Source organism: Emys orbicularis, chromosome 1 (genome assembly GCF_028017835.1).
Source record: "Emys orbicularis isolate rEmyOrb1 chromosome 1, rEmyOrb1.hap1, whole genome shotgun sequence".
NCBI lineage: Eukaryota > Metazoa > Chordata > Testudines > Emydidae > Emys > Emys orbicularis.
The window spans coordinates 92,785,095-93,073,452 of record NC_088683.1 but is presented as its reverse complement, the minus strand read 5'-3'; the positions used below and the strand labels follow the sequence as shown (position 1 = coordinate 93,073,452).

At 46.5% G+C, this 288,358-nt stretch overlaps 1 protein-coding gene across 1 annotated transcript; it reads left to right on the top strand.

Annotated features, from left to right (window-relative positions):
- Positions 1–54,256: 54,256 nt before the first annotated feature.
- Positions 54,257–277,669, top strand: GRIN2B (glutamate ionotropic receptor NMDA type subunit 2B). Its single transcript, XM_065404136.1, has 12 exons — positions 54,257–54,667; positions 123,166–123,764; positions 181,672–181,786; positions 238,548–238,756; positions 239,076–239,247; positions 241,048–241,201; positions 243,189–243,314; positions 246,756–246,985; positions 267,029–267,189; positions 269,838–270,025; positions 272,646–272,884; positions 275,771–277,669. Exons 1-12 carry the CDS (start codon positions 54,257–54,259, stop codon positions 277,667–277,669), a joined length of 4,503 nt encoding a protein of 1,500 aa, XP_065260208.1.
- The last annotated feature ends 10,689 nt before the right edge of the window (positions 277,670–288,358 follow it).

Here is a 288,358-nt window from a genome sequence, read left to right as displayed (position 1 = left end):
TGGAACAGGGGCGTTATTTCCATTCAGAGAGGATCCTTGTGGGAGGTGAGTGCCACTGCAAATGGCACAGTTGAAATCCAACTCCCTCTGTCACACTAGGCACTGTGCTCCTGTGAAGGGCTAGCGGGGCCTGGGGGCCGGGTCCCGCTCTCACCCCACCCCGGGTCAGCAGGGAGCGTGCTCGCCCAGGGCCAGGGCTTTGGTTTGTAAAGAATTCCTCGTGTGGACAACACCCGCTTTACTGCCCCAGGGCCAACAGCCCTGGGAAAGAGCGTGGGGGCTGGGGCACTGGCCCTGTGAGCCCCCGGAGAAGTACCCAAGACAATAACGTTACACGTGTCTTGTCCCAGCAGGGCCTCACTGAATCCCCACCTGTTCCTTAGCCAGAGGCATTGACACCGCCCAGCCTCTGGCCCAGGGGCTCCGGTGGGATGGTCCCGGGTGCTCCAAGCAGCGCAGGGTCCAATTGTCCCAAAGACGCCAGGCAGTCTAGTTTCAAACACGTGCCAGGGCGGGCTTCCTGTTCCCCCCCGCAGGTGGGGGTGGGGGTTAGAAGCAGGCCCGGGCTTTCGGAGGGGCAAGGACGTTCTCCTCCAGATCTAGGGGTGCAACATAGGATCCAGCCTGCCTCGCCTCCCCCGCTCTCCTTCGCCTTGGGCTGGGGAGCTGCGTGACTAGACCTGCTGCATAGGGCTGTCCCTCTCCCCAGCGAGGCCCCCAGGCCCCGACATCGGAACTGTCCGCCTCTCTGTCCGCCATCCGGACAGCTGGACCCAAGAGTCTCAGCTAAAAAGCTGCCCGAGTGGGATGTTAAATACCCGGCTGTTTAAACGTTAATGTTAATCAGCTGGGTAGCCCCCCAAGCTGTGGGCTGCCCCGGGAAATGGGCGTGTGCTCACAGAGCGCCCCGGGGGGATGGAGACGCTGCAAACCGGCTGCCAAGTGACATTGTGTTTTCCTTTCTGTTCGGGTTGATTTCACGTTACTCAGCTTCCAGGGGGATTTGAGAACGGTAATTAAACCACTGGGCTTAATTATGGAGTACCCGATTGGATTATTAATGTTCTCTCTCCTCTGACCCCTTTCGTTTAGTTCAGATCCAATTTCCTTTTAAGTTGTCTTCCTATACTAAGAATGATAGTCCCCTGCTTGTGCTGAGCTCAGGCTCGGTGCCTGCCAGCCGTCAGCAAGTCTTTCCGGGCAAACGTGAATCTCCTGAACTGTGCAAACTGTGCTCACAGCCAGGGTCCCTGAGATGCAGCTCCCCAGAAATGTACTAGGGATTTAGGGCGGCGGTAAGGGAAGGTTCAACCCTCCCCCCCTCCCCCCTTTGATTCCCTTCCCTCTCCGGGTTCCTTCTTCTTGCCAAGAGCCAGGGCTAGTTGCTGTTCTATCCTTTCACCAGAAGGAGGCACCATGGGTCCGGGATAAGCCTGCTTTTCTCCCCTCCGGTTACATGACGCTGGAAGCTGCCTCAGCCGGTGTCTCTGCACTGGGGGGAAAGATCCAGAGAGACAGCGGGAGAAGAAATTTCTTTTTTTTTTATCCAGAGCCCTTTCTGTATGTGTGTATCTCTGTGCGTCTGCGTGTGTGTGAGATTCAAAGCCTTTTCCAGAGCTGGACAACCTGCATCCCTCCCCCCCCCCCACTACTGGGCGATTAATACCCATTTTCCTTGCGCTCCCTCCTCCTCTTCCCCTGTTTTCCGTACTGTTGACTTGCAAAGCTCCCCCACCCCCATAACCACCAATTGGGATCTGGGTTCTTTGCTTTTCCTCCTTCTCTCTCTCTCTCTTTCGTTTGCTCGCTTTTTGCCGGGTGTTTTTTGATTCACCTTCCTTTGCTTTCCCCCCCTCCAGGAAATCTTCTCTGGGATTTTATATTGCAGAGGAATTTTTTTTAATTTGCTCTCAACAATCTCCCCCCCCCCACGCCTCCCACCTTGCCTGTGTCAAAGAAGATCCTGAGTGAACCTGAAGAAGTTCAAAATGCCTGAGATGGATGGTTAATACTGCTTTGCAGGAAAAAAGGGGAAATAGCCACCCCAGGGAATTCAAAATTGTTGCAACAGGATTTGCTGGTAGGTACATGTGTCTATATTTTACCATCGCTTTGAGGTTTAATTGTTTTTGCACGAGAGGACTGATGGGAGGGGAAATAATACCCATGAATTCAGGAAAGAAACGTCTGTATAAATATACCCCCCCACCTTTATAAATATATTAAAGAGTTAAACAAACAAACCCCAGAGAGCAAATGGATGTATTCGGAGGGTGACTGTGTGGCCGGGCGTTGCAATTACTCTGAACGAGACACGTTGCAGGTGAAACCAACAGCCCTCTGATGCACATCAGCACACCAGCTTCCCTGTGTGCCCGCGTGTGTGTGTCCCCACCTCTCCAGAAATGCAAAATGTACACTCAGTGCACAATCAAGCCCCTGTTCAATCCCAGAGCGGGGTGGGAAGAGACGGACAGACGGGTCAGCAGCAATGCAGATGGGGATGGTAACTGCATTTGCTAAGTGTTTGTTCCAAGCGGTGTGTTGTATTTTGTACGTGTGTGTGTTGGTTGGGTGTGTGTGTGTGTGTGGGGGGGGCAGAGTGGTGGGGGGAGTAGAGGTCTCTCTTTCTCTCCACGATTCACATCTCGCTCGTTTTCCGATCTCGTATCCATGCCTATCCCAGGAATGGTACAACCAGACCGTATCTGAATTATTTATAGACTCGTGCCAGCTGTTTTCGATTCCTCCTGGCTGCATGCACTAGTGGGGAATGCGTTTTTCTTCTCGTGCTTCTAGATAAATCCATGTCTTTATTGGGGAGCATTTTTCGTCTCCCTCAAACCCCACTAATACAAATATCGATCCTTTCCCCCCCTTCAGGTGGGGAACGTTGTGGGAATAATCATGCTTCACAGAAGAACAGCACCGATCTCCAGTTGCTCTAAACACAACCTCATCCGCTAGGGCTCCAGGAAAAAAATAATTATAAGAATCGTACTTGTGAAAAAGCAATGATTGCTTTGGATGTTGCACTTTACCATCCTCCGTGCACTCTCTGAAGTGAATCTCTTCTCTTTGAATTTGCACCGCTTCAAGACCCAAGATTGACACACACGATATTTTTATAGCCAAATCGGATTTTTTTTTATCATTTCCCCCATTTGCTTCCCCGACCCCTATTCTTCTTATGTGGATATGCAAGCAAGAAGAGAAGTCTGGATAGTCCCAACATGCTCGCTCCTTTAATCTGTCCGTCTAGAGGTTCTGCTTCTACAAACCAAGGTAGGGAAATTTCTCTTTTTGTTTTTCTTTCAAGGCTGACAGCTCATTGTTGCTCGCTCATTTGTAAAGGGAAACCACAGGCGATATAACCGAGAATCCAGTGATGTTGTTTTAAGAGTAGATCTAGCTAGAAGGAGGAATAGTCCTCAGACATGTTGATTCCTCTCCTCCTTGTCTCATCAGATAGGATGGGCAGAGAGGGGAATAGGAACGTTTGAGTTACTATTTCAGTGAATGGAGGGGAAAGTTCTCTGGGTTTTGGGGGTTGTAGGGGAAGGGGAATTAAGACAATTAAAATCCAACCCAGGGCAAATCGACTCTTTTCACTGCCCCCTCGCCTCCCTCATTCATTCCGTGCTTCGATTCCCTTCTCGCAGTTTATTATTAAGAAGAATAAATACAAACCTGCTTGTTGCCTAACAGGATGGTGCATAATCTAGAACCAGGGCCTGGGCATCATTGGAGGCCTAATGCAGTGAAACTGATCTAAATGGGGACCGAGGCTGGCGAGGGGTGGCCGGTCCCAGGAACAGTGGCTGAAACGAGCCAGGCTGCTGTGTGTGCTTGCGTGCAGGTGAAGGGCTATTTTAAGTCCAAGCACGTCAAGAGACTTAAAATAAACCTACTAGGCGCTTTATTCAGACAAGTCCATGGTTTTAATTTATTCTCTCTCTCACCCCCCCGCCCGGCGCTGGTGTGGCGGTTGTATTCAGCGGTGATCCTTCCCTCCCTTCCCCTTTCTTACCCCCGCCCCCCACAGCCATACCGTCCCTTTCTCTGTCTCCGCTCACACACGCCCTCCTCCGCAAACTGCTACTTACACTGATGCAAAATGGCTATCTTGCAGTTTGACTGTGCCTAGGCGAGAGATACCGGTACATGCACGACAGTAATTTGCCATGTGAGTCTTTCTGTAAGATGGTGGCAAGACAAAGGGATACGTGCTCTTGGGGGCGTGTTCATTTATATGTGTCTCTTGTTTGCTCTATACGGAAAACTATCAAGTGCTGATTTTTTTTTTAAACCAACATCCATTCTCCAACCTGCTGTGTCGTTAGGAGTCGTGGTCACACACACACACATACACACACGCGCGCAAGAAATTGCTGTCACTCTACCAGTCTCTCTTTGGCCAATGGCTAATGTCAGATAGGACTGAAATCCAGGGTAACCTCTGGAGTTTATTAGATGCTATTCAAGGAGCGTGATAAGAAAACGGCCCCTTGCTCCCTGCGCCTCTAGAACCGAAGGCGTCTCCAAAGGCCGGGAGACGATGCAGAACAGGAGGAAGGAGACTAGAAGGAAATCAATGTGCAGAGAAGCTAGGCTGATGTGGGATTTATTCCTACCACACCCCCTTAGCTTCCCCGTACTGCGCGTCTGCTGCCGATGATCCGGGACAATACAAGGGACGGAAGTGGGCTGGCGAGTGTCTTGGGTGGAAATCCCAGCAGAAGTCCCCTAGCTTGAGTCATTTACAATCGGATAAAGCCCTGGGGTGCGGAGGGGAAGGATCCTGCAGGGGTGAGAGGAGGCGCGCGCTCCAGGATCCTCTTCCCTTCTGAGTCTCCCCTAATATTTCTAACGGGTCTTTCCCCTCGCTAATGTGTCTGACGCTTGTGGTGCTAAAAGCAAAGGCGCCCCGTCCTGGCAAGGGGCAGCTGAGCGGCAGGGCCCCATTGCTGTAGCCACGTTCTCCCAGGCTCTATAAATAGCATCCGCGCCGAGCTCCGACTCGGTGCCAGCTGACTCCGGCCGCCTCCCTCCGCAGGCGGGAGCCGAAAGTTTACCTGCGCGCGGAGTGGGTGTGCTGGCGGGGATGCGTGAGCAGCTAGCCCGGAGATGTCAACATTTCCCCAAGGCGTGTCAGAGACCCCAGCGCGGGTGAGGCCGGCGTGGGCAGCCCGGCTCCAGGCTGGGTCTGAGCCTCGGGCTGCGCCTTCCTGATCGCGTCCCTCCCTTTGTAACAGCACCATGGCCCAGAGGCAGTGCCCGAAGGGCTCGGTGCGGGCACCACCCCCCTCCCCACACTATGTGCAAGGAGGTGGGCTGGGAACTGCATTCTCATTCCTTCTCTTCTCCCCACGGAGCTGGGGCTGGCCGAGGGACCGGGGCTCGGGTCCTTAGCCTGCACTACTATTCACCATCACTGTGCTTTAGTTTATTTAATATTTGTGAAAAGCCAACTGTAGTGCTCTGCCCGCCCCGCAGGGCGCCGGCGGGAGACACCATCCCTGCCCCGGGGGCCCACACTACACGCCCTGCCCGGATACTGACAAAGCCGCTGGGTGTGCGCCCGCAGCTGTAGTGCGGCCCTGGGAGGCGGGTGGCCCCCGAGCGCTGCTGCTGCACCTGCCCTGCGGGCAGACGCAGCAGTGGGGTGGGTGGGGGCGTGGGTGTGCAGAGGCACGGGCTGCGCCGCTCACACAGCCCGGCGGAGACCCGCTTCTCACGGTTCATTACAGCTCGCGGTCCCAGGGCGTCCGCCTTGCTCCGCTGTGGCTGGGCAGGGTTCTCTCGAGAGGAGGGGAGGGTCTCTGCAGCTAAGGCTCGGCCCTGGCTGCAGATCTCTCCGGCTGGGGGCGATAGCTCGGTATTCGCCAGCACCGCGTACCAAGATTTGCCAGCAGAGCAGGGCCAGCCCCAGAGTCGCCCCCCGCCCCCTCTGTCCACAGCCCCGCGCCCCCCTCCTGCGCTGCGCTCCCTCTGGCTGTCACCACCGACCGCATAACCCCCAGGAGGAGGCAGAGCTTGGAAAGGGTGACTGCCTGGGGCAGCGGGGTCCCGGGGAGGCTGTGGGGAGCAGGCTGGTTCTGCCCCCTGCTCGGAGCAGGGGCACACTCCCCCTCCTACCCGGAGACCAGCGCAGGGGGACTCCGGGGTCTCTTCTCTTGTGTGCGCTCCCGGAGCCTGCCGCAGAAAGCGCAGGTGGCTGGAGCCACAGGCAGCGGCAGCTCCCAGGGAGAGCGCTAGGGATTCGCCCTGGCCGCCCCGAGGGGCAGGGGGCTCACGGCGGGCGGTGATCGGGGACTCAGCGCTGCTGCAGCACAAGGCCCGGGACACACAGTCCCACGCCCACGTGGACGCGCACCGGGCGATTAGCTCAGCTGTGTGGCTGGCAGGGAGCCGACTTCAGAGCCATTGTAATTTACCGTTCTCTCCCCTTCCCCTCCCCCCTAACTCCCTCCCCACCGGCTTGCTCACACCCCTGGGAGAGCGGGTCCAGAGGCTGTTTCATTAGAGGAGACACTCGGGGTTTTCTTGCTCTCCAGAAGGAGCGAGCGGCGCGGGGCGCAGGACGCGCGCAGTGGAAGGAGGGCCGCCCCTGGGAGTGTTCAGACCCCACGTGCTGCTGGGGGGTGGGAGCATGGGGCTGGCTCCCGGTGCGTGGGTAGGGGCGGGGAATCACCTCACCACCCACCTGACGCTTCTGGCACCCGCGGCCTGGGCTCTGCTGCTGGAGACAGAGGCGAAGCTCTGTCCATTTTCAGCCCAGAAGCCTCTCCCGCTCCCTACACGTTATTCCGGGGCCACCACTCCCACTTTGGTTCTCCGCCTCAGCTCGCTTTCCCACGCCCAGCCCTCCCGCGTTCCTCGCCGACCTGCCATCGCTCCCCTCCTGCGCTCCGTGCTCCCCTCTTTCCTCGCTCGCCCTCCCACTGTTTCCTTCTCCCTTTGTGTCTGTGTCTCCTGCGCTCTCTCCTTCTCTCTTTACATGCCTCTTCCTCCCACTCCCTCCAGCCCTCTCGCTCCTCGGCATTTCACGCTCCCACTCTCTGTTTCTATCCCTCGCTGTCCCTCCGCTCCCTCCTTCTTCCACTCAGTTCTCTCTCTCCCTCTCTTCCTTTCCCCACCCTCCTCTCGTCTAGTCTCCTCTTCCCTCCATTCCATCTCCTGCTCCTTCCTCAGTCTCGCTCTCCTTCATCCCTTCCATCTCTGCGCTCTCCCTCTGGAGACTGATTTTAATCTCAAGCGCACTCACTGACTGGTCTGGTCCCTCTCCCACAGGGCAGACTCAAGCTGGCCCGCACACAGAAGGGCGGGCGCCTGCTCGGGGTGCTCTGAAATTGACCAACCCCGGCCCTTTTCTGTTGTGCCTGCTGTGAAATAAGGGAGAGATCAGATACAGACCCGTGCTACCCCCCTGGGTTGCAGCTAACTTTTGTTTATAGCCGATATAAGGAGGGAGCCAGCCGCCGGCTGATTTGAGCGCAGGGAGAGAGCTGGCCACTGGCCCAGGCCAGCCAGCCGTCGCTCTGGGAATGAAAGCAGAGGAGCTGGGGCTGGTGCGCGGTTGGAGCAGTGACTCACTGGCTGGAGAAGGAACACCACAATTGTAGGGAGAGAGGGGCTGGCTTGGAGGACACACCCCTCTCAATTTCTCGGGGATCGAACCTTCATCCGGTCAAGAGTCTGGGAAAAACATGCCTGGGAGCCGCTGAGGCTCCAGGGTTGGGGGATACCTGCTCTTTAGGGGGTGTGTTAAATGGTCACCCAATCTGTATGGGAACGTGGGACCTCGCTATCTCTCTGTTCCTTTTGATTATATCCCGTCTCTGCCTTCCTACCCTCTCTCCCTATAACGTATGTTCTCCTCGCTGCATCCAGGGACAGGGGTGAGTTTCTCCGTGTTTGGGAGAAGCCAAGAAAGATCATGCAGGGGCTTCATAACCAGAGGCAGAATTTATGGCTCGGGAAAACACGAACTTACTTTGGAACAGCTTCAACTTTCAAACCATCTTTCCCTCAGCGAACAGCAACACAGAGAGAAGGTGCAAAGCACAGACCTAAAAGGATAAACATTTGAACGGTCAAATGTGTTAATTCTGTCCTCGCTGACCGCCACCTCTACTGCCCCACCCACACACACGGATCTGCTTTGTGGGTCTCATTCTGATTGCACACCAGCGGTAGAACAGGAGGTGCACCACTGAGGAAAATAAAGTTACACCGATGTCAAGCCTCTGTGTGTGCACCTGCATATAGAAGCACAGTAGACACTGTGCTACACATAGATACATATGTGATAAGCTGGTTATACAATAAGTTGGATAAAAGAAAGGTCCTAAGTGGCTGGTGAAGGACTCTGATCAGTGCAATTATCTCAGGACACCTGCGCTGATTGGAACTTTTGCTACATCACCCTCTTTCACATATCCATACATCCATGAAAGAACATTAAGAGACAGCAGGAGAAAAAAAATCACCAAGATCTCTCTTTCCCCCGACAGCCTTTTTAATCATTTATTGTTTGGTTCGTTTTATCCTAATGTTGGAATATTAACAGCCCTTAAAAATCTTGTCTGTAGGGGAAAAGGTGGTTTTATTTATTTATGCATTTTAAATACCAGTTGGAGTTAAACCAAACCTGTTTCTCCTATGTTTTGTTGCAAAAGAGGCCAGCTGACTCTGGAGTCCAGTAGTTAGTGTTCTGTGCTGCCCTATGGAATTGTGTTTTGGTTCCCAGTCCTGGACTCTCAATGCTTGGGTTGGTACCAGCACTCAGAGATCTAAGGTTTAGTGTCTCGGCAGTGCCATGTCGGAGGCCTGGGTTTGACTCCCAGTTCTGTTCTCTCACCTCTCCCCTCAAGCTGGCATAGGATGTGAGCTTGTTGCACAGCCTACACAGAGCTCTAGGGGTTAGTGTCTTTGCAACGGGTTTGATTCCATTTTCTGGTCTTCCACTTCTGAGGCTTGACGAGTTTAGGATTAAGCAGAAGCTGGGCCTGATCCCTTGGTTGTTAATGGTCTACACTACCCTGAGAGAAATTTGGGTTGCACTGTGAGTCTGCTGCACCAAGTCCCTTCATCTAAACCTTTTGGCACCTGGAATGTAGGGCATGTGATGGTCAGCAGGGAGACAGCCTCAGCAGCAGGAGGAAACGGGGGGGCAGGGGGAGGAAGTTGTATGTCCTAACAGATACATGATGAAATAGACTGGTTAATCAGAGAGACAGACTGGATGATTTAATAGATACAAATGGAAAAAGATTTATGTATCTATCTGATCTACTGTATGGTTCCTGTAGCATCTGAGCACCCTATGATGAGGTTCCAAAATTGCCTGAATCTTCTGTGCCTCCCATCTGGTGGAAATGTTTACACTTAAAAGAAAAGAAGTGAGTGACTGGGAGAAACATGACTGATAAATCTTCCATTATAATGATCCCTCCTTCACCCACCCATCCACAAGAATCCTCTCACCCACAACGAATCAGCTGATTAATTTAGTTGCTTCAGTGCAGCCAAATATACCTGCAACTGACCTGGGGGCCTCAGGGACTAAGAGGAAATGGCCATTTGAAAATTGCAGTTCTGGAGTTTGTAGAAGGGGAGTCCAGGAGTGATAAGATTAAAATCGAAGCACGATGTCCTCCTACCAATTGCCTAATGCCTTCTAGCCTGAGCCCATTATTTGCTAAATGTTACAAGTATTTCATAGCAGAAGTTAAAGGGACGCCATTACTGGTCATGAGTGTGATTCCTACTAGTCATGAGTGTGACTCCAATCCCTCTTTGACCTACCTTTATTTCTCTTATATCTGTTTCCAGTTATTAGGCCAAATCCTCAATTGTAGTCAATTGGTGTAGTGCTACTGAAATGAATGGAACTATGCTGATTTACACCAGCAGAGGGTTTGGCTCAATAAGATTAAATATTAAAGCTTAATTTTTTGTCTTCTGAAAAACACAATCTAGGCCAGCACAGCAGCCCCACCACTCACAACCTCCTGATAATAACAAACAGCTGTTGAGTAGCCCAGCACTCATGAACAACCATGCACAAATAAATCAGTGTATGCGAACCCTGAGCCAGTGAACAACCCTACAATATCAAACGAATGTGTGCAGCTCTGCGCTTATGAGCAAACCCACAATAAATAGTGTGCACACCCTGTCAGAGGCAGGAAGAGGGCTCAGTAGATGCAAGCTAATTTTCATGCTATTGAGGTTTCTATGTGGAAAAGGAAAGGTATGTGACTTGGTAGTAGACACAGTAAGTAAGCAAACCAAAACCATAGCTAATTTGTCTCTTTGAGCTCAAATTGCTTTTTCATGTAGTTTTTTGGTAGCCGGTGAGACAGGAGTGCCTTAGGCACTAGTCCTGGGCAGATGGAGGGGATTTTTGTTTTAAACATACACTGAATGAATGTAGTGCTGCTAAAAGGTGTCAGCTAATTTGATCTTTGTAAGCTGGGGGGCTCCCTAAAAGGGATCTCCTCCCACAAAAACAACAATGGCCTCCCTTGTATAAAAAGGATTTACAAAAAACGAACATCAATTAATCAGTTGGGAGCAAATGATGAGAAAATAGGGACAGGAGTGTGGTGACAGGTTCAGCATGAGGGATGCAGAGGGAGACACCAAACTGAGACACCTGCACAGCACCCCTTCCCCAATTCTAAGAAAGTGTCGAGGGAGTCAGTGAATGTCTCTGGTTGTATTCTGGGAAGGGATGGCCTAAATTGCCTGGGCCAAATTAAGGAGAGGCCATAGAGCTCAGAAATCCAGTGAATATGGGGGATAACAAATGAAAAAACAGGAATGGAATGAGGGTCAAAGGTATAAAATGAGTGAACTGAATGGGAACAGCACACCGAGAACCATGGACAAGGCTCACCACTCCATGGAAATGTCAAAGGAGTCAGTGGATGTTGCTGTTAAATGTGTTAGACTGACAGCCTTGAGAACTGAAGATCTGCTTCCTCTATCCCCAGCACAGGTACAGCTTCCTTAACGTTGTTGTGTACTGCTGTGCCTCACCGTTTACGTGGAGAAAAAGAGAATCAAGTCTTCATGGTGTGTTCAGTCCTTGGTGTCTATGCCAATTGGAATATGACTGTTTGCCTGTCAGGAACTGGAGGGAGACCATCAGCTCACTTGACACAAGGTAAATTTTTCAACGGTGCCTCAATGATTTAGGACCCTTCTTCCTATTTTCAAAAGTGGCGTAGGCACTTAGGAACTTCAGTCCTATTGACTTTTAATGAAACTTAGGCTCCTAAGTGCCTAAGTAATTTTTGAAATTAGGACTCAGGCTCCTAAATCACTGAGGCACTTTTGAAAAATTTATCTATAGCCACTAAACAACCATCAGATGGAAACCATTTGCAGTCATTACTGACCTAGGCTGGATTTGAACCAGCAATCAAGATGTAAATGACTGGATAGCTTAGTGTTAGTCTTCTGACACAGCCAACCTGCAAGCAAGGTAGCTTTATACAGGATACTGGTTTGTGTAAAACAGAAAAGTAATTATTCTCTTTGCAGCCTTGGTTAAGTCTCTTCTAAAGCATGATGTTCAAGTTTGGGCACTATATATTTAAAAGATAGAGAAAGATTGGAGAGAGTTTGGAGGACTGAGCAATGAAAATGATCAAAGGTCTTAGAAAACAATACCTATTATTGTCAATATTAACTAATGGTTGAGAGAAAAGATAACTGTGGCTGGAGGCATAACTGTCTGTAAATGTGTACAGGACTGTTACAAGAAGAAGACAGGGGCCAATTATCCTCATTAGTCACCAAGGACAGATCAGGAAGTAAATGAGTTGAAGAAACAGCAGCAAAATTTTCGATTAAACATCAAATTAAAAGTTTACTGCAAGAGCAGTTTGGGTGACAGAAGATGCTGATAGAGGTGGTGGAATTGTTATATTAGAGATATTAAAATCTAAAACCTAGATGCTCAACTATCAAGATTATATCTAATCTTTCTTCAGTGAGCCATTCACCTTGGTTTCAAGGTGCCAAATAAAGTCACTTTAGGAAGGAAATAACAAGATCAGTCTTGTCAATATGCTGAGGACTATATGTCTAATTTGTGAGATCTTTTCCCACCATAATGAGTCTAGAGCTCAGACACTGAACATACGACACTCGACGTCATGTTACGTATGTAGAAGCGAACATGGTGTTGCTGAATGCCACTATAGTTTGAATTCCCCCCAGAAGGTGTCAGGGGTCTTTATATTATCTTCTTAAAGGTCTTTATATTTTCAAAACCTCTGGGATTTTGTGATATAATTATCTACCGTGGTGAACTGCTAAGTTCACCATTAGTCTAAATGTTTACAGGAGAATCTCAGTTTTCACAAGCCTGTCCCACATTGTTAGCACTGGCAGGGGCAGTTAAATAATTATGAGTGTATTTTGGGCCTCACTACATCATGACTATTGCCCCTTGTCATCAGTATGTTTCTATCTATCTCCTTTTATCTTAAAGTTTTGAACTGGCTCCCATCATCATCCTATCTGAACATCCAGAATTGATGGTGCAAGGTGATGTGACATTAGTGTACGAAGTCACACATTAACTCAGGCTTGGTCTACACTTACCCCCCAAGTCGAAGTAAGGTACGCAAATTCAGCTACGTGAATAACGTAGCTGAATTCGACATACCTTACTTCGAACTTACCGCGGTTCAGACGCGGTCCACACGCGGCAGGCAGGCTCCCCCGTCGACTCCGCGGTACTCCTCTCGTCTAGCTGGAGTACCGCAGTCGACGGCGAGCGCTTCCTGGTTCGATTTATCGCGTCCACACCAGACGCGATAAATCGAACCCGGAACTTCGATCCCCAGCCGCCGAACTAGCGCGGCAGGGTAGACATACCCTCAGTGTCACAGTATGAAAACACATGTTTTGCCATATCATGGTATGGTTGTTTTGTCAGGCTAGACAAGCAAAAAAGTTAGATGGAGGCTTTAAATTAGACTCTTTCTCTTTACTTCCCTTTGTCCCTCCCACCAGCACTATCATAATTAAAATAAGATTTGAGGGGACAGGCAACACAGCAGTTTCTAAGTCGTCTTCCTGCCACCCTCCATAGTACCTTCAATCTCTGGTCTGATTAATTTGGAGGAACTGTGTTCTCATCATATCTCACAAACCATGTAGGTTTGGGCTTGGTCAGATGGGAGGCATCCAAGGAAAACTTGCATCAAGTGGGGTTAATGGTTCAGTCGAGGCACTCTTGCGTCAGTACTGATCATAGTGCCCCAGCATGGTTGTGGAGGGTGCTGTGCATCTAGAGGTGCCACTGTGATAGTCACCCTCTTGAATGAAACACCAGGGAGTGAACCAGGAATCTCCAGAGCTAAAAGCATGAACTGCGACAGCTTGAGCTCAAGAGCCAAGCTGCTAGTAGTGACTATTTGTATTCTCTGTGGACTGGCCCAGAGGGGGGACCTGTTACACACACGCAGCCGGGGGTTACACCATCATTTAGGTGACAGATATAAAATGGAGTCCGGAACTCTGGCATTTTTCACAAGAGTATGGGGCTTTAGTACTGGTGTCCTGATCTAATTCCATCTTGGAAATGTTACGAGTTCCTAAAATTCACCCTGTAATTTCATGTGAATATGGTATTTTCCTTTCACCGTCTGCCCTAAGCTGCTATGTAATGTTGCTGTTCATTGGTAAAGAGCTGTCTTATTCGTTCTAGGCGTGCATGCATTTCAACAGTGGTTGAAGTGCTTCTTATGTGCATGGTGGTCTGTAAAGAGGCTTGGGATCCTTTAAGATAAAATAAATTATAGACTTGTAAGATTACTGTTTCAAAGCATGGATAGCTCAAAAAGGGAGAATGGGTTACTGGGAACCAGCTGAAAAGGCTATGATTTGGTGTCCTGAACTTGCAGTGAATATACCAGTGCAAATGCCATGTCCCTCATCCCATTCTGCAGCCTAATACATGGAGGATTTGCTTTCTGGCAACTGGCTTTACAGCTCTGATATTACCTGAGCACAGGGGTGGTTCCATAGGTAGACATGGGCTGTATTTTTTTCCTCTTAATGGTTCAACTCTAGCTGTAAACACTTGTAAGTATGGAATTATTTGACAAAAGGGTTTTTTAATGTCAATTTGTCCAAACCAAAACTTTTTGGGAAAATGTTTCAGTTTGGAGGAAGCTTTCTGGCTGAAACTAGAAAGACACCTCCCAGAATAGCCCTGTAGTTAGTGAACTTGTAACCCACACACCTTCTGGGTGTGGTGTGCTGTCCCATCTAGTGGCACCGAGACCACTTAGGATACGTCTACACTACCCGCCGGATTGGCGGGTAGTGATCGATCTATCGGGGATCGATTTATCATGTCTAGTGTATCTTAGGTCAATTCCCCCTCTTCCCCCCCCAGTGTAGACCAGGCCTTAGAGAGAGTTAAATGAGTCTGCTCTACAGCCTCAACTAACATCCAGTTGGCTTTTAGCTCATGCTATAGAGGCTCATGCACTAAGCTCCAGAGATCTCAGGTTCCATCCTGCCCGCCAACGACCGGATAGTCAATGATTTATGCAAAGTGAAACAGCTTCAACAGGAGAGCTTGAGAGACTGACTCTATGGCCTGATGGGGTGACTACGTTGTTTGGGATGTGGGAGACGTTAACCACCTGGCAATTCTGGGTATCTCTTTCATTTTTTTCACAAAAGAATTAGGTTTCATTTTTGTTCCGATGCTAAATGAAAACAAAGGTCAAAACCTTGACATTTTTCACAAACTGGAATTCTTGTTTTCTGGCCTAGCCATTGGCTTGATTAGGCTGCATTATGGGATTGGAAGAAAGCGAGAGGAATCTATTATAACATGGATTCTCAACTTGTTGGTCTTCAACAAGCTCTGCAGGGACATGGCCATCCTTCCTTTAATGGCTAGATGGAAGGGGTGTCCCAAAGCCTTTTTTGTGGTTGTTGTAAAAGGGTATCAAAAAGGCTGAGGGAAACTCCCATACACGATAGCTAGGGCCCTACCAAATTCATGGTCCATTTTGGTCAATTTCACAGTCATAGGATTTTAAAAATTGTAAATTTCATGATTTCAGCTATTTAAATCTGAAATTTCAGTGTTGTAATTGTAGGGATCCTGACCCAAAAAGGAGTTGTATGCAGGGGGAGTCACAAGGTTATTGTAGGGGGGGGGTTGAAGTACTTCTTCCCTTACTTCTGCACTGCTGGCAGCAGCACTGCTTTAGGAGGTGGGCAGCTGAAGAGCAGTGGCTGCTGGCTGGGAGCCCAGTTCTGAAGACAGAGCCACCACCAGCAGTAGCGCAGAAGTAAGGATGGCATGGTATGGTATTGCCATCTTTGCTTCTGCGCTGCTGTCTGCAGAGCTGGGCCCTCAGTCAGCAGCCTCCCCTCTTCGGCCACCCAACTCTGAAGACAGCAGCGCAGAAATAAGGGTGGCATGGGATGGTATTGGCACCCTGACTTCTGTGCTGCTGCTGGCGGGGCGCTGCCTTCAGAGCTGGGCACCCAGCCAACAGCTGCTGCTTTGCGATCGCCCAGCTCTGAAAGCAGTGCAGAAGTAAAGGTGGCAATACTGTGACCCTCCTAAAATAACCTTGTGACCCCCCTGCAACTCCCTTTTAGGTCAGGACCCCCAATTTGAGAAATGCTGGTCTCCCCCATGAAATCTGTATAGTATAGGGTAAAAGCACACAAAAGACCAGATTTCACGGGGGTGACCAGATTTCACGGTCTGTGACAGGTTTTTCATGGCTGTGAATTTGGTAGAGCCCTAACATTAGCCAGTCCCAGCAGGGAAGAAGGTCTTATAGGTGCACTGGATATTTGGAGCTCACAGCCACATCACCTCTGTCTCCAGGAGGAGGCACTATATTGAATGGTGTGGGAGAACTGGGCAGTACAGGAACCCCCAGCTACTGCAATCTGAGCCTCTCCAAACTGGAGGCACTATGAGAAAAATGTCACGGGGATTGGTGCTGAGGGAGGTCATAGACATTCCCATCTGAACTGATCCCAGCAGGAGGGGCTCTATCTGTACTAGCTGTGGGGGAACTCACAGCAGCTTCAGGCCCAGGCTGGCTCAGAAGGTACTGTATGGAACAGGGTAGAAACTCTGTCTACTGAGGAGCTTCCAACTTGTGAACTGTTTCTAGAGAAGGATGCAGAAGGGGTTGCTGCTTTTCTGCCATGAGTGTCTTTCTAGTTGGTAATGCAGTGGGTTAATTAACTGCACATGACTGGATTCCTGTGAGGTTTCTGTCACTGAACTCCTCTGAGAAACGCCTTTGAAATGCACTGTGGCAGAGGAAACACATAGTAATGCACACTATTACTTACACATACACACACACACACAGGAGGGTATCCATGCATCCCTGTGTGTGCCTGTATCTAGCTCGGTCTCTAATTGCCTAGTATCACTGGCTACTGTATTCAATGGGCTAAGAAACTCAGGGGAGATTCCCCAGTGTCAGATGTGTTTCAGCAGTATCAAGATGAAACATCTGAGGATGACAATCCCCAAGGGAGAGTCTAATGAGAGCGACAGAATGACATATCTGTTCTCTCGGTCTCTCTCTTCACTTGTTCACATTTTTGTACAACTTGAAGTTGAAATTAATCTCTAATTCATGATTGCAAAAAATGCAAACGTAGAGTCCTGAAATCTTGAAATCCACTGTAAAAATCAGCTCAGTACATTGCAGAGCATCAGGCACTACACAGCCACAGAAGGAATCTTTGCAGTCTACATTTAGAAATAGTGGGTAGCAAACTCCACAGTGACAAAAGCTGGGTGTGAAATATAAATTTGAAGTCTTCCATGACTATCAGAAGGGACATAACATTTAATTAGAGGATTGGAGAAAATACAGATTGGGTAGTGTAACAGGTGACTTGCCCCTTTATGGATAATGGTGCCTACTAATCATCTCATCCTTGTCAGATGACATAGCCCCTTTAAGAGTTGGGGTGGTCTAATGTATAAAGGTGGAGGAGATATGGGGAGAGAGGAAATGGTCCCCTGAATAAGTAGTGCTTGGAAGGAATCTTGTGACTGTATCTTTAAGGACCTGGGCTCAGGAGCAGAGTGGGTGGGGCCAGGCCCCCCTGTTCCAGCCAATTGGGATGAGCTTGGAAAGGGGACCAGTTTATATACTGCCTCTGTCCTCTCATAGCAAGGTAGGTATCAGTAGAGGGGTAGTTTGCTGGTCTTTCTGAGCTGGAGGACTAATTGGGGAAAAGGGGCCAGCTGAAGGTGAAGCTGGCTAAAGCTCTGCATGTGGCCTGAACCACAACTCCATGGAGGACAGTTGTGGGGAAACTCTTGTTCTGAGGAACAAAGTAACTGTCTGAATCGCAGCCCTAGCTCCACAGGGGAGACCTGAAGGGATACTGCTAGCTTGAACCACATCCTCAGCTCCAAGAAGAGGGCTGTGAACTTTTCCCTCAAAGAGGGAAACCATAAAGATAGTTTGGAATATAGTCTGGTGTGTGCCAGAGAAGTTGAGGTGCCCCCATGAGAAGCTGCTCTCAGTAACAGACTGAGAAGCTGCTCATGAAACCCAGACCCCAGGGGAGAAGACTATGGGACTGAACCAGAGGAACACTCCACAAGGTGAGTATGGCAGAAGCAGGCCAGGGAAACACTAAAGTGTTGGGGAGAGATTGGCACTAGCTGTTTTGTACGGAGCCATAGTCTGGAACCCACAGAGTGGATGGGCTTGGGTTCCCTTACTAAACTCCAGAAGAGAACTTTATTATGGCCTTGAGCAAGTGGGTCTCACTGAAGGAGAACAGGATTGGTAAGCCCCTCAGCTGGGTAACTGGCCTCTGGAGTTATTGAACTCTTTAGTACCATGATTATTAACCCAGATGGAGGTTTGAGGTTAGGACAAGGACCACTAAGTGAGCTAGACAGTGAGGGTGTCAATCAGAGCAATATAGAATGAGGGATAGAAGTTACAGAGAACCTGTGATAGGGAAATGGAACTGCTGCTTAAATGAAATGCTTTTCATCATTTTCTATGACATGCAAATGGCTCCTTAGGGTTTTTTTTAAAGATAATTTTAAACACCTGAAAACAACACTAAGACTTTAGTTGCTCCAGCTAGTATCAATCTGTTTGTGCCCATATTTCATTGTTGATCATAGGCTTGCTTATATTAGAAGTGTGAGATATGTTTGACTTGAGCCACAAAAAAGTGTTCAGAATTCACCTTGGATTCTAGTGGCATGAATGTTATGTACATGTTAGGATGAGGGCTGGAAAAGCCAGGAGTTAAATTAAATTAGACACCCTCTTGGTTTACTTAGACTCAGCGCTGAACATGGGGATGAGTCTGTGTCAGAGCCAGGAAGAGAACCCAGATCTCCTGACTGACTCCCAGTGCTGTGCCTCAACCAAAAGATTATTCTTCTCCCATGAGAAAACTGGCTTCCTTACAGCCAGATCCCTCTGAACCTCTCAGCTTGTAGACTCTGTGAACAGGTTCTGGCATAAAAAGATTCTCAAACCTATACTGAACACAATTTGGAAGAGTTTACGAAGCTCTAGTCCAAATAGCACATTCCCATTCTCTGGACTCCAACATTTCAAGCTAATGGGTGGCAATTTGGCAGCATGAATCCCCTTGATATAAATGGATATTTTAGTGCCTGCCTCAGGCGCTGCAAGGAGAACCTGTCCCTCAGAATTGTTTGGGAAGATTAGGGAGATTGCTCTTTCTGTATCTCTGGTAACTCATGTTCCAAAAGGGAGTTGGTGCAGAATAATATACATACCTATAACTATAGCAATGCATGTATGCATTTACATGTTGCTGTATTCCACAAAAATAGTTACACTCTAAGAATATTAAGCTTTCCTGATTAAACGTTCAAAAGTTAGGAAACTAAAAAATAGATGTTGCCCATATGAATTGAAATGTGTCATTTGGGGGTGTATGCATTATGACACAGGTACCCATGTATCATTTCTGAAACAACACAGAATAATGTACATTTATTGTACAACCTCAAATACACAAGTCTCTTTTTGTAGAGTGGTGCACTGCTGTGTATGACTGAATCTCTAAAAGTCATTTATCTACCGTATACCTGATGCTCAGTGAATGAGGTGGTTGCTCTTGAGGAGTCATAGTTCATACAGGCTGACCCAATGCTGATCAGAGTATCTCACTAGGCTCCTGCTGAGTGTTTTGAGAGAGACACAAGTCTGTAGAAAAGATGGGATGATATGCTATTTGGTGTCTCTACTACTTCTGAACAGTGAGAAAGGTGGCTAATGAGAGAATGCCCCTGGCAGGCCAAGGGTTTAGCCATTTGGGACCTAAATCCCCCTGCAGGATATTAGTAACTAGTTCAGTGGGAGTGATGCATATTTAACTGGGGAGAAGAGGACCTCTCATGATCCAATTAGGAACTATTAGAAACCCCCTGAACTCCAAAAATGAAATCCTGGCCTCACTGAAGTCGGTGGCAAAACTCCTATTGAATTCAATCGGGGGAGGATTTCACCCCTAGAAAGGAATGGCTTTTGAAATTCAGAGCACATAAGAAGAATGAGAGAGAAGAGTGTTAGATATGTGCTTGCACAATATTGTAACTCAGCAGCTAAAGGATTAATGAATTCTGACATGTATGTACATGAGTTAAGCTGCAGGCCTTGCACCTGATCAAATGCTCTCTGAAGTCAATGTGAACCCTTCCATTGACTTCACTGGGTGTTGGATCAAACGCCAAATGCTTGCTTTACTTTTAGCAGCTACAAGTGCTTGGTACGAAGGTTGAAATCTGTTTCATTTGGAAGTGTCCTCTATGAAATCATCAGGTTTTGTCTTCTAGAGATCAGTCTGGAAACTGGTTAGCCTGCTGTTTTGATTGCTATAGTGAGTGCTACTTACATTTTGATGATTACTGAGCACAGTGGTTTTTACCTTTGTCTTTGTATTTACTGCTTTTGCTATATCTGAAGCAGTAAATGTCAAGATTTTAATGGCACCTACTGCATCAAGTCCTTGGAAACTTGCCTTTTTTGATTTATATTAAGCATTTGTTAAGGATTGCCAAGTACATGCTCTTCAGTAAAAAGTAAGGAATATTTGGTGATGAGGATGGGATCTAGTCAGGATTAGGTTTGGGCCACCTTAAGGTTCTGGCTTCTTTACCAAAGGGCTCTTCACGGGCTGTGCCTGTAGGAGAAAAAATGAATATCTAGTAGGAACAATTTACAATGACTGCATATGGTACAGCTGAGGATATGCACTTTACTGGAAATGGAGAGTTTTGAATCCTGTGCCAAGTGCTCTGAGTGGTATCGCTTCACTAATAAAATTACTTCACAAGAAGAAAATAAAATAGTATTTTAAATGAAGGGGAGAAAACCAAAGCACTTAATTTCACTCCAGAAACCTAGTGGGGAAAAAAATTAAAGACTTAATTGAGATAATGGGATTTTAGGGAGATACAATGATTCTGGGAACATAGTATTGTTGGATACCACAAGCTAAACTTTGTGAAATCAACTAGGAGAGGAAATGCATTCCAATTACCTAGCCAATCTAAAGAAAATGGCAGGAACGTGCTTGTGGCCATGCCTGCATGAAGTGTTGTGTGATAGCAGTTTAGAGAAAGAAGAGAGAACTGACCTGGAAGCACCAGAATGATTTGTGCTTTTCATATAACCAGACTTCAAGATCTAGTGGGAGAGTTTGCTGAGGAGCAGGAATTTTACACTGGACACCAGTGCAGCAGTTACAGAAGAAAGTAGTGAATGGAACCAAGTTTCCTGCTGCAGAACCTGAGGATTTAGAAAAGATGCAGAACTGGGAGTTGCCTCATCCTTAGCTGAGATTTTTTTCAGCTGGGAGTCAACTTCCTCTTGACTGATCCATAAAAGCCAGGCTGATGTGTCTCTGCTGGAAATTGTCTCACCCTGGCTGAGTGGGCAGGTCTATGCTGATCTGCTTTTGGCAAAGAGTAGCCTACCTGTGGGCTGAGCCAGTAGATGTGGTCAGTTAGTTGACTGGAATTAATCTCCTCTGGGGGCGCATATACCTGGTGTCAGTGGGAAGTGATTCTTTTGAGACTTTACAAGCATCTATAAATGTTCTGGTCTGCTGCTTCATGGAAGACCCATGATTTTCCAGGAAGCACAGATGTTAGAGATGGAAAAGGTGTATTTTTTCCCTTCCCCTGTTCCCTTTGCCTCTGGTCAATGTAGGGGTGCTCCTTAAATTGTATTCTGTAAATCATCCAGTCTTCCTTGCATTTTTTTTCTTTGCTCAAACCGATCACTTTACTTTAGTTCAGCCCTTTGAGATTTCTGTAAACAATTCCTTGTTCAGTGAGTTAGCCTACATTCAGCTTCTTAACTGGGATCACATAAATGCTTTTGTTTTTTTGCACGCAAGACTGGGAAATTAAAGCAGTTGACCTTCTCTTACTGCTGGTTGAGGGGAAATGGGCTGACATGGGTCACTAGAATAGGTGGTGAAGGGGATGTTCACAGGCTGTAAATTCCACTGATATCCTGGGAAATCCCAGATCATGATGGAGTGTGGAAACTGGCCCATAAGTCTTCAAACACAAGCAGCAGAGCTGCATGGGATGGGGGTGGGAATGACAAGGAAGTCAACATAATTGCCTATTGAGGAGGTGAGGAAGAATTACGATGGAGTCTGCTGCATCTTCATAGAAGTCTCCCCTGCATTCCCGCTCCCTATAGTGATGCAACACGGGAATGTAGACTGTAGAGGAAAGCCCATCCAGCCATTTTATTTTCATTCAAAATTGAAACAGAGGTACTGGTGGGTGGCAGCTCTCTTACCACTTAATTTAGAAGACAGCCCAGCAGCTGTAATTTAGCAATCAGAAGAGGTAGAAATCAGCCACTTTTTCATTGTAGTGCAGCAGTTAGACTCCCACTAAAGGGGCTGCATGAGAGAGAACAACTATATAGTTATACCATCTGTCTAAATTTTCACATATGCCCCAAACCCCATTGTGCCCTGGGAGCAAGTGCAAGCGGTGGAAGGGAATAAACACACAATGCTCAATGCTATAACAATATATTATATTTCTATCGTATCCCAAAGTGATGTACAAGCCATGGCCAGATTGAGCCACTCCCTCATGTGAAGTCACACCTTACTCTGTAAATAGTCCCTCTGAAATCACCTGGACTATTCTTGTCATAAGGAAACACTCCACAGGAGTAAGGGTTGCACAGTCAGACCCTATATACACAGAGGAATCATCTCACCACTGAAATGCAGCTACTTCTGGGGTAGCACACAGCGCAGATGACCAGGTGCAGCAACAGTATAGAGCAGTGTTGAGGAGGATAAATGCTGGACAGTTTATCCAGCTGAAGCTGCAAAGAGAAGGGAGGCTGGGCAGAATGAGCCTAGCGTGACTGTCTTGGGCACTGCAAGTAAAACCCTCCTTTGTAAATCCCACCCTCAAGCCAGCACCCGTGGAGGCCACTTCTGCCAGTGCTGCCCGGGACCCTGGAGTCCTCCCGCCTGCCAGCCGCGGGGCTGGAGCCCGACAGCCTCTCCCACGCGGGCCGCGTCTGGAGGAGCAGCTGAACTGAGTTTCTTGGGGCCCCGGGTTTCCTGCCGCCGTTCTGGGCTCAGCGACGGGACGGTGGCCCCTGGCTGGCGGGAGACACCCCCCCCCCCATTTACCCCCGCGCTGTGGTCGCCTCAGGCCTCCTCCGCAGCGCTCAGCACTCCCGGGGCGCCGCGGGAACTGGCGCCTCCCGCCACAGACGGAGCGAAACGCGGCTCCTTCCCGCCCCCGTGGGACCCAAGGCAGCTCGCTGGGGGCCTGCGCTGGGACCGGGCGCTGGCCCCGCCTCTCCTCAGCCGGGGGAGCGTTTCTGCGCTGTCGCGGCCGCTCCTCTCCCGCGGCTTCCTCCCCGGAGCTCCGGGCTGGGCTGCGCGAAGCCTTTACTCGGGAAGGCGGGTAACCGCGAGGGACGCAGCCAGCGGCCCGGCCTTGCTCCGACCGAGCCCCCACGTGCACGGGGGCTCCGCTCGCTGGCCAGCCCCGCTGCAACAGGGGCCAGGTCTGCACCCACGCGGTTACCAGCCGGGCTCCGAGTCCCGCTTAGCAGGGAGCAGCCACGCGCCTTCCCCAGGCAGAGCCACCGGGACACGTAACCACCGCAGAGGAGACAAGCTGGGGCAGGGAGGTTTCCCTTAAGCTAAGAAGCCGGGTCGCTTGCCTGTCCTGCTGCTGTGACCGCCCAGCGCCGCCCTTCCCGGGGGGCGGACAGCGGGTTCGTCTGGTGTCCCACCTCCCCCCCCCCCACCCCGGATGGGAGACTTCAGGAAAAGACCTTTGGTAAAAAAGCCTTTGCTTCAGAAACACCCTATGACATGGCCCTGTTTGCTAGAAGTTAATGCATTTAAAATAAACGTCCGGGTCTCAGTGAGGGGTTAGCTCTTGGCCCGGGCCTGTGGAAAAATTCATATTCTCTTGTGAATGTGGAGCTGTGCCCTGATCTGACTCTGAAGCCAAACCTGTGCTTTTTTTTTCTTTATGATAATATTCCCCTTGAAATCAAAGATTTGAGCGAGCGAGAGAACTCGCTAAACAGCCCTACCCAGGACAGGATTTGGAGATTATTAGAGTAGATAATAAATTGAATAGCAGGCATTTAAAAACAGGAGGCAGTCATGTGGAAAGCAAACACAGATATTCCATGGGAGGTAGAAAGCAGTAATGCCTCCCCCAAAAAGCAGTAAGGGGGGGGGGGAGCCCAGCATGATAATGAACAGTAAATGAGATATGAGCTTGCAATACAATATGGTAACAAAGAAAGCAATGCAATTTTGAGTTGCATCAACAGGACTATCACATCACAGGTAAACAGTCTCATTTTCTACATATCACTGGTAAGACTGCGCCTAGAACACTGTTCTCATTTCTGGACAACTCAGTACCACACAAATGGCAGCAAATTAGAATGAATTCAGTGGAGCAATAAAAAGGATTAAGAGGCTGGAGGGATTGATCTAAGAGGAAAGATTAAAATAACTAATTACATTTAGCTTGGCCAAATGACAATGAAAAGGGAGACATGATAACTGCCTAAAACTGTGTGTTTAAGAATGTAAACACCAAAGCAAGAGGAATCCTTGAGTGTGGTTCAGGCAGTTGTTGGTTAGATGCCCAGATACCATTGTAATGGGAGTGGTGTAAGAATCTAAATAGAATTGAATGGAAAGTGGCTATAACAAAGCAATGATGTGAAATGGAGCAAAGAGAGAGTGTCGTCTGAATTCCAGAAAACAATTCGTAATGGTGAGGTGTATTAAACTGTAGGAGAGTTTCCAAAGGAAGTGGTGGAAGCTCCATCACCAAAACACTGGAGAATGTGCTATATAGAGAACAATCCCAGGTTTAGAGCTCTGTGTGGATATACAATTTGTATCTGCAGCTGATCCGCTGTCCACAAACGTGGTCCTTGGATATCTGCAGATTCGCAGGGCTCTACACGTTGGCCAGTATGGGAGTAGAGGGGAGGGAGAGGACAAGATGTCCTGCTAGGATTTCCCCCTTCTCTCTTCCCCCCCTCCCCACTGAGTTGTGTGACCCTATAGATTATTTACTCTCCTTGGTCCGGGTTAAGCCTCATGCAGGGGATTAGGTTCATCTCAGAAGTGCCACATTTTAAAAGGAGAGTTGCAGACTAGAGGGAGTTGGGAGGAGTGAGCAATGAAAATGACTGAAGGTTTTATGCAGTAAGTCCTCTAAAGAAAGGTTAAGAGAGGCAGCTGTGTTCAGTCAAGAGAAAAGACAACTGTGGGTGGAGACCTAATTGTACAAATGTGTAAAGGGTATTATAGAAAGAGGACAGGGGCCAATTATTCTCTTTACTCACTAAGGACAGATCAGGAAGTAAATGGGCCCTTAGCTGAGGCAGGGAAAGTCAGGTTCAGTATGAGGGAAAACCTAAGTGCTGGGTGACGGAAGAAGCCAGTAAGAGGGCGTGGAGGAATTGCCATGGTTGGAGATACTCAAGGTTGAGATTAGATACCAATGTATCTGGCATGATTTTGGGATAAGGAAATCGGTCCTGTCACAATGAAGAGATGAATCAGCTGCTCCACACAGAGGTCCCTTCCCACCCATATGCTTTCATTGTCTTTGTAATGGCTCTTGAAATTGCAGATCATGCGGTACTCAGTGCTTTCTGACTGAAGGTTATTTTTTTAGGACATGTTTGTTAAAGCTTCTGTTTTAATATATACTGGGGATAACTTCCTGCTTGATTGTGAATCTGTGCAAATGGCTCCTTTAGATTCAATCTGCCCTTGTTATAAGAAATGCAAAGGTGAACCAGTTCCAATGGAGCAAGAATGAGCTTGGACTTTTATCCCTGAACTCGATTCTTTTTTGAGATATGAAATAGTTCAATTAAGGTTTAAAAAAAAAAAAATCCCTGTGCGCCACTTCATGTCCTGAGTTTGACTGGGACAGGGGAAGTGCCATAAAGAAAAGCTGTCCTTGCAGAATTTCTGACTGAGTCAAGTTCAGGAAGTCCTGGAAATCTCTCAAGGAAAGCCCATTCTCAGAGACTAAGACTGCACGGTCCTAGGATATAGTTGCATTAACTTCCTGAAACTGCTATTAAGATGAGGACAACTGAAAGTGAAATGGGGAGATAAGGATAAAGAATAAAACTTTTTGTCTACAGCATCACAGCTGATTGGAACGATATAGGTAATAGCCCCATATAAATAGTAACCAAAAATTGTTGTCATCTGATAATTGTTTAGAGGTCGGTGTGACAAACTAGTGGTTTTAGCCCAGTTTCTAGTGAGCAGGTGTCTGTATCACAGGTTCACTATCACAATGACACAACAACTACTAGTTCCTTAGTAGTTTTATGAGGAAGTCCAAGACCAAGGAGACTGAACTTCACTTTTATCCCAGAAGTAATTGTTTTAGGATCAGAACAGAGGCACCTTGGTGAGGGACAGTGTACATGGGGGGAAAATTGCATTACCACTTCCTCTCGCTCTAGGGAAGAAGCGTGGCCTTATAATAAAGGCATGGGACTGGGAATCAAGAGATCTGGGCTATGTACCTGGCTTTGCCACTGACTCAGTCTGTGATCTTAAGCTAGTCGCCTAACTTATCTGTGCTTCAAATATCTCATCTGTAAATAGGGATGCTATATCCCTACTGCACAGATGTGTTATGAAGCTAAACATACACTAATATTTGTAAAGTTGTCAAAGGGTTTGTTTTTCCTGTAGTGCCCCAAGTTGGCCATGCATGGGTATGCAGGGCCCTCATTGCCTCAGTTTCCCCAGATTTTAGGGCTTCCGTGTAAGTATTATGCCAGGATTTCCTGTGTTTATGCCCAGCCAGGGATTCTTTATTGGCAGAATCCCACTTTCTCTCTCCCACAAACAGGAGACTTCACCTTATTCTAAACCCTAATGTCCAGAGACAATAACAGTCTCTCTTTCTACTTACTATTCTTCTAGTGCACCTTTTCTTGAGCTTCTCTTCCCCTTAAACCACAGTGCTCAATAACTGAACACCCTGCTGCCCTCTTAGCTGGTGATACCCGTCCAGGCTCTCCCTCTGGAGATGAAGTTTAGCTGTATGAATATTATGTATCCTGCCACCTTTCCCCAGATGGGTGTCTTCTCAGGGCTTGCTCCCTGGAGGCAAGCTTCTTCTCTAGCTCAGGATTTTGGATGCCCTTTTACCAGATTTACCAGCTTTCTTTTTGCCTCCTAGTTTCCTGCCAAGGGCCTCCATTATAAAGCCCAGGTGCCCTCCCTTAAGCCCAACTGGGCAGTAGGCAATCAGTCACAGGTGCACTGGACCCCACTTCCTCTTACGGGGGCCAAAGTGACAAAAGTGCTTTGAGATTCTTGGACTGAAGGTGCTATAGAAATGGAAAAAAATAAAAACAAAAGCTGTTTATCTGTTTTCTGGATAAAGGATTTTGACTTCCAGAGCTGTAATTCCACTGCCTTCACCAGCGTGGCACTTACTTAAAAAGTTAAATATTAAAAAGAGCATCATACAGAGCAGAAAAACACTTCACAAACTATGTTCAGATGAGATCAACTCACTGAAGAGCTGCAGCTGGGCAGGGAAGCAGCCAGAAATGAAGAAGAGGGAATATGGTAGGTGATTTATGCTATCAGACATCACTTCAGCGCCCTAATCCTGCAAGATTTTTGCACAGAGAAAACTCTGCGTGCATGGAATACTTGCAGGATTAGGCCTTTTTGGTCTGGTCTTTGCCATAATCAGCCAATGGTCAGGAATGGAACCTGGGTCTCTTCATGGCAAACGAGAGGAATAACCACTAGGGTTCTGGCCCAGCAGCCTAAGTGTGCCCATTGTCTTCTGACCTGGGAAGTGGGCAGTGAAATCAGCAGCAGAACTTCAAAGGGACTCCAATGAACCTTCAGTTCAGACACTGGCAGCCTCTTCCCATTCCCGCACACTACTGGCCCATTGTCTTATTGAGCACAAGCATGCACAAAAGAAAAATATGCGGTAGAACTGGAGGACTAAGAATACTCTGGTGTTTCTGTCACCCCCTGCTGTCTGCCAGCTAGGGCATATGGCAGTGATGTTCAAAAGCACACCGTGACCAAATAAGGAGACAAAATGATGGGGCTGCCAGAAAGTTCATTGCTGTTTGGTTGCAAGCAGCATTTCTCCCTAGAATTACTAAGCGTGAGAATAGTTCAGTTGCCCAGAACTGGCAGCATTGTTCAAGAACAACAATGGTATGCAGCAGAGAGAAAAGCTGCTACAACAAGCCATCTTGGGTTCAGTGCTGGTGGGGAAGGTAGTTGAGCTGGTTGGAGAAACTTTGACAGAACCACATTCCATCGGAGAATGCATCCTGCTGAAATAGAAATGCTTTGCAAATTGGATCTGTTTAGTTGGAATTTTGGTTTGGAAGAAAATGGATGTGGGGGGAGGCTCCCATAATGTTGAAATGGGGCATTTCAATATTGTCAGAATAAAAGATTTCAGTTTTTGTTTGTTTTTTAAATGATTTGTTTTGAAGTTTTTTAAATAATATAATACAAAGCAAAACAAAAAAGCCAAAATCAAAACAAGTCATTTTAACTGACCCAAAACATTTTTTTTTTTTTTTTGCAACTTTGTGAAGAATTTCAAAATGATGAGGTTTTGTTCAGATTTGGAACAAAGCCAAATTTTGAAATCTCAAAATACTTCATGAAATGGAATTTCCAGGCTCTGCCCAGTTCTAATAATTAGTGTGTATGCTAAGGACTGCTCATAAATATTGTCACCTCCCAGATGCCAGGATACAAGAACAAACACTGAACTCAGCCAATCTAGTTATTCTGTGGATGCAGGCAATGAAGTGGGAGCCACAGCTGATAGGCAATTGTACACATCTACCTGACCAGCTGCTAGCAGGTCCTGTCCTCTGCTCACTTTGTTAGCTAATATGCAATTCCCATCCCAAGGGGCTACTAATACAGTGTGCACACATCTGGCTCAGTCATTATATGGCCATGCAGTGCTCCCACTCCTTTGCATTAGGATACAAACGTGTATTGCGACATAACTTGCTAAACCCATGGCAGACTGTTAGCTAATCTTAGGGGAGGGTGCCCCTGGCCTACCTAGAGACTGGCTTCTGGTTTGTGAACAGTTTCATGTAGGGAAATATGAGCAAATTAAAGCTCTTGGAGACTGCCTTAATTTACACACTTTGTATGTGTCTCCAAAGCTTGTGAAGGGCAAGATACTTTTCATGAGACTTTTCCAACAGCACATCCCACGCAGGCTGTTCTGCCCTTTCCCAGTTCACAGTGGGAGCAGGGGAGCATGTGCGTGGGATTTCCTATACTGTTTTCCCTTCCTTTTTGGTACTTTTGCATGTCGTTTTTCAGATGGGTGCTGTGAGCTGGATGTGATGATTGGGTGCCAGGGTGTATCACTGTGTGCTGATATAGTTAGTTTACCTGAAGCTCTCCAGCAGCCTCTAACCTACACTCTGGGCCTTTAACAGCTCCCTGCAAATCAGATTAAATATTTATCAGTGATAGATTCTGGGCACCATATTCCTGACAGTGTGTTTCATGCATCATTTGCTTTAAATGTTGGGAGATTTCAGCAAACATTTGGAAAGTAACTCTCCTCATTGTCTCTCTCTCCCTTCCCCCCTCTTTCCTTTGTCCCTCTCCGTCTTTCACCTTTTCTCTGTCCCATTTTCACTCCATCTCTCCCTTCTTTTGCTTCCTCCTCTCCTCTCTCTCTTTTTCATGTGAGTGGCAAGCAGTGTAGCTTGATTATTATTCACCAGTGTGCGTTTGTGTAAATTGCACCTAGAGTAGATGTCGGCATGTGATGGAGGAGCGGCAGCACTGGCTCCATCTTAATGAGTACTCCAGCCTTCCTGGGGACAAACAACCAGAAACAAGCACTGTATGTCTATGCTGACACTTTGCTTCCCATGCGGGCAGCCCTCAGTCCAGGCAACGCACACTGAGGAGAGGGCAAGAAAACTCCTGAACTCCTTTCATTCCTCCCTCTCTCCATCACACATCCCCTCTATCTGGGCACTGCTCAGCTTGTTCTTCACATGATATGCCAGCTGCTCTGCTATGATGGAGGGGGCAGCTAAAGGACTGTCCAGTTTAAACCTTCTTAAGGAGAGAGAGAGAATGGCACTAATCACCCCATTACCCCATTAACTGTGGGTTTACAGCTCCCATGAACTTCAATGTGAGTTGTATCCATGCAATTGATTGGCATGATCAAGACCATGAAAAGGTGCAGCTTTAAACTGGGAACAGGAAAAGAAAGCACAATGTACACAAAAAATGGGGCATCTCCATGCCACTGCTCCACGCATGGAATGTGCGGCAACTAGAAAGGGAATGTCACTTGGGGGGAAAAAAACCTGCATGGCAAAGGGGAAGATAACCAGTGCTGCACATCCCCCTCCCTCTTCCCCCTCCTCCCCCAGCCCCCGGTACACTGTAGAAGAGCATTCTTCAAACGTAGAATGGAAAGATGCCCAGTAGAGCTGTAAAAATGGCCCCCATGGAAAAAGTGGATAAGCACAAACACATTCACAACAAGCAGAGGCTGCCTTTTTCACAGTCTATGGCTGTGTACGGGGTGCCATGTACTTTGAGGCTGTAGGCTTTATTCATGGACCGGTGTCCACATCATTGCTGGTGTGCCTCTTTCAGGCTTTGTCCCAGCCTGGTCTCCTTTTGTTTGTGGCTTTCAACATTTTTGTGTTGCTCTGGCTGGCGAGCTCAGCCAGTTCATTGATCTCCAGGAGAGAGACATTGTGTCGTCTACACACTCCACTTGGGATGTGCATCCTTTCCCATGCCAACTACCTACAATGTGTTCCTCTGTGGACATGCCTTCATGTTAAGAGGTTTGCTTGTGCTCTTAACTCCACATGGGCAAGCACATGGAGCTAGTTACCCACATTCACCCTGGCTGGTGTGCTGCTCTACGTGGCCATTGCCCCACATCCTTCTCCTTCATCCTGGCCCTGGCTGCTTCCGCAATCCCTCCACTGTCTGTTCTATCTTGAGCAATGCCTAGATTGGTGGCCTAGGAGGACATATCTTGCTGCTGTGGCCATCTCCCTGCACTGTCAAGCCATCTGGTGATGCATCGTTATCATCACTCTGTACTTTTATTGGTATGGTGATTGCCATTCATCATCACCACAGTTGCTACTGCACCCGAGGGTGGCTCTTGGGGATGCACAAGGGCGACAGTATCTCCTCATTGTTATCACTGATGGGAGGGAGCGCACACCTTCCACCGCCTCATATAGAAGGGGATGATCTAGGTTCGAGAAATGTGTGTAGATTGTTTTCCTCTTAGGAAGAGCAGGGCACTGCAGTTCACAGCAGAGGAATGAGAGGAGACCAGAGCCATCTTGCCAGAGAGACTGGAGGAGGCTGTTCTGTTCACTCTGTGGCAGATGCAACCAAACCCCTTGGCTGGGGTCATGGGCTGGGCTCAGCAGGGCAATTGTAAGAATTCAATCAGACTAGAGAAGCAGCTCAGCAGCCAGAAGGTGCAGCTAGCTCGGATTCGAGCCAGGAGAGGAGTGACAAACAGCAGCGAGTTTGGTAAAGAGTAATAACTAGCGAAGGGCGAAGTTGTCTGGTTCATTTTTCATGGTTTATATGGCTGGAAAAGACCTCTGGGCCCATCTAGTCCATTCCTCTGCATCAGGCAGCTTATTTCCCTGCAGATGTCTTACCTACAGTTACTTGCTCTAAAGCACCTCCCTTGGGGAGTCTGTGCCACTGCCTAATTGTTCATTTCCCCCATAATGTCTTACCACCTGAAATTTTTCATTTTTACCTTTAAGCTATTGCTCCTTTTCCTTTTCCTTTTTTTTTTTTTAAAGTGAATTTTAGCAGGGGTGAAGCCACAGGACTGACAGCCCTGGAGAAGTTCTTTCTCCACAGAGCAGGCTTGGGTGCGAGCTTTATCTGCAGTGGCAGTGCAAGCTTCCCAACACGCAGGCTACCAGCATGTGTCATCCCGGCTGCTAGGATGAGAAGGGAGGTCAACCTCTGTCTGATTCAGTCCTTGATCTTTTCAAGAAGAGGAGAAGGAATCAATTCATTATCCGTAATTATTCTGTTTCTTATGTACAGGATCGTGTCCACAGGCCCCAGTTAAGACTATGGCCCTATTGTACTTCAGACACATAGGAACATGGTCTCTGCCTCAAAGAGCTTACAAGCTAAGAAGGTAAAATACAGACAAAAGGAGAGGGGTCAGAATACAACATACAAGCAAAGGAATCAGGGTAATACAGGCACATAGCTCGTTGTTCTAGCTTCTCCCCTACCCCCCACCCCAGACATTACATATGAGGAGTGAGAGCAAAATATGTACCGTATTTATAGACACTGAGCCTGATTCCTTGTCGCCCTGCACCTTGTGCAGCCATTTACCCGTGCAAAGTAGGGGTGAAATGCTGCCAGATCAGCAGGGTGATGTTTGACACCCATTTTTCACTGGTGTAAATGATTACACAGAGCACAGGGCGTTTTTTTGGGCGGGGGGGGGTCAGGCTTCTTACGGACATTTAAAAAACATAGTACTCTGTTTCTTTCTATGGAGTTCCTTGTGGGTGTAAAACTATGACCTTGAAAATGGGGCTCATAATTTGTGCTTCAGAGCAATGGAGAGGGTGTTCAGGACATCGGGCCAGAGAGGGGGTGTAGTGTGAGTCAGGTAGAGGGCAGAGGACTGACTGTACCTAACTCTAACTTTTGTTGATTTTCAAAATTCCCTGCTTACAGTTGAGTTGGAAAAGCATGCAAGGTTTCCCCTGTGATAATTTCAGTGCATTTGGGGCCTGATCCATATTCCACTGAAGTCAGTGAGAGTGTTTCCATTGACTTCACTAGGCTTTGGATCAGGCCCCTGGGCTGGAAGTGGGAAGCGGAGAAGCAGCTGTGAAAATGAAAATTACCATGAAACAAAAGCAAACTGAATGTTCTGAGCCTCTGGAAATGTTAAGGGGTCAGTGGGTGGTTCAGGCGTATGTTTGGGGGCAAAGGTTGGAGGGCTGGTTAATATATCTGAACTGACTTGCTTCACCCACTCATCCCTACTCCATTATAGGGCCCTGAAGATATTTTATAGCAATGTAATCTTTCGCTATTCAGGACACTAATATAGGAACTGTCATGTGAAAATAAGGGCAGGAGCTACCCGCAGAGTGCAGCCTGCCACTAGCTGGACTCCACTTTAACAGGAGGACACTATGAAAGTGTTTCAGAAAACAGGATTAGTATCTCAGTGCTCACCTATCCCTTCACAAGAACAGAACTGACAATACAATGGATGGGGAGCCACTTGTGTACCACCCCTAGTTAAACTTTAGCTCCTGGCTGGATGCTGTTGGTCCCTCCACCTCAACAATGACCCTGGCGAGCAGGAGCAACCGCCCAGCACTCTGGGCTCTATGCTGGCATGGGAGGAAGATTGGTGTCTGGCTGCAGAGTTGGATTTCTATATAAGAATGGAGCAACCCAATTTGGATAGAAAGAGAGTCCTGAGCATTCTCTCCAAACGTCAAGCACTCATATTTGGTTGAGGCGTCAAACATTTCATTTCCCTTCCTCCCATGTGTTTATACAATGTCTACCTCTGTGCTTTTCAGTTCATTAGGCCTAGGAGGCCTGAAATACTGCTAGGAAACCATTGCATTTGTGGTCCCATTGGAAGTGGGAAGCACTGGAAACGTCACAAGGAAATCCTATTCTCACGTGATTTCAGTTTTGCAATCTCAAGAGGGTTTGGTTGCTTATCTAAATGGAAGCTCCAAACTCTTGGAGACTCACTGTATGGTAGTGGTAGCTCCACTTCAACCCTCATTTTGAAGGGGTTGAAGCATCTTTCTTTAGCCGGGAAACGTTTTAAAACAGAAAATTGTGTGGTTTGCCTTGGGTGGGGACTGATCAGCCTTGACAGAAATTCCTTACGTTCAACAACAATGCTATTAATTTACATTTCTATAGAACTTTTCCTTCCATGGGGTCCTAAAACACTTGAAATATCATGGTCCCGATCCTCAGCTGAGGTAAATCAACAAAGCTTCATGGAAGTAGATGGAGCTATGTTCATCCACACCAGCTGCTGATCTGGTCCAAAGTGTGTGTGTGTATAAAATGCATCTACCAGTGAAATGCATTTGCTTCGGGGTGTGTGTGTGCACGTAGGTATAAAATGCATCTACTTCTGGAGGGGAACATACCAGCTTTTTAACAGGACACGCAAACGCTATGTAACAATTTAGTTCAGGGAGTGAATATCATCTCTAATTGAAACTGCAAGGGAAATCTGGGTAGAATCTGGAAGGAAATTTCCTTTTTCTTGACAATAATTGTAATTGGATCTCTGACTTTTATGGCCAGGGAATCAGAACATGGAATCCTTGAAGCAGAGCAATTCTTAACACCACATCAGAACAGTGATTCAATACTAACTACTCTATTGCCATCACTTCTTGAAGCACCTTGGGTTTCTTTGGTGGTCTCCCATTCAAGTACAGACCAGCCATGACACTGTTTAGCTTGTGAAGTCTGACAGTATCACAAGCCAAATGGGTATGGCCGTGTCTGTATTGGATATGAGGGGATTTTCCTTTGAAACCAATAACCATTTGTGGAATTAAATCAACACCTTTCTCCCTACTCCCAATTAAACTAGGATTTACTGCTTTGGAGACTATATATAAAAAGATCTTGTTAGATCCTATCTGGGATACTGTGTGTAATACTGGGCGTTATCTCACAGGAAGGATATTATTGCCTTGGGGAAAGTGCAATGGAAGACAATAGATAATATATCATGAACTTCTACAGCTTCTATAATCTGAAGATCAAAAAACTGCTTCACTAACAATAAATAATTAAGCCTCCCAACTCTATGAAGCAGTGCAGTTTTATCTCTGTTTTACAGATGTGGAAAATGCTCAGAAGGGGCACCACTTTGACTTTCAAATAGTGTCCACTAATTCTGGGTGCTGAAGTGGGGTTACATTGCAGCTTCGTTTGGTATGGTCCCTTCTAGCCAAACTGTTCTCAAAATGCTTTCAAGCGTTTAAAAAAACAAAACAAAAAGCAAAACCACAAAGCCAACACAATGGAAGTAGAAAGTAGGAAGGAAAAACTTAATTCAGCTGAGATTTCATATGGAATGGGGAGTCTCTGAGGCAGAGAATGGACAGACAAAAAGGATGCTAAGGTGGCTAGTGGAGAAGGGAGAGATTAGGGTTGCCAACTTTCTAATTCCAGAAAATCGAACACCCCTGCCCTGCCCACTGCCCTGTCCCTTCTCTGAGGCCCCACCCCTTCACCCGCCTCTTCCTGAGGCCCCCTCCTCTGCTCACTCCATCCCCCCTCCCTCCATCGCTTGCTCTCCCCCACCCTCACTCACATGCTCATTTTCACTGCAAGGCCCAAACAGGCATATTTATTGTTTTGACAGATGTATTATGCTAATTTCAGGTTTTATTTGTTACAGGATGCTAGATCTGGCAGCAAAATAGTCAAAAAGGGTAATTAAAAAAATAATGAAATTTCACAAAGGTTTTCATGATTCTTTCCCTCCCCTCTTCCCAATTTTTGTAACCAGCTCCATGTTTTTTGTTCACTAAAGTTATTGTAATTTTATGTGTGGAATTAGGACCACACATTATCACAGTTGCAATGGGTCCATTAAAGGCCCACTCCTGAAGCCCCAATACAAATCCATAGAGCCCAACCACAAAAATGCACACCTGGCCATATACCTATATAAATAAATCTGTAGAAACTGACTCCCACACCTACATGCAGATACACATGTGTATTCATGTGTACACATCTAGCATGCACAAACACATATACTTCCACATTATTTAATATTAAAATTGTTGTTTAGTGCCTAGAGACCCCAACTAAGATCAGGGCTCCAGGGTGGTAGGTGCTGGACATACACATAAAAAGAGAGAGTCTGCAAGAAAGAGTTTATAATGTAGCTAGGCAAAGGTGGGGAGAAATGTCTTCTGCAATTACTAATCAACAACATTCACTTTTTAAGAAATAATACATTTCTTTTAGAGTTTCCTTCTCTTTTAAATACTTGTTATGAAATGTAGACACACATATTTTATGTCATCAATTTGTTTGTGTGCAAGCCAGCAAAAGGAATAAAAGTCAAAGAGTTAGGCTGCAAATTTTATTCACACAGGTATACGCACATGCAGCAATACATGCACCTCCCTACACAAAGACACACAGTCTCTTACACACATACAATGCATGCACACACTTGCCTACACAGAGACACCCAGCCGGGAAGGGAGGAGGGTGGGCTGGAGGGGAATAGATGGGTGGGGGGGGGGGTGGATGAGAGAGGATGGGGAGGGAAAGAGGCCAAGGTTGAGAGCAGGGTCAGGGTGAGAGGGGGCAGTGAAGGAGAGAGGAAGGTGTGTGTGGGGGGATATGTGGGGTGGATGGAGATGCAGGGGGAGGCAGAAGGTTACAGGCGCATGAGGATGTGGGGGGCACGGGTGTATAGGGGCATAATGGAAGTGCAGCAGTGTATGGAGGTGAATGGGGTACAGGGCTGTGGGAGGTGAGGGACAAGGGGGTGGCAGCTCTGGGAGGTGGAGAGGATGGGTGGGAGAGTGCTGTAAGGGGACAGGACTGGGATGGGTAGGTGTGGGGGACAGGGCGGGATGGGACAGGGAGGGATGCATTGAAGGGGATGGGGGGTTGAGACAGGGAGGGGATGCAGTGAGGGCGTCAGGGGGATGGGGGTCCAGCCCCATTCCCAGCACTCGGAGATGGGGACACATACCTCAAACTCCTGGGTGCTGGCTATGGGGCAACAGGCCGTGTTCTGCCGCAGGGCATGTGCCGCAGCTCAAGCCCAGCCACAGGAGAAGCATGAGGAGGAGAAGAGGGCCGGCAGCAGTGGGAGAGGCGCATGCCACGACCCCCAACAGCCACTAGTTCATCCCCTGCCCTGCCCCTGCCAATGGGCGCTGCACCTGCAGGTGGGGGGCAGGGCAGCATGTGGACCCCCCCCCCCCCCCCCCCCCCGGCCACCCAGCCTTAAGCCTAGGAGCTGGAAATGCCAGCTGCTTCCCGGGAGCCGTATGGCGAGCCTGTCAGCCCTGCTGCGCGGCACCGCCACCAACCGGCAAGTCAATGGCTCGGTCAGTGGTGCTGACTGGAGCCGCCAGGATCCCTTTTCGACCGGGTGGTCCGGTCGAAAACTGGACACCTGGTCATCCAAGGAGAGAGAAGGCCATGTGGCAGGCTGAGGTATGTTTTGGAGGGCGTTGAAAACAAGGCTCCTGATTCTCATTTACACTAAGGTTTCCTTTACACTGTTCTGGCAGTGTAAAAGCCCCTTAAAATGGGAGTAAATTATATTTATTTTTACTTTTTTACTTTTATTTTTAAGGCTCTTATGCTGCTAACACAAAGTAAAGTGGCCTTAGTGTAAATGGGAATCAGGCTCAAGAAGTTTGAACTGTATCGAGCAGGGAAGCCAGGGGCAGAGCCTGAGGGAGAGAGCTGATGCGGTTGCACATCTTCGTATGTGTCGGAAGGCAGGCGGAAGGGAAGGAACAGCTAGGTAAATTGCTGGGGAAGATGATTGAAGTGGCAGCTGTGACTGAGTTTGAGAGGCACCTCAGCGTTGCTATGGAGAAAGGAGAGTGTGAGGAAGTCTGGTGAAAATGGATGAAGGTGGCATTAAGCACAGCCAAATCTGGCCCATCATTTTGAGCCAGATTGGCCCCTTCCATTGTTGCCTCTGAAGTGTTTGTAGCCAATGACTAAAGCTGGTCACAACTGGCTGTGCGTGTCTTATGTCTCCATCTCTACGGATCTATGAATATGATATAGTGCTCAGCCGTGTGAGAGGTCAGGAGATGCCGTGCCGTGTTCCTAAAGCTGGCAAAGCTTTCTGGCCGCCACCGATGGAAAGTCTCAGTAAGATGAATTGGCCCTGACTTGTCATACAATCACAGGCACAGCATGGTCTGGTGCACAGCACTAATGTACTGTGAAAACATATTGAATCCAATGGCTTGATGACTGACTCCTTACTGGTCATTAAACTGAAAGAGAAACTGGGTGTGGGGGAGGCGGTGGAGAGAGGGAAGGGGAGAGATGGGGGAGGGAGAAGGAAAAGCCAGATGCAGGGAGGGAGGGAAGTGGGCAAGAGTGAGACAAAAGGAGGAGGGAAGAGAGACAGAGACAAAGGGAGGAAGAGGGAGATGGAGAGGAAGAAACAGAGAGACGAGGGGAGGGAGGGAGAGAAGGGATAGGTGATGCTCCTGAAGCTAGAAGCCCCTGTGCTCTGAGCTTCCTTTCCCTAATTCCTTCCAACCTACGGCTGATCCAAATCCCAGGGTAGTCAAGGGAAGACTCTATTAACTTTAGTGGGAGATGGAGCGGGACTCTAGTGTATAGTATCTGGGAAGTATTTTTTATTTTTTTATTTACCACCCCGCTTTACCCCTTCTGCATTAGTATCCCCCATGGCTTTGATATTTATCAGAGGAGCCAAGGTTTTCCAAAGGGATGAGGGAGTTGAGTGCTTCTGTTCTTAGGGTGCCCAACTTGAGGCATCTTCAATCAGCCCCATGTAAGGCATCTCAGATTGGCCTCCCCGAATCACTAGTCACTATTGGCCAGCTTGTTTTGTTCTTCTTAAAGCAATGATGATAATAATTCAAAGGTGTACTTTATGAGAGACCAGAGTGAAGTGAAACAGGGACAAGGACAGGGAAAAGGGCCGTCGCTGACAAGGGCAGGCAATTTTAAAGTAGGGTACTGACAGCAAGCCTCTGCTGAATAGTCATCCACCCTTCCCAATGGTCCCTCCAAGCCACATTGCTGTGGACTCCAGTATGTGCAAAATGGTGCTGTCTGCCACCTTGTCTATAGAAATCAGTTTGAGGTCCCAGAGCTCAGGCTGCAGAACCAAGCCAGGAAGTCTACACTGCAACTAAACAGCCTGGCAGCCCAAGCCGTGGGAGCCCGAGTTAGTTGGCATGGGCCAGCCATGGGTTTTTAATTGCAGTGTAGACATACCCTTAGGTGCCTAAGTCCCAGTGACTTTCAGTGGGATGTAGATTCCCAGGTCACATGGGCACTTTTGAATATTTTGCCCCTGCTTTAACCTTGTCCCCTTGTTTGGACAGATGTCCATGGCTCTGCCCTGGCCTGTCTCATGGACTTGACCTTTCTGTATTTCCCTTCTCACTTCTGCTACTTTGCTGCTTCTTTGTGCTTCCCCATGGTCTTGGCACTGCTGGCACAAGAGCCTTCTGCTTTGCAGTGCCTGCCATCTGTAACATCCTTCCTTTATATCTCTGACACACACACTGGGCAAGGACTGTTCATGCAGGCTGAGATTCAGCGGTCCATCCGTTATTCATCCAAGCACTTAAGCATGTGCTTAACTTAGAATCATAAATATACCTAGATCATCTCTGACAAGTGTTTGTCTAACCTGTTTTTAAAAAACCTCTGGTAACAGAGATTCTACAACCTTGAAGCACATGGCTAAGACCCATTGAAGTCAATGCTTAAAGTTAAGTGTGTGCTTAAGTGCTTTTCTGAACTGGAGTCACAGGCAGCAGCCTTAATGCAGAGACTTTTCCATTGCTTGGTGTCATTGAAGGGGGTGTAGGCAAATAACCTCTTCCCCGGGGGGGCGGTGTGTGTGTGTGTGTGTGTAGGCCAGACTTTCGGTCTGGCTCCACGTGCCGGGAGAGAGGCAGCAAATCAACCTAACAAAAGTTCATGAGTGGATCCCTTCTTTGTCTCGTCCTAGTCCGTGTGCCCTTTCTGGGTTCACAACGCTGCAGAGAGGCAACGTTGTGACTGTTTCCATTTAAAAAAAAAAATTATAAAAATGTTACCGTTCATATTATATTCTATGAAACCTTTTTTCTTTTTCCTTTACAAGATGTATATTTTGGGTCTAAATAGCTTGGCAGTGTCCCTTTATGTGGCTTTTTCTACATCAGCCCTTGGGATTTCAGCACTATGGTGACTGATGACAGTTGGTTCTCCAAGTGACTATAGAAAATAATGCTACCTGAAGTTTGACTTCTCTGTATTCCCCCTCAGGGGCATTGTGCAGGGAATGAAGAAGTACTAGGTACAGAGTAGGAGAGATTCAGTGACTTGGGACATTCCTTCCAATCTCTAACTTTTTTGTAAGGACATTTAGTTTATTTTTTCATAAACTTACAACAATTGACCAATGCACAGAAAGAGCAGAATGGACAAAGACTGCATCAAGAAACTTCACTCAATACGTGAAAAGAACCGTGGATGGAAAATTCAAAGAGAAACACTTGGTCTGAGGTATTCAAAGCTACCTAAGAGATTTAGATGCACTGGCTGCGTTGCCATTAATTGAAATGGTGTGTCTAAATCCCTTAGGTCACTTTGAAAATTTCAGATTAACTTTCAGTTTGGTTTAAATTGTGTATTTAGTTAGGGCTAAAACCGGAATGTAAAGCCTTTTTTAAAAAAAAAATATTATTATTGTTATTATTATTAAAGAAGATGAGTTTCTTCATATAAATGTTCTTTAGCTGACACATTATTGATCTGTGTGGAATGAAAACTGAAAGACTGAGGCCTGGACTCCACACAGAAATTGCATCAGTTTAAGTAAAGGTGTGATGTTGCACTGGTTTAACAGATTGGTGTAATTATGTGTGCTGACACTCTTACATTGTGTTAAACCTGACTTGCATTGTTTTTGCTCTTCATTAAGATAAATTGACATAACCCAGGTTCGAACCTATTGAGAGTGTCCACACATGCACACAATTGCTCAGTTGGCTCAGACCATCTAGCCCTACATCTGATTTCCACTCTGAGACTGGCGGAGGATGAGGACCTGACATCTGTGGTTTGGGAGATCCAGGAACCACTGTATGAAAACCCATCTCCATCTTGCGAGCTCTGAAAACCGCGTTTCAAATGGCACATACATGGAGTGACAGCTGCTGTAACTGAGCCCTCCAGGTGGGGAGGATCATTCAGTCTCTTTGGCAATGAGGAGCTGTCTGATAGCTGCAAATCTGTCCATCAGAGTAGATCCTAGCACATAGTGATGGCTCCAGTCTGGCTCTGCAGGTCAGAACTGAAGAGTGGACAGGCTGTGCCAAGCCTCTGTGTCTTGGCATTTATATGTTGGCACTGGTCAGTGCCATACTGACCTGCTGTCTCACTTAACGGCATATGTGTGTGTTAAACTCACTCGAGCAGCTCAGCTTACACATGCCAGCTTGTAGAACTGAGTCACCAGTACCCCAATCTCAGTAGCTTGTTTCTTACCTTGACTGTCTCTGGTTTGTCCTGCAAAGGGGCCAAAAGAATGATTCAAAGAACTAAGCATATACTGTGACCAGATGATGACTAAGGAGGTGATCTGATTAACCACCTACAAATACTAGAAGGGTGGAAACAGCAAGGGGTGGAGGGAGGAATTATTTAGGCTGGACCACAGGGGTATAATTAAAGTCACTGGATAACACCGAGCAAAGGCTGAACGTTAGGAAACGTTTCCTAAGAGTGATCTCTGTTAGACTGTGGAACTGTCCGAAGAATATTCGGCATAGAACAATTCTGAAAGGGCCAGGATCATTAAATAGAGAATTTTCATTTCTAATTGCGATGAAGTACACAGTGCCGGTCTCTCCAGAACCATGGATGCTGTAGCCTGATCAAATAGTATCCATTTTCCTATGCACTATATATATGTATGTATGTATATATGTATCTGGGGAGAGGAGAGGTAGATTTGGCTCTGTTACAATGGTCTACTATCAACATGGGGACTTCTGTTTCACACACAGTCTAAGGCCTGGTCCACACTACCCCCCCACTTCAGACTAAGGTACGCAAATTCAGCTACGTTAATAACGTAGCTGAATTCGAAGTACCTTAGTCCGAACTTACCGCGGGTCCAGACGCTGCAGGCAGGCTCCCCCGTCGATGCCGCGTACTCCTCTCGCTGAGCTGGACTACCGGCGTCGACGGCGAGCACTTCCGGGATCGATCCGGGATCGATTTATCGCGTCTAGACAAGACGCGATAAATCGATCCCAGAACATCGATTGCCTGCCGTCGGACCCGGAGGTAAGTGTAGACATACCCTCACATGTGGTTCACCAAGGGAGATCGTCTCAGCAGGGCATGAAAATGCTCCTGGCACTCTCCCCACCCCCACATTACACACCTGTCCAAAGGTCACAGGCAGTATGGCCTTTAAAGATGGGGGGAGAAGGGAACGCTGTTTACTACAGATGGCTCTGGACCGCCTCCAGACATTTGGACATTTGGATCTGGATCCAAACTTTGTGGCTCAAGGCTGTCTGTAACTTAATAGGGAAGGAAATGGCTGAAAGAAAAGGAACAAAGTGACTATAGGGCCGAAATCAAAGATAATTTAAGTCAGTGGAAAGACTCCAGTTGACCTCAGTGGGCTTTGACTCAGGTCCGTAATACATTCTACAATAAAAGAGAAAATACTAAAGGAAAAAAAAAATAGAAAGCTAAAGAGAAAGCCAGAGATGTGGGAGAGAAATAAAGAGGGGAAATGAAGAAAAGTTGAATGTTAGAAAAATTAATTGGTGGGAAAAAGACTGAAAGAGAGAGTGATGGAGGGGAAGAGAAGAACTAAACTCCTAGGACATGTAGAAATGTTTTATTATTATTGCAGAGAGAAGTTTGTGTAACACTGTCAGAATGTAACTGGGTTTCAAATGTGGTTAAAATAATCTAAATTGCAGCAATTTTCTCCCCTAGGACCTTCCAGAGTGAATTATTTTCATTCCTGTCCTGTATGGATCTTGCACAAATCACTGGGTGGCAGGTTTGTTTATTCACCCTCACATATCAGTAGCCTCTGGGCCCTCGCTTTCTGAATGTGCTAATATTATTCTTTATCATTATTAATTTCATTTATCAATATCCAAAGTGTACAAACAAATAACAAATGTCCGGTGCTTGCTCCGAATAGCTTATTATCTAAATGAAACATGGCGCCCTCTGGGGCTGGGACTGTCTCTTCGTCCTTGCTTGGAAAATGCCCAGCACAATGGGGCTGATTCCAATCAAGGCTACTGGGCACTACTGTAATAAAAATAATTAATAATAACAACATAAGGGATGACAGTGAACAAAGGGGTTGGGGCCAGGATAGGGGAGGACAAGGGCTTGAGCAGTGAAAATGCATGGGATGTGCTTTTTGTTACATACAGCATGCAGGTTTTTAATACACCTCTACCCCGATATAACGCTGTCCTCGGGAGCCAAAAAATCTTACCTCGTTATAGGTGAAACTGCGTTATATCGAACTTGCTTTGATCCGCCGGACTGCGCAGCCCCGGCCCCCCGGAGCACTGCTTTACCGTGTTATATCCGAATTCGTGTTATATCGGGTCGCGTTATATCGGGGTAGAGGTGTACTTACAAATTTCCAGGGCAGTGCCTAGAGTGAAGTCTGGGGTGCAGGTCTGCACAGGAGGAGCTGGGTGAATAAAGAGAGGGTAGGAGAGATTTAAAGGAGGTCTGAGGAGAGGAGGTGTGTGTGGTACAGGGGTATGGAAGGATGTTCCATGTATTGGGGCTAGCCTGACAAAGAGCACAGAAGCCCAGATCCATGGAGGGACTTAAATGTCACAATGCTCAGCATCACAGTGCCAAACTTCTAGGTACCTAGAAAATCACTTGAACAACACTGCGATCCACAAAGCCAATTTAGGGGCTCAGGCTCCCTATGCAACGAATGTGGAAGGGAAGAGCCTACAAATGTCATCCACAAAATCAGCATGTTAGGCAGAGAACCATCTTAACTAGCCAAAGGGTGATGCATCCGAAGAAGTGGGCTGTAGCCCACGAAAGCTTATGCTCTAATAAATTTGTTAGTCTCTAAGGTGCCACAAATACTCCTGTTCTTTTTGCAGATGAGAGGGGTGTGTCCTAAGCCCTGCCTCTCTCACAGAGGTGCCTAAGTCTGGGCTAGCAATTCATTGCTGGGAACCCCTCTCCTGGAATCTGGCAGCTTAGGGGGGCTATGGCTTTTCTTCCAAGAACGAGTTAGGCGCCTGCCTCACTACACACAAAGCAGCTGGAGGAGGAGGAGGAGGTGGTGTTGCCCACCTTGTATCTCTTAGCTCAGCGGTTAGAGTGCTCACCTGGAATGTAGGAGACCCAGAATCAACCCCCCCTCTCCCTTTCTGACAGAGAGGGAGAAAGCATCTGAGCAGAGATCGCCTGACAGTAACCCTGCTATTTCAGTCCTGACCCACAGCATGGTCAGCTATTCCAGAACTGGAACTCATGCTGTCCTGCCAATCCTTACCTACACCTCCTGCTACTCTGGGTTTGGTCCTGTGACAGTTGCCAGGGTACTTCAGGCTGAGAGTTATCTCGTCACCCCCCTTCCTCCAGCATGTGCCTGTGCTTAGCTAGGTGCCAGCTCCCTGACACCGCCAGCCTTCCAGCCACCCAAGCACTCTCCTCTGGGCTATGCCAGCCTGTACTGTGGCCTTGCAGCTTAACAACAGGTGCACCCCGATCCACAATCCCGTTTCAAGTGTCCCCCTGTAATGTTCAGCCCCTGTCACTGGCTACTCATGAAATATCAGGTCTGCTGTTCTGTCCCCAAAGGCACAGTATACGCAGCAACTTGTAAGATTCAGCTCTGATCCAGCACTTTGCTTAGTATAATAGCATTTCAATACATTTATTTTTGTTTTCTCTCTATATTACCAAAGGTTCAAGTGCTAGTGAGTCAGGATATTGGACACAAAAGGTTCCATATAAAACAAAATCATAACACACTTTCTAGAGACAAAACTTAATTAACAGGTTAACTTCCTGTCTAGAGAAGTTTCTTGTGCAACAATTTCAACCAAGGTTGGTTGAGATCCCGTTTTTATGACTGTAAATACACTGCCCATTTACTTCCTAGGTGCAGGATGGGAGGGGGGTGTTTGCCTTCTATTTATACTCTTCCCCAAAGTTCCTTGACTGTTCTCAGATACAGGGAAACCACCTGTGGCTTATTTTTCCTGTGTGCTGCTTCACTGTTGACTTCACATCTCTTCTTTGACTTTGTATGTAAATGGTGTCCACTGTGTTACCTTACAATGATTAATTTACATCTCGACAGAGATAGGTGAATTAACATCTGGTCTGACAAAACCTGTTTTTTCCCCTCTGCGGGTGACTCATACCTTGATACAGAATCTGAGAATGCATTTTCATCATACACACATAACTCCTTACATTACTTCTGGGGGAATTCTGTGCCAAAAAATTAAATATTTTGCACCAAAAATTAAATATTCTCTACACAACATTTTAAATTTCTGCAAAATTCTGCATATTTTATTGTCAAAATAACACAATATAATCTTGCCATTTTCAATTATTTTGGTAATTTATTTCAAAATACCTGTCAGCAAATATGTCTGTAACAATACAGACAATAAAAAAGATTCAGGAAATGTTTTTGAGAAATAGATTCCTTACTAGGCATATTAACACAGAACTTTGAGTAATAATTCATTTAAATTGCAATACAGAACTGTATTTCCTGCACCCCTCCGAAGCAGTGGAAAGTCTTGGGGGAGTCAGGGGTAATGGAGGAGCTGAGGGAGAGGGATGTAATTACTGAAAAGGAGCCTGGGAGCGAACCTGGAGGTTTGTTGGGTGTGGGTGGGAGAAGTATGAAACAGTTTTTTGGGGGGGAGGGATTGTTAAGGAGTTGGGGAACTCCCCCATGTAGACCCTGGCTGACCTCTAGCCTCTCCCATTCAGTCAGGCACATTTGCCCTTGTCCCCATGTGGCCCTGCACTCCCCTCCCATTCAGCCCCTGGCTCAATGCTGTCACCCCACTAGCTCCTGTGCCCCCATCCCAGTCTGTCCCTCCACTAGCCCTTCTGAACCCCAGTCTGTGAACCCCAGCAGCTCTGTGTGCCCTGCTCTGTCCGCCCCCAATCCTGTGCCTCCTCACCTAGCCCTGTGGGTAGGGTGCTGTGAGGAATGCAGTCTGCCCCCTCCCTATCCACAGCTGACTGCTCCAGCCCGTGAACTGGCTGCCCTCTCTTCTAGTGCCAAAGCAGCCCCTTGTGGGCAAAAAACTGCAGTGTCTCTCCAGCAGAATGTATTTTCTGCAGGGGAAAAAAAATCTGCGGGAGACATGAATTCTGCATGTGCAGAATCTCCCCAGGAGTATTACATTGTATCTCTACATACACTTCACAACAATATTAGTAACAAGTGTTACCCCAGCTTTCATTTAAGTCCTCAAATGACATTCTTTGTTGAACCAGAATGTACATACCAGAATCAAGATATTCCTGTAACCCTATTGTCAGTTAGTATTAAGGGATTCTTTGGTCACAGGACTGTCACACAAGTTTGCAAATGGATCACAATCCTGACTTGCATCCCCCTACTATTTCAATCCTGGGTGTCTGCTTAAAGCCACCTAACATGACATATGACTTAAACCAGATCTGAACTTCAGTTCTCAGAACTGACAGGTTAGTGTGTTGAGCTAAGGCTCCCATTAGTCCCACCCCTTTCTTCCCCGAGTTCTCCTCCAATCTCACAGTTCATTTGGGGAGCAGCTAGTGTAAAAGATTAAATATACTCAAGTCTTTTTCTCCACCATGTAAACATAGAAATAAAACTCTTCTTTGGTGTAAGAACATAGGAGTTCCCTTTCCAAAACAGCCCAGTGGCTTGTCTAGTATGGTATCCCACCTTTTACCCTATTTGAATAAACCAATGGCTCAGCTAATCCAGCATCCTGTCCCCAGTTATATGCAATGCCAGATACTTCAGAGGCAGGTGTAAACACCTATAATGCATCTAATTGTACTGTACGATACCAGTGGTGAGGTGAATTTCTTCCTGACCCCACTGGTGATCTGCTTATGCCCTGAAACACGAGTGTTGTCTTTGTATTCATTGTCTGTCATAGTACAGACTAAGTTAAGAAGTTAAGCATGGGTCAGTTAAGGTTATATTCAGGGTTAGCAACCTGTTAATATTAGAGCAGGGTTCGGCAACCTATGGCACGCGTGCCAAAGACGCCACGAACCCCGGCAGCAGGCTGAGCTGGACCCTGGCAGGCAGCAGTGTGCCATTAAAAATCCTGCCTGACCCAGCCCACTCTTCTCCGCCCCCCGCCTACCACTCTCTCTGGTGGGGGAAGGGGGCAGAAGCAAGCTTGGTCCTGCCGGCTGCTGCTGTACGGCAGGCTCCGCCGGCAGCCAAGCTTCTCCTTCCCCTGCCTCTTCCCCCAGCGTGCTGCGTCGAGCCCTGCCTCCTCTCCCTCCCTGACGCCGATGGCCCTTGCGAGGGAGGGGAGAAGAGCAGCCCCAGCGCCCTCGCTGCTCAGACCAGTAAGGAGGCGGAGAAGAGGCAGGGGGAAAGGGGGTAGGAGTGGGGCGTATCCCTCCAGCCCCCTGCCGTGAGCTGCTCAGGGGGCTGGGAGCACCCCCCTGATCCCAGCCCACCCCCACAGCCCTCTGCCCTGACCCCTGCACCCCCTTGCACCCCAGCTCCCTGCATCCTCCCCACGACCCCATCCCTGACTCCTGCACCCTCCACACATACCCAGCCCCCTCACACCCCATGCCCTGACTCCTGCACTCCCCACACATACCCAACCCCCTCACACCCCATGCCCTGACTCCTGCACTCCCCACACATACCCAGCCCCCCCACACCCATGCCCTGACTCTTGCACCCCCCACATCCCCACCCCCCACCCTGAGCACCAGGTTGGCAGCGGACTGAGCAGGGCCAGTGTCTGGGACCCCAGCTGGCAAGGGGCTGGCAGCCAGAACCCCAGACTGGCAGCGGGCTGAGCGGGGTCGGCAGCCGGGACCCTGGCTGGCAGGAGCCAGCGGATGGAACCCCAGACCGGCAGCGGGCTGAGCCGCTCGGCGCGCTGCTGGTCTGGGGTGCTGGCCCCGCTCAGCCCGCCGCTGGTCTGGGGTCCCGGCCCCTGGCCCCGCTCAGCCCACTGCCGGTCTGGGGTTCTGGCTGCCGGCCTGTGGTTCTGGCTGCCGGCCCCTTGCCAGCTGGGGTCCCAGCCACCAGCCCCGCTCAGCCCGCTTCCAACCTGGGGTTCTGGCTGCCAGCCCCACTCAGCCCGCTGCCGGGCTAAGTGAATGGAACCTAGGCTGGCAGCGGGCTGAGCAGGCCAGCGGCTTAAGATCAGCATTTTAATTTAATTTTAAATGAAGCTTCTTAAACATTTTGAAAACCTTGTTTACTTTACATACAATAGTAGTTTAGTTATATTATATATAGACTTATAGAGAGAGACCTTCTAAAAAACGTTAAAATGTATTACCGGCACACGAAACATTAAATTAAAGTGAATAAATGAAGACTCGGCACACCACTTCTGAAAGGTTGCCGACCCCTGTATTAGAGTTAAGTTTATGCTTAGCATTGTGCTCAGGAGGGTGACTATAGTTAGTGTTGTGGTAGGGCATTAGGTTATGGTTAGCACCAAAATCAGGCTTATGATTAGGGATGGGTCAGGGCTAGATTTGATTCAGAAGCGTGTTTAGCAATGGAATTAGGGTTATGGTTATGATGATGGAATTTGAAGCCATGCTACATGGGACTGTGACCTCATTCCATCTCACAGGCTAAGCACGGCAGGGCCTAGAAAGCGTTTGGATGCGAGACTTCTGAGGTACTGTAGGAAGTGATGTTGGCAGTTGAATAGGTGATGTGCTTCTTCCTGAGTCAGCAATGAACTAATTTCCTAGCAAGGTTCCCCCTAAGCTGGTATCCTGATAGCAAGCACTGTGCACTCAGCTATGTGTGCAGAGCAGGGGAGGCTTCCTGCATCAGAAAGCATCTTCCTCCTACCCAGAGAGAGGTCTCCAAGGTTTTTCCTCCTGTCTCTCTCTCTGGCTGAGGCAAGGGGATGTTGGGACTTCCCTTCCTGCTGCTGCCTCGGGCTGGGGGGTGGGTAGGGCTCATTGGGGTTCCCCCTCTGCCTGTTGCTGCCTCAACAGCCGACACAGCTATGGGGAAATGAGCTGTATTGGATAGCTCCCCCTATATTACCAAAAGAATGGCTAACGGAATTCCAGTTCGCAGGCCTCACTCTGCCCTCAGTTCCATCTGGGTAACTGTTTTCCAGCCTACAAGATTAGCTAGTTACCTTGTGTGCTGTTCTAATGACACTAATTCATAGTTACATTTGTTAGATGAAGGATAAGCTGTTTGTGTACTTGACGTATTTTGAAATATTGTATAGAAGTATCTGCAATCACTGAGCTGTACTTTGTCCACACCTCCATATAATTTTCTATTAATACTTGTCTCAGATGTAATCTGTATAAAAATACAGTGTCAAGTGAAGATCCCATGGCATTTTTAAGTGTATTAGCTCTTGTGTCCTGGCCGAATTCCAACCTGAGTAATGACTTTCTGCCTACTTAAATTCCCTTTGCAGTTTCAACTAGAGAAGTTGTTCTTCCCTTCCTGTCCTAACAATTGTTGTGTAACATTGCTCTGCCAAGCTAACTAGATAGCGCATTTCAAGAAAAGGGGTGTCTGCATTTTAATGGTGGGTGAAGTCAGATTATAGGCTGTAAAACCATTTTAGCTCACCATACTCTGGTATATTCTCTCTCTCTCTCTCTGAGATAAAATGTTTTATTGGCCAAGCTTGAATTTGGGATGGCCACATTGCTCAGGAGTGGCAAAACCACAAGAGGATTATGTTTGTCACCCTAAACGAGGTCCAAACCCCACACAGAGCACCATTGTGTATCCTGAATATGCCACATAATTTACGGAAAAGCCATTTTAAAGCAATTTTATACAATATCCCAGTGATATTTTGCATTAACCTCCACCTCTGAGGATAAACTCCTTGAATGCTAAACCTGGTAGTATTGTGAATACATTATTTAACTAATGTAGCCCTTTTTATGCTAGTGAGCCTGTCCTGATTTCTGCACAGATATTTGTTATTTGCACATATTCAGTGAATAGTTTATACGAACAACTTTCAGCCAGTGGGGGTGTCCATGAACTGCTCCCTTTGTTTCTGCTCCTTGATTGGATGATTGAAACTTTATTCTTTTTTTGTTGTTGTTTAAAAACAATGAACAAGGAATATTCTTGTTCTTTCACAAATACCCTTTGTCATATGTGAACAGAGGTATTAGCGTGAGTAGCAGCCATTACCTGAACATTTGTGTGAATAAAACCTGTTCACACGAGACGTGGATAATAAAGGTTACAAACACAGGCAAACCAAACACGTTAGGGCTTGTCTATACTTAAAAAGCTGCAGTGGCACAACTGTAGCACTTCAGTGAAGACACTACCTATGCCAATGGGAGGATTTCTCCCGTTGGCATAGGTAATCCACTTCCCCGAGAGGTAGTAGCTAGATTGATAGGAGAATTCTCTTGTTGATGTAGTGCTGTCTACACTGCTGGTTAGGTCAGTTTAACTGCATTGTTTGGGGTGTGGATTTTTCACACCCCTGAGCAACGTAGTTATAGCAACCTAATTTCCTAGTGTAGACCAGGCCTTAGAATCTGAGCAAATGTTTAGGAACACTCTTTGCAGTCACTGACCCGCAAAGCTTAGCACCACGAACCCAACTATGCAGGCCTTGCGGGGGTGGGGGAATAATATATTTCAGAAACTGTGATGAACTACATAATTGTGACTGTAGGGTCTAATGTCTTAATTTCTCCACTAGGGAAAGAAGCAAATGACTTATCCCATTGAAAGAGCAGGGATTCCTGGCTTTCTTGTCCATTTTGAGGCTTGCTGGATTGTGGGATTATCAGTCCTAAAACCTCTCTGGAGTAACCTGTAAGTTGCTGAGTTCCTTTCTGCCCATCCGATCCAGGCAGAAGTTAAAGATTCCATGGATTTGATGGGAAGAAAAATGGAGGTAACGGTGGTGTGTTGGCCAGCATTTCCTCCTTCAGGAAAACAAGTCCAATGTTGAGTGCAAATACAGAACAGCTGCCATGTTTGTCTGCCTAGCTAGTCTCCATCTCAGTGCTTTGTAAAGCATTTCAAAATAATCAGTATGAAAGAGGTGCGCTGTAAAACTAGATTCTATTCTCTGGGCATCACAACTAGCCATTGCATAACCAAGTGCATTATAATGTGTGAGAATAAGTAGAGAAATCACAGGAGATGTATTTTAAAGAGAACAAATATAACATTAAGGCGAGCGAGTGAGTGAGAATAGAGTGCATTAAAGTTAATAAAGCATCGCAGGAGTGGGGACCACATTTCACTGTGAAGGAATCTAATTTAGCAACTTGTAATTGGAGGATAACAGTCCTGCTGGAATGAAGTTAGCTGTTCATTTTGCTGAACTCTTGAAGTGTCTCGGTCCTTCTTGTGAGCTTGTTCTCAGAAGGAGAATCCAGTAGAAAGGCTGGAATCGATTGATGATTCACACCCACAGTTCTTTCAGCCTTTAAGTGGATTTGGTTCCTTCTGTGAATATTTATTATCTGTTTATTAATTTTGTAATATTAATGCAGCGTGTGCACTCTCTGCCTGCCCTGGGCAAGAGAGACCAGGAAACTGAACTTAGGTCTCCTCCATGTCAGGGCAGAAAACTAGCCTTTAGGTGACAATGCAAGCAATACTGGCCTGTTAGCCACTGACTTTGTTTAGGATAACAGAACATATAAAGGAGGGCGGGTTGTACATTCTCTAAGGTCCTGCCAGTCTCATTACAGCTGTTATGAATCTCTATCTGTGTAACTGGTGAGGGGAGGAGATTTTGATAGAGCTATGCAAAATAATGAATGGTATAGACAGGTCCAGCAGGGTCCTGCTTTGAGCAGGGGGTTGGACTAGATGACCTCCTGAGGTCCCTTCCAACCCTGATATTCTATGATTCTATGATTTACTGTTTCCCACAATACCAGGGCAAGAGAGCAGCTGGTGCAATTTAGAAGACATGCTGGTGTACGCCATGTTTGTTTAACCATTGCAGAATGGAACCTTGAGGTGAATAGCTTAATGAGATCAATAGGTTTGAAGAACAGTCTTCCATAACCTGAAATACATGCAACTGCTTGAGAAAGTGATGTGGGTGTTTGGTCTGAGCATGGGACAGGGAACCAGGAACTCCTGTATTCTAATTCCGGCTGCTCCTGACTTCCTCTATGGCCACAGGCTATTCCAGAGCAAACCTCTCTGTGGTGGGAGGATTAATTAGTTAAGGTTTGTAAAGTGCTAAATAAATGCTAAGGATTATTACGAGGAGACTGGATAAAGCCTATAAACTATACTGTAGAGAACGGTCCTGCATAAGGATGGACTGATGACCTAATAGGACTCTTCCATTTCTAACTTCCATGATTTTTTAAAAAAAGAACAGACATTTGCAGGTTATGAATCATAGTAACATCTGTGGATACACTAGCTAGAAATGAAAATGTATGAGGTCTATTTATTATTGTGCTTCAGAGCAAAGAGGGTCACCAACTGGGATAGGAAGGAAAATCTCCCCCATACTAGAACAATATGTAATTGGCCATGTGCACTGTCAACATTTGGCCCCCTCTTTCACCCCTTTTTTTAAATAAGTGAATTTAGCGTGGGTGAAAGGGGCCCAAATGACAGTCTCACAGATTGAAGTCCTGTATTTATCCCCAAGGTAAGTGGATAATGGGCCATGGCAGTGTGCGCACACACCGCTCCTGCCAATACACCTCAGCCTTGACCTGGAAGGATTATACTGAGAGCTGAGAAGGGAGTTCTGAATCCATGACCTAAGTAGGCTTTGGACTCTTTGCTTATAGTACCTAAATGTGGGCAAACTGGTGCCAATTATGTGATAATTGCTTTTGTGTTGGGGACCAGAGGTGAAAGTAAGCCGATCTGGTTTGGTCCGGCGTACCGGCAAGAGCTGGTATGCTGCGCCGGACCGGACCGGCTTCTACGGCAGTGATTTAAAGGGCCCGGGCTCCCCGCAGCGGCTGGAGCCCTGGGCCCTTTAAATCGCCCCTGGAGCCCTGCCGCCGCTACCCCAGCCCTAGCCCGAGCCCTGCTGCCCCGGGGTAGCAGCGGCAGGGCTCCTGTGGTGATTTAAAGGGCCCAGAGCGCCGCGGCAGCCGGAGTCCCGGGCCCTTTAATTCGCCCCTGTGCCCTGTGGCTCCCAGCCGCCTCTGCAGCTGGTAGCTCTGGGGTGATTTAATGGCCCTGGGGCTCCCAGCCACACCCGGAGCCCCAGGACCTTTAAATCTTGAAAGGCCCTGCCTCTTCCTGTTGAGGCCACACCCTGCTCAGGACTCCGGCGTACCGGTAAGTCGTTTAAACTACTTTCACCCCTGTTGGGGACACACATTTAGACATAGGACTGACATCTCCAGCTCATTTTGCATAGGTAACTGGATGTCAGTTAGAGGACAACAACTTTCAATCACTGTTGACTTGGGTCTGAGATGAAATGCAGGCTTACAGATAATGTGCTTTGTATTTTCTGGCCAGTCCCTTAAGCCATCCAATTCCCCACCCCACCTCCCTGAAAATACAGGCTGCTGTCAGATGGCCTGATTCAAAACCAAGTGAAGTTATCACTTCAAAGGTTTTTTTTTCTCCTGCTGCTGATAGCTCATCTCAATTGATTGGCCTCTTACAGTTGGTATGGCTACTTCCACCTTTTCATGTTCTCTGTATGTATAAATATGTTCTTGCTGTGTGTTCCATGCTATGCATCCGAAGAAATGGGCTGTAGCCCACGAAAACTTATGCTCAAATAAATTTGTTAGTCTCTAAGGTGCCACAAGTACTCCTGTTCTTTTTGCGGATACAGACTAACACGGCTGCTACTCTGAAACCTGAAGTTAATGGAGAGACTCCTGTTGATTGTGCTTTGGATCAGGCTCAGGGAGTGGATAACAGACAAGATGGACTAACGGTCTGATCCAGCAGGAGGTGGTCTAATGCAATGGCTGTCAGCCTTTCCAGACCACTGTACCCCTTTCAGGAGTCTGATTTGTCTTGTGTACCCTCAAGTTTCACCTCATTTAAAAACTACTTGCTTACAAAACCAGACATAAAAATACAAAAGTGTCACAGCACACTGGCGGGAGGGATAACTCAGTGGTTTGAGCGTTGGTCTGCTAAACCCAGGGTTGTGAGTTCAATTCTTGAGGAGGGATCTGGGGGGCAAAAATCAGTACTTGGTCCTGCTAGTGAAGGCAGGGGGCTGGACTCAATGACTTTTTGGGGTCCCTTCCAGTTCTAGGAGATAAGTATATCTCCATATATTATTATTATTATTAATGACAAATTGCTGATTTTCTCATTTTTTTACAATATAATTCTAAAATAAATCAATTGGAATATAAATATTGTACTTACATTTCAGTGTATAGTATAGACAGCAGTATAAACAAGTCATTGTCTGTATGAAATTTTAGTTTGTACTGATTTTGCTAGTGCTTTTTATGTAGCCTGTTGTAAAACTAGGCAAATATTTAGATGAGTTGATGGTACCCCCGGAAGACCTCTGTGTACCTCATTTAATCATGTAATCATTTAATCTCTTCCTTCTCTCTCCCTCTCTCTCTTTTTTCTTCTCAGGGAGTGTAAGAGCTGAAGATGAGGCCCAGGGCGGAGTGTTATTCTCCAAAGTTTTGGCTGGTGCTGGCAGTCCTAGCGACGACGGGTGGTGGGGCCCGTGCCCAGAAGAGCCACCCCAGTATCGGCGTTGCTGTCATCCTGGTGGGGACCTCAGACGAAGTGGCCATCAAGGACGCCCACGAGAAAGATGACTTCCACCACCTCTCAGTGGTGCCCCGAGTGGAACTGGTGGCCATGAATGAGACAGATCCCAAGAGCATCATCACCCGCATCTGCGACCTCATGTCAGACCGAAAGGTTCAAGGTGTGGTGTTTGCTGATGACACAGACCAGGAAGCCATTGCTCAGATCCTGGACTTCATTTCTGCCCAGACTCTCACGCCCATCCTTGGCATCCACGGAGGCTCCTCCATGATCATGGCAGACAAGGTAGAAATTGGCTTTCTTCCATTACAGATCAGGAGAGTGGGGTTTAGTATCCTGAGAAATAACCTAGCCAGTGGTCTGCAGATGGAATCTCACTTGGCCAAATGATTATGTGCGTGGAGAGAGTCACTTTCAAGGAGAGATTAAAAAAGCTAAGTGTGTATAGTGTGGCTGAATTACATCTATAGGAAAAATGCTAACTGTGTAGAATTATAGGAGAGAGACAAGCTGGGTGAGATAATATTTGTTAATTGGAGCAACTTCTGTTGGTGAAAGAGACAAGCTCTTGAGCTCCACATAGCTCTTCTTCAGGTCATTCTTCAGGAATTATATGAAGCATACAAAGATCAAGGAGAGAAGGGAGTTGCTAAAAGGGATCTGCAAAGGATTAAAATATTTTATTCTTTTTTATGATGTATTGTGACCATTTATGACCATTGTGTTTTTTACTTTTTGCCTTCACTCGTTTAGCTGGAGAATCACTTGGGGATCTCAGGGATGTTTACTATGAACTCTCACATTTTAATGGAAAGAGTACAAGTGCTGAAACTTTAATAAAACCATCCTCTCTCCAAAGTGGTCATTAGTTATTGGGTTAAATAGGTGTTAACCAAAGTATCAAAACATAAAACCAACCCCTCTCCCCCATACAAAAAAACCCAAAATAGTTTGGCTAACAACCCCTTCTAATTTCAATTGCACATCTTTCATTCGCTTGTATTGTATTGTCGTAATTTCACTAATTCTTCAGTCACCATTGTATACCATTGCACACAAGACCTGAATTTCGAATGTGAAAAAACAGCAGGCCTGATTCCCTTTGAACTGCAAGGCAGGTCTCAAACTTGTCCCTGTAGAGTTGCTAGGTAGTGGACATCTCCATGCTGCCACCTATGATCTGCTCTGGATATAGACCAGGGGAAGTCCCAGCTCTTGGGGTCTGACAGACAGCAGTCTCATGGCTCCTGACTGGCTCCCTACCCCTTATAAACCCAAGAGGCATTCTAGGAATTGTCCAGGCAACAGTGTGGGTTTCCTGTGGCTTCCACAACCATTCCTGTTCTTGAACTCCTGGTTTTGACCTTGGCTTGATTTGAATCTTGCCTCCTGACTTGGATCCTGAAGCCTGTCTTGGCCTCCGATCCTTGGTATCGACCCCATCCTGGAACTTGACTACAAACTTCTCCGCTATTCCCAGCCTCAGGTTTGACCCTGCTCTGACCAGACTGTTCTGCTCAGCTGAGAATTCCCCCAGCTTGGGAGATCTTTTAACTGGTATAGAGTCAGTGTAGCTGGAGTTATATCTTGGTGCCAGGAAGAATCTGGGCCAACAACTCTTTTTTGACAAAACCCTTTCGGGTCTTCTTTTTACATCACAAAGCAAACAAGAGTACAAGCCATTTTATTCCTTTGCAGGTCACCTTTCAGGGGATCTGAGAGAGACAAGACATAATTGGATGTAATTGAATAAGGGTGTGGGGGACTTAAACTGGATAGTAAGGAAACATTTCCTTGGAGTGAGTTCTATTAGACTGTGGAATTTGGGTGGGCTGAATTTTTTGTTGTGAATATTTTTTTCCATTATTTTTCATTTTTGGGACTAAATTAATCACAAATATGTTTCTCAGTCTTTGATCAGCTTTAGAGATGGACAAGTGATATTCAGCAAGTAATTGGTTCAATAAAAAATAATTGCTGAATAAATGACTCTCAAAGGATTTCTCCCCCGCCCCCCTTTTTGCCCAGCTCTCTGTACAATAGCCCCCAAGCCTTTTCCATCTGAGAGGAAACTCAGGCAACAACTCTGTGGCCTTGATTATCCACTGCCTTGCACCTCGTGCAGTCATCTACACCTGTGCACAATGGGTGTAAAACACTAACAGAGCGGAAGGGTGGCATTATACAGTCACTTTGCATAAGTACAGATGACTCCACCAGGCCCAAAGCACTGAAAAATTGTGAGTTTAAACTTGATGGGGCAAATTCCAATTTAAGATTATACCAGTATAAATTCAGAGTAACTCCATTGATTGTGGTGCAATCAGATCAGATTTACACTGGTGTAACTTAGAGCAGAATTTGGTCCACTGAGTTGTCTGAAGAGTTTTTACCCTTCCATAGGTCTTTCCTTGGCAGAGTAATGTCGTCCTATTATTGTATGTTGCCCATTGACTTCTATGGGAAATTCTGGTAGGACCATGAGGGGGCTTAAAGATGGGGCCCAGTGAATGTAAAAATCCCTTTTACCAAGCTTCCCATGTGCAGCTTTTGAACAGGGTAAGTAAGTCCCCAGGCAGCTGATGTGCTGCACCAGGCAGTGTCCCAGCACGGCCGGAAGAGGATCTGGCCCCATCCCTTCCACTTCCCGCTCAGGCAGGCTGCTGGGGTGGGGGCACTCGAACCTGCATGTCCCCCACTGTGTCGCCTCTCGGAGAGCAAATTTGTGTCCAAGTGCAAAAACCTATGTTAGTGCAACATTAAATTGAAAAATTTGAGCTAAAAAAGGTAGGAAATAAAAAAAGTAAGTTTCCAAACATAAGACTGACTCTGCTACATTGTGCATATCTATACCTATATCTATCACTGGTTAGACTGATACATAGATGCAGTGGTGCAAGTAGAAATCATTTCTTGCTGGTACTGCACTCATGGGAGGGACACAAGGGGGGGCAGGTGACTCCTCCCCGCCCTTCCCCTAGCCCGGGGTCCCCACGCTCTCCCCATCACCTCCAACACCCCCCTTTGTATATACAAACATCAACATGCTTAACTACTCACTTTCCCCCCAAATACGTAGTATTCAGTCTGTTTATATGGAATATGGGAGTTGGGTGAGGAGCTATTTCAGCATATGTATGACTTATTAAAAGACAAATTTTAAGGAGAACTGTATTCTAAACTGCTTTATGGTATTGTACCCAAACATTGCATTTCAATGGGAGATTCAACTTCCTTTATACGAACAGAACAGACTCCTGAAACTCTTACCAGTCCACAGAAGTGGTCCATACTAATGCAAATAGTCCTATTGTCTTCAATGGGATTGATCAAATGATTAAGGTTTACAGGATTAGGTTCCAAGTTTGTAAATTGTTCTGGATGAAACTGACAATGCCTGAGCTGTCAAATCAGGAGGAGCTTCATTTGAATAAAGGTCGGCAGATGTGTGATAAGTCTTTGCTCCGTTGCTAAGATGAGGAACATATTTTCAGCAAAGTTCTTTGCAGATTCCTGAGGCAGCTGGTTTAAGGCCATCAGTGTCCGACATTATAATCTTCACTTCTAGTTCTCTCACCCACAAAGCTGGAAAATGAAGCATTTGTTTTCTTTGTTTTGATGCTCCAGTTCCAGTTAACAAAATGCATGTTAGACTAGTTTGGCTGCAAAGAAGAATTCTGTGTATACTGGGGACAACACCTGATTCCCGTCAGGCTGCAGAACTGGGCTGACATCAGAATCCAAACATCCTCTGGTCAGTGCAAGCAGAGGCAGTCCTCTAATGATTTGGCCTTGATGTGATGCAGTATGGATGTCATGGATAATTCAGACCAATGGGGAGAAACAGGATCAAAAACACTGTTTAAACACCTTCCCTCCTCCCACCCCTTCCCTCCTGAGGACTCCTGACCAAACAGCACAATACATATGCTAACAAACTTAAACAAAGCCTTTGTTTAAGTTTGTTAGCATATGTATTGTGCTGTTAAAGCCATTTAAAGAATGAATGCCCTCCCTAGTTGCGTTCTGCTCCTTTAAGGAGCAGAGCAGAGCCCCACCCCCTCCCCCTCCAGGGAGCGGCCCTAGCCCCAAGTCTTTTCATACCTGCTAAAAATCTCTTGCCAGTACTGCATATTGGAGGGTACTGCCCTACTTGCACTCCTGCATATATGATAAACACTAAATGTAACATGGCAGAATTAACTATGCTGATGGAACCTTAACTTTTGTATTGCCTAACTGCTTTTGTTCAAATTCACATAATTAATATTGCATTAATTTAGATTTTGTATGTAATATTTATTTTTACTGGGTTTCTCTGCATTTTTGTCCATTTCATGTGAGTGGTGTGTGTGTGTGTGTGTGTGTGTGTGTGTGACTTTTATATATAGTCTCTTGCACACAGTTTTGTTGTTTGCTTTTCCTGATGCTAACACACTTAATTCCAATATATTATTATAAATAATATAATACAAAATAAAAAAAGGAACAAAAAGTCATTTTGAAAGGAAAAATCAAACCATTTCATTCAGAAAATATTGAAATGGGATGTTTCAACATTCTCAGAACTACTTTCCTCTTCCCCCCTCCCTCTAAAATGAAATTTCAGGGTAATTGACATGATTTTGCAAAGTGTTTCAGTTATGCTGGAACTATGTTCTCTGATGGAAAATTGTTCCATCAAAGTTTCTCTGACCAGCTCTAGTAATTAACAAAGAAAAACTATTTTTATTGTAATAGTTGTTATAACTCATAAAAAAACCCCTGAAGTATTAAATCAATTTGTGCCATCCCCAGCCAGACGAGAAGATTAGTTTCTTGGTTTTGGAGCAGGCAAGACCTTTATTACAACCCTGAGCAGATACTTGTCTCACAAAATTTGAATTAATTACACTCAAATTTCTCCCTGCCCCAAACAGGCCTCAAAATGAAATTGAAAACCTGGAGTGTGAAATTGACCAGTGCTGCTGCCTTAGATCCTCATGTCATTCCTCAGTAACCACGGGACATAGAGAAACAACTCTTTCCAGGGAATCTCTTATTCTGTTTGCCTTTTATTTGCTTCATTAACCACGTTTAGAGGGAAAGGACTATGAGGGAAGTTAAGGGAATTAAATACACACAGCCTGAAAAAACAGAGGGTACAGGAAGAGATAAGATTGTAGTATATAACTCTTTTACGGGCTTTAAGGGATTGATATATGAAGATAGATTAAAAGAGCTAAATATGTATATTGTAGCTTGACTAAATAATGACTACAGGTAAGTGTAACTAATGTGTTGTGTCTAGATATATACCAAGGAGAGAGAGAAACAGTTAAGGTTGGTCTAAACGAGGTGTAACTAGGAGCAATGGGAAGAAATTGAGCAAAGGGATCATTAAACAGGATATCAAGAGAATTTTCCAAATGGCAAGCTCTATTAGATGTGGAGTAGTCTCCTCAGGGAAAGATGGTAACCCCATCACTTAAACTATTTCAGATTTGGACTGGATAAAACTGGAAAATACACTGTAGGGAAAAATCTTGCCTTAGCTAGGATGGGTGGGAAGAGAAAATGAACAAGCTGAGAGAGAAGAGCAGGCCAGAGAGACAGAAATGGGGGAGGGAGAGCTAGAAAGGAGGAGTCCTTCTTCCAAACCTAACATGATCAAAGAAAAAAAGTTTCATTAAAATACAACCTGTGAGTCAATAAAAAAAACAAACCCTGACATGATTCTTTTCCTCTCGGTGCTGCAATGCCACATATCTGCAAGGTTCCTTATGCTAATTAGAAACGTAAAGTTCCAGAAGAAAGCAGGAGGGAAGAAATAAGGGCAGTGGAGTTGGGTGGAGAATGTAAAGGCAGGAGAGAAAAGGAAGGCATTGTAAAACCAGTCATATTCATCTCAAGGAGGCATTGTGGCCAATGCATAGGGCACAGGTCTGGGAGTCCAGAGACCAGAGTTATACTCTAGAAATGGCTTGCTATATGACATTGGGTAAGTCTCTACTGCTGTTTCTCCATCCACAAAATGGAGATAATGATACTTTTGTAAATTGCTTTGCTTTGGGATCTACAAAGGCAAAGCTCTAACTGCTACTTATTGATTTAATGAATTATTCTAGTTGCAGTCAATGTGATGCTTTATATAAAATTATAAAATTCAGGAGAAGAAGCTGTAGTCTCTAATAGTGGGTAGTTGAATATCTCTGGTGTGCAGGAAATATTATTCTAGGAGGAGCTGGTCATAGAATCATAGGTTTAGAAGGGACACACGGGTTATTTAGTCTGATGCCCTGCCAAGATGCAGGATTTGTTGTTTCTAAGCCATCCAAAACAAATGACTATCTGAAAATCTCCAGTGAAGGGGCTTCCACAATCTCCCTAGGCCCGTCTGTTCCATTGTCCTACTGTTCTTACAGTTAGGAAGTTTTCCCTGAGATTTAATCTAAATCTGCTATGCTGTAGTTTGAACCCATTGCCTCTTGTCCTACCCTCTGTGGCAAAAGAAAACAACTTTTCTCCGTCTTTTTTTACAGCAGCCTTCCAGGTATTTGAAGACTGCTATCATGTTTCTTAATCTCCTCTTTTCCAAACTGAACATACCCAGTTCATTCAGTCTTTGCTCATAGGCTTGCATTCCATCCCTTGGATAATCTTTGTTACTCGCCTCTGGATCCTTTGCAGTTTCTCTACATCCTTTAAATACATTGTTGACCAAAATTGGACACAGTACTCCAGCTGAGGCCTAACCAGTGCTGAGTAGAGCGGTACTGTCACCTCCCGTGACTTGCATGCTATGCCTCTGTTAATGCAACCTAAAACTGCATTTGCTTTTTTTGCAACAGCATCGCATTGCTGACTCATGTTGAGGTTGTGATCCACTACAACACCCAGATCTTTTGCAGCAGTGCTGCTGCCAGGCCAGTTTCCCCCCATTCTGTATCTGTACATTTGGTGTTTCTTCCCTAAGTGTAGCACCTTACATTTGTCTTTGTTGAATTTCATTTTGTTGTGTATATCTCAATTCTCCAATTTATCAACATCCCTCTGAATTTTAGCTCTATCCTCCAAAGTATTGGCAATCCCCCAGCTTTGTCATCTGCAGACGTGATCAGTATGCTCTCTATTCCTACATCCAGGTCATGAATAAAGATATTAAACAACACCGGATCCAGAACAGATCCCTGTGGAACCCCACTTGAGACCTTCCTCCAATCCAACATCATTCCATTAATAGTTACTCTTTGTTTGTGGTTGTTTAACCAATTGTGTATCCATTTAATGGTAGTTCTGCCAAGCCCACATTTCTCCAGCTCACTTATCAGAATGTCACGTGGGACTGTGTCAGAAGCCTTGCTGAAGTCCAGGTATATTATGTCCACTGCATTCCCTCATCCAGCAAATCAGTCACCCTGTCAAAGAAGGAAATCAAGCTGGTTGGCACAATTTGTTCTTGGTAAATCCATGCTGGCTGCTAGTGATTACCCCTTCAGCGTCCAGGTATTCACAAATTGAATGTTTTGTACATTGCTCTAGTAGCTTCCCAGGTATCAAAGTCAGGCTGACTGGTCTATAGTTCCCTGGCTCCTCCTTTCTCCCCTTTTTAAAGATGGGTACTACATTAGCCCTTCTCCAGTCTTCCAGGACCTCTCCTGGTCATCGCCCATCAGCATCATGATCAAACATGTAGTCTACTGACGACCATTGAGCCAGCCAGAGTGACCACAGTTGATGTAATGTAGTGACGTTCCCAGATCTGCCTCAATCCTGTGAATCCACAAATCTCTGCAGTGGCACTGTGGACGGCACCAGCTAGGGTGAGGGCATGCACCCCTTCACACGTTGATGGAGCGCTTGAGAGCACGGCGTGCTGGGGTGTTTTTGTCCATCCAGTCCACATGGCCAAAGAGCATGCAGTGCTGCTTTTGAATATAATGAGTGAGCGCAGGAAGGCCAAATCTCTGCGAAATTGACATTTCACACAAAGTCAAACCACTTTATGCTCAGGATGTGGTGCTGACAGTGCCTATGGAATGCCTCTAACTGCTCCAAGTCTGCCTGTAAGAGGCTCTAGGTTTCTGACCCATATAGCAATACAGGTACAGCATAGGTTTGATAGATTCTGGACTTTGTTTCAGTGCCAGGATGTTTTTGCATCCATAAGCAAGACATGGACTTCTTGCAGGAGGTGGCAAGGCCTATTTGCCGAAGCACATGCAGTTTGCTGTGACCGTTTAAACTCTGTTTAAAGCCAAGGTAGCTTTAATTTGTCAGTGTTGTCCCTGGTACTTGGCCTCACCTGCACCGGCGGAAGAGTCCCTGGCAATGGGGATGGTGTCCCTAAAAATGAAACCCCTCTCTACATCTTCCCAGTCAAGAGGAGACAACCAGCCATGACAGACTGTGGCAACAGCACCAAGGTTAAAGCTCCTGCTATTACCGATCCCAGGAGGGTGGGAGTTTTCTGCACTCATAGGATGGGCATGACCTAAATTCTGCTTAGGGGAGGTGCAGCCCTGATAACCCCAACTTCCTGAAAGTCCAAACCAGGAACTAGGACTGATAGCTAGTGTGGGGAGGAGAGGAATTGGGTTTGGGAGACTGGGATTGTCTGGGCAAGGAGCCAGGGCCTAGGATTCAGGGAGGGAAATAGGGTGGGGGACTGGGAGGCAAGTAGGTGGTGGTTGTGAGACTGAGATAAGATGAGGGCTGGGTAAAGATGCTGGGGCTGGGGAGGATGGACACGGAGATTGGATGAGAAGCCTGGGTAAAGTGATTGGGACTGGGAATCAGTGGGAAAGGAGAATGTGTGTGCAGGGGCAGGAGGGGAGGGAGAGAAAGAGAGAGAGACACACACACAGATCAGATGAAGAGCTGGGTGTGGGGAAACTGGGACTGGCTGGGCAAGGAGGCAGGATGGAAAGAGCTGGGAATGGGTGGGCAAGAATCCTGGGGGCTTGAGCCTTGGGGAGTGAGCCTAGGGATTGGGATGAGAAGCCTGAGGAGTGGCTAGGTGAGAAGAATGGGATTGGGATGAGGAGCCAGGGTAGGGAAGAGATAGGACTGGGACAGGTTGGAGGAGATGGGACAAAGGAGTCATGCTTGGGGATATAGGCAGCAGAGTCTGTGCCCATTACAACATACTCCCCACCAGAACCTGGAATGGAACCCAAGATTCTTGAGTCTCACCATTCCTCTGCTGTCAGCAAATATCTACATAACCCACTGGCCAAGTGTTTCATCCCCCTCCAGTGCTGGTCCACATAGAGTAGGTTGTCGTCCTCTATCAGTTCCTGCATTAGCTGAAATGGCAAAGGTCTGACTGTGGATCTAGAAGTTCCAACACGGCTGATGGCCCATGTGGGGGTCACTCTGTTGCCACAGGATGGAACTTCTGTTTGTTCAGTTTTTGTTTTTTTAAAAAAATTAGGAAACTACACACAACAAACGATATTAAAAGAACGTTATTAAAGTTGCAAAATCAAGCACTCAGACTTTTGGAAATGCCAGAGGTAAGGTTGACTTGAGCAACCTTAATTTGCTCCCCTTGTGCATATGCATTATGAGACAGACTTTCATTGCATGATGACGTACCATTTTTTCCACAGGACCCCTGCCTCATTCAGTGCACAGGACGGATGGAGCTGTTCTGGGGGAGAATCAGGGTTGTCTAGTAAAGGAGGCTGTTGTTTGTAGGATCCCTGCCTCATTTGTTGGAGAAGTTGGAAGGTGTGTAGTGAAAGAGGCAGGGGACTGTGGGAAGAGAAAGGATGGTCGCATGGTTAAGGTGAGTGAATGCTGCTCTGGAGAATGGGATTCTATCCCTGCCTCTGCCACAGAGCTCCTGTGTATTGCTGGGCGGGTCACTAAAACCAAACTTTTCACACATGGTCATTCATTGTGTGTTCCATGCTGTCTGGGTGCCTGACTTGACAGCCTGGGGCCCGTTTCTCAGAAGTGCTGAGTGCTCCCAGCTACAGATGAAGTCAATGGGAGCTCTGCTTTGAACATATAAACTGCTATATAATGTGCAGTACACTGAAAAATTGGGTCCCGGGTGTCTCAAACTGGGCACCCAAAGTGAGTGGATACTTTTGACCTTAATCTTTGTGCCTCAGTGTCTCATCTGTAAAATGGGGATAACAGTAACCCCTCCTCTCACATGCGTGTTGTGAAGATAAAATCATTAATGATTGTGAAGCACTCAAATATAGTCTTACGTAATTATAGGGCTCCCATTACTGTAATATCTGAGTGTCACATCATCTTTAGTGTGATTATCCTCACAACACCCTTCTGAGGAAAGTGCTCTTATCTCCGTTATAGAGATGGAGAACTGAGGCACAGAGAGGCCACATAACCTACCCAAGGCCTCATGGGAAGCAAACTCAGGTCTCCTGGCTCCCAGACCACTGCCCTAAGCATCAGACCAACTGTCTGTTGTGAAAAGCATCATAGAAAAACAGTGAGGAAAATATTAATGCCACAGAGCAGGGTTTGACTAGTGTGCAGGAACTAAGGCCTAGGGCCACACACTGACCAATGAGGAGAAAACACAATATTGAATAGCTGCTCATTATGTGAGTACCATCCATCCTGTGCACAGAATGAGGCAGGGTGTGATGGGCTCTATTAGGCCTTCTCTGCCCCCTGCTGGAGCGATCAGCCCCCTGACACTCCCGCCCAAGGAAAATTCACTCATACCCCATGGCCAACACAACCGTCATCTAGATGGGCCAGTTAGAACTACTGACTAATCAGGAACCAGCAGGCCAGTTAAGAAGGCTTGCCTTCTTTCGCCCAGGGGAAGGGCTGGGTGAAACTGGGGCAGAGGAGAAGCACATTAGGGCCAGGGCTGGCTGTGCCCTGCCCTAAGCACTGCAACTAAAGCACTTGCATTTTGAAGGGTTTTTTCCTTTTTTGTTTAAAGGCAGACAGCTGAATCCTGAGTTGCTATTTTGCCACTTGACTTTGCCAGTTGTTTAGAGACTGATGCCAAGCTTATGGCATAAGCTACCCTGCCTCAAGCGGGTGGCCAAATTTTGCAGACTAAGGTGGAGTTCAGATGCAATACCACATGTTTCCTGAAGGGGGCATTGCAGAGCAGCACTACCTGTCATAGCTTGGTAACAGAAGTGGGATTGACTCCCCCTTTTTCATAAAGGGGAACTCTGGAGGAGATCCTAGCTCAGCACCAGCAGGCCCAGGCAGAGACCCAGTGGCTTTTCCTGGAAGGGCAGCAGGAGGCTGTGCTCCTTTAACTAGAGCAGCAGCAGTTTCAGGAGGTGATACTGGAATGGATCACTGGCTGCTCCCACTCCAAAGTGACTCCCTCAGCCCCAGGTATTGCCCTTTTCAAATTGGGAATCCGCTGATGACCCTGAGGCATATCTTGTTACATTTGAGTGGGGAGTTCATGGTCTCAGTTGGAGAAGACCATGTGGACTGCGCAACTAGCCCTCTTTCTGCCCGGGAAAACCCAGGCGGCCTACCGGGCCTAAGGTGATGAAGCTGCAAGGATTATGATACCCTGAAAACTGCTGTTCTAGACCAACTAGGAGTATTGCCTGAGATATACCAGCACTGATTCCATAGAACCACTCCCACTGGGGGCACAACCCTGGGCTGTCACTCAGGCCTGGTCTACACTATGGGAGTAAGTCGACCTAAGTTATGCAACTCCAGCTACGTGAATAACGTAGCTGAAGTCGACGTAGCTTAGGTCGACTTACTGCGGTGTCTATGCCGCACTGGGTTGATGGAAGAAACTCTCCAGTCAACTTACCTTATGCTTCTCGTTCCGGTGGAGTACCGGAGTCGACGGGAGAGCGATCGGCAGTTGATTTAGCAGGTCTTCGACTCCCAGTGCATCGATCACCCCAGCGTCGATCCCCGGTAAGTGTAGACATACCCTTAGTGGCTAAAGGACTGGGCCACCTGCTAACTCCAGTTGACATGCTGCTCTCTGGACGAGATTCTGGAGTCGGTGGTACTTGAACACTACCTAGATATTTTGCCAACTGCCATCCCAACCTGGGTATGCAGATACAATCCCAGCACGCTGACAGTTGCCGTCCAACTCACTGGGGACTTTATGGAAGCAGGTTTGGTCTGGCCAGAGTGAATGGCCCAAGTCTGGTGAGGGCCGGCCCCAACTTCCTGAGGAGTCAACCTGGGGTACCAGAAAAGGGCCATTGGGCTGTGGGCTCCCAGTGGAACCTTGAAGGTGCCCCACAATCCCACTTCAAGAACCATCAGGGGGAAGTACACAGAGTCTCACCTGGGGCCAAGCTATGGAGCCTCCACTAGTCAGCCAATCATTTGTTTCTGCAGTGGGAAGCCGGGGCATGTCAGCTGCACTTGCCCCCTTATAGAGTAGGACTTTGTATAATGGTGGGGTATCTCTGGCCAAACAGATGAAAGCTGTTGCCAGGCACTTGTAACTCTAGTAGTACTCAGGGACTGAATGGTGACTGGACTAATAGCCTCCAGGTGCTCCCAGACCTTGGTCCGGGAGACCCTACTGGATCTGGAAGAGTGGCAAGAAAATGAGCTGGTGCATGTGACCTGTGTCCACGGGGACATTCATTCCTAACCCATGGCCTGGGTGCATTTGAACATAGGGAACCAGCCAGAATACTTCGAGTGGGTATAACCCCCAATTTGTCACGGGAAGTGATCATTGGAAAGGACTGGCAATGCTCCTCCTTCCACTGCATCACCTGGAAACCCAAGATACCGTTCTGGTCCTATTGTCTGACATCTTTCCAATTGCTGTATCTGACCTTTCTGATGGCCGATCATGACCCAAGAAGATTCAGAAACAACAATAATTAGCCAGGAAGTCCTGGTTGCAAACTGCTTTGGCAGCTGATGAGCCAGCTGGCAGCTCACCAGAACCACCTCAGGACAACTCTCTTTCCGATGACCGAATGGTACTGGCTAGGACATTTGCTTTGGTTCAGGAACAATGAGGAGATGACACCCTTAGAGAAGTGTATGCTCGGCTCATGGTGGTTAGTGGAAGCATTGTGTAGGATACTCACACTTCCCAATTTTCTCCTTTGAATGACAGAATGATTTACTTTTGGTGAGATAGCCCACTAGTTCTTGGTGCCCCAATGCATTCAAAAGGAAGTATTATGACTAGCATGCTTCATCCCCTTTGCTGGTCATTTGGGCAGAGATGAAACCCTAGAAAGGGTGCTAGCCAGGTTCTTTTGGCCAGGGGTCTACAAGGAGGTGGCAAACTTTTGTGCAACCTGCCCTGAATGCCAAAAAGTAGCACCTAAGGGACATCTGCAGGCTCCCTTGGTCCCCTTACTGCTCATAAGCATCCCCTTTGCGTGGGTAGGGATGGACATAGTGAGGCCATTAGAACAAAGTGCAAGGCGGCACCAGTATATCCTGGTTGTGGTGGATTATGCAACCTATTCCCAGGAGACAGTTCCTTCCGCTCGATAACTGCCAAGGCCATAGCAAGGGTGTCAATCCTGCTTTTTGCCTGAGTAGGCTTATCTACCAAAGTCCTCACAGAACAAGGGTGTAACGTCACCTCCTGGCTAATGCAAGAGGGATGGCAGCTTGTTAAGGTTAGACCCCCTCTGCACTTCAGTTCCCCATCCCCAGGCCAATGGCCTGGTAGAAGGGTTTAACCAGACTCTTAAGTAAATGCAGAATAAATTTTATGATGACCGCCCCATCCCAAGGATTGGTATCAGCTACTTCTCTATCTCCTGTTTGGCATATGAAAGGTATCTCAGGCCTCAATGGGCTTCTTGCTATTTGAACTGTTATATGGCTGACAGCCACAAGGATCCTGGACCTCCTTAAAGAGGCCTGGGAAGAGCAGCCACCACATTCTCAAAACATGTTACAGCAAGTCCTGGAGATGCATGAGTGTCTAAAACGAGTAGGACGCTTTGTGAAGGAGAATCTCCTGTGGGCTCAGTGAACCCAAGCCCAACAGTATAATAAAAGAGCTCAGGAGAAGATTTTTCAGTCGGGGGACCGTGTGCTGCTGCTCCTTCCCAGCTTGGAGAGCAAGCTTCTGATCAAATGACAAGGGCCCTGTAAGGTTGTCCAGTGAGTTGGAAAAGTTTATTATGAAATATTCTGTCTGGACAAAAAGAAGAAACACCAGATCTTCCACCTAAATATGTTAAAATCCTGGTGGGCTAAAGAAAGCTTGTTCACAGATCCCAGGGATCTCCTTGGGGATTTGGCCACCAAATACAAGAGCCAAGAAGTGCTGAAGATGTGTTAATAGCAGAAAGTCTTCCTCCTCACTTATGTTGGCAAGCCAGGAAATTATTGACCTACTATGACACACAGTTCTCCACCCAGCCAGAGTGTACACATCTTATGGAATGTTGAATCCAAACCAGCCCAGAGGCAAAGCTGGAGCATGCGACTTATTACATTCCTGAGTAGCTCTGCAAAACCATGGAGCAGGAGGTACAGACCCTGTTAGACCTTGGTGTCACTGAGGAGTCCAAGAGCCTCAGTATAGCCCGGTGGTTCTGGTTCCCAAACCTGATTGGACCACTCAATTTTTTTTTGCATGGACGTCTGGAGGTTTAAATCAGTATCACAATCTGATGCCTACCTGATGCTATGTTTTGACAAACTCCTCAACTGCCTTGGGAAGACTAAATACATAACCACACTTGATTTAACAAAAGAGTACTGGCAAACACCTCTGGCCCCGGATTCCAAAGAAAAGACAGCATTTGCCACACATCTTGAGCTTTTTCAATTGTGACCATGCCCTTTGGACAGCGTGGGGCCCCAGCCACATTCCAGAGGCTTATGGACCAAGTCCTGTGCCACCACACCCAGTTCGTAGCAGCCTATTTGGTAGTTACAGTGTAGGTATTTTTAGTACAACTTGTCAGTCACATCTGGTACATGTGGCCTCTGTGTTGCAATCACTGAAAGAGGCTGGACGCACTGCTAATAAAAAAAAATGTTAAATTTAGTATGCAGGAAACTTGATCTCAGGTATCTGGTAGGGAATGGCTGGGTTTAACCCCTGCAAGATAAAACAGAGGCCCTGAGGAAGATCTCAGTTCCCACCACCAAGAAACAGATGGGGCTTTTCTGGGTCTAGCCAGCTACTACCAAAGGTTTGTGCCCCACTGTGTGACAGGTGCAGTACCATTTGAAGGCCAATGCACACCAACCAGGCCAGTGGACAACTGAATATAACAAGGCCTTTAGCAAAATAAAGGATATCCTTGATCAACACCTTATGCTATGGCATCTGGATGTCTCGTTCTTATTTAAATTACAAACTGAAGCCTCCACAGATGGATTAGGAGCAGGGCTGTTGCAAAAAGTACAGGAGGTGGAACATCCAATACTATACCTAATTGAGAAGCCGCAGCACAAGAGGCCTGATACTCCACCATCGGGAAAGAGTGCCTGGCCGTCAACTGTACTATGGGGCATTACACTACTATCTTTTGGGGGCTCCCTTCGATTTAATAACAGACTATACATCCCTTAAATGGTGGCAGGCTCTGAAGGACACTACTCATCAGTGGTATCTGGCATTGCAACCCTATGCTGTCATGTATGACACTGGTCTGGTTCACAGCACCAGAATACAGACTTCTTTTTCCGGGATGGTGGCATTATTGTGGAGGGAGAGAAATTGGGTCCCTGGGACCATTCTGTGGCTGGAGGTGTGTGACAGGGTCTATCAGGTCTTCTCTTCCCCCTGCTGGAGGCATCAGCACCCTGATGTTCCCCACCCAAGGAAAATCCACTCAGACTGGGCCACCAACAAGATAGTCTTCCAGAGGCCTAGAAGGGCCAGAAGGCAATACTGACCAGTTAGGAACAGGCAAGGCTTCTTAACTGGCCTGCTGGGTTTGCTCAGGAGCAGAGCTGGGTGATACTGGGACAGACGAGGAGAAACTCAGGGCTAACCCAGACCAAGGCCTGGCCCTAAGCACTGCAACTAAGCACTTACATTTTTGAAGGGTTTTTCTCTCTCTCTCTGTCTGAAGGCACAGACAGCTGAATCCTGAGTTGCTGTTTTGCTAATGGACTGTTTAGAGACTGATGCCAAGCTTACAGCACAGGCTATTCTGCCGCAAGCAGATGGCCAAACTTTGCAGTCTGTTCAGGAGTGGCTGCCGTACCATCTGTGACCCTGAAGGGGGCGTTGCAGAGCAGCTCTGACTGTCACACAGGTGTCTTATGGCAAAAAATAGTATGTGATAAAGACTATATTGTAATTCATATGCACGAGGAAGCTGATTTAAGATTGGAAAGGCAACTTTAATTCTGGCATTTCCTAACTTCTGAGTGCTTGACTCTGCAATCTTTAGTGCGTTCTCCTAATGTTGTTTGTGTGTGTGTGTGTGTGTGAGATAGATCGCTATACCTGCAGGGAAGAAAGGAATGGATAAGGAGAGAAATCTATTTACTAAAAGGGTTTTTATTATTATTTTATTTTATTAATAACTTATTACCATCACCCAACCTTTTCAAAAGACTAGCAATTTTAGGTCATTGTAAAGCTGGCTGATTATCAGAGGGTGAGTGCCCAGCTCTTTCTGAAAATCAGGCTGCTTTAGGGTGTTTCAAGTTAGGCCCTCAAAAATCAAGGGACCCAGAATCACCAGTCACTTTTGAAAATGTCAGCAATTATCATTGGCTGTCCATGGTGCTGAACCCCCCGGGCCCAATGCTCGTTTCATGGGTTTTAGGATGGGATAGGGAGAGAAGAGAGAATTGCAGCCACAAGCAGGTTAGTCTCATGCAGTCCTCGTGCCGGGCTGATTGGCCAGATTCCAGAAAGCTGGCAGTATCATCAGTGCCAAGCTTCTGAGCCAGAGAGGAGTGAAGAAAATAGCACCGAGGCTCTGAGATGGAGGTGTTGGCCCCTCCAGGTGTATGTTTGTTACCCTCAGCTCAGTTTTCCATCATGTCCCCCAACTTCGTTTTGGTGCTCACTTTCTGTGTAACTGGCTCCCCTACCTCACTTCCAAACTCACAGGCATTCAGTAGTGGCAGTGAAATTAGAGTTAGAGAGCCGTGCTATAGTACCTTTGCAGACAGCAAGGCACAATTTACTGCCAAACTATTAGCTGCACCAGGTGGCCACTGCATGCATGTGTGTGTATTCCGATATTGCTCCCTGCCCACTTTCGGCCTCCACTCTCCTTTGTCTCTCTCTATCTCATCCTCTTTTTGTTTGCCACTCTACCTTTTTCTTAATTATTGTCCGGGCAGTGCTTTAAAAATGTAAAGTGCTATATAAATAAGTGCTTTTATTATTATTTATTCCCCCCCCCCTTTTCTCTTTTCTTTGCATTCTTTTCTATGTATTCACTCTCGTGTGTCACTTACAGAAAGAATGTGCAGGTCTAAATAATTTATAAATGCATGACAGTAATTACAGAAATGATTTAATTACTCAGTTAACACAGTTCTTCACATCACAGGCTTGGCTGGCTGGTGATCCTCTCATCGTTGACTAGTGCAGGCATTGTGTACCATGGCAGAGACAGGAGGTAAAGAGGATGGAGAAGCTTAGAGAGAAGTTTCTAATGAACAGCCAAACACCTGGCTGGTTATTTTCATGAAACTAACTGGCCCGAGGTTGAATTATCTGGTAAAGCCTCTCTCCTAGAGCTGTGTAAAATGTTCACACCCAGCCTCACATCTACTGAAGCCATGGCTTCAAGGTTCAATGCACTCATTAACCATCACTCTATGTATGGAAGTGCATAAACCTGGGATGAATGTTGACTTACATTCTACTTAAGCCCTTGAAATAGGAGTTAAATGGTACATAGGCTTTGTGCAGGATCTCTGCACAGGGCTGAATAACACACAGAGTTGATACAGCCACAAGTCTCCTTCTATTCAGCAGGCTTCCTTGATTTCTGCCCCACTTGGGGGTTCCCAAGTAATGGCATACACATCTCTCCTAATACATTGTCTATAGACCCTCCTTCCCTTTCCAAATGAACCTGTGATAGAATTATGGGGTTTCTCTCATCCAGCTCAGTGTAGCCAGCTGGCATTGGCAGCAAAAGGATTTCCTCAGTGTTGTTGAACTATTGGGGGTGGGGGTGGAGAAAGACACTTCAGGGGTTTGAGGAGGCAGTGGCCAATGCCTGTTGTCACCAGGGCCGGCTCTAGGTTTTTTGCCGCCCCAAGCAAAAAAAATTTTGGCTGCCCCCCGTCCCAGCCCTGGGCTCCTCGCCATCCCCCCCCCGCCCCAGCCCTGGGCTCTCCCCCATCACCCGCACCCCCCTGCTGCCCCAGCCCTGGGCTCTCCCCCCCCACCACCTGCACCCTCCTTCCGCCGCAGCCCTGAGTCACTGGTAACTCGCTCCCACGGCAGGTCATTCAGCAGGAATTTTAGATGTGCACAGAACACAGACAGGATTGGTTCCCATATGATTACAGAACTGCAGTAAAGTGGAACAATTTTCAGCTTGTGTGACTGGAGGATATCTGGATGCATATTATAAGATTGTCCTACATAAATGAGGAAAAGTTGAGGTGCCTTTATTATTCTTTTGTTCCACTCTTTCTTTCTATGGGGAATTTGCCAATGCAATATCACTGTCTTCCTTTTAAACAAACAAACACAAAAAAAAAGGCAATGGCTGTTGAAAATAGCAATTCCAGTCCTAATAACCACTGGGAAGCATTTCTTGCTCAATTTTATCCTATTTTTTCTATAGCAAGTTACAGTGGATCAGTATATTTGATTTGGGAGAAATGAAGTAACAGCTGCCCAAACTGAGCTTGAGCACTCCTGAATTTTGAGGTGTTCAAATCTGGAAGGCAGGTGCTGGGGGGGGGGGGGGGGGGGTTGGCACCGCAGGGGAGCACGGCAGCATGTATGCAGCAGCGTGTCTGGCGCTGCGTGAAGCCAGACACGCTGGTCTGAGTGGCACGGTAAGGGGGCTGGGGAGTTGGAGAAGGGGTAGGGGGTTCCGGGGGGGCAGTCAAGGGACAGGGAGCAGGGGGGGTTGGATGGGGCGGAGGTTCAGGGGGGCAGTTGGGAGCAGTCGGGAGCAGGGAGAAGGGGGGGTTAGATGGGTCAGGGGTTCGGGGGGGGGCAGTCAGGGGACAGACAGCAGTTGGATAGGCATGGGAGTCCCAGGGGTTTGTCAGGGGACAGGTAGGGGGTGGGGTCCTAGGGGGGAAGTTTTGAGGGGTCTCAGGAGGGGGCAGTTGGGGACAAGGAGAAGGGAGGCTTAGATGGGGGTAGGGTCCCGGGAGGGGGCAATCAGGGGACAAGGACCAGTGGGGCTTAGATAGGGGGTGGGGTCCTGGGGGACAGTTGGGGCAGGGGTCCTGGGAGGGGGTGATCAGGGGGGTTGGATGGGTTGGGGTTTCTGTGGGGGGCAGTCAGAGGGAGTGGATGGTGGCAGGGTGGGGCTACCCTCCCTCCCCGTGGAGTGTCCTATTTTTTGAATGTTTAAATATGGTATCCCTACCCTTCCCAGTGCAGCTCTCCATTCACAGCAGGCTGCAGCATGAGGTCTCAGCTTCCTCACTTCCTCCCCCGCTTTCCTGTTGGTAGTGGCCAAGGGAATGCTGGGAAATGTAGTTCTTTCCCTGCTCCAGGGCTGGCTCTATAGGCAGGGAGCTAACCAAGGAACTACAGCTCCCAGGGCCCCCTGTTGGTTCTCAGCTCCCATGCTGGATCGCTGCCGCCCCTGCAAATGGGCTGCCCCAAGCACGTGCTTGCTTTGCTGGTGCCTAGAGCTGCCCCTGGTTGTCACCCAGACACCTGTGGGATGCAGCAGAAGGGGCCAGTAGGGCTCAGGAAAAAAGGAAGGGAAGGCGGCCAGGATAAGTGATCCTCTTGTGAGGACACTGAAAGTAAGAAGTGGGCAGCAGAAGATTCTTAAGGGTGGAGGCAGCTGCTTAGGAAGTAGTGAGGAACCTGTGTTGGATAAAGAGGAGGAGGGATGGGGCAGCTCTTGGAAGGTCACTGATTCGGGTCTCAAAGTGAACCTGCAGGGTTGGTTCACTTTGGAATCCTTCACAAACTGGGCTCTCTGCAAGATTCACAAACTCTTCTCTGTGTCAAGGTCAGGTGGGTAGACAGCACATGGCATTAGGACTGATGGAGTGGAGATCCGTCAGCACCTGGCACTACATGTGAAGCTGCCAGATACCTTGTACCAGGCAATGGAACATGCCCTGCCCACCATCACAGGAAGTGATGCAATTCAGTGAAACAGGCCAAGATTTTCAAAAGTGATTATTGATTGTAGGTACCTTCATTTTGGATGCCAACTTGAGACACCTTAAAGGGGCCTGGATTTAAAAAAAAATGCTTGGCATCCATCAACTGAAAATCAGTCCCCTTTTAAACTGTAACTTAAATTGGCCTTCCAAATCATTATTCACTCTGAAAATCTTGACGATAATGACCCTTTCCCCCCTAGCTGGAATGCGTAATAGAGGGTATGGCTACATTTCATGTGTGACCTGAGATTGAAATAGCCTGGCGAGAGAAAGGAGAGGATGTAGAGGGAACAGAAAAATGTGAGCAGAAGGGGATCTAGGGCCTAGAGCTGGATGAATAACGGATGTTATGGTTTGGTGGCAGGTCTGGAAAATATTGGTTTGGATCACACTGAATCTGAATGTTTGATAAGTTGAAAGAGTCAGTTTCAGGTTTCTTCCAGAGCAGAGGTTTGAACTTGGGTCTCCCACATCCCACCTGAGTACACTAATCACAAGGATTAAGGTGATAGTGGCAGCAGCAGTAGTACCACAACCTCCTCCCCTAGCTGTTTTGCGAAGAGCCAGAACTATTTGTCAAATTTGCAATAGTTTCAGGTCATCTGTGCAAGACTGGTCATCTGAAACTATTTTTTTTGTCTAATAGTCTGAAAAATTTTGCCCAGTTCTACTGGTGACACTAAACATTGAACTTGTGAGTTTCTCAAACACTCATGTACCATGATTTCTGCACAAACACTTACACAGTAACCCACACACAATGTATCACAAACACACTCATACACCGTGACTTACATTAACATTCACACAGACACAGTGACTCATGGACTCACATAGGCAGTCATCAACTGTGACTCAGACTGACACTCACAATCATATGCTGTGATTCACACTGGCTCTCACAATCATACCTAGTGATTCACATTGGCTCCCTAACACACACACATGTGCTAGACTCTCACTGACATACATCATGACTACTGACACACACACAACAACACACATGCAGTAAGAGCAAGTGAAACACAACCCCACACAGACATATGCCCAATGGCTCATATTCACATCCATTAGCTTTGGAAATCAGCAAATGTGTTAGGAGCAATTATGAGAGACAACATGGTACTGCGTTAGATGAATTTGAAAGTTTCTCCCACTAAAGCAGCCCCTTTAGAAAAGAATTTGTGTTAGTGACAGCAGCAGTAGCTGGATTATTCCATTTTTCTTCTCCATGGAATGGGATGGTTGGGTCCTTTAATTATATTTTCAGTGCAGATTATTTTTAAATTACTTAAACTCAATACACCTAAGGGGTCATAATGATTAAAGAGCAGGTGTGTTATTTTCTGCTCCAATTTCCTCTCCTCAGTCTCTTGTCATTGCTCATGCAGCCGTTCAGGTGAGACAGGGATTCCCATTTGGTCCGGTCCAGGCTGCTCTGGTGCCAACATTAAAATGCTGTCGTGAGCTGTGCCTTTTTGGGTTCCCTATGAAGGAACCAGAAATAATTCTGGGAGGGAACCAAAAACGATTAAAAAAACTGAGGTGGACTGACATAAAGATTAAAAGAGGAAAATATGTGTAACTCCGCAAGTGAGGCAAACATTTGTCTGCGAACTTTTGAAAGGCCTAAAGCCCAGGGAGGGAGGGGGATTGTTCAAGATGATCTGAGGGGTGTAATGAGAGAAAGCTGAGTGAAGGGGAACTTAGGATGGCTATTGGAAACATTTCCTAACAGTACTTGAGTCATTTATAACTGGACTTGATAAAGTTCTGGAGTATGCGCAATGCTGCAGGAAACAGTCTTGCACAGAAGTGGGAATGGAGATGGACAAAACCTGATCCATCAAGTCTTCCTTATCTCTAGTTTCTGTAATTTGATGACTGCCTCAACCCTTTCCAGCCTCCCTCTCTCTCAAGAAAAAAATGTCTGTGGTTAATTGAATAACCAGTTGATTATTAAATGTCTGATGGGTGAGCTTTGCTGGTCTTTGAATAGATTCAGATCTCTGACACAGTCATTACCCAGCCAGAAATGTGAATGTTCAATAGTCAATTGGTGTCTTAATTTAGATTTAATATGTCACTCTATGGTCCATTAATTAAGCCTTTGTGCAGAGTGCTTAATGCCAAGTGCTCAACTGCAGACTGTGGAACTGGTTCAGTCAAAGAATGGCTGGTGCCACTCACCATGACCCTGGGTCCACCTCACCATTGATGAGCCATGATGACCAGCTCTTGATATCTTGGAATGAATCCATGGTGCAAATCCTCTTTACTGAGCTATTAAAACAGCGTATCTCTCCCTCTGATCCTGCAGCCCTTGCCCTATTCCGCTGGGAAGGTTTGGTGAATATATGCTAATTTTAAGTTTGATCGTCTAAATTGTTATAAACTGAAGTTTTGGCTGGCAGCATTCTAGCCACAGGCAAAATGAGCTGCCATAAGCACTGGTGGAAGACAGAACAGGTGCTGGGACCTCCTCACAGACGCTGCCTATTGGGAAAAGTTCTGAAGATTGCTAGCCATTTTTTCCCTCCTTTGATTTGGACTACAGGTTTGTCAGAGAGCAGTGTCTATCGTCCGCGTGTGTCCAGTTATGTCCATGTTTGCCCATCTGTATGGATGTCTGTCATAACAATAGAGGGAGGAAACAGGCTGTTGCAATATATCTTGCGATACCAGAATGCCAGAAGCAAGCCGGCAGCTCCCTCCATGCAGCAGCCATAAAATATAGAGGTCTCTTGAATAATACATTGGCTTCTTTTATTAACTAGCAGTGGAGTGAACTTTAGTTAGTTATTCTGTTTTCTCTTCAGTTCTAGACCATGGTAGTGGGGGAAGGTTCTCTTGCCTTATGAGATCTTTGTTTCCCATAACCAATGTAGAAGTGGGTGTGTACAGTGAAGGGTAACAATGTGTGGAAGATGTGTAGCTGTACCTTTGTGTGGCTGTATTCTCTCCCCCCCCACCACACAGCTCTAATCATGGACTCTTCAAGTGACCCAGAGGTCTGCTTCCATTTGATAAAAAAATTGAATGGAGAAGTGAGCTGGTGTTTTAGTTTGAAAACAAAAAGTAAATGCAAATATAAATAGACTACATGACAGCAAGGTGAAGGGGACTGTGATGGGGTGTTCACACCACACCAGCCCTGAAAGGGTTAAGGAAACTGAGAAAGGGCCAATTAGTGATATAGGCCACTTATGAGGGGCTTAGGCTGGAGAAGCAATCCCCAAGTGGAAGATGGAGCTCAGCTGAGCAAGTGAGGGCTGAGCTAGTGCAAAACCAGGAAGCTGGCAACAGAAGGTGCCAGTGATGAAGCCTGCAGCTACACTCTGTGTATTAGAGAGAAAAGGAGGGAACCTAGGGAAAGAGTAGCCCCCAGGGAAGGGTGTACCCAGAAAGCCTGTGGGAGGTGGGTAGGAAGCAGCCCAGGGAGAGAGCAGCAAGGTTGGGGACTGAGCAGACCTTGGCTGCATGTTGAAGGGTCTCCGTGCTTCTGCCCGGAGGCTGGCATAGTGGGTGGAGCTGGGTTCCTTTACCAGTCAGTGACAAGAGTGGCATTGCCTGGACAGCAGGTCCAGTGAGACTCTATACCCTGGAAGGGGAAACCACACAATGACTTGGCTGGGGGGCTGAGTCACAAAGAGGAAGCTGCAGTCCCTGGAATGAGAGAGGGGCTGCAGACCAAGAGAGAAGGCCACAGGTTGAGAGACTGCAAGGGGAGGTGTTGGACCTGGAAGAGAACTAATCTGCTGTGAGTGAGTATCCCCTGCCGGGGACCTTGGTGTGACAATCCTTTTACCAGTTTGTACCTAGAAATCTTTAGGGAAGGGTACTCCTCTGCCTTCTGGGAACACATTTTCAGTTCATTTTGGATGCTGCGGTTGGTACCTGTAAGGAAGTTATTTACTCCCTTCTGAGTTTCTAACTTGTCTGCTCACCTGGGCCTAGATCCTTAAAGGTATATAGACAGATGCCTAAGTACCTTTGAGGATCGTGGTCCTGGTCTCACTCTGCTCTGACCGCAGGGATCCACCTCCAAGGAGTAGGCCTGGTTCTGCAACCCTTAAGTGGGACTTATAGAGGTAATGCTTCCAAAGTCAGTGGGGCTTCTTTATGGGAACAAGTGCTACCTAGTGTGAGGAAGGGCTTAGAGCTTGTGCCCAGAGATAGTAAAGGGGCTGGGGAGAGCACTGAGTGGGGATGAGCGTTACACTGAAGGAGGAATGGAAGGCGGCAGTAATGGGGGAGGAGAGAATTGAGTGGACGAGCGGTAGAATGGAAGGAGGCAGTAATATGAAGGTGAGTAGTGTTTAGAGTCATTCATCAGCTAAAGCAAACAGAAAGGTTTTAGGCAAGATTTGAATAATTAATTAATAACTGGAGGGATGACTTTCTCTCAGAGCAAGTAAAATATGTATTGTGTGAGTTTTAGTGAACTGTTCCTCCCGGTCTTGCTCTCCCTATACCTCTCCCCCACTCACTGTCTCCCTCCTTGACTGATCTTAGCACCCACTCTGCTTGCTTTCAGCACTATCATATTTGTCTGGTGTGTCACTGGAGAAGTCCATGATGTTAGAGATTAGTGGTGTTTGTGTAGAAGAGGGCACAGTCACACAATGGTAAAGTCTCATATTTTATACACATGGCTATTCTCTACTGTCCCTACCTGCTGCTTTATTGGTTTCCCTCTTGCCCTGGTCGTGTGGGGTGTGTGTGTGTGGTTTTTATGGTAGGGCATATAAAGAGAAAGAAGGGGGTTAATTCCTCCTTCACTTTCCCTATTACTGCTGTTGCTTCCCTTCACAAGTGTGTCGAAAGGGGATTTAGCCCCACTGCTCGTGCCCTACAGGCTCGGGCGAGGAGGCCAGCCAGCAGGAAGGGAATGACTCACTCTTCAGAACAGAACCAAATGTACAAATGTGTGTCTGTATTTACAGGGGTGGGTGGGGGAATACAACTCAAGACCTACCAGAGTGCTCATGTCACCTACCAGAGTGCCCCCTAGAAGACAAGTATTTTGTCACTGAATACCTTTCCTGCATTTCCCCCCCTTTCTTTTTAATGGTTGAACTGTTTAACGCTACATATAAAGTCAGGTCCGCCCGCTGTGGGGCGATTCAGGGTTGCCATGGCAATGAGGCCTGTCTCTCCAAATTAGGACATTTCCCCACTGCCTTTTCTATGTGGTTTTCTCTTTCCTCTCATCTCTCTTTCTCTTACTCTTTCTTTCTTGACATCTGAAGCGCTGAACGACGCTGCCTCCCTCTTTCTCACTCTCTGAAAGGGATCATACTTTACCAGTCCAGATTGATTTCTATGAAGGGTGTGCCAACGTAGGTAGCTGTGCCAGCCCTGGGAGGGTGAACTTCATGCTCCCAAATGGAAGTGCCGTAAGCTCAGAGCCACTAGCTAGGGCAGGTGGGGGTAAGGGGTAAGAAATGGCAGTGGTGGTATTGGGGCAGAGAGTGCCCATGTCATGCCCACTCCTTTCCTTACAAAGTGATTACCTCAACTTGTAGGATGCTGCCATAGCAGTATGGAATTGGGGGCTTACGTGATAGGAGCTCAGGTTAAAATGTGTCTTCCACTTCTAGCTCCTGCACCTAGGACTGAAAACCACCCTGAAGGGAAGCTAGTGGAGGAGATATGGGGGTGGGTGGGTGAGAGTGTAGGGGTGTCACCTTACTTGAAATTTGTAGGATGGTCCTGATTTTCGAGGGTCTAGTCTTCCATTCTGTAAGCCTTAGCCTGCAGGACAAGAAGAGTCTTTAACTGGTCTAGGGCCTTTTGACATTGGGCCAGATTCTCTGGATCAGCTGAGCTGTGCATGGTACAGGTCTGGGTGGTGAAATGATTTTAAGCCAGCTCTGTGTCTGTGTGTTCCCCTACTTGTCTGGGCTTTGGTTCTAGTTGGTCATTGATTCAAGGACTCCTGAATTTGTACTGGCTTCTGATGCCCCTGAGGGGCCATTTTGGCAGCTGTGAACTAGCCAGAGACAGGAGTGCGCCAGCCCTTTCCCCTCTGTTACACGTTCTACAAAGGGAGTTGGGGGCCTGGGAGGATGGTGACTGGCGCCGCTACAGCTCTATGGCAACTGAGAATTGTCCTAGGCTGGGGATAAACTCAGGTGGCTAGCTTTACGGCAGTTTGACACCCCTGCAGTGGCACAAAGCTGGGCTAGTGCTCCAGAGAAATGCCATTGTGTTGGAGTGGGGGTCATGGGATGACTTGTTATGAGGCAGCAGCATGGTATTGCAATGGGATTATTTTTATCTGTCAGTTTATAGATAAAAGGTGTAGCTAGTAGGTCATAGCCCATTTCTATTCTGGTCAGGTTAGAAATAACCACAAGAATGGCCTTTCTCTCACAGTATTTTGGTACTTTGACTTATGGCTGAAAGCAGGAAACCTGGGGAAACTTAAAAGAAGGAATCAAAGTTTTTTTGTTTTTTTTTTGGAGCTGAGGTAAAGTTGTGGGGTTTGGCTGAGGGGATCATTGGGCTTATTTTTATTTTTGCCAAACGGGTTTTTCCCCATCCCTCGTAAAAAGCCCATCACTGTGTGTGTAGAAGTGAAAAGTATCTGAAGGGCCTGACTGCAGTCCATGAGCCTGATTCTCCATTGCACTACTCCACTGACTTCAGTGGAGCTGCACTGATGTCAAACTGGCGTGACACAGTGATAAATCAGGCCTGTTGTGCTCAGGAAAGTGCAAGAACTAAGGTCTTAAAATTGCCCCTTTTAAACTAAAGGTGTGATTTTTAAACTAAGGTAGTGCAACTGTGTGTGTGTGTGTGTGTGTGTGTGTGTACTCTTGTAAATTGATTAAACCTAGCTTGTAAACCCAGTTTTAAACTGATAAGTGTGTTCACACACAGGTTTGCACCAGTTTAATTAAACTGTTGCAAGTGTGCATATGGACAGGGCTGGTGTTAGACTCACTGGGGCCCAGGGCAGAAACTGAGGAGCTGAAGCCGAAGGCCGATCATGTAACTTAGCTTCATTGGGCCCTGGGCAATTACCCTACTTGCTACTCCCTAATGCCAGTGCTGTGTCCGGGCAAGCCATAAGTAACCCTAGCAACATTTTTGGTGCCAGACTCGCTAGAGGAAGGAGGGAAGGCCCATAACCCACTGCTCCCATCTGTACTGGCTAATGGAGCTGGTCCCATGTGGAGAGAGCACATGCTGCACCCTATTCAAAGCTGTTTAGGTGGCGGTGCTTCCTCTGAGCTCCCAGAAGCCATATCTGAGGCTTACAGCCACAATTGATTCCTTAGAGGTTTTCCTTTTTGCTGCTTCCCTGTCCTACAAATTCTTGGATTGCTAGGCTCTGTCTCTCTTCAGCCTCTAAAGAATTAGTGCACATAGACACCCTCCAGACATATTACACAAATAAACTTTTGGACGGTGTCACTAAGCAGGATGGAGCTTAGCAATATCTGACCTGCAACACTGGGCTTATTTGCTTGTACTTCTATTTCTCCAGGAGGAGAAAGGGGTCCTATCCCAGGTATATTCACAAACTTCCTGACTTAGCTGTACCTTGACGTCACCAGTGTCTATCTTTAATGGCCCTCTGCCTGATGGCACACCAGTGGTGCTCACTCAGCTGCACTGGAATGCTTACACTGACTCCCTGCAGGGGAGGGGAAGGCACATGACATTGCTTGGAGCACACTTCATTCATCAACAGGAGAAGCAGCTGTGTCACAGAAGAAGCTTTAGAGGGGTCTTGTAGATAGCCTGAGAATCAACTGCTGTCCCAGTCCCTTCCCCACCTCCATGTGCAGAGCAGCATGAAAGGAAAAGAGATGCGCTGACTCACCCTCCTCTGCTGAAAACTAAAACCAACCAACCAAAAAACAAACAAAAAAACCAACCTTCAACCTCAGCAAAACAAAGAATCAACCCCCTTCCCAAAAAACCAGCAAACAACATCCAGAATGCTTCAACTACTTGTTCAGGTGATGGGCAAATCTTCAAATGTTTTGGTCATTAATCCAAAAGACGCTTACCCAAACCTTTCTGAGCTGGAGACTGGGGCAGGACATCACCCAAACAGACATTCACTGCAAGACTTCCAGTGCTTTCTTCTTCTAGCTGGGCTTGAGGTATCCTGAAAATGTCTTTTCTTTCTGATATATTGTCCCTTCTCCTTTCTGTTCCAGCTGGAACCCAGACACAGCCACAAAAATGAATTGCACAAGAAGTCAAGTTTGAATTTCCAGTCTTTTCTTTCTTTCTTTTTTTTAAAGTGAATCAGCCCCTTCCCAAGCTGCTTTCTGCCCTAGATACTTCACTGTGCAGTCTACCTCTCCTTAATTCACATGCAAGAGAACAATGAGGCTGAGAATGGATAGGAGGGGAATAGAGAAAGAGGGGTGGTGGGGAAACCTCTGAGTGTGTGTGTGAGAGAGAGTGGGGTGGGGAGGAAGTGTTGAGAGGAATTTGTTGTGGGTGGATTTTGGTCTTGGAGATTCAAAGGGATTTTGAAAAGTTTTTATTAATGACATATTGAAATGTTTAGGTACCTATCCTTGAAAACTTCTAGCGACTTCAACCAAAATAGTTAGAAGGAAAACTACTTTATGGCAACCTGAGCAAATGAAACCAAAAGCATGAGCTGGTAACATAACCAAAGTTAATGTCTTCACCCTTTACCCAGCCTAAAATAAACAAAAAGCTCTACAATGAACAAGAACAAAATAGGAAACCAAAGTGCATTGAGCATCACCCGTGAAAAGCTGCAACCACTGTACATTCTCTGTCTGTCTGTGAGAAGTGGTGGCTGGATGAAGCAGAAAGCAACAGGAAAAAACCGTCAGGTCTTACCACTGAATGGTAAGAATTTAAATCAACATTTGTAAAATATAGTGCAGGATAAGACAGGTGCATACAATGATAGAAAATGAAATCCTTTAAAAAAACTATCCAAATATTTGGAGTTCCAGCAGGAAGGGGAAATGCTCTTCCCATAGCTTTCCTGGAGAAAATGATTTGCTTTAAATTAGATTTTGAAATGCAGGATGAATCTTTATGTGAATTATTACTCTAGGATGCCTGCCAAACAATCAACTATGGTGAAGAGAATAGGAAATACAATTATTGCTACAATTTCAGATCAGAGGCACAGAATCTTAGTAGCCCTCAGGAAAAAGAGAGACTTAACATTTGAAGGAAACAAAATTTTAATTTTCCCAGCTCAAAGCCCAGCCACATAGTCCCACAGGAGTGAGATAGTGGGGATGAGGAGAACTTTCCAAGAAAAAAAACGCTGAAGCTGCAATTCTACATCCTGCAAAGCTCACAATATTTTATATGGAGTAAAACCTACAGGGACTCCAGGGACTCCATCCTTAATCAGATAGCATGTGGGTGGACTGCTGCTCCCAGGCAGAGTCTTATGGATTTCAGTGGGGCTCTGCACAGGGACAGCAGCCGACTGGCATGCTATCTATTGTAGGATCAGAGCCCAAATCAGTCAAAGACTGTTCATTGAAATCAAGGAGAAAAGTTAATCAGAATCGTCTGAGGGAGAAAAAGTGCAGGAGTAAAAATTACAGTTCTCCTTATAGGATCCCATTCTACTAGAAATCAAAAGGGCTTAACTGTGAACATTGGCTGTATTTCATTGGCTCAATATTTTAATGTGTAGATACAGATTTGGCTTTGTTGCTTACCTGCATACAAACTAGGGACAGATGTGTAAGCTATAGAGGGGCTATAGAATGTGAAGCTGTGTATGGACCTGAAGCTACACTTATGGATGGCGGTGAAATGTGTTTAGATATACTAGAGCTGGTCACAGATTTTCTGATGGAACAGTTTTCCACTGGAAAATGTTGATTTGGAGTCAATTCTGTTAAAACTTTTGGTAGAAAGCCGGCAAGCCATCAGACCTACCTGCCTGGTTTCCTGCCCACCAGCCAGACTAGCTGTTCCCCAGGCTGTCCAGGTGGGCAGCCAGCAAGATGAAAAAATCCATGCTGGTTCCCCTGAAATGGAATTAAAAATTTTTTTTGTTTGACTTTCTGTCCCAATTCAGGACTAACTTTTTTCCTCCAAAAAACATGACATTTTTAATGGGACAGAAATGCCATTTCCTGGCCACCTCTCTGAAGTGCACAAACACACACACTTGTGTGTATGTCCTCTAAAACAAAAATCTTTGTTAAATATCAGTTACAGTTGTTTGAGTAATTGTATCAGCAACATAACTCATGATTTTTTATGGTTAAGTCCTCACCCAAATACAGCCATGATTTTCATCTTCTCTGCGTTCTCACACATGCACACCACCTAGTGCACACATCTCCTCTCTGTATCATGAGACTATATGTAGGAGTGGGGACATAGGGAGGCAAGGGACAACATGTAGGAGAGCATGAATGCTGTGGAGGCCTGTGGGGAACAATTATGTGGAGGGCAAGTAGGACATTTCTGGGGGAGTCATTTGGCAGCAGGGAGGCACTGCGGTGGTGTGGGCTATAATGACCATGGCAGATGACTGTAGCTGTGTGTGTGTGGTTGGGTTGTATGGAACTTTGGACTTTGCTTGATGAAGATGGGCAAGAAGTGAGGCTTGAGCACTCAAAGGGTCTGGAGAAGGTTGGGGGGTGGGGGGAGAAGTGAAGGGGGAAGGATCTCCGCTCTGAGGAACTACAGGTCATATGTCAGAGAGGGGCTGTGTTGGAACTCAGTGCTGACTCCCTGGGTGAAATCTTGTCCCCACTGAAGTGAATGGATGCTTTGCCTTGACTCCATTAGAGGCAGGATTTCACCCACTGTGTTCTGTTGTCAGTGACTGTTTCTTCTGGAATACCCAAATGAGAAAAGATGCCTTGTAGCTTAGCTGTGACCTACATGCTTGTAAGTCTAGTGAGAAGTAGAATGTATAGAAATCTAGAAAAAATGTCAATGACAACTGTATAGGTGTTTCTTTTTCTCACACTGGCCTATTGCTATTCTTTCCCAAAGTCTAGTGGGTAATGTTGGGGGAATGAGAGGCTCTTTGGTTAGCATCTTGTCATCCTGCAAGCCCTGTGCTGGGCTGTCACACCGACACTGGGCTTGTTCCTCGTATTGCATGAGGTGTTGGTCTCCTTCATGTATCCTTTCCAATAGATCATCTTGCAAGGAGTGTAGGACTAATCTCCAATTGCAAAAGGTAATCTTCTGCTTTGGGGAGTTCCCCTCTCATTGCACAGAAGTGACAGGACAGATGTGAGAATGACAAATAACTGGGCCAAATGTGTCGTATCGGCTGGGATGTGGTCTGCATTAGTGGCCACTGGAGTCCGTTCTAGTGTCTGTGGTGAGGATGGCAGACCATTCAAAAGTAGCAACCACTTGTGCTTCGATAGCACCGTGAGTCTCTGGGGAATGTGATCAACAGGGCTCTTCAACAAGGGGTCAGACACACACCAGGGAAGTTCCTAGTGGTGTTCTGCCATGGGTTTACATCTCAAATGAATGAGCAAACTCTGGCATCAAATGAATGAGCAAACTCTGGCATCTAAGGGGCCCTTTAGTCTAGGTCACTGCTGTTAATTAATATTATGAATGGCTAGAGGTTTGTCAGAACCTTGAAATGATCAAGATCCTGCAGATACTTTGTGATGTTTGCCACATAACACTCTTTTAGTGTTAGTTATACCTGGCCTCAGTGTGTCTGACAGCAATGTGGAACCATATACTATCGGCATCCAATCTTCTATGTCAGGGATCGGCAACCTTTGGCACAGGGCCCCAGGGAAATCCGCTGGCAGGCTGGGACAGTTTGTTTACCTGCAGAGTCTGCAGGTTCAGCTGATTGCAGCTTCCACTGGCCATGGTTCGCCGTTCCAGGCCAATGGGGGCTGTGGGAAGCGGCGCGGGCCAAGGGATGTGCTGGCTGCTGCTTCCCGCAGCCCCCATTGGCCTGGACCGGCGAACCGCGGCCAGTGGGAGCTGCGATCAGCCGAACCTGTGGATGCTGGAGGTAAACAAACCGTCCCAGCCCGCCAGCGGATTTCCCTGATGGGCCACCTGCCAAAGGTTGCTGATCCCTGTTCTATATGTATCTGGAGTTAGCCCCTCAACAAGGCCATTAGTTGCTGGCATCTACTGACATGGCTGTAGACCTGGAACATTGCAGCATGCTGGCATTGAGGATGTGGCCCTGAAGAGGGCTCTCCTATGCATTGTCCCAGAGCCGAAGGCCAGATCCTTTGCTGTGATCAAGGATCATTTGGTGCAGTTGGGGGACACAAAGGATCTTTTGCACTTCCCTGATCCTATGGCCACTTTGTGCTGGACTGGTCCATTGAACTACTCAGAGCAGCCCAAAGGCTGCTCTAAACGGTGCCATCTAACAGCAGCCCCAGGGAGCTGTTAGGGCAGCAGGGGATAGCTGGAGGATACAGGAGCCCGGGTAAGGCCTCCTCCTTCCCAGTTGTGCTCTCTGCCATGCCATCTGCAGGGAGTGGTTGGTGGTGTTTGAGCTGTTACAATGTGTCTATTCTACCTGAAGATTCCTTTACACAGACGAGATCTGGGGGCTGAATCTCCAGAGATTGGGAACAATTTCTGCTGGTGGAGTAACATCCCCTTTTTGCCTGCCTCAGCAGAGATCAAGGACTGAGTGGGCTATGGGGAAACTGAACTGCTCTTCACCTCTAGACATGGTCCCTCCAGAACAGGGCTGAGGTACATAGGCAGATAGTGGTGTGTGTGCAGGAAATCTGCACTGCCATTGTCTGTGCTGTACCTTTTCTGAGGACAAGTAGAGGACTTCTGTCACCAAGGCTGTCAATCCATTGTCTCTCTCCAGCACCGAAGCCTCTTCAAGAAGAGAGGCTTGTGACGGTCACGGCAAGGATGTGTGTGGGGAACTGGATTTATGTACACAAAGTGGACTGGATTAGTGATGCTGCTGCGTTTGTGTATTATTTATTTTATAACACGTAGGTGCTCTAGTTATGGGCCAGGACCCCGTGGTGGTAGGAGCTGTAGAAACAGAGAACAGAATGATGGTCCTTGACTCAAAGAGTTTCTAATCTATGTACAAGACTGAAGACAACAGCTGGATACTGATAGACGGGGGTGTACAAGGCAACAATGAGACTGTATCACTCAGCGTGACAGGCAGTGGTTTCAGCTCACCAGCAGCCTAACCATTGTCAAGATTTTTGCAAGCACCACAGCAAAGGAGAGTTCTAAAGAGGATAATGAGTTAGTTTTGAGGAAGTTGATGCGTGAGAGGCAGCCTGGGAGAAAGCACGAAGGCTTGTTTGAAAATGTAACAAGTGGGCGACGGAGGCTGGCATCATGGGCTGATCAGAGGCAGGAGTCAAGCTCTTGATACTGAACGAGAGATAATAGGTGTTAGGTTTCACAGCAAACAATCAGCGAAATTAGATAAAAACATAAAATTCTTGCTAGACGGTTGTAACATTACTTTAGGTCTTAGAATTCAGAACACACAAGAACCCCAACACACAGAGAGAACAAAACAGGCTGCTCCCTAAAACAGAGAGGCACAGCTCACCCCACCTTACACTCGTTGACTGTCTGCAAACTGACTGCTGCCAGGCCCAGACCGCACGCTTCCCTACCGAACCCCCAGCCCTGCAAGCAGGGCCAGGATTTAAAGTGACAGCTTGTAATTGTCACAGTTTTCAATATGCTATAATAGGTCAGGTGGGGATAGTCCTTCACATTCTTAAAAGTGAAGACAAGCAGCTTATGTTTAATGCTATAAAGAAGGGGGTGTTAGAGGGCTGCAAAGAGAGGAGTAACACGTTCAAAGTGATGGGCTAGGAAACTTATCTTTGCAGCTGCATTTGGAATGGCTGTGAGTGGGGCAAGATTGCATTTGTCAAGGCCAAAAGAAGGATGTTGCAGTAATCAAGATGTGAGATGATGAGAGCCTGGATGAGAGTCTTAGCCATGTGGATAGATAGGAAAAGCTGCATATTAGAGACGATATGTAGAAATCATCTGTAAGATTTAGACTTGGCCTGCATGTGAGGACCTAGAGAGAGGTCCGAGTGGAAGGTGATGGCAAGTTATGAGCGTGAGTGACAGACGATCTAGTATTGTTGTTGACAGTGATTCTGAAAGGAGGTGGTGGGAGGGCTTTGACGGGAAAACTATGAGCTCTGTTTCAACTATATTGAGCTTAAGCTAACAGCTAGACATCTACAAGATGTCAGAGAGACAAGCAGAGATGTTAGTATGGACAGAAGGAGACAGATCTGGAGCACACAGGTAAATCTGTGAGTTGTCTGCATAAAGATGGTAGTTGAATTTGGGTTTGCCAAAGAGGTTACCCAGAGATAAGGTGTCGAGGTTGCAGGTTTAGTGGTAGCTTTTATGATACTAAGTGCAAAAGTCAGGGCATTAGGAATGAAAAAAATGTGCAATGGGATTGTCTGTGGTCCTGCAATAGGTGCACCACGCTGCTAGGTGAAAGACGTGGAACTTGAGAGCCACAAGTAAAATTCCATGACATGACAGAGGCCATTATGGACCACCTATGAAATGGCTGGGCAGCCTCTGGCCCATTGACCAGTGGAGCTGGCAAGTTCATCATCAGTGGGTGTATCTCTACTAATGCTAGAATGCCTGTCAGCATGCCAAGTGCCAGCCCCCTGTACATCTGGTGTGTTAATTAACTCCCCAAAGTGGTCAGAGGGGGCATATGGAGGAAATGGGGTGAATCTTGCAGCAACAGTGCACACCTCTCTTATGTGACTTTTCCATCCATTTCATGGAGATTCATGTCAAGATTTTTTTTTTTAACCTGAGCCATGGGATGGAAACCAAAAACAAAAGAGAAGATTAAGGGGGAGCCTGTTCTGCATTCTAACAGTTAATTAAATCCTTCACTTTTGGAAACTAGTGTTCCAGGCAGACAAAGGAAGATAAAAGAACCCAGTGCATGAGATTACTGGGTTTGCGCCTTAATATATTACTAGACAAGATTTCATTTGTGCAGTTTCAAGATGGGATTTTTAACCTTAGATTTTTCTTTAATATTAGGGAAAAATCAATCATGCTAATTCTTTTCCTGTCTTCTGAGGACACTGTTGTGTACTAGTATCCAGGAATGAACCGAATAGGCCCCCACTTTTCTAGTGTATTGTACCCTTTAATCATTTGAAGGAGGGGGGACATGTGATGTGGAGGTGGGAGTTGGGGGAGAGAGATGCTTCAGTTGCAAAGGGGCCTGAAGGCACAGATTCACAGAGAGCCGTTTCCATGGCAGTGCTATGGAAACCAGGTTCTGCCGCTTGCTGCTTCTCAGAATGGAATTTCAATGCTTCATACAGCCTTGGTACAAAGAAAAAAAAATCCAATCCTGTTGACTCCTCATCAGAACAGACTGCCTCGTTCCACCCGTTTTACCCCTGTCACTCTGTCTCTCGAGTAGGGAGATCAGTGGCAAAGAAGTTCAGATACAATTACAACTTACCCCGAACTAGGGGGCAAAAACCCAGCTGGGCCCCTCTGAATAATTTTGGAGGTTCAAGAAAATGTGGTTTGCTCCAGAGTCTAGTTTTTTGTTGTATCCATGCTGCTGATTCAGAAGCTGAAGTGCTGAAATGCAGTATCATTGCTGTGACCAGGAAGCAATGGAAATCTCACAAGAAAAGCATCTGTGTGCTAGATGGGCAGGAAATGAGGCCTAGTGGGTAAAGCAAGGCATTGGGCATGAGGAGACCTGGGTTCTTCTCTTTCCAGTTCTGCCACTGTCTTTCTGTGGGACCCTGTGCAAACTCTGAGTTCTCCGGCCGTCAGTCTCTTCACCTGTACAATGGTGATGATAATAAGATCCCTCCCTCCCAAGAATGCAAAGCCTAATCCTGCAAGGTATTGAATGTCTCTCTGAGACACTGAGCATCCATGACTTTATTGACAAGCATGATCGAGATCTTGCAGGACTGGGCCCACTATGAAGCTTAATTCAATAATGTTTGGAAAGTGCTTTGAGGCCCTCTGATAAGTGCCATAAAATGCAAAGTGTTCTAGATTGCCAGACTGGGTAGGTATGGATGAGTTTGGATAAAAGCTTGTGAACATTTGTACTGTATGATGGTCCAAGCCTAACCCTTGACTTTCTCTTATCCATATTTCTCTTGCAGGATGAAATAGTGGGACTGTGAAGCCATAACATTGTATTGCAGGGACCAAAACAAATGCATGTCTCTAGCTGTGCTGCGAGCACCAGGGCTTCAGAATACAGGGCAGACTTGTTAAAATCACTGTTGTAGAGAGGAGGAGGAAGATGGGTCAGGGTTCCATAACAGACACAAAGTCCTTTCAGCTGTAGCTCATTTGTCCCAGTCCAGTCAAAACCATAACCACCAGGGAGTGAGTTGGCCTGTGTGAAATTAGTTGATGGTCTAGTCAAGCGTATAGTGGGCAAGTGTCCTCATCATAAAAAGCACATCACAATGGTGTCTAATCACCTTCTTGCTGGCATTCTGACAGGGGAGGCCATGGATTGAATGGGTCATGGGGAAATGACCTCCCATACCCACTTGTCCTACTGCTTTTCATGCTGTACCTGTCCTGGGGATAAAGAGAAGACATTGAACTCCAGACCTGCCAGCCAGGCACCTTTCACATTTACTTAAAACAAAGTAAACTCTGAAATCCCCTAGGAGCTGTCAGAATCCTTAGTGTCTCCCATCTACTCCTTGGAGATCTCACTTCACCTGCCCTGGTGAGTGTGGCAGACTTGTCAGTGTGACCTTTTGGTTCAGTGCCAATGTTTAGTCTCCAGTTTGTGCAGGACATTTAATCTGAAGGCACATAAACATATATGAACACGCATGCACATAAACATACAAGATCATAAGTGACACGGTACAGAAGTGAAGATAAGAGAGGCACTGGATTTAGGGTTTATTCTGTAAAGGGACTGAAGATAAATTATACTGTACTGAGGTGTGGGGGGGGAGAGAGAGAGAGACAGACATAGCGATCACTCTAGATTTGGTTTACTGAACAGCCATGCTATTGTGCTTACCTGGCTGTCTTGTTCTCCATCTATTGGAAATCATTACAGTTCACTGTCCGCATTAGAACTGGGTAAATGTGGTAAGAAACTGTCTAGGAATATTCACTCCAGCTTCCAGATGAATTCATTGTGCAATGCTTATAAACACTGCATTCCCTTTCTGCAAACGTGTGCAAACAAGTTTTACTGGCATGAAAGTTCCTAAAAAATGGTTTTCAAATCTGGGGAATTGGTGATCTGCTCATGAAATGTCTGTGAGCAGAAAAAGTCATATGACAAATGATTTGTTGTGAATTTGCCCCCACACTACTCAAATACTGTCCTCATAAAGATTTTGAAACAGTGACTCCAGATTCTGAACTCTGACCTCAGCTAGAAGAAAGAATTATGATATTTTAGCAGATCCATCACACTCCAATAGGGGTCAGTGGTGCACATACACTCAACACACTTGGGCTAGCTTACAACTATAGTGCCAACTGTATAATGTCAGTCCAGGGGAAGGCCATCGTAAGGCTGAGAAACAGGAGGTGGTTTTAATGAGAGCTTTGGTATAATTGTACAGGGCTAGAAACTGGGAGAAGATGACATGACATAGCAGCATGTATCCTGTTAGGGAGCCTGGCGATTCCTATCTGACACTGTTCAGTCAAGGTATTTTTTTTTTATTTTTTTTATTAATGGAGATATCCCATCTCCTAGGGCTGGAAGGGACCTTGAAAGGTCATCGAGTCCAGCCCCCTGCCTTCACTAGCAGGACCAAGCACTGGTTTTGCCCCAGATCCCCCCTCAAGGATTGAACTCACAACCCTGGGTTTAGCAGGCCAATGCTCAAACCACTGAGCTATCCCTCCCCCCCAAGGTATTTTAACAGGCAGTAGGGAACAGAGAGAGACAATGCTGAGACATTGCATATGGCTGCACTTAGGGCCTGATCCAAAGCCCAGTGAAGGCAGTGGGAGTCTTTCCATTGACTTCAACAGGTGTTGGATCAGGTTCCTAGAGCGGGTGCTTCCCTGCCCCAGGACAGTGGGTGTACTTAACGAGAGAGGCTGCTGCCTCCTGCTTGCCCAGGGTCTTAGTGACAGCATATCTGAGCCTGTTACCTTCTCCAACAGTTTTGTTGTACCCAGTTTCGTTGCATCCCTGCAAACGTTACACACTTCAGTCCTATGTCCTCATAACCTCTTTTTCCTAACCTCTGCTTGATGTATGAAAGCCTGTTTGTTCCTGGCTGCCCTCTTTTGTGTCATGTTCAATTCAAGCCTCGGGTGGAGGGACTGGGAGAAGGGTCTGGGAGCTGGAGCGTGTGACAGACCGCTTTATAAAAATGGTGAGTGACCTGAAATTAGTGAAGGGAGAACCTCAAAAGGACCAGGCGTTCAGATAAGCTTATCATAACATTAGGAGGTCTTATTCATCCTTCCTCTTCTCTGCCCACCTTGCTTCTCTCTCCTAGACCTTCTCCTGAGGCCCCTCCACTCTACACTCCCTCCTCAGCAGCTGATTCCAGCTCCCTACCTCCTCTGTGCCCCACCCTCTATAGATAGTACAGGATTCCCCCAATAGTGCCACTCAAACTCTCTTGTGCCTTCACGATACTCTAGTTATGGTGATGTACTTCCCAAGGGAGGTTCAGCTCAGATAGAGCACTATGTTCCACTGGTGAGGGTTCCTGCATTTTGCACCTTCTCTCGTAGCTTGTCCAAGGCATGAATACTTTGACTCAATCCCCACTACTTGCCTCTCTGAAGTCATGCCATGAGCTGGAACATAGCCTAGGGTTTTAGAACTTGGGGTCAGATTTGGGGATGAAGGCAAACCTGGCCTGAGTACAAATGAACTCTGCCTGAACACCACTTGGTTCCCTTTCCCCCCAGTCCTTTTGAGGGTTGTTTCCCAAGCACAGCAATGTACCCCCAATCTTCTGCTGTAACTAGCAGCTCCCCAATTAAGGCTGTGGTTTTCTTTGGTGGTCTTGCTCCCCTCTCCAGTCTCAGCCTTGCCTACAAGTTAGAGCTCAACTGAGGCCATGGAGAAAGGACCACGCACCTAGCATTTGATGTTTGTAGTAATAATAGTGATAACCAGCTGTAAGAATTGCCACCTTACAAACACCAAGCCCATGTCCCTAACAATGGGATGGGACTTAGTCATACCTTGAGGGGGTGGAGGAGAGGGGAAATGTGAGGGAAAACTGGGAAAATCCTCATGGGCTTCTGGCTTTGTTCTCAGAACAGCCTTCCTCCCTTTCCCATCTCCCTATGATGGAGGCAAAGCTGGGGCCCTGTCTTTAATGAGCAGTCTTCCCTCAGGAATCAGCTGTCCCTGTCCCTTTCCCCCCTCCCTTCCTTGTCTGGAGGAATTGCCTTCTGCTTAATAAATGTCTGCTTGTAATATTCTGAAACAAGGAGGCTAATCAAAGGCCCCGTTCCATGGAGCAGGGACACTAAGTGACAAGATTAATTTCAGTAATCAAGCAGCTTAATTTGGACATTTTTTTCCTCTCTCGTTCACTGATGGAAATTGAGGCAAATCTCATCCTAGTGAGAAACTCCTTCCCTGCCTGGTTACACTCAGTTTCTGGTACTGGAAAAGGGAGCGCGGTGATTGTTGGGAAGGGAGAAGAGGGACAAGAAGGGGTCACACAGGATGATCTTGGAGAAGGAATGTGGACTGCTATGACTGACCTTGCCCTAGCACCTTTCACCTGGAAGGATCCTAGAGCATTTTACAGCCTGTACAGGAATGATCCCAGCCACCAGTGAAATGCAGTCACTTTGTCTGGCATGCAGCAGCTGATGAAAGGACAAGGAAACACTTCCTGGCCTGTCCAAAATTGTAGCAAGACAAATAAGATAGCTAGTTCAAACAGAAGGATGATTAGGCAGGGAGAGTGTTAGTGCCCAAACTGGAATTTGTCTGGAACACAAAGGAGAATGAATGTTCCTGATCCTGCTATTAAAAGTTGACCTGCAATCTATAATGACAACAGATGGTCAGGATCTTGGTTTCTCACTCATCTGAAAGATGACACCTCCAGCAGCACACGAGCCCCCACTACCGTTCTGGGACTTGAATCTAGCACAGATTCAGAGGGAAGAATTCAACCTATTGAATTATGGGCACCACTGCTGCCTGCATCAGCTGATGTTTCTCTGGAGGTCACCCACCTAAAGCAATGGCCAGACCCAATGTTGCTTAGCAGTCACCAGCTGAGGAGATCTGATGGTACAGCTCCTTTTACCACCCTGCCAGGGCTGTGAAGGTCCAGAGAGCCCAGGCAGGGACTGTAACTGGAAAGATGTTCTCCTTGAGTCTTCATGTGGCGACACTCTTTTTCTGGTGATGGAGGCACCTGAAGAAAAAGCCTGGGAAATGTGCTGAGGGAATTGGTGCTCTGTGCTTTTTATTGAGTGGGGAGACCCAAAGTTTGACTTTACACTGCATGAGGAAGGATTTCTTCTTGTTCCAAATTTAGATGGTGGAACTGTCTTCCAAGGAAAGTCATGGCGGCCCCATTGCTTATGTCTCATTCAAAACTGGACTGAACAAGACCTGAAGGTGTGTATTGTAGGGACTAATCTGTGTGTGTGTGTGGTGGTGTGTGTGTGTTTGCGGGCATGCACGCACATGTGCAGGTTGGACTGGAAGCTCTAATAATAGATATTGTCTAATTGTAATGTCTATGATTTCATGAAGCTAGGACAGGTGTCCAATGGCATGTGACTGAACCCTCTGGAATGAGTGGGTTTGAGGGTGTGATGTTGTCCCCAGAAGCAGCGAGGTTTTGGGTCTGGCAGTTTTCCTTTCCAAGCTCTTAAATCCCCCTCTTCAGTGTGTTCCTCCAGTGTCTGCATCTCTCTCACGCTCTGTCTTTCACTCTGTGTGTCTGTCTCTGCAGGGGGCATCTTTAACTTGACTGCACCCCCGCCATCTTTTGGCAGTCAGTTTTTCAGAGACAATCCATGAAATTCCTGACTCCCTCCTCCTTTTCTTCTCCTCCTTCCCCTCCCTCCTTCCCTCCTGCTGATTTGTTATTATGTACTGCAGCTGCCCGAAGGATTTTAAATAGACCCATAATCACACAGCAGCTCCTCTTGGAAGTGTAAATATGACCCCCTTGTTAATCTCATATGTGGTGGCAGCAGCAGCCCCTGGAGGAGGAAGTGATGGGCAAGAACCAACCCTGGGGTCTACATGAGGACCTGGAGAGGTGCATATTCACAGCTGTCTTCTGGTGCCCTCTGATCTATAATCACTGGGAAATTGCCTTGTGTGCTTCTTTGTCTAAACATAAATGGATTTGGGACTGGTGAAAGGTGCCAGATTGACAGTCCTCAGAGACTGAAATCCCCTTTTAATCCTCAAAACAGGTACAGCATGGACAGAGGCAGTGAAAGATCCCCATAACCCGCCCCCTTCCTCCATCTCTCCACACAACAATGTCTCTGAACCCTGGCCCGGGAAGAAACACCTTTGAGATGAGAGTAGAATTCAGACCCATTCAGTTCTTTGCCTCAGATGACACTGTCAACAGCATGGCCAAGTAATGTCAACTGTGATGTTTTTTGTGATATGGATACATGTTGGTAAGGAAGTGGACTGAGATCCAGCAACTCATTTCACAGGCTCGGTATCCCATTTCCAACCCTCAAGCAATTCATTCTCCCCTCAGACTGGAATACAATCAGTTGAACAATACAGTTAAGTGAAGCTATGGAAGAGGCTGTAAACAGTACATTTCCCCAAAGGAACCTAGGGTTTGCCCTTTAGGAACAGATCAATGGTTCACCAAGTATGGTATGGTATGCTGCTTTCAGCAGTGACTACTACCTGTTGCTTCAGAGGAATGTGAAACCCACACATAATGTATCTGGCCAATTGCACAAAGCTGGGAATCGCTTCCTCACTGCCTATGGCCAGCAGGCAGCATGGTCCATGGCACCAAGAAGTAGACTGTGAATTAGGGGACCTGGCCTCTAATCCCCTTTCTCCCACTGGCTTGTTGTGTGACCTTGGGCAAATTGCTTCACCTTCTATGCCTTAGCTTTCCTGTCTCTAAAATGGAGATAAAGATGCTTACCTTCCTTTGTAAAGTTCTTTGAGCAGTGCTATGTAAGAGCTAAGTATTATTATCTTAGCCTCCAGAACTACAATTGGTAACACTATTTGTAAATTATCCAACCTTTTAAAAAATCCAGCCACAGTAGTTGATAGAGCTGAGGGAATAATTTACGACAAATTTGTTAAATGAATGTAGCCTCTCTGTGTATGGAATATCTATTGTGGAGATCCTAATTTGTTTGAATGTATGGAATGAATATCTTTGAATTTTTTTTATAATAGTCAAGATCTGAAATTCAATCTGAAATTGCTTGGTTACGGTTGGTCAGTTAAGTCACATGGTATGGTGTCTATTCCCTTATTGGATGAGCACACAAGTACTTCTGGCTTGAATTATAATTATAAAATGGATTTCTGCAAGTACCTTGTGCATTTCCATGAATGAACTTGCTGGTAAAACTCAAACACACAAAAGTTTGGGGACAGATAAATTAGAAAAGGATGAAAAAATGGTCAAAGCGAATTAATGGAAAAATGTGAATGAATATTCTCAGAGATTGATTCACCACTATTTTACTCCAATTTTACACATGTGTAACCAGCTTGTATAAGACGCATGGAGTAATGCAGTGGAGGAGGGCTGGCCTTACCATGAGGCGAACTGAGGCGGCTGTCTCAGGTGCCAGACTGGGGGGAGGGAGGCGCCACTAGGACCCAGAGTGAAGAAAATTGTGTCTGCTGCTGGTGCATATGTATTCTCTCTGCTCTAGATGCACAGAGATGGTGGAGTGCTATGCTAGAGGAAGGAGGGCACAAGAGACATGGCAGGCAGGAGAAAAGGTGAGAGGGAATAACAGAAAGCAGCAGGAGCTGCAGGGAGAGAGAGAGGAGGAGGAGCCTCTTATTTACCTCTCTAGCACCCCCAGGAGCCTGGACTGATTAACACCAGCTTCTCAGGGAGCTTCTTGTTTCCTGCTGCTTCCCTGAACCCACTTCAGGAGAACAGGCAATCAACTGAAGTAGTAGGAGCCAATTAGGCCCTTAAAATGCTGATATCTTCCCTCACTCAGGCCCTGCTACCAGCCTGCCTATTTGTCCCCTTCAACTGAGTGTTGAGAGCCACTATCGCTGACACAGAACAGCAGTCATGAGTGAAAGAAGAAAACGCCCCTCTGGGGCAGCATTCAGAAAAAGAAAGCAAGCAAAGGAAGCTTTTCTATCTAAGAAGGAAGGAACTCTCCTAAGGTAGACACAAATGTTCACGGTGAGCCTTCCGGCCCGAGTGAGGATGTGAGTGGTGAGGAGATGCCTGATCTTCCAGTTAGAGTGCAGGTGACCTGGAAGCTACTGCAGCATCCATATCTCCATCTCAAATGGATGTAACCATGCACATTCCTGAAGAAAAGTGTAGATTGGAGAAGAGTGTGGTGGAGGCGCAAGAAACAGCTGCTGCTGAGTTTTTAGTTCCTTAAGTTTAGATGATCCAGGACTGTGGATCCACTTGAGCAGTAGCCTGAGGGACTTCCTTGTACTGCATGGGCCACAGCAAGTGAAGAACTTCATGTTCCCCAAAGACAATGAAAATAGAAATTTCCATCCAACAGAATACTGGTGTGAAATCCCCAACGGTGACAAAGTGGATAGGCCATAGCTTATGTACTCAAAACCCCAGAATGCTGCATACTGTTTTTGTTGCAAACTCTTCCAGTCTAATGTTCCAGCCACATTGGGTTCTACAGGAACAAAGGACTGGAAAAATCTGGCTAGATATCTGGCATGCCATGAGAAGGCAGCAAATCACCAGAGAGCATTCCATAGGTGGAAAGAGCTTGAGATGAGACTAAGGTTAAAGGCCACCATAGATGATCAGCATGAAGAGAAGATTGCATCAGAGTCTCTTTACTGGCAAAATGTTCTGAAAAGGCTCATTGCCATTGTGAGAATGCTTGCTACCCAAAACCTAGCATTGCGTGGCACTTCAGATCAGCTGTATGTGCCAAACAATGGAAACTTCCTTCAAATTGTGGAGCTGATGGCTGAGTTTGATGCTGTACTCCAGGAGCATCTAAGAAGAGTCACCACCCAAGAAATGTACACACACCACTACCTTGGAAAAACAATTCAAAATGAGATCATACAGTTACTGGCAACAAAAGTCAAACAGAAGATTGTGGCAGATCTGAAGTCAGCAAGATATTACTCTGTTATTCTGGACTGCACACCTGACAGCAGCCATATGGAACAAATGACTTTAATGGTGCGTTTTGTAACAACAACAGAACCTAGTGAAAATGTCCCTGCAATGGTGACTGTCAGAGAGCATTTTCTAGAATGTATTGACATTGATGATACTACAGGAGCTGGTATGACAAATTGTGCTTCTTAAAAAGCTGGAAGATATGGGAATTGCGATAGTTGACATGAGAGGTCAGGGCTACGATAATGGTGCCAACATGAGAGGAAAGACCAGAGGAGTGCAGACACGGATCCGAGAGTTAAACCCTTGAGCTTTTTTTGTCCCATGCAGTTCTCATTCATTGAACTCTAAGGATAGAACAAGAAGCAATGGGCTTAAACTGCAGCAAGGGAGGTTTAGGTTGGACATTAGGAAAAAGTTCCTAACTGTCAGGGTTGTTAAACACTGGAATAAATTGCCTAGGGAGGTTGTGGAATCTCCATCTCTGGAGATATTTATCTAACCTACTCTTAAATATCTATCAGGGATGGTCTAGACAGTATTTGGTCCTGCCATGAGGGCAGGGGACTGGACTCGATGACCTTTCGAGGTCCCTTCCAGTCCTAGAATCTATGAATCTATGAACTTGGTGGTCAGTGATGCAGCATCAGCTTCTAGTGAGGCTGCTGAATTTTTTAATGTAATTCAAAGCATCTATGTATTTTTCTCTGCATCAACTCATCAGTGGCAAATTTTGAAGCAACATCTGGGAACATCCTCTCTGACACTGAAACCACTGAGTGCCACATGATGGGAAAGTCGAGTGGAGGCAATAAAGCCTATCAAACACTAAATTGGGAAGATAGATGATGCCATAGTTGCCATTATGGAGGATAATGCTATGACAGGAACTGTTCATGGGAGAACAGTGGCAGAGGGAAATGGAATCACCAGAAACATACATAACTTCAAATTTCTGTGTGGCTTAGTGTTGTGGCATGATATACTGTTTGAAATAAATGTTGTAAGCAAGAGACTCCAAGGTGTTGACCTTGATATATCTGGAGCAATGGAACAACTGGACAAAGCAAAGTCATACCTACAGTCTTACCGGTCAGACGAGGGATTTCAAAATGTTCTGAAGAATGCACAGAAGTTGGCAGAGGAATTTCACACTGAAGCTATTTTCCCACCCATTCAAGAATATAAGAGTCACTGAAGAAGACGACATTTTGATTACGAGGCATAGGATAATCCCATAAGAGACCCCAAACAACAATTCAAAGTTGAATTCTTTAACCAGGTGCTAGATTGTGCAATACAGTCAGTTGAAGAACGTTTCATGCAGCTCAGGGAACACAGCACTATATTTGGGATGTTGTATGATATTCCAGAACTCCTCACTATACCTGAAGAAGACCTACACCAGCAATGCAGGGCACTAGAGACAGTGTTGACACATGATGACATGCGCGATATTGATGCGAGTGATTTAGGTGATGAACTGAAAGCCCTTTCAAGATACATTTCAGCAGGATCAACTCCAAAGGCTGTTCTGAAATATATGTGCACAAATAAGATGACCACCCTCTTTCCAAATGCTTTTGTTGCTTTGCGCATACTTCTAACACTTCCTGTAACAGTTGCCAGTGGAGAACGCAGCTTCTCCAAGCTGAAGTTAATAAAAACACATCTACGCTCCACAATGACACAGGAGAGGCTGGTCAGCCTTGCAACCATCTCAACAGAGCATGAGCAGGCCCAGACTGTGGACCTTCAGGAAGAAGTTCAAATCTTTGCAACCAAGAAGGCACGGAAAGCATCACTTTGATTATTCAAACAGATAAAAATGCCAGTGTTTACTATGCAGACAAGAAAAGTTACATTTGCTGTTCAGGCGTTTGAAAATTAAGTGTTACTTAAAATGCCATGTTCAAAAATTTAAGTTGTTAGTTCTCCTTTATTGGGGTAGGTAGCAGAGCAGTACCATGAGAGGAGTAGAACAGGAAGAAGGCAGAATTGAGACCAAGTGAGGGGGCATGGGAGCATCATTTGAGCTCTCTGCCTCAGGTGCCAAAATGTTGTGGGCCAGCCCTGCAGTGGAGAATCAGAACCAAATTGTTTATGCCGTATTTACCCTGCACTACTATATGACTAGGTGGTCTCCTATGGTAGTCAGGGCCGGCTCCAGGCACCAGCTTACCAAGCAGGTGCTTGGGGTGGCCACTTCGGAGAGGGGCGGCATGTCCAGCTGTTCGGAGGCAAGTCGGCGGACGGTCCCTCACTCCCGCTCAGAGTGAAGGACCTCCCGCCGAATTGCCGCTGCAGATCGCGATTACGATCGCGGCTTTTTGTTTGTTTGTTTTGTTTTTGTTTGGCTGCTTGGGGCGGCCAAAACCCTGGAGCCGGCCCTGATGGTAGTACATTCCACAGGTTGACTATATGCTGTATGAAGAATTTCTTTTTGCTTGTTCTAAATTTACCAGCCATATTCATATGACTCCCAACTGTCAGAGTGCTCACATCATGAAACCAATATAGCATTTGTTTGACAGAGGAAATCCGACTGGCCCGTTTCCTTTAATAATCCTTTTCTAACCTTCCTCTCAAACCCCATATGGGTATCAGAAATGAGATGAAAAACATATATTAAGCAGTATAAGGCAGTTGGGCTCAAACTTTCAAAAGTGGCCACTGATTTTTTTATTTTATTTATTTATTTATTTTTTTGGATGCCTCCAAAATGGGTTAACTGTCTTGTTAAAAAAGACGTAATTGCGAACATTTACATGCTTAACTCTAAATTGGTGAGTAGTCCCATTTCAGCAGGATTATTCATGTGCTTAGAGTTAAGCATATGCATAAATATTTGCAAAATCATGCCTAATTTCCTTCCCACTGCTTCTTTGATGGACACAGAGAAATCCGCACAAGATGGGGGTGAAATCCAGACTGGGCTCCTTTATTTTCCTCTTATGTGCTACCTAACTAGTGCTGAGCACAGAGAAGAAGAATTTAACACGAAATCCCTATATTCATCTGGAAAGGACATTAGTACAGCCCCTGGGAGGAGGAGTACATGAGAACAACATGTATTGAAACTGGGAATTGTCTCTGGTTGCAGCCCCTGTTTGGCATGGGCTTGGGTAAAGGGAAGCATTAGCTGGTTGACTGTGTATTGAGCAGCTGCTTGCACTCTTCCTAACCTGTGTTTAAAAAAAAAAAAAAAATTATCCCCAGTGCTGATCTCAACTGCTTACTCTATTATTACAACTTCCAGGAAAGAAAATTTATTTCTTTGTAATGCAGTTATAAGAGATTTACATTTTTGGCATTATTAGTGGTGTTACTATTATTATTCAGTATGTATTTATTTTATATTGCTGGATGCCACTTCACAAATGGAAAATCTGTGTGTCCTAATCTCCTGGGCTTTGGAAAGCACATGAACGGAATTAGTCGAGGGATGCACACATAATGGGTCACTGCCGGTGCATCTTGACAATGGCTGATAGCGGTTAAAGGATTTAACGATGCATAGAGAGGCCTTCACAGCTGCACTGGAACGGACTGCTGCTGCTGCTATCACTGTTGTCATAGTAACAAAGCCGGGTCCTTAATCAGGAAGCACATTAACACACATTCTGCCATCCTCCTTTCTTTCTCCTTTCTATGCTCCAGCCTGGGTAAATTACTGAACAAAGCCCAGTGGATAGAGAGAGAAGTTTCAGGACATTGTGGGGGGACAGGGCTCCAAATGGGGATCAGAAGAAGGGAAAGGGGTCCAAACAATGCAGGACTGAAAGAGGTCTAGATGTTCTCTGGAGCAGAGAATGAGCCCAGGGGATGAGGTGGAGTACAAAGAGGGCCAGTGGTGTCTTAAATGGGATTGGCTAGCCAGGGAAAGTCTAATTGTAACCAGGGTGGGAGGGTTAGTCAGAGAAGGTGTCATAGGAAATGAAGTATGTTGGATTGGGCCTAACCCAGAAAGGAATCCAAATCAGAGCAGGATGGGCTGGTTGGCAAGACAGGTTAAAAAAGGATTGGGAGGTGTGTTTACGAGGGTGATTGGTGTTGATCTTTTTCATTCTAGATGGTGAGAGGCAGAGGGGTCACCTGATAGAATTAGCAGCTAGAATTTTAGTGCATTCAGAAGTGTGTGTGCAGAGTCAGCTGCTGGGGAGTTGGATAGGTCTCTTCCAGAATCCCTGTGTTTTAATCTGGGCAGTCTTAAACAGACTTGGATAAGTGAAGAAATCACACCTAATTTGTACCCTCTGTATTGCTTAGATCTGTGTAGGAGAGCGTTTGCAAAGCTAAGGTCAGGCCTGTTCATATGTGGAGGGTAGAACGCCAAGGAAAACCCAGATGCTGCAGTAAAGCATGTTGGCAATTCAGTAGAGGGTGCTCTTCTTTTGGAATTAGTATAGTACTAAGGCCCCAGCCTGGTGTTAAACTTGGAGGTGCATTTTGTCAGTGCGATGTAGAACTGAGGTCCTGATCCCTTGTCACTAAAGAGTCTCTGACAATGCTCACAAGTAGGGCTGTGTGAAAATTTTTGCACAAATAGCTTATTTGATTGAAAAATGCAGTTTTGGTCAACCTGCAACTAGTCATGAATTTGACATGAATATTTTCAACTATTTATAAAATAGCCAGAGGAGGAGGAGGTTGTGGTGATGCTCCTGCTTCTCTTCCACACTTTCCTATAACTTTTAGCCCAGCGGTTAGAGCACTAACCTGGGAGATGGGAGAGCCAGGTTTGAATCTCTGCTCTGGAACACAACTGAAAATAGACCTTTTCAATTCACTGAAAAACTTGGTTTGACCTGAACTGAATTTTGTATTTTAATTAAAAACATTTTGTGTGTGAGTGTGTGGAACTGCTACTGAACCAAAAACTCAGTTATTTGCTTAGCTCTGCTCATGAGAGAATGGGGGTTAGACCCTGGTGTTCTGCTCAGATTCCAACATGGGTAATTATGTCTAACCTGCCTAAATTCGTCCTGCAGTTTCAATTGGATATGTATTCCATCTTCCATTTATATTGTAAAATGTTGTTTAGTGTTGCTGTGCACTGTTAAACTGTTGCTATCAAATGTCTAGGGGGCAGAGGACTTCCTCTGCAAAAGTTAAAGACAGATAATTGACCCTAGATAAGGAAGTAAACTGCCGTGTTTAGCGGACCCCAGAAAAGGGTTGAGGTCAAGGCTGGGGGTGGGTGGGTGTATGAGTAATCCCTGCTGAAACACACATGCTAGGAAATAAGGAGTAAAGTCAAGCCCTCCTAAAGAGTCATTTCTGCATCTGCATCTGATGTAGCTATTGGAGACATTATCAATGATGCTTGCTGTATATGTAATATGGCAATACACAATCCTGTAGGATAGACAACCAAACTGGTGCTCGCGCCCCTGATAAATATAACCATTCCTGTACTGAGAAGGGATTGTGGCCCAAGCTGTGCTGGAATCCAGGAATAGACAAACTCTCTGGTCCAACATCACTTTGCGGAACTAGACCATGGGTGAAAATTTTCAAGGGCGCCCAAGTGATTTAGGAGCCCCAGTCCCAATGAGACTCCTGTCACTTTTGAAAATAGGATTTAGACTCTAAGTCACTTAAGCACTCTTGAAAATGTTACCCATGGCCTAGCCCCATGAGCCTGAGCCTATGGGGATGTCAAATTGTATCCAAGTGAACCTGATTGTTGAAGATTTATAGATTAAGGTAGCTGAGGTTTCTCCTACCTTTTGATTTTTGGGCTGAGGTCAGGATTAATTTAATGGGCTTTTAAGGACTCTTCATATCTTTCCCTCTCCCAGGAAGGTGGCCAGAGGACCAGGAGTATACTAGGGATCTTGAACTTGAAGTTTGAGCTATGCGGGACACAGACTGAGTGATGGGTTTAGGGGCCATGTTTCCCCTTGGTGACTAGAGAAGACAATTCAGTACTCTACCTACAGAAAGACATAAGGGATCTGATTCTGCTCTGTTTCACATGGGTAAATCAGGGGTAACTGTATTGAAGTCAATAGAGTTACAATGGTGTAAAACTGATGAAAGTAGGAGGAGAATGAGGCTCAAACTCTTTCCTTGGAAATTTCGTGGTAATGTTAAGAGAGTCCTTGGCCGTTAAATGAGCTGTAGAGACACTACGTTAATACTCCCTGGATAACATGCTCTGCTCGCAGAGCATGCTCCCTATCAAAGACTACATATTTTGAAGGATACTGGTGCCAGAGTGATCCAGTAGTACCTAGCCCTGAAACCCTATTCCTTTCAGTTCCAGCAGTGAGCAAGGAAGGATCACTCAGTGTTGATGCCTGCTTCCAAGAAGAAGGGAACATGGCTTCTGCTGAGTGTGCCCCAAACCATACTCCAATGGGGAAGTGTGCGACAGGGATGTCTATACCTGGATAATGGAGGGATTAAATCCCTTCCCCTGGAGAAGAGATCCTTCCTGGCCATTGAAGCTGCATTCGCTACCGGGATTGAAGGGAAGGGCCTTCAGCTGGGGCTTAAGAGACATCTGTAAGGAGATGGAGGGAATATTGAGCAGAAAGGTAGAAAAGGGCTTCCTCCCACCTTGTGTGGCAAGGAACATGTGCTCTGAATCCAACTGGGCAGGACTACTATTCTCTCATCACACTCCCAGCTGCAAGGGACAATTTGAATGGCTTAACCAAATCCTGCTAAGAAAGGAACCTTCTGTGCTTATTTCCCCATCCACAAAGATTGTTTCTTTTGGCCCTGTCTAAAGAAAATGACTGATTATTTGGCCCCTGCTGTAGATGATGATACTAAATGACCTCCTTTTTTCCCCAGAAAGGGAGCCTTAATGAATAGTTTCTTTTCCTAAAGCAGTGGTTTTCAACCCTTTTTTTTTTTTTCTTTTTCATCTGCAGACCTCTAAAAAATGTTGAATGGCGGTGCGGACCCCTTTGGAAATCTTAGACACAGTCTGTGGTAGGGTGACCAGATGTCTTGATTTTATAGGGACAGTCCTGATTTTTGGGTCTTTTTCTACTATAGGCTCCTATTACCCCCGTCGCGATTTTTCACATTTGCTTTCTGGTCACCCTAGTCTGTGGATTCTCAGTGGTCTGCGGATCACAGGTTGAAAAGCACTGCCCTAAAGGGAAAAGGTCTTGTTTCTGTAAGATACATCTGTGTTCTCCCCATCCCCGTCTCTTTTGTAGGATGAGCACCCCCCCCCCTTTTTTAAGGAGTATGGCAATAGCCCTTTTACAGGGTTGTACAGTGATACAGCCTATTTAATCTTTGGCTCCTCTCTGAGAGTGCTAACCAGAGGCCGAGTTAGTTCCAGGGGGTGTGTGTGTGTGTGTGCGCGCGCGCTAACTTTCTCTGGGGATGGACTGAATTAATCCCCTCATCTCATACAGGCCTCTGAATAGTTGTCAGATGTTAATAAATTTCAGCCACTGCCAACTTGAATTGGATTGAAACTGGCGACCTAGAGGTGAGAAGATTTGTCTCCCTTGAGCCAGGCTGCATATACAATTGTTTAAGCACACATAAAGAGATGCATGGGGCTAGAGGCAGCTAACGAGTGGAGGATGAGATGTAATGAAAAGGAAGAGACAACATATCAAAGCCAACATCTCCTCCCTTGGAGCAGGTGAAATGCTGGACACAGCTTTTTGTTTCCCTTCCCCTTTCATATCCTTATTTGTTCTTCCTTTGTCGAGCGCTCTAACTGGGCAGGCATCCTGCCTGAATAGCTCCTTTCTCCCTTGCTTGCTGTATCTCCTGCTGCTGCTTCCATCTACGCCCCACTTCCCCATTGTGCCAGAGTGCGTGGTTAAGGAAGAGGACAGACAACGGGAGATGGAGCAAAACAAGATGCACTGGCTTCTCTTTGAGTCTGTCAAAGAACTGTTTCAACGCCTTACATGTCTCTCCCTGGCTTTTATTCTTGCAGGTCCTTTTATTATTATTATTACTCCTTCAACTGTCAGACAAAGGCAAATCTGCCTGCTGCTCCACCAGTCCCTTTCTCTGCCATGTCCAGCTTGAACAGAAATCTTGTTGGCTCATGTGCTTGTGTGATCTTGCAAAGGATGCCGCAGTTTCGGCTCAACTTAAGTTTTTGTTAAAAAAAAAAATGACAGAACCTAATGTAGGTAGAAATATTTGAATTAAAAAAAAAAGTTGGCTTTCACTAGAGCATTTCCATGCTGCATGAGAAATCTAACCTGACAAAGCTCATATTTTGCACCAGGCATTTGAACATGAGGGTGGGGTATGGAATTATTTCAGTTTGTTTAGTGGGAGGTGACTTAAGATAAACTATACTGCTGCATTTAGGTTGTATAAAGTCATGTGATGGGCACCTAAAGAACAGGATAAGCACCTTCTTTAACATATCTAAATAGGTGAACACAACTAACTGCCGTGGGCTGGGGTAGAAAGCAAAACTGACTAGCAAAAGACTAGTGTGCTTTCAGTATCCAAGCCAAGAGAAATGGAAAAACACCACAGATAGCACCCAGGGGGAACAGTTAATTGGATTTTTAAAAAATGTTTTCAATAAATTGAGTGGTGTGTGTACATTTTCGATATGAGTCTAATGGGCCAGATTCTTGATGATGTAAATCATTGTAGCTCCAATTCATAGGATGGCTCATGTATTTTTGGAGGTTGGAACCCTAAAGAAGATAGTAGGAGGCCAGGGGGAACACAAGCTCCTGACAGCCCATTTAAGATCCTCCCACAGCAGAAGCCTATAGCACCCACCACCCTTGACCTACATAGAACATCTTTCATGTTCTCACGGTTCAACAACCTCTTTTGCCATAAGGGAGAATAGCAGATCTACCACTAATGCCTGTCTAGTACGATGAGGGGGTGTGGAAAGGCTGACAATCACAAGGGCATGGAGAAGGAATTAAAGAGATTGTTAAGATTAAAATAATTGGACCAGAGCCTCAGCAGCCGTAACTTGGCATAGCTCCTCTTAAGTGCCTAGATGTGTGTGTATGTGTAGGAGAGTTCGTGCATCTGTGAGTGTTTTCTGTCTTTGAGGCTGCAGGAAGCCTTCCATTGAGTATGTGAGACGTTTAATAGGTGGAAGCAGAGAAGGGAGAGTAAGGGAGCTTCTTGTCTTCTCTAATATCCTTGTAAATAACTCCATGTACTTTATTGGCCGCCTCACACTCTCCTCAGTGGGGAGGAAGAGAATCAATAATCATTTAAAACTTTGCAGATCAATTAGCTGTGCAATGCAGGTGTGATAGCAGCTTTCCGACAGAGCCAGAGCTTGCTGGTTGACTCGGAAGGGGAGCTAGACAGACGGGAGGGTGGAGTTTCTACCATTTCAACCATCTTGGAATATTAGAGAGAATTACCAGTGGCTGCTCTGGTGAGGACATGGATTTCCTGACGCACGATAATTGAAGCTGCATGATGGAACACCCTTACCAAGTTCAACCAATAATTCCTGTTACAGACAGCAAAAATATATCTGCTTTAAAGCAGGGGCTGAATCCAGAGCTCATGCCACACAGACACAGAAATGCAGTTCTGGTCCTTCTCATAATGTTTCAGTACAGTGAACTCTCAAGTGACCACTCAAAGGACTGATGAGTCAGTCACTGGATCGAGGTGTGTTCTAAAAAAGGTGGAACAGAATTGTACTCCACAGGATGGATTCTCATTTACACCAAGGCTCCCCCTGGCAGCATAAATGGTGTAGGAAAGGCCTAGGAGCATACCTCATGTGTTGGTGGCAGGGCCTTAGGCATACGCAGCACATGCAGCTGCATAGGGCACCATGAAATTTGGGGCACCAAATTGCCCCAAATTTCATGGTGTCCTAGGCAGCTGCATGCTGCATACACGGCAGCACCAGCCGCAGTGACCAGCCCTATTCCTCGGCCGCCCTCCCCTGCAAGGGCAGGGCTGCCCCTAGGGGGGTTGTGGGGCCCCGGACAACTCTCTCTGCCCTGCCTCTTACCCTTCCCCCCTGCTCCGTCCCCGGCCTGCCCCCATTCCACCTCTCCACCCAGCAACCCCGCACTCACCGGCAGCGGCGGGAAGTGGAGCAACCTGGCCCCAGCCCACCCTACTCTGCCAGCTCCCAGCCGTGGCGCTCTGCTTCCTGCCGCCGGTGAGTGCAGGGAAAGGATCGGCCCCCCGCACTCAGCGGCGGCGGGAAGCGGAGAGACACAGCCCCAGCCCACTCCGCTACTCTTGCCCCGGCCCCAGCCATGTTTCTTGGGTTGGGGAAAGGACCGCCCCCGGCTCTCACTGGCGGCGGGAAGCGGAGCGCTGTGGCTGGGAGCTGGCGGAGCAGAGCAGGCTGGGGCTGGGCTGCTCCGCTTCCCGCCGCTGCCAGTGAGTGGGGGATCCCTTCCCCCAAGCCCCCTCCCCCGAGCGACACGGCTGGGGCCAGGGCGAGGGAAGCGGAGCGGGCTGCTCCTAGCCCCCCGCTAATCCCCCGGGCCACTCTGGGCCTGTGGGGCCCCCCAAAGTGGCCCCCCACAGCTCCTGCCTCCCAGACCAGGGGGGAGGCTGCGTAGGGCACCCAAATGGCTAGGGACGGCCCTGGTTGGTGACCTCCCTGGCTGGCAGAGAGCTGATGTAATGGCTCTGTGCCAGCCTGGTTCCCAGCCCCTGCTGTAAAGCCTGCGTTGGAATAGGCAGGGGGGTCGGGGTGGGGCATGTTCAGGGCAGGAAGGAGGTGTGGCCAGAGTAAACTGCACTATGGCTGTTCTCTGCTTCCCGCAGGAAGCAGAATATAAGTTGGCATATTCCTGAGGCATCTCTGACTTACAGTGGGGCCTGGGTAAGCTCCTGGCTGTCGCACAAAAAGGGGACTGCAAAGGTAGCTTAAAGTTTCCTACTGTCCTAAATGCAGAAAAGGAGCAACTGAGAATCTGGCCCCATATTTTTAGAGGTAGTGGATTCAGAGCTGGCTGTTTAGGCTAGTCTCAAGTACAGGTTTCACTGTATGTGGTGCTGCCTCATTGTGAGGATGCAATGTCATGACACTGACATGAAGAAACAAACAGTGCAGCATAACTATTTCATCCTGCTAAACAAATGCAAAAAAGTGACAGCCCGAAAGCCTCAGGGACAGGGTCATTTGGCACAGGTGTGCCTGGGGGATTGGGTTTGCCAAAGGACAATGGAGAATCTTGGCTTGTGCAAGCCTGATGCTAAACCTTGCTTGGGTCTGGATTTTGTTTTTGGAGTCAGTGTCCTGCCTTCTCCACACAATGCCCATGGTTCCCATAACCCTCACACCCCCTCCACTGACCTCTGTCTTGTGGGAGTGTGAGGAAGCCTGATGGCTGACTCCCATTCACGTTGAAGGGGCTGCCCCAGCCGCTCCTTCTGCTGTAATCTTCTAAGAGCTGGGGGGGAAGAAGGGGGCAGAGCATTGTTGGCATTTCTCCCCAGAACTCAGGGGCCCTTCATGCCCTGGGAGTCTCAGAGCCTCCAGAGATTGCCTGATAGACCCTGGGACTTCCACCATTCGAAGTGCCTGCTTCCCCCTTGCCAATCCACTAACAAGCAGCCACCCTCAGGCCCTGGGAGTCCCATCTGCAGTCCTCCTAGCCCCTCTACACAAGCAGCCCTGACAGGTGACCTCTCAGTCAGTTCCTCTCCTCTTCTTCTGCAGGACTGGTCCCCCTTAAGGCCCCACTGGCTAGAGGAGATGCCAGCTAGCCTCTCCATCCCCTTTCACCTGTTGTGGTGAGGGTGGCAAATCAAGGCCACTATCGTCCTCGGTCCAGAATGGGGATTGGATGGTGGTAGGAACTGCAGGGAGCAATGCAGAGCTGTTGCCTGCTGCCGCCAATGCTGCCTCTAATGCGCTGGTGGCCACAGACACATTACTTGTGAGTGGTTGCTAAGGAAACCACATGTTCGGAACTGGAACCAAAATTACAGGGACCATTTTGTATTTGGAGCCTTAAATCCAGTCATCTCAGAGATGTGCACGGATTCTATGGCGATGGCCGGGAACCATGCCATCTAGATTGACAGAAAGTGTGGGGCAGAAGCGGGTGGTTGGATCTGATGTGCTGGTTTTATCCCACCTCTAGAAAGCACCCTCATCCCTTGCCAGCAAACATAGTGATCTTGTTGCTAGGCCAACCTCAACAAGGTTGAAGCTTGTCGTTGTTTGTATTACAGTAGCACCTAGCGGCCCCAACCAAGATTAAGGCCCCATTGTACTAGGCATTGGACAGACACATGGTAAGAGACTGCCCCTGCCCCAAAAGCTTACAGTGAAAATCGACAAGACAAAGGGTGAAAAGAACGTTTGATGGATTGGGAACAGAGGCACAGACAGATTAAGTGACTTAGGCTTGTCTAAACAAACACTTTGCCGCAAGATGGGGTGTCAATCTATCCCCACTAGCCTACCACACACCAGCTGTCTGTGTAGGCTGTGCTGCTGCTCACTAAAAGTTCCCTAATGCACTTTGATCTACCCTGCTTTGAAATGGGAGTAGATTAAGGTACACAAGAGAACTTTTAGTGCATGACAGTAGGGTCCACAAAGACATTTAGGCAGCATCTGTGCTACAAGCCAGGGGTGTGATTCCCAGCTCATGTACACATACCTGGGCTAGCTCGATGAGAGGTAGTGAGGGTGTAAATAGCAGTGTAACTGTGGTTGCACAGGTCAGAGCAGCAGAGGAGTGTCTGAGCTGTGCTGAGTATGTATCTACCAGTTTGGGGCGGGTTTGTCCTTGGCACAGCTCAGCCACACTTCTGCTGCCACTACCTATGCTGCTGTTTTTAGAACACTAACTCAATGAAAGCTTGTGCAAACTGGGAAACACACCCCTAATTCCATGTGTAGACATAGCCTGAGGCCTGAGGCTATGTCTAGGCCATTAGCTTGGGGTGTGAGTTCCCTGCTCATATATACATGCTTGCGCTAGCTCTCATTGAACTAGTGTGCTAAAAATACTAGTGTAGCTGCAGTAGCGTGGGCAGTGGTGATTGGTAGCATGGGCTAGCCACCCTGGGCTCAGGGCTGATTTCTCCTGGGGATGGGAAGCCCACGCTGCCACTTGACCCTGCCCATGCTACTGTTTTTAGCATGCTAGCCCAATGACAGCTAGTATGAGAGTGTCTATGACAGCTTGGAATTACACCTCTAGCTCCAAGTGTAGACATAGCCTTAGTGTGCAGTCTGCCAGTGGGGGAATAGATGTACTTCTCAGCTTGCTGCAAACTAAGTATTCATGTAGACAAGCCCCTACTCAAGGTCCCACAGGGTGTAAGTAGCAGAGCGGACACTTGACCCCACATCTCCTGAGTCCAAATCGAGTGCAAATACCAGAAGACCATCCTTCCTCAAGTGTTGATGCAGTTCTGGCCTGAACACTCTCATAAAACCCCTTGTGTGCCCAGAGCCTTTTTAACTTCTCTTTGTTTCCCCTTTCTTTTCCCTGCACTATCCTCATGCTTCCCTGTAGTAGCCCGAAACTAGAAATACCAAAATAACTAATGGATGGGCTGCTCTTATGAATATCTGTGACCTATTCACATCTGGGCAGCAGTGGAAATTTTGTGAGAGAAGATTTCCCACTCCAAAGAGGTTCAGATGGATTTGGAGAAGTTGATGAACTTTGAATGCTTATCTAAATGGAATCACTGTACTTTTTTGAGGCTTCCTCCCCACTGCTCAGAAGAGAGCAAGGGCCCTCTTGATGTAATGAAAGAGCAGTTAATTTAGAAATGATAAAAAGAAATACAACTTCACACAGGATGTAGCTGATTTGTGGAATTTCCTCTATGCCCTCCTGCCAAGTACTGGGACTGGATTTTTAAGTGCTGGATAATGTTATAACCACTAATGATAAGAGGTTGCTTTGCCAGTTGACATACCGATCAGTATATAGTCAGATTTAATGTTTCAGGGTGCAAGCTGGTCACCTCTGAGGGCCAGAAAAGAATCCCCCACACAAACAGCATAATGTAACTTGCTGAGTGGATTATGGGGCATTTTTTGCCTTTTTTTAAGTCATCAGAGACTGGTCGTGTCAGGATACTTGACGAAATGGACTACTGGTCTGATCTGGTATGGTAGGAGTATGACAGAGTGCAAGGTGCAAACAGGTGAACCTGCACTCTGATCATTCTGATATTAATTAGTTCCCCTGGAGAAAGCGGATGAGGCTAATTAGTCAATCAGGATGGCTGTCTAAGATAATTATCCTATCAGCCCAGGGCAGATAAGAAAAGGTACAGGAAGGAGGAAGGGGGGGGGGGGAGAAAATACACCCCCCCCCCTCGGGCTAGCTGACCCTAGCCACACAGAGGCTCAGAGCAGAGAGACCTCTGTTCCCCTCAGGCAGTGGTAAGAGGGCCAAAAGCTGTTAACATTGCAAATAGACTGTTGTACAAGGATTGTTGTATTGGAGGGGTGGAGGAAACGCATAATAAAAGGACATGGTGATGGCACAACCATGGGAGTCAGTGCAATGTTTGCAGGAAGAAGGCAAGAGAGGAGCCATGCCCCGTGACAAGGAGGTAGGATTCTGGACTGGTAGCATGATCTGGTGTGAACAGGATAGCTGACTAAATGGACCAGAGGTCTAATCCAGGTAGTCCCATATATATTTACACCTATAGCATAACAACCCTTGTGATTTGGTCCAAACTTTGTAGATTGGACTGTAGCCACTTCTGATGAATTATGGCTCTAGCTATGTATTCTATTGTTTTTCTGGTCTCCTTCCTCTGAAGCATCAGAGATGGCCACAGCTGGAAATGGGACACTGGATGGGGTAGGTCAATGTCTCAGGTGGCACTGAGCATTCTGTCTCTCAGGTAGTTGGCTGGCTGGTTCTAACCGATTGCCATATGTTGGGTTGGGAAGGAATTTTTCCTCAAGTCAGATTGGCAGGAACCTTGGGGGCTTTTGCCTTCCTCTATGGTGTGTGGATGCAGTTCAGTTGCCAGGATGATCTGGGTATCTCTCACTTAATCATTTCCCTGCCATTGCCGGGGCCTTGGGCACTGGTGCACCTGTATCCCTCCTATTCTCTGCCTGTGGCACATCATATCATAGTCTCCTGCGGGCTGTAGTACTTTGGTCTAATTTCAATTGTTGGGTTCAGCATGTACATGCTAGGTAATACTGGTGGCCTGTGATATACCAGAGGTCAGACTAGATGATCTGGTGGTCCCTTCTAGTCTTAAACTCTGTGACTAATCAAAGGATTATTCATTTCCCTAAGGTTTAATACTGTGTGTTCTATAGAGCAAGGCATACCTGGAGGGGAGGAAATATCATTATCCTACCCCACGACAGATATTGGGGATTATAGGGTGTTTTGTGTCTCCTCTGTTGCAGTATGTCTGGAGTGATTCCTTGCAAACCCCTTAAACCAGGAATTGAAAATTACTTACAATTTTCAGTCTCCTGCATTGGCTTTAATAGGAACCTGCTTTGGTCGAGCTCCAGAGGGACTCCTTGGCGCACAGGCACTTATAGCGATCCCAATCGGCTGGGCAGTGGTTGATTTTTGGGGCCTTGCAGCAAGTCAGTTTCTGTTGTTGCAGAGAAATTGATGTCATGGAGTCAGGTCTGGTGTAATCTGTTTTATACCATTTGCGTATTCTAATCAACATGATGCATGTGAGTCCTATTGCTCTGAAACTGAGAGAGACTCAACTGTGCAGAGAGGCAACTCTGGTTCCCCAGCTCAGTCACTCTGAACAGCCAGTAGGTACAGCAGCCACCATTGCTGACTCTCCGTCCTCCCAATTGTCACAGACCTTCCTGGATGTCCTATCACCTCCAGGGACCAGAAGAGCAACAGCAAAATTCATCACCCTGCCCTAGGCTGACGCGGTACTGCTCAATACATGACAATATACAGCCTATCAGAACCTCCTGATTACTGAGCATTCTGGACTCTAGCTTTCCTATGACAATAATAAGAACATTCAGCCACTCAGAACATCTCATTCACTGAAGAGTCCAAACCCTACAGTTTGAGGCTTTCTATTGGGAACTGTTCTGTCATCAAATGAGGTGGGAAGAAGTTGGAATCGCTGCTAACTAAGATCAATGGGGAAAAGTGTCATGAGGAAATGCCACAAGTCTAGGGATCCCAGCATTCCTTTGTGTGTGCCTGAAGAAGAGCTCTGTGTAAGCTCAAAAGCTTGTCTCTCTCACCAACAGAAGTTGGTCCAATAAAAGCTATTACCTCACCCACCTTTTCTCCTGTGTGTGTGTGTGTGTGTGTGTGTGTGTGAGAGAGAGAGAGAGAGAGACTGAGTAAGAAAGACTCTGTCCCACATCTTATTCTCTATAAGGAGTCACAATACTCTTGTCTGTCATACTACACTACTCTCCTTAGCAACCCAACAGGATGTCCCAAGTAGAGGGTTCACAATTCTGTGATACAGCATATAGTTCTATGTACAGGAATTATTGTATTTTTCAAAACTAAATATAATAATTAAATGCAGAGAGAAAAACAAGCGGAAGCCTTTGTCTCAAGGCTAGCCTGAGGCCGTGGTGAGTTGGGGGTAGGGATAAGCAGGAGTAAATGAATACTTAAACAACAATGATCCTGTTTTGATTTCAGCTCTGCTATAACAAACAGGCCTGAGAAATATAGAAAAATTAATTATAAAACTTTGAATTTCTATGACATTTTCCATCAGGAACAATGAACATCCCACCATGACTGTGATGAATAGGTGGGAACATGGTGGGGTCTCCTTTTTAAAGACAGAAAAAGCCTGGTGGCCTCTCTTTTGATGGTGCTCTTTTTGCACGCACAGCATCTGTGGTAACTTGGGCTGAGGCTTGCCTAAAAATATAGCCCTGAATGACTTGCTCCAGGTCACACAGGAGTTTTGTGGCGGTGCCAGATATAAAAGTAGCCTAGGCTCCTGACTCCCACTACTGTACTTAAACCACAATGCCTACTTTCTTCTCTAGGAGTCATAGAATTTAAGGTTAGACTCTAATCTAATCTGACCTCCTGTGTATTACAGGCCACCAACACCCTCAACACCCACACATTAAGCCCAACAACCGAGGTGAGGCAAATGGGTGGTACTGGAAATGGGAGAGACAAGATTGGGGGCCTGATTCATCATTGCCCTAGGGCTAGTCAGGCTGCTGCAAAGTGACTGTAGGGCAGATGTAAGCCTCTTCCTGAGGAAAGGGGCCTGTATGCTGTGCAAAGAGCCAACTCTGCATGGCCACTGTAGGAGCCCCTGGTGCAGGAGGAGGCATGGCTAGGGTGGGGCCATTGAAACAGGGCTGGGGGCTGCCCTAGCCAATGCAGAGAGTCAAACTGGCCCCCGGCAGCCCTAGAATAGGAGTGGCACAAGCCACCTTTCCACTCTCCTTGGGCTGGCACCTGCACCAGTGCAGGGATGATTCTGTCCCTAAGTGTCTTCCAAAAGTTTGACTAATGCCTCCTCGCCTGTAAAGTGAATACATGTAATCTACATGCTCCTTGTGTGAATTATATTAATGACACCCCCAGCCAGGATGCCTGCAACAGGGATTGACCATGGGAGCTAAAAGTATGGGCCTCTACTGCCTGAACTAAAAGTCCCATCTCTTAGCTTGAAGCCAGTAGCAAAATCATAAACATCAGTGAGTTCCCGCCACTAGAGGGGGACAGGCAGTCACGCTGTGTAAGTGAGTGTTACATAAAGAAAACCCCCAAACAGAAATAAAACAGAATATTGATCTCCTCCCTTCACTAAGTCAGATGCTATATTGCTTAGTATGGGGCTCTGTAGGCCTGAAAGACAACTGATCTGCTGCAACGGCATTAATTCTTGTTTGATCCCAGTCTCCAGCACACCAAGAGCCTGAAATCGAAGCCGTGTCAATTCCAGGCTACAGCACTGAGTTGCTGTTGTCTGTGAGGAAGCGATCACTTCCACCTGCCTAGGGAATCCAGAGAAGCTGAGAGAAGTGAGCTTGTGAGAAATCCCCTCCCTTCCCCAGGGCTTCTCCTGCCATTTTTGAGGCAAATGGCTTGTTAAACTATAGTGATCAGCTCCAATTGATCCAGCCCCTGAGGCCTGAGCTGCTGGAGCACCTCTCCACAGAGAGAGAGACATGCTATGCTCCCAGGAGTAAGAGGAAAACTCCCAGCTTAACCTAATACAGTTTCTGCCTGGTTCTCCCCTGAGAGGGAAGGTGTTTGGGGGATCACAAAGGGGATAAGTGATGCTGCCTTTGAGGGAAATGGATACATGGTAACTTGCTTTGGAGCTTGAGCCATCTCTGTATAATGCGCTCCCTCCACCGAGACACTTCAGACCTCCCCCAGCCCCAAAGCATGGCTCCCAAGGGAGTTAGGATGCAATTGGCTATTACCCCTGCCTGTGACATACACACTTGTGATACAACATCCCCATTTGAGAGGGGTTACGTTATGACACTACTGCTAGTTCCAGCAACAATGACTTCAGAGCAGATTTTCTGTGGGACGCCATCTGTCAGCTGGAGAGCATGCTGTGTCGACTCAGCCGCTCCACCCTCAGCTCAGCTGTACAAAACTGCAGATCCCTGACCCTGTAGAGCTACAATGGGGATTGTGCAATGGAGTCTCTGCTCTCCATGTTTGAGGGGATTTTGTGCCACGTTTTCTTTTCTTATACAGCACTTAGCAATGGGTAACATTTGGCCCACAGCTGGGAGCAACTGCAAGGACAGGCTTGAAGTCAGAGACTGCAATGATGACCTCTTCATCTATAACCAATCCCTTAATTAGCCCCCTGGTGCTAATACCAATGCTTGCTCTCTAGCTATATCTCTAGTCACTGGTGGCTCTAATTTAAAATTTTAGGTGGGGCAGTGTAAGCCAAATACTGCTGGGAATCTTGGGGGCTGTGTTCCTCTGTGGAAACTTTTGAAGTCTAGATGGGAAAATGCATTATTCTTGGGCATGTTAGAAAGCAATGTGGCAATTTCAAGTTTGTATTGTTAATCTTTCTGAGCAGGGTGGTGTCCTAACAGCAGAACCACTGTTGTTTCTGTCACCTTGCCCGGACACTTACCTATAGTGGTGATAACTAGCTCCCTCCCTCATCCGGAACCATAACCCTCTCACTTCTTTACAGTCTCCTCTCTCTCCCTGATCAACAGCTACATGTGGTCAGGAAAGGGGGAGAAGGAGAAAAATTGTGACACTTTGAAAATATTCCTTTTGTTTTTTGTCAGATACGTTTTCAGTGAAATTTTCCATCCACCTCTACCAGCAACTCAAGTCAGATTTATCGTAGGAGAAAATGTCCCTCTATATGTTATTGTCCTCTCCTTCCTCCACCATCCCGCCCCCTTCTCTGAGTGCTGAGCTGGCGAAGCACTCGAGCATTTGGCCAATTGAAATGCTGGGTTGATTAAGCACTAAGGAGCATTGTGCCAGGCAGAAAGCTGGACTGGCTTGAACAATCGTAGCCCTCTCGTTTTGAGGAGAGGTTGCCCCCTCCTCCTGCTGCTGTTGTAATAAAAATGCATGAAATTGCTCAAGAGTAATTATTACCTGCACAGACAACTAGCCTCTGCTGTTTGATTTGAGGATGAGGGTGTGTGTGTACGTGTGGGGGGAGGCCCTGTTAATTGAGATTGAAACTGAGACTGAGACTTTTTAAAACCTATCTTATTCTATTCATATTTACACAATGCACTAATGCTTTGGTTGGTGTGGATTTCGTAGCTTCGCCCCAGTGGAAATGGAGATTTCCTATCTCGGACATTGGGGTAGAACAACCTGAGGGACGTTTGGCTGTACAGTCCTGTAGTTTGATGTCTGACCCACACCCTCTAATTGTAATATCTGAATATGTTTCAAATCATCAAGATTAGGATGGCAAGGACTTGTTCAGTTATGTCACTTCTCCCCCTCCCATGTGTCAGTACAATCCTAAACAAGTCCTTTTCCTCCTTGATCTATACACCCTTTAAATGCTAGCAGATTTATTATCTTCCATCTATTAGGTGTCATTTAGCCAAGTGAGAAAATACTGAAAGAGCTAAAAAATGTATCAAGTGAGGGTCTGTGTACTCTATGGCTAGGGCCCTACCAAATTCACGGTCCATTTTGGTCAATTTCACAGTTTAAAAATCATAAAATTAATGGTTTCAGATATTTAAATCTGAAATTTCACAGTATTGTAGCTGTGGGGGTCCTGACCCAAAATGGGGCCATGGGGGGGGGGGTCACAAAGTTATAGTGGGTGGGGTCATGGTATTGCCACCCATACTTCTGTGCTGCTGCCTTCTTTACAGGTTGGCAGCCAGAGCGCAGCTTCTGGCTGGGTGCCCAGCTCTGAAGGCAGCACCACTGCCAGCAGCAGCGCAAAAGTAAGGGTCGCAATACCATACTATGCCACCCTCACTTCTGCGTTGCTGCGGGCAGCAACTCTGCCTTCAGAACTGGAGTCCCAGCCAGCAGCCATGGAGCTTCCTGAAGCTGGGAGAGATTCCTGGAGATGGATCTCTGACCTTGCCTCAGGAGCAGCCCGTGCAGAGGAAGAAGTCGTCCTGTCCCACCCCAGCCCATCCGGGACTAGCAGCTGGAGCCCCACTCATAGTAGGAGCTCCTGGTTGGGGCGCCCTCAGCCCTGCCCCTCCCTGGCTCCAGACCCATTACTTGGGAGTTAAAGGGGTTTGGGGCTGGCTGTGTGGATGAGTGGGGGAGGTGACCAGGGGTCCTGGGTGGTCACCCACTCGCCTACCTGTAAGGCCAGCCTTGCCCCCCCAAATATTGATGACCCCCCCATACCATGCCACCCTCACTTCTGTGCTGCAGCTGGTGGTGATGCTGCCTTCAGAATTGGGCTCCCAGCCAGCAGCCGCCACTCTCCAGCCACGTAACTCTGTGAAATCTGGTCTCCCTGACAATAGCCAGATTTCATGGGGGAGATCAGATTTCACGGTCCGTGACACGTTTTTCACGGCCGTGAATTTGGAAGGGCCCTATCTATGGCTAAGTCCCTCAGTTCTGTGAGTCTTTGGTAGAAATTATGGAAATTCTGTAGCAGCTTTAGATAAATTTATGAAAAGGAGGATTTTATTGAATTTAATATGAAGATGAATAATACGATCATATAGCTCCCTGTGTTGTTTTTATATTAAATTTATTTTAAGATTTCTCTCCAGTTTCAGTGTTCAGTATGGAATACATTGTCATCTTCAGGTTTCAGAGTTAACAGTCCATTACAATGAAATGTCTCAGAGCTATTTGTTCAGGCTGTCTTCAAACTCAGATGTCACTGCATTAGTTTACATTTGGGTCACATTTTCATGTTTGTTTTTCCATAACCATCAAGGCTAGAAATATATCTTTTTAAAGAAATATGAGATTTTTGTGGCAAAGAGTGAATTCTATGACTAGTTCAACCACAGAATACATGGGACACAAATAAGGACTTTGGTTATTTTTGGTTGTTCTCTGACTTGCTTTCAAGTTGCTATTATTTTTCTGCTTTTTTGAGATGCTCAGAACTGTATGCAGTGTTCTAGGAGTGGTGTTAACACTACTTTTAAAAATGGAGAGAGAATTTGGTGGGATAACTGACCTCATTGTTGTTTAAATACCATAGCTCAGTGGCTCTCAACTACTTTCCAGACTACTGTACCCCTTCCAGGAGTCTGATTTGTCTTGTGTACCCCCAAGTTCCACCTCACTTAAAAACTACTTGCTTACAAGATCAGACATAAAAATACAAAAGTGTCACAGCCACACTAGTACTGAAAATTTGCTGACTTTCTCATTTTTATCATATAATTATAAACTAAATCAATTGGAATATAAATAGTGTATAGTTTATAGAGGGGTATAAACAAGTCATTGTCTGTATGAAATTTTAGGTTGTACTGACTTTGCTAGTGCTTTTTATGTAGCCTGTTGTAAAACTAGGCAAATATCTAGATGAATTGATGTACCCCCTGGAAGACGTCTGCGTACCTCCAGGGGTACACATACCCCTGGTTGAGAACCACTGCCATAGCTTACAGAGGGTTCAGGGACAACACAAGATCAGGTCTGGAAAGTGAGCCAAGCAGGTTACGGCTGGGTACTGGGATAGGCTTTTCTTTCCAGAGTTGCTCAGCTATGGAATATTCTGCTAAAGGAGAGAGAGTGGAAGCAGATAATCAAAAACATTCTTAAGGAAAGAATGGGTGGACGATTTAGCTGGGACCTCGGTTGAAAAGCAGCTTTGCCTGCCAGACAGTAGGAGGATGGTTTTGGTAGAGATCTGCGCTTCACTCTATTCCAAATTTGTGTATGTCCTGAGGTAAAGTTTTAGGGCATTTATGGGCTTATTGTGTGCAATGGATTTCCTCTGACCTAAAACACCTGTTTATCTCCTTTATGACCTCTGTTCCAATTCTTCAGGCTTGCTGGGAAGAGGCAAGGCCAGTGCTTCATTCCTAAAACTGGCTGTGGATGGTCCACCTTATTGTCACACGAATCTCTGCTGAACTCCAACATTTAATTCTACCATTTTTTTAGGGGCTCAATCGTATGCCATTGAAGTCAATGGGAGTTTTATCTTGATTTTAAAGGGCATAAGATCAATCCATAAATGAAACTACTATGGAAATGCTTCCTTCATTCATTTCCAACATGGATTGGGGAAAAGCAGGGATGTAAAATTACACTGGACCGTTGACAAATTGCAAGTCTGATGTATTGTGAACTACCAGTATGGGAAACACTTTCACTGTGCCACTGGCTAACTGGGATTTGTAGAAAAGCTCTTTCTAAAGATCACTTTTTGAGGTTTTAAAATTGATTCATTTTAATGTTTCTTTCATGCAAAGGCCTGAGCATGGTAAGAAAGGCAACCTAATACAGGTGGAGGGATAAGAAAAACACCACCAATAGAAATAGCATTTATTCTGTCCCTGTGACCTCATCTACCCTGAACCCATTCATCCCTCTTTTCCAGGATTACTTCTAATATTTCAGACCCCTAAGCAGCTTCAAATAGCCATAATCAAAAAGAAAACAAGAACAACCACCATAAAATATTTTCTTTCCCTCCCCCTTGGTATTTGCCCAGCTCTGATGTTAACAATAATAATCCTTGAATCTTGTTGTAACACAGAGGTTCTTTGGCAAAGGGTCCCCTGTTCTCAGAAAACATCTCTCACCCTGTACCTGACAAACTCACTACACCAAACACATATCTTACAGGATATTTGTCCATAAAGAGTAACATGTACAGCATCTACAGAAAGCTCGTAACTTGTTGAGATTCATAATCCTTGTGAGATGTATGTACAGGTAGTATTTAAGGAATAATTTATTTATATTGAAAGTATACTTTATGAACTCAGAGTAAAAATTAGTCACCAGGTAATGTGATGACCCATTCAAGCATGAGGGCATTACCCCTCCCTAGTCAGCTGGCAAGGTAATGCAAGGTACGATTGTATACCCTTGCAACATCCCAGAAATCATCAAAGACAATTCCAAATGACCAAAACCACTCAGAGGTGAAATGGAACTTTATAGCAGGCAGGAGATTGCCCTGGCTATGAATAAAGACAAAAGATTGTTTCAGTATAACAGAGTGTAGGGAAATGCCCTCTGTATTCATTCACTGAGGAAACCCCTTAAGAAGCAGGGGGCTTTCATGAACATTTGGATTCTGGCTCTGCAACAGACTGAACTTTGTGGGGAAAGGTAACTATTGATAAATGTAGACCAGGGTTCACATTTTTTGATTTGTTTGGCGTTGTAACCATTTGCTTCCATCACTTTCTCTCACTTCCAGTTATTTTATTTAAGAAAAAAATAAATACTTTACTTTCATTTTATGGTAAGCACTCACAAGTGTCGTGGGTTACAGGAGTGGTGGTTTAAGTTAAAACTGGTAAATTGGGGTACATGGGGTGCAGAGGACCTGAAATTTCTGCAGGCAGCCATTGTCAGGGACTGGATATCACAGGGGAATGATGTGTAAGGACTGGGGATTTGAGTGCATCTATTGTTACCCTGAAAGGCAAAGTTAGGGCTGGTATAACCCAGAGGAAAGGATGCTTGGGTGGCTGAAAGGCAGGTGATGCCAGAGAGCTGACATCCAGCTTCCACAAGAAAGCCTCCCTCTTGAAGGAGGCAGGAGATAACAAGGTGGCTCACAGTCCTTGGTGTCCTGAGAACTGTCACACCTGCCCAAAACACAAAGAAAAGAGGTGTATAGCCTATCTCCCCTCTTCCCCTACTCGTTGGAGTTGGTCATGAACTTGTTTTTTTATTTTCTTTGACCCCTTCTTGTTTTTTCTCTCTCTTTTTCATTCTGTTCTAGGATGAGTCATCCATGTTCTTCCAGTTTGGCCCATCAATAGAACAGCAAGCCTCCGTCATGCTGAACATCATGGAAGAATATGACTGGTACATCTTCTCCATTGTCACTACCTACTTCCCTGGCTACCAGGACTTCGTCAACAAGATCCGCAGCACCATCGAGAACAGCTTCGTGGGCTGGGAGCTGGAGGAGGTCCTCTTGCTGGACATGTCCCTGGATGATGGAGACTCAAAGATCCAGAACCAGCTCAAGAAGCTCCAGAGCCCTGTCATACTCCTCTACTGCACTAAGGAAGAGGCCACCTACATCTTTGAGGTGGCCAACTCTGTGGGGCTGACAGGCTATGCTTACACATGGATCGTGCCCAGCCTGGTGGCAGGGGATACAGACACAGTGCCATCTGAGTTCCCCACTGGCCTCATCTCTGTGTCGTACGATGAGTGGGACTATGGCCTTCCTGCCAGGGTGAGGGATGGGATAGCCATAATCACCACGGCTGCTTCTGACATGCTGTCTGAGCACAGCTTCATCCCTGAGCCCAAGAGCAGCTGTTACAACACCCAGGAGAAACGGATCTACCAGTCCAACATGCTGAACAGGTAAGGGGAATGGGTGGGAAGTGGGGGTCACAAGCAGGCATCTGAAAAACCCTTCTGAAGATTGTGGCATTTAGGAGACCAGTAGGGAGAGCAACCCAAGATTGTATTAATTGGAAGCTGAGCAAATGGAAGGTTTTTAATGGTCTGGCCAGTTCTGAGGTGGTTCGTGTCCTTTCATGCTGCTACTTCAACAGCTCTCGGTGGTGCTGGTATGAAAGTCAATACAGAACAGGAGCCAGAGCACCCAGGAGGTGGATGAACAGTGACTGCATAGTGCAAAAGTCTGTGTGCACATTTCCAAGGATGAAAGATTCCATGTGTGTGTGACAAGAATGGATCCTATGGTTCTTAACAGTGTCTCTTTGCATAAAAGAGTATATAACTCACACCCACTCAGGGTGCTGCTCTGTCCCCTTCTAATAATGGCTGGGGCACGCATAAAGGCTGATAAAACCTTGTCTAACAGACTTGGGTCTTCTAGCCCAACCTCTGGAGGCTCATGTATTTAGACCCAGAAGGTCCTGGGTTTGACACCCCCCCCCCCCCCCCGCACTGCCAACAATGCACACAGTGGTCCGGGTAATGAGCAATATTTTTATTAGGTATTTATATGGCCCCCATTACTGTAGTTTCGGAGTGCCTCACAATCTTGAATGTATTCATCCTAACCATACCCCTGTGAGGTAGGGAAGTATTATCCCCATTTACAAATGGGAAGGGCACAGAGAGGGGCTATGTGACTTGCCCCAGGTCACTCAGGATGTCTGTGGTGGAGCAGGGAGTTGAATCTCAATCTCCTGAATCCCCAGGCTAGTACCCTAAGCACTGGATTTCCTTCCTCTTCCCATCTCTGCCCCCCAGGGCATCAGTATGTTATACCAATCCAGGGAAGGAAACCTGAATTGGGAAGTGATGCAAAATCCTCATCTGGCTTAATGGGTCCTGGGGGGGTTGGATTGTGATGCTCTAGTGACTTGCTGCTCGGTCTGTGCATATAGACATCCTTGGGTAGGTTGTCCTTTTACTGCTGGTGGACAAGGGTGGGGGGAATCCAGCTTACACTCTCCAAAGGGGGTCTCCACAAAGCGCATGCATTTTTGTCATTTGCCTTGATGTAAATATCATGGCACCGTGCAAATATGGTAGGTCAATCAAGTGTTGTCACTGGGTGGTCTGCATGCTCTGATTCATCAGGTACCATTTGTACGAGATGTCAAAGTCTGTCTAGAGCAGGTTTGTAGTATGTTTCTGGGACAATCAGGGCTTGATTTTTCAGAGGTGATGAACACTTACAGATCCCATTGACTTTAGCTATAGTGTGTGCTTCTGAAAAATATGGCCCTTAATGACTATGGCAGGTACTTCATTGTAATTGTTGATCAAATTGCATGCCACTTACCCAAAGCCTTTTGGTTGCGCCACAATTCCTAGTTCACACTGGTAAAAAACCACTTACCCTTAAGCCCCTGCATTCGGATTATAATAGGATCAAATGCAAATAGGACAGGAGGCCCCTTGTTCATGTGTAAAGAGGAATGGAGGGTCTTCTCCAGTTAGTTCAGGTAGAAGGATAAGTAAGGACGTTTCCTTACTGGACAGTAGCATTGAATCATAGAAAAAAATCAAGAGAGAAAAGATCTCCCTTCACATGCTGACCACCCCTGCAGCCATCCTCCGTGTCAACATAGGATTGTTTCCTTCACTGGTTTGCCCAGTGCAGTTTTCTATCCCAAGTAATGGGATCTTAAGGGAAAAGCCTTCTCTTTGTCCCTCTATTTTTTTAACTATTCTTCCATTTCCTAATTCCCCTTTGTCTGCACACTCCTTGACCATGCTGCCAGTTCACATTGTCTAGACTTCCTCTTCTTAATCTCTTCCAGTCTGGCTTCTGCCTGCTCTGCTCCCCTGAAAACTACCTTGACTATGGTCATTAGCAGCCTCCTCCCTAGCTCAGGCTTCCCTATTCTTCTGTATTTCTTCTCTATTCTTCTTCTGAGTGATGCAGTAGGGAAAGTTTTAAATCTAATGCATACAAAGTTACCAACCACAGCATTAAGGTAAAGCTTCTTGGTCTACATTTTCAAGTGACTAGTGATTTTCGGTTCCCAACTGGATTCACCTTAAAGAGGCCTGATTTTCAGAAATTGCTGAGCCCGTCTTTGGAAAATCAATTATCTTTAATATGTATCAAGTTGGACACCCCAAAATGGTGGCAGCTAAAATCACTAGTCACAGATGAAAATGCAGACCTCTTCTTCTGGCCTTCAGTGTGACTAGTGATTTTAGCTGCCGCTGTTTTTGTCTAGTGTTCTCTTATAGCTGACACATACTCTGCTAATCTTGATGTCCCATTCTTCCATTTCTCCCACAATCATCTCCAGACTCTGTTTTATGCTTCAATATTTTGGTGCCCTCTTTGAGACACTGTAAAAAGGCCTGATTTTCAGAGGGAGGGTGCATGCTCAGCCTTTCCTTAAAATTGGGCCCCTTTATGGTGTCTTAAGTTAGGCACCTAGGACCTTGAAGTCACCTTTTAAAATTGTGGCCATAAATATCTGAAGGTACCATATGCCTTTGTTGCCTCAACTCAAAAGTTATGTGAATATGCGAAAAAAAGGAGGCGAGAGACCTTGTATGCCCCCCCAATTCTCACACACTTAGGGCCTGATCCAAAGTACACTGAAGTCAATGGAAGTCCTCCCATTACTTCAATGGGCTTTGGTTCAGGCCTTTAAGTTTCACTGCCTTCAATCCGACTTACCAGGCACTAAACTTTGAGCACATGCTTAATAGCTTTGTTTAACTGGGGCCCTAAAGTCTACCAACCTGTTCATTTTTCATGGGTACCAGATAGTAAATAAAAATGTATTTTTCTAGTTGCTTTCATCTCAAAGGATCCTATCGTAGTTATACACTATATACAATGCAATATGAGGGAGCAATATATGAATGGATTTAAAAGGTCAGAAATGCTTGGGATTGGACTGCAGTTTCCAGAACACTAACTGCAGGGTGTCAATGGACCCCTGCAGTACTATATGAAGCCATCTACAGCTTGCAGTTACCCCCAATATGCCTAGGCAGAGTGGAGAAATATATATACATGAGCATGATGGGTGGGGGTTATCTACAAACTGTGCATGATCTGCTAATACACCAGGGATCAACTGATAGCCATGTAGTTAGTATTTCAGAAACTGCTGTCTAATCCAAAGTAGGTCCCAACTGCTTCAAATCCATAGCTGGGAGGTAACATGATGAAGGAATTTTCCCATTCTATCCTAGAAAGAATGACGCATCAAGCTAAAGAAAAGTTTAATTTAGTTCATCTTAAGCACATTATGAATTAAGGCTGTGAATTAGTCATTTCCCAGGGTCTGTGCTTGAATCCTGACCACTGCTAGCCAATCTATTTTTGGGAAGTACATGTAGCTCAGGATGCAGCCAAAATCAAATAATCTCCATTTCTGTTGGCTCCATTAGTAGTCAATAGAATGGGGCAAATAACGGGGAAAAGGTATCTGAACAGTTTAGAGAATTAGAAACAGTATTTTGGTTCATCACGTTCTCTCACCCCCTTTAAGTTCACTGTTGCAAACATTTGTGCGAGCAAAATTTTGTGTGAATGAATGTCCATATGCAGAGTGCATCAGAAAAAGGATGGGCTCTCATCTGGACTCTTTCTTTCACCTTGTATGGTGCTAATAGTAGTAGTAGTCTCATGTAGAAACTGTAGTTTCCTGTCTACCTTGAAACTGATGCTTCTTTGAGGTAGGTTAGGGATGTGGGTCTTTGATCCTGATTAGTAGATCTTGCAGATTTCTTCCTAAAAATAACTACTGGTGAAATAGCTCTACTAGTTAAACAGGGAAATGGCACTCTGAGAAATACTTGTCCCACATATTATAGTGGTCATTTTCTACATGTGGGGAGATTTTTTTTCCTATGGATCTTTTTGTTCCTCTCTGAGAGGTTCCTCTGGAGATAACATCATGTGCTTAGCTTCCTGATGGAGTGTTTGAATGCCACACTAGTGAAATGAGCTCTTCTATCAGCAAATGAGTGTAGTACACCAAAATGCATAAACATGTCTTGTATGGGTGGTGCAAGTGAATTATGTAGTGGGAACATCAGTCCACCTGGTGAAGTAGCCAACTGTACCACCAACATGTACACATTCTAGGTTTTGCTTGAAGGGACTGGGCCCAATGAATTGGTTGATATTTGGATTATGTGATATTCAGATTCAGGGTCCAAATATAAACTGAAAATCCAAATGTCAACCTTTTTTCCCATTCATTCCTATTAGTGCCAAGGGTTCAGTTTCTCTCTTAGCATCATGGAGAGGGTATCTGGGCACGGGTCTGGAAATCCAGAGTTGCCAGTCTAGCAAGGTTACATCTGATGATATAAAGCCCTAAATGGGATGGGATCAAGTTATCTGAGAGATCTCCTCTATCCCTATGCCATAGTACACCAGCTGAGATCACCAGACGTGAGGAGAGGGAGCTTCCTGAAGGGCATGTTCCGTGAAAGGCCCTCAGTTTTGGAACTCGCTTAGGGTGACCAGATGTCCTGATTTTATAGGGACAGTCCTGATTTTGGGGCTTTTTTTAATATGGGCTCCTATTACCGCCCACCCCCTGTCCCACTTTTTCACATTTGCTATCTGTTCACCCTAAACTCGCTCCCCATTTTGTCTGCCAGAGCCAGATTTGTTAACCTTCCAGGTATGCTGCAAAGCCTATCTATTCTCTCCTTTCTCTAAGGCTGCCGGGGAGGAAGTGGACTAGGGTGGATATATTTATGGGAGTCCTTTGTTTCTTGTGGCTTTAATGTATGAGATAGTTGCCCAGGATGGACGCCTATAGTTAGATTTTGGAAATGTGAATGAATGAATGAATAAATAAATAAATAAATAACACAGGCATTCTTGAGACTGGAGCTTGGGGATGAGTCATGGGAAAGAAATATTATTTCTGGGACACATGGTTTCACAAGCAGAAGCCTGTTCTTTTTGTGTGGTTGCTCATGATCACTGGGCAGTATACACTGTATTCTTATTATAGAGACTTCCATGAGATCTGGGCTGTTTCTACTGACTGGTTGCTGTCAAGCCTGCTTGTGAATGCTGGTCCATTACTACTAGTTTGTTGTTGTAGGGCTACTAATGAGTTCTAGACTGATTGGCTTTAATAGTCTCTCATTTAGCACCAGTCTGCACACATCACTTTTCATTTTAATAAAGAGAGTACTGAAGCATTTGCTTTGGAATGAAACCCAAACATGGGATTACACTGACTGTGCAAAGAGATATAACAAAAAGAGGGAAAAGGCAGATTCAAATTCCCACCCTTTAAAAACAGCTGGTAAACTGGACTGGTGTGTGGGGGTGTACCTTTGATACCTCTACTCTGTGGGTGACATTAACTCTCATCTCTGGAACCTCCTAGGCCAAGTAGTTCAGAAATGTATTGGGAACAGTAAACAGTTTGGAAATTCTGGCTGAAACAACTTGAACAGAACTCAATTCTTGCAGAGTCATATTTCCCTATTGGCACTTAGGAACAGGTTGGGGATGGTTGGTTGGATGCAGATCTTAGGAATCAGTGATCAGAGGGAGTACTTGAAATAAGCATGTATTCATGTATTTCTTCACTGGATGAGAATATAGACAGTTGGGATCCAGATGTCTCTCCCTTAGGGTATAATAGACTTAGTGACCTGTGTCCTTTGGGATCTTGTTTCAACCCTGTTGGCTGGAAGCAGAGAACTGGCCGTAACCTTCCTGGACCAGCCAGTTTGATTCAGCACCCCGGAGAACTCTTGTGGTAGCAGGATTTATGGCAGATGCCCTGAATTGACTGGAATTCGTTCTCATTGCTAGAGACTGCATTGTGGCTAAGTGTAGGCAGGAGAGTAACAGTTGGATGTTTCTTGAGGGTACCGACAGTGCTCAAAATGTGTGTGTGTGTGTGTGGGGGTGGGGGGGTTAGAAAGGGATCAGAGACTTTTTCACAATAAATAAAAATAAAATAAAATAAAACTCTAGTGTGTCACTGAGAGGAGCACTTCAGCACTGCCTTTAAAGCTGCTGCTCCCAGATTATGATAGACCCACTGGTTCCTGACATGTATATCATGCCACTTGTGGTGAAATGGAGGGCATCACATTCATGCCATTTCTTCCCTTAGACTTTCATGGCTAAAAACACTGAGCCAAATTAATCTTTGGTGGAAATTCATGGAAGTCAGTTGATTTACACTAGGGATGAATTTGGCCCATTCATTCTCAAATGGTCGGAGGGATACCCATGGCTAGGAGAGACACTCATTTAGTCAGTTCTTACTGGAGGCTTCACTTTTCTTTTTAACCCAGTCCTGGGTACACCAAATGATATCTGCCCCCTTCCCCACGCCGATTGTGGTGTTTTCCTATACACATCACCATGTTGGCTCTACTCAGGACTTCTCTTATATAGCCCCTGTGGTGCTCTCCTATGTAACTATACATGCTGGATTGCCAGCCCTGGGGGGGACTAGGGTCCCTATGTATGTAACATACACACCCTGGCATGGTGCTTTCCTTTTTAGCCTGCCCTCCAATCCCTACCCCCTGACACAGAGCTCTCCTGCATCCCTCCTCTTACCCCATCCTCCCAAAATTAGAACAGATACTCTGTGCCAGATTCAACCCAGGAACAATCGCTTCCTTTAACTGCAATGGGAGTCATGCCAGCTTGTCCCAGGGCTCAATTTGGCCCTATGTCTTTCAGGAGTTCAGAGCAGGGATCTGGGGTGGAGGCTGGAGGAGGAGTTGAGATGAAGAGGAAGTTTCTGGGACTTGTTTTGTAGGGCTAGATTGCGAATCCCTTGTTCACAAATGTGCATGCTTAGTCACACAAACAGTCCCATTGAAGTCAGTGGGACTACGCACGTGAATAACTGTTCACTAATGGCATGGAGGGTTACACAGTCTAGTCCTTAGAGAGCAGCACTGCTCACCACGGGGGAGAGGGTGACTGAGGATGGGCCAGATGGAGGCACTGAGCTTCGGACTCCATCCTTAGCTGCTGGAATGGAGGAGGCACTTGGGGATGTGATGTTTAAATCAGAGGCAAAGGGAGATTTTGGGGGAAAGGGAGGGTGCTGGAGCATGATTATCACTTGACCTTTTAGAGCCTCTGAGCCAGGGTCTCGTTAGCAATTCATTATGTTCCTAGCAGTTGGCAAGTCCGGCTGCCCTCAGGCTGGCACCAGATTCCTGTGCCATGCTGTCTGGTTGCACGTGGAGTGACTGCTGCTGACAGATTAGAGATCCCTGCTGTTGAAATCTGTTCACTCCTGTCCTGTTTCCAGCAGCAGCCACAGCAGCCGGCTGGGGGCTGCCCAGTGCCTTCCATGTCACTCATGGGCTCTCTCCCTTTCTTTGTCATTGTCTCCCCCTGTCCTCTCTTGCTCACACTCTCTTTCTGTCTCTATAGAGCCTTGGGAAATGGTTTGCTTCCTTCCTTTCGATTTTATTTTCCCTGCCCATAACTGTACGGGTTTTCTTTGCCCCTACCTTGTTTGTTTATTTCTCAGAGGGAGTTCACTTCTGGTCAAAGGTGCTGGATTAGCAGCCATGGGGCCTAACATCCCTTTTTTATGCACAGAGCAAGTGCAGCATGGGAGAAAATCATTCCGATGGCTGGTCAGAGTGGAGTCGGCTTCTACAGCCCTCTGTCCCATCACCAAGGCGTATCCTTCCTGCCCCCTCTCAGGCCTTGCATTTGGATGGTTGCTAGGTTACGTTTTCAGGTTTTGGAGGATGCTGAAGAATGCTCTATAATGGTACCAAACACACATGCAAAGCCACAGTATCCCATCCCTCTCCTAACAAAGCCACCACTGGCCTGACTTAAAAACATCACTGCAGAATGATCTGCCACAAGCTACTCTCCTCCCTGTCTCCTTTTATGCTGTCTAGGGGAGCCATGTGAAGTTTTTACATTAAAGTGTGTTAGGGCAGCCCTGGGGGCTGAAGCCCTCTATTTGCTTTCAGGAAGTGTACAACCTGGGCAGCAGCAGTACAAGCTTTCTGCCCATCTACCGCTTTTAGCAATGTGCCTTAACTCTGCACTGGAGGGGTTATTGCTGGGGGAGAGAGGAGGACTTCAGTGTGTCTGTACCGTTCAGTTCTTGGTCTTTCTGCTAACACTGCTTGAAAGAGAAGAAAATACTATCAATTGTGCTATTGGGGTTTGTGCTGTGGATATCTCTCCATTCGGAACCAGACTGAGACCCACTCAAGTCATTTCCCATAAACCACCCAGGAGGGAATGAATTTTGGTCTCTACCAACAGTAGCCAGATTGGTAAAATTTCCATTTCTCATTTCCAGCCCCCTGAGCCATCCAGTGCTCCAGAACCAAGTCCTTTTAGTGCTAATACCCTGGAACTTAATTTGCTGCTGGTAATATGCTTTTAATACGTGAGTTCCAGTTCTTTTTTCTTGCAACGTGAAGTCAACCTAAGCCTTTCCTCCAAAGTGTCCAGGGAGAAATTGGAGGGAGCAGAAGACACAAACAAGGAACAGAGGTATCCCCAGTGATCACAGGCAAAATGCCTTTGGAATCCAGTGAGTGTTAAAGCACTGTATGGACTGTGATGACAAGCAGGGCCGGCTCCAGCATTTCTGCCGCCCCAAGCAAAAAAAAAAAAAAGCGGCGATCGGCGGCGGCAGTTCAGCGGCAGGTCCTTCGCTCCTAGAGGGAGTGAGGGACCTGCCGCCCCCGAATTGCTGCACGTGCCGCCCCTCTTCCTTGGCCGCCCCAAGCACCTGCTTGTTAAGCTGGTGCCTGGAGCCGGCCCTGATGACAAGTCAGTGCTTGGAGATAGCAAAACATTGGAGGTAAGGTGGGGAACACCTCCTTTCCTTCAGTTGAGTGACTGCCTGCTTATTATCTTACCATATCTGGGCTCTATGCATCAGGTACCTACAAATAAATGATTAGCTATTTACAGACTCATAATTAGATTCATTAAAGAACATATGCACTTTCTGGTTTTTTAAATTGAAATATTTTTTCCCCTAGACTTAATGTTCTTACTATCTTTCAAGTTTTAAAAATAGGTACTGCTGGGTTGCCATGGCTCCCCGTGCAACTCTGAAGCAGCTTTCCCTTCCCTTTGATGCAATTTCACTTCAAAATGTGGTTTGACAAGACACCAGCTCAGTGCGTCCCCTAGTGGCTCAGTCCTGAGGGGAGGCCCTGATAATATTCATGATCATTAAAAGATCCTGTGGCACTTCTTGCAAAGAGTTGAGGTGTTAACCCTGAAGTGTCCTGGGCAAATTTTCATGTGATTAATGACATTGTGCCATCCTAAATTCCCCCCTGCAGTTTCAGTTGGGATACATCATTCTTTTCCAATTCCTATCCTACACGGTTGTGTAATGTTGCTGTGCCCTGTTAAACAGCTGGCACATTCCTCTTCAGAGGCAGCTGCAATTCAGTGGGATATGAGTGTGTGAACTGATTCCTGCTTTATGGCCCCAGTTCAGCAAAGCACTTATGCACATGCTTAAAATTAAGCATGCACTTAAGATCTTTGCTGAATCAAGGCTTATAGCAACAATGTGTAGAAGCTGCAGATAACCTTCTGAAGGCCATTCCCTCCCAAATCCCTGCTTTATGGATTGGTTTGAACCAAAACCCGGGATCCAAACATCCCCAAACTTTGGAAGCATGTAGCTTATGGACCAAGATCCAAATGTAATGGCTGAATTTTCTCTCTCTAATGGGCTGAACTGAACTCTGGATTTAAACACCCCCTCAACTTTGGGAAATTTCACAGTCCAGAGTCTGTAGTTCACATCCATCTCTACTGGCCTATTTTCAAGCAGCTCGAGCTTTCTCAATACATTTTGTTTCAGGCTGCAACTTCTCATGTACATTCTCAGCCCAAAGGGGAATGTTTTGGAAAATCTGAGCAAAAAACAGTTCTCCAATTTTGACTTATGAGAGTGTGAAATAAATGCATTTGTTCTGCTTTCAAATAATTATTCAGCATAAATGGCTTCCCTTTCAAACTTCAACCTTAGTGTGTATGTAATGCTCAAACTAAGGTTGGAAAAAATTGATTTGGGAAATAGTTATTACCATTTGAAGACAATGTACCTTGCCTTACCATAGGATTTTTAAATTTTGCACTATACATGCATTGTGTGGTATATTTTAAAAAACATTTGCTTGAACAATGCTATTGAATTCTGATATTATTTGTTATCTGAAATGTGGATAAAATTGTAAAATAAAAATCAGCATTAACAGAGCTCCATTTAATTATTTAGTCCACCATCCTCTCACCTATCGTGTAATATCTATTTTGATTTAAATAATAAAACGGTGCCTAGACAAGGCTGCAGGTGCCCTAACACGTAATTAATATTAAAACGTAACTCCAGCAGCATTAAGGAATCATTCAGGCAGAACTCTTCCTGCCAACCACCTACAAAAAAGCTCCTTTCTACTCCTATTAAGACATTCCTTAGCATGTTGTATCACATTTAAAAGGCCCCCGCACCTGTCTCGGTCAATTGAGCAAAGATCACAAGGTGAGGGAAGCTCATCTCTGCAGGAATATGCTATGGAAAATGTTTGAAAGGCAAAGTTTGTAAATTACAGTTGGCATTTCTGAGCCTCTGGAAGGTGGCTGCCGAGTTGAAGAGGTTCATAATTGACGAGATAGGCGGTCTGGGTGAAGACTGGAAACCATTGCCAGACTGTAACGCAACTTCCTATCTGCATTAATTGCGGGTTAGCAATTATTAAAAACAGATGAATGCTGAATGTTTTAATGTATTCATTTTAATATAAAATGTAACAGTTTTCTGTATGGTTTCTAAAGCTGTATTAAAATGAGATGGAAACAAGTTTCTAGTGTTGGACCCATGGTATTGCTAATGTCATAAATGAAAGATGGCTGCCTCTAGCAGGAGTGTCAGTGCCTTACATTTATTTGTGATAGACGATAGTATTTTATTTTTACATCTTTTATCTTTAATTCCAAAGCACTTTACAAACTACAAAGAGATGACTTAATTTATCATTGAAATCCAGCCATCGTTGGGGTGAAATCTTGCAGCTGTTTAACAATACACCAAAGGAAGCAAAGACAAATACCACATCCCATAGAAAGTTCAGAGAGAATTTAGATTGGCAGAGTGTAATTGCCAGAGGTGGTTTTTGGCCAGGGCATCAGGGATCTTTAATGACCACAAGAGATTAGTGGCAGGAAATTATGACACTCATACTTCTGGTATGACTGTACACAGCAGACCACAAGCAGTTCTAGAAATGGTCTCAGAGAGGAGCTGGTATCGTTTCCTAAGTACTGTGAAGTGAGGTACAGAAAATGAGCTGATTCTACTAGTAGCTGACTTTTGATGAAGGAGGCACAGGGGTGGAATCACCGTGGCATATCACAGTAGCACCTGCAAGAGGAAATGTATAGGAAGCGTGGTTGTTCTACAGCTGGGGAAAAAGCAGCTGATCCACGAAGAGAGAGAGAGAGAGAGAGAGAACTGCAATGGAACAGTACAGGTCTGTCAGTGGATATGGCCACAGATAACTGCAGCCACATGAGTAGCAGGGGAAGGGTTTATTTGCAGGCAACAAAACTCATGACACTTGTGCAACATCTATCCTATGACAGGATAAAGGTCAAAAAAGGGACATGTTTTTCACAGAATTTTTGCTAAAAATGATCCCCTTTTCCCTCTTTTTTTTGGACCAGTTCTACCTGTAACCCCCAAATACCATGGATGTGTGTGTGTCAGGGATACACATGCAGTCACCAAACACTGTCCACTCACCTCCAAGAAATGCCATATGCGAAGGTAACGTCATGTAAGAACCATGAGGCAAACATGCACCGGAGGCACATATAACCACAAGAAATGCCCTCCAGGTGATTTGCATGGATAACCACTGTGCCCTGATGCATCCAATAGGAGAGATAGGGAATGGGGAGAGCTTAAGCAAACACATGGTGGTGAGTCACAAAGTTGCTGGTTAGGCCAGGAATAAAGATGCTCACCAGCAATACAGCTGTTCTGGGGGACCACAGAGCCACCGCGGTGGAAGGTATAGATGCCAAGGAGATCACAGCCAAACGCCTAGAGGCTGCTCTGCATTGTGCACTGCTCGAACCTTTGCCAGATGTGCGCTGTTGAGGGAGCATATGGCATTACGGTTTCCCCTGACCATTCCCTCTTTGCCTGAGACCATTACCCCTGTATTCACCGAGTTCTGTGGACATGCAACCCCATCCTGTTTCCATTGAGTTAAAGAAAGCACAGTAGTGCCAGGCTTTTTGTGCTCTTTACACCACTCTACTCAATTTATTTCATCCCTTCCCTTACATGTGGTGTAATGGATGGGATTATTTTGGGCCTGTATTTGGAGATATATATCAGGGTGTAATTCTTGCTGTGAGGGGGCTTCTTGCCTTTTGGACATGCAAGTTTATTGGACTGAGTGAATGAGTGTAATATAGACAGAACAGAGTTGAATGTTACCTGATGCTTTAAAAAGATGTTAAAGAGTTACAAGAAATGCTGCTTTTTTAATTGGTTAGGGAGAAATGTTTACTTACAGATTTATATTTATTTCTGTAAGTGATTTTTCACTGAAAGCTCGAGTTTGAATTGGTTAAGGAGTGAGCTTAGTAAGGCTGTGGAATTGATTAGGGAAAGTTTATGATAATGCCATGAAATTGATTAACAAGAAGTTTTGGCAGAGCTAGATAACTGACTGAGGAGAGGGTGCAGCGCTGGCAGTGCCATATTTGTGTTGTCACCAATGGGTGGCACTGGAGGTGCCGTGTAACTCATTAAGGAGTGTGTTTAGTAATAAAAATAATGCCGTGAAGGCTGGTTTTTTTAAGAAGGGGTTTTAGAGCCAGGGCCGGTGCTACCATTAAGGCAAACTAGGCGGTTGCCTAGGGCGCCAAGATTTGGGGGCGCCAAAAAGCGGTGCCCCCAATTTTTTTTATAGCGTTCCTGGGCTGGGCTGCGGCACAGTCGCCGCTCCACTTCTCCCGCCTCCCAGGCTTGCAGTGCCAATCAGCTGTTTGGCGCCGCAAGCCTGGGAGGGGAGGAGAATTAGAGCGGGGGCGGTGTGCTCGGGGAGGAGGCAGAGCAGAGGTGAGCTGGGGTGGGGAGCTGCCGCACGGCTCCCGGAGGGGGGGAGATGCTGCGGGGGGGGTGTGTGCCTCAGGGCAGAGGGGGGGAGCTGCCGCGGGCGGGGGGCGCCTCAGGGCAGGGGGGGGGGGGCGGCGGGGAGCTGCTGCAGGGCTGCGGGGGGCGCAAGGTGGAAGTTTCGCCTAGGGCGCAAAACTTCCTTGCACCAGCCCTCTTTAGAGCAAAGGGAGAGAAGGAACACGAGGGTGAGGTGCAGGGCCTTGACTTGGAAGTGATCTCAGTGCCTAAGACAGAGGTCCGTGCTGGTATCCATTTTGAATCTAGATGGTTTTCACTATGACTCATGTGTCTAGTTGTGTTTTTTTTTTTCCTTCCGAGTCTTCCATGCCTCATGAATTCAGGGAAGGATGTTGCATCTCCACACTCAGCTGCCCCAGCCATTAGTCCGCAGAGTGGAAGTGTGTCAGGAAGGCCCTGACAGGAGAGAGAGTAAAAAGGGGAGAATGGGGATGAGTTGCTGAAGGAGGAGCGTCTCGAAGAACTAAATCACCATTGGTGCAGGCTTAGGGCACGCCCCACAAAGGGAATGCTGAGATAATATGGGTCTCTGCAGATGCCCCATTCCTTATATGGTGATGGCTATGGATAGCATTGCATCTTTGTGCCACAATGTTGTGCTAATACGATGGCTTTAATTCAGAGCCCAGCTTTTCTGCTTGTTTAAATTAGTGTATATTCATTGGGATCAGTAGAGCTGAGGATCTGGCCTATAAACATTATGATAAAATTGGGTGGTGGGGGTAGAGTAGAATTCCTAAAGCCTTTCATTACTGTCAGCCGAGAAGAGGGGAAAACTCAGTAGTGGAAATGTACCATGTTTCTGACAGAAGCTTCTTCTGGATGCTTCACAAAGCATTACAAAGAGAAGTGCTATTATTAGTTATTAATTCTTTGTATTATAGTAGCACCTAAGGGCCCCAATGGGCCATATTGTTATGGGCCCTGTACAAACATATATCGAGAAACAGTCCTTGCCCCAAAGAGGTTACTATCTAAATCTGAGAGGAACTGGGATGTGTGACTGGTTTAGGAGGCAAAATCAACCGGGGATGCTATAAAATTCACATAGCCTTCAGTCACGGTGCTTTGGGCTGTGATATTTGGATGGGAGACCACTGAGGGCAATCCAGATGCTACAGGAAGAGAAGGAGATGACTCAGTATTGCAGGTAGTGCTATGGCTTTTAAGTGAGCCAATGCCCCACTGTGGGGTGGGGGAGTGCTGTTTGTCAGTAAGTATGCATGCCTCAGACAGGCTACCTTGGCAAAACACATGGACTTAGGCAGTGGCGCTGGAACACTTTTTATAGTGTTGGTGCTGAAAGCCAGCTAAGGAAACTGTAAAGCAGTGGTCTCCAAACTTTTTACCTCATGCCCCCCCCTTACCCCGTCCATATCCCCCGCCCCCCAGAGCTGTAGCTCTGGGAGGGGGGGACATGAACAGGGGTAAGAGGACTGAGGCTGGGGCCACAGCTCGGAGAGGGTGCAGGGCTGGCAGCCGGGACCCCGGACGTGGGGCCAGGAGCAGAGCACCGGGCACGGGGCTGGGAGCTGGGGCCAGAAGCGGAGTCCCGGGCACAGGGCTAGGAGCTGGGTCTGGCAGACAGGGCCGAGAGCAGAGCCTGGGCGTGGGGCTGGGAACTGGTGCCGGCATCTGGGACCCTGGGGGTGAGCTGAGGGTGCTGCAGCACCCCCACACTCCTAGTTCCTGTGCCTATGGACTTAAGATAAGCAACATGTGCTCAAATGGGGGGAAATGTGAAAGGATTGGGGAGGTGCAAGCAGGGAGGGGAGAAGTGAGGTGTTCCAGTCTGTCAACAGCTGTTGGTTGTCCTAGAGGAGCAGGCATTGAACCATTATGAAAGAGATTTGGGTTGGTGGGAGGAACCATGAGATACTGCTCCCACCTCTCACTCCTCTGTCCTAAAAGAACCAGCAAAATCTCTCTCCCTGGAAATAATAATAATTTTTCCACCCTGCTGCTGAGCATATGGGGGCTGGCTAATTTGTGCAGGTGAGTGGGTGGAAGGGACTTAGTTTAAAAAGGGTTTTGGGACAAACATAACTGAGTTCATAAGTGGTCAGGGAGCAAAATAATAGAATTAATTCTGAGATGGGTGGAGTCACTGGCAATGATGTGACCTCCCCCCCTTCATTTGGTGCTAATGGGCTCCCTCATTGTTGGTAGTCTCAGAAGAGAGGTGGAGCGTGGAATGAGCATGGAAAATGAACTTTTGTCTTGCTCTCAAAGGTGGTCTCTCCAGGTGAGGGCTGAGGCCCATCGACTGCCAAGGGTTGATATGAGGGGGAAGCTTGTGTTGCTGCTGCCCCAGCTGTCCCTGTTTTGTGGATAATTGCAGGGCTTCTCCAAAGCTGCCAATCAAGCACTGCAATTCACTAACCACCTGTTTGAAAACAAGGAGAACATTCTGGAGACAGACCTGCAGAAATGTGACTTTTTGTTCCCAGGTGAATATTCACAGAGCAAAGACTAAAAATTGTGTACTGAAATGCTGGCATTTCAGCTCTGGGGGCGGGTCTCATACATTCAAGAGTGTGCCCACTGCATATTGTGCTCTTTCTTGCTGACCGTTCCCCACCAGCCTTGTGTGTCTTTCTTACTTCCATCTCTCTCTCTCTCTCTCTCTCTCTCTGCCTCCTACCTTTCTCTTTCTCTCTTTTCATGGGTGATTTCTTTTCTACAGGAAAAATAAATCTTGTTTTAAAATGAAAGAAACATCTCATTTCTCCCACCTCCTTTCTTTCATCTCTCCTTCCCATTGAACTGTTTGAAGTAGAACAAATTCCTGAGAAAGGCATTTTTTTCCTTTGAGCTTTGCTTCTGCATCCTTATTCATTATATCTTCCCTTTGTTATTCTCTCCCCCCCCCCCCCCCGCCTCATTTCTCTGTTTCTCTCTATCTCTCATCCCTTCTTCAAGGCACTTTCTTAATTAATATGTTAATTCCTAACCCAGGGTTGCTCCTTGCAGCTGGAGCTGTTCGCCAGGGAGAGTAAAGGAGGAGGGAGGGAGAATAGTTGGAGGGTAATTTACAATTGGGCTGGACAAAGGATATAATATAGGGGAAAATCTTGCATTTGCTGAGGGTGATGAGAGAAAATCTATGGAGATGAGGATAGACTAGATGACTTAACAATAGAGCTGGGTGAGAAAAGATTTTCCTGTCCCATGAGAGTACTAGAGATGTCAAAATCTCTTCCCATCACAAAATAAGACAAAATGTCGAAATCTTGAAAATTTTCATGAACTAATAATCTGGAAACAAATTTCAGATTGTGTCAATCAAAACATTTTGCTTCAACAATTTTCAAAACTGTTTCAATTTTGACCTTTAAAAAAATTTAACTACAATTTCAAAACAAGTTGTTTGGAATTTAAAAACAAAACATCTTCTTTAGAAAATGTTGAAATGGGACATTGAGGCAATTTTGAACCTTTTTTCACAAACTTTTTGAATTGAGACATTAGTCTAAACCAACCCTTTCCTTTCAATGGTTTAGGTTTTGACAAATTGACATTTTCTGACCAAAAATGTTTTGTTGGATAATTTGTGACCAGCTCTGTGTAATAGGTGTAATATGCTGGCAGCGTTACCTGAAATGCCCTGGCCTGTTAGCAGGTGTTAACTCTGCTGGGAAAGAATCAAGTGGGTTCTACTGATTCACTGAGCATGTGGATACAAGGGAGGTGGGAGTGGCTCTCTGGAGGGAGAGGAGCTAGGGTGTGGGCTGAGCAGTCCTGAGAGAGGGACTCTAGAGACAGGAATGTTAGGGAGGTTTTGAGCAGCTGTTTATCTTAGTTATTTTCTTTATTAATCAAGCCAAATCCGCAAAAGATGTGTGCACTGTGTTTACAGAGCAGATTGGGAAAGGTGCCTGCTCATAAAAGGTTTTTCCATTTCATTGATTGGGGGTGGGGTGGGGTTGGATAAGCACAGCACAGCACAGCACAGCACAGGGCTGTTCTCTGTACTTCTTTGTTCTGAATGATAAGTTTTGCTCCTCATTAGAGTTGCCTCTTGTTTCATCTGGGTGGGGAACACTGTATGAACAGCCTTTGCATGTTTTGGTAGTTTTTGCTTCTGGCTCAAAGCCTGCAATGTGAAAAAAAGAGTTAAAAACAAATCAAAAGTAAACACTAACCTGTTTTCCGATCAGAAATTATCTACGTATTCAGATCTTTCTTCTGCTTCAGGTGAAAGGTTCAGGTTAGCTCAGCCCCTGTCCCCAGTTAATATAGGGTGATCAAGACTCCATGCCTGCAGAAACTGAAGAGCAGGTTACAAAAAATATTAATGGGATTTGTGTTGTGAAATGCAAACAGAAGTGGAGAAGTCAAAGAGATGAGCCAAAGGAACGTTTCTGGCCCCAGTTACTGCTTCTGTGATTCTGCAGAGCAGGTGGGAGCTGGGAGCAGATTATGGAAGCAGGGAAACTCCGTAACTGTGCAGCACAGACCAGAGTTGGGAAGGACACAGAAAGGGAAGGTCTATAGACTGCAATGTAGGTCTAAGCTGGAGCATACGGGCAAATGGGGAGAACTTCTGTATTTTGTTCTGGGTTCATGCAGCACCTAGCACAACAGGCTCCTGGTCCACGACTGGGGCTCCTAGGTGCTACCCTCACCCAAATAGATGATGATAATTAATGAATAAGATAGCAGGGAAGGTCTGTGTTGGGGAACAAAGTGTAGCGGTGGGCGGATGAAAGATGGGAGAGAAGAGGAACTCTCACTATGTATGCGTTATGATGCAGTCTTTAATTGCACACACAATCACCTACTATTTTATTGACAGGACTCCTGCCTCGTTCAGTGCACAGGATGGATAGTGCTCAATATTTTATTTTCTCCTAGCTATTCAGTATGGGGCCCTTGGCCCTATTTACTGTACACTAGTCCAACCTGCTTTGAAGACAGAATTATTAATTTCCTCATGGGCTTTTCTATGGTGCTCAGCACTACAGTATCTGAGGGCTTCACAAACATGAATTAATTTATGTTCACAACCCCCCTGTGAGGCGAGGGAGTGTTATTCCCATTTTACAACTGGAAAACTGAGACACAGAGAGATTAAAAGTGTCCACTAACTTTGGGTGTCCAGTTTGAAAGTCCTAGGACCTGATTTTTCACCGTACTTAGCATTCGATAGCACTTAACCTTAGCCATGAGACGATCCTTTCTCTTTTGTAATCTCCTGCCTCTTTCACTACACGCCTTCCAGCTTTTGCAACAAATGAAGCAGGGGTACCAGAGACAACAGTCTCCTTAACTACACAACCCTGACTCATCCCCAGAGCAGGACTTGTGCACTGAATGAGGCAGAGATCCTGTGGAAAAAAACAGTATGTGATCATGTAATTAAAGCCTGTCTCATAATGCATATGCACAAGAGGGGCAAATTAAGGTTGTATAGGCAGATTTAATTCTGGCATTTCCTAACTTCTGAGTGCTTGACTTTGCAACTTTAATAATGTTCTTTTAATGTAGTTTGTTGTGTGTAATTTCCTATGGTTTTAAAAAAGCAAATGGAGAAAACAGAAATCCCATCATGTAGCATCATATTGACACCTACATGGTACATCAGCAGGGTTGGAACCCCTTAGGTCAACTTCTCAGACCTCTGCTCCTTGAGCAAACGGAGTAATTAATAGCAGTAGCAGTTTGTCATCTTCTATGTAGACCAGCACTTAGAGCAGGATGACACACTTGGGTTTCACAGGTATTTGCTGACAGCAGAGGAACAACAAGATTGGGAATCTTAGATTCCACTCCAGGCTCTGGAGGGGAGTGTGTCCTAGTAGGCACAGACTCTTCTATCGCCTCTCCAACCTGTCCCTGTCCCAGTCCTCTCTCTTCCCCACCTTGGCTCCTCACCCAGTTCCATTCTTCTTACCTAGCCAGTCCCAGTTGTAGTAGGAAGAGAGCCTGAGACATAAGCCCAGTCTCCACCTCTCAAGCTTCTCATCCCGGTCCCAGTCGGCTTGCCCAGCCATTTCCAGTCTCCCACTGCCGCAACTCACTCTCCCAGTTTCCATCTCCACCCCCCGCCTCTAGTCCCAGTCTGTCTCCCCCTCACCCAAGGCTCCTTATCCCAGTTTATTTCCTAACCCCTCCCAGGTGCGAATCTTGTCCTCCCTGGATTTGAATCGGGTAGCTTCCTCATTCACGCTACCTGGGCCAAGTGGAGGGAGGGGCATGAGAGAGAGAGAGAGAGAGAGAAAGTCTTCTTGCTGTCAGTTCTGGTGCCCATACCCAGACTTGGCACTAGTCCAGCCCACGGTAGTCCAGAGCTGCAATTTCAGGGAAAGTCATCTTGCTCAGCCCTTGGCTGGAGCATGTTCAGTATGTATGGAATATTTGATGTTTTTAGCTGTGAAGCTGTAGCAAGTCTCTACTGAGCCATATGTGAATTGTGGTTTTTCAAAGTCTTATAACTTGACCAAATTTGGGCAGATTTTCACAGGGATGGGAGAAGCCACATCCCTGACATAGAGGCCATCCCCTTGCCAAATTTCAAATCCCTGCTCCAAAGCATGGAGGAGCTAGAGCTTTTCAAAGAAAAAGGTCTCAAGAATGTGTTAACATGGGGAAAACAATGTATTTTCCTCTAGCCTCATTCTTGGAAACAGCTGAACTGCTTTTGCTGAAATATTGAAGAAATATTCAGCCTGAGGCAAACACCTTACATGGAAAATTTCAGCTGGAATGGTTAAAGTTTTGTTAAGTTATAATAAACTGAAAACAGGGTCTTTTAATGGGAATTGTCAGGCAATCTCATTAATAAGCTGTGCTACTAATCCCACCTATAATACTGCATCCACCTGAATAAGTGGACTTTTGCAACAATTCCCAGGACAGGTACAGTAGGTCTACTCAGCAACTGGGCATGTCCTTATACCGAGGGACTCAACCTGTGCCTTAGTCTGTGGGCAGAGGAATGATTCGATTTATTTATTGAAGTTTGATTTTTATAAAGGACACTTTTAAAAAGTGCCCATGCCAGGCTTTAGGCACCTTTAACACTGCCTTAAAAATACATTCACACAACAAAGGAAAACCCAGTGCCAGTCGTCAGCATGGAACTAAAATAAACCAGCCAAATACTTAAAGCAAACAAATTAAAACAGTGGAAAAAATCCAACTCGTAATGTGTCTCTGCATCTACCTGCTTTACTCATGGCTGATAACTTGTAGGGTCCTAGTTTCCAATGTTGCCCCCACCCAGAGAGGTTTAATGCTGCAGTTCATGAACCAGTCTCACACATTAAACATCTCATCGTAGAGAAACAGCAATGGAATTTTTCTTTCCACTTACTGTACAAAGATTCCAGGAGCTCAGCAGTGTGGCAAGGTCACAGCCCCAGAACTGATCACGGGGGCTGAGGTGAAATACTCTCTCACCCGGTTAGGTGGTAAAGGTGGGTGGACAGAAAAGGCAAATGCTTCAGAATTTTTCTTTGGGGTGATCAAGGCAGGGACTCCCAAGACCTCTGCAGGATGGTTGTGGTATATCTTTCAAAGGGTCATTAGTGTGCTAAGGTCCTGAGGTCAGGGCTACAGGGAAGTGGCAGATTAAAATATGGGACTTTATTCTATGCCAGCACTTGACAGGCAGGGGTTATTCTCCCCCTTGTGGACAGGGCAATTCCTGCCACCTATAGGCATATTTGCCAGAATCTTTATTCACAGTGAGCTCAATGAGACTCTTAACACACAACTTCCAGGGGCTACTTGTACCCAGGGACTGATCAGTTGGCAAGAGCAAACGGGACAAATTCCCCCTTTTGTCATAAAAGTGGGGTGCAGCGGAATGTGCAGGGGGGCAGGCAGGGCTCAGGTGAGCAGCGAAGCCAGCCTCAGCCTCACGTGGGGAGCGACGCCAGGCCTAGGCAGGGCTTGGGCCAACCCCACTTGGGGAGGGGGGCTCGGGCAAGAGGCTTGGGCAGCCCAGGGCAGGGGTGGGATGAGGGCTCGGGCTAGCCCCATGCGGTGTCCCATTTTCCCTTTGGGAAATAAGGTCACCATAGTCCTCTGTCATCAAAAAGGCCAAGGACTTGAATGGGCAATAATACTGAACTACCATCTCTTGACTGGAGGTTGCCCTATCTGATCAGGGGTGGAGCGTGTTAGTGGGCTGGTGTGGAGGAATCTTCCACAGTCACTGCCAGTACTGTACCTCTCTTGGGAAGAAATACAGGTCTCCAGGGCCTTTAATCTGGCTAAATATACTGATTTTTTTTTTTTTTTTTTTTAAGAAGAAACAGATGCAATGTTAGCACCTGAAATGATGTGAGAGGGGGCTGGTGCCTGTGGGGCTGCATGGATTCGATTTCATTGCTCTGTATTTACTTCCCTTTCCCCTTTCTGGAAAGGGGACCATCAGATACTTTGTTAAATGGATTGAGAGGTCCGTGTGATTTTACTGATGTTCCTGTAAATGCCTCCATGTTATTCCTCCACCCAAATTCTTCTGAGAGATTTTGTGATGGCTCTTGGCAAATCAGAATGTTATCAATACCTTGGTGTTCAGTGGCAGGCCATGCTCTCTACTGGGAGTCCTTTAGAAGGAATAACTGGGATTAATATGATGATGTTTTATAGCAGTGAGTGCCCTAATCTTGGAGAATATAACAATCATCCGATTAATTTAGATGCAGGCTATCAAGTGGCATGAACTCCTAGCTATAACAATCAGATGAGCTGGAAGCATGGTTTCTTTCTCTGGTGCCATCCCTTTGTGACATGGAATTTATTTGCTTGCTAACAATTCTGTGAGGTACTATTGTTTGTACACTTTCACAGAAAACCCTTCTCTGGAGACAGAGTTAAATTCTGACCTAATTTACACTGATGTGAATCCAAAACACCTGTGACACTACAGAGATGAGTGCCACATAAGTACATAAACAAATAGAGTTAAGTGGAGTTATTCCAGATTTACCCCTATGTGACTAGATAACAAATCTGGTTCTGAGGCACTAACAGTGGAAGGAGAAAATGGGTGAGCTAGCTGAATGCAGGAATGTGCTTCTTGTGATTGGTTCTACTGGCTGGCTTACTGCATGCTTTCTCATCCTGGGGGGCAGCAAACAGGTGTCAAGGGAGGGTGGTGAGTAGCCGTCCCTTCTAGTATTGCTAAATGGGAAGAGGTCCAGGCTAGATCCCAAATAGATAGGATGGGAGATCGCAGGCTGGTCCTGGTGTGAAAAAGAATGAAAGCTCCTCACTTGATTGAGAACTAAAGCTGGTTGGAAAAATTCTGACGCAACATTTTTTCGTTGGAATTCGACAAATCATCACAATCAAAACCTTCCACGGAGATGTTTTGATTTTGACATAGTCCGACAGAGCCCAGGAAAGGTTCCATCAGAAACCTGCCTGGTTGCTTGCCAGCTCACCTGCCCAGCTCCTCTGCAGCCCTCTTGGCAGCCTGACGGGGTGCTGAGAGCCTAGAAGCTCTGGGAGTCCTGGCTCACAGCTCTTCAGGAGTCAAAGCTCCTAGGGCTTCCAGTCTGTGAATCCCCACCAGGCAGACTGCCCTGGAGCCCAGGTGCCATTCCCTTTTGTGGAGAATTTAAAAATGTTTGGTTTCCATTCCAGATTGGAACAAAACCAAATTTCAAGATATCAAAATCCTCCGCAAAGTGGAATGACTTTTCTCCGCCCAGCTCTGTTGAGAAGCATGAGCTTGCTACATCTGCGAATTGTGCGCATAGCGAGTCTATACGGAAACATCCTGTTGTTGTTCCTTCTTCCTTCCTCCCTCCACTTGTTTGTCTCATCCATCTGTTATGTCTTGCCTTTGATAGAGCTGAGCAAATAATTGATTTTTCGGTTCAGTGGCCGAAATGGTTTGTTTAGAAAATGTCAAAATGAACAGTTTCTCTTTTTTTTTTTTCCAAAAATTTTCCTAACTTTTTTTATTGGGCTGAAACTACTTGCTGAATTTGACCTGAATTTGCAAATAGTTTTGGTTGCCCCAGAATGGCATTTTTTGGAGAATTTACTATTAGACCAAATATTTTTGTCCATCTGTAGTCTTTAACCTTTTTTGGGTAGGAGCTGCCATTCACCATCTATTTGTAGGGTGTCTGACGCAATGGGGCCCTGACTTGCCTGAGCCTCTAAGGGCCAGATTTTCAAAAGAACTCAGCTCCCATTAAAGCCCCTAAATAAGGGTCAGATTTTCAGAAGTGCTCAGCACCCAGCCCCTCCCATTATGACACTTGAGGCAAGATTTTCAGAAGAGTTCAGCACCATCAGATTCCTCTCTTTTGAAAACCTAGCCACTTATTCTGGTGCCTAAGTGGAAGTGGAGCTGTTTTGAAACTCTGTCCTTAGGTGCTGCCAATGTGTAAATAATGAGAGAATTCCTGAGTGTTCAACTATATTTGTGAGTTAGGGAGCCAAATTCTCTGCTGGCACAACTCTATCACAATCGGTGGGTTACCTCAGTGGAGAATTTGGCCCAGGACATATACATGGAGGAGTGTGCAAGAGGGAGTTGATGAGTGACTTGAGGGAGTTTATGTGAGTGAATCTATGAATGTGAGGAGGTGTTTTGATGGGAACAGGACTAAGCATGCAATAGAATCATAGAATAGAATCATAGAATATGAGGGTTGGAAGGGACCTCAGGAGGTCATCTAGTCCAACCCCCTGCTCAAAGCAGGACCAATTCCCAACTAAATCATCCCAGCCAGGGCTTTGTCAAGCCGGGCCTTAAAAACCTCCAAGGAAGGAGATTCCACCACCTCCCTAGGTAACGCATTCCAGTGCTTCACCACCCTCCTAGTGAAATAGTGTTTCCTAATATCCAACCTAGACCTCCCCCACTGCAACTTGAGACCATTGCTCCTTGTTCTGTCATCTGCCACCACTGAGAACAGCCGAGCTCCATCCTCTTTGGAACCCCCCCTCAGGTAGTTGAAAGCAGCTATCAAATCCCCCCTCATTCTTCTCTTCTGGAGACTAAACAATCCCAGTTCCCTCAGCCTCTCCTCATAAGTCATGTGCTCCAGACCCCTAATCATTTTTGTTGCCCTCCGCTGGACTCTTTCCAATTTTTCCACATCCTTCTTGTAGTGTGGGGCCCAAAACTGGACACAGTACTCCAGATGAGGCCTCACCAATGTCGAATAAAGGGGAACGATCACGTTCCTCGATCTGCTGGCAATGCCCCTACTTATACAGCCCAAAATGCCGTTAGCCTTCTTGGCAACAAGAGCACACTGTTGACTCATATCCAGCTTCTCGTCCACTGTGACCCCTAGGTCCTTTTCTGCAGAACTGCTTCCTAGCCATTCGGTCCCTAGTCTGTAGCTGTGCATGGGATTCTTCCGTTCTAAGTGCAGGACTCTGCACTTGTCCTTGTTGAACCTCATCAGGTTTTTTTTGGCCCAATCCTCTAATTTGTCTAGGTCCCTCTGTATCCGATCCCTACCCTCTAGTGTATCTACCACGCCTCCCAGTTTAGTGTCATCTGCAAACTTGCTGAGAGTGCAGTCCACACCATCCTCCAGATCATTAATAAAGACATTAAACAAAACTGGCCCCAGGACCGACCCCTGGGGCACTCCGCTCGAAACCGGCTGCCAACTAGACATGGAGCCATTGATCACTACCCGTTGAGCCCGACGATCTAGCCAGCTTTCTATCCACCTTACAGTCCATTCATCCAGCCCATACTTCTTTAACTTGGCGGCAAGAATACTGTGGGAGACCGTATCAAAAGCTTTGCTAAAGTCAAGGAATAACACATCCACTGCTTTCCCCTCATCCACAGAGCCAGTTATCTCATCATAGAAGGCAATTAGGTTAGTCAGGCACGATTTCCCCTTGGTGAATCCATGCTGACTGTTCCTGATCACTTTCCTCTCCTCTAAGTGTTTCATAATTGATTCCTTGAGGACCTGCTCCATGATTTTTCCAGGGACTGAGGTAAGGCTGACAGGCCTGTAGTTCCCCGGATCCTCCTCCTTCCCTTTTTTAAAGATGGGCACTACATTAGCCTTTTTCCAGTCATCTGGGACCTCCCCCGATCGCCATGAGTTTTCAAAAATAATGGCTAATGGCTCTGCAATCTCATCCGCCAACTCCTTTAGCACCCTCAGATGCAGCGCATCCGGCCCCATGGACTTGTGCACATCCAGTTTTTCTAAATAGTCCTGAACCACTTCTTTCTCCACAGAGGGCTGGTCACCTTCTCCCCATACTGTGCTGCCCAGTGCAGCAGTCTGGGAGCTGACCTTGTTCGTGAAGACAGAGGCAAAAAAATCATTGAGTACATTAGCTTTTTCCACATCCTCGGTCACTAGGTTGCCTCCCTCATTCAGTAAGGGGCCCACACTTTCCTTGACTTTCTTCTTGTTGCTAACATACCTGAAGAAACCCTTCTTGTTACTCTTAACATCTCTTGCTAGCTGCAACTCCAAGTGTGATTTGGCCTTCCTGATTTCACTCCTGCATGCCTGAGCAATATTTTTATACTCCTCCCTGGTCATTTGTCCAATCTTCCACTTCTTGTAAGCTTCTTTTTTGCGTTTAAGATCAGCAAGGTTTTCACTGTTTAGCCAAGCTGGTCGCCTGCCATATTTACTATTCTTTCTACACATCGGGATGGTTTGTTCCTGCAACCGCAATAAGGATTCTTTAAAATACAGCCAGCTCTCCTGGACCCCTTTGCCCTTCATGTTATTCTCCCAGGGGATCCTGCCCATCTGTTCCCTGAGGGAGTCAAAGTCTGCTTTTCTGAAGTCCAGGGTCCGTATTCTGCTGCTCTCCTTTCTTCCTTGTGTCAGGATCCTGAACTCGACCATCTCATGGTCACTGCCTCCCAGGTTCCCATCCACTTTTGCTTCCCCTACTAATTCTTCCCTGTTTGTGAGCAGCAGGTCAAGAAAAGCTCTGCCCCTAGTTGGTTCCTCCAGCACTTGCACCAGGAAATTGTCCCCTACACTTTCCAAAAACTTCCTGGATTGTCTGTGCACCGCTGTATGGCTCTCCCAGCAGATATCAGGGTGATTAAAGTCTCCCATGAGAACCAGGGCCTGCGATCTAGCAACTTTTGCTAGTTGCCAGAAGAAAGCCTCGTCCACCTCATCCCCCTGGTCTGGTGGTCTATAGCAGACTCCGACCACGACATCACCCTTGTTGCTCACACTTCTCAACTTTATCCAGAGACTCTCAGGTTTTTCTGCAGTTTCATACTGGAGCTCTGAGCAGTCATACTCCTCTCTTACATACAACGCAACTCCCCCACCTTTTCTGCCCTGCCTGTCCTTCCTGAACAGTTTATATTCATCCATGACAGTACTGCAGTCATGTGAGTTATCCCACCAAGTCTCTGTTATTCCAATCGCATCATAGTTCCCTGACTGTGCCAGGACTTCCAGTTCTCCCTGCACAAATAGCAGATTTGTGAATGGTGAAAGGGCAGGTTGAATTATGAGTGGGTGTGAATGAAACCGGGTGTCTGTGGGTGGGTGCATGAATGAATTCTGGCAGTGGTGGGTGCGTGATGTGGCAGTGGGTGAATGAGCATGTATGGTAGAACATGTGAGTGGGTGGGCGAACATGCATGAGAGAATTATCAAATTGTTGCCCATATGGCTGTATCAGTATGGGGGTTGGATGGTCAGTGAGGCAGGTTCTATCCTGTCCTTCTGGTCACCGTGTGAAGAATGTGGATCCTGAAACTTATGCTTGGATTTATGTTGTAAATCCATCAGGGACTTCTAGACAGCCGTACCTGGGCACTGGATTAACTCTTTAGCTACGCAGGACATTACAGCCTCCTGATTCTCACTAAGGTTTTCTGGAGAAGCTTCCAGCAGTTGTCAGTTACGGCAGGGCAATGAACCCATTTACATCTGGGTAATAGAAACTATAAATATTGCACCATCGTCTCTCTCTCTCTGTCCATCTCACTCTCTCTGCCATGCTCACTGTTGTGTCTTTGCTAGCCCTTTCCCTCTGCCACTTTGAGCTAGAATGGACTTTCCTGTTACAGCATTGATTCTGCTTTTAAACCTAGTTAGCAGTGCTTTTGCTCTCAGACTGATCAGTACTGTAAAGAGATTGCATTGCCACTTTGAGAAGGGGAAAGGCATGGGGGAAGGGCCATACTGCCCTGGAGAAGTGCAGAGAGTTGGAGTAAAAAGGCTACCAATGGGTGGGGGCTGGAGGATGCATTGACATGAGTGTTGAGGAGAGAATGTGTGCTACAGGGAGATAGTCGAGCACTGGGGGAGAGGGGACTGTAGATAGAAAGCTGTGAAGAGGAGGCAGAAATATAGAGGAAGGGGAGGGTGCTGTTTCCCAATTGTCCCTCTTGTTGGCACCCCCATTCCTCTCTCTCCGCATGGACTTGCTGTGTTCTCACTCTTTGACTGCGAAGAGTTGGCATCAGGAAAGCTGCCTCCAGAGATGGAGGGGGAGGAAATTGTAATTCATATGAACGGGACGAATCCCACCTTGTTTTAAGCATCTCTCATCAATGCTCTGCTTGGTTCTTCCTTTCCCACTTTGTAGATCTCTGCCCCACTTTGACCTATGGCAGGTTGAGAGTGAGTGTGTGGGTGTGGAGAGAGCACCCCAGGTAGGACTTGTTGGCAACAGCTTCATTGGAGGCTCTGGGTGCATGGACGGTTGCTGATACCATCCCCCCATTTATTAGTTATTGGTTGGTCTACATCTCATTGCATGGCATTCTCCCTCCAAAATCCTCCCTCTGTCCCAGGGGCATGGGACTGTCACTGGCCCTAGTGTAAGGGGACTGTTGCCCCCTTACTAACATTCAGTGGGGGTGTTTTGGTTGGCTAGCTCCCAGCACTAAAAGGGGAAGGGTCGATGGCAAATCAGGAGCCTGAGACTGACAGTCCCCAGGAACAATGGGGAGAGGCCAATGCTCCAGATCAGCCTGATTGACAGGGCGGGCAGGCTAATCAGAGGGTCAGGAGGCCAGGGAGGTCCCGTCCTCCGTGTGAGCTGGAATTGCCTGGGTCAGACTGAGTGGGGCCGAGCTAAGGAGAAAGCAGGGGCCCAAGCTGAGCTGGAGAGCAGAACCGTGCCAGATCCAGAGGGGCCAGAGGCGCAGCCACAGAGCCAGAGACAAAGCCCAGGAAGAGCAGATCCTGAGCTGGGAGCAGAGCTGCAGCCCCAAAGCCAGAGCACAGCCAGGAGAGAGCAGGGGCCTGAGCTAAGTTGCTGGGAGCAGAGCTGCAGCCCCAAAGCCAGAGCACAGCCAGGAGAGAGCAGGGGCCTGAGCTAAGTTGCTGGGAGCAGAGCTGCAGCCCCAAAGCCAGAGTTACAGAAGCAGCCTGCAGAGCAGACCTGCCCTGGGAGGAGAGCTGCAGCAACCAGAGCCAGAGGGGCCAGACAAGCAGCCCAGGGAGCTGGAGGCAGAGCAGCAGCAGCAGCCGTGCTGAGGCAGAGTGGAGCTGGAGCTGGGGCTGGAGCAGTCCGGAGCTGGGTGCGGTGAGCAGCTGGGGAGAGTGAGGGGGACTCTGGCAGTGGGCCCAGCGCAGGGAGATACCTCAGCCAAGAGGCCTTGCAGGCCAGACTTGGAGGGGGATCGTAACCCTGACAGGGCGGGGGCGACGCTGGGAAGAAGGGTCCTGCCACCTAGAGCCTGAGAGCGTGTGGCCACCGCCAGAGCAAGTGTCCAACCCACAGCGTCCCTGCAGCACAGCCAGGGCCTGAGAAGGAGGCCCGGGACCTACAAGGAACAGACTGTGAACTGCCCTGACGTTCCAGAGACACTGCTTGTGATATTCCCTGCCTCAGAGCAGGGTGATGTGTTTCCTTTAACCTTTTCCATTTTTCCTTATTCTTTTTTAAAAGTAATTGTTAATTAAATAACTTGTATTTGCTTTAAATTGTATAAAATGATCAGTGGGTCAGGGAGGTGCCCAGTGCAGAGAGTACCCCGGAGTGGGGACACCCTAGCCCCTGTCCTAGGTGACCACAGCAGGGTTGGGGGTCAAGCCCCCCAGGAATCCTGGGCCCAGCCTTGTCGGGGTTTACGAGGACTCTGCCAGACAGGAGAGTGGAAGGGGAGTCCTCAAGGGCAGGGAGGCCTCTGGGTAAAGGAAGTGGGAGCGAGGACTCGGATCCTTTCGTTAGCCCACTTCACCGGGGTAGTGCAGAAGCCAGGAAAGTTCCCCACAATAGCGGGACCATTCCCCCGCTTACACTAGCATCAGCTGCCTCTGATTCCAAACGCACTGTTTTCAACCTTTAGCCTATCCTAAGTCTTTCACTGCAGGGCCTTCTCCCTTTGAAAACAATAGGCCTGGTTTGCCAACGTGCTAAACACCCACAATTCCAGTTGTAGCTGTGGGTGCTCAGCACCTCTGAATGTCAGGCCCCAAATCCGTCTAATCTTGGCGAGTTATTATCTATCTCTACCCTAATCCTACGACACCTATCCCTGTGTAATCACCACTCCTCCTCTGACGTTTAGTTCTCTCTGATGCACGCTGGGGGGTGCTCTTTCCCCATCTCCCACCGGGGCCAAGCTTCCTTCATGAATGTTTCCCATTTCCCCTGCTGATTGTATCCCTTTTTCTGGGGGAGGTTGCATGTGCTTTCCCCGTGTCGATGTAAATTATTGGCATGTTCCGTCCCTGCCCCGGTCACGTCCTGTTCAATAACCTAAGAACAAAAAGTACTCAATGGAGTAAAAAGGCAGCAAATGTAAAATGGATAAAAGGAAAAACTACATTTTTTTTCCAGTGCCTAATTAGACTGTGGAAATTGCTGCTGTAAGAGGATATTGCAGCAAATAGCTTAGCAAGATTCCAAAAAGGATTAGACGTTTCTCTGAATAGGACTAACCTCAGTAGTTCTGCTAGGGTGGATAGAAATGAGAAGAGCTATCAGCCCCCATGCTTCAGACCAAGTTGATTACCATCAGTGTTGCAAAATAAGGCACAGGTTGGTGGTAATAGGGGTGGTAAGAGGGAATTGCAGGTATTGGCCACAGCCAGAAACAAGATACTATATTAGTTGGACCACTGGTCTGTGCCAGTGTGGCAATCTCTATGGACTGTTATCAATAATGAGAAGCAGCGGAGGGGTGTAAAAGCTTTGCCTGGCAAGAGAGATGGAGCCTTTTGGAATGGGGAAGAGCAGCTAGGCTAATAACAAGACAGTCTTTTTAACTGACTCATTCTGGACACATGCTCGTAGCTTGTGTACACACAAAAGCTGCACTGGTTTAGCTTCTAGTGATTTAGTGACATCGATAGAACTATTTAAATTGTGCTCATTCACACTTTGCACTTCCACTGGTGCAAGCAACATTGCATTTCAAGGCTTGTGTCCACAGAGAATCACACTGCACTCATTGCAGAGCATTGTGGGGTGGGAAGGTATCCCGGCGCCCCTTGTACAGCCTCCCAACCTTCACAGCATCCTGAGCAATTTTTGTGGCACATTGTAGGATATCTATAGGTGTCCGGGGGAGCAGGAGTCATGCATCCCTCTGCTTTTCTGCTGTATCCCAGAAGTCACCTGGTGGCTGTGCTGTTTCCAAACTGTACTTTGCCAGCCTCTCTGTGCTGTGGCCATCCACTCATGGTGAACTTGTTCATTCTACCCTGGTTTGGGAGGTAGCGCAGATGTCATGGTCAGTGGGGCTCTACCCTGAGGGACAGGAACGAGGAACTGACAACTCTTCAATGAGTGGATCTCAAAAAGTTCAGAAGTTCAGTTCGGCACCCAATATATGAATGCTTAGCTGAAGTATTAACTCCTGTTGGACTTGTAAAGTGGAGCTGGAAATCTCACAGAATCAGGCTTTTCTCATGAGATTTCAGGTAACTTCTTGTAACTGTTCCGATTTTATTAAAACCAGATACAAAATGTCCCCTAGCCCTGATTGTTCCTTCTTCCTTTCTCTGACCCCCTCACTCTCTTCACTTCTTTCCTCTCTTGGTCCCAGCCCCCTCCTATCCTTTTCCCCCCATCCCATCATCGCTATTATTAGGTTTATTTTTAACATTCTGTTTTTCAGAGTAATTTGAAAACTTCGTAGCAGCTGTTCACATCAATGGTTTGATTTCAGGATGGCTCTAAACAACTCATTTTTTTTTGGGAGGGATGGGTGAGGTGATTGTGACGTGAAACAGCTGAGCCAATCATCACAGAATTGATGATGAGTCAGTTCAGTTGCATATTGCAGTCCTATTGGTTGGAATGCTTTGGAAGTTGATCTGAAACATCACATATGTTCTAGTGACATCAGTCATGAGAGGTGACCTTCTACTCACCTTACAGTGTGGCATCACCCAGGCATTCTAGTGGAAACAAACAGTACCCAGCATTCATTTCCCTTGGGCACAGAAACCCACTTTTTTCTCCCCTCAGGGCCTGAACAAATATTGCTTTCTAGTTGAGCATGAAAATAAATTTCAGCATCACCTTCTAAGGGCTGCACTCAATTGTGTCTGTCTTTCTCCCATCTACCCAGCTGCCCATGTGTCCCCCTTCATCATAGTATCTCAATGCTGTCATAGAAACACATGTGACATCACCTTTTTCATGGCAGAATAAACTGAGGGGGGGAGGAGTGGTAGTCTTATGGCAACCTGAGTCTATAGTAGAGTTAATCCCCTCACATTTTTCTCCACTGAAAGCTATTTTCCTAAGGTTTGGTTACGCTGCTATATCCTGACGTTTGGTTTTCTGCAAAGACTCTGAAGGGGATTTTTAGTAATATCGGACAATTAAATTTTTTACGACATTTAAAAAAAATGGGCCAAAGAATCCTATTTTAAATGATTGGCTTTTTGATGTACCCTGAAAATTTACCGCTTAGAGCCACTTGAGGCATAGCTAGTCATCATCTGTGCCTTCCCTGCTGTTCCTCGTCAGAACTGGTCTGGATGGAGTGAGCGTGGGCTTGACAGATCACATTTCCAACTTTAGGGGGCCAGGGATGCTTGCAACATTATTTCTTGGGCACATTACTGAGCCACACCCCATCCAACCACTACTTTATAACCTCCCCTCCTTCAGCCCCCTTCCCTCACTCTTGGTCTTGATGGCAGTTCCAACATTACATTTGGCTTTGCACTTCAGAGAATTTCAGGGGCTCAACTGGGAAGTCCGTTTCCTAGGCATAAAAAAGAAACGTGACCCTCACGTAAACCATTCTCTAAGACCAGCATCATCTGTGAACTTTTTGTAGCCAGCAAAGGCAGCATTTTTTGGAGTGGGTCAGCTCCCCCTCTTCATCTCGAGCTATTGGAAGAGCTGACTGCAAACAGATTTTCACTGCCCCAATGTGGACTTATGTCAGGCAGAGCCCAATGAGAGCTGACAAGCTGACAGACCCAATTTGTCAACCGAGAATGGGGCAAGGGGGGCATGTCTGCCTTAGAGACAGAGAGTGATGCCACGGATGTGCCAGTGGAGTTCCTGTAAGCAATACAGGTCCATATTTAGATAGTTACCCAATTTCTGTGATGTACTGTAGGGGGAAGAAAAATACACAGATGAAAAAGTTCAACATGAGTTGTAAATTGTAAATCCTTTAGTCAGAAGTAGCCAATAGGAATTGGTCTTTCAGAGAGATTTCCCCCTTTGGTATTACATATGACCAATAAAACCTTAGTGTCAAGTGCTGATGATCAGAGCCTAGAATGTGTTACTCTTCAGTCTGGTAGCTTGGCAGCCCTGCATTTAGTACTGACTAGCCAGAGCATGGGAAAAAACTGAGTTCAGAGGTGAAAGGTATTTGAGTCCAGACTCCCAGCCAAAAGAAGGCTCTTGGGTTTCCAGTTGCCCCTTTTCATTCCTGCACACCCAGACTGGGAAATACGACCAGAGTCAATGTTTGATCCAGCAGAGGAGCATCTCTAGGTTTGGCAGATTGTTCACCTGAAAAGTAATTATGATTGTGGGGCGGAGGGGCAAATGTTCAGGGCTGTCTCCTTTGCTGGGTGCTATCCTGTTAGTTTGCTCCTTGCCCAATGAAGTGCTCCTAGGTGAGAATTTTCCTAGTAGAACACTAGTGGTGCCTGCTTGGAACTTGAAGTTAGAGAGCTCTTGAAGAAGCGATCTTGTCTGTGGACTCAAAACTCTCTTGAAGCACTCCTGGCTGGGGAAGGGGATTATCCCTTTTGAAGAAGAGTTTGGGTTGGGAAGAGTTTGGAGCCAGTTTCTGGGACGGAGCTAGGTTTAGAGTTGGGGCTGGGTTTTGAGCCTAGGTCAGGGAACTGGTCCCAGCCCCACTCCTAACTGGGGCTCAGACACTTATCCCAACCCATGAAACAGCACCAAGGTTACCCTTACCTTGAGCTCAAAATCCAGTCCACAGTAACCCTAGCCTGGGCCCACAAACTAGCCCAGTGCCAAACCGAATTTGGGCCTGTAAAGTGGCACCAACCTTAACCATATTTGAAGCCATTAAACTGGGCCCATAAACTGACCCCAATGCTAATTAGGTAGCCCCCCAAACTGGTCCTAACTTCAACTGAACTGGCTTCAAACCTTTTTTTAGTACAAATCTGGAAGTTGGACCAGACCCCAGTCCTTGTTGGGCCCCACAGATGTCTCCCAACCTGAACTTTACCCTGTGCATAAAATCTTGTCCTCTGCTAACTTTACCACATAGCAACAGACACTCCCACAGATTCACAGAAGGGACCATTATGATCATCTAGTCCAGGGGTTCTCAAACTGGAGGTCGAGACCCTTCAAGGGGTCACGAGGTTATTACATGGGCAGTCGTAAGCTGTCAGCCTCCACCCCAAACCCACTTTGCCTCCAGCATTTATAATGGGGTTAAATATATTAAAGTGTTTTTAATTTATAAGGGGGGTCGCACTCAGAGGCTTGCTATGTGAAAGGGGTCACCAATACAAAAGTTTGAGAAACACTGATCTTGTCTGGCCTTCTGCAGAACACAGGCTGTAGAACCTCTCCCAGCAATTCCTGCATCCAGACACAATGTTAATGTTAGCTCAAGCCTAAAAGCCAGACCCAGTCCTTTGCCTAGCCAGCACCCTGAAACTGGCTTCAATCCTTATCATGGTCCAAGCCTGACAACCTTACCTGTAGGCTAAACAAATCCCAGTGCTAACCTTAGTCCACCCAACTGGTAGCCACCCAACAAAAGTTTGCTGGTGTATGTGGTAGGATTGGAAGGGTTGTCTACTCCACCTTCCCTGATAGCCCCTGGGAGGAGACACTTGTCTTTACTGGATCCCAGCTGACAGCTTGAGTATCTCTTGATGTGTGTGTATATGAACACACAAGGTATCCTGTCACTCCAGCTATCGGTCAGCTGGGGGGAGAATTGACTCAGCATCATTTCTATCAGTGTCAGCCCCTTGTACAGCCACTGCCCTATGTGGTGATGGGGGTGGAGTCAATGACTTTCTTTGGTAGAGGGGCAGGGCTTGGTAGTCAGAAGTTCCATCTGCAGGCTTCAGTGGAGCAGTGCAGCTGCGCACATTCACTGAGCAGTGGAGCTGTGGTCAGACTCCATGTCCCTGGAGCACAAGGGTTAGGACTTGGCTGCCATTAAATAGTTGTGTAGTGCAGCTAATGCAGTATGGCTGTCCTGTTTAACTCAGGAGGTGACTTAGTCAGATGAAAGGTTCTAGCATACATAGCGTGAAAACCTCTTTGGGATTCTCTTGGATGAAAGACACTAACAAAATATAATAATATTACATTCAGAATCAAGCTGTTTCATCTGTACCATGTAATCAATAGTAACATTATGAACTGTCTAAAAGAATGAAAATTAGGCCCTTTACATTGGTTTAATTGGGATGTAGCTCGTAGCTGGGGTTCTTCCATCCTGCACAGTGGGAGGTGGGATATAGAGCAGGGCAGATTTTTCAGACAAATAGTTTATTCACCACAAATGCAGTTTTGGGATGACCAAAACTATTTGTGAATTTGGCAGAAAAAAATGGGAAATTTTTTCTTATTGAAAAACATTTTTTTCAACATTTTTTTTAAACAAAACATTTCATCTTTTTCTTTTAAAATGACTTTTCATTTTGAAATTGTTACCTTTAATTTTTTTTTAAAGGTAAAAAGTCCCCCCCCCCCCCCCCCCCAAATGTTTTGGTTTTGGGTCAGACAATTTTTTTTAGTTTTCCATTTTGGTGAGAAAAAACAAAAAAATTCTGTGTCGTATAGATCCAAGATGAATTTTCCCCACCAAACCTAATAATCAAGTATTCAGTCAGTATTGTATGACTCTATGGGTTGCTGCCTTTCTGTATTTTTCCTTTTACATGGCAAAATATCCTCATGGCACTGATTCATAGTGCAGTGATTTGGGTGCTAACAGATACTGCAGGAGAAGACAACCTTCCTCCACAATCCGCTTAGCCAGTTGTGCAGTTCAGTGGCAGTGGATTCCGTCCTGACTTATGCAGCAATCTGCTTACATCCTAAAACATGGAGCCGATTGTCTTTATCTTTGTAGGCACAACTATACATGAAAATTTTCCATCTCCTTTAAGATCTTTTCTTAATGACTTCCTATGGCAGAAAATTGCAGGCATTGAAAATACACTGCATAAAGGAAAATTTCACAGCGTTGTCCTTCCTTCCTGTACTGTAGGACAGGGTTAGAGGATGCATTTATCACTTTTCATTATGTGCTTCAATTCCATCTGTTGAATGCCTTCTAATTCTTGTCTTTTCCACAACATGGTGACATTTGTATCAGACCTCAGTGATATTTTGGGACATTTTGCAGTGTTCTGTGGGATAGGCACAGTCAAAATTGGGAGAGTCCTATGAAAGTTGGGATGGCTCAGGGAACTCTGAATCAGATGAAAACCTATTTCTTTGTTTCTGTAGCTAACTTCACAGAGAGGTAACATTTCCATCTCAATTTCAGAGATTACAAATGACATCATCTTTCCTCGACCATCTGGGGTGTGAAAGCAGATACATCTGCGTGGTCCAAATTGATCCAGAAAAGTGGAAAGCAACTGACGGCTATGGGAAAATTATTCTTTCTTTCTTTCTTGATTCATTTTCAGGTCCTTACTTCCCTCCTCCTACACTCCTCAGCTCCACCAAATTTGGCTCAGTCTGGCAGAGGTGACTGTACCAGTCTTTTCAGAGCTGTGGGAGGGAGGTCTATGTGGATTTCTTAGCATCCACAAAGGATGAGATGCTTTCACTGTAGAATGTGAGAAAGGGGATGCATGCCCACAAAGGTGGCTTCTCTTACCCAGATAACTGGTACTCAGTTCCCGTCCCCTCCCCCCTCCCGCCCCCCAACTCCTTCCTACACCCTTACTAGGATCTTGACTTACTTTGGCAGTTGGCTGCATATGTAATAGGGTTGCCATGGGAACATTACCCAGCACAGTGTGCTCTATCTCTCAGTTCTCTCTCTCTGTCTTTCTTTCCCTCTCCTTCTTCCCTTTCTGATGCCCGTTGCCATGGAAAACTTATAATTCACCACAAATTCCAGACATGTTTTTCTTTTAGTTCATAGTTTGCTTTTTCTTTTAACATCAGAGCGGGGGGTGGAAGTTCCGTCTGCCTCTTTAAAGCCTTGCCCATTGGAATGGGGGAAGGTTTATTGTCCTGGACTCTAAAGCCCTCTTCAAAGAAGGTGGTGGGAGGCTGGATAGGGGAATTCAAGAATTAGGGACGTTCAGTCATGATGTGAGGTTAATTTTCAAAAGCACCTAAATGATTTAGGAGATTAAAGTCCCATTTTCAAAAGTGTCTTTGGCATTTAGAATCCTGTCTTATTGAAAGCCAATAGGATTTAGGTCCCAAAGTGTCATAGGTGTTCCTGAAAATTTTACCCCGCAGTGTCTGCTTTTGTGAAATGTTAAATTGAGTGTTGCAGAATGAAATTGGTACAGATTATTCATTATTATTTACTGCAGTATAAGGCCATATGATGTTTACAGTGTGCTTTACAGGGATGAAATATAACAAGATACTGGTCCTGAGACAAATCAGAACTAGTCTCAAACCTTTGCCTGTTTCAGACCAAATCCTAGTGCTATTTCTAAATCTCTGAATGTTCAGTTCATATTCCCCACCCCATCCCCTGTTTCCACACTTCCTGGTTTGGGAGCTGGAAATGAGAAATACCAAAATAACTGTGGAAAGACTTTAATTGTGGCATTCCCTACCCAGCCAGGCCCAGGAAGCCTGGAAATCTTCCGAGGAAAGATTTATTCTGGGGCAGTTTTCAAGTCTTACTACCAGGGAGGGAAGAGTGAAGAGATTCAGGCAAACCTTTCCAAATGTTGTCTGTTTACCTAAATCAAATCTCCACACTTCATGAGAGTCTAATGAGGAATCCAATATCATAATCCAGACCTCTTAAGACTGACTTCTTCCCAGGCAGTGAGCAGAGAAGTAATTCAGGGCCAAATTTATTCCTGGATTAAGTGGGAACCGCTCCCAGTGGTTTCAGTGAAGTTGCACCTCCTTATTTTGCGGCTGAATTTGGCTCTCTCTCTCCACTTCTCTGACATGTATGTCTCCTCCTCATGAAGCAGTGGGGATACATGAGAAGATTTTCATGTACAGCATTTTTATTAGACCATTAGTAATATTAGAAACTTTTAAAAATGTTTTTCTCCAAAATCGTAATATCACAATGCTGCACCCTCATGTCTCCTTTTTTACTGAATTAATTCACTGCGTGTGAAAGGTAATGGTCTAGCAGCCCCTGCAGATTGAAGTTCTTTATCTGCGGATGAGGTAAAGCATGACCTAGCAGGAGTGCAGGCTCCCTCCCATTTCCCCCTTAGCCTGTCAATGTGCCTTGACTCCGTACAACAGGGGTTCTCAAACTGGGGGTCGGGACCCTTCAGGGGGTTGCGAGGTTATTACATGGGGGGGTCATGAGCTGTCAGCCTCCACCCCAAACCCCGCTTCGCCTCCAGCATTTATAATGGTGTTAAATATATAAACAAGTGTTTTTAATTTATAAGGGGGGGGTCACACGCAGAGGCTTGCTATGTGAAAGGGGTCACGAGTACAATAGTTTGAGAACCACTGAGATGGACCAGCTCTTGGGGAGCTTTTTCTCTTTCAGTCCTTGATCTCTTTGCTGACACTGACAAAAAAGAGGCCCAGTTAGTTAGAGTGCTGTTGTGGGCATCTGTCTAACAGAGACTGTCAATGTGTTTCAGAGAGGCTGCTGAACATCAACCAGAAGAAAAACACTGAAGTCACTACCAATCTGGGACCGGAGTTGAACTGGTCACTTAGAAGTGAATATTTTCTTTCCTCTAGCACCTTTCATACTCCAGGGATTGATCCTAAAGAGCAATGAGTGAGAAACTGAGAGTGCAGGGACTGTGTAGGCAAATGACAGCCGTTCTGCACTCAGCAGTAGCTCACACAGCCTCAGACATCGGAGTCTTTTTTACTGAGAGACGGAAGGCAACTTTATTTAGCATAGTGTCTTTCCTACAAACCACCACACACAACATTTTACAGAGTTTAATAATACAGGTCAACTGCCAGGAAGTGGTATAAATGATTTAAACACATGAACCCTGGGTAGGACCTTGATGTTGTCCCCAGCTCTTTTCAAAATGGGCCCAGTATACCTGTAACTAGGATTGTCTGGAAAATAAGAATTATGTTTCACAAAACTTTGAGGTTTTAAATTTTGTTATAATTCTGCACTGGGGGAAATGAGACCATTTGAAATTTTTCATGAAAAAATGAGAGCCAGACAGCTCTACTGCAGGACAGCAAATAGCCCAGAGATTAGGCCATTCACCTGGGATAGAGGAAGCCCAAGTTCACTGGGCTGTAGACCTAGCCTCAGTCTCTCCTGTTGGAGCTGTTCCACTTTGTATAAAGAATGAAATAGTCATTGGGCCAGAGAGAGGCTGGCTCTCTAGGTGGTGGTGGTGGTGGGGGGCTAGAGCACTCACTTGGGATGTGGGAGATCCAGGATCCATTCCCTGCTCCAAATCAAGGAGAGCAAGTAGTGGGACCTGGGCCTCTCACACCCCGGATGAGTGCATTAACCCCTGGGGTATTTGCTCTCCGTGGTTTGACCAGAAATTCTATCTTGAACCTGTGAAACCTTCCTAAAGAAAAGCTTTGGTTTTGACAAATCAGCATTTTCTGATGGAAAAATTCCTAACTACTACTTCTAACTCTCATTTTGAGAGTCTGCCAAAGGCAGGCAAAAAAGACCTTGCTTGAATTTATCATCCAAAGGATAGCTCTTCACTTTAGAGTAGCACTCGCCTTCATTCTAGTGCTACATTGGGAGCACAGCATAAGAGCTGTGCTGCAAGAGAGATGTCTGTTGAGGATGTGGGTGATGTAGTTGGAAAGGCGTGGCTGGGAGAGTTGTCAGGCCGGGTGACTTTGTGGGCAGACAGAGGGAGTGCGTGAAATCAGGAAGCGGATTGAAAGTCTGGAAAGGGGAGTTAGGGCCACATGGCTGACCCTCTTTCTTGTAGACCTCACTAATGTTTACAGTGGTGGTCGAGATCATGTGGAGGATGGCAGCAGGTATAGTTGCAATAGAGATTACAGCTGTGATAAACCTGCTGAGGTCAGCAGAGAGCACGGTGATGAGTCTGCCGAGGGTGAATCTGCTGCTGCCCCTGTCCCTCTGTTGGAGAAGGACATAAATTGCCAGGAGGAGAAGGTTCTGTGGCGGGCGGACAGGGTGTGGAGACCTGGGAGGAGTTTGGTGGTGGGAGAAATGCATAATGGGACCCACCCAGCTGCTAGAGCTCTAGCAGTTCACGTGCTTGGCTGAGCCATGGTACACGTGGCATGCCAGCAGGGACTGCTTCAGTGGTGGCCACAGAGCACCAGAGACACCCAAAGAGGGTTATGCAGTAGTGAGCCTGCAGAAGCAGAGGGTTATAATGATGACACAACGAGGCTGGCTGTGATGAAGGCAATGAGCAGAGGGTTGTGGCTGTGCTGGAGCTGATGGTGAGTGTGACAGCTGGTATTACAGTGGTAGCGATAAGGATGCTAGTGATGACAATGGCACAGATTTGGGTGGTGAAGATGATGTTAATAGGAGCAGTAGCAGAGATGAGGGTGCTGGTGGTGATGAGGGCATTGATTGCCCTGAGCATAACGATGTCAGTTTGAGTGGCAATGAAGAATATAGTGGCTAATTACGGGCATGATTATGAGGAGGAAGAGGAGGCTTGAGAAAGAGTGGAGATGGCTGTGATTATGACAGTTTGCAATGAAGATGCTGCTACTCACTGTTGTTACAACTGATTTTAGTGCTTCTGCTCTAATATTTCCCCAAGCTGTCCCCTCACTGCGTGAGGGCTCGCAGCTTTGTTTCTTCCTAGCTCTCCCACTCCACTTCTTTTGCTACAAGCATTTTTCCTGTTTGGGTGTGGAGAGACATTTCAAGAGTGGCTTTACATAAAAATAAAAATAAAATCAGTGAGTTGTATAATTAAAATCTTAAATCAGACCATTCTGTAGACACAGCCTCCTCCCGCCCACACCCAGCACACACCACTCCACATCCACTGTAAGGTGAATATTGGATGTGCTGGCTTCTCAGGACTAGGAATGAGGCTTTCCTAGTTTTTTAACAAAACAATCTCAAGGAAGTTTTAAAAGGGGGGAAAAAAATCTTTGCGGCCTGCCTTGGCCAGGGAAGGGTTAATACTTTAACTGCAATGTAATTTCAGAGGCATTAAAGAACACGTTTCCATGGAAACATCAACCCACAGAGGGAGAGATGAGAGAGAACGGAAGAGAGAGAGAGAGTAGAGAGAACTGGTCCTCTGACAAAGGAGGAACAGCAGAGTTCTAACCCCCACACAGTACTGACAGAAGCGATTATCTGTTCCTTCTAATCAACTCCCCGATGAAAATGTTGGAAGGATTTAAACGACCGCCATGCTACCTTGTGTGTATAGAAAGAGGATGCACCACTTCAGACAAAGTAATGTTGAGTCAAGACTTCTTTGGTGGTGAACCCTTTAGGGTAGTGACTGCACCAAATTCTACATCATTTAAAGTGCAGTGTACGTTTTTGGTGTCAGGTAAATGATTACTAACCCAAAGCCCCCAAACGTTTTTTGATGGGTTGAAAAGTTCATTTAATTTGCTGATTTTTCAAAAAAAATAAATGCTTTATTTCAGTTTCCTGAGCTGCCTCAGCATTGCTCAGTTTCAGACAGCACCGAAATGCTGGAAGGAAATGTCTTCTGGCAGATTTTAATAGCCCAACTGGAAAGAAGAAGGACCTGAAATCTCTGGAGGAAAATCTGTTCTGCTCACAAAATTTCTGGCCCTGGTTTCCAGCTCAGAAGTTGGAATGAGTTCCAGATAAACGTAACAACATTCTGGTACTTAGATACCATGGTGGTAGGCACCTAGGACATACCAATGGTCCTGATCCTGCAGACACTTACTACTAGATGTAATACTGCCATGAATAGTCCCAGTGACTTCAAAGTGGCTTCTCTTGGTGTTATTCTTGGTAGTGTTTGCATGATTGGTCTCTAAGGCCATGTTACTACAGAGTTAAGTCGACTTAAGTTATGTCGATGATCATAAACTGCTGTAATTACATCACTTGTGCATGTTCACACAATGCTCCTTGTGTGGGCAGTGTGTGTCCACAGTTGGTGCTCCAGCACCAACAGAGAGCAGTGTACTGTGGGTAGCTATCCCATGGTGCAAATCACCACCTTCTCCCACTTGGAGTTCTGGGAATCGATCACAGTGCATCATGGGGATGGGATCACCACCACATGATTTTCTCTGTCCCATAATTCCAATGGTTTCTGACTGCATTTCGCGCCGTTTTTCTACTGCCCCTACAAACTTTGCGCCTGCCATCCCTGCCTGAAAGCATGGATCCTGCGCTTCTCACCAGACTTGTTACAAGAGTTATGAACACAATGCGGCTGATCCTGCAGTATTTCATGAGCTATGAATCTGAACAGGAATCCGTGCTGCCTGCCCTTCTGTGTGCCATGGAAAGAAACAATTCAAGATTGATATTGGCATTCATGGAGCAGCTGCACATGGTGGACCATTGCTATTGGGCTTGGGAAACAAGCACTGAGTGGTGGGATCAGATTGTGATGCAGGTATGGCATGATGAGCAGTGGCTGAAGAACTTTTGTATGCGCGAAGCCACCTTCCTTGTATTCTGTGTGGAGTTCATCCCCACCCTGCAGTGCAAGGACATCAGAATGAGAGCTACCCTACTGGTGGAGAAGCTGGCAACTCCACACTGAATCAGTTTGGAGTGGGGAAGTCCACCGTGGAGGTTGTGGTGATACAAATGTGCAGGGCCATTGATCGCCTCCTGCTACGAAGGACTGGGACTCTGGGCAATGTGCAGGAAATAGTGGATGGCTTTGCGACAATGGGATTCCCTAACTGTGGTGAAGTGATAGATGGCAAACATTTCCCAGTTTTGGCCCCAGACCATCTTGCAATGGAGCACATCAACAGAAAGGGCTACTTCTCTACGGTATTGCAGGTGCTGGTCGATCACTGGGGTCATTTCACGGATATCAATGCGGGATGGTCAGGGAAGGTGCTTGACGCATGCCTCTTCAGGAAAACTGGCCTGTATAGGAAGCTGCAAGTGGGGACTTTCTTTCCAGACCAGAAGATTCCAATAGGAGATGTGGAAATGCCCATAGTGATCCTGGAAGATCCAGACTACCCCTTACTCCCGTGGCTCATGAAGTCTTACACCAGAAACCTTGAGAACAGCAAGGAGTGCTTCAACAACAGGCTCAGCAGGTGCAGAATGTTCGTTTGGCACATTAAAGGGTCGCTGGTGCTGCTCTTCAGCAGATTAGACCTCAATGAAGAAAATAGTTCCATGGTCATAGCAGCCAGCGGTGCTCTGCCTAACATTTGTGAAGCCTAGGGGGAAAAGTTTTCCCATGAGTGGAGTGTTGAGGTCAATCGCCTGGCAGCTGTTTTTGAGCAGCCAGACACTTGGCTTTTTAGAGGGGCTCAACGGGGGTGGGTGGGTGGGGGCGCTATTTGAATCAGGGAGGATTTGAATCAGCATTTTGACAATGAGCCCCAATAATGTGTAGGTCACAAATAATCATAGTCTTTGTAAGCCTAAATATTTATTAAACTGCAATACACAGATTTACATTTCTTACAAGGGACATGACAGTGAGCAGCACTCGCTGAAGTGAGGATCTCACATCTGTGTGTAAGTCCAGCTGTCGTTATGGAAAATGTCCCTAAGGGTGGTGTGCAAGGAGTACTGTGACGGGACGGGAACATGAGAGGAATATGTGGGGGGAGTTTGGGAAGGGCAAGGAAGGCAGTTCTGTACGGGCTGCAGGGGGAGTCGAGCATGCATGTGTTCCACTTGCAGCACAATCAGGGACCTCAGCATGTCTGTTTGGTCTTCCATGAGCTTTATTATCTGCTCCTGACCCTGTTTCCTCTCCTGGCTAGCCATTTCTAGTTTTTCATTTATTGTCTCTCTCCATGCTCTGTGCTTGCTATCAGTCTGATTTGACGATTGCAGCACTTCATGAAACATGTCCTCCTTACTCTTCCTCGTTCACCTCCTTATCTGACGGAGGTGATCCACCAGTGTGTAGGAGCTGGCCCTCAAGGGCACATCTGCAGAAGCAAAAGAAACAATACACTGAGTCAGTATTATGACTGTACTCACAGTCTTGGATCATAAAAGTTGCATATACCTCTTTCCCATTTTCCCTTGGCAAGCACAAAGCATGGGCACAACACTAAGCATGGTGAGTTTGGCCTGGGGTGGTGCAAGATGGGACAAAGGGTCTGGATGGTTTCAAAAGGGGATCAATACAAAGCGCCTAGGGACACTATTCTGAATACTGGCATCGTTTTCCACAGGCAGCAGTGATTGAAGCTGAAATCACACTACTGAGGGTTACCGAAGATGCAAGGATGCAGCTCCTGCATGTGTGACTTCAGACCGGGTCTGTATGTTGGTCGCCTGTGTGCTGCTTTGGTTTTTGCAGAAGTAATTGTTGATTGGTGTGGCAGTTTCCCACAACGGGGAAAGAAACAAAACAGCTCTGCGAAGGAACCTTTGGCAGAGGATTGCAGAGTATCTGCAGGAAAGTTTCCTAGCGATCTCTATGGAGGATTCCCGGGGAGATCTTGGTGTGCACCAACAAACTTTTCTACAGGGCCCCAACTGCATAGCTGCACAGGGGAATATGAAGCAGATGCAGATGGAACCTAGTGTTAATTTCGATCTCTTAATTCACATGTAACCGTGCACTATCAAAGCAAAAGGAATACTTATCGGTGCTCCCCTCTCCTGCTTCAGGCACACCAAACCTAGACTGCTGGGATTGGCTAGACCCCTCCAGAGTCAAAAAGAGGTCCTGGATCACCACGCCTCCAGACGAGCCTGTCGCCTGTCCCATGTCCTCTTCCAGCGTGACCTCCTCTTCTTCCTCAGAGTTGACTCTGCTGGCCGCTGCCTCAGTCTCCCTGAAGTATCCACGGGGCTCTTGGTGGTGTAGGTGGGGGTCGCTGCCAAGGATGGCATGCAGCTCCTTGTAGAAGTGGCATGTCTTTGGTGCCGCACCAGAATGACAATTGGCCTCCCTTGCCTTTTGGTACACCTGCCTCAGCTCCTCGATCTTAGCCCGGCACTGCTGTGTGTCCCTTTAATGCCCCTTCTCATCCATGCCACAAGCAATCTGCTCATTGGTGTCAAAGTTCCTATGGCTGGATCGGAACTGCAACTGCACAGCCTCCTCTCTCCACAGACTCAACAGATACAGCAACTCTGGTGTACATGCAGAAGCCCGTTTGCTGCGGAAAGCTGGCATGGTCAGCTGGGAAGATGTGATGTGAGCTGTCCACGCCAAGCAATCAGGAAGTGGAATTTAAAAAAATTCTCTGGGCTTTAAAGGAGGAGGGGTGCATGCCTGTGTTCCTGGCAGGGCAGCGGAGTAGAAACTGCTTACCAGACTGGTCATGATGGGCATTGTGGGACACCTCCTGGAGGCCACTTAGGGCAACATAAGCAAGAGCAGTGTCTACACTGACACTGTGTCACTCTAACTTTGTCGCAAAAAGCTCTATGCTGCTCATCGAGGTGGTTTTATTATGTTGGTGTAGTAGGAGAGTTAAATTGTCGAGAGTTGCGTTATTGGGTGTACGCCTCTGCTGTTTTGTCAACGAAACCTGACTTTTGTCGACAAAATTGTGTATTGTAGAGAAGACCTAAGAAAGATAAATAGATCTGAAGCGCATCTCTTGGCCTTTCTGTATTTGCCTTATGTCAGGAACCGGTTTGGTGAGTACCAAGGAGTAATTATTGCCTACTGCCAGGTCTTCTGACAAATGTGATTTTCCATACTCTTGCTGCCCAGTGCAGCCTAAAAGAAATAGATTTCCAGTGTTCCAGCTTCCAGTTTGGATAGAAATGCCCAGGAGAACAGTGATGTCATTAGCACATCCATTCCTACTGACCGAGCAAGGAGGGGCAGCTGTGGAAATGAAAAATAACATTTAAAACCAAAAATTAGTTAGCCAGAATTTTTTTTTAAAACCTGAAAGGTGTGTGGCTTGAGCCATGCTTTGGCTGATGGTTTTGTTTTGTTCATATTTCATCTAACCAGCTTCACTGCTCCTTGTCTAAAGCTCCTCTTTCATACGAGCAATGGGGTGAACTCTGAAGAGTTGGATGTTCAGTTAATTTAAACTTCTGGAGCTAGGAAAGTTTATGAGAATGGGCTTATTTCCCATGAGATTTATAGGACTTTCCAGCTTCAGCCAGATCTGAAATATTGTCAGAACTGGTTTCCTCTCGTGGGATTTTCACGTCCAGTCCCAGAGGACCCAGGAAGTGCAGAAAGGTGCACTAGAGCTGGTCAGAATTTTATATATTTTTCTGCAGAACATTTCAATATTTTGGCAAAAAATTGAAAACTGAAAATTTTCAGCTGAAAACTTTTGGTTAAAAATTGAAGATTTGGATTTGGAAATCTCATCTCAGTGCTTCACGGGAGTTGTAATTTGTACTTCATGCCCACATGCTGCTCATTGGCTAGGGCTCCCTGGATGGAGTAAATCTCCTATTTCCCCTGTTGCTGAGCTGTGGCAGTGCATCATGGGGGTCGCTGGCCAGCCACCCTGCATCATGGACGTGAAATCTGGTTGGGGACCTGGCCCATAGAGGAGAATGGGGGTAGGAGGCACCCAAACCACAGCCTCCATATGTCACTCTGGTGGCATTTCTAAATGAAAAGTTTCTGTATTTTGGCCAAAATCTTTTCAATTTTCAGATGTTTTGTTTTTTTATGTAAAGCTGACATTTTCCATGGAAAGCAGACACTTTTGTGAAAAAATTGTTTGAGTAGAAAACACGTTTTTTCCACTGAGAACAACTTTGAAAGACAGTTTTTGGTCAGCTTTGGTGTGGACAGTATTTGTAAAAATAAGTTAATCAAATGCAAAGACCAAAGTCTTTTTTGGGGGAGGTTGGTCTGGGTTTCAGGATTATTTTTGGTGGGATGAGGAGGGAAGTGAACATTTGAGCCTGCTGTTTATTCTAAATCAGATCATCCCATCCCGAACTGTACCTACTTTTCTTACTAAGGGCCTCATTCTCCACTGCTTGGCCCTTGTCATTTAGGAATATAAAATACCACCAGATCAGGGTGGCAGTTTCAAGTAGGGTGACCAGACAGCAAGAGTGAAAAATCGGGACGGGGGTGGGGGGTAATAGGAGCCTATATAAGAAAAAGACCCCAAAATCGGGACTGTCCCTATAAAATCAGGACATCTGGTCACCCTAGTTTCAAGCTGTCCTGCAGTGACTCAAGAGCAAGTACCAACCTCAGGATAAACTGTTAAGAACCATGGCACAAACCCCAAATTGGTTGTGAGTGATTTCACCAACCAATGATCAGGTGTAAACTCCTCAGGCACTATAACAAAGCATGAACATGGAGTCACAGACAGTCCCCTTGGGTACTCTGAATTCTGTCTTGCCACCCAGGGAAGCCTATCTTTGTGATAGATGGTCCCTTGCACAACGAATCACAGCAATATTCTGGTTACTCCCAGTCCCAATGGGCTAGTCACTTAGCCCAGGTCAATTGTATTTTAGATCTCACACCAAAGACAACACTTGTAGCCAGTGCCATAACAAGGGTGAGGCGAGTGAGGCACTTGCCTCAGGCGCACAAAGCCGAGGGGCGCAAAAAGTGGTGGAGGAAAAAAAAAGCCGCTGGCACAGAGATATTTATAACCGGGGTGCTCTCCTCCTGGCCCCATCTGCTGCTGCCCCCCACGCCTCTCCCGAGTGTCCCCCGGCCCTGACTTGCTTCCCCCCCCATTCCTGGACCTGGAGCAGAGCAGCTCCTTGCTACCTCCCTGCAGCAACTGCTGCCACAGGGTCCTAGTGCCCCCCATCTCACTGCCAGGGCACCTATCACCTATCTCATAGAACTGGAAGGGACCCTGAAAGGTCATCGAGTCCAGCCCCCTGCCTTCACTAGCAGGACCAAGTACTGATTTTGTCCCAGATCCCTAAGTGGCCCCCTCAAGGATTGAGCTCACAACCCTGGGTTTAGCAGGCCAATGCTCAACCCACTGAGCTACCCCCCCCCCCCCGACTGACTCTGAGCCTGCCCTTCCACTTCAGACCCTTTCATTTTTCAATGGGGCCCTCCAGCAGCACAGGGGCCCCCCCCCGCCCGCAGTCACCGCTCCTGCCCCATGCTGGGCAAGGGGCAGCCCCATCCGTCACCCCCAGGGAGGCTACAGTGAGGCAGCAGCAGGGGAGGAGGCAGGGGAGCAGCCTGCCTGTGCCCCAAACTCATCCCCAGCCCTGCCCCACCCCAGAGCCTGCACCCCCAGCCAGAGCCCGCACCCCCTGCACCCCAATCCTCTGCCCTAGCCCTGAGCCTCTCCAACACCCCAAACCCCTCATCCCCAGCCAGAGCCCTCACCCCCCTGCACCCCTACCATCTGCCCTAGCCGTCGAAGAGCCGGCCCTGGGGGAGGGCGCAATTTTATATTCTTGCCTCAGGCGCAAAAATACCTAGTTACGGCTCTGCTTGTAGCCAGGGGCGGCGAGTTGTATGGGCCCGGGCTCCAGCAATATTCAGGGCTTGGGGGCCCGGCTCCACCAATGTTTGGGGTTGGGTGTCTCCCCGGGCCTCACCTGCTACCCCTCTGCACCTCCCCCAAGCGTACCCCGGCCCCCACTTGTTGCCCCCGTGCATAGGGTGACCAGATGTCCCGATTTCTGGGTCTTTTGCTTATATAGGCTCCTATTACCTCCCCACCCCCTGTCCTGATTTTTCACATTTGCTGTCTGGTCACCCTACCTATGCACCTCCCCAGGCCCTGGAGCGTCCCTGCCTCACCCCTGCAGCTCCACACTGACTCGGCTCTTCTGGCTCCTGGCATCAACTGCCGCTGCAGGGTCCTAGTGCCCCCCCATCTACTAATGCCAGGGCAGGTTGTCCTGCCCCTGCCCTTCCACCTGGGAGGTCCCTTCCTTTTTCCAGTGGTACCCTCCACCAGCACAGGGCCCCCCCCACCCGCAGTCACTGCTCCTGCCCCACGCTGGGCAAGGGGCAGTCCCATCCCTCACCCCCAGTGAGGCTACAGTGAGGCAGCAGCAGGGGAGGAGGCGCACACATGATGTCAGCCGCCCCGGCACCCACCACAGGGAAGGCGAGGGGTCTTCCTGGACCTGAGAGGGGCCCTAGGAGCACGTGCAGTGACAGTGGTGCAGGGTGAGTGTGCTGCTGGGGGGCCGAGGGGGCCCCTCCCCCAGAGCTCACTGCTGCCAGCGGGGAGAGGGCTGAGGGGGGGAGTCCTCTTTGGCCCCAGCCCCGGCGCAGCCTGCCTGCACCCCAAACTCATCCCCAGCCCTGCCCCACCCCAGAGCCTGCACCCCCAGCCAGAGCCCGCACCCCCTGCACCCCAATCCTCTGCCCTAGCCCTGAGCCTCTCCAACACCCCAAACCCCTCATCCCCAGCCTCAGACAGAGCCCTCACCCCCCTGCACCCCTACCATATGCCCTAGCCCTGAGCCTCTCCCACACCCCAAACCCCTCATCCCCAGCCACACCCCACAGCCCTCACCCCTGCACCGCCTCCCTCCGCACCCCCTCCCATTCCCAAACTCCATCCCAGAGCCTGCACCCCTCACCCCCTCCTGCACACACACACACCCTGCCCCAGCCCGGAGCCTGCACCCAAACTCAGTCCTAGAGCCTGCACCCCTCATCCCCTCCTGCACCCCCACCTGCTGCCCCAGCCCAGAGCCTGCACCCAGCACCCAAACTCCATTCCAGAGCCCCAGACCCCCTCCCCCACCCAAACCCCAACCTCTCACCCCTTCTGCACCCAAGCTCCCTCCCAGAGCCTGCACCGTTTACCTCTCCTGCACCCCAATCCCCAGCCCCAACCCAGGGCCTGCACCCCAGACCTCCTCCCCGCACCCAAACTCCCTCCCAGAGCCTTAGGCAGGTGGGAGGCAGAGTTGGGGGGGGGGGCGGGTTCTGGGCACCACCAAAATTTCTACAAACCTGCCACCCCTGCTTGTAGCCAATCCTATAATAAACTATCTAAAGATTTATTACATAGGAAAAGGAAACCAGAGAGTTATTTACAAAGTTAAAGCCAGTACACCCCCACACAAATGAGTTCCAGTGTTAAATTTCAAAAGGTAATAGAAGCTTATATAATCAGCAAGCTCTATATGTCTGTGAGGGCTAACCCAGGCTAGGCACTTTGCTTACATCTAGTAATCCTTGCTCTGCAGAGTCCAAGCAGCATATTAATACAGTTCCTCCATGTTAGGGGTTTTTATTCCCTTCCTCCCTTGTGCTTTGAGCTGCAAACTCAGCTGATGGGAGGAATTCACTTGCATGACTCATCTTCATGGGGAGGGGGAGAGTAAACAAAAAAGTCTTTATTCCTCTTTAATGTCCTACACTGACTAGTTCATCTGGTGTCAATAGGCCTGCCTTGTTGGGCAGGCCATAACACCTACTGTTGTAGACCAGCATTTCACACTAGTTTTAATGTCTCTCTCCTGTCTGGTGATTTTACATGGTTACAGAGGCTTACATGCAAAGGCTCAAATAATACCTTACAGTATGGGAGACAGATGTTATAAGTGAGATTAATTCAGGCAGCAATTTACATGCATTCCATAAACACTAAACACATTCTTATAATTCTAATACTTATTTTAGCAATACTAACACACAGGAGAGCCAGACTGATTCCAGCTCTGTGTTTGTCAGTGTTCAGCTGAGACATGGGGACTTTGGCATGGAAACTTTGGCACCTGGTCTGCCAGCGTGGCAGACAGTGTCTTTCAGCTATTCCTTCCTAGGTGTAAACGACTGCGCAGGGTGCCAGGCACTGAAGAATCAGGCTCTGGATGTTCTTTGGTGGGTGAAAGAAAGTTACTGAGGAGACTGGATGGCTCAGGGAGATTGTGGGATGATATGGCCTTTCATTTTTAGGTCATCCGCATCAATCCTTCCCCAGGCTGGTAGTGCCTGAAAGCTGTTATTAATTGATGGCCATTCAGCAGCCTTTGCAAAATGAGTCCCATCTCAGTACAGTTCCTAATGGACAAGCGTCCATGTTGCAGAAACGGCCATTACAATTGCCAGTGATAGGCCTTTTTGTTAGTGCTCTCAATGGAGGGGCAGAAGACTGCATGGGCCATGGAAACTGAACTTCTCTTTCATTCCCAGGGATAGTCTCCTGTAGTTAGGATTGCGCTGTGTGTGTGTGGGAAACTTGCCCTGCCATTGTCCATGATGTATGGATTCTGGGATAAATACGAACACCATCTCCAGGTGCTGTCATCTCAGCATCTTTCCCAAGTGATAAATTCACTGAAAATAAATAAATAGGAAAAAACATGCAATACACTGATGTTAACTTGTATGTTTGCCTTTATTTCTATTGTGGGAGTGATGGAAAATGCTCATACTTAAAATCCATTTGCCCTGAAAGTACACGTAGCAGGAGCAAGAGTATGGCAGTATTAGCACACATTTTTAAAAAAATGTCTTCCAGGAGATAATGGAGAAATAGCAATAAGACATAAGTGATAATGTCCCTTCTGGTAGAAATGAACATTTTACAAGTCAGGATAAAGCATCAGGAAAACCAGACTTTATCAACTGATCCTCAGCTGGCCTAAACCGGTGTAGCTCCATTGAAAACAATGGGGGGGCTACATCCATTTACACCAGCTGCACGTATTTTACATAGAAGTTGATGGCACATATAAACTAAACTAATGTCTTAAATTTCTGTATTGCCATTTAGCTCGAAGGAGCCTAAAGAGCTTTACCAGCCCAGGCACAAAATCTGCTCATCTACCCTTTTTCATGATGATTGATGAGATTGAAAAAATGATGTTATACTCACCCATTAAAATAAATAAATAGAGATGACTGCATGAATAGGCAAGGAGAATTTTACAAGGCTGCCCCTAGCTCTGAATGGCTCACTAAAACCAGTGGTGAGGGTTTGTTTCACTAGTCACAAAGTGGCTGTAACTTGGACAGCTTTTCTGGCTGCCTTTGCTCAGGATACCTGCATTGTGCCATGCTTCAGCCAGTCCCTTTGCTGCCTCGTTTTCCTCTATCCTTAAAATACATCTCATCAAATTCAGTGGAAAATTTGAAAGAGAGATGGAAAGGAGTGGAAGAGAGAGACAGACTGTGAAAGACTGTTCGTTTAAATTTTAATCTGATAATTAAATGGCTTCTGCTGTTTCGTTTCCTCTTGCAGTAGAAGGAGCAGAGTCCAGGCCCTGTACCATGTTAAATAAGCAGTGATTGGGCTTTCTACATGGAATTATTTTGCCATAAATTGCACCTGACAACATCCAGATGCTCCATGAAAACAGCCAGAAATGTCTGCATTTCTCAGCAATATAAGCCATCAGCACTGCAACAGCTGATGTGGCACAGAATTGCAGGTGGAGCATGGGGTGAATGAAAGATGGGTGAACTTCCAAAAGGTCTGGCAGATCAGTTGGGTTAAGCACCAGAAGTGCAGGAGTAGAGCTGGTCCGGAATTTTTTGATAAATTGTTGGGTGTTTTTTTTTTTTTGCCAAAAAATGCTGATTCGTCAAAACTGAAACTTTTTGTGAACCAAGGTTCCGGGAATAAAGAATCCGCAGTCAAGAAACCGGAGACAAGAGGCAGAAGTGGTTAGCTCAGTATTCAAACTCATCCCCTTCAAACCTGTATCTGAGGTTCAGAAAAGTTCAGTTAACTTTTTTTCTTTAAAAACATTAATTTCCCCATGTTTTCTCCATCACTAGCTGAAGCCATTTAAGTTGTCCTAGTAACTCGTCTGCAACCGTCGAATCCCAAACTGGCCATTCTGTATGATTTTAATGCTCTATTTCCTGTTCCATGAGGCTTTGGAACCACTCATCATTAACCAGCAGTGCTGACGATCTCAGATCTAGAAAAGTGAATGTAACTTAGTGGTTAGAGCACAGGAGCAGGCATTAGGTCTCCTGGGTGCTATTACGGGGTCTTCCACTGACTTGCTATGTGACTAGGGTCAAGTCACTTACCTTTTTTGTTCCTGTTTGCTCATCTGTAAAATGAGGATAATATTGTGTGCATCTTAATTCCCCAAGGATTCTGCCTTTGCACTCTTGGCAGCTCCACTGAACCCAAAGGGGCAGCACAACGTGTAAATGAAGGCAGGATTTTTGACCCTTTAATGTTTGAAATTAGGTGCTAGAGAAATGCATGTATTATGATTATTCCAACAAACAGAAAGCTTTGTTAAAAGGCAATTAAGATTGCTCAAGTGCCTGTATCATCAGTTAAAGCATAAAAAAAACCAGGGTATCACTAGTTAACTACTCACCCAACCTTTGCAACCTACAACCATGATTTCATCTTCTCTGAATTACCTCACCCCCCCAATCCACCACCCACTGCACACATGTCTCCTCCCTCCATAGCTAATGCCTCAGTGCAGACATGCTGAGCAGTCTCCCTGCTCACCCCCATTCCCACTCAGCTCCTTGCTCGGGGGAGGTGGTGTTTTGGGGGGTTCTGGCAGAATGTAGGTCTTATTTGGGAGCGGCTGGTTGGAGGAGACGAGGGCTGTTTGGGACACATACCAAGGCAGCAATGCCATGTGTGGGCCCTTACTGTGCTGATGGTGGTGAGCACAGTCAGTCAGCTCTGTGGGTGTTACTGTCTTGTACGCAGTTGGCTTGCTGTGCCAGGGAGCCTTTCAGACACTAATACATTGATACAGAAGCATTGGGCTTCCATCACCCCAGGCCGTCTACACAGCTGCAGGCCCCCATCTGCCCTTCACACAAGCGGCTTCTCCCTCAGGTACCTCATGCATCCCTGCTCAGCCTCTCATGCCCCCTCCCCAATCCCTGTTAACTAATATCCACACCCAGAGGCCCATCTCCCCATCACCATCCACCTCCCATACCCTCGGCTGCCCTGCCTACTTCCCTGGGTCCCCAGGATCTCTGTGCCGAACAGAGCTCGTGAGTCAGGAAGACAGGCTGGCAGCGACGGAAAATGGAAGTAGCCAACAGACCTAAGCAAATCCATTTGGCTAATCTAGGTGTAGCGCATGTCCATTATCCCAACCAAGGAGAAAGACTATGGGTTTAGTTTTAACATTTCAAAAGTGGCCTATATCAGAGATACTATTAGAGTGTGCAAGTCTGTGTCCAAGGTCTGGAGATCATGGGTGCTGTACAGTAGTTGTTTGGATACAAGTATCTTAAGAAATGTAAGGAAAGCAGGGCAACATTTCCAGGAGGGAGCACGTTTAAGTATTCCCCCCTGTAAAAGTTGGCAAATATGTTACTACAGGGCTAGAAAGAGAACTCTCCGAAGAGTTCTTGTACCAATTTTGGAGACTAAATTCAGTCATTAAAGTGTGAAACAGAGGGATTTGTGCTGTTTTAGGTGCAAATCTCAATGCAACTCCTGACTCCTCCCTAATTAGTATGGTTCTGATCTTTGCAATGAAAAATAAAAAGAAAAGAAACCCTGTTGCCAAATAGCTCTTGCTGATTTCCATGAACTTTCCATGCTGTGGTGATGGAGATTCCCCCAATGTTATTGCTCTTGGGAGGTTGTGAGAAATATTTAATATTGATGCATAGTTAATCTCTTTTTTTTTATTTTTTTATTTTTTGTCACTGTTTTCTAAACATTGAAACAAAGCTGCCTCCTAACCCACACTGAAATAGTTCTCATGCTGGCCTCACGCTGAAGGGATCTTATCAATTTTTCTGGTGCTCTGAGGGAGCCTTTCACCTAAAATACCGTGTGCTGTTCTGGACACATCAGTACCAGAATGATGCAAAATAATTGGAGGGAATTCAGAGAAAAGCAACAAAAGTGGTTCTGAGACTGGAGGACTTATAGCATGAGGAAATGTTCCACACATTACATGGCCAAGATTTTAAAAAATGACTAGTGATTTTGGGTGCCTAACAGAACTCATCATAAAAGAGGCCTGAATTTTAGAAAATGATAAGCATCCACTCTCTGAAAATCAGAACCTTTGGACTCAAATTGGGCACCCATAAAGGGTTTATTAGTTACTTTATAAAAACTTGACTGATTGTGTATACAGTCATTTGGTTAAATTATGATGGGGTTAGTAATGGTAATCATCTACAAATGTTCGGAGGGTTTAAATAGCTCAAAGGGAGAAGGATTTTTTAGGATCATTCAAGTGCAATTAAAGGGAAAATTTAGGTTGAGTATCAGGAAACATTTCCTAACAAAATGTGTTTGTTAAGCTGTCCTGCAGAGGCTCAAGAGCGAGTATCAACCTCAGGGCAGACTTTTAAGAGACAGGGCACAAACCCCGAGCTGGTTGTGAGTTCTATACTTAGATTTTGCCAACCAATGATCAGGTGTAATCTCCTCAGGTACTATAACGGCCTTAACATGGAATCACAGACAGTCCCTTTGAGCACTTGCCAGCCAGGCAACCGGACCTTTGTGATAGATGGTCCCTTATACTGCGAATCACAGCAATATTCAGGTTACTCCCAGTCCCAATAGACCAGTAATTTACCCCAAGTCAATTACACTTTAGATCTCACACCAGAGATGCTTGTAGCCAATCTTATAATAAACTATGTAAAGATTTATTAAATAGGAAAAGGAAGCCAGAGAGTAATTTATAAGGTTGAAGCAGGCAAGCATACACACACAAGTGAGTTCCAATGTTAAGTTTCAAAAGATAATAGAAGCTTCTATAATCAGCAAGCTCTATGTCTTTTAGGGCTAACCCAGGCTAAGCAGCTGAGGATCCTTTGCTTATGCCTAGAAATCTTGCCCCCCCCCGGCATGAGATACAGTTCCTTCTTGTTAGGGGATTTTATTCTCTTCCTTCCTTGTGCTTTCAGCTGCATACTCAGCTGATAGGAGAAATTCACTTGCATGTCTCATCTTCATGGGGGTGGTGGTGGGGAAAGCAATCAACAAAGTCTTTTGTCCTTTTTAATGTTCCACAATAGTTCATCTCGTGTTGATGAGCCTTCCTTGTTAGCCAGGATATAACACTGTCAGTTGGAGCTCAGCACTTTACCTGTGATTTACAGTCATAGAGGCTTATAATACAAACGTTTAAATATTATCTTACAGTATTGGATACAGATGATACAAGTGAGATTGTAAGCATTCCATAAAGTCTAAATTCTAAGCACATGTTTATAATTCTAATACTTATTTGAACTATACCAAGACACAAGTGAGCCAGGCTGATTTCAGCTGTGTATTTGTCAGTGTTCCATTGAGGCCGGGGATGCTTGGCATGAGCTGGCATCTGGTCTGCCAGTGTCACAGTGGTATATTCGAGTGGAAGAGTCTTTTGATGTAGGTGGTAGAAACACTGCTTGAGTTATTTTAAAATGGGACTGGACAAAACACCGAAGAAGTTGTTATTGGGGCCAACCCTGCCGATAAGATGGTCACCTCTAGCTTTTACGATTATGTGACTCTACTTGTGATATAGCAGGTGTGTAATGAAAAATTCTAGTTCTGCGGGAACAGGATAGTGAGTTGAAGTGAAATATACAAACGGGAGACTTCCAAAGGTTTCTTATAAGCTACTCAACTATCCTCTCCCTCACTCCTAGTGAGAGTCCTGTGGCACCTTTAAGACTAAGGGCTGGTCTACACTAGGGGGGGGGGAATCGATCTAAGATACGCAACTTCAGCTACGCGAATAGCGTAGCTGAAGTCGAAGTATCTAAGATCGAATTACGTGGGGTCCACATGGCGCGGGATCGACGGCTGCGGCTCCCCCGTTGACTGCGCTACCGCCGCTCGCTCTGGTGGAGTTCCGGAGTCGACGGTGAGCGCGTTTGGGGATCGATATATCGCGTCTTAACGAGACGTGATATATCGATCCCGGATAAATCGATTGCTACCCGCCAATACGGCGGGTAGTGAAGATGTACCCACACAGATAAAGGTGACACAGGACTCTCTGTTGCTTTTTACAGATCCAGACTAACACGGCTACCCCTTTGATACCTCACTCCTAGTGTCATTTTAAAATAAAACACGTCATTTGGACATCCTAATGGTTAAAAACAATAGACCTGATTCTCATGTACAGCAAGGCCTCTTTAAAATGCTTTGGCAGTGTCAAGGAGCTTTAAAGTGAGTAGAACTGCAAGCTATGTCTCCTTGAAAGCCCTTTTCACTGACAGAGTGGTGCACAGTGGCCTTAGTGTAAATGAGTACGAGGCTCAGTCTGTTTAATAGACCATCTTTATTTTTATTATGGGATGACCCAAGACTGGACTGGGCTGCTCAGCAATGAGGCACCCGCTATAGACCAAATGAGGTCTTGAGAAGGTGCTCCAGTGATTTGGTTGGCTGGTCGTTTTTGTGAGTTTTATTGTTTGATCCCACTACATACAATGAACTAGTCCATCCTTCGAGAAAGACACTTTTCACTGACTCTGAGAGCCTTTATTCTGTGAATTAATCCTATGCCTCAAAGAGCCGCTTTGGGCCCTGTTCTGCTGCCATTGAAGTCAATGCCAAAAAGTGCATTGATGTCAATGGCAGTTGAATAGGGCCCTTAGAGGTGCATCTCACTTTCCTTACTCCACTCCCTGCAGCCCTCTGCCTCATTAGCTGGCCACCTGATGAGAGCAGTATCTCCACCTCCATACCCCCGTCCCATCACAATCTTTCAGTCATATGTGAAGGAGATGCCTCTCTGAGAGATAGTGAGGACTAGGATCTGGAGCACATGCGGAATATTCATGCCCTTTATGGAAGGGGGAATTAAGTATCGTGAGCATGCTTGCACTAATGTGATTGTGATGGGTACTATTCGCACAGCAATTCAGCAAGAGCCAGAGAGGAAAATGATCATCCTATCACAGCGGCCAGTAATGACACGTGAGAGATTGCCTTGGTCTGTCTCTCTCAAGTCCTTAAGTAACTGCTCTCCTGTTACCCCTCTGCCACTGCTACTTCCCCCGTTCCCTCTCCGATTCCCACCCTGCTGTTCCAAGTCCGTTGCAGTGTCACTACAACCCTCATTTAAACTGCGGTCAGAGAGGTAGGTCCTTGTTCTATGTGTGGTTCCCATGTGTTTAAAATCTTCTATCTTTTTTTCTCTCTTCTAGGTATCTGATTAATGTCACCTTCGAAGGGAGGAATTTGTCCTTCAGTGAAGACGGCTACCAGATGCACCCCAAGCTGGTGATCATCCTTCTGACCAAGGAGAGGAAATGGGAGAGGGTAGGACATGTTTGGAGACTCTTGGACTAAACTGGGAAGGAGGAGGGTGGTGAAGGTGCTCATCAAGTTAACCCCTCTCTCTTCAGGACTTCCTTGTACCAAAGGGTGACCAGCTCCTTACTTCCTCTGAGGATCTGTGGGAGCTGGATTCGGGTATCTCCAATAATACAAGGACACCATCTCTTCTCAAATGTAGGCCACCAATACATTATCATATTAGTTTGCATAAAACGTTCATAGATTCACTCATGGTTCCCTTCAGCATCCATTTTCCTGTTTTACTTAATAGAGTTCAGCTCCCTATAGTCAGTCGAATGGATCCCTGGCTGTAGACACTGCAGTTACCAGCTTCGCCATACATATATGACATGAGGACTAGCACTCAGGAACTTCAGCATCAAAATCACAGGCCTTTACTAACTAAAAGAGATACAACATTAGCTATCCTTTGTGTCAAGGTTTAGGACTCCAGCCACTAGCGAGAGACACATGCGATTTGCAATGGGATGGGGTGTTACGGAAGATGCACGGGTGCAGCTCCATGTATGACATTTTAGGTAAATTATTTAATGAGTTCATTTGCACATTGGAAAATGGAATTTCAAGGTAGAAGGCAGCTTGGGTGAAAGTAATCATGAAATGATAGAGTTCATAATTCTAAGGAATGGTTGGAAGGAAAAAAGCAGAATGAAGAGAATGGACTTCAAAAATGCAGACGTTAACAAACTCAGAGAACAGGTAGATAATGTCCCCTGGGTAGCAAGTCTAAGGGAAAAAAGTTCAGGAGAGTTGGCAGTTTTTTAAAGAGACATTATTAAGGACATAAGAGCAAATTATCCCAAAGCGTAGGAAAGTTAGGAAGTTTGGTGAAAAACGATCCTAGCTTAACCAGGAGATCTTCAACAACCTGAAACTCATAAAAAAAGAGTCATACAAAATGTGGAAACTAGGTCAAATTATGAAGGATGAATATAAAAAATCCCCATAAGCACTTAGGGACAAAATTAGAAAGGCCAAGGCACAAAATGAGATTAAACTAGGTAGGGACATAAAGGGTAACAATAATACATTCTACAAATACATTAGAAGCATGTACGGACAGAATAGGCCCATCACTCGGTGAGGAGGAAGACTAACAGAAAATGCAGCAATGTCCACAGTATTAAATGTCTTTTTTTGTTTCACTTTTCACCAAAAGGGTTAGCAGTGATTGGATGACTAACAATAGTGAACATCAGTATAAATGGGGTAGGATCCAAGGCTAAACTAGGGAAGGAAAAAGTTAAGACTTACTTAGACAAGTTAGATGTCTTCAAGTCAGCAGGGCCTGATGAAATACATTCTAGTATACTTAAGGAATTGTCTGAAGAGATCTCTGAGCCATTAGGCATTATCTTTGAGAATTTGTGGAGGATGGGCGAGATCCAACAGCACTGGAAAAGGGCAAATATTCCCCTTTCGATAGTTAGGCTGACTAGTCCTTACAGTACCTAACTTCAGTACCCAGAAAGATAATGGAGCAAATAATCAAACAATCAATCAATTTGTAAGCACCTGGAAGATAATCGTAACAGTCATCATGGATTTGTCAAGAACAAGTCATGTCAAACCAATCTAATATGCTTGACAGGGTAACAAGCATTTTTGATAATGGGGAAGCAATAGATATCGGGAGTGGACTACATCTACCCTGATTGAATTGGCCCTGTCAACACTGGTAAGGTAACTCCCTTCTCTTCATGTGTCCGTATAATAATGCCTGCATCTGTAATTTTCACTCCATGCATCTGAAGAAGTGGATTTTTAACCCACAAAAACTTAAGCCCAAATAAATCTGTTAGTCTTTAAGGTGCCACCAGACTCCTTGTTGTTTTAATAGATATCATGTATTTCAACTTTAATAAGGCTTTTGATACTATCTCATATGACTGTATCATAAACAAACCAGGGAAATATAGCTTAAATTAACCTACTATAAGGTGGGTGCATAACTGGTTGGAAAAAGTACTCCGAGAGTAGCTATGGTTCACAATCAAGCTGGAAGAGCATATCGAGTGGGGTCCTGGAGGGATCTGTCATAGGTCTGGTTCTGTTCAGTATCTTCATAAATGATTTGGAAAATGGCATAGAGAATACACTTTTAAAGTTTACGGACAACACCAGGCTGAGAGGGGTTGCAAGTGCTTTGGAGGACAGGATTAGAATTCAAAATGATTAACACAAACTGGAAAAATGGTCTGCAATAAATATGATGAAATTCAATAAAGTCAAATGCAAAGTACTACACTTAGAAGGGAATAATCAACTGTAAAATACAAAATGGGAAATGACTGCCTAGGAAGGAGTACTGCAGAAAAAGATCTGGGGTTTATAGTGGATCACAAACGAAATGAGTCAACAATGTAATACTGTTGCAAAAGAAGTGAACCTCATTCTGGGATGTATTTGCAGGAGTGTTGTCATTCTTCCATTCTACTCAGCACTGATAAGGCCTCAGCTGGAGTATTGTATCCAATTCTGGGCACCACACTTTGGGAAAGGTGTGGGCAAACTGGAGAAAATCCAGAGGAGAGCAATAAAAATGATTAAAGGTCTAGAAAACATGACCTACAAGAAAAGATTGAAAAAATTGCGTTTGTTTAATCTGGAGAAGAGAAGACTGAGGAGGCACAAGATAACAGTCTTCAAAGTACATAAAAGATGGTTATAAAGAGGAGGGTGATGAACTGTTTCCTTTAACCACTGAGGACAGGACAAGAAGTAATGCTCTTAAACTGAAGCAAGAGCGATTTAGGTTAGCCATTAGGAAAAACTTCCGAACTTTCAGGATAATTAAGCACTGGAATAAATTACCAAGTGAGGCTGTAGAATCTCCATTACTGGAGGTTCTTAAGAACAGGTTAGAAACAAACACCTGTTAGAGATGGTCTAGATCCTTAGTCCTACCTCAGTGCAGGGGGCTGGACTAGATGATCTATCGAGGTCCCTTCCAGCCCTACATTTCTATGATATTTCTAAATAATTTGCATCTAACCCCTAACGTCATCTTAACAATGGCGTGGATTTAGTGCTAGTAGAAGGCTTTGGTCTATTTGAACTGGGGCAGGGAGGGCCCTCCCCCAGAGTAAAGGAGGGATCAAAAAAGGAACTGGGGTCAGCTGAGTACAGGAGACAACTCAAGAGGGCTAGGAACAGGAGTGAGGTGAAAGGTGCAGTAAAAAGGTGTTGTGGGCACACCGAGCAGAGAACCACACACAGTGCCCACTGATGCAAGAAGCTTTGAAGTGGGGAGTCAGTGGATGCTGCCCAGAGGAACGCTGTAAATTTTAACCGTGAGGGTAATTAACCATTGTCAATTTTAAAATCAAGAGTTGATGTTTTTCTAAAAGGTCTGCTTTAGTTCGAATGGGAATTATTTCTGGGAAGTTCTGTACCCTGTGTTGTACAAGAGGTCAGACTACATGGTCAAAACAGCCCCATCTGACCTTAATCGATGAATCTAAAACTGGTACAAGGCAGGAAAATAGCCCCACAGTCACAGAGGGCATTTTTATCAGTGATCTTTCTTCTCCTGCACTTCTAAGTGGTCAGCTTGACCAGTGCTATAAGGAAGTCCATGGGGAGATTTTGTGGGAAAGTCTGATACATAGGGGCCACTATACATCTATTATGCGGGAACGCCTTTTAACCCTGACTGAGCTGAGCTGGATTCAGACTGGTGACCCTCACGTGAAAAGCTTTGTACACCTCATTAGCAGCACCCTAGTTTCATAGATTCCAAGGTCAGAAAGGACCATTGTATAACAGAGGTCAGAGAATTTCCACAAAATAATTCACAGAGCACGTCTTTTAGAAAAAATCCAATCTTGATTTAAAAAATTGCCAGTGATGGAGAACCAATACATTGTTCCAATGGTTACTCACTCACTCTGTTAAAAATGTATGCCTTATTTCCAGTCTGAATTTGTCTAACTTCAACTTCCAGCCACTGGATTGTGTTACCTTTCTCTGCTAGATTGAAGAGCCCACTATTAAACATTTGTTCCCCATGTAGGTACTTATAGACTGTAATCAAGTCACTCCTTAACCTTTTCTTTGTTAAGTTAAATAGATATAGTGATTGAACTCCTTGAGTCTAAGGCATGTTTTCTAATTCTTTAATCATCCTCACGGCTCTTTTCTGAGCCCTCTCCAATCTATCAACACTCTCTTGAATTGTGGACACCAGAACTAGACACAGTGTTCCAGTAGGGGTTGCAGCAGTGCCAAATACAGAGGTAAAATAACCTCTCTACTCCTACTGGAGATTCCCCTGGTTATGCATTCAAGGATCGCATTAGCTCTTTTGGCCACAGTGTATCATTGGGAGCTCATGTTCAGCTGATTTTCCACCATGCCCCCCAAATCTTTTTCAGTCACTGTTTCCCAGGATAGAGTCGCCCATCCTGTAAGAATGGCCTACGTTCTTTGTTCCTAGATGTGTACATTTACATTTAACCCTTTTAAAATACATATTGTTTGCTTGTGCCCAGTTTACCAAACGATCCAGATTGCTCTGTTTCTGTGACATCTCTTTATTATTTACCACGCTCTCAATTTTTGTGTCAGCTGCAAACTTTGAGTGATGATTTTATGGTTTCTTGCAGGTCATTAATGAAAGTGTTAAATAGTGTAGGGCCAAGAACCAATCCCAGCAAGACTCCTCTTGAAACACACCTGTTTGATGATGATTCCCAATTTACAATTAAATTTGGAGATCTATCAGTTAACCGGTTTTTAATCCATTTAAGGTGTGCCATGTTAATTTTGTATCTTTCTAGTTTTTTAATCAAAATGTCATGCGTTACCAAGTCAAATGCCTTATAGAATTCTAAGTATATTACATCAACACTATTACCTTTATCAACAAAACTTGTAATCTCATCAAAAATAGATATTGAGTTAGTTTGACAGGATCTATTTTCCATAAACCCATATTGATTTGTGTTAATTACATTACCCTCCTTTAAGTTTTAATCGAATCCTGTATCAGCTGCTCCATTATCTTTCCCATGTCACGAGCGAGATGTGGGCAGTCGGACCTAGTGGTCAGAGCAAGAGTTGGGAGTCAGGCCGAGTCCGGTACCAGGAAGTCAGAGTCTGAGATGGGCCAGTGGGCAGACCAAGAGTCAGACATCAGGAGGCAGGGAGGATTAGGTTACTGGGAGGACAGAGTCCAAGACAGGCCAGAAGATGAACTGAGAGTCAGGCATCAGGTATGATCAGATTGCCAGGAGATCAGGGTCGGGTGCCAGGTTACAGATGGCAATCGAATAGCAAAGTTGAGAAAAAAACAGGGTTGGAAGCTGGAGTCTAGGGTCAATCGCAAGCAGGGTCTGGTGCAGAGACAGGCAGGCAATCTGTGGTGTTGCTTAGACACCCCTTCATGGCTTCCTGGTTTAAGTACTGGCACCAGCCAATCAGTGGGCTGTAAGAGGCTGCCACTCAGGTCCTGCTGGGAAGTATTTCCTGCTGAGCCCAACCTCACAAGGTCTTCCCATGGGAGCCCAACCTAAACCTTCTGTGGTGATGTAGAGGCATCAGTAGCCCAGAATCCCCATGGTCCCAGGTTCCAGCCCTGCAGACTGTAACATCATGCCCTTTTTCAGGCCTCCCTTTGTTGTGATGCTGGCCCAATCTTGACTGGGTGAGCCTGGTGGAATTCTTCCAGCAGGTCGGGGGCGTAGATGTGGGAGGCAGGCTCACAAGTACATTCTTCGGGGCCGTAGTCTTCCCAGTCCACCAGATAGTGCAGGCAGCCATCAGGAATTGAGGCTGGCACACACTTGGTATTCCTTGTGACCCTGGATTTTGACTGATGGAGGTGGCAGTGTGGTTCAGTCAGGAAAGGAGTTCTCAGTATAGGAATTCAGAAGGGAAACATGGAAAACTGGGTGTATTTTGAGAGACTAGGGAAGACAGAGTTTGAAGATAACCGGATTAATCTGCTGGCATATTCAGGAAGGGTTCCAGGAACGAATGGTTCAATTTATGGGAGGGTTGCCTGGTCTGGAGGTGTCTGGCAGTGAGCCATACCTTCTGGCCAACTGTAAATCCTGGAGCTTCTAGTCGCCAATGGTCTGCCTGCCTCTTGTAGGCCTCCTTTGCCTCTTCTAAGTGGTTCTTGAGTTATTCCTGAATAAGATGCATCTGTTGGACCCAGATGTTGGCAGCAGGGTTTGGGGAGGCTGCTGGTAACACCGGGTGGAAACCAGGGTGGAACTAGTAATTAGTGAAGAAGGGGCTCTGACCCGTAGAAGGATGGTCAGCATTGTTGTAAGAAAACTCGACATATGGCAGGAGCATAGACCAGTTATCTTGATGATAATTTACAATGCACCTCATGTACTGCTCCAGTACTTGGTTTACCCATTCTGTTTGTCCATCTGTGGGAGGTTGGTATGCAGTGGAGGTGGATATGCAGATGTCCAGCAGCCTGAACGCTTTGCACCAGAAGTGAGAGGTGAACTGTGAGCCTCTTCGGGGGAACTATGTGGTCTGGGAGTCTGTGGAGCTGGACCACGTTGTTCAGTAGGAGTTGGGCAGTAGTCTCGGCAGAGGGCAGCTGGTTGCAGGGAATGAATTGGGCCATTTTGGTCAGGCACTCCACAACCATTAAGATTACGGGGCAACCCATCAATCGTCTCCAGCAGGTCTGGTGTATGTTTCAGCTGGAGGGGGATCTGGAGGGTTTTGGCTGCCTCAGCATCTATAAAGTTGGCAGCAGCCCTGGGGTCTATTATTGCTAATTTGTTGGGGGAATCTGCTGCACCTGTCCCAAGACCTGGAACTGTAGTAGCAACTGGAAATGCAGGGAGGCACCATGGTTCCCAGGTCAGCATGGGCGGTGCGTGAAACGCCGGCAGGGAGAGGCTAACCCCGCCCTAGCCCCGCCCCTTCTGCCCGAGGACCTGCTCCTTCCCCACCTTCTGGAGCCCAGAGCCCCCCACCACCACTGCGGCCACCGGCCTAGTCCCGCAGCTAGCCCCCCAGCCCCAAAGGAGCGCCCAGAGGGCAGACGGCACGTGGCCCCAGCCCCAGCTGGAGCACTGGGGGCTGGAGCTGCTGGAGGACTGGACTGACTTGATGATGGTGGGGTAGTTCCAGAGCAAGGAGGTCTGGTGATGCCCAGGCTGTATCCCCCTACTGGGCCTGGGCTGGTCTGTTTCCCAAGTTCTTCCAAGCTGGGCACCTCCTGCTCCCTCGCAGTAAAAACAGGTTCAGCTGTTGTCGACGTTCTGTCTTCTCCGGGGTCAGACGTTGGCGACCCAGGTCAACTTGCATTGGTTCAGGACTTGGTTCTACAGGCTTGGTGTAGAGGGAGGGCATGGGGGTGTCAGTCCATCCCTCCCTTCCTCCTTCCATTTGCACAGCCAGGAGTCAATGCACAGGGTAAGATCAATAAAGATGTCTAGGTGGGTGGAGTTTTCGATGAGGGTTAGCTCATTCTTTACCTCATCATGCTCCCATCAAAGTTGGTAAAGTTGGGCTGCCTCATTCATTCAGCATCAGCCACAAGCTGTCAGAAATAGGTGGTGTAGGAGGTGGCTGGCCTTTGCCCCGGTGAAGCTTCCGGAGGGCAGCCTCTGCAGAGTGGATGTGATACAGGCTATTGAAGATGGTTGCGAAGACTTGCAGGAAAGCATCCCAGTCGGAGAGCACTGGGCTGTTCTGCTCCAACAGGGAGGATGCCCAATCAAGTGCTTCACCAGAGAGCAGGCTGACTACTAGCCCCACCTTAGGCTGGTCTGTGGGGGTACACTTGGGGGCAGAGCAGGAAGAGCAGCCTGCATTCAGGTAACCCCAGAATTTCCCATGATCGGCATTGAAGTGTTTGGGCAGTGGCACCACAGGGACCGGTTCAGGCGATGGGTGGTCTGTTCAGGCACATAGTGTCTCTGCTTCTCCCTGTGAGCATGCCTTGGCAGTGATCTGTGCCACCTGAATCTGTGACCAAACTAGTTGCTTGTGCAGGATCTGTACTTTGAGTGCACACTGCGTAGCATGGGTTTGTAGTGTGAGGTTCTCCTCTTGCAGACAGGTGACTTGGTCCTGAAGATCCTGGGCCCTCAGGGAGCCGCTGGTGGAAGAGCAGTCTGCCTCTTCCATCATCAGTGGAGGGGGTGGATGGGTTGGAGTAGGGGGGCAAAGGTGGTCTGAACAATCTGAGACATGGGCGGCCAGACCTAGTGGTTGGAGCAGGAATTGAGAATCAGACCGAATCAGGTACCCAGAGGTCAGATTCCAAGACAGGCCGGTGGGCAGACCAAGAAGCAGGCGTCAGGAGGAAGGCAGGGTCAGGTTATCAGTAGGTCAGAGTCTGAGACAGGCCAGAGGGTGAACTGAGAGAGAGGTGTCAGATAGGGTCAGGTTATCAGAAGAACGGGGTTGGGTGCCAGGTTATAAGCAGCAATCGAATAGTGAAGTCAAGGACAAACAAGGGTTGGAATCTGGAGTCTAGGGTCTATTGCAAGCAGGGTGTGGCGCAGAGATGGGTGGGCAATCTGTGGTGTTGCTCAGATAGCTCCCTTTAGTGGCATTCTGGTTTAAGTATTGGCACTGGCTAATGAGTGGGCTACAAGGGTCCACCACTCAGGTCCTGCTGGGGTGGTACTTCCTGCCAATCCCAGCCTCACAGAGTCCTCCCAATGGAATCTAGCCTAAGCTTCCTATGGAAATGTGGAGGTATCAGCAACCCAAAACCCCCATGGTTCCAGCCCTGCAGGTTCTAATGGCCTGGGATCAGTGTCAGGCCTGTAATCATGAGAGTCCTCCTGTTTACCTTGGCCCAACATTAGCTTTCTTCCAGTCTTCTGGTACTCCCCCACTGTTCCAAGACTTATTGAAAATCAACATTATCAGTCCAGTGGGCTCCTCAGCCAGGTCTTTTTAAACTCTTGGATGCAAATTATCCAGACCTGCTGATTTAAACATTTAACCCTAAGGCATCCAGTACGCAATACATCTTAATGTTATGCATTCAAGAATAAGTCTTGCTTCCTGAAAAGATAAATGTATTATATCAAATCCTGACCTTTTTGGAGCTTACAGAGGCAGGCTTTTCCATTCCCTGAATAGATAGGGTGAATTTTCCCACATACAGCTCTGTCACATACAGACATATTCTATAATTCAGTGCTCCACCTTGTTCTTAAAGGAATAGATCCCATTAACAAAAATACAAACAACCTTGTGGTGCCTTAGTAGTTGTCCCCCACCCCTCAGGGTGTCCTGAGCAGGGGTGGGGACAGGAGGAGGCATGGCCACAATAGTCCTGCACCCTGTCAATTCCCTGCTGTTGCAAGCTCTATAGGGGCTATGTCAGTGGTGAGTGCAACTTGGGGCAGTCCATAGGCTAGCTTGTTCTGGGGGCCAGTGCCTGGATTTTGCAGTGCCTGAATAGAAGAGGCAGACGTTCCCGCCCCCTGTGACCCTAATGCTGGCACATTGATGAATCTTCTCCTGTGTCTTTAAGACAGACTGATGCTACAGAGGGCTGGCAGTCATGACAGAACAACCATAGCAACCGTTTTCTGGAACAGATCTGTATCCCTGAGCTCTTCAGCTGATGTACTCACAGGCGGTATTTACTGTTATAAGTAAATGTTCCGCATTCATTTATTTGACTCACTTCCTTGTACACAGCTTTCGTTAAGGGCAAAAGTTCACACGCTAATGGGGCATGTGCTCCCTCTCTACTTTTTAATTAGTCAATTAGTAGAGCTCCCTCTGCACTGGCCAGGCTCACTCTGTGTGTGTGTGTTTAAGTTCACATGCACCACAACCAGGACTCAAATCGGGACCCTATATCGTTTACTAAGAGTGGGGCTGATTCACAGTCATCTTGTCAGCTCTTCAATGGCCTTGTCTGGCACAAGATGCGCTCCGGGGCATGTTGGGGAGTAGGTAGCAGGGGATTCCAGAGAAAGAGTATTCCAGGTGCTTCTATGTCCTGGCTAGTTGCAAGGTCAATACTGACAATGGATAGTTGGGCACCAAGAATGGTGGGAAGCAAGTCCACCACTCTGTCTCTGTGCAGGGCTGTGCACCAGTGTGAGATAAACTGGGGCCACAGTCTCTACTGTGAATCCAAAAGAAGCCTCCTGTATTGGGCTGAGACATTAGACTCTAAGCTGAGTTGTATCTGCTGGAAGTCACTCTTTGTGTATCTTCCAGCAGGCAACAGCTGGTGCTCCTTATAAAAGAGCACTGTAGTATTCTAACTGCAGCATGGGCAGTTACTGAAGAATATTTTATACTTTTTATAGGGGAGGGAGGTACCTTTTAGGATGTGTACATCTCCACGTCCTACTGACATTGTATCAGTATGCACAGTGCCACAGAATCAAAGGATCAAAGACATTAGAAAATAGGTTGTTTTATCAGGTTACCCAGCCCTCTCTACCCATGGCAAGTGCAGCTTTGTTTCCTTTACTACACACTTCCATGCTTTGTCCAGTCTAGTTTTAAGTGTCCTAAGTGATGAAGCTTTCACTATTTCCCCTGGGAGACTCTTTCATGGCCTAATACAGTTCACGGTCAGGAAGTTTAACAGACACTCGTTCTTGGTGTGTGGTCCTGGTGTGAGAGCAGGACAGCATTGCCAATGTTATAACTTTGTGATTACTGTTGGGCTTCTCCTCCACTCATGACCACCCCACTTGAAAGCAGCATCAGTCCCTAATTCCCTGGGCTCACAGCTCATCTACGGCTGGCTGGGAGAGAAGCGCCTCCATTATCTGCTGCTCCTTCAGGAGTCTTTAAATCTTCTTCAAGCTAATTTAAACTTATATTTTCCTCAGATTTTCCTGCCTCTAGTTTATATGGGTTTTTTTGTTTGGTATTTTTTTAAAGGAGTGTTGTGCTTTTTGAAGCACAAGTCACTTGAATCATTACTTTGTTCAGTTTCCCCTTTGTAAATGTGTTTCTCTGCCTCTTCGTTCAGGTTTGTCACTGGAGATTTAAATCCTCTCTCCAGACAGATGTTGACAGCGCAACGTGGTGTCTGACCAAAAAACTGTTTGATTCCTAGGCTCCCTGTGGTATTTCTTTCTGCTGCACACTCTAGGGACTTCCTCCTCATGGGTATCTGTGGTGTCAGAAGTTACAAAGATCCATTCCATGGCTTTTCAGGTATCCAGAGTGTCAGGGAAGAAGTCCAGGCTCATAGATAACTCACAGCTGATCAGCAAACAAATGGGTTTTGTCTAGGAGTGCCATCAGCACTGCTTTCAGTCTCTGCAGCCATTAGGCCCACATCCTGGCACAAATTACAGACCCATTCTTCTTGGTGCACATCTGGGCCTGGGCCTCTTGAGGCAAGGGCGGAGCTGGCATCTCCCAGCGCAATGAGGCCTAGACCTTCTGAAACCAGTTCAGGGGCAATACTGCCCAGAACATCATCATGAATAGCACTGCCAAGTGTGGAATCAGGACTGGTGCGTGGTTTGGTCCACACCTCTTGAGTTAAGTTCAAGGCGAGTGCTTGTGGCACATCATATGGACTAGTAGCTCCTAATGCGTAACTGGGCTGTTGTTTCATAGAATCATAGAAATATAGGGATGGAAAGGACCTGAATAAGGTCATCTTGTCCAGCCCCCTGCACTGAGTCAGGACCAAGTAAACCTAGATCATCCCTGACAGGAGTTTGCCTAACCTGATCTTAAAAACTTCCAGTGACTGGGCATCCACAGCTTCCCCGGGAAGCCTAGTCCAGAGCTTAACTACCCTTATAGTTAGAAACATTTTCCTAATATCTAACCTAAATCTCTCTTGCTGCAGATAAAGTCCATTACTTCTTCTCCTACCTTCAGTGGACAGGGAGAACAGTCAATCACCATCCTCTTTATAACAGCCCTTAACAGATTTGAAGACTGTTACCAGTTCCTCCCCTTCAGTCTTCTTTTCTCAGACCAAACATGCCCAGTTTTTTAATCTTTCGTAATAGGTCATCTTTTCTAAAACTTTTATCATTTTTGTTGCTCTCCTCTGGACTCCTCCTCTCCAATTTGTCCACATCTTTCCTAAAGTGTGGTACCCAGAACTGGCCACCATACTCCAGGTGAGGCCTCATCAGTGCCAAGCCGAGAAGGACAATTACCTCCCATGTCTTACACATGACACTTCTGTTCATACACCCAGAATGATATTAGCCTTCTTCACAACTGCATCACATTGTTGGCTCATATTCAGTTTGTGATTCACTATAATCCCCAGGTCCTTTTCAGCAGTACTACTGAGATAGATATTCCCCATTTTGTAGTTGTGCATTTGGTTTTTTTCTTCCTAAAAAGTACTTCACACTTGTCTTTATTAAATTTCATCTTGTTGATTTCAGACCAATTCTCCAATTTGTCAAGGTCATTTTGAATTCTAAGCCTGTCCTCCAAAGTGCTTGCAACCATCCCAGCTAGGTGTAATCTGCACATTTTATACGCATTCTCTCCACTCCATTATTCAAGTCATTAATGAAAATATTAACTAGTAACAGACCCAGGGCAGACCGCTGCAGGACCCCACTAGATATATTCTCTTCTCTGGTCATCTGGGACCTCACCTGTCCTCCATAAAGTCTCAAAGATAATTGCTAATGATTCAGAGATTGCTTTCTCTAATTCCTTAAGTACCCTAGGATGAATTTAGTCAGGCCCTGCTGAATACATCTAACTTATCTAAATATTCTTTAACCTGTTATTTCCCTATTTTGGCTTGTGTTCCTTCCCCCTTGTTGTTAATATTAATTGTGTTAAATATCTGATCACCACTAAACTTTTTAGTGAGGGCATTAAACACCTCAGACTTCTCAATGTCATCCATTATTAGCTCTCCTTCTCCACTAATTAGTGAACCTACACTGTTCTTCCTCTTTCTCTTGCTCTGAATGTTTTTATAGAACCTCTTCTTACTGCCTTTTATGTCCCTTGATAGGTGTAACTCATTTTGTGCCTTAGCCTTTCTGATTTTGTTCCTGCATGCTTGTGCTATTCTTTTGTATTCACCCTTAACAATTTGTCTGTTTCCATTTTTTGTAGGATTCCTTTTTGATTTTCAGGTCATTAAGAGCAGGGCCGGCTCTAGGCACCAGCAAAACAAGCAGGTGCTTGGGGCGGCACATTTGCAGGGGGCGGCATTCGGGCCATCCTTTTTTTTTTACTCACTTCCTCCCCTCTCACAACCCTGCAGAAGCAGAGCCATGGAGCAGCTGGGGATCCAGCATGGGAGCTGAGAACCCATGGGACCCTGGGAGCTGTAGTTCCTTGGCCAGCTCCCTGCCTAGAGAGCCAGCCCTGGAGCAGGGAAAGAACTACATTTCCCAGCAATCCCTTGGCAGCTATCAACAGGAAAGGGAGGGGTAGGGAGTGAGATAGCTGAGCCATGCTGCAGCTTGCTGTGAGTCGAAAGGGGTGGCACTGTGAATGGGGAACAAGTGTGCCCAAGGAGTAGAAGGCTTTGCCCCAGATATCCCCTTCAGAAGACTTCCCCAGACTGGATTAGGTATACTGGTGTGACCTCACCTTGCAGCCCGCAAAGAAGGAATTGGGTGGACTAAATGGACAGTGCGCCTCTCTATCTGAAGTCTAGCAAGGGAGGTACGTGGATCCCACTAGAATTTAAAATGAAAAGTAAGGGAGGGGAGGCTCTGGACCTGGGCAGCTTTAGATACAGTACCAGGCACTTAGGAGGATTTCCACTTCTGAGCCATGGAAGCAGAAATTGACTTTTCCTTTCCAGATTTAGCTAATATTCAGAAAGGGAATCTAGCACCTGCCTTCCAGATTTGAACACCCTCAAAATTCAGGAGTGCTTAAGGTCAATTCGGGCAGCTGTTAGTTCATTTCTCCCAAATCAAATATACTGATCCACTGTAACTTGCTGTAGAAAAAGTAGGATAAAATTGAGCAAGAAATGCTTTCCAGTGGTTTTTAGGACTGGAATTGCTATTTTCAACAGCCTTTTTTTTGTTTTTTGTTTTTTTGGGGTTTTTTTGTTGTTTAAAAGGAAAACAGTGATATTTCCCCATAGAAAGAAAGAGTGGAACAAAAGAATAATAAAGGCACCTCAACTTTTCCTCATTTATGTAGGACAGTCTTATAATATGCATCCAGATATCCTCCAATCACACAAGCTGAAAATTGTTCCACTTTACTGCAGTTCTGTAACCATGCGGGAACTAATCCTGTCTGTGTTCTGTGCACATCCAAAATTCCTGTTGAATGACCCGCCCTGGGAGCGAGTTACCAGTGACCCAGGGTGGAAGGAGGGTGCAGGTTGGGGGGAGAGCCCAGGGCTGGGGCGGCAGGGGGGTGGGGGGAGGGCACTGGTGGGAGGGAAACGGGGGAGCCCAGCGCTGGGGCGGCAGGGGGTGTGGGTGCGGGGGGGAGAACCCAGGGCTGGGACAGCAGGGGAGTGTTGGGGGGGAGCCCAGGGCTGGGGTGGGGGGCAGCCACAAATTTTTTTTGTTTGGGGCAGCAAAATACCTAGAGCCGGCCCTGATTAAGAGCTCCTGATGAAGACTGTGATTATTTGGGACCATGGCTCTATGTGCCATCCGTGCTAACACTTCATGATACATCTCTGCTGCTTGGCACAACTCTCAACACAGCTTTGGTGCAAGCACTTTTCAAATAGCCCGTACAGAATTATAGTTTCCTGTCCACCTTGACTGGGAGCTGCCTGGGGACTGTAGCTTACTCTGATCACATCTGCTTCTTTCATCTCATTACCCATCTCTTTCATTGACTGGTACAAGGCAGGCGGGACTGGTTGGAATCTCTCCTGGATCAGGGCGTGATCTGTGATAATCCAGTGCTATATGTGAGTTACACACCCAAAATTGGCCAGGTGCTTGGAGACGGCAGCAGAGTGTTTCTGAATCAGCTAGATCAGTTCTCTCTGTTCTTTCATAATCTGTGCATTACCTATGTCTGTCTCTTGGAGTCAGGCCTCCTTGGGGCCTTTGCTAATGCTGTCTGTAAGGCGATGGGGGAAATCCCAGCATCTGGTCTCTCAGACATCACTACATCCTCCCAGTCTAATCAGAGGACCTGTAAAACGGTTTGATTGTGGAACAACTTGATGCAGGACGCCCAGTTGGCACCTTCCCCTTTCTGACAGGGAGCAAACTGGGAGTTCAAACAGCAAAGAGATGGAAAATTTTCATGTGACGTTGTTTTATTTCCTTCATTCAGCCTCCAAGTCCCTAGGATGAGCTTCCTTGCATGTACCATTTCCAAGATGCGACAAGGCCATTCACCAGTCCTTTGTATTATGATGTTCTTTGATGGCCCATGTGATTTTGATAGTTTTTCTGAACAGGCTCTTCCCATCTGAGTTCTCAAGTTTAGAGCAAACACTTTCAAAGTTATTAAGCAAAACTTACATATTTCTTTATAGCCTGGAATATAGACATTACAGATAAGATTAATACATGCAGCAATTTACAAACATTCTATAGAGTCTAAACACCGAATACATTCTTATAAGACTAATACCTATTTTGAGCAACACTAATACATAAGTGAACTAATCTGTTGTCCAGCTATGAGTTTGTCAGTTCTTAGCTAATGCCTGCAGCCTTGGCAAGAGCTGGCACCTGCCCTGCCAGCATCACACCTACCTACAGTCCTTTTATGGCAATGAAAGATTGGATTGCCATTGCCAATCAGCCTTGTTTTGCTAATTTCCATGTGTACATGGGGATTTATGACTCACTGTCCATGGGGAGTTTTGGCATATGCATTTGTTTTACACCCTCTTGGCTATAGTGATTGATTCTCTTCTGACTTAAATCAATATTTACATTGATGTAACTTCACTAAAAGCAGATGGATTACTCTGAATTTAAACAGGTGTAGCTGAGATCAGAATTTGGACCTATATTTTTTCTTTTTGCAGAGTATCTTTTGTGGACCTTAATCTAAGGGCTTGTCTACACTGCGACGTTGTCGACAAAACTTTTGTCTTTCATGGGTACTTTAAAAAGCTCCCCCACGATGCAAGTGGCAGTGTGAATGCAGCTTTGTTGGCAGGAGCGCTCTCCTGCCGACAAAGCTACTGCCGCTCGTGGGGTTGGAAGTATTTTGTGGGCAAAACTGTCAACAAAATACCAATAGAGAGCGTTCACACGCGCTGACTTTTAGCGACAAGGCTGTGTTGAGACAGCCTTGTCGCTAAAAGCTGCGTAGTGTAGACAAGCCCTAAGAAATGGTAATTCATTCAATCCCTTGTTTCTTATCAGGCAGTAGACTTGCATCGCAGGATACACATTTTGTGGGTACTTCACACACAAGTGAAGGTCCCATAGACACTTGATCTATTTAAAATATGGTGCCTCTGCCGATTATTCTGATTCAGTCAGAAAACAGGATCATCTTAGCTCTGCATCGACGCTCACATCTCCAGACAAGGCACTACTTTGAGGCCAGCTGTACCCAATCAGCAAAAAACACACTCAAGACTTTTTTTCATCAGTTTGATGAATGGAAAAAATCCCTTGAGATCTTTAGATTAGATTTTCCCATCCTACTGTAATGAGCCAGTTCCTCTCTTTAGCCAGAGAGGACACAAGCTGGATTTCTCCTCATAACCACTGCAGTGTGCAGGTGTAAGCTGTTTGTTCTTTCCTTTGCATGTTGCAGAAGGGGCTTCTAGTTTCATTCACTTCTATTGTGGAGCATATATTTTATGATTCAAGAGCCTGTAGAAAAATATTATGGCTCCTCTTTGCTAGGCCCTACTTACTCCCTGGCTACTAGAGGGATTCTTACATTGAAACAATGACAGCTTTCTGGAGGGACCTTGCCTTTACTGCAAGTCAGATACTGGAAAATGTGAAGATCTTCATTAACAAGTGTCCACACTTAACATGTCCATTACAATTTAGTTGCCTGCTTGACTCCTTGGTCAGGCTGACACAATGATCAGCCCAGGATTGTGTTAGATGCACTGTTGAAATTGTGCTGTCTAGACTCAAAATAAACGTGTACTTGTCCTCTACAGTCTTAATACATATTTTGATAAGAAGCCCATCTCCCTCACCACTTATATACTTTAAACTGTGGGCTATCGCTATTATCTATGGCTAATTTGTAAACAAATATTTGTAAACACTATTATCTGTTGCGTGTTTGCTTTAAGATCCTTTGATAAAAGGTGTCACAGTGACCAGTATTATTTATTATTATAGGGTCACCACTCTTCTTAAAATTGATGGAACAGCCCCAACTTTACTGATCTTTACTGGGAGCCAGAGAACATAGAGGGCCAATCTTATTCTAGATGTCAAAATATCAGGACAACAGTGAACCTCCATGGCAGTCACAAGTGATGGAGTTGTGTCACTGTGAGGGTGTGTTTGCACACCAACAGGAAGTTCTTGACATCACAACCCAACATCAAACAGCCGCAGCATGTCATGATCTCTTCCCCTGCCCCCTCCACATACGAACAATGGAAACAGATGACAATCTAAGGCCTGGTCTACACTAACCCCCCAATTCGAACTAAGGTACGCAACTTCAGCTACGTGAATAACGTAGCTGAAGTCGACGTACCTTAGTTCGAACTTACCGCGGTCCAGACGCGGCAGGCAGGCTCCCCCGTCGACTCCGCGTACTCCTCGCGCCGAGCAGGATTACCGGAGTCGACGGCGAGCACTTCTGGGTTCGATTTATCGCGTCCAGACAAGACGTGATAAATCGAACCCAGAAGTTCGATTGCCTGCCGCCGAACCAGCGCGTAAGTATAGACAAGCCCTAACATAGCTAGGATTAACATACTGTACAGCAAAACTCATGTTCCCCCCTCGTCCCCAAAAACACAGCCCTGCGTTTGAAATCATTAGACGGGCCAGAAATTAACCCAAAGCCAAATTCACTTTAAATTCAGAACAGCCACATTGGAGGAGGCGGTTATTTTTTTAATTTTCTAATGACATTTGTTGGGCAGAATATGCAAAATGCAGTGGGGGAAAAAAACAAGGGAACTTTGGCTGCTTTAACATTTGAAAGACGGTTGGGGGTGTGTGTGTGGGGGGAACAACCAACAAACTGAGCCTGGAGAGGCTGAAAATGCTGGCTTAGCTTTTGCTTAAGAAGACTCACAGAGAATGAAAGTGCTCCCACACCCCGAGGACGTGTTTTCATCTGTTCTATTGCATTTGCTTGAGACAGTATCTCATGTCGACATCTTTGCTTGGCCTATGAATCCTCTGCTTTTTCTATTTTTACATTTGCTGAGTTTTATTAACTGGGGGTGGTTGTTTCCTCCCTTGGATTCGGGGAAGGGGCGGGGATGCTGTTGCTCTCACTTTCATATTCAAAGGCCCTGGGTTTGTTTTCCTCCTCCTCCTTATTTTTTTAACAACCTGGATTTGGTGTCCAGGGTTCACTTTCTCTGGGGTTTAAATATGTTTGGCCAAGATTGCTTTCAGATGCATTTAAAATAAGTTTCCCTCATGCTGGCATGGGTTGAATTAAATTGTTTTTGCAAAGATGAGCTATGTTCGTCACCACACTGCTGACTTTGTTTCTCTGCACTAGGGCTATATCTGTCACACTGTCTGGTGGTTCCCTGATTGGTTTTTACACCATTCATCCTGTTTGTGGTGGTGGCGACCGTTCCGTTGTCAAACAGTTTTATCTTGGTGCGTTTCTGGACAGTCATTTTTACCAGATTGGTAAAAATGTGTTTTTCTCTGTGGTTGTCACCATGTTGGAAACGCTTATCATCTTGTCTGGTGTTTCTTGGTGTGATTTTTTTTTTCCAATGTTCACATCATGTTTGTCACCCTACCCAACATTTCTCAGGGTGGGTTTCACAGTGTTAAAACTGGTTGTCACCATAGCTCCTGTGTGCTTGAGTTATTCTTATTGCTTGTGAACTCTGTCATGCACTTGGCGTCCTCAGTCCGAGCATGCAATATGTTCAGTGCTGTTTGCTTTCCTTCTGTCTGAATCGTATTTTCCCCAAGTAAGTAATTTTTTTCAGCCTGCCTTTGGTAACACTAGACCCCGATGTTCACTCTTTCAGTGCTGTAGAGTTCTGCAGGAGTGTCTGTAGCTGCTCTTTGGACTCTCTTCTGTTTGAAGGTGTCAGGTGCTGATTGACCTGTTTCTCGCTCAAACATGCTAGGGGACTGTGCTCTCTTTTGCTGAGTCAGGAATTTGTCCAGCCTACTTAATTTTCTTCTGGTGGGCTGATTGTATTCTGCGGCATCTCTTGCCACACCAAGTCTGGCATATTGTTTGACAGGCTTTTTCTTGTTCTCGTTTAGCTGTCCGCTTGGTCTGCATTTTGCGTGACAGTTTCTGGTGCTTGTTTCTTTTGGGTTTATTTCCTCACAACTGTAGATGATAATGACTTACATTTCTGTTGTGCCTTTCATCCAGAAGGATCCTAAGTGCTTTACAAAATTTACATACAAGTTTCATTTCACCGTTACTAACATTCAGCCACCTTTGGGGTGAAATGTGCTGGTTGTTTAATGATACAAAACAACACGGCACAACAGTCTAGGACAAGAAGAAAAGAAGAATACAGTATCTAGTTGAATGTGAGAGAGGAATTTTAAGTAGACCGCATGGATTTAGTTATATTGCACTTTTCCCCACACATGTCTCTTAACAACCTTGCTTGTGGGGAAAGTGACATGGTTTTTTTTTAATGACCATGAGTAGTCAAGGCCTTGTCTTTATCTCTCATCCAAAAGATAGTAGCTGCAGCATCAGAACACCCTTTAGCACCATGCTGGCGCATTGCTTCAGTAATGATGCTGACAGAGGGAAGATTGCCACCTATAGAATCACCAGCACTACTTCCGGCAGTACCTGAGGTTTATTTGAAGATTTTGTCATCCCTTGGATGGGAAATCTTCCAGAACTGATGCTGCTTAGCTTGTGATAGCTGACAAGATCATAGAACACAATGGTGCAAACTGGAAGCCAAGCAGTGGATTCAGTTCTCCTGTTGCCCGCTGTCTGAAATATTCTACCATCGACTTACCTTTATTCTGTGTGCCCTGAGCCTGAGCTCTGTTGCTTTACTGAGTCCGATCTCTTTCTAAGCCTGGCCTGGTCACTTCCTTCAGGCTGAAGTTTTATTTTCTTCTTTGTTGAAGTGGGAAATATTTGCTTTCCTGCTTAGATGCGTGTTCATTTTCACTAAGCCTGGGCTTCTTTGTAACACTGCATTTAATTATGTTTGCTCTGTAAAGACTGCTTGGATTATAGCCGTGTCTAAAGTCTATAGGCCCTCTGCCTAGGACTGAGGTTAATCTGTGGCCTGCTACTTTCCTTGTGATTGATCTTGTAGCTAGACTGATCTTTATCTATGTACTTACACATACCCCTGTCCCTCTTCTTACGGGTGTATTGACACTACAGACAAAGGCATCATGGATGACTGAACTGCAGCCTGTTGTCCTGTGCAGGGTGTATACCCATATTTAAACTGTTGACCTACCCCTTCTCTCTTCTTCTGTGTGTTGGCTTTTTGGAATAACTTCTGTGCGTGTGTGAATCTTCCTGCCACAGGGATCTGTCCATTGTTCAGACACCTCGCTCCAGCTTGGGAATAGTGAGGAAAGATTAAAAAAAGCACAATAATGAAAACTGCATGAAGGACCATCTCCATTAGAAAGTCCCGTCTCAAATAACCACTTTAAAATAGTCCTGAAAGTTTTCAGTGCAATTTTATTTGAACGGTAGCTAAAACCAGTGTCTTACTAGACCCTAGATTGGTTGACAAAGAGAGGTTTCGCTCTCTGTATAGTATTGTCGAATAGGGACTAAGGGGGAATTTGATAATTGTCTGCAAGTATTTGTAAACAGCAAGGAAGGAAAGGCCTTCTTTAGGATGATCCAAGTGAGTATAATAAAGAGTAGTTGGATGGGATGAAATTAGAGCAGAGGTAAATTTAGACTGAATATCAGGAAACATTTCTGAATAATGAGCTCTGGTAGGCCATGAAATCATTTTCCAGGGAAAGTGGTGAAAGCCCCATCATTTGAATAATTTAAAATGTGACTGGACATACACAGTGGGGCAGAGGTGGGGAGAGGGTGTGGGGAAGAATGATCTAACATGTATTTTCAGAGGATAAGTTCTGTTATTTTGTTGTTCTGTATGTGAGCACTCAGGGCTTGCCTACTCTTGAAAGTTAATTCAGATTAAGGTAGGGTGTGAATTTAAAGCGCAATTTCTGTTCCTGAATAACTCCATGTGTAGACACCCCCTGGGGAAAACTTTTCCTTTCAGTAATGCCCTCCCAACCAGTCCACCTCTCCGGCTCCTCATCAGAGCCTGTGTTTGAAAGTTCTCTCACTCTCTATTTAAACTTGACTCCTGGAATGCGTCCTCATACAGCTAGGTGTCAAGAAAGTTTACTTGAACTCTGAAGAGCACAGCCGGCCTCAGATCCAGCTATCCATGCTTGGCTTACACTAATGGAATTTTCCAGCGACTTTTTCTCCATCCTATTAAAAAATTTAAGAAAAGCAACTCATGAAGATGCATTCTTAGCGCACAGCTGACACAGTCAACAGCTGGATTCAAAACAAAGTATCTAAAATATCTGGAAGGATTTGAAATTGCTTCACTGTCAAAAAATGACTTCAGGGTAATCTTGGGTAGAGAACACTACAATTTAATTTTGTACAGTGTGTTTCTTACAGACTGTACCCTCATTCTGCAGGGAGCTAAATAATACAGTTAGAGGGCAAATAATAAATGAGAGGTGTAGGTAAGGCAGAGAAAACATGTTTTTGTTGAGAGATGAAATGAAATGGAACGTGGATGGGGAGCAGAGACACAGTAACCTGCGTCGGAGAGCAGGAGCTGCAGAGAAGAGGGCTCTTGCACTAGACCTGACAAGACTGTGTAAAGAGAGAGGGAAGGACGGTGTGAAATGAGTGAGGAGGGAAGCAGAGCAAGGTAAGTCCAAAGGGGTGGACTGGAGCCACTCCCCAGAGAGGTCTAAAAGAAAGAGGGGCAGTTTTGAAGAGATCTTATTGATGGTGTCTGCCCTGTTTGGAACAGCAATTGGGGTGCTAGGCTAGGGGTGAAAAATAACACAGGAAACACCATCCTCAGGGCCACTTTATTGTGCCTAAGACCTGATTTAGCACGAGGACTCATCTGTAGCTGAAGTGGCCATGCTCCTGGCAACTATCCCCACCCGCAAGGAGTCAGCCCTCAGATAGGAGCCAGAGAGCCTTGCTCGGCCAGTCGCAGCATCTCCTCTCTGCTGTACGTGGTGGTGGTGCTGAGCCAGCTCTGCAGAGTGAAGGTCCTGGTTATGCTGTGTGTCTGCTGCATGAGCAGGAAGCAGAGACTCCTGAAGTGAGGCATCAGCACCCTGAGGGCAATGGCCCTGCCCCCTGCCAGGCAACGCCCTTTAAAGTAAGCAAGTTCTCTGATGGGGAAAGGGGGCTTGGCCAAGAAAGGGGACCTGGGAGGGGTCCTGAATAGGGGATTGAGTGAGCCTTAGAGGGCCAGGTGGGGGTTAGGGAGAAGCCCTAGAGGTGTCAGAATGCAGGTTGGGAGGAGTCTTCAAAGACCGGATGGTGATTCAACATTTGGAGTTCCTGGGTGCAGTAATAAAGGGTAGTAAAGTTAGGGGGTGATTTGGAGTGTGTGTTAGTGGAGTGAGTTAGAGCCACAACAGCAGAGGGCTCTGTGGGGCTGATTGCTGCTCTTCTGATACATGACTATAGATAGGGCTTGAAGGGGTGGGGCTACAGGGGCCTCCTGTAGAAATTAGGCCCTTACTCAGGGTCCTGGATTGCATTAATATAACCTCATATTTTAAACAGATACTCCTGTTCTGTAATATTTAATCCAGTTTTGGTTGCCTCAACCCAAGAATGATAGAGCTGAGATTCAAAGGTGAAGAGAAAGACGTTGAAGGTTAGCTAGAGGTATTATAGAAGATCTATACAGCATAGCAAAAGATTAGAAACTGAGGGCTTAGTTTATACGGGGAAATTTACCAGCAGTATTGTGCTGGTACAGTTATACTGGTATAACTCCCCTTGTGGGGACACTTATTCTGCAATCAGTGCGCCTTATTCTGGTTTATTTTCTACCACTTTCAAAGTGTCATAAGTTAACTGGACAAAGGCACTCATTCTGGAATAAGAGTGTCCACGTGGGGAATTATAGGGATAAAACTATTGTGGCACAATACCACTATAGTTCTTCTGGCAAATATTCCCACCTAGATGAGCCCTTTGTATGGTTTTTGTCTGGAAAGAAGCACTAGAAGAGGTATAATTAAAATATTCATATTATGAAAGTGTGCCTGGGAAATGCACTGGGGAGGAACCACCTGACTATTATGTTCACAAAGGTGGCCTCAGAGAGCTTATCTGGAGTCTTGTTAATGCTGACACATTACTATGTACTGAAGGGTAGACCCACAACACGTACATGTGGGGACACGTACATGTCTGAGAGCATCTGTCTGAAAGTGGCTCCTTAATAATAGGGCTAGTCAAACATTTTCTATTGAAACATTTGCATGCAAAGTGCTGAACACTAACAACTTTTTAAAGTTTTTGTATTTCTTGAAAACATTCAAAATATTTTGCAGGCAAAAAAAAAAAAAAAAAAAAATTGCAACCAGCTGTACTTAATAGTATGTTCATAGATATTTCTGTAAGTTTGAGAAAAGGAAGAAACATGAGTCAGCTAATTCTGGTATTAAAAGGCAAACTAGCTTCCCTCAAAGGAAATTACAATCTTGGTCTGGTTGGAAGATTCTATAATGCCAAATGTCTAGCTGGGCAGGCACTGATGGATGCCTTTCAGAGATTAACTGAACCTTGGTCTCTGAGGAGACAGAAATCGGCGTAGGTAATGGCTGAGGCACAAGGTCTTGGATGAAACTGAGGCTGCAATCTCTTTCCCCAAAGAGTGTAACCTAAGGGCTAGTGAGGGGCATGGTGAGCACTGGGACAACTGAATGAGCTGAAAAGTACTAGAAATGATTGTAGAAGAGTATAATAATAAATATGTATATAGCATCATATCTTTGCACAATATTTTACAGAAATTAGCGCAAAATAATATATGGTTCATAAAAACGGCCATACTGGGTCAGACCAAAGGTCCATCTAGCCCAGTATCCTGTCTTCCAACAGTGGCCAATGCCAGGTGATTCAGAGGGAATGAACAGAACAGGTAATCATCAAGTGATCCATCCCCTGTCACCCATTCTTAGTTTCTGGCAAACAGAGGCTAGAGACATCATCCCTTCCCGTCCTGGCTAATAGCCATTGATGGACCTATCCTCCATGAATTTATCTAGTGGTTTTTTTTTTAACCCTGTTTTAGTCTTGGCCTTCACAACATCCTCTGGCAAGGAGTTCCATAGGTTGACAGTGTATTGTGTGAAGCAATACTTCCTTTTGTTTGTTTTAAACCTGCTGCCTATTAATTTCATTTGGTGACCCCTAGTTCTTGTGTTATGAGAAGGAGTAAATAACGCTTCCATATTTACTTTCTCCACAGCAGTCATGATTTTATAGACCTCTATCATATCCCTCCTTAGTCATCTCTTTTCCAAGCTGAAAAGTCCCAGTCTTATTAATTTCTCCTCATATGGAAGCCATTCCATACCCCTAATCATTTTTGTTGCCCTTTTCTGAACCTTTTCCAATTCCAATATAGCTTTTTTGAGATGGGACGACCACATCTGCACACTTTAAAGATGTTACAGTCTAAGGTTTGCACTATTTAAGCACATGTTGCAGATGATGCCAAGCCATCCCCTCCAGGAGGAGCATTTAGAAGTATTCTGCTGCCAAAAAACAGAACGCCTCTTGGTGCTCCTAGACATGCTGAGGCTGCGAAACTGCTACTATGCTTTCTTGTTGGGTAAAGCTTACTCTGCCCTGCAAGGTTGGCCAATATGGGGCTGTGGTCTCACCTTTTGCCTTGCTCATTTGGCTCTACAGGGGGTTAGTGATAGAGCAGCCCTCATGCCCCACTGAGTGCAGGGGTTGCAATTCTTGCCTTGCCCATAAAGAGTTCTCCACCTTGCACAGCTCATGTTATGTCCTCTCCCACCATTTTACCTCTGTTTAAGGCCAGGCAGAATGTGGTCCGAAATCAAAGAAACCTAGAACATGAAGCTAGACAAAGGAAGGATGAGGATTAAAACAAATAAAATATAATGACAGTGGTGCAGAAAATTGATTAGTTGCTTCCATGATGGCAGATGTGTGTTAGGAGAGTTGGGGCTACATGCACGTGATCCTCTTTGCCTGAGTTTTGGCCATTGTCATTCACTACATTTCTGGAGGTGCTTTGGAAGCAGTGAGCTGCATAGTTCAATTTGGACCTATATCCTTTTTGGCTAATAAAACATTGACAAATTGAGACCCTCATCAGTAGAAATTTAGTGGGCTACTCTGTGGAGGTAAGGCTGCTAGCCTCTCACAAATGAGTGACTCTTAGGCCTGTAACTCAATGAACCATGTTTTTTGGATGGATGATCTCACCAGTTATCATCCTGTCTACAATCAAGCTTCCTTTTTGGGGAAGATTATTGTTGAGAAATTTGTGAAAAGCAGTTCTGGCAGTATCCGGAGTCCTCCGATTTCCTTGGCCTGTTTCAGTCTGGGTTTAAGACTGAGATTAGCACAGAGGTTCTGATGGTCTCCTGTTGGCAGTAGACAATGATCAAGAGTCAAATACCGCCCTCTATTATACATGTGCCTCCCCCTGTCTCCCATCCGGCTTCATGCTTGGGTATGCTACTGAGGCTATGTTTACGCTACAGCTTATGTCGGCATAACTTATGTCACTCAGGGGGGTGAATAAATCACACACACCCCGTCCCTGAGTGACAGTAGTTACACTGACATAAGCACCGGTGTGGATAGCGCTATGTTGGTGGAAGAGACCCTCCTGCCACCACAGCTACTGCCGCTCGTGGGGGCAGGAGTAGTTAAGCTGATGAGGGAGCTCTCTCCTGTCGGCTTTAGAGCAGCTACATTCGAGAGCTTACAGTGGCGCACCTGCACTGGTGCGCCACTGTACAGAAGTTACAGCTGGTTGAAAGACAGTGAAGCTTTATCAGAAAAAAATTCAAAAATTTTCAGAGAAAAATTGATTGAAAAATGTTGACCATTTTGAGTTGTGCTGATGGCTCACCTTCTAGCCAGGACAAGGAGCAAGTCTCCCTGCCTGTCTGAGTAGATCTATGCGCAGTCTTTGACTCTGCTGATCATGAGGTGAAGTTGCTTCTCCTGAGACACCTGGAATGAGTGACATCCCATTGAACTAGTGCCCAGAGGGTTGTGGTGCACAGCTGCTTCTCTACCATGCATGCTCTCCCCTGTGGAATCCTGAAGAACTCAGTCCTAGCCTCCATTTTCTTCAGCATACGTATAAAACTCCTGGGGCAAACTGCGAGAGGACATGGAGTTCAGTGCCAGACATACACAAATGACACTCAGTCCTATATCTACTTCATACGAGACACAGAAATCAGCTTTCCTGCTGTCTGAGAGAGAGAGAGGGAAGTGCCTGGGATGAAGAGCAGCTGGCTAAAGCTAAACATTGGCAAGATAGAGTTGATGCTGGTGGAATGAGGAAACAGTTTGAAGAACAGGTCAGAACCATAACATGTCCCCAATCTAGGACATCTGCCCTCTAATTCTGAATGTGAAACACGGTCTTGGGGTCTTTCAGGTCTCTTTGCTGCTCAAAGTGCATTAGTGGCCAGAAATACCTTTTTATTTACGGCTGCTTGGGAGGTCATGCTCCCTGTAGGGGTTGGATGTGTCCATGCTATTAATGCGTCCCCTCCGGGCTGGGTTTCCAAAGCACTGTACCTAACTATGGCAGTACCTGACCTGAAGAAACCCCAGATGACTTAAGATGCATTGGCCTGTCTTCTGAGTAGTACAGGTTGAGATGAGCCCATGGCCCCAGTGTTGCGCATGCTGCAGTGTCTCCCTGTCAAATACCATGCCTAGCTTAAAATATTAAACCAAATCTTTAAGGCCCTTAGTGGCCAAACACTGGCTATCTTCAGTGCTGCCTCTCCCTCTGCAACCAGGACTGGCCATGACAGCAGTGGTCAAATGGGATGATGGAGCTATCAGTGTGGAGAGTGAGATGTGGCCATAGGAGACTGGGCTTTCTTGACAGCAGACCTGCAGATTTAGAACTCCCTTCCACCAGACGTCAGAGTGATCTCCTTGTAATAGCTTTACCTCAATAACACTTGAAGAATTACTCCAGTTCTCACCTCTGAATACAGAAGCACGAGAAAGGGAGGGAAAGATGTTTTAAGCTTGTCCCAATTGTGTTTATAATGAAGGGATGGAGAGTGTGGTCTTTGCTTATTTGATTTTTGTTAGTGCTTGGATGCAATACTCTAATAATGGGCATGTTGTTATAATAGAACATATCAGGGGAAACTTGCACTGCCACTGCCCATGCTATCACCAACAGATTGCACTATAGAAGATACATTTGGAGTTATGTACTTGTCCTGTGGGTTAGGCTCATAGGATGTGGGACTTTTCCCTCGGAAATTCCAGATAGATTGTTCCCCTGTTTGGAAGAGGATCTAGGCACTCTAGAAGAGAAAGGGAGCTTTGTGCTTCTAGATGATTGGCTCACTGGCTGCTTTCTGTGGAAAATTTAGGTCCTCAGAGATTCTGGTAGGTCAGGGAAACTAGCCTAAGTTTCACCTTCCCATTATTCATATGTGATGATTCTCTCCTTCCTCACAATTCCTCCATTACTTTGCCTCTACCTGCCATGTTGGAGTTTCCTTCCTGGTTCATTCATGGACAAATATCAGGTGCATGTGTATGAAGTTGAAATGCCATGTCCTGCATGACGTATCTCACGCCGCAGTCTTGGTTGTGGCCTGGCACTGATTCTTGCCTGCCGTTTGCACTCTTGTAAAACAAATTTTAAATGAACAGACACTCAGAACAGCCACAAAGATGCTTTGACAGCCGCCTGCTGAGAAGCTGGGCCTGCCTCCCTGACGTGTGGCATTTGGTTCCCAAGAGATACAAGCTGAGATGAGGTAGGAGGAGGACAGGCAAAACTCTTTACATAATGTATTATGAGAGAGACAAAGATGAACAGTGTTTTGTGCATAGTCAGAGTAGGCAGTAGGAGTGTTTGTGTTTATGCTGGGGTGGGTAGAAGTGTCAGAGAACCTGTAAAGCATGTGCCTGTGTGTCTGAATATGGCTGGTTCAGTGTGTATTATTATTTTACAGCAACCACAGGCAGTCCAGGTAGCTTCACAGAAAACACATTGAAGAAAGTACCCTTTAAAAGTACCCAGGAATGTAAAAATTGCCATGATGGCTCAGATCTGTCTAGTCCAGTATCCTGTCTCTGATGCTGGGCAGTACCAGATGCTTCAGAGAAAGGTGCACGAAACCTTGCAGAAGGCTGTTATGGAATGACCTATCTCCAAGGAAAGTTTTGTCCTAGACCCCATTAGTTCGAGGTTGACGTCTGCCCTGAAACTATAGCGATATGGCTTTTCCAAAACTCTAATTTTTTTGTTTGATTTTAATCCTGGCTGTTATAATTCTGGACATTCCTGTTACCTATATAATTGCACAATCCTTTTCTGAATCATGCTAAGCTATGGCCTTCAGTCATATACTGTGGCAGTGAGTTCCACAGGATAATTATGCATTGTGTGGGCAAGTATTTCCAAGCTCCCAAAAACTTGTGTGTGAGATCCTAGAAGAAGACACCCAAGAAGAATAAATCTGTAGCTGCTGCTTAAAGGTGAAGTAGGCAGGCTCTGGTTTCCAAAAGTGAGTCACTCATCAGCATCCCTGAATTCTGAGTAATCTGATCTGCAGACATCTTGGTTTCTCTGCCACAGTGGTATCAGATCTTCCATAGCCTTATAGCTGAAAGAGCCCTGTCTTCGAGGGCCCCTGTCTTTGCTCCCTCATGATGATCAAAGTTTCTCCTTTTTGGACGGTCTTGGCCCAGAGGTGATTTAAGAAACCCAACCAGTTTGAACAAAACCTATTCAGTAGTTTTCAAGTGATATGAGCATCCCTTCAAAAAATGCATCCCTTCAAAAAAAAAAAAAAGGCTGATGCTTTTTAGAGCTTAGATAACTGCACAATGGGATCGTTTTTAAAACTTTAGACTTATTTAATGGGGACAAGACCCCCTGATATGTCTGAAGAAATTTGGGTAGCAAATTAAAAAGTTCTAAGCAATTGTAAATGACATTCTTTCATGCCCAGAGATTTGTTTTCATTACTGTTTTGGAATGTGTATTGAGTGCAGATCTCCAGACAGAGCAGCACCTGGATGTGTGGCTTTCTGGAGATCGGTATTCAGCATAGTCTCTAGAACATTAATGAAGATAAAGTACTGGGCTATGACCAAGTTCCAGGGAGACTGAGTTTAGGGGAGACTAGAAGTGCAGGAGAGGGGTGTGATTGCTCTATCTGGGAGAGCTGATATGAAGACAAGTGTCTGCATATGGGAACTGGAAAGAATCAGGGAGCTAGTTAGAGGCAGGGAGCGGGAGGATATGTCTCCTTTCCCTTAACTGAGGGGAGACACAAAGGGGCAGATCAACCCTCTGTTCTCATGCTGTGATAGTTTCTCCCTTAAGATGCTTCACAATCCTGTTGAACTAGCTAAATACAACAGTGCTTAGAAAGGGGTCAGTAAAATCTGCACAGGCACTGCCTAAAAATGACTTGCTGCTTGCTGAGAGAATTTCCCTGGACAGCAGAATCACTGTGACACAACTGTTTGCACTGCACAAGTGTTGCGTGCAACTTCCATGTATCCTCATGCAGCGTTTCACCCTGATTCAGAGCAGAGAGTGTTTTATCGCCTATTGAGCTAGCCTCAAGGGATGTGGTTCAGACCTGGGAAAGTCAGGATGAACTTGTCCTCTGTCTGGAAAGCAGGAGGGGCAGGGAATGCGGTTACCATACTGGCATATCAGCACTGTGAGGTCCTTTCCTGTGCTCTACGTAACCTCTTCCTGTGAGGGTAGAGGAATCTCAATATTTCCCCTTTCTCTCTCCCCATCTCCCCCCTTCTCTTTCTCTCTTACCTTCTCACTGGCTGTGAGCTCTGCTTCCCTTTCTAAGAGCAGTTCAGCTGGGACTGAGGTGGAGATGCAAACCCGCCTCCTGCGCACTTTCCTAAATGCCTTTTTAAACAATCTCAATAATTGATGAGCACCCGGGCCCAGCTCCGCGTGAGCGAGCGCACACAGTGTTTAGAACACGAAAATGCCATTTGGCTCATCAGCGCTCATCCCAGGAACAACACTGTTTCCCCAGGATACCATTTAATTGTTCTCTCCGTGAAACCCAGTGGCTTTTTGTTTGCCTCAGTGGTCTTGGTTGCTTGACTTCTTGCTGGCATTGCTCCTTCTTCCCACCTAGAGCCTGGTGTCTGCTCTCAGTGCGTCCGTGTTAGCCCCACTCAGCAGATAGGAATTCAGCTCCTGCGCTGCCAGCTTCCCTTTCTCCTTGTGCTAGAAGCAGTATCTCATGCACTGCTGGAGAACCTACCTTTAGTCACAAGTCAAATGAGTGTAGTGGGTGTCAGATTGCCCCCTCTCCGCCACTTTCCCACCTTGCAAAAGATACCTCACAATTTTGCCTGAGTGGTGCCCAGTGTAAGAACAGCAGGGGTGTTGCTGATCCTACTGAGGTGCGGTGACGTAGCTAGGGGGCTGCCCTGTATTGCAGTTGCAGGAGGTGCAAGACGGGGCTCAAAGGCTGCACAGAGCTGTGAGGGGAAGAGGGGGGAGGAGGCTGCAATAGCAAAGGATGCTTCAGGCCAAGACTGAAATGCATTGACAAAGTCTTGTGTGGGTGGGTGGGGAAAGATCTGTATGTGCTCAGTATCTGATGGGGCCCTGCGGTTCAGGGTGTCAGTCCCACAGGAGGCACCTGCGAGGTCTCGGGACTTCAGCCCTGCGGGGAGGGGGGTTTCAGGTCTTCAATCCTGTGGGAGGTGCCTGATTGGGGCGTCAGCCCTGCTCCTGCTGAAGCCTCAAGACCCACCTCCACACCGGGCAGAAGCCAGAGGCAACATGTGGGGGGGCACATGCCACCCTGATTTTTGCCAGGGTTTGCTGGCCCTGCTTGGTCACATGGTACAGCACGGCAGCAGCTGGAGCTGGCGAGCTGGGATCTGCGGCCCTGGGGAGCGGCAGCAGCAAACAGTTGGGAGCTGCAGGGAGAGCTGCTGCTTTTGCTGCTGCCTCTTCCCATGGAGCTAAAGCAGTGGCCCCTCCCTGCAGCTCCCAGCTGTGTGACACTGCCTCTCCACTGGGGGCTAACAGCTGGGAGCTGCAGGGAGGGGCCGCTGAGAGTAAGAGGGGGGAGTGCTTGCGGGGGGGCATGACTCAAGCTGTTGCGGGAGGGGGTAGAAACTTTAAATTGTGCCCCCAACTCTCAGCAGGCAACAATCATCTCTGGCAGAAGCCCCTACCCCCACCACCCCGCCGCAGAGCAGAAGCCCTGAGCTCCCCGCCCCCTTTGAGAACTATGTGACATAAAGCCCCCTTCACAGTGGCCAGTCTCCTGCCCCATATGCCATGTATTCCATTTCCTTCTTTAACCCAGACCTCCTTTTGGCCTCCACTGTGTGCCTGGGTGTCATTGTTAACCCTGAGTTCTTCTTCCTCCCACATGTCTCTAAATCTGCCCCTCACCAGATCACCAATTAAATCATTGTCCACTTGTGCCACTGCCCCAGCTCCCCTTCTGCTGATGTTCCCGTCTGTTCCTTCATGTCCTGTCATCTGGGCTACTGTAACTCCCTACGGCTTCCAAATCCAGCTCTTCATTTATTATAGGGTTAGTAGTAATAAGGTTCCATTGTGCTAGGCACCGTAAAAACACATTAGGAAGACAGTTCCTGCCTCAGAGCCTTTACAGTGAAGGATACATCAGAACATACAAGGTGGATGAAACAGTGTGTGGGGGTGTGGAGTGGAGGCCAAGGAAGCAGTATAATATACATATCTTAGCACAATGAGTGTTAGTTATGGATTGTCATCTTACTAGACATTGTCAGCTGGACTGATAGTGTATTGTAGGTGTCATGGCAGAGGTGAATTTTGAGGAGGCGTTTCAAGGTGGCGGCTAGATCGATTTTTGTCCAGGCTCTAAAGAGACAGAAGTCTTCTGCCTGCCTTCTCAAGGGGGCCTAGAAGCAAATATGTTTTCTCCATCCTCACACAAAATCACTGGCTCCCATTTGTTTCATGGTCTAGTCCTAAATTGGTCTCCAATATGTTTGCTATGCAATGTTTTTACACCACTCTTTTCTGTAATTTATATTCAAGGCCCTGCATACCGTGTAGCACATTTAACCTACATTATGCATTAAGGGCCCTGAATTTGTGTGGTTAGGCCCTGGTGTGGTGAAACTTACGAGCTTCATAGGGCAGTCACTTTCCCTAAGGTGTGTAGGAGATGTTTGGGGTGTGGGAGTGATGTGTGTGCTTCTTGGCTCCTTTGAGAAGGTCTGTACACTGTGGTGGTTATAAAGGGAGCAGCAGAGACAGCTCCTAAGAAGGCACAGAACAGTAACACAGCATTTTTGTGGATTAATGAGCTTTTATGCAGCAGCTTCAAACAGGGAAAATTATGTGGCCAATTATATTGCCTCGTAATGGCTTAGTGCCCCAGATCTTCTTTATTCCATATAGCATTTGCTGTCGTGTATTTAACTTTGTAAAGCTGGGTGGGATGAAAGACGCTGTATAAAACACAACTGGATTGTATTTAACTGTTCGAATGAGAGGATTTCCTCTGGAGTCCAGCGCCGTCTGCTATTTTCTGCCCTTGTTTTGTACCCTCCTGGGCTAGCTGAGCACCGTGCCTGAGTTTGACAGATGGCTCGTCTGTTCTAGCCTGGTTTTGGCACCAGTATCACACTGTGGCTGCTGCATTTGCTTGGGCAGTCGTCGTCTAACTCGTTGCTTGCAAAAGTCCTCTGGGGCCAAATTCACCTCTGGCATAAGTGGATGCATCTCTGCTGAGTTCAGTATAGGTTCACTCTTTTATGTCATTGGTAAATTTTGGACCTTGGCTATCAAGATGAATAGTGCAAGAGAATAATGGAGTAGTTTCTGTCCTTAAAAGGGCCCATCCACCGGCTTAACTTGATTGTTTGATGTGCTCCATTTTCCCATGTACTGGGCCCACTCCTCCATTTCTTTGCATTCTGGCACCTCTTCATCTCTGCTTCACCATATCTATGTCTTCCCATCCCAGCTCCACTCCATTTCCCCATGTCCCAGCCCCCTTAGTTCCATTTCCCTGCTATCCTGCCGCTTCCCCGAGCTTTACCCCATGTCCTGCTATCCCTTTTCAGTTTCATTTCCCTGGGTCCCAGACTTTTCCCAGGAGCACTGGCTGTGCTGAGCACATGGCAACTACAGTACCAGCCTTTCTCAGTGGCAAGCATTGTAGGGACTAAGCTAGGAGAACTGACCTTGAGAAGCTCAATACTAATACGGTCCTAGCTTCTGCCAGTAGAAGACACTGCAGGAAACAGTACAGGAATGCTGGCTCTCCGCTCTTCCAGTCCTGGCTTCTCTTATTAGCAGTTGTCACATGGGGTGATGGAAGGGCTGGGCTGTATGAAAGCCTCGTTACTCCAATGTTGCAAATCAGGGGTATTTTCAGCAAAGTGTATCCAAGTCTTAGCTGTCATCTCTTTCAGGCTCTTGCAGTCCTGTGGCCTAGTGGACAAACAGCGTCAGCAGTTGTTGAATGTGGGGAAGGTGCAAGCGCAAGTTGGCAGAGGCTAAACCGATTGACTCTTATTGGCAAAGAGCTATTTTTGGGAGCCAATGATGAGAACACCCTGTACTTCTGTGAGTTTGGCTCTGTCTTGCAAGGTTATTATCGGGGAGTTTAATCAGAGACTGTCAAATGTATGGAGTGAGCAGCTAGCGTCTTAAGGAGCATGTTTCATGCTGGAGAAGCCTTTGAGGTATAAGTGGAGGCAAACATAAATCCATTTTCCTTTCTTGGGTTGCTCCAGTATCCACCCTTGCCATTTAACCGTATAACTGCTTCTTTCAACCAAGGGCTGTCTTTTCACTTCTCCCTGCTCCTCCAATCCAATCCTTCAGTGATGTCAGACAACGGCAAATCTGTGACACTGCAAGCCTTCTATTTCTATTGTTCATTTTATCCTAAAGGGTCCCAAAGCTCTTTGGACAAGCTCTGTACACAAGCATCACTTCGCTCTCCATTGAAACGCAGCCATCTCTCTTTGGAACGAAACATGGCTGCTGTTTAGCAGTGCACAGCAGCACCATGCCACCAGTTAAGACATGAACTGAAAGTGGAAGGGTCATTTCATGGAGGAGGCATTTAATGACTAGTACTTGTGTTGGAATAGGGCTAACATCCCTGCTCTTGCAAAAAGTGCCACTGATTGTGTGGTTTAATACATAAATTATCCAGACCTGGATTCTAATCCCATCTCTGCTGCTGACCTGCTGTGTGACCTTGGGCAAGTCACTTCACATCTGTTCTCCTTCCTACTCTTGACCTGACTTGTTTATTTCCATTGTACGTTCTTCAAGGTAGGGACTGTCTCTATGTCTGTGCAGGTCCTGGCACAATGAGGCCCTGAGCTTGGTTGGGGCTTCTAGACACTACTGTAATACAAATATATAAATAATACCAACAACAATACTGGATCTTTAGAGACTAGGACAGGTCAGGAACCTGGTTTTATATCTTCTCTGAAAGATAGAAGCTCCAGCAGCACAGTGCCTTTTACCCCACGCTGGGGTGTGGCCTCTTAGGCTGTGCCTACACTGCAGCTGGGAGCAGGTGTCCCAGCCCAGGAAGACAGACTCACGCTAGCTTCCTGCAAGATAGCCTGCTAAAGACAGCACTGTGGATGTTGTGGGTTGGGTGGAGATTCAGGCTAGCCACCTGAGTTCAGACCTGAGGGGTTAGATGGGCTTGAGAGCCCAAGTCTATACACTGCTATTTTTTAGTGCACTAGCCCAAGCCCAGCTAGTGCAAGTCTGTCTACTCAGGCGTGGAGGCTTGCTTCCAGCTGCAGTGTAGATATAGCCTCAGGGAAGAGCACTCCATGAATCACCAAACATCGCTTCCTGCAGCTCCTTTGGAGGTTTCCTATCATTAATACTGACAAGACCTGACCACTACTTGGCTTGTAAGAGCTGATGAGATCACAGACACCCAAGGCAACAGGTTTATGCTATCATAGCTGTAGCAGGATAACTGCATCATGGTTTCCAGCAGAGGCTAAGGGTATGTATGTCTACACTACCCGCCGGATCGATTTATTGCGTCTAGTCTAGATACGATAAATTGACCTCCGAGTGCTCTCCCGTCGACTCCTGTACTCCAGCTCGGCGAGAGGCGCAGGCAGAGTCGACGGGGGAGCGGCAGCAGTCGACTCACCGTGGTGAAGACACCACGGTAAGTCATAAGAACATATAACATAAGAAAGGCCGTACTGGGTCAGACCAAGGTCCATCTAGCCCAGTATCCTGTCTACCGACAGTGGCCAATGCCAGGGGCCCCAGAGGGAGTGAACCTAACAGGCAATGATCAAGTGATCTCTCTCCTGCCATCCATCTCCACCCTCTGACAGACAGAGGCTAGGGACACCATTCCTTACCCGTCCTGGCTAATAGCCATTAATGGACTTAACCACCATGAATTTATCCAGTTCTCTTTTAAACTCTGTTATAGTCCTAGCCTTCACAACCTCCTCAGGTAAGGAGTTCCACAAGTTATTCACGTAGCTGAAGTTGCGTAACTTAGATCGATCCCGCCCCCCCCCCCCCCGCCCCCAGTGTAGACCCAGGGCTCAGAGAAGGTTCTTACTTCAATGCTGAGAACTTCAAGAATAGCAAAGGGAGACGGAATCTGGGGAGATTCACATTCTCTCATTTTTAACGTTTGCCCTTATGGGAAAATGGAGAGGTCTGTAAAGCTAGAAGGGAATGTTTGCTGTAGAGCTGATGTAACACCGACAGACCCTGGTTATTGGCGGGTGGGATCGAACCAGGGACATCTGGAGCTTAGTGCATGAGCCTCTACCACATGAGCTAAAAGCCAACTGGCTGCTAGCTAAGGTTGTAGAGCAGACTCATTTAACTCTCTCTAAGTGGTCTCAATGCCACTAGATGGGACAGAACACCACTGCCAGAAGGTGTGTGGGTTACACTGACAGACAGGGAGAGGGATGACATGGGGTCGACGCCACAGACATGAACAAACCACACTGCAAGGAGCATGATGGTTCAATAGCCACTTTGGGGAATCGTCTGCTGACAGTTGTATGGGGTGGGAGTCCCAGGGGCTTCTGCAGAAACTTAAAATACCATCACACTCTCAAAGCTGGATTTGTTGATTTCATTTTCTGTTCCCCAATACATGCCACTCCTGGAGGCAGGGGGTGGGGTGGGGTGGGATGGGGGTTGGCTCTTCATATTCCATAGGACATCTTGCTCAGGGAGTAGGGTTGACAACTTTCTAGTTGCTCAAAACTGAACACCCTAGCCCCACCCCTGCCCTGAGGCCACGCCCCTTCCCCACCCCTTCTCCGTGGCCCCACCTCCCGCTCACTACATTCCCCCTCCCTTGGTGGCTCACTCTCTCCCACCCTCACTTTCACTGGGCTGGGGCAGGGGGTTGGGGTGCGGGAGGAGGTGAGGGCTCTAACTGGGGGTGCAGGCTCTAGGGTAGGGCCAGAAATGAGGGGTTCAGGGTGCAGGAGGGGGCTCTGGGATGGGACAGGGAGTTGGGGTATGGGAGGGGGAGAGGGCTCTGGCTGGGGGTGCGGGCTCTGGGGTGGTGCTGGGGATGAGGGGTTTGGGGTGTAGCAGGGCACTCCAGGCTGGGGGGTGGGGCCGAGGGATTCGGAGTGCAGGAGGGGGCTGTGGGTTGAGGCAGGGGGTTGGGGTGCAGGAGGGGGTGAGGGGTCTGGAGTGGAGCCATGGATGAGCGGTTCAGGGTATGGGAGGGGGATCTGGGCTGGAGCAGGGGCTTGGAGTACAAGAGGGTGAGGGCTCTGGGTTGGGGGTGCAGGCTCTGGAATGGGGACTGGGATGAGGGTTTTGGGGTGCAGGGGGGGCTCTGGGTTTGGGGGGGCTCAGGGCTGGGGCAGGGGGTTGGGCTGCAGGCTTATTTGCAGCAGCTCCTGGTCAGTGACGCAGCAGGGCTAAGGCAGGCTGCCTGCCTGTCCTGGCACCATGCTGCGCGCCCCCCGGAAGCAGCCAGCAGGTCCAGGTCCTAGGCGGGGGGGGGGGGGGGGGGGAGGGGAGGGGCAGAAGGCTCCATGTGCCGCTCTCGCCCACAGGCACTACCCTCCACCAGCTCGCATTGGCTGGTTGTCGGCCAATGGAAGTGCAGAGTGGGTGCTTGGGGTGGGAGCAGCGCACAGAGCCCCGTGGCCCCCTGCCTAGGAGCCGGACCTGCTGGCCGCTTCCGGGGTGCAGCATGGTGCCAGCCAGGACAGGTAGGGATTAGCCTGTCTTAGCTCCGCAGCACCGCCAACGGGACTTTTAATGGCCCGGTCGGCGGTGCTGACAGGAGCCGACAGGGTCCCCTTTCGACCAGGTGTTCTGGTTGAAAACCGGACACCTGGTCACCCTATCAAGGAAGGGGCCTCTTTTTATGTCCCCCAGTGCACACTGCTGAGTAAGGGGACTCTTTCTCTATACTGTTCAAGCTGCTTAGGGAAGGGCTGTTTCTCCCTCTAACCCACTCCCTATATGCTCAGGGGAAGGAGGTGCATTTCTTTATGTTCCTTGCTGCACAGAGCTCAGGTAGGGAGTCTCCCTCTCTGTATATTCCCTAGTGCATGCTTGGTTCCACATGCATGGTGGGTATTTTGCATAAGCAAACAACCCCATGCCCATCTGCAGAATGGACACATTATTGCCTCATTTTTGGTGAGGAACTCTTTCTCCAAAGTGACCCACGAAAGGGGGGTTGTTGTGAAATATGGGGAAATGGTGACAAAAACACCCTGCTGAGGTGGAAGAAAAGCTGCAGAAAACAGCTGAACTAGATTGAAAAAGATGGCTTTGGCTGGCTTCCCTCATTCAGACCTTAAGCTCCTGTTGACGTCACCTCACATGACAACAAACAGCAGCCAGAATATTAGTACCTAGAATAGAAAATAAAACGAGTGAACCTGAAAGGGGACCCTTGCTGACCTTTTCAGCTCTCAGGGAAACATACAAAAATCTGGGACAGCATCTTGAAGGAAAGTTCTTCAAATCCCTTTGAAGGCTTCACTGTTTGAGAGCTGCATGCCAATGCACATAGGAAGACTGATCATCGGACCGTTGTGTTGTAAAAATGTGACCCCAATGTCTTGGAATTGCAACCTCTTCAAAAGAAAGTGGTGCCAAACTGGCCTTCCTGAAGGCTTTATAAGCTTATTTGCCTGATTCAATCAGGAAGTGCACAAGTATTTCAGTTTCATGAATGATCCATAAAACAGGAAAATAGGAGTTGCCATACCAGATTTACCATTGTGGTGACACACCAACTGGTAGAGCAGAACAGACAATGATCTCTCTTGTGTTCATCCTGTCTCTGAGAGATCCTTCCACCACCAACTCCATGAAATGTACCTAGTGTGGAGGACATTTTAACTGAGTCAATATTGGGTCAATATTATATATCCCCCATACAATAGTGGAACTTATCTAGAGAGCTATGATACACACTTTCAAACCAGTGTGTCTTGGATGGGATGGACTTGGCTAATTCTTACCTTTCTAAAAACTATCTATTGTGGTCTCTCCAAAGAGATTCATGTGAAGTCTGTAGGGTTTTGGAAGCAAGGCTTGTTAAGAAGCCCAACTCAGCCTCAAATGTAACGGTTCTAGCACTGCAAGGTATGGGATCTTCAAGATGATGGTAACATTTATGGGAGATGGGGTCAGTTTCCTGGCATGGTGACTTCACAAGTAAGAATTTTGACATGTGATCCCTCACATGCGTGCACGTATGCACAAATCATGACGTTAAAATCCTGAAACACATGACAGTTCACTACTGTGATTGCTCCCCCAATTCTGTAAAATACTTGTTTGTAACTGTTACTCAGGCTGCATCAAAATCACTGCAGTCCAACTCAATGCAAACAAAATGAACCAAAGCCTAACCAGGACAATCCTGGCTTAGGTAAACCAAGGCAACCTCAAGGAACTAAATGCAATTTCACCCAGTCCAACCAACACAAAGCCAAGCCACGTTAAGACAGTGCAATCCCAGGCCATGGAACTGAACCCAGATAAATAAGAACCAAGCTCATTCTGACTGGGTACAAGCATAACACCAAAGTGAAACAAAGCTAATACATGCTAAATTGGGGCAATCCTCATCCATGAAACTCAAGCCAATTTAATGATATTAAACGCAGTTTCTACCAACATAAAAGCAGTGTGATCTCATCCTACAAAATCTAGACCAACCTAGCAGAACTGATCAAATTACAAAACCAATGACACCTAGCAAATGGAACCACAGCAATTCCAGCCCCAACTCAACCAGAAGCAGAGCTGACTCAGCCCAAACTGCAGTGCCACCAACACATCCAGGGGCACGCCCTGCCCACCCTACACCCTAGGCCCTCAAGACCTTTTCATAGGGCCCCTGCCCCGTGGACCTATCCGGCCATCCCACCTCTTTTACTGCGAGTGGGCCGCACAAATTGCAGCCGGTTCGGTTCTGGACCGCGCCAAAAAAAATCTTTACACACTCGTGCTCCATGCTCTTCACGTCCTCACCCTCGCGTCCTGCCCTGACATGAAGTGGTGGGACCTCCTGCCATCTCTGGAGGGTGCGAAGCCCCGGTGGGCCAGCCTATATTCCACCCTGGTCCTGAGGCCCACCGGGGACATCAGCTGGCGGCTCCTTCATGGAGCCGTGAGCATGGGCGTGTACTTGGCGCGGTTCACTCCCCTCCCAGACGCCTGCCCCTTTTGCGGTGTGAGGGAGACCCTGGCGCATGTATATGTGGAATGTGCCAGGTTTCAGCCCCTATTCTGGTTCCTCCTAGATATATTATTACGTTTTTGGCTGCACTTTTCCCTTCACCTTCTCATCTATGCACTCCCTATCCGTGGCCCCACAATGTCGCGGGACCTCCTTGTCAGTCTCCTCCTAGCACTGGCCAAAATGGCCATCTACAAGACCAGGGAGAGGAGGTTGGCCAACGGGGTTTCCTGAGACTGTGGGGCCTATTTCCGCTCCTCAGTCCATTTACACATCCGGGCAGAGTTCCTCTGGGCGGCGTCTGCTGGCTCCCTTGACACCTTCGAGGAGAAGTGGGTGCTGTCTGGGGTTCTCTGCCCCCGTCAGGTTTCCTTCGTATAGCCCTGTGACCTCACTCCTGTCCCTGTTGTATCTTTAGTTGTCCCCCGCAATCACTTGGAATCCTGGACCTCTGGATCCTCCCCTTTGGCTGGGGGGAGGTCCTTTAGCAGTAGGCGGGCTTCCACCCACTCACTTCCTGGATCCCAACAGGACCAACACATCCAGCTCTTGATTACAACAGGTTCTCCTAAGCAGCAGGCCTTGTACTGTGTGCACTGGGCTTTATGGAGCCCTAATAGCTTACAGATAGATAGACACGCACTATACACCAGTTAAGGAGGATGAATATAATCAAGCAGAGAACAACATATGTAAGTGGTAAGTAAACTGAATGTATAGATTGGTAACATGAAAAAAAATATATGGTGAACGAGGGTCAGGCAGGAAGATTCTACAAAGACAGCAGTGAAAAGACAGAGTAGCCTGTAAATAAACTTGTCATTGGACATACAAAATACACATTTAAAAGCTGTATCTTAGTTAAAGGCTCTGTCAGATATTAACCTCTTGTCTTTCACCAGACATGTTCTTGGTTTTGGATTTGTGCAGCTGCTCACGTAGACTTGTCCCCTCTTCCATCAGTTAGTCCCAGCTAACTTAAAACAGTCTGCTGTGCTGGATGGATGGGGGGGGGGGCGTTTGAGTTTCCGAAGCAGAATGCATCAAGTTTCCTTTCTCTTCTCTTCTCTTCTCTTCTCTCTTCTGAGAGATGCCGCCATTCATTCCCCCTGCACCCTGCCTTCTGCAGCCAAGTCTCCTGATTTTTGCATCTTTTGTGGTTTAGTGGCTGCTTAAATATTTATGTAGACCGTTCCTCAAGGGAGCAGCTCCTGGAGGCAAAGAGTTGTGTTGGGAGGGAGGGAGGGAGCAGTTCTTCCCCCCAGAAGGCTCAATATAATCTTTTGCTAAGGGGCAGCAAAGGAACAAAAAAGCCTTGTCTTAAAGCATAAGATTAGCATACAAAGAACAAACCACGCACGCACACCAGAACACACTGGCAACTGAAGATGAGGGGAAGGAAATGTTTGTGTCAGCTAAGTGATTAGAAAGTCAGCGGTGTTCAGTCATGGATTTTGTTTTCTTTTAACCCTTGGGGCACTGGCATTTTTCAGATCTGCCAGCCAAATAAATGATTAGGATGCTGTGCTGCATATATCACACAGTGGGTGTGATTTGGGCATTCTGACTATATGAACAGTTGTTCATAAATTCCTCTTATGCTATTAGGCATTGAAGGTCATGCCATGTGTAATTGGGAAGGTAATTAAGAGTTTGGATTTGACCAGTGACCTTACTGTTAATGATCTCTGTATAGGCAGTATACAGGTAAATATATGATTTTCTGTTGTTGATTTGCTTTAATTTTAATAATAGACAGGGATAAACTCAACTAGCTGAATTAATTAATTATTAACATGTAACTTATTCACACAGCTGAATTCTCCACTAGATAGATCGATATTTATCTATATATATTCATGTGTGTGTTTAGTGTATGTATTTATTCCCACAAAGACCTATATTGAGAGAACATTAAAGTTGCATAGTTAAACAGTCAAAAGCCAAGAAATGACAAATATTCAACCTTAACTCTGCCCTCTTCTGCTTCATTAATAACAACAACATAGCTCTAGATCTTCAGCTACAGTCTAGATATGCTTGGCACAACTGGGCAGAGGGCAGAGGTGACTGTAAACTGTCTTTGTTTTCCCAGGCCTGGGGCTGGCATCAGGGCTGTTGCCCACAGCCCCAGGGGCTATTCTGGCAGCTGAGGTTCATTGTGTGTTCGGATGCCCCAGCCATGCCCCTTCTTTTCCCCATGATTATTCCCTATGCTGAGGGCCAGGAGGGAAGGGGTCTAGAGGTGCTAGCAGATCTGTGGCACCCAGGGATTCCTCTTACATGAAAGGAATCTTCAGGATGCCAGTTAAGCTGGCTTTTCAACTGCTTTGTGCCTCTCCAATGTTCAGAGCAGCTGGCAGAGAGCCGAGAATCAGGCCCCAAGGCTTTAATTAATTACCCATTCCCAAACTACTTCTTAGTTAATATAATATAAATCATGCCTTCTTTTCCCACAGCTAGAGATACAGATGGATAGCATGCTGTCATATTATTCATTCTTGTTTACTAATGTGATTTTCATTGTCATAGCTCCAATGTCCTAGACTTTGTATATGATAAATTCTCCTTTCTCTAAGGTAAGTCTTCTGATTAGTCAGTGAGCACCCATGTGCTACACAATTGGTTTTACACCAGCTGCTCTGCCTAGCTGAGGCGCAGTTGAGGTGATGATGCAGTTAATTATGATGCAGACATATTTTAGTTCCCATTTTAGGATCCCCTTTAGATGAACTAACTGACTGCAAAAAGAGGAAGTGTTGTTATTCCCATTTTACAGAGCGGGAGAGGAGCCTCAGAGAGGTTAAATGACTTGCTCCAGGTCACACAAGTCTGTGACAGAACCAGAACTCGGGTCTCTTGACTCCAAGGGCTTTGCTGCAAGATTATCTTTCTTCTCTCGAGCTGCTGCAACTACTTGCTCCCTTCTGTCTGTTACAAGCATGCTCTTGCATCTTCAGTGCCGAAACACCTTCTGTCAACCCCATTTGCCTAATTGCTGCCCTGTCTTCCTGTTACCTTTTCGTCTCCAAGAGTCATCATAGAATTACCTTCATCCCACTGTATTGGTTTCCTCTCCTCCAACTCTCTTCTTACGCCTCTCTAGTGATCAGAGGGACCCAACACACCTTGGTTGGAGTGAATGAAAGACTGCCTTTATTTCTGTTTAAGAAGATGGTTACCTCCTTGCTCTATGCCCCTTAGGGCTGCTCTGAAAATTCACAACTAACACTGCACCTGTCCTCTTTGCACCATGCAGATCCCTCACCAGGGTCGAGATCAGATGGGAGCACACCTCTGTCTTTTCCTTATTTGATTGGTCTGATGCCTTTGTCTGTCCCATCAGTCACTCTTTCTTTACTCCTTCTTCTCCCTGAGCTCTGTGAATCTATTTCCTGGTTCTCCTGCTACTTCACTGAAAGCTCCTTCAGCAACTTCTATGTTGCTTTCTCATTCTGCTTATTTGTTTTGCAAAGGCTTATGAACATTTATGGAACTGTATAAGTAACTACATAAAAAAACCTAAGTTAAAAGAAAGTTATTTGGGTTGCAAAGTCAAATATTTGTGATTGCCCGTGCTATCTTATTTCTGCCCCTGTGTGCATTCATCTTATCCATGGAATGAGGAAGGGTGCTGTGGGGAAAAAAAGCATGTGGTCTTGTACTTTGAAGACCTATCATAATGGACATGCACAAGGGGGCTGAATTAAGGTTGTATGAGCAACTATAAACCTGGCATTTCTTAACTTTTGAGTGCTTGACTTTGCAACCTAAATAATGTTCTTTTAATATAGTTTTTGATGTGTAACCTCCTAGGCTTTTTAAAAGGAAAAAGGTAAACACAAATCTTTGTATGTACAACTGCAACAAACTCTCATCACACATTATCAGCAGGGTTTGAATCATGAACTTTCAGCATTGCAGCACAGACTTGTACCACTTAGCTTACAGGAGTAGCTACCAGCAGCCTCTCCTGCTGGAACCAGAAGGTGGCTATTATTCTAGAGGGGTAGTGGGCAATTGAAACTATGTCCTAGGTCCATGGGATAGTCATGGGGAGTCCAGCCTGGCTTGATTTTCTCTCTTCCCCACCTGGGAGGTGTGGGGCTCCTGCCGATGATGGTGTCATGAGAGAGAGGGGATGGGCTGCTGGGGACATGTACTGGGTCCAGGAGGGCATCATATGAGGAGTCTGATCTGGCTTTCTCCCCCACCCTGCTGCTACCACTGCTCTGGCAGCTCCCAGGTGTTCCTTGTGTGGTTTGTGGCGTTGGTGCTGCTGCTGCATTGATGGCACCATGGGCCTGGCTCTTTAGAACATTTGTGTTCAGTTATTATTTTGGCAGGTTGCCAGAAATTTTCCTGAGCAATGCAAATGACAGAAGGGAAATGGCGATTATTTAACTGTCTATAGCACAGCTGAACCTGAATGGAATTTCATGGACCAAAGAAAAAACACTTCTCCAGTATCAGGGTTTTTTCCCTGCTCAATTTCAAAGGCTTGCTGCAAAGAATGGAGGTGTTAGATTTTCTCCAAAAAAGGTCCAGAGAGAGAATCTTATAGAATGAAAAGTGTCAGGCAACCTAAATATAGGGCTTACTACCAACTCCCCCATAATCGTAATAACTATGCAGTACACACAGGCACCCTCCTCACACACACACAAACATACACACAGATTTAAACATATGTACGAAGTCACCTAGCTAAATTAGACTGTGTAACGTCACTCCCCATATATATATTTCCATTTGCCACATGACCCTCAGGCCCCCTCTCACAACCTTCCAAGAGCCTCAGCTTCATCTCTTGTTGGCAGGACCCTTCCTATTATTCTTGCCCTTCCACAGCATGGCATCAACTGAGACCTCTTGCAAAGCTAAGCATGCCGTACGTAATGTGAGCTTTGCACTGACATGCTTCAGACACATCATCCCCCAGTTGAGATTCTGAATAGCCGATGAGCCTATGGAAGATGTGAGCTCCAGAGATCCATCAGTACTGAGAGAGAGTCAGCTTGCTTTGGCTGTAGAAAGGTCAGGCCCCCAGGAAAGCAGTCCACAGCTTTTCCCTTCCTTTTCTCCAGCTGGGGTTGGCTAGTGATCTCCAGTTGGTGAGAAAGCAGCAGAAGATGCCAAGGATGGTTTCCAGCCACGGCCTGTTCAGCTTGGTCCCTACTGGTTCTGCCAAGAGGAAGGGGAGTCCCAGACAAGACCAGCTCACTACAGCTTGTGCTGTTTTAGTGTGGGTTGCGCCAAGGGGATATTTTTAATCTCTGGCAGAATCACTACTTGCTGACCACAGTAATGGTTCTGGCTAAAGTCTGAGCCACAGTAATGTGCACACATGTAGAGAGCCTGGCTGTCTGATTGGTGGACTCTGCCCAATGGTGAAATCTTGTCTGTGGCATGTGGCCACCAGTGGCGGACGCAGCTGGCCCTGACAGAATGCTATGGAGTGTTATGGTAACATCGTGCTCCAGCCCTGCTTACTCTAAAATGAAACCAAGTGTACAAGGGAGTAGAAGCGGGATGAGTAGGGGCCCCTAGACATTGTTCCTCTCGCTCTTGTAATCACTTCTCCAACATAGAAATAATGCCTATTTACAGTCTTTATCAGTGGCCCAATCTGTCACCTTTGACTGCCCTTGGTCACTTGCATGCGTGAGTGCACTTAGAGGTGACACCCTCCTGACCGGAAGTGGAACATTCAACCTGACTTATTTCCAGAGGAGCTAACTGATGGCTAGGCCAATAGGCTTACTGAAGCTCAAAACGCTCTGAGTTATTTAAATGACTATGGGCCAGATCCCCCCACCGTCCCTGGAGGAACCTGAGATGGCCAGAGAGGCAGGAAAACTCAGTCTGCTGAAAAACATCCCCTTAAGGGGTTAGAGCTGCCTGTGGAGTCAGGGGCCAAGGTCCGCCAACCCCACTGATCCCAGGGATCCATGGGGATTGTATCCCCCCGGATCCACAGAGGCCAGAACCATGCTGCGTAGGTCTCTTTGATCCGTCTATGAATGTGCTGGGGCCCCCTGCCTCTGAGCAACCATTGCATGAGTAACCAGTAGCTGTGCTCCTGCCTGAGTGCACCGTATGTCAGTGCCTGGGTGAATTTCTCTGCCTGAATGTGTCTGTGGCCTAGAGTCTGATCTCAGCTACACTAGTATAAATCCACAGTAATTCCACTGACGTCTAATGGTGGTTCTCCCGTTTTCACTGCCCTTTGCATCTCTGTGCAGGAGTGTGTCTGTGCGTACCTGTTTAATGGAGAGTATGTGCCTCTGTTAAGGGTGCCCCAGTGTGTGGGTCAGCCAGTTCCGTGTAAATACTATCGACTTAGGGAACCAAAGGGTTTTGGGTGGTGCTGGAGGGCAGGGCTGTTGTTTTTTGCCTGTCTTGCTGAAGGCAGGATGGTATTTTGCAATGGGGGCACCACAGCAGGTGAAATTCTCATGTTTGATATTCCCATTTCCCAGAGGCACCTCGCAAAGTGGCTTCTTCGATCTGCCTTGCTACTTCTGACAAACAACAAAAAATGCAAGCGAGCCCCTCCCTTTCCATTACTTCCTCTCCCATCCTCACTGTTGCTTTCAACACCCTGCTTGTCTTAATACAAAGAGACTCTTTCAACCTCCTCTAGGTCTGCATTTTTAAACCTCCCATCAGCACTGGATTGCAGGGGAGCCCAGAACAGAAATTCACTGAGAGTAAAACAGTCACTGCCAATGCCTTACCTGAGCATTCATTGGGTCTTGTACACCCCAGTCCAGTGCTCAGATTCATTAATCCCTCTCAATAAAAGGGTTAAACTGTCTCCCAGGTTGTGGCATAAATTGGTGAGCTCCTCTTTCTCTGTAATATGTTTAAAAAATTAATTGAGAGAAAAGAAAGCTCAGCAAAAAATATTGCTCAACAAGAAAAGCCAAGGGGAAAAAAATCGTTAGTCAGGGCATTACATGCATGGACACGTACTGTATGCAGGCACCCACCTGCACAATGCGGACCCACACACACACAAGACAGGGAGTATTTTTTTTATAAGGCAATTTAAAAAACAATATATCTCCACCACAATAAACCATTGGAACAGACAGATGCCTCCATCACACAAAACATGCCTCCGACCACCCTGTCCTCAAAAAGTCTGCCACCTTTTCCCCCTGGGCCACACTACCACAGTGGAGAACAGCAGAGGAGCTCAAGATGAAGCCCTACTGGTCTGGTATTCTCTGTAGGGGCACCATGCCTTTGGAGTTTGCTTGTCCTGACCTTAGTCCAAAATAAGTTGAATCTGATGACCCTTAAGAGATGGTGCAAAGCTCATCTTTATTCCCTCAGGCATATCAGAGGGGGTGGGGGCTTTCCAAAGTGCAGAATTGTTGCAGAGGAAGGCTGAGCCTAGGTTTGTGTTGCTTGGTTGGCTGGAGATGGTTATATTGGACAGTATGGCTGCACTTTAGTTATAGTGGGGTATTATTTCTGAGCTATGGTTAAGTTTTATGTAAAGGGAGCCTAGAGCATGGGGGGGAAGGGATAGCTCAGTGGTTTCAGCATTGGCCTGCTAAACCCAGGGTTGTGAGTTCAATCCTTGAGGGGGCCATTTAGGGATCTGGGGCAAAAGTCTGTCTGGGCTTTGGCCCTGCTTTGAGCTTGGGGTTGGACTAGATGACCTTCTGAGGTCCCTTCCAACCCTGATATTCTATGAAGAGCTGTTCCATTTGTATAATCCAGAGAATCATAGAATAGAATCATAGAATATTAGGGCTGGAAGAGACCTCATGAGGTCATCTAGTCCAACACCCTGCTCAAAGCAGGACCAACACCAACCATCTGCTGCAGGATAAGCCACACACTGTTAACCACAGTAGACCACATCTCCATCCCACTAAAACATGGCCTCCACAACCATAAATAACACCCTCTGCCACCATATTAAGCTGTGACCTCCACCCCTGTAAGTTATGTTCATCGCACCCTCCATTACCATAAGCCAAGGGTGCCACTGTTGTAATCCATGAGCTCTACATCTGGAAGCTATTCATACCATTCACTAACACTAACCATGCCTTCAACTACCGGAAGCCATGTAGGCCCTCTGCCACTGGTACTATGAGCCACAACCTTCCATGCCAAAAAAAAAATGAAAAATGAATATGAGCTCTGCTACCAGAAGCCATGCCTTCCACTACAGTAAGCCACAAGTTCTGACATCAGCAACATTTGACAGTTCTCACATCAGTTCTGGCGTAAGGAGTAATTTACAGAGGTGATCACCTCATCATTCATGTAGCTCTCCCCCTATGATACCAGAGAACACTATATTTCGTGGCTTTACAAAACACAGGAGCTTTTAGAGTACACCTCATTAACATTCGTGGGCTAATTAGGGCAGAGGATAGGACTTAAACACCTACAAAAAAGCAAGCAAATATACCACTAAAGAAACAACCAATTGGTGGCATTTCAGCGAATGGCAAGAGCAGTGTAAATGCCAATTTGAAGTGAGCAGAGGACTACATGCCTGGGAAATGATTTTATTTGGAGAGCCATAGGATTGAGAGATGGAAAGCAATAGCAATTACTTTATGCTGTGTAGTGCCCACAGAGTGCTAGGTGCTGTACAGACAGAAGAAGGAGCAGTCCCTCCAGCCCTGCAGTCATCGTTCTTGCTGAAGCGAAAGCCCATTAGAAACAATTCCCTGGAGTGCAGATGTAGTAAAGGCATCAGACTTCACCAGGTGGTTGTGGAAGGTGAACTTGACGCTTGAGAAGGGATGTTGTTTTCATGTTAATTAATTTTGCATATGGAACATTCACAAATATTCTTCTTTTCCTTTGGCTGATGTGGCTAATTAATGAGCCCAAGTGTTTGTAAACAGGAGATTTTTGCTCTCGGTGGTATTTCTTCTCCCCCTGCTTGTTCAGTTGCGTGCCAACGCCTCTGGTGATGTACTTTTGTTACATCAGAGGTGTTCCAGAGGGAAATAGCTGTGGTGTCACCCATGGAAGCTTACAACTAGTGACGGACAAGCCTCAATAAAGGTTAGGATTGAGGGTCTGTTCAAGTGGCTGCATGGGAGGCATCACTGTCTGTCTAGTGGTTGAGGCACAAGACTGGGAGGCAGGAGATCTGAGTTATAGTCTCTGTTTTAACATCCATTAGTTGCGGGATGCAGAGCAAGTCACTTGACAGCTCTGTGCCTCAGGGTATGTCTACACAGCAACTAGACACCTGCAGCTGACACAGGCTCGCGGGGCTTGGGCTGTGGGGTTCTTTCATTGCAGTGTAGCCATCTGGGCTCGGGCAGGGGCCCTGAGCTCCAGGACCTTGCAAGGTGGGAGGGTCCCAGAGCTCAGGCTCCAGCCTGAGTTAGAAAGTTTACACAGCAGTGAAACAGCCCTGCAGCCCGAGCCCCGAGGACCTGAGTCAGCTGGCACGGGCCAGCCATGGGTTTGTCTTTGCTGTATAGACATACCCTGAGGCATCGTTCCCCCACCTGTGCAATGAAGATAATGATGCTTACCAACTAATGCCTGGAGATCTCCAGACGGAGATCTCCAGACTGAAACCCCCCGAGAGCAGGCTTGCCTCACAAGATTTCATCTTCCTACTTCTAATTCTAAATTAGGAACACAAATGTTTCCTTGTCTTTCTATCGTGTGCACTTATATGGCCCCCGTTGCCATAGTACCTGAGCACCTCAATGTAACGCTGTCTGCAGTGACTCAAGAGCATGAATACCACCCTCAGGTCAGACTGAGGAACCAGGGCACAAACCCCAGATAGGCTGTGAGTTCTACACTTAGATTTCACCAACCAATTATCAAGTGTAAACTTCTCAGGTGCCATGACAGCCTAAACACAGAGTCACAGACAGCCTGCTTGGGGACTTCAATCTAAGTCAGCACACTGGTGAGCTCACCTTTGTGATAGATGGTCCTTACCCCAAGAATCAAGTTACTTCCAGTCCCAAAGGACAGTCACTTACCCCAGGTCAATTGCACTTTGGATCTCACACCAAAGATAACACTTGAACCAATCCTATTATAAACTATCCGAAGGTTTATTAAATAGGAAAAGGAAACCTGAATTATTTACAAGGTTAAAGCAGGTAAACACAGATACACAAATGAGTTCCAATTTTAAATTTCAAAAGGTAATAGAAGCTTTTATAATCAGCCAGCACTATATGTCCTTTAGGGCTAGCCCAATCTAAGCAGCTGGGGAATCTCCCACTTATGTCTAGAAACACGTTGCCCCCCAGCAGGGCCGGCTCTGGCTTTTTGGCCGCCCCAAGCAAAACAAAAAACAAAAAACAACGGGGCGGCCAGAACGGCAAAGCAAAAAAAAAAAACCAGCGGCGCGGCCGGAGTGCGGGTGCAGGGGGACCGGCTGGGGGGGGGGGGGGGCGGGAGCGGGCGGGAGAGAGAGAGAAGGGGGCGGCCAGGGCTACAGCAGGGGCGCTGCCACGCGGCCCCTCCCGCTGCGCCGCCTCCTGCCGCCTGCCGCGAGGGCTCCGCTCCGGTCGGCAGGGAGGGAAGAAAGAGGACTGCCCTGCAGGGCGCTCTGATTCTCTGCGCCGCCGCCCCCTACAGGGCGGCCGGAGCGGAACAAGAACAACAACAAAAAAAGCGGCCGTGCCGCCCTAGGATTGGGCAGAATGCCGCCTCCAACAATCTGCCGCCCCAAGCACCAGCTTGCTCAGCTGGTGCCTGGAGCCGGCCCTGCCCCCCAGAGATTAATCAGCATAGAGATACTAAGTTCCTTTGGTTTGGGGTTTTTATCCCTCTCCTGCCATGTGCTCTGAGCTGCAAACTCAGCTGATAGGAGGAATCTACTTGCATGACTCATCTTCACTGGGAAGAGACCAGGACAACAAAAGTCCTTGTCCTCTTATTGAGGATACATAGGAAAATTCCAGTCCCACAATAGTCCATCTGGTACCGATGGACTTTCCTTTTGGGAAGGGTGTAACACCTGTTGACGATCAGCCCTTCAAACTGATTAATGTCTCTGTCCTGTCTGGTGACTTACACAGGGACAGAGGCTCACAATACAACAGCTCAAACACTTCCTTACAGTATGAGATACAGATGTTATAAGTGAGATCAGTGCATGCAGCAAACTTTCAAGCATTCCATAAAGTCTAAATACTAAACACATTAATGTGATTCTAATACCTATTTTAACAATACTAACACAGAGATGGATTCCAGCTATGTGTTTGTCATTGTTCAAATGAGACATGAGGACCGTGGCATGAGCTGGCACCTGGTCTGCTAGTGTCACACTCAATGCATTTTGTGTTTATCCTCACAATACCCCGTTGAGCTAGGAAAGTATTATCCCCATTTTATAGATGAGGAACTGAGGGACAGAGAAGTCCCTAGCCACGGTCTCTTAAGAAGCTTTGTGGCAGAGCAGAGAATTAAATCCAGTTCTCCTGAGTCGTAGGCTGCACCACCCCTCTTCTCCTTCCTTATGGTATTTCAGCACTGGAATTAGGAAGCACAAAGGCAGCTGTGAACATTAAAAATGATAGGGGGGAAATATTATCTGAGTTTTTTTGAACCTCAGGAAGGGTTTGGATTTCCAAATGAGTTTTGGGTGACCTTTTTGGTCACTTTTTAAATGCAACTGAAATACCCTCATTCCTATTTGTGACCTCTTATGAACTGTAGGGATGGGGGTGGAAGTGGTATAAGGCACAGTGCAAGGAGGTGATCAAGCCTGGATAAAATAAGAAACAGAGAGAAGCTGTGCTAAAACTTGATCTTCCAGATGCTTCATGCAAAATATTAACCACAACATTGTCCAGTCCCCTTTAATCTTCACCCAGACAAGAACCTGAGCCTCCTGAATTTTTTTGTCCAAAACCTGAACCTGTACCTCTGGACCCTTCACCCAAAACAGTATCTGGAAGGAGCCTTGCCCAGAATGTAAAACCCAAACCTCTGAATGGTCACGTTCTTTAACTTTCAGTTAGAGTTCCCCAAGTGGCCTTTGTGTTCTCCAGGCCAGATAAAAATGAAATACTAAGAAAAACACAAGGGATGGCAGTTCTCTGACCCAGTTGAAAGGAGAAAGTCTTGGAAATCTCACTGGAGTGGCATGTTTTTGGCTATGCCCACATGACAACTTTTAACCAGGGTTTTTGTAATGGTTAGATGAGGAATGGTCATCTTAACTGGTTACAGGTTACAAAGTTCAGTTTGTGTCACACAGCAGGTGTGTTTGTGTGTCCATACCTGGTACACTGCCTAGCCTTGTTTGCCTAAATGCACTCTGGAAACTCTGAGCAGCTATCCTATAGTGCCTCAACAGAGAACAAAGTACTCTGATGACATGTACAAAGTGGCATCAACAGCATGTGGGGTTCTGGGCTGTCCTACCACACAGGTAGCTGGGAATAAGCAAGACCATCCAAATCGGTTACACAAACGTGATTAGTGTATCATGTCAACCCTGTAAAAAAAAAAAAAAAAAAAAAAAGTGTCCTGGAGGGTTACAGGAAGACAGCTATGTGCCAGTCCAAGCGTTTGGCAGGAGCAGAATGCTACTCATTAGCCTGTGTTACTAATCAAGTTTGAGCAATGATGTATGAGCACAAACCATGTTTAGAGCCAGCCACGCTAACCTTTGCGAGCTCTTTGGTCCCAGTTCCAAGACAATGGTAGGTGCAGAATTGTTCAGAGATGTTTCTAAACTTTGGAAGCTTTTTCAAACTTTTTTAGGTCTCAGGGAAGGTTTGAGTGGTCTTCAGGGACTGAGATTTGGGGACAAAGTTCTGTGCCGGTTATGCATCCCAATTGTTTTTTCCCCTTCCTTATAATTAAATTTCCTCCTTAATAATTATTCAAGGGAGTGGCCTGTAGTGAAAAAGAGTGAGGTGACTGACAATGGTATCTATCCAATCTGAGGTTCCATGTTATTTACAAAGGGATAATATTTGTTTGGGTTTTGTTAGCTTGGGATTGGTTAACATCCTGCTTTTGACCGTGTACTGTACAAGATATTCATTAGATCAGTCCATTGGCTCCTTTCTGTTTTATAAATATCTTACTGACTTGGTAACACTAAGAAAAAGAAGTAAGGGGAGATAGGAGAATATATACTCCTTTCCTTGAGACTTCCTGTGGGGAATTTTGGTGGCTGATGTCTGATTGGATGAGGTTTTGGTGTTACAAGTGGGTGGGTTCTCAGAACTGCATAACGAGTAATAAATGGGATGTGTGGCACAAGAACCCCGAGCTCTCTGCCTTATGCAGGAACTGAGTAAAGACTGGACTAATAAGAATTTACAAGCTGCCCCAAAACACACTGAGATGTCAGAAGTGCCTCACTCTGCTTTGTGCTGGCTGGCAGGTTATATTCTTTAACTGCAGGCATCACCTTTAATGACTTGGCCAAGACAAATCTGTGACATTTAATTTTGTTGAGACTAACCTCTGTCCTCATAACACATTGCTCCTTCCCGCTTGCATAGATAGATACCATATAAAAATACACTCAGATCTTCCTTTGCTTGCATTCTCTCTCTCCCTTTCTCTCTTTCACACAGACATGCGCACATGCACACACGTTTCTCTCACTCTTCTCCCTACACTCACGCTGCCTTATGCGCACAGTTTCTTGAATACACACTCATACCCATCAGGGCCGGCTCTAGGCACCAGCAAAACAAGCTGGTGCTTGGGGCGGCACATTTTTAGGGGCGGCATGGCCGGCACCAGAATGCCGCCCCTAAAAATGTGCCGCGGCCGCCCTAGCTCACCTCCGCTGCTGCTGCCTGGGAGGGAGGGGGAGATTTAGCGCGCCACTGCTCCCCCTCCCTCCCAGGCTTGAGAGCCTGGGGGGAGGAGGCAGGGCTGGGGATTTGGGGAAGGGGCGGAGTTGAGGCGGGGCCGGGGGTGGGGTAATTAAAAATGGGGGGGGGGGCGGCCAAAATTGTTTTTGCTTTGGGCGGCAAAAATCCTAGAGCCGGCCCTGATACCCATGAACTCTCCCATATTCACACTTATACACATTAACTCTCCCAAATGTACATTGTCTATCAGAAACACTTAAAGACATTGCCCCGTCCCCCCAGTTTTCCTAGGTTAGCAGGCTATACATCTCCTGCCTTTGTACTCTCAAATCAGCACTTACCTATAGACATGGAAATGCTTGTTTTATATGCCTGAGTGTTCATTTGAGCACTGAAATGTAGGATTTGGAAATGTTATTGAGGCACTTATCGTATACTTGAAAATTTAGGCCAGCCCACTTACATACCTTCTCTTTTTCCTCCTTTTTGGGCAATTTATAAAAAGCTTATTGGAATGGAGTGGTTTTTAGGTTGTGCTGATATTTCATTACTCTTTGATGGGCATGTGAACAGGTTGTGTACTGCTGTGTTTGCAGTTTGGGTACTTCAGTGCTCACGCTGTGGTGTTGCTGGACTGCCATTCCCATCTTAACTCACATAAATTTACCCCATATAATACAACACAAAAAAATGTTCCTGGCCTACCACTCTATGAGCTCCCCATCTCTTTCATTGGGAACCTTTGGGTAGTTATGAGTCAGGCCTGACTCCTATGTCTATCTGGTCTAGTCTATGCTTTAGGGGTTTATATATTACTGTGGTGTCTATGTGTTGCTATGATGTGGAAAGATGTCTCTTTCATTGACCACGTACTGATAATGTTAACAAATGTTCCCGAACGTGTGTCTGGGATGGACGTGTACGGGGGATGATCTACATAGCCCTTTTGCCTGTAGATGACTGGTGCCAATCCAGCCACAAGTCTGTAATTTAAATGAAAGTTGTTCCTATCTGCCAGCTTGTTTGGTGGCCTGAGTGAAATGACCTTCTGATCTGAGCCCAGTTCCTCATGAGCATAAGTCCAAACTGCAGAAACCACCAGCACAAATGGCCCTCATTGGGCTCCTTGTTGTCATTCTCAGCAGAGAGGCTAAAGAGACAGAATGGACCATAGAGAAAACTGTCCTCTGCCCCTCAGAAATGGGCCATCTCAATTAGGGCTGAGGTATAAGATTAGGGAGATAATTTTCTCTTTTGTTGCCAATGTTGTACCTGTTCTGAGGATAAACAGAGGCCATCAGTCTCCCAGGGTATTAATCTAGCATGAAAATGCACTTTAAAAAAATAAGTGAAAAAATTGCTGAATTTGTTTCCTATTTTGAATATGGCGATCCCTCAGAGAATGTCAGATGCAGCCCACTCCTGTCATCTGCTGCCAGCTTCTGATCTTCAGGTTCCCATGGGCTGACCCAGCTCCACCAACTGCTCAACCTTCTGACAGCACACTGGTGCCACCCCCCTACAGGACTGTATTGGCACTGGGAGAGGGTTATGGGGTCATTGCTGCCCGGAGTGACTTTTTTGTTCCTTTGAACAATTTACTGAATAAACCCACTCTGGGTATTTGCTCTTTTTAAAATCAGATGAAGGTTTTTAAAAAGCAATAAATGTTTTATGCTGGTTCTAGATGCCATCAGATGCAAAACACCAGAACAGCTTTGATTTTATCAAATAACCTTTGACACCTAAAAAGGCTCTAATAAGTGCTTTTTTTCCTGTAATTTTAAAAATGAAATTCAGTGAAAGGTTGACAGCCGCTGGAGACTCCAGCCCTCTATTTACCCACAGAGCAGGTATAGCATGAGCAGCAGCAGGTCATGCTTCCTACACACACATGCCGCCCCCACCATCAATGTACCTCAACTCTGACCTGGAGGCACTGCTTCTAGGAATGAGTGGGGAGTTCATTCTCAAGGCCCATTCCGACCTCGCCTGCTCAGCTGAAGCTGCCAAGCAAGATGCTTATTAGTGTCAATTGTGATGGGATGGGTGAAAATGTGAGCAGAGGTGATGTTTGAAAGCATCATAGGTGGGTTTTTCTGGAATTTCTGTAAGGAATATTTTACCATGGGTAGTGTGTGTTCTAAATACATTACCTGGTGGTAGATTGCAATGGCTTCAAAATAATAACTCCTGCCTGTGGGGTATACGTAGCACCAGTTGAACAAAGGAACCCCCTGCAACAAGGGAGTCCATGTTTACCCAAGAAATGAGAGTAGTGGCTGAAGGGGTAAGATTGTAGAATTTCCTTAAGCAAAAGTAGCATAAATAAAAGTAATAGAATCTCCCTGAAATATCTTCTCATGCATCAGGAAGACAGAGCAATGATTCTTTATCTGCATCTAATCTGTACAGCTATGCAATTTAGTGATTGTGAAAGTGCAGGAGTGATAACACTGGAAAGATCTGAGCTGGATCGTGTTGGAAACTGTTAAATGAGCTTTTCCTTCAAAACTCTGCTTATGTATGGTCAATCCTGACTTATAGCACCCCCAGCTATTCCAGCGATGGTCCCCTCCACCCAGGGAAACTCAATCCTGACATGCAGCTCTCCTCTTATTTCAGTCTTAGCCCATCTGAGAACAGAGTCTGATTATTATGCCAAAGGTTACCAGATTGGTCAGTGATTTTGTGATGACTCTCCAAACTCATTTCCTGTGTGATCTTCTCTACTGTTGAACCCATTTCCCCAGGGTCTGCTCCTCAAAAAAGTCCTTGCACATGTGAGTGGGCTCAGGCACTCTGAGAGCCTCTTGTCTCCAGACAATATGCTACAGGGTAACTTGGAGAGGGATCGGGCAGTCACGTGTTTCTGTGTTATTTGTGTCTCTGCAGGTGGGGAAATGGAAGGACAAGAGCCTCCAGATGAAGTATTATGTGTGGCCCCGCTTTGAGCTGTACCCTGATTCTGAGGAGCGTGAGGATGACCATCTGAGTATTGTGACCCTAGAGGAGGCGCCGTTCGTCATTGTGGAGAGCGTGGACCCACTAAGTGGCACCTGCATGAGGAATACAGTCCCCTGCCAAAAACGCATCGTGACCGAGTAGGCACTTAGAGGATCTTTCTCCTGGCTCGCTGTTCTCCACAAAGCAGGTGGAGCCTTCTTGGCTTGCCCTGATACTCTGCTCCAGCTAAGCCATCTGGGCTCTCTCAACCTGGACCATGCTGCCTCTTGTCACTGGTACAGCCAGCCAGCCAAGCCCTGCACGCTTGGCTCCTTTTGCCCCTCAGTAGTGGTACCACAAGCTAGGGTCTTCACGAGGAGCATGTTCAGGGAGAGAGGGGAGGTGTTTTAGGAATGGAGGGGGGATAGCAGAGGGAGTTCTCCTCAAACTTAATCCCTTATTATTGTGACTGGTCAGGAACAAGACGGACGAGGAGCCTGATTACGTCAAGAAATGCTGCAAGGGGTTCTGCATTGACATCCTCAAGAAAATCTCCAAGTCTGTCAAGTTCACCTATGACCTCTACCTGGTGACCAATGGCAAGCATGGGAAGAAGATCAATGGGACGTGGAATGGAATGATTGGGGAGGTAAGCAATGAAGGGTGGGGCTGCGCTTTACCCACAGACTGGGCTCTGGAGTCAGATCCTAGTCCAAGTTCTGATTAGCTCCCCTTCCTGGGAAGGGGCAGATGAGACCTCATAAAAATGATTAACCTTGTGTGGGGATCCATCTGGCTGTTGGGTGAATGAATCCATTGTGGCATGCTCACTGCTGAACAATAGCTACAATCCCTCTCATTTATTATTTATTATTTTCTACTGTGCCACATGTGTTTGGCACTTTACAATCAAATAAAAGGAGATGTCCTGTGACACTGCCCAGGGTACAATCTGGACTGTTGGACAGCTGTGTCTCCTCAGTTCTCCAGACTTTTACACTGCTTCGCTGCGAGAGCAGCCACTCCTGGCTTGCTCTCACACAGACTTCATCATGTAAATTACCCCAAGCTATAGTGCAAGAGTGCTTCAGACAGACAGCCTGCCACCCTGGAATTATATTGCAGAGCGACACCAGCAAATTCCCAGCCCCAGACTTTCCCCCAGAAATGTGTGTCTTGTACTGCCCAGTACCGTCCTGGACAATGCACGCTCATAGAGAGTCCGTCATTTCATTAATAAAAAATGATATGCACACATTTTGTTACCTCAAATGGTGTTCCCCAAACACTTCAATCCAAACACACTGGCTTAGATAAAACAATAAAACAAGTTTTTTAACAACAGAAAGATAGATCTTAAGTGATTACAAGTAATAAGGCATAAAAGTCAGAATTGGTTACAAAGAAATAAAAGATAAAATGCAAACTAATACCTAACTTAGCAAGCTAAGTGAATTTAAAGCTAAAAGCTTTCTCTCACCACATGCTTACAGCAGTCTGGCTGGCTTCCTTCAGCCAGGACCACTCACCCAGTTCAATGATGCTTCTTTTGTCTTTCAAGTGTGCTTGATGCCATGAGTAGAGATGAAGGGAGAGACTGATTTGGGGACTCTGTTCCTCTTTTTTATATCTCTTCCTCCTCTTTGAGAATCATCTCCATCTGGGGTTCAGATGGCAGGCAGTCTGTTTGCATGGGAACCTCCAGTTGTTCTATTGCCAAGATATAAATTTCTTTCTTCCTGCCAAAGAACGGCAGTTTAATCAGGTGATAGTCCGTTTGATTATGTTGACACCTGGCTGAAGCATCAATTTGCCTTTTGTCTCTAAGTTTTGTGCTAGGTTTTCTAAATTTGGAACATATCTTATACGGTAGAATTTTAAAACTTCACATACAATGTTGGCACACATATTTTACCAGGACAATAATGTTCAGCAAATTATGAGTTTTCAAATGATACCTCAGAAGGCATACTTTGTATAAAATTTATCATGGCCCTGTAAAAAGGATGAACATAAGGTTACTGACTGTCATGTATCCCCGCACGAAAGAGTTTATTATTTAAATTAAGGCAAGACATGTAAGAGGTAATGGCAGACATTCTTTGAGGGAAGGGAAGACAAGGACAACAGAAATAAGACAACTTGTCTTCTAGACAGATGATATGTTTATCCTGAGAGCTACACAGGTATACTTTAAATATCATTTTTTAATACACGCAACATTCTTTTAGTAGAAGATTAATATTTATAAGTCTCTTGGAAAAAGTATGTCTTGAAGAGAGATAAGAAAGAGGAGATGATGGAAGTAAGGACAGGGAGAGAATTCCAGGCATAAAAGAGTGTATGAAAAGATGGGAGTGGGAGAAGCTACTGATATGGGTGGGGTCCTTAACTCTGAGGCATGAGTGGAACCAGCTTCAGTAACTCTCCGTCTTTCTCCTTATCTGAGGTGGTCACCAAGCGGGCCTACATGGCGGTAGGATCCCTCACCATAAATGAGGAGCGGTCAGAGGTGGTAGACTTCTCTGTGCCCTTCATCGAGACAGGAATTAGTGTCATGGTATCACGTAGCAACGGAACTGTCTCACCTTCTGCCTTCCTAGGTAAGCTCTTCTCCTGAGGTGATGGTGAGGGGGGACTAGTGTAATGAAAAAACAGCCAAAGAGTCCTTGTGAGTCTCTGGGGCATTCCCAAGGAAGGAGTTTCAGGGAAGGATTTTTTTTCTTCAAGTTGTTTTATTTCAAAATCCCAAACAAGCAAACTCCAGGCAAATTCAAACACTCAAGGTCCGGGAGCTCCAGAATATTTCTCAGTGACCTTTAGGCACAATGCTAGCAAGGAGGTGACTCACTTACAGCTCTCACCCTACAGTACACAGTATCACCGTGGGTCTGTCTACACTGCTGTCAGAGGTTGACTGCAGCACATGTGCACATACCTGACCTAGCTTTGAGTTAGCTAACTCCAATAACAATAGCAGTGAGGTTAAGCCCACCCAGGACCCTGGGTGCCTACTTGAATGATTAGTCCATGCTGCCATGGCTTTGCTTCTATTGTTATGGGAGCTAGCTAGACCAAAGCTAACTTGGGTATGTCTACATTGCTGCAGTCACGGTTCTGATTGCTGGGTAGATGATGTGCTTGGTGGCTCAGCTAGTATCACTCCCAGTGAGTGTGAGCCAGAAGAAAAGTGGTACAGGTCCTCCTACCAGAACTTGTGCCTGTCATAGACTATCTATCAGGGTTGGAAGGGACCTCATGAGGTCATCTAGTCCAAGCCACTGCTCAAAGCAGGGCCAATCCCCAGACAGATTTTTGCCCCAGCTCCCTAAGTGGCCCCCTCAAGGATTGAACTCACAACCCTGGGTTTAGCAGACCACTGCTCAAACCACTGAGCTATTTCCCCTCCCCGTGTCCTTAGTGATAATACAATGAGGGTGGTAAGACTTGGCTTTAGACATGTCACCCTACAAGGACACATTAACCTAAGCTCCCTTTGGCACAGTGGAAGATAAATATCTACCAGCACTTCTGAAAAAGAGTGGGGCACAATCCCTGTGCTAGGCCAAGATTCCATCCCCCAGTTCTAGGGTCCCAAGGTAGTTGAGAATGATCACTGAGTCCTGAGTTGCTTCTGTGTTTCCTCAAGCAGTTACTACATTCCTAATATTTACCGCTTTGCTTTATAAAATATGTTGAGATATAGCAAAGCATAAAAGGTGAGTTATAGGATCAGTCTGCTCTCTGACCCTGATTCTGCAAACACTTATCCATATGAAGTTACTTGTGTACCTAAGGAAGATTATCTAAACCTCTTTGGGCTGGGAATCTCAGGAGATAATGCTTTTCTTATAAGCTTTCCAGTATTTTCTGGCTTTGGCCAGGTCCTGAAATATCACCAGGAAATTTAAAACAGCAGCAGCAACAAAATTAACACAACATTTTTGAATTTCAAATAGGTTTGGGTTCAAACTTTGAGTGAAGGTTGGAGCAGGGTCATATTTGATCTGAACTCGCTCAGCCCCATCACTGCCCCTTAAGCTTGGAGAAGGGCAGAAGCCAGCTTCAGTCAAACACTCACAGGGCATGAACTGTAGCATTTCTAGTGCAGCCTGGTGGTCTCAGTTGCCAAGCGGCAGGCTGGAACATTGGTAGCACTACCATAATTCTGGCTGAACTGCAAAAACTTCAGGGATAGAATTTGGTTCAGGCACGCACCCCAAAATTAAGCTGCTTAGCTGAGTCGTATCCAAACCTGTTTGTTCCCCAGAAATGGGCTGAAGGACTTAATGGGACGAGCATTTCATCATTGCATCTGATAACATCTGGGCCTGGTTCCAGGTGGAACTTGGAATTACAGACCCTGCGATGAAAATGGAATAAAAAATGAACTAACTTTTTCCAGTCTCAGAAGCTTTGAGGCTTGATTTGAGATGGGGGCATGAAGGTTTGGGAGCTAGTTCCTATTCTATGCAAACCAGTCCCCCCATCCCCACCCTCAACATGGAGCCCTGTGAGTGGGACAGTAATGCTGGCTGTGGTGTGGCTGGCATTTCACCCTGTGCCCTGTTTTTCTCCTCTCCTGCCCAGAACCATTCAGTGCTGATGTATGGGTGATGATGTTTGTCATGCTGCTCATAATCTCTGCAGTGGCTGTCTTCGTCTTTGAGTACTTCAGCCCTGTGGGTTACAATCGGTGCCTTGCTGATGGCAGAGGTAAGAGGAGCCTTTTTCATTGCAAGTTTCTCTCCCTTCTCATCCTGGCTCCTTAGTCAATGGGAGTTCCTTTTCCCCCTACACACGCTCATGGATCCAGCCCACTTGGATCTCTGTGTTCTGTCTAAGAAGGGAAGGGAGGGAGGTGGGAAGATGACTTTTAGGATAATAATGGGTATGGATAATGGATAATCGGCTTGGTTCAGGAGACTGTTACGTAGAGCCTTTCATCTATAGAGTGCTAACTCCAAACTACTTCTAGCTGGCGGGAAGGGGAAATGGATACGGGTATCTAGCACTGGCCCTGCTGTAAGCCTTTTTGGAATAATTAGAGGGTCCTGAACTGCCAGTCCACCTTTCATCAGTGCTACGTTTCACTTAAAAAAAGTAAAACTTAAAAGCCCAGAGAAAGAAACTCTCCCCTATTATATTCTTCTATGCCCCAGACTTGATATCCATTACCTGGGTGTGTCCCCACCCCATTTAAAGCTCTTTTGTTGATCAAAGGTTGTGAGAGGACTGGGAAAGTGAGACATTGGTTTTCCTGGGGCTGAATGAGGAGTTATTTTGCAGGGCATGGGAGAATGGAGGGGGCAAGTCTGATCTCTCTCTGTGATGCTCAAAAGCCTTCTTCCCTGGGAGAAGAAGAGATGAGTCAGAGAAGAGGACAGAGAGGGATTTTTGCATTAGCAAAGATGGAATGCTCAGCAGTTAAGGTTGCTACTCTCTCCTTAATCTCACTCCATTATGAATTGGTCCCCAACCTAAGGCCTTCTATTTTGTCAGCACACTGGTCACTTAACAACAGCTGAACTCAGATGTTTGTTTGAAAATATGTTCACTTGCCTGCCAAGCCATTGCCTCCAGCTGATTTATACCACCAAGTTAGATAGCACTGAAAAAAAAAAAAAGAATTTGTAATGGAAATACAGACAGAGACTTAAATATAACTATGCCAGTGGGGACTTCTCTAATAACACTGAACTGTGGACAGCATGTATGGGCAGATGCACATATCTAAACAGATGTATGGGCAGATGAAAATAGCTATGAGGTTAAAGGGAAAGACTAATACAGATGTGCAATCAGCTGCTGATATTAATACAGCTGTGCAGCCAGATGCAGATATTAAACTAGCTGTATGGGCAGATGCAATTAATAGTATGTCTGAATAGTTGTAAATATTACATGTTCTGACAGATGTTTTTGTTAGTACAGGTGTGTGTAGATGTGGATGGCAGGTGCATATGTTATAGTGTTTGCTTGGTCGCTAATGCTCTAGTTAAGGTTACTTTGATACTCCCATCACTGTGTGGTTCTGTGGTTGACAATGCAGTTGTGAAAATATGCTGTGAAATCAGTTGAGAGATTAGTGTTTTAGGGTGGAATTTTCAAAAGCATTTACAGGTATGTCTACACTACAATTAAAAACAGGCAGCTCACCCATGCCAGCTGATTGAGGCTTGTGGGGCTCAGGCTAAGGGACTGTTTAATTGCAGTGTAGACGTTCGGACTTGGGCTACAAGGTGGGAGGGTCCCAGAGCTTGGGCTGCAGCCCAAGCCCAAAAGTCTGCACGGCAATGAAACAGCCCCTTAGCCAGAGTCAGCTGGCACAGGTCAGCCACAGGTGTTTAATTACAATGTAGACAGACCCATAGTGACGTAGGCACTGATAATCAGTGGGACTTGCGCCCCTAAGTTATGAGGGCATTTTGAAAATCCCATTCTTAGCCTCTCTCTCCTCTTTTCTCTTAAAAATAAATTAACGCAATGCACAAAACCATGCTAATGTCATATTAACATTACAGTTATAAGCACTCAGAAAGCCAGGAAGTGCAAAAATGTATGTTTCTCACAATAGCTAACTTGTCCCATTTCATATGGAGGATCCAATTTTGCCAGCTGATACATCCCCGTTGGAGTCAGCTGGAGTTGTGTGTGCATGTCCAAGGGTAGAATTGGGCCACTTGCATTTAAAGTTATATTTTAAATAAAACCATTAGTTTTCTTGAAGGGCTAGGGTGTAGCTGGCCTGACATGGGTGGAAGAGAAGGTGCAAGAAATCTTCCTTCCCTTGTGCTCCTCTGCAGAGGTCAGCCCTAGTCATCATAAGCAGCACAAAGACTATATCTAAGTGTAGCACCACTGCTGGCATTAGACGCTCCACCCATGCAGCAGGTGGGAGTATGGCCCTACCTTTTCAATACCACACTGGGGGGCCTGGGGGGTAGTGCACTGGACTGGGACTCAGGAGACCAGGGTGCTATTCCTGACTTGGCCACTGGACTCTGCTAGGTGACCTTGGGCAAGTCAGTTCACCTCTTTGTGCCTCAGTTTAGCTATCTGTAAAATGGGGATAATGATATGGACTTCCTTGTAAAGTGCTATATAGGAGCTAGATATTGTTACTATACAAGTTAGCTGAGCTAAGCTGACACCAGAGGGTCGCATGTGTAGTGGAGCTCCCACTTGGACAGTTGCTTCCTGAGAAGAACCCTTGGAATAATTCCAATTATAATCTCTCTCCTAACCTTGTGGCGGCAAACTCCAGTCTGTCTCTCAGAGATCTCTAGCACTGTGTCTGGTATATGCAGTGTGGAAAAGATAAGGTTGCCATAAGAACCTTACAGTTTTCATATTCTGAGTTTTCAAAATGATAAGCTGAGTGATTCCCAGATGTGTTTGTTATGGTTAGAGTGAGGTTCTGCTCTGAAAAGTGACCATGTAAAAATAGCCCCTTCTTGCATGGCAGATCTGTTCCTTGCGTGTCAGATTCAGAGTCAGAGCTGCTGACTTTCTGAAGAAGTAAGATCTGACTGTTTTTTTACAAGTGTCTGCGGCTCAGAGCCAACGCAGCTCAGGGAGATAGAGCTGGGCTCTTTTCTGGCTCATGCATCATCAACAGAATGGCAAAGGAAGATCCATTTGTAGGGCTACTTGTGCAACCCTGTGGTCTTCAGATTGGGCACTTACTTATGCCTGGGCCAGTCCACTAAGGGTGCTAGTTTGCACATGCGTCCCTGAGGGAGTAATTGGAGGGCAGTGGTGTTGAGCAGCTGTAAGAGAGGGCAGACTTCATCTGGCAGAATCTTTGTTACTAGTGATGATGGCCAAAGCAGAAAGGAACAGTTTGACTTTCAGATTCCGGGGGCAGTTAGGAGTTAGAAAAAAGCATCTTTTTTCCTTATAAACTGTACTAATTTGTCAACAAAATCCTGGAGACATGATAAACATGGAAGTCCACGCTGCCATTTATTACAAAGTCACTTTTCAGAGTGAGGCTGCGCTTTAGTGCCGCTGCAAGGACGGATGTGAGTGCATTACAGCTGTGGGAACAGATGGAAATATTAATCCAGGGATCATGTTGCATGAGTAAGTAGAACTGCAGATTGCTTATCCTGAGGTTTTCACTGCCTCTGTTTTGTTCCTTGGTCACTCCAGAGCCAGGTGGACCCTCTTTCACCATTGGCAAAGCTATCTGGTTGCTGTGGGGTCTGGTGTTTAACAACTCCGTGCCAGTGCAGAATCCCAAAGGTACCACTAGCAAGATCATGGTGTCTGTGTGGGCCTTCTTTGCTGTCATCTTCCTGGCCAGTTATACTGCCAACCTGGCCGCCTTCATGATCCAAGAGGAGTACGTGGACCAAGTGTCTGGACTGAGCGACAAAAAGGTAACTGATCCACTCCAAATTTGAAAGCATCTTTCACCATGGCAGAGGCTGCACCCTCTGTAACCCATTCTAATTGACAACCAATGCATTGATGCAGTGTCTGGGTTAAATACTGCTAAGACTGATCACTGAAAAATAGTTGCACTTTACATGTTCAAAGCACTGTGCAAAGAACGAATGGGGTAACAGTATTGGATATCATGTTATAAAATCTGTGGGCCAGATCCTCTGCTAGTATAAATTAGTATCGATCTATTGACGTTAGTCCATGCACTGATTTACACCAGTGGAGGGTCTGGTCCTGTATTTTAATGATCACTGTTATGAATAGATGCTTAGAAACTCAACACAGAAATGCTTTTCTTTTCTGAACAGTTTTCTATCCCTTGTTTACACACACTGGTTTTTGTTATCTCAGAGTAATCACTTATGCTGGGCGGTACACATTGGTTTGCTCTGATAGGATTCCTCATGTGTGCAGGACAGCGCTCCCTGGTTTGTTAGGGTAGGGTTGTTTATGAGCACTAGGCTGTGCACGCTGGTTTATTTTTATTATATGGGTACTCATGAGTATGCGGCTGTAGGTTCTTGTTCCTTAGCCTGGAGTTCATTATTCAACCAAGGACTGCTCAAACTGCTTTATTGCTGTAGGGTGGCCTCTAAGCATGAGGCTGCAAACCCTTTTGTTATCATATGGTGGCTAGTGGGAACTTGACTGTACACACTGGCTTGTTATTGCAAACCTGGCTTGTTATAGTCAAGGCCCCGTCTATTCCATGACAAGATAGACTCAGTTCTGAGGCCAGGTCCCCTAGTGTAGACAATACTTCTGTGCAGCAGCCTGGAAGTTCTGTGACAGATTCATGTACATTTTTTAAAAATAGCATTTTTAATGGAATGAAATACATCAATGAATAACTCCAGTCTGTACAGTAGCCCTCGTGGTGTTCGTTTTGATAATATCTTCACTTTGTTTCATGCTGTCTCCACATTCTCACATTTCAGTGTGCCACAGTTTTTTGTATGGACATGTTACTGCAGGGTAGAAGCAGTCAGGCAGAAAGCTGGAAGTTTTGACAGCTGGGTAAGGGATAATTGGGGCTTTTGACACCAGAGAAAGCCTGGGCATTGTTAGCTGGAAGTTTCTACTAAATGGATCATCACTAAAACAGTTAAGTGTTGCCATTAATTTATCGTTAGTAGGTTTCACCATTAACAACCCATTGAACTGAGTGCACCTCCAAGTCTTATTTCAGGATGCATGCAGACTCAGGAAGACAACTACTCATCTGTTCACACTCTCTGCATATTTTTAAGATATTCTTCACACCCATGAGGAGGTGTGTATAAAATATGAAGTTGATTCTGAGGCAAATTACACAGCTTCAGATTCATGGAGGGCACTAGACCTTGCCCATATTGTTGAAGATGTTATTGTAGGGTTGCTGGAATGAAGTGGGTCTGGGTCCTCTTCCCCCCACTTTGTTTATACATTTATAATTGTTTTGGATATTTTCTACACAACAACCCAAGTTTATCAGAACAGAGAAGATAGAACATATTTAGCTAATCAGGGCGTCACACAAACATGGCTTTCAGTGCCGATGGTGCATCAGGGTTAGAATTGCAAAGTTTTGCAACAAAATCTGGAACCAGGTGAAACTGGCCTAGCAACAGTTCAGGGGGTTTCATAGCATCTCAGGCCCAAGCTTTACTCTGCAATGTACCATGCCAATGCCCAGTGAGAGGGAGGCCAGGAAAGCTCTACTTCAGCCAAAAGCCCTCTGTGTAAATAAGCTAGCACTACATTTTAATGGATTTTCATTCACTTCACACCTGAAGAGGCACAAGCAACCAATGACAGAATTTTCAAGCAGCAGTTCATATGTCCTTGAGCAGTTATTAAATACCCTAGTCTCTCTGGTTGAAATTCACCTCTGTGCAGAGGGCCCCCCCCCAAAGTTCATATATCACGTATGCCCCACTTACACTCTCAATACAGGGTTTAAATAGGACTTGAATGCTGCATTGTCCCAGTTGGTTAGGCAGAAGGGATACTGTGAGGAGACAATAGCTGACAAATCACAGAAGGCCAAGAAGAGAACAAATGTACATCCTTGCAAGGAGTCCAGGGCACCTAGGCTTTCTGGGAGTCTCTTTCCCCAACATGCCAAACCACTGAAATCTTGTCCTTGGCAGTCATTGGGGCAGCAAAAACCTCCCAGTCTGTCACATTTTCTGGAGCGGGACAGGTGCCTCTAGCAAGACATGGGTCAGTGGACAAAATAGCCCAAGCTAATGCTGAGGGCCTGGTCACTGTAAGGGATATTGGCCTTCCTCCCATTCCTCTCTGAGACTTCTTGGATCTGCTAGCAAAAGCCTTTAATAGCATGAAGATGGTAGGTTGAGGATCCCACCACCTTAATGGTGCAGGAGTCCAACATGTCAGATATAGTAAGAAGGAAAAAAAGACTATCACCAGCTGTGGCTTTCTATCATCAGTCAAGTTCAAGGCAACTACTGTTGAGGACATTTCCACTGATAGTGTCTCCTTGGATAAGAGGATCTGCTCTAGAAAAGGTGCTGGACCAGGGGTGGGCAAGCTATGACCTGCGGGCTGGATCGCCAGCCATTTTAAGCCGGCCCTCAAGCTCCCGCTGAGGAGCGGGGTCTGGGGCTTGCCCCGCTTCAGCTGGGGAGCAAGGTCGGGGGCCACTCCCCATGGCTCCTGGAAGCTGCGGCAAGCCCCCCTCTGCCTCCTATATGCTCCAATGGCCCCACTCCAATGTCCCCCTCCAGCGCTCCAATGGGAGCTGAATGGACGATGCTTGCGGATGGGGCAGTTCTCAGAGCTGCCTTGCCGCGCCTCCGTGTAGGAGCTGGAGAAGGGACATGCTGTTGCTTCCAGGAGCCGCTTGAGGTAAGTGCCACCTGGAGCCTGAACCTCTGAACCTCTCCCCATGCCCCAACCCCCTGTCCCAGCCCTGATCCCCCTTCCGCCCTCCGAACCCCTCGGTCCCAGTCCAGAGCACCCTCCTACACCCCAAACTCCTCATCCCCAGTCCCACCCCAGAGCCTGCACCCCCAGCCGGAGCCCTCACACACACCCCCGCACCCCATTCCCCTGCCCCAGCCCGGAGCCCCCTCACGCACCCTGAACTCCTCATTTCTGGCCCCACCCTGGAGCCTGCACCCCCAACCAGAGCCCTCACCTGCTCCCACACCCCAGCCCCAATTTTGTGAGCATTCATGGCCTGCCACACAATTTCTATTCCCAGATGTGGCCCTTGGGCCAAAAAGTTTGCCCACCCCTGTGCAAGACTTTCAAGTTTGGCTTCCCCAGACCCCTCTCTCCAGTAGCCCCTAATAATATGGATTTAAATGACGCAGTCTTGTAGAGACTGTCTTCTTCAGGACCTCTCCTAACATTTTTCCTCAGAGGCCCTGCCGGTGCTATGCAGGGATCTTACCAAACTTCTAAAGTTCACCCCCCTTTCTCCTGTGCCTGATGTAATGTGCTCCCTGCTATCTCTGAGGAGAATAAGCTTGACAGTTCTGTTCTTTTCCAGTCAGCTGTCCAAAAATGAATACATGGACTGCTCACTATACTTCATCTGTTAATTCCTCCAAATGATAAGGCTTCCTGCTGATAAAATCATGTGCTGTGTTGTGGTCCCTAAAGTAGATTCAGTTGTAGCCAATATTGGGGAGGGAAATCTCCTATCCATTGAAGGAAATGTTGGCTCCAAGAATCCCCTAAGCAAATGTGTGGATGGTCTTTTAAAAAGGTCCCAAGAAATCGCTAATTGCCATTTAACCTTTCCATTCACTCGCTCTACTCAGAGGGGGCTATGGGCGACTCACTGAACTACACTGCTCTGCTGGGAGCTGTCTACACTGCCGTTAACCAGGTGATTGTTACTTTGGTCTGACCACCCGGGTCAGCCTTACCCAGGTGTGCACAAGGGCCGGCTCTGGCTTTTTTGCCGCCCCAGGCAAAAAAGCCTCCGGCCGTCCGTCCCCCCCAGCGGGGGGGAGGGGGGGAGCCCCGGGGGGAGGGCGGCGAGCCCCGGCCGGGGCTCCGCTCTCCCCCCGGCGGCCGGGGGGAGGGCGGCCGGAGCCCTGGGAGGAGGGCGGCGAGCCCCGGCGGGGGCTCCGCTCTCCCCCCGGCGGCCGGGGGGAGGGCGCCGGGGGGGAGGGCGGCCAGAGCGCCGGGGGGAGGGCGGTGAGCCCGGCCGTGGCCCCACTCTCCCCAGCGGCTGGAGTGCCGCGCCACCCCCCTCCAGGTGCCGCCCCAACCACAAGCTTGGTGGGCTGGTGCCTGGAGCCGGCCCTGTTGTGCACATCCCCACAGTAAAGACTTACTCACATTACTGAATCTTAGCTATTTCTGAACTTGCCCTAGTGTGTCTTAGGGTATATCCCATGGTTCTTTGTGCTGAGACATTCTAGGATTTTTTCCCAGTCAATTGTGTCAATTGCAGGAGAACTTCTCTGTCCCTTAGAGGGGAATTGTGGGAAGGGAATGGAGAACTGTCATCACTCAAGTGATTTAGCCTATGTCCTCACTGCAAGATGGGTGGATTTCTACCTGAGTGAAAGCCTCCACTCTAATTTTAGCCTACAGCCCCAGATGCACCAGCTAGCTTGGGTTGAAAACACCACTAAACTCAGGTGAGATGGTTTTGTGTGTGGATGAGAAAGGGATTAGGGGCAACACCTGAGTAAGAGTCCAAGTTAGCTCATACCCTTAGAGAGGAAATTCTCTGCCCTTCTGATTCATCCAGCTAGTGGACCCAGGATGTTGTCCTGGTGATGCGAAGTCCCGCTAGAGGAGCATCATAGCACAAAACACAGTGCAAGCCATCTGAAATGCTAAGGCTACGTCTTCACTACAGGGGGGGGTCGATTTAAGATACGCAAATTCAGCTACGCGAATAGCGTAGCTGAATTCGACGTATCGCAGCCGACTTACCCCGCTGTAGGGACGGTGGCAAAATCGACCTCTGCGGCTTCCTGTCGACGGCGCTTACTCCCACCTTCGCTGGTGGAGTAAGAGCGTCGATTCGGGGATCGATTGTGACGCGATAAATCGATCCCCGAGAGGTCGATTTCTACCCGCCGATTCAGGCGGGTAGTGTAGACCTAGCCTTACTCTTCAGGGCTCACCGAGGAGAGGCTGAGGCCAGCTGTGAGACAATAGACTCTCACCATCACATAGAAAGTTCAGTTGATTTCCCGAGTTATGATCAGGTCCTTGGCTCTGGGCACAATTTATGAACAACCTTTTCCCTGCAGCACCCTCCTTCCTGGCTGTTCCTGGGGGATTACACTCGACTGGCCATCCAGCTGCAGGTTGCACATGAACTATGTTCTCTCAGTCTTTGACATAGCCAGGTTGCTAAGGTGGCTGGGCCCTCTGGCCAAACCCCAAAGTCTATCCCTTCCAGGGTATTGTCTCCTCTCCCTGCCACAGCACTCCCTCAGCAGCAGCACTTCTTCAGCCACATCACACCCTTCTTGGGTGTCTTCAGCAGCAACACTATCCCTCCCTGTTACAGCCCTGCTTGCAGGAGTAGGAGCAGACAGCTTTCAGCAACCATCCTCTTTCCTCTCCCAGGACTCCTCTTTTTGTGCCCCACAGCAATCCTGGCTCTTGGTCACCAGGGAGGCAAGCCAAAATTGGCCCAGGTGCAGCTGAGTCCTCAACCTTCTTAAAAGGCCAGCTCAGCCTGTGAGACCAGGACACCTGACAGGTGCACTGAGCTAAATTCTCTCCTGAGCTAAGATTTGCTTGACACTACACAGGAGAGTTGGAATCTGGCTACAGCTCCCAGCTTCTCAAGTGACTCTGTCTGCAGTGTAAATGAAAGAAGCGTAGGGGCCACTGCTGTCATGGTGATAGGCAGCATCTGGTCCCTATGGGACCATGTGCCAGCTGTGAATTGGCATTGTGGAGCACATCTTACACCTCTCTCCATTTATCCTCACAATCCGGCATGCCCACCTGCCGTGCCCCTCCATCCTCTGACTGTTGGGGCAGTTGGTGTCGGAGCCAACTCTGAGGGCTTTATGCCGGCTGAAAATTCCCCTCCATCTGGGGATGTTCAGCTTAGCAGCTGTGGTCAGATTCTGGCTCCTTTGTGACATGATCTGAGCAGCACAAAGGGGTCAGAACAGCAGCAGCGAATCTTGCCCTGTGATTCATACTCAAGGCTGCCAATCATTTCTCTCAATTTAGGAGCCACTGGGAAGGCCCTGTTTGCCCTCACGGAGTCTTTCTTTCATGCAGGCCAGGAAGTCCTAGTCTGGACAGACAACTCAGCAATTGTGGCCTGCTTGAACTAGCAGTAAGTGCTCAAAGTCCAAGCTTTTACTTTAGTGAGGTCAATAGAAATCTAACAGTTCTGGGGTCTCTCCTCTTCCAGGGAGGTAAATCACCGATAGGGTCTACCCCTCTTGTAGCTGTTTGCCTTCTTGCCAAATGTCCCTGCTTCAGAGTTCTGCATCCAGCTCCCGGGCCTGGGTTTTTCCTGGCTTTAATCAGGGGACATAACCCGATTTCTGATCATAAGTGTTTCAGATAGGCTTGGAGAAACAAGTGGCTGCTGTATTTCAGTTTTCTGAAGGCAATACGTACAGAAATCAGAACATAAATGAAATAATGTTGGAAATAATCTGCTAGCTACACACACATTTCCATTCATATACAGTAGTAATAGAATAAAAGCAAATGTGAAAGGCCAGCAGTGCATATAAATAATGCCTGTGGAGATGAGAAAAATTAATTAAAAATAAATTTAAGAAAATAAATAGGGTCTATACATTGGTTGAAAATGCCTAAGAACCTAGTAAAGCAAAGCAGGAAAATGATCATCTCATAATTGACATAAAGTGCAGAGCAATGGCCATCTAGCTCCTGGTAAATGAATGTAGATTGTCTAGGTTTTACATGTATTTACAATTTTGTAAGAAGTTAATGAAATGTTAAGGCGAAGGCCCCATGGGCTGTGCAGCACATTAAACCTAAGTTATACAACCAGGCCCCCAGATATGCAAAGCACTTAAGCACGTGCTTAACTTTGAGCATGTGACTAGCCACATTAAAGTCAATGGACTGCTACTCACATGATTAAAGTTAAGCACATGCCCAAGTGTTTTGCTGGGCTGTGTGGTCATTATAGCAGATCTCTGCTCAGGAGGTGGTTAGGAAGAATGACAGGTGGGAACCTTCTATATTTACAGATCTCCTAAGGAGTGCAGGAGTAGGGCTCATCTTCTTTGCACCTTAAAAGACCTGTAGGAGGGGAAACTTCTGGCCACGTGGCTTGGAGGTAGTAGTGGAGCTTGTAGGAGGGCACTTAACACTAAGGCTACATCTACACTACAGGGGGGGGTCGATTTAAGATACGCAAATTCAGCTACGCGAATAGCGTAGCTGAATTCGACGTATCAGATCCGACTTACCCTGTTGTGAGGACGGCGGCAAAATCGACTGCCGCGGCTCCCAGTCGACGGCGCTTACTCCCACCTCCGCTGGTGGAGTAATCGCGTCGATTCGGGGATCGATTGTCGCGTCCTGACGAGACGCGATAAGTCGATCCCCAAGAGATCGATTTCTACCCGCCGATTCAGGCGGGTAGTGTAGACCAGGCCTAACACAATATTTTTTTGTGATATTTGTGTGGATTTATGTGACAAAAAGAGGCTTGTATGTGGCAACTTGAAAAGGTGGAAATTGTGCCGCTGTTTCTGTGGCAGCACAATTGTGTTGTTCAAGCGACCTTAGCTGAGGTTCTGAGTTAGCTGGACAAAAGTCAGGCAATTCATAGTTAAAAATCACACAGCAACTTTAACTCTGTATTGTTGCATGTAAAGCAGGATTTATCTCACATGCTCATAGAATCCTGGCTTATGTCACATCCTATTTGGAAAACAGAATTCTGTAATGGAATAAGATTGCACTTCTTTCTCCACTGCTTTTCCAGCGAGACTGTTTACCATACATGAATTGCGTGCTGTCTTCTGTGTAAAAGTAACCTTTCTAGTTAACATTAGATGCACATCTGCAGAGCTTTCTATCACTGCATAATATAGTATATGTCTATGAACTGTACAACACAAGATTTAGAGTCAAGGTTAACTTTTAACTCTGAATTTCCTGACTTTTATGCCATCTGATGATCTCTCTGCACATCATTATAAATTGTTAGTTACTAAGATGTATAATAACAATCAAACTGGAATTTCTTATTCACCCTTATACATGCAGTGAGTTGCAGCACAAATTGTACAGTCTTCAGGCTGGGCTTGATTTTCAAGTTTCAGTGAGATCCTCAAAACAAGCCACTGTGCTTGAAGAAAATTGGTTCCGTAGTTTTGAAGCTATGGATGTTTAAAATCAGCAGGGTTTGAAACATTCTCTTTCTCCCTCTCCCCTTTCTTCTTTCATTTCTCTCTTTTTTTAAACCTCCGCTCAGACAAGAGTGGTTTGGGACATGGCGAGGCTATGATGCGCTTTAGCTTTGACTCACAGGATCCTCTCTCTTCCATGGCTCTGCAGGGGTTAATGCAGTAAAAACTTGTAATGCGGCTCTTCAGAATTAACGGCAGTACAAATGTGGTTCTGTCAGGAATTTAAGCAGCTAAGACACAGGAGGAACAAATGTGCTGAGTAAGGCTCTGGGTTTGATTCATCCCTTCAAGCGAAGGGAGATGCAACTTCTTGGGCTTTGCTGCACTCATGGCAGAATGAGGGGATTCACCCTATCCCTAACTTCCTCTGTCTTAGGTAGGATGGCAGACTAGATGATCACAGTGGTCCCATCTGGCCTTGGAATCTGTGAATCTATAATCTACCCTTACTGCACTGGCACATCACTGGCATCACTAACAATTTTCTGATCCTTTTTTTCTTGTAATCTTCACTCGGTATTAACCCTTTGGGGATTGCAGCTATATTTGGCCACCTACATGTTCATTTGGCTGGCATTCTGGGAAATGCCAGCCTTCTGAGAGTTGTAATAAAAAGGAACAAAGATTTGTTCTGTTTCCTGCTTCCGAATAAGCCAGCAGAGGAAGAAGCGAAGATTATTTTTATTGATTAGTTATGTAGTACCATAAATGTGCGTGGCACTTTGCAGCCAAATAAAAGACAGTGGCTCTGCTGCCTTAGGAGAGTTTACAGTCTACGAGCTGTGAACTGCTTCATGCATCTCAATGGGCTTTTAACTCTGAAGCTTCATGACACGAGAAAGAGAGGACGTGGGTTACATGAAAAAAGACCATTGGGTTGCTTGGGTTAGCAATGGGTACAACTTGATGCTACATTTATTTTTTCAATCATGTAGATTGCAGGGACTCTGTTTTACTAAATATTTATACAAAGCCTAGTGAAAGGTGGCCCTGATTCTTACCATGACCTTTGCATGGTATTGCAGTATAAGTAATGGTAGTTTTTAAAGTTACTCTGAAGAGAATTCTACTGGTTACAATTACTCAGGGTAAAATCCAGGTTCCCCTGAAGTCAATGGGAGTTTTTCCATTGACTTCAATGGGGCCAGGCTTTCACCTCAGTGTCCAGTACTCCACGCCCATGTGCAGATCAGCTTGCAGCAGGGACAGGTTAGCCACTACTAGCGCTCTGTTCCATCATCACATACCTTTGAATATAAATCCCAGAACTTCATTGGCCTTCTTTAGTAGAGCTGGTCAGAAATGGATTTTTTTTTACAAAAATTTGTGCAAAAAATGTGTCTCCTTGATGTGTCAGAAAACTTAATATTTTTGACCAGCTCTATTCTTTGCAGTCAGATTGCTTTTCAAACTCCTGTCTAACGTACTGTCCACTGTCACTCCTCGATCTTTTTCACTATTATTGAATCCCAGACTTCTCCCTCCCGTTGAATATCTATGCTTCTGATTCTGTTTCCTCTAATATATGTGTGTGCACTTTTCCTTCTCACTGTTTGCCTGGGAGTTTATTACACGGCTTTTCCCCCATTCTATTTTAATGGGAGGTTGACTGCATAATAGAGAATGTATGGTAGGATTTCATGTTGGGAGGGGTGGCCCATAGAATGAATGACTCACACCCTCTACACATACATGCGCACAAAAAAGCTACGGATATTTTAACTCATATCTGGTAACCCACTGAATTGTCACACTTATGGCCTGTTCTACACAGGAAAATTAGGACAGCATAACTATGTCGCTCAGGGGTTTGAAACATCCGCATCCCTGAGCAGCATTGTTAAGCTGACCTAAGTTCCTGTGTAGACAGCGCTAGGCTGACGGAAGAATTCTTCTGTTGACCTCGCTACTGCCTGTTCTGACAAGAGCATCCCTCCCATCGGCATAGATAGTGTCTACACTGAAGCGCTACAGGGGCGCAGGTGTGCCGCTGTAGCAGTTTAAATGTGGACAAGCCCTAAGTCTGTGTTTATCGTATCATGAGTTAGTGTGTGAAGTGGCCTTCGCATTCTGCTTGATTGAGAGGCTAAGTGATCCCAGTGGGAGCATGGATTTCTTTTGGTGAAGAGGCTTGAGGTGCATCTAGAGATCTGACTGAGGTGAGGCTTTATAGTCGGATGGGTGTGCACTGATGAAGCATGATAGCCCTGTGGCGAAGAGGCTGCATGGACTGTATACATAGTGATCTAGTCCTGATGTATATATGGTGTTCTGGTGGTGAGTGTGTGTGCAAAGCCTGGTCATGAACAGGCTGCAGAGCCGTGATGTGTGTGTAGCAACTGAGTCAGTGAAGGGGCTACTTAGCCCCAGCGAGTGCATGATGATGTGGGTGATAAATAGCCCTGAGATGCAGTCTGGTCAGAGAAGAGACTATACAGCCTTGAGGTTGGTAGTGATCCATTTAGTACAGAGACTGCTCAGACCTGACATGTGCATAGCGATCCAGTCATTGAAGAGACTGTATAGTCCCACTGTGAGCATTTCTTTGGCAATAATTACATGTGACGGAAGCTGCTTCCACCAATTGGATCACTGCTTTCATCTCAGCCATTTTACAAGGACAACTATTTTTAAACTTGCTATTTTTGAACTTCCTTTCTTTTTTTTTTCACCTCTGAATTGTTCCCAGTTTGCTCCGTTTCTTTGCCTGACCCAGTGGTGTCACTATTTCACCTGCTGACATTCTTGCATCTTGCACATTTGCTAAGTGGAACCTGCCCCCCTCCCAACACCTTTGTGGGGGAGTTTAATCTAATTCTTTGCCAGTGTTGTTACAGTCAGCAGCACAGTCAGCAGCATTAACACTGATACCCCCCTTGAGACTCATCTAAGCAGTGCACAGAGCAAGGCACTATGCCCAAGAAGACCAGGGAATTTGGAACACCAAAGGCTATTTGTGAATATGATAAACCACAAGAGCAAGGCCTGAGGGAATTGAATGCATTTTCAGGACCTCCCAATGCTGTATGTTAGATATGACATTGTCCCCTCACACTGTAGAATCAAGGCAGTGTATTTTTTCATTGTAAATGATGGGAGAAGTCAAGGGACCGATGTTTCACCACTGGAGTCCTGGGTTTGAATCCTATCATGGGGTATATGGAAGGGGCTGATGGGGGAAGACAGTGCGGGGTGGGGGGGGAAGGAAATGTGGGGATGGGAGAAAGGGAGGAACTGGGTGTTTGCAGCCACCTGGAAGGGACTCTGGGTTCAGCCTTGGGAAGAAAAAGTGTCTGAAATGGAAAAGTCTGGTGTCTGAGTGGAGGTGAGGGGGACAAGTTGGGACTGAAGCTGGAGAAATGTCTGTATGAGGGAACTCTTATTAACTAAGGAATGAGCAGCGCTGTCTCTTAAGCCTGCTCTACACTCAGATTTTGTGCCTATGTAACTCTTTAGGTGCCTTATACCAATACAGCTTATGGAAATGAGCTGTGCAGGTGTAAGGCATCTTTACACGAATGTAACTGTGTCCCCCTGGGGCGGTACAAGTTTTGCATGTAGACAAGCCCTTAGAAGGAAAGGAATACAGCCGCAGCCTCTGATGATATTGATGATATATATTCCAGTAGCAGTAAAAATGTATTAGGCACTTTCCAATTACAGATCAAGGCATAGGTGCGACTCCGTGGGTGCTCTGGGGCTGGAACACCCATGGGTAAAAAATGGTGGGTGCTGAGCACCCACTGGCAGCCCCCTTTTCAGCTCCCCCCCCCAGTGCCTCCCACCTGCCAGCGGGCCCCGCCAATCAGCACCTCCCCTTCCCTCCTCACGCCTCCCACCCGCTGCAATCAGCTTTTTCGCAGTGTGCAGGAGGCAGGGTGGAGGAGTGAGGATGTGGTGCACTTGGGGGAGGGGCTGGAACAGGGCCAGAAGAGGCAGGGTGGTGATGGGCCTTGGGGGAAGAGGTGGAGTGGGGTTGAGGACTGGGGCAGAGCCAGGGGTCCAGCACCCCCCCCCCCCCCGCACATTGGAAAGTTGGCACCTGTGGATCAAGGCACGGTCTCTGCTCTGAATCTAAAAAAGACAAAAATGAAGGAGGAGGCAAAGGGATACTGTCCAGAAGCAAAGTGACCAGAGTGATTAAAGCATATATCTCAACAGAAACAATGGTGCACCTTTTGGTTTTTTATTTGTTTGTTTTTTAATGTGATGCCTTTGTAAAGGGGTCACAGTCAGATTGGCCCCAGGTAGGGATAATGCGGAGACCTAGTGCACCATGTGACTCAACCAAACATAAGCCAAGCGAGGGCTCATCTCACATGAGAAACGGTGATATAGGCAGGAGTAATGAGATGAAATTCAGAAAGGGAAAATATAGGCTGATTATCAGGAACCATTTCCTAAGACTGAGCCCGGTTAAGCTGTGAAGCCGTTTCCCAAGATAAGTGGTGGAAGTCCCATCCTGTGAGACATGTAAATCTAGACTGGACAAAGCACTCAAAAACGTACTGTCAGGAACAACCCTGCCCAGGCCAGCGGCTGGACTAGATGACCAAGTAGGTCTTTTCTATCTCTAATTTCTAGGAGAAGCTCAATCCTGGGGGAAAGCCACACAGCAGCTTCACTGCGCGTGTGGCTGGATACTTTCGGACACTCCAGCACATCTTAATGAAGACAATTTATCTCGGGCAACATGTGGAAAACTAAATCTCTCTCTTTCTCATTCTTGCACACACATACCCAAGCACAGGTTCATGCACATACACATCACATACCGCGCACACACAGCATCTCACACAGTCTTTTGTTCTGTGTCATGCATACACACATGCCTTGCCTCAGTCTCTCTGACAGATGCCATAACACATCCCCACATACATCACACGGCATCAGACACACTATGGCCTGGTGTACACTTCAATGTTTCGTCGGCATAGTGAGGTTGGTCGTGGGTGTGATTTTTTACCACCTCTGACTGACATAGCTGTGCTGGCAAAAGCTCTAGAGTAGATGCACTTACAGCAGGGGGAAAAAAAAGGTCTTTTTGCTGGCATAGTTTATTCAATTCAGGGAACAAAATTAAGCTGTACCAGCAACAGAACTCTTTTTCTGGTTTGCACTGCATCTCCATTAGGGGTGTTTGCCAGTGTAGCTATTTCTGGTGTAGACAATGCCTGTAACATATAGACAACCACGTGCACATGCACTTTTCTCTGGGAACCATTTGGTGATGGACAATGTATTTCTTTTTTTAAAAAAAAATCTCAAGTTAATTGTGGCCAGTTAGCTACCCTCTTTCCCCTTATCCCTGCCAATCCCAGCTGTCTGAATGGGGGGAAAACGATCACCTGTTTCATAATGCAAACTGATATCCAAACAGCTGAAAACAGCGTAGCCTAGCCTTCTGTGCGGCATGGCTCCAAATTGCTAATAAGATTCCACTGCCAGACAGGTTGCTTAACCCACTGCTGCTGAAAGCTTTCATGGAGGAGTGTGGGGGGAGCAGGAAGTGAGACTCTCAGCTGTGGTTGGCTGGCAGCCCTGGGCATAGTGTTTGTTTAAACCCTCTGAGCACTGGTAAGATCTCAGTCCCTGCAGGGATCATGCCTTCCCGAAGTCACTGCAAGGTTTTGATTTACTACTTTTCACTTTCAATGGGAGGAAGAGGAATATGAATGAGGAGCAGCTATTGGGCTTCTAATGTACATTGCCACAGAAATGCACACGCAGATTCAGCCAGAACCCCACTGAAACACTTTTGGACAAAAGCACTCATACGCTACTCTATCCAGATAGACCAATACAGTGCCTCCCCCTGCCACCCACACACTGCATATGTGAATTCCCTTTGTCCGCGCCCCTGTAACTCACCACATGTGGAAATTGTTCCTCCACTTGTGTTGTTGCTCCACCTGTCCCTCATCCCCTTCCCTGTAAGGAGGGGAGAGGAGTTACTGTCACTCTGTAGCCCACAGGTGGATGTTGTTTGTGGGTGCCTGGGGAACCCTGGCAGAGTAGCTGTGCCACTGGGTGTTTGTAGAAGGGGTATTTAAAATGTGTGTGAGGGAGCAGTTTAGGGATGTGGGATTTAGATCCTGATCCTTTACACAAGCATCCACATTTAATTTCTGAATCGATATCTAATGAGCTCCCCCCACCACAACAGTGATCCTCTCCACATAATGCTCCTCCAGCAGGCCTCAGCCAGTACCCATCCTTTCTTGTCTTTTCCTGGGGAGGCCCAGCAGCCTGCTTTGCCTTCCCTGGATTGGCATCTTCTGAGCAGCTGGGGAGGGAGGCCCACTCCCCCGCTTTGGTTCTTTCAGTGGCAGCTAGTAGGCCTGCTCCCCTTGCCTAAAACTGTAGCAGCAGCAGCTGGCATCCTGCCTCCCTCTTTTGGCTGACTAGATCCCCGTTCTGCATCTTTGATGGACCAGCAGGAGGCACATACCTTCCCCCAATACACAGTGCTGGCATTTTCTGGGGGAGTATGTGGTCATCCTGCTCTTCTACTAATTGTTGCATTTTGGGAGCAACAAAAGCAAGCAGAAATGCTCTGTTTGATCCTGCTGTTCCAGGCTCTTTAAAACTTAAATCACAGTGGACATTGTACTCCCACAGTGAGCCAGGGGGTTCTCCAATCCTAGTGAAAAGGACAGAAATGCGGTTCTTTCAGGGCTATCTTCCCTTGAAAAATGAAATTATATGATCATTTCTCTGAGGGTGAGGAATTTTCTCCTTTCCCCAGTCTCTTCCTTCTCTCTTGGGGCCCATGGACTGTTGAGTGGCAGCTGGGCATCGGTTCTTGTCAAAGTTACGAACATAAAGCCAGGAGTCTGGGGATGAATATTTATGTGTGTTCCTGTCAAGCTTTAGAGCCAAGATTCTCTGGGTCTGGGTACTGTATGGATCCTTGCGTATAATTTCTAATCTCACTCTTCGCAGGGCTGCAGTATGCATAGTGGTGGTGGTTCTAAGGTGCATCTGCATATTTGCCTTCCATTGAACAATGAGAATGGATTTGTTGTTTTTTAAAGGGATGGTAGAGAAAATACCTGGGCGTAGATTTCATAACACCAATTCTTACCAGCTACAGTTTCTAGGGCCAATCTTTTCCATTTGTAGGGAATGATAGTTTCCTTCACTAGGAGCATTTTTGGCTTAGGAGACTGAGAATGAGATATGGTGGCTGGTCTTAATATGGTCCCTGATCAGTGGTGGGGAGCACTAGGTGGCTCAGGGATCATGGTTTTATTCTACACCACGTTATATGGTAATGGAATGTGACTGTATTCCTTTTAACTCCAGCTGGTAGGAGCAGCTGCAGAAACAGCCCAGGCACGGATTGCTGCACTTTGGGGAGTGGGTAAAATGGGGCCCTGCCAGAACTACCCCTTCCCCCAGCACTCCTCCCCCTGCACACAAAACTGTGCAAGGGAGACCCCCCCACACACACATTCTACAGGGTCACTAAGATCCAAGTGGTGACTCCCTTCCCTCCTGCCATGTGGCCTTGTGGGAAAACTGCAGAGAGGAACCAGCCAGACTCCAGCCGATAGGAGGAGCAGCCGCGGAAGCAGCCAAAGCAGGGACCTTCAGACATTTGGAGAACTCGCTACAGTTTTGACTGGACTTTCTCTGCCCTGTGTTGATTGGCTGTTTGCTCCAACCCTTTCTCTCTCCCTCCCAGCCTCTTCACTCTACACCTGCCCTGCTTCTCCCTTGCCCTGTCCACCCTCATCCCCTTCCCTTCAATGTCCCCTCCCCCTCTCTCCACTTTTCATTTAGCTGATCCTCTCTTAACTAACTCCACCCCTCAAAAACAAATGATGGCACTAGCCTGTCTGTTGCCATGGCACTGTTCTCTCTGCTTGTGTGCTAGACCCCTTCTCCCCTACACGGTGTCTGTTTTGTCTATTTAAATGGTAAGTTCTTTGGAACTGGGACTGTCTGCAGGGCCCGCCCACAACATTTTGGAACCTGAGGTGGGGAGCTCAAATGATGCCCCCATGCCCCCTCGCTTGGGCCAAAACTTTGAAAGGTCTCAATTCTGCCTTCTTCCTGTTCTACTCCTCTCATGGTACTGCTCTGCTACCTACCCCAATAAAGGAGAACTAACAACTTAAAATGCTTAACTTTCAAACGCCTGAACAGCAAATGTAACTTTTCTTGTCTGCATAGTAAACTGTATGATCTCATTTTGAATTGTTTTCCCAAGGTAGTGGTGTGTGTACATTGCTTGGGTGGTGACTCTTCTTAGATGCTCCTGGAGTACAGCATCAAACTCAGCCATCAGCTCCACAATTTGAAGGAAGTTTCCATTGTTTGGCACACACAGCTGATCTGAAGTGTCACGCAGTGCTAGGTTTTGGGTAGCAAGCATTCTCACAATGGCAATGAGCCTTTTCAGAACATTTTGCCAGTAAAGAGACTCTGATGCAATCTTCTCTTCATGCTGATCATCTATGGTGGCCTTTAACCTTAGTCTCATCTCAAGCTCTTTCCACCTATGGAATGCTCTCTGGTGATTTGCTGCCTTCTCATGGCATGCCAGATTTCTAGCCAGATTTTTCCAGTCCTTTGTTCCTGTAGAACCCAATGTGGCTGGAACATTAGACTGGAAGAGTTTGCAACAAAAACAGTATGCAGCATTCTGGGTTTTTGAGTACATAAGCTATGGCCTATCCACTTTGTCACCGTTGGGGATTTCACACCAGTATTCTGTTGGATGGAAATTTCTATTTTCATTGTCTTTGGGGAACATGAAGTTTTTCACTTGCTGTGGCCCATGCAGTACAAGGAAGTCCCTCAGGCTACTGCTCAAGTGGGTCCACAGTCCTGGATCATCTAGACTTAAGGAACTAAACTCAGCAGCAGCTGTTTCTTGCGCCTCCACCACAGACTTCTCTGATCTACACTTTTCTTCAGGAATGTGCATGGTTACATCCATTTGAAATGGAGATATGGATGCTGCAGTAGCTGCCAGGTCACCTGCACTCTGACTGACTGGAAGATCAGGCATCTCCTCACCACTCACATCCTCACTGGGGCCGGAAGGCTCACCGTGAACATTTGTGTCTATGTATCTCAGGAAAGCTCCTTCCTGCTTAGATAGAAAAGCTTCCTTTGCTTTCTTTCTTTTTCTGAATGCTGCCCCAGAGGGGCGTTTTCTTCTTTCACTCATGACTGCTGTTCTGTGCCAGCTATAATGGCTCTCAACACTCAATTGAAAGGGACAAATAAGCAGGCTGGTAGCAGGGCCTGAGGGTACGTCTACACTACCCGCCGGATCGGCGGGTAGCGATCGATCTATCAGGGATCGATTTATCGCGTGTAGTGTAGATGCGATAAATCGATCCCCGATCGCTCTCCCGTCAACTGCTGAACTCCAGCAGTGCGAGAGGTGGAAGCAAAGTCGACGGGGGTGCCGCGGCCATCGATCCAGTGCCGCGAGGACGTGAAGTAATTTTAATTTGATCTAAGATACGTCGACTTCAGCTACGTTATTCTCGTAGCTGAAGTTACGTATCTTAGATCGATCCTCCCCCCCACCAGTGTAGACCAGGCCTGAGTGAGGGAAGATATCAGCGTCTTAAGGGCCTAACTGGCTCCTACTACTTCAGTTGACTGCCTGTTCTCCTCAAGTGGGTTCAGGGAATCAGCAGGAAACAGGAAGCTCCCTGAGAAGCTGGTGTTAATCAGTCCAGGCTCCTGGGGGTGCTAGAGAGGTACATAAGAGGCTCCTCCTCCTCTCTCTCCCTACAGCTCCTGCTGCTTTCTGTTATTCCCTCTCACCTTTTCTCCTGCCTGCCTGTTATGTCTCTTGTGCCCTCCTTCCTCCAGCACAGCACTCCACCATCTCTGTGCATCTAGAGCAGAGAGAATACATATGCACCAGAAGCAGACACAATTTTCTACACTCTGGGTCCTAGTGGCGCCCTCCCACAGTCTGGCACCTGAGGCGACCGCATCAGTTCGCCTCATGGTGTCTGCTACTCAGTGTTTGTACAGCACATGGCACAATGGAGCCCCATGCATGGGTCACCACTGTAACTATGATGAGGTTTAATAATAATAATGACTTGAACACGCTGCAGTAATTTGATTATTTTTCCTATCAAGGTTTGCTCTTGATCGTTCCAAGTTTGTCTGCTCCCATTGGGAGGGACTCCAGGTTCTGAGATGCATTTTTTCTTAAGTGTCAGCCTCTGTTTCAGGAACCAGATCTGACATTTCCCATCCGCTGAGGAGCAACGGTGGATGCATTCATTATCTTTCTCTCGCACACACACCAGCCAATCCATCTCATCATAACTAAAGGGAAAAGATTCCCTAGCTTAGACAGCAGAGGGGACCGCTACATATGTATAAATAGGTGTGATGTATTCCTGCCACTAAGGGGAACGGCACATGCAGGTGCACACAAACACAAATGCTGGCCGGTTGCAACCTAAAACAAAAGTTCTGCTAGCACAGCCAGTGCATAGAATGTATTCTGTGCAGTAGAGTGCAGTGTTGCACACACATCCTGTATCTGACATATTCCATGCAGTAGAGGGCAGTGGTACGCACCTATGTATACTCACACACCAGCCAGTCTGTTATCTCAACAATATCTGGTCATGTTTGGTCATTACACCAAGATCTGAACTTGCATCTCATGACCCCCACAATGGACAATCAAAAGATGGTACTAAACAGGAAGTGCCATGCAAAATACCTTTCTGCAGCACCAAGGAAGGAATTTTCCATTGACCTGACTGATCAATGCATGATTTTTTTTTCTTTACTACTTTTATTAGGTTCCTCGCTTGCAATTTTCTGTGCTTTTTCCTGTCTCCCTGTTGTATGGATTTTAAGGAGTCTTGATAATTGGCAGTGGTACATTTTACTGCTCATAAAACTCCAGAGAGCATTGATTGTGACTTGAGTTAAGCAAGTGGCATATAAAGTCTTATTGCCTTGCAGTCATGGGGGAGTTTTACAATGAGTGTATTTCTTGGAAGCAGTAAGAGGTTTGGAGGTTTACTTCCACCATCCTTGTCTCAGGCATCAGTTGTTATTAGTGAGGGGCATACCTTCAGCAGCAGTGGGATGTTGAGTCAGGAGACATGCCCAAAAGCAGAAAGCAAACTCATAGTTTGCCAAACTGGAGGTGGAAGTGTTGTGAGAAGAGCCTTTCCTCATTATTATTTCAGTTCTCCCTGCCCCAGGAAGCATAGAGGTGAAAAATGTATATATATATATTTTGGAAATTGATAGAGTCGGGATAAAAATGATATATTGTATTTACTGAAAATCCTTTCTTACCTGTGTATATTTTTAAAAATGAAGGATTTAAAAAAATCTAACTTATCTTTTTCCTTCATGATGGTTGGTTATTTTTTGCACTTCTTTCAGGTTGGAAAGTGAAACTAGATGGATAAGATAGGCACCAGCCAGATGCTGTTGTGTTTGGAAGTAGGGGAGTATTTAATTTCAAAAATATCCACTCAACCTTAAAAGAAGATTGGAGCTAACTTCAGCGTCACTACAGATGTTTTCTCTCTCATTAAAGTGGGTTCTTTCATGCAAACTACTGCTTATTGCTGAAAGATTCTGAGGAATTTTCTTTCTCTGCCTTTCTAGTTCCAGAAACCTAACGACTTCTCACCCCCTTTCCGATTTGGGACGGTTCCCAATGGCAGCACAGAGAGGAACATTCGCAACAACTACCCTGAAATGCATAGCTACATGGTGAAGTTCAACCAGAGGGGGGTGGACGATGCCCTATTCTCGCTGAAGACTGGGTGAGGCCTTCTCCTTCCAAACTTGTCCATACCATGAGCTTGGCTTCTTTTCCTGTGTGTCTGGGGCTTTGAGGATCATTCTCCATGATTTATTGCAAAGGTGACATCCACCATGACAGCTGCCAGAGTGATTTGGCCTTGATGCTATTTGCAACTGTTTTTGTCAGTTTTCCTCTAACATTTGTACAAGTGATTTTTGTTTGTAAGAATATTTGCGGAAGGAGAAAATCTTGTGAATACTTGTTAGTACCCAGAGCCTCACTCCTGCAAGCTGCTCCCTACAAGCAGAGCCTTATGCAGAGCAGCTTGCAGGGTGGGGCCAAAGTTTGCTCCAGAAGTGTTTGTACAATCATCTTGAAATTTCTTTGATTTCCCTCCTCTGTTTTGTAAAAGATTAAGTCAACTAGGGAGCAGAAGCAATACCATGTGACTTGATTGACAAGTCACACACCAGTATGGCAGTAATGAATATTGTATAGTGGAAGGCATATAGTCAAAGCAAATAGTTTGCAAATGACCAATAGGGGAGAAAATCTTTGCATAAAGTGCCTGTCAAAATTTTTTGAATCCTGAACAGATCTGTGAAAATCAGAGTCTCTTCATAGATAATTTGGAAAACAGAGAGGGAAACATTCACTGGAAAAAAGTATCTGCTCTGAACAACTTGTGTAGGTCTACCAGTCACTATGCTCCCCTCCGAGAGCTAGGTAGAAGCCATATCTAGTTTGCAGGTCTCTGTATGAATAAAGCCCCCCCCCTTGCTAAACTTCCCTCTAGTTTTCAGGGCCCCACTCGGTGTAAAAAAAATCCTTGTACCTTGAGCCTCACTCTGGCTTGCAAGGCCCTGCACCCTCTGATAAGGTTTATTCTGAAGCACTAAGGGCTGTTCAGCCAATTTAATTATTAGATTGACTGAACATTTCTAACCTATTTGCCAGGCTCAGAGGAGCGTAGCCCATCACAAATGACTATACTGTTTCTGGATGCCATCCTGGAAATATACATGTCAAGATAGGCATCATCCAGGAAATATATATGCCCTGAGATAGATGTCATCCTAGACATGTATTCTGTTCAGGAGAGATGTCATCCCTGACACATAAATGCCCTGAGACAGACTTCACTCTAGATAGGCACATGTACTGGGATACTGGCCATCCTGGAAATCTGCTTACAGTGGATTAGAACGATGATGTAGCTGTGAGTGTATGTGGGAAATGGAAGGTCTTTTGTCCTATATAAAAAGTGGCAGGGCCGGCTCCAGACACCAGCTGAGCAAGCTGGTGCTTGGGGCGGCAGATTGTTGGAGGCGGCATTCTGCCCAATCCTAGGGCGGCACGGCTGCTTTTTTTTTTTTTGTTCTTGTTCCGCTCCGGCCGCCCTGTAGGGGGCGGCGGCGCGGAGAACCAGAGCGCCCTGCAGGGCAGTCCTCTTCCTTCCCTCCCCGCCGAATGGAGCGGAGCCCTCGCGGCAGGAGGCGACGCAGCGGGAGGGGCCGCGTGGCAGCGCCCCTGCTGTAGCCCTGGCGGCCCCCTTCTCAATCTCTCTCCCGCCCGCTCCCTCCCCCCCACCCAGCCGGTCCCCCTGCACCCGCTCTCCGGCTGCGCCGCAGGGTTTTTTTTTTTTTTGCTTTTCCGTTCTGGCCGCCCCGTTGTTTTGGTTTTTTTTGCTTGGGGCAGCCAAAAAGCCAGAGCCGGCCCTGAAAAGTGGTTTGGTTCATATTTAATGGTAGCATTTACTCCTCAGCTATCTGATTATTTGGAAGATCCAAATTCCTATTCAGGTATTTCCCCTAGTTGCTCCCCCTTGTACCTGCCAAAAAAAAAAAAAAGATTATTTTACTGGGATGCAGAGAGGGGCTCCCAACAGACTGCTCTACTACCTGCCATCTCTCGAGTGTATCCACCCTATCATGTAATTATATAGCGTCAGTGTTGGTGATTCCCCTGAGTCTGTACTGAACTCTTTTCTCCGTGTTCTGCTAGCAAGGCACTGTAACGCTAAAGCTACTGTCTTCATGGTGAGACGTAAGACTGCTGTCCTAACCACTTGTCACAGTTAAAGATCCCATGGGATTTTTCACAGTAACATAGGAGTTAAATTCAGGGTCCTGACCAAATCTAATCTGAATAATTACATTCTGCTTAGCTAAGTCACATCAGCAGTATCGGTTGGAAATGGCCTTCTTCCTTACTTCAAGTCCTAATTTGTTGTGCAGTATTTATGTATTCAGTAAAGTACTTTAGGATCCTTTGGGGTGAAAGTCACTATAGAAATTCCAGATATTATTATGAACATAGACCTCCCTTCAGCTTCCTCTTCATTCAGCCTTGACCCTGTAATAGACTTCTGTTCTAATGTTCCTTCACACTGCCTCTTTGGAGACCATGCTGGATGTCAGGGAGAGAGAGATGAGTCCTTATCTAATCTAACTCAAATTCAAAAAAGATTCTCGTCTCAGATTTCAATTCCTGTTAAGGGTTCAGGAGGCAACATACAGTATTCCATCTGGACGGGTTCCTCCCATCCTTACTTAGTTAAGGCCACTGTTCTTGGTATCAGCAGTTCCTTTCAGTTATGTGCAATGATTTGAACTCACACAGAATCTTTTCTTTACTGTATTCTCCCTTTTCCTTGCACCCGGGCAGGAAATTGGATGCATTCATTTATGATGCAGCAGTGCTAAACTACATGGCTGGCAGAGACGAAGGCTGCAAGCTGGTAACGATTGGTAGTGGGAAGGTTTTTGCCTCCACTGGCTATGGCATTGCCATCCAAAAGGACTCGGGCTGGAAGCGTCAGGTAGATCTTGCCATTCTACAACTTTTTGGTGATGGTAAGTGGTCTGTGCAAAGAGGTATGGGGCTTCCTCTCAAATGTCCAGATCCTGGCTGTATGGAAATGGGGTTCCCTCCCTGACCCTAACATCTTAGATTTGGTAAACAGTGCAAGAGTAGTGAAAAAGCATGTTGGGAGAGGGATGGGGCTAGACACACACAGTTGGGTATGCTTTATGCAGGTTAATAACAGCTTCAGGGCTAATATCACAAGTTCCAAAGGTTTAATGAGAATTAAGCCCCCAAAAGTTCAGATGTGTATTTGAAGTTTATCTGAAAGTCTTCACTCTGGAAATCTTGTGAGAACAGGCTTTTCCTTGTCAGATTTTTGGTACTTCTTGGTTTTAGCCATAATCAGAAATCCAAGTGAGAATGGAGCTTTCAGTAGTTATTTCCGGCATGCCTGTGTTTTCCAGGCAGCACCAAGCTGTGCAACACCCATGTGATCAATAATTAAACATGCCTGGAGGAAAGAGAAAACTAAACTTTCTTAAACCTAAAAATAAATTAATAAGTAAACAAGTTGGGGATTCAGGGATAAATTTTGTAGTGAAAGATCTGATCAGCTTTTACTGAATACAAGCTGGTGTGCCCCAATCCTTAGTGGATAAAATACTGTCACTTTAAAGATATGGTGGATTGTTGGTGGGATTGGAGCTTCCTTTTTGTTAGAATTTTCTTCTGCTTTTTGTCTCTCTTTCACCCCACTCCTTTCTGGATATTCTTTTTAGAAAATTAAAAATGTTGATCTTATTTTGTAAATGAATAGGAAGTCTAAAATCAGAAAAAAAGTCTGGTATAATAAATACAGGAAGAACACAAGAATTGACTTAGGTTAACAGGACAGTGGGCCATCAGTCTGGTAGAGCAGCGGTTCGCAAACTGTGGGGCACGCCCCCTGAGGGTGTGTGTGGAGGAACATTCAGGGGGCTGAGCGGCAACACCAGGTGGCTCGTGCCAGCCCTGCATGGTGGGGCCCGGGCCAGCTCCCACAGGGGGTGGGGAGGGAGCGCCACCTCCATCCTCTGACTCATCTCAGTGGACCACCTAGCCTGTGGGTCAGTGTGCTGCGCTGGTTTCCGCTCCTGGCAGCTTCCATGCTCAGCGCTGGCTCCACCCCCAAAGACCGTCGCACATGCCTTCCCCTACCCTGAAAACCCGAGGGGAGAGGGGCAGAGGGGCAGGTGTTGGCCCTGCCTTAGTGGTGCATCCTGCCTGCAAGGCAGAAGCAGCCTGCTGCTGAGGAAATCTTGGTTGAGAAGTAATGGAGGTGGGGTGCAGACAGATTCCATTAATGGTGGGGGTGGGGGTGGCGTGACTGGAAAAGTTTGCACACCATTGTGGTAGAGTATTCTTTCTCCAATAATAGCTAATACTGAATACTTCAGAGGAAGGCATAAAAATCCCATAACGCCTCTAAGTGCAATATGACACCATATAAATATGGGGAATTTCTTCTTGTCTGTGTCTGATCCCGAAAAGTGTGAGTAACTCCCATCTTCCCCAGAAGCATGAAAAACATTACCAAGACAGAGTATTTCTCTGTTTTTGAATCTCTTTATAGATCCTGAAAATCCTGTACTAGGGATGAGTGTGCAATAAATCTAAGCAAGGAAATATTTATTGTTACTTGGCATAAATTGGCAATAATTTATGCTGGTTAGAAATTTGAAATTTTGACAAAATTGGAAAAAATAAATCAAAAACACTGAAAACATTTTTGTGAAAGTGTCAGTTTGTTTTTGACCAGCTATAGAGTTGATTGAAAAAATTTAAAATATGAAATTTCAATGAAAAATTTCATCAACATTTTGAATTTCAGCCTAAAAGATTTTCATAAACGTTTTGGCTCATTTGTTGGCCTGTGCTAGTAGTAACTGTTTTCTCTCTCCTACCCCAAAACATAACATTTTTTCACATTTTATTGAAATTTACCAAACGAGAAAGTTAAAAACCATGTATTACTGCACTTGGAGATAATTGGTGTCATCTTTTACTTTCAATCCTGCTTTACAGCCAGTTAACAAAAACTTAGTTTTATGAAATGTTATAATTCTTATATATTATCATTTCATTTCTGAATCTTTTAAGAATCTTTACTTCTCCAGTAAGTAAATGTTTAAGTATTTGCATTTGGTATCTCAAGTTTTATTTCCCGCTAGTGCAAAAATTTTACATTGATAAAAGTTTCAGTAAAGTGTTTGGAACTAAACACTTTAAGTTATCCCTCAAAATTCACAGAAAATAAAAACTGAAACTTCCTAAGGTTAAATAAATGAACTGTCAAAAGTTATAGACTAAGTAAACCTCTGAAAGGAATGTAGTTTATTTAATCTGCTATATGCCCTACTGGCCTGGTGACAGGAAATATTGCAGAGCCGGCAACTGGTCTAGTTCACCCAGTCAATGGAAACTGGCTCAGCTCATCCAACCAGTCAAAACTTCCCCCATCAATCATCTGGTTCCTCTAGCCCCCATGACCAGACAGCTGGTGTGCAAACAGGGCTCAGCCATTGGAAAAGACCTATCCAGTCAGCTTCTCCTACCCCAGTCCACTTCTACTCCAGTCTCTCAGCCAATGCAGGATTGACTCAACTTTATCTGTCTGTCTCTTTCCAGGGGAGATGGAAGAGCTGGAAGCTCTCTGGCTTACTGGAATTTGTCACAATGAAAAGAATGAGGTAATGAGCAGCCAGCTGGACATAGATAACATGGCAGGCGTCTTCTATATGCTGGGGGCAGCCATGGCCCTCAGCCTTATCACCTTCATCTGTGAGCATCTCTTCTACTGGCAATTCCGCCACTGCTTCATAGGCGTCTGCTCTGGCAAGCCTGGCATGGTCTTCTCCATCAGCAGGGTGAGTGTCTTCAGAAAATGGAAGGAACAGTGCGGAGGTTAAGTCATATAGTTATAGAAATTAGAAATGGGGTAGTCCTACTGGATTCTCTTGGCCATCCCTCTTACACACAGCCAGCATAGGGCTGTTGCCTCCACTATATTGTCCAGCATTTTGACCACTCTGGCTTTCAATGTTACAAGGGTTGCCACCACTTTCCTTGGGAGAACTGCTTTTTCCTCAGTGTTTCATCATTTCTGTTCTCTCTTGGAATTGGGTAATGGTGAGGCAGTCGTGAAAATGGGAAACAATATATAGAAAAGTTAATGTAACTTTTCTATCCCTCCAAAATTGTTTGAAAGGGTGCTGAATTCTTGGAGGAAAGGTTGTGGCAGTTCTTCTCCATCAACCAATTCTCCTCTGGTCTTAGTTAGAACACCAAACTTAAATTGTCCTGTGTGTTGGAGCGATTCAGATAATTCTGTGAGAAATCAGCACTGTCTTGTGATTGTTTTGAGCAGTAGGAGGTCCCTAATCTAAATTCATACTGTGACCAACACACAAGCCCCTGGAAAAAAGGATAGCCACTTGCCCTCAGCACTCACTCAGTGCAAAACCTACCTTAAACATTCCCCTTTCAAGAGTCTCCTTTATCTCTAAATGAGCTTCTCCAGGTAGTCATTTCTGTGTGATCCTTCTTCTCCTCTTGTACATAACATTTGTGCCCCATTTAGAGCTTTCTTTCTCTTCTTCCTGCTTCTGGCATCTCCTTCTGCTCCATTCTGCAGTGAGGTTATAGTTCTGTGTTTTTGATATCACCATCCCTGTGACAATAAAGTGGCTACACTGTTTGGGGGAATTAGATGGCTCAGTTGAATGGGCAATAGGGGTACGAAGTCCTTCTTATATCACCAGTCCCAATCTTATGCCAGGTTGGAGAGCAGGTGGGGGAACTGGATGTGTAAGGAGAGTATTAGCAGAATGCAGATCCTTTTATCTCTTGGTTATCTGTACAAATCTGGGCCTGGTTGTGGTGACTAAAAGTCATTAACCTTTTGCTAGTTGTTGGATGACCTACGTCACTATGTGAAATGACTTGGTGGTCAGTCCACTTTATAATACACTGGTGTTCACCTCACATTTGACATTAATTGGACCCCAGATTGGTAGTCTCACTAAGGAGGCAAATGACGAATGAGACATGGAATCTGAACACCTCTCTCACCATAGAAGTGGTCCTTCTGTGTCATGGCTGAGATGCACTGGTTGGGGAAACATGGAGAAATCTTGCACTGCTGCTGTCTGTTTTGCAGTTGAATTGAGGATTTCACTTTCCAAGGATGTCAATCTGATTCCTGAACTAGGGGTCACCAAATGAAATGAATAGGCAGCAGGTATAAAACAAACAAAGGAAGTATTTCTTCACACAATGCACAGTCAACCTGTGGAACTCTTTGCCAGAGGATGTTGTGAAGGCCAAGACTATAACAGGGTTCAAAAAAGAACTAGATAAATTCATGGAGGATAGGTCCATCAATGGCTATTTGCCAGGATGGGCAGGGATGGTGTCCCTAGCCTCTGTCTGACAGAAATTGGGAATGGGTGACAGGACATGAATCACTTGATGATTACCTGTTCTGTTCATTCCCTCTGAGGCACCTGGCATTGGCCACTGTCAGAAGACAGGATACTGGGCTAGATGGACCTTTGGTCTGACCCAGTGTGGCAGTTCTTATGTTTTATGTCATCAATGTTAGATTTAACTTGAAAGTAATTAAAAAAATCTGTTGTGCCTTACTCAGCTAAACACTAAAGAGCTAAATACCCATTCATTGGTCCTGCTCTTTCTCCTCATTTCCTTTTCTAATCTGTGATGATGACAAGAAAAGCTTTCTCCTTTTTAACCAGTCCCCGGCCAGCTTGATTCAATGATGTCTGAGAGTGAATTTCAGGGCAAAACAAGACTATCCTGAACTCCTTGCATCCACGCAGAAATTCAGTGTTTGCCCAATTCTGAGGCGGCTGTTCTCACAGACATTATCTGTGGTGCTGATGCCCATCTTGGAATCCAAAGTGCCAGCTGCTGGGTTCGAGTAACTCCCACTGACATCAGAGAGCTTTGCTTTGTATACTGCAGGGGAGATAGTTTTGTCCTTGGAATTAATGGCTTTTGAAGAGGACCCTTATCTTGTGAGGTATTGATTCCTTCTACCCCAAATAAACGAACGTCTTCCCAAATGGAAACTATCATTATTATCATTTAATATTTAATTAATTTATTTATACTAGGATAATCCCTAGAGGTCCCAATTAACACGAGGGCCCTATTGTGCTAGGCACTGACCATACACTTAGTCAGAGACAGTCCCTGCCCCAAAGAGCTTATACTGTAATCTAAATAGAAAAGATAGACAAAGGAAGTGTTATTCCCCTTTGATAGCTGGAGACCTAGAGAGGCTAAGTGACGTGCCCATGGTCCAATAGGCAGTCTGTGATAGAGCTGGGAACAAAACCCACATTTTTTGAGTCCCCGTTCAGTACCTTAACACAATGCTGTCCTTCCTCTCTAAACTGTTCTGTTGATGAAAGGTGAATGGGAGAAAAGAAGAGAGGGAGAGGAAACGAGAGGGAGCGAAGAAGAGGAAGAGAGAGGGAGAGGAAGGAAAAAACAGAAAAGGGGGGGGGCAGGATACAGAGGGAAAGAATACTCAGTGTTGATAGATGCAGGTTTGACCTCATTTCATAGTGATGCAAGATTGGCAAATTCTAGGGTCCCATGCTAGAACAAACCGTTTTCTCTGCTTCCCTGGCTCAGACTCCCCTTAGTTCAGTTCTCCCAGCCCCATGTCTTCTCCTTTCTGCCCACCTGCAGAAGCACTGATCTATGTCTCCTCCATTTCATTTCAGGGTATCTACAGCTGCATCCATGGGGTAGCCATTGAGGAGCACCAGTCAGCGATGAACTCCCCCACAGCCACCATGAACAACACCCATTCCAACATCTTGCGCCTGCTCCGCACAGCGAAGAACATGGCCAACCTGTCAGGTGTCAATGGCTCACCGCAGAGTGCCCTGGACTTCATCCGCCGCGAATCCTCAGTCTACGATATCTCTGAACACCGCCGCAGCTTCACCCACTCTGACTGCAAGTCTTATAACAACCCGCCCTGTGAGGAGAACCTCTTCAGTGACTACATTAGCGAAGTAGAACGGACCTTTGGCAACCTGCAACTGAAGGACAGCAACGTGTATCAGGACCACTACCACCATCACCATCGGCCCCACAGCATTGGCAGTACCAGCTCCATCGATGGACTGTATGACTGTGACAACCCACCCTTCTCCGCTCAGCCCAGGTCCGTTGGTAAGAAGCCACTGGACATTGGTTTGCCACCTTCCAAGCATAGTCAGCTAGGTGACCTCTATGGCAAGTTCTCCTTCAAGAACGATCGCTACAGTGGCGGAGGGGGCCATGATGACTTGATCCGCTCAGATGTCTCTGACATTTCCACCCATACGGTGACCTATGGCAACATCGAAGGCAACGCCGCCAAGCGGCGGAAACAGCAGTATAAGGACAGCCTGAAGAAACGTCCAGCTTCAGCCAAATCGCGGCGGGAGTTTGATGAGATTGAGCTGGCCTACCGCAGGCGCCCGCCCCGCTCCCCAGACCACAAGCGCTATTTTAGGGACAAGGAAGGGCTACGGGACTTCTACCTGGACCAGTTCCGGACCAAGGAGAACTCACCACATTGGGAGCATGTGGACCTGACGGATATCTACAAAGAGCGGGGAGATGAGTTCAAGCGCGATGCTGTAGGGGGCGGAGGGCCCTGCACCAACAGGGCCCACCACAAGCATGGGTCAGCGGACTTTGGAGGAGCCAATGACCACAAGCATGGTGTTGTGAGTGGAGTGCCAGCACCATGGGAGAAGAACCTGACCAATCTAGACTGGGAAGACCGGGCAGGGGCTAATTTCTGCCGTAGTTGCCCCTCTAAATTGCACAACTATACCCCGGCAGTGGTGGGGCAAAACTCCACCCGCCAGCCCTGCATCCGGTGTGAGGCCTGCAAGAAGGCAGGCAACCTCTATGACATCAGCGAGGACAACTCTCTCCAAGAGCTGGACCAGCCATCTGCCCCGGTGCCAGTGACGACCAGTGCCACCTCCTCCAAGTATCCTCAGAGCCCATCTAACTCTGCCTCCAAGGTGCAGAAGAAGAACCGAAACAAGCTCCGCCGGCAGCACTCCTATGACACCTTCGTGGACCTGCAGAAGGATGAGTCAGCCCTGGCTCCCCGCAGCGTGAGCCTGAAGGACAAGGGCCGCTTTTTGGAGGGGAGCCCCTACGCCCACATGTTTGACATGTCATCCAGCGAGACCGCTTTTGCCAACAACAAGTCCTCAGTGCCCGCCACCAGCCACCACCACCACAACAACCCTGGCAGCAGCAGCTACATGCTCAGCAAGTCACTTTACCCTGACCGGGTCACACAAAACCCTTTCATCCCCACTTTTGGGGATGACCAATGCTTGCTCCATGGCAGCAAATCCTATTTCTTCAGGCAGCCTGTGGTGGCAGGTGGGCCCAAAGCCAGGCCGGACTTCCGAGCCATTGTCACCACCAACAAGCCAGTGGTCTCAGCCCTTCACGGGGCTGTGCCAGCCCGTTTTCAGAAGGACATCTGTATAGGGAACCAGTCCAACCCCTGTGTGCCTAACAACAAAAACCCCAGGGCTTTCAACGGCTCCAGCAACGGGCATGTTTATGAGAAACTCTCCAGTATTGAGTCTGATGTCTGAGTGAGGGAAAGTGTGTGGGGAGCGGGGGAGAATGTGGAGTGTGGGAGGGCAGGATGGGGTCAGACCTGGTGCCCATTTGCTGCTCTCCTGGTTCTTTGTGGAACACTGGAGTTCTGAGTTCTCTCTAGGGCAGCACTGGTGACAAGTGCCACCTCTTTCTTTCACCACCCCCTTTATCTCTTTCCATTTTCCCACTCCCTCCTTCCTCCTCCATTCCTGGTCATCACACTTCCGTTGATGTAGGAATTGGGTATCCTCGCTTAGGGTGTCCCAGGTGGAGAAGAAGGTGCGTGTCTGGGCTGAGGCAGGGGAAGCTGTGTGGGCAGGAACAGTGACCATATTGTTTCGTTTTTTTTTTTAAACTCCAAACAGCGAAGGGATATGCAAGCGCGTGCGTGACAGGAGGAGAGAGCAGAAGAGGTGGAATGGACACAAAGGAAAATGCTCTATCGGGCAATTCTTCCTAAAACTGTTTAGAAAAAAAAAATTGAATACATGGATAAAATGAAGGAGACATAACGTGGGATTGACTTGATGCACTTACATACTGGTTATATTGAGGTTCTCTTTCATTTTTTTTTTCATGAAGACTATGGGGGTTTAGGGCTGAAATATGTATTTGCATATACACTGAGAGATTTACACTGAAATTTGGAATCATTTTCTGGAGGCGGGAAGGGTGATTTGTACGCAGGACTGGCTGGTGGTTCCGTGATGATAACGCAGCCAGCACATCTGTGCCAGACTAGCAGGAAAGGTGGCGGAGGATATTGGGTCTGGGATGGGACAGCAACGCTGAGGTCAGGAAGCCTGGGAGATGACTTTGCCTTCACTAAAACGAGAGAAGCTTGGGGGTGGGAGGTAAGGCTTGGCTTGTTCCTTAGCAGTTAACTCATTGTTAATTTTGGGCATCATTAAATCATGGGATCAGTTTATAAGGCAAGTTGGCTTGTAGGTGGGTATACACGATCATACTATACTTGAAATGTCTGTGGGGAAAACGAAATAATACCGCAAACGGAGTGCGTGTTCAGCTAACAAACCCAGCAGGACAAAGGTTGAGAAGCTGGGGAAAAGGCAAAGAGCGTGAGCGTATGGGAGAGACAGATGTGGAGATCTGTCGCCCTGCCACTTCAGGAGATGTCAACCTTGTTTTGGCCAATGTAAAAGTAGAGGGGCAGGTCAGGAAGGGGCCTGATCCCTCCTCCTTCCCCTCCCCCTGCCAGGCAGAGAGAAATATGTCACAAAATGGCACAGGGCACTCCCTGCTGATGGTGGTACAGTGTTCTGAGTCTGGCTTTGAGGGAAAAGGAGGTGTGAGGAAAACGTGTGAGCGTGGCAGCAGCAGGGGACTGCTTAAATGCCTACATGTGCACTTGCTGAATACGGGCTTATGTTTGCTATTGAATGTGCTGTGGAAACACATGGCTTGTCTTCCAGAGGGCAGGCGGGGAATGACATAAATAAATGACAACACTCACAGCAGCTATGATGAGGTCTGAAGACTAGAGGTGGTAGGGTGGGGGGAGAGAGAGAGAGAGAGAGAGAGTGTGTGTGTGAGAGAGAGAGAGAGAGATTGAGAAATACTAGCACAGGTGCTAAGCTGGAATAGCCTAACGCTGTAGTCAGCTTTCCCAGCAAGCATGGTATCGGTAAAAGTGGTTTTCTTTCCATTGTATCATTTTAGATGCAAACTAAACTAAACGGAGTGATGGTGAGAGTGAGACGTCCACTTCCCCTTTCATTTGTTTTCTTTAACAGGAGGAACTGAGGTGAGACCCCAGGTCAGCACCTCCCATCCTGAAACTTGTGGTACAGACCCTGAATTTTTTTCATGGATCTGTCCCATTCTCCTGCCAGTCTTCATTCACACGGGGGATGGTTAAAAAAGCCCCACATTTGCCTGGGGTGGCACATAGAATTGACCCTACACAGAGGAAGGCAGCCATTTTTTTCAAGCAACATTTCCTCGAGCTGAGACCCCTCACACTCCTCACTGCACCCCAGGTGATTTTATCTTGCTATCTTTCCTTTTTTAAGCCAACAGAAGACCTCTGTTTTTTTAAAGCTGGGGCTGGGGGGCTGAAAAGTCTCATGGTGTGAGGGGAGGGTGGGCAGGGTGGGAGGTTTGTTTAGATTTCACTGAGGAAATTATAGGGGAAGGAGTTGAAGGGTCTTTGAATTGCCACCCATGGTATCAGGGGAAGAGACCTGCTTATTCCTTCCCTCTCCTCCCTTTAAAAGAAAAGCCAAATGAACTAACCTAGCAATCTGCAATCCAGAACACGAGGCGACTGGTCAGAGCCCACTGACAGTGGCCACCAAGAAGGCATTCATTTCATTTGTAAATATTTTTTTCTATTGCATTTTGTATAAATTGATGTTTCTCTTCTCGTGAAAATTCAGGTCGTGGGGCAACCAGGGTGGGAGGGAGGGTGGGGTGAGGTTGTTTTTGTTTTGTTTGTTTTCTATGACTTTCAGGCTGTGTATTTGGAAGCGGTTTACGCAGGTCGAGGCCGTGCAAATGGGAGAGCAAGAGAAAATCATGTGCACTGTGTTCCCTCCCGCACCCCAGTACCACCCCTGTCACCTTTATCTTCATGAATTGAAGATGCTGGCATGTCACCTCGATCCTTGCCAGCAGGGTATTGATGCCATGGTGGAAGTACTCCATCTTCCCTATTTGATTATAAACTCTGTTCCAGCATCTGTCTGTAAAATTTGGGCTTCAAGACATTGCGCTGTCTTGCCAGTGATGGGGTTAGCCATCGATTTGGGTGTTCAGTTTGGGTCATCACCCAGTGGTATAGAGACTTCTCCAATACTGCTTTGGTTTACAAATCCTCGCGCTGGGAAAGCTTGCAAGATTTCTGGTACTTCCCAAGGGTTTTTTGGCAGCTGGCAAGAGCAGCATGTCTCTGATGGTTATTTCAGTACTTTCCCCTCACCCTGTTTGCAGCTGGAACCAGAAAGCTCAAAGATGATGCTGGGAGAGAATTAAACGGAAAACAAACCAAAAAGAAGTCAACAGGACTATTTCAAACCTCTCTAAAGGGTTCAGATTTTGTGTTTTGGGCAACGTTTTGGTATGGTTCTCATTTTCTCAGAACTGGTTTGCTCCGTCCCTAGTTCCAGTGATTGGCAGATAATGGTTTGCCATGATAATTAGATTTAGCATTTACACTGTATAGCGCTGCTCACGTTCAAAGTGCTTTGCAAACATTAACCGTGCCATGAGCCACATGAATGCCTCCTCTGAGGACAACTGGAAATGTAGGACTGGCAGCACCAGGCTGGACTATTGGTCAACCTACAGAAGTCTGGTATCTTGCCTTCTGCCATTTCAGGCCAGACCATTAGTCCATCTAGTTAACTCTTTCTCCTGCAAATGGCCTTTTCTGGTTGCTTTTTTTTATTTGAGTTCCATGGGTGAGAGCGTTTGGGGCACGAGGTGGGAAGGGGGTTGTTTGGGGGAGATCATAATCCAGCAAAGAAAGTGATGTGATTAACACTGTTGTGAGTTTAGGATTTTAGATTCAGTGTTATTTCATTGTAATTAATCAAGTGACGCACACAGGTAATATCAGCATCAGGTGCGCTTTCTGCTAGAACAGAGCCCATGTAATGCTCATTACCTTCCAAAAAAGCAGGGGCTTTCATACCAAAGCCCAACAAATGTTTTACATTCCCCTTTCTGCCATCTCCCTCTCTCCTTTTCTTCCCCTTAGTAAAAGACAATATTTTCTGGGATGCTTTATGGGATCATTTCACACCTCAAAGGCTCTGGCTACTGAAATAGTGAAGTTCGGGTTGAAGGGCAGAAGTCATTGTATCATGGATGTTACAATGAGCTGTACTGTATGTTTTCAGTCTACCTGGAAGGATCTGGCACCTCTGGCCATGTATTTGCCACATTCCTCTTCATTTGAACCTCAGGCATGGTTCCCTGAGAGATGTTCTAATGTTCTCATCATCCCTCTTCTTCTGGAGCATGTATGTATGGCGCTGAAGGAGAATGGGAGGGGAGCAAATGTCCCTAAAATATCAGGACTATCCCATACAAATTTCAGGGTATCTGGCAGCCAAACTTTCCAAGCTGTGGAGCTTTGCATGATGCCCTGTTGGAGTATTCACACTGGTTTTCTAAAATAATGTAACATAATATATGCTGATATAACAGTACTCCATCACATACTACATCCTGGCATAACACAACACACCATGATCCTGATATCAGAACATAATACATCCCTTCAAAAATGTAAAGACAAGCTTCAATCAGCACTCACTATCCATCAAGACAATGTGGGTACACCCTAGCCCCCTCAAACAAATGTATCACCATCTCTGACGCAAACATATCCCCCATATTTTTGGCACTGGACTCCCCAAGTGGCTTCAGATTGCTCAGCAATTCTCTAGTATAAACTCCGTTAGGGAGTTATTTTAATTCTCCCTATATGTGGTGAGGAAGATTCTTCCAGGATGTCCTAAAAGACTATAGAGTGTGATGGTGAAGTTATAGTTGCCAGGATGGGTCATTTTGCTTCAGAGCTCTCCAGCATGCACACAAAAGTTGACCTCCTAATAGCAAGGAGATGCCCACACCCATCCTGGATAGAGTCCCCTTTACCCTAGGGTTGTTCCTCGTAGCGATGGTACCAGCAAGAAGGTAAGGATGTGATACTGGTGACAGGTTGACATGGTACCTCAGGGATCTTGCAGGCAAGTCTTTGCTTTAGAGCTTTCTATAAAATGTGGCATGCCCTCCAACCTCCATTGTTTATTAATAGATGTAAGCAAGCCTGAGAACATGGCCAAAGATCAGACTGAGGCCTGTCACACACCCTTCGCTCCAGTCAAGCAACCATGGGGAGGGGTTTACATTTCCCCACATAGATTTGGTTGCCAGAAGAGGGGAAAGCGTGGGGACAGTGCTGATGAGGGAACTTTGTGCTGACCATCCACACTCTTGGTCTAAGGATGTACACATGAACTTTCCTGCTCTACCCAAGCTAGAGGCATGGAAAAGCCTAGGACCCCATTAGATGATTTGTGGCATATGCATGACTCATATTGAAGTCCCTGGGAGTTTTGTGCATCAAACTTATGGCATGGTCAGGCTCCTGGCTCACTGACAGCAAATGGATAAGGACTCAAAGCCATGCCCTCCCCCCCACCATCTTCCATAAGTGCTTCCCTGCTGCTGATCACACCTGGTATGTCCAAGTGGACCACACCTACTATGCTGCTGGATGCTGCAGGGCACATCAAGAAAGTAACTAGAGGGACCCAAGCTGTGTCCCCACAAGGGCTTATTTCCACTTTGCAACCAAATAGACTTCCAAGCCATATAGCCCCACCTCATCCATTCACTCACACACAAGAAACCCTCCCCCAAGGAAAGATTGGGATTATGACTGGCTCAGCAGCAATCCCAAAATTATTGTTTCATCTTCATCACAGGCTGTCTGGAACTCATCAGGGCTAGTCACAGACGAACAGGGGCATCTCTCAGAAAAACAAGATCACTTTTTAATGGGCTTTGGGTCCCCTCTCCATCTCTCGAGCATCCCTAGCTTCCTCTCTTAACCACAACGTTTGGGTGAATTCTCACACTTTTTGGTGGTTACAGACAGCAGTGCGGACACGGAAATAATTTGGGTTTATTAGCAATGCCCAATAAATAGAAAAGTGAAACCATCACTGTGTATCATGGGAAACAGAACTCATGACAAACTCCAAAAGCACAGTTCTCTACCCACTGAGGTAAAGAAGAATCGGCATTAGCTATTAGTAGTTATGGGGCTTTTAATCTGTATTTTCAGGTTTCCCACCATTCAAAGTTGAAACAGCTAATGCTGATTAACACTTGAGCAAGTCTGACATTCCATCCCATAGGGATGGACACACACACACACACGAAATAATATGCATGTGAGCAGATCTGACATTAGCAGGAGGCAGTGGCGCGTGTGCACACACAAAAGCCAGTACACTGCAGTATGCTTTGTGACTCTTTCTGTCCCAAGATGCATCTTCTCAAAGTAGGAACAATGTGACCTTTCCTAATGTTCTGCTGGTAGTTATTTACTTAATGTATTCATTTTGTGACTTTTATATCATCTGCTTCCTTGACTGCAGTACCATGTATAAATATATATATGTATATATATACAGAAGGTAATTCAAGCAACTACATTCAGGTTGGGGAAGAGGGCGATTTTTATATATGTACAGTATTTCCTTGTTAAACAATGGCATGATGGGCTGGGGGCGGGGTGAGGAAGCTGACTTCTAAATTGTGGTTTTTCTTGGTATGTGGTGTTTGAAGTTGTTTCAGTGGCTGCTTTTGCTGGTTCGGAAAGTTTATCTGGATGTTATATGTGTGTGTTAAGAAAGGGACCCAAGGTAGGGGAGATTTGGGGTTGGGGGAGGGGTAGGAGAGGGTTTTAATAATTTCCTGTATTAGAAGATGTGTTGATTGTTACGGACTGTTTGTCTGAGGCACCGGGCTGTTTCCTTCTCTAAGTGACTTGCTGCTTTTATCTGGTTGCTTTCTTTTCTCTGGTCCCTGTTGTTGTCGTCCCTCTGGAGTGTTAGTAGAATCCATTGTTGCTATGACCTTGCCTCTGCTGTAATCTTTCTCTGGGCCTTCATTTCCTCCTTACCCACTTTCTCCACAGTCCTCTCTTTGTATTGTCCTTCCAAATCCCTATGGGATGAGGGACTGCATCATTCTGTGTCCTCTGCTATCTTTGTGCAGTTCCTAGCTACTTTACATTATTCCCTTTAGAATCTCTCTATCCACCTCCAAATCCACCTCTTATCCACGTGTTCAAACCTTTCCAGTGCTTCACTGCCTCATCTCTCTGCCCTCATGTCCACCTATTTCCCAATACTCATCCCACTCCTCCAATCCTACCTCTGTGTTTCTTCCCTCACAACCACACACCCTCACTGTTTGCTCCCTGTGCTCCTCTGGTTACCATCTTACTGCTCTGTCGTCTTCATGTGATCCTACAGGTGGAGAGTGGCGGCGCTTGAGCAGGCCACTCTATCTCTTGTATTGCTGCCCTCTCTCCCTGAAACTCTCTAGCCCTCGCCAAGTCACTTCTTTTTTAGAAGATGATATTTAGCAGCTATATCAGCCTTTCACTTTCACCAATCCTGTGTTCTTCCCTTGAACATCCATGAAGGAAAACATGAGCAGTCTGGTAAATTTGCTAGTGCAAGAAACCTGATGAAACCATTTTTTCCTTGGAGAGTCATGAGAGGTAGTCTATAAAATTCCCTTCCTTGACAACTGATTGTTAAGTGCACAGGAGGGTGGAGATGTACCAATAATCCATTTCAGGTTGACCCACTTCAAACGTGAGTCTCTCTACCACGCCTCTTTACTTGATGTGAACCCAGGAGGGACTGTTGAGAGGTGGTGCTGTGTTTGAACAGCATTTACTACCCTGCATAGTCTGCGGAAGCCATTGATTTGTTCACTGATCGCATGATTATCTGCCATGCTGTGCAGATGGGAAAGAATGGCACTGAGGACTGGGTCCCCCTCGGCCTGGCAAGTCAGTATGAGAAGGAGTGGCTGGAGGGATGACTTTGGTTCACTATGCTGGGGTTTCCGTAAGTGAATAGAGTGACTGAGCGTGGTTGCAGTCTTTGAGCGTGTGTGTCAATCTGTAAATGGGAGTGTGTGTCAGTGTGTGTGTGGACATATGTCCAAGTGTGTGTTTGTGTGAGCTGGTGCATCAGTGCAATGTGTGGTGAAGCTGTGTCAGCGTGGTGTCCGAGTATGGGCCGCAGGTGAGCTTGGAGTAAGTGCATGTGAACATTGGGCAGTATGTGTGGAAGTATGTTGTTGAGATTTCACATTCTAGTCACTCTGGATATAGCTTTAGGCACAGTGCCAGTCAATCCACCCCTGTTGCTCCTTCTGCTTACTCAGTGTGCCCCAATTGTGACTTACCCAGCTGGCGTTCTAGCGAGAAGGCACCTGTCAAATGAGACTTCTGTGTGGGCCCATAGGGGCTAGCAGATGAGCCCCATGTCACCTTTGCGAGACTCAGACGTGTTCCAGAATAAATGAGATTAGTCAGGTAGGTAATGGAACTTTCTTCCTCTGAATGCTGGGCAGGCTCTTGGCTTCTGTGGACTTCTCCCCTTTCTGAGCCTTTTGCTGGGATTCAGCTCCCATGAGCTGTCATTTCCTCTGAGCACTGACAGCTTCTAGGGGCTCCTACTGCCTCAGAGAACCATGTGTATGTTGCATGCCTGTTGTTACGTGTGTGTGTGTGTGTGTGTGTATATATATATTGTGTGTGTGCGTGTACAGTCTATGTATGTAGATGATTGTGTGTGTGTGCTTGAGCAGAGGGAGTCCTGTTGGAAGCTGCGCTAGGGCAAAGCCAGTTGATAAGTATCTGCAGGCTGGCAGCCTTTCCTCTTTTTCTTTTAGCTCTGATGTGTGTCCTGGTAAATTCACCCATGTCTGGCAGCCGTGGTGCTGCTCTTGCTGTCCTGCTATACCCCAGGTCTGACTTGCTTGGTGAGGACCCTGGAGGATGTGCTCTGCATCACAGATCAAGTTAGAAAGCAGATTCCTCTTTGGGGTGGTTGGAATATAACAACAGAAACCCATTCCACATGCTAATTCAGTTTTGTGCTGAAGCCACTGTGCCATGTTTCCACACCAGCGTGCCACATGCATTGCATCCTTAGGCCTTACCTGGCAGATGGAGAAGGAAGACATCCCCTCGCAGCACAGTAGAGTGTTCAGGAGATGCCTGGTAAAGCAGAAGGGGGATGCACTTGTCCCATGACTGAAGCGGGATGCACCCTTGCTTTCTTGCTGCCTTGGTGCACTTTCAGCATGGAAGCACTAACCCTATTTTCATTCTTGGATAAGTATGGAGGGCAGAGCTAAGCTGCGATAGATTTGATCTCAGGTCTCCTGTCTCCCTGTCTTCATTTTGCAAGTGTAAGTGTGCATTGAAGGGCCTGGAAAAGCAGCGCACCTGGAGACCTGAGTTGGGAATTGAGTTCATCTTCCCCCAGCTCTGTAGCATTGTGGGGGAGAAGAGGAGACAGCGAGCTCTATGGGGAGGCAGCAGGTGACCTTTCTGCATCTTCTCCTTCCCATCCCAAGGAGATATCAACAAACTGGTGGCATCCCAGCAGAGGGGGATCAGTTGGGAATCCCCTCTGGTGCCAGCCAGTTCTGCACTTCAACTGGCCATGTTGAACAAGACAAAGATCTCTTCTGCCAATAGCTGGGAAAGAACACCAGGACCTGATAAGCAGCCACAGCCATCAAACAGCTGAGGAAGGAACAACATCCTCTGGCTGTTGCCTCTTGTCATTTATGCCACCTGTTTCCATTAAACTGACTCATTGTGTTCCAGTCTCTTGGCCACTTTGATATATTTTTATATATTTATGAGGCAATGGAGATTATATGTATAGCCCTTGGGTGGCTCCTTATTTCAAAGCATACCCATCAACATCCTCTGCTTTCTTCTGCATGCATTCACTGGTTCCTCTCCAGCAATATCCTGTGCACTGCCAGGTTTTGCTTTCAAGGAGGAGAAAAGGTTTGTGGGTTGTTGTTTTTTTTTCCAATTCTTAAAAGGCTGTGTACCTAGAACCAGTCAGAATCCTCATGAGATGCTGTAGGAATGAACCTTGCCACTGAACACATGTGGCAGTAAGAGGGATTCAAAGGGAAAGTGACTAGCTTTGGAGTTCTGCTGCCACTGGTGGCTTTTCTTATCCTTGGAGCGGGAGCTCTCTTTTCACGCCTGCTCAGAATACAGCAAGCTGCTCTTTTTATCTCTCCATCTTCAACATTTTTAAGGGGGGGGGGAATTTTGTAAAGTCATTTTGGCGGGAGAAGGGGAGCCTTTTTTCAGCAATACGATGTTCTGAGACCTCAGTTCTGTGTATGCAGTCGGCTGTGTTTGGGCTTTTTCCTTTGCAAATGCTTTTGATGCCAGGGCAATCTTGAGACATCTCTTTGCCAGTGACCGCAACACCATCTATAATTTGGAGATTGGGGCTGCTACAGAGAAAAGGCTTCAGCCTCTCTGACAGTAACTTCTAACTAACTTCTACCTGGATTCTCAGAGGGGAAAATGTTTAATCATTGCACAGATTTTTTTTTCATGCTCTCTTTTTCTTTTTTCCTTCTAAAAGGTATCACTACAGAATTCTATAGCAGTGGCCCCAAATGCTGTCATGACCTTGGGATGGATTGCAGTGTTGTGTAATAAGAGTCCTCTCTCTCCACTGTATGTTTTCACTAGTTTCCTTGCTATCTCAGTCCCCACCCGCAGGGCATAACTCATTCTTGGCAGTGGGAGTGCGGACTATGATTTAGATACAGCTCACCCAACCAGTGTACCCTTTTAGACCAGACTTCACCATGGAATCCCTGAATAGTAAGTATCTAGACCAGACCAGGTTCCAGCTGTCCTGATTACATAGGGTACCACTGCTGCTGTTCTCTCTGACATGGAGTGATGGACGTTCCCGGGGCTCTTTCAGGAGGAGTCTTTGTGATCTTTTCCTGGGCGATATGCAATAAATGGTGTGTTAGAGCTGAGTTGGTGGTGATCAGGAGGGGAGGGGAGGCCGGCGTGCGCATGAGATTCTGTAGCTCAGATACAAGCGTGTCGCAATCTC

What these genes read in the sequence shown, in the direction of transcription:
- GRIN2B (XM_065404136.1), top strand. Translation starts at nt 54,257, where the DNA reads ATGAGGCCCAGGGCGGAGTGTTATTCTCCAAAGTTTTGGCTGGTGCTG. An exon ending in CAGTCCAACATGCTGAACAG is followed by an intron (nt 123,765 to 181,671) that starts GTAAGGGGAATG and finishes TCTCTCTTCTAG; the next exon opens with GTATCTGATTAATGTCACCT. An exon ending in GGAATGGAATGATTGGGGAG is followed by an intron (nt 239,248 to 241,047) that starts GTAAGCAATGAA and finishes TCCTTATCTGAG; the next exon opens with GTGGTCACCAAGCGGGCCTA.